Raw genomic sequence first — 243,793 nt, 5'->3', positions numbered from 1 at the left:
GTCTCAATCCTTTTAGAGGTTTATTTTGCCAAGGTTGAGGACACATCTGAGAAAAAGTAACACAAAATCACAGGAACATCTGTGATCTGTGCTCTTTCCAAAGAGGGCTTGAGGACTTCAATATTTAAAGGGGAAAGAGCAGGCAGTAGGGGAAAGTGGAAAGAAAGAAAAAAGGGAAGGTAGTTAAAAGGGGCAAGTAGTTGCATTCTTTGGGGCCTTTGATCAGCATTCACTGAAAGCACATGTTACATTCGTGAAAGGAGGTCGTAGAGGAATAGTCAATTATGCTAGTGCTTGGTGAATCTGCATTTTTACAAGATTAAATATAGGGTGGAGGAAGCAGTCAAATATGCATTTATCTCCAGCGAGAGGAAGGATGACTCCTAGACCTGTCTTTGTCCCATACTTGGGAAGATAAGCCGTTAGTTTACATTGCCAGGATGAGATTCAACTGATCTGTTTTAGAGTAAAGATCTTGGGGGCCCACAAGGAATTTCCTTGTAAACAAGCCCCTTGGGGAGGTGTGTGGCTTTTGATCTTTGTAGCTATCTATTTAGGAACAAAATGGGAGGCAGTGTTGCCTGACTCAGTTTCCAAGCTTGACTCTTCCCTTTGGCGTAGTAATTTTGGGGTCCAGAGATTTTTATTTTCCCTTCACAAGCTAACAGGAGCCTTTGGAGAGAATGCTCTGGACCGGTGAGTGAGCCATGAGTTCGGGCCACAGGCTCTGAAGCCGTGAAGCCTTGGTACGGAGCGGGTGGCGCTTCGAGGTCAGTGCCACAGGAGGGAGGTCAGGGCCAGCGTCAGACGTGGGGCCCCATGGAGGGCGGAGTGGAGGCCCCTTCGTTCGGGGGCGGAGGGATGACTCTGAGCATTTAGAACTTTTGTGCATCTCCCTGCGGACGCATCTCTTGGCCAGCGAGATGCTTTGACACAGCCCCTTAAGCTATTTTAAGAGCTATCCCATAAAGCCGGGAAGGCACACAGGGTGGAGCTGGCGGCCGCCCGGGGCAGGCACTTTTGAGGCAGGGAGGAAGCGGGGAGGGAAGGAGGGCGGGAAGGACGGGCGACCTACTTCCTGAATCGCCTGCAAACCCCAGAGGAGCTTGGCCTGCGCTGCGCCACGATGTCCCGGGAGTCTGCCAGGAGCCTGGGGAAGGGTGAGGCCTGCCCGCCGCGAAGAGGGGTGATCTCGGCGACCCCCAGCGGCATGTTCGAGGCTGCTCCGGGAGCCCAGCCTCCCGGGAGCGCCCCACCGGCGGGGAACGGGTCGGAGCTGCAGTGGGACGCGGGGGCCGTGGGATACTGGGGGTCTCGACACCTCTCTGGGCCGTAATCTCCTTCGCTTCTCCCCGGCAGGAAGCGCGCCCCCGGGGCCGGTCCCGGAGGGCTCGATCCGCGTCTACAGCATGAGGTTCTGCCCGTTTGCTGAGAGGACGCTTCTGGTCCTGAAGGCCAAGGGAATCAGGTGGGCACCCAGGCAGGGCACGCTCCCCGAGCTGTCCAGGAGCTTGCTGCAGGCGGCGGGGTGGGGTGGGGTCTCAGCCCCTTTCTACCCGCCTCCCGCCAGCGTCCTTTACTGTGCATTATTCTCCGCCCTTTGGGAGACAGCAAGGTATAGACCCTTCCCCTAGGAAAAATAGGCCACAGATTCCAACGGTCTAGGACAAGACTCCAGGTCTGGGACACCTCATTTAGATTAACCAACCATTTAATGGATTAGAAAAGCTGAGGCTCCAGTGATGTTAGTGATTTGCCCGGGTAATAACCGGCAGCAGCTCTTTCAGCTTTGGTAGGTCGCAAATTCCTGGTCCAGAGTCCTTTTGCTTTCGCCCTATTGTGATTCCCCATTCTTATTCCAGCTCAACTGTTAGTTGGTATTCTGAATGTATTGTTCCCTCCTGGAATAGTAATTTACCCCAGTAAAGCAGAGTTTAGACCCTGACCCTCCTAGAGTAGTGCTGAGTTTACTGCACATACTCCTGTGGATTGGGCTGTTGGTTGAGTCAAACAGAGGGAAGTGTCTGTCTAGCTCATCCTTCTGCAGAGCCTGTTTTGAAACTAGCGTAGTTTTTGACTTACGGGCTATCCACAGGACATATGCAACAGTCACTTCACTTTTCTCTGACACCAAGTATCCATTGGAACCACTTCCTTTCCCATGACCTTTGAATGTCTGTTGATTAGACATTTATTAGATACCTGTGGTGTGGAAGGCTCTGTGGAAGTGTAAAACCAAACCCCCATTCTTAAGAAATTTTCTGTGTGTTTAGTGTCTGTGAACTAATTTTAGTTTTCTAAGGGGAGAATCTTTAGGAGTAGGCAATTATTTTCCCTAAAAGAAAGGTAAAATGCATTTTAAAAATACATTTGAAGGGGATTTGTCATTACTTCACTAAGAAATGCCTCTCATTTGGATGAGATTATGATTCTGAACACAGAATACTTACTACTTAGTAATGTTTATCAAAAACACTGTCATATTTGCTGTAATAGAACTCTTTTATTGTACTAAGAGAAATCTAATTTAATCGAAATTGAAAAAGACCTTTTTTGGTACTCATTTAATTGAAAAGTCCAGGAGCATGACACAGCTGGATTCAGAGGCACAAAGTCCTGGGTTATGTGCTTCACCCTGGACCTTTAGTCTGAAACAACCCTACCTTATTTACTGGGGCAGTTTTCCAAAGGAACATTGGAACTATCTTCCCATAATAGTGTGGGTAGAAGGGAGGCAGAGGGTGGTTAACAGCTTCCAGGCAGTGCAAACAACAAAGGTCTACTACATTAACAGACCAGTTTTAAGCTGGAGCCCCTAGGAGGCTTTTACTGGGAAAGTACTAGATTCTAACCACATGATATGACTTAACAAAGCATGGTTTTCTCTAAAAGATGCATCTTCCAACTTGCTGTGGCAGGTGTATAGACTTGTTGGCTCACGATGCCAAGTTACCAAAATGCATGTGTGTTCCGAGATACTTTTTTTTTTTAAGAACAAAAGCCCAGGATCTGCCTTTTGTTTTCATAGTAACAAAAGTTTTTGTTTGTTTCATAGTTCAAAAATGTTGATAATTCTTTGGCAAGCAGCCAAGTAATTTTTTTTTTTTTTTTTTTGCAATGGCTGGTACCTAAGTGTCCAGTATTCTGTCAGCACATGAACCTTTTAAATTATACACACACCTGTGCTCATGTTCAAATTGGATGTTCCTTTGTTTCCATGGGGGATTATGTATTTAAATCCTTAAATGAAACGCTGTTCTAGCTACAGCTGTGGATGGAAAAGTAGAAAACAAAAGGTATTGGTGTCTATTTTTTTTTTTAGTAATTTGTTCCATTGAATATTTATTCAGCCTTGACGATCATATGGACTTGGCTCTTTTCTCTTAGTTCCTCTACCATCTCAGGCAACATACAAGATAGATCTAAATATAATCTGACTATAGCCTGGACTTCACCTGTTTTCTTCCTTTTTGGTTTACTTTGTACGATTTACTCAGACAACATGTTTTTTAAAAATCAGTGCATGGAGATTTAATCTGAAAGCTTTTTTTGTGGGTGGATTGTTGGTTTTTTTTTTTTTTTTTTTTGAGACAGGGTCTCACCCTGTCACCCAGGCTAGAATGCAGTGGTGCAATCATGGCTCACTGCAACCTCTGCCTTCAGGGCTCAAGTAATCTTCTCACCTCAGCATCCTGAGTAGCTGGGATTACAGGTGAGTGCCACCACACTTGGCTAGTTTTTATATTTTTTGTAGAGATAGGGTTTCACCATGTTGCCCAGGCTGGTCTTGAACTCCTGGGTTTAAGCAATCCGCCCACTTCAGCCTCCCAAAGTTCTGGGATTACAGATTGAGCTATCACACCTGGTCTTGTGGGTGGATTTTAAGGATTCTTTAATATCTTTGTAAAAACCAAGAAACTTTTTACTCAAATTAGCAAAATAAATTGAATTTTATGTTGGTTCTCATATAGTGGGTAGTGGACACAATTCAATTAGTTGCCTCATATGATTTATAACTAAGATACCTCTTAGCCATAAACAGAGTATCTTATTGACAATTTTGAAGCATTTCCACTGATATATTCATTCATTCATATGAAATATTTCAAAACAAAAATATTTACTGAGTCCTTATCTGAAACTTTTTATTTTCTTCAGAGTATTTGTATCTATTTAGCATTTTGCTCACTTACATGTTTGTTTATTACTATGAGCAGATACACAAGATCTCACCTTTCATGGAGCTTACATTCTAGGAAGATAACTTAATAAACTTGTAAATAAGTGAGCAAAGTAATTTCAGATACACATTATCAATTCAATGAAGAAAGTAAAACATGATAATCATGTAATAGAAGCTGCTCAGCAACTTCAGAGCTGTGGTCAGGGAGGGCCTGGGGATGTGTATTTGACCTGGGAAGACCTAGGAAAAGGCAGGCAGAGGAGGCAGAGGACCATCAAGTGCAAAGACTCTAAGGTGGAAACACATTTGGCAAATTCAAGCAATATAAAAAAGGCCAATGTGTAGAAGAAACATAGGGGAAAAGCTTCATGACACTGGCCTTGGCAATGATTTCCTGGACATGACACCACAGACTGGGCAACAAGACCAAAAATAAACACATGGGAGTACATCAAACAAAAAAGCTTCCACACAGCAAAGGAAATGATTAACAGAGCAAAAAGGCAACCTATGGAATAGGAGAAAGTACTTGCAAACCACATATCTGGTAAGGGGTTAATCTCCAAAATACATAAGGAATCTCTACAACTCAACAACGAAAAAACCTGATTTTAACATGGGCTAAGATCTTAAACAGACATTTCTCAGGCTGGGCATGGTAGCTCACGCCTATAACCCCAAGGCAGGCAGATCACTTGAGCCCAGGAGTTCAAGACCAGTCTTGGCAACACGGCAGGATCCTGTCTCTACAAAAAAATTAGCTGGGTGTGGTGGTGCACGCCTGTGGTCCCAACTACTCGGGAGGTAGGACCGCTTTAGCCCAGGAGGTTGAGGCTGCAGTGAGCTGTGATCAAGCCACTGCACTCCAGCCTGGGAGACAGAGTGTAAAAAAAAAATTAAAAATTAAAAAAATAGACATTTCTTCAAAGAGGACATAAAAATGGGCAACACATATATGAAAAAGTGCTTATCTCTAATCATCAGGAAAATGCAAATCAAAATCACATAATAACGTCACACTTGTCAAGATGACTATAACTAAAAAAGACAAAAAGTATTAGCAAGGATGTGTAGAAATCAGAACCCTTGCACACCGTTCGCACTGTTGGCGGGAATGTAAAATGGTACAGCTGCTATGGAAAACAGTATAGATGTTCTTCAAAAAATTAAAAATAGAACTACCATATGATTCAGCAGTCTCGCTACTGGGTATATATCCAAATTAAATGAAATCAAGTTCTCAAAGAGATATTAGCACTCTCATGTAGACTGCAGCACTGTTCATAACAGCATAATGTCAATGTCCATCAGCAGATGAATGGATAAAGAAAATGTTGTAATGCTATTCCACCTAAAAAGGAAGGAAATTCTGCAATACGTGACAACATGGATGGACCTTGCAGACATTATGCTAAGTAAAATAAGCCAGACACAGAAAGACAAATACTGCATGATTGCACTTAAAAGGTGTATCGAAAGTAGTCAAATTCATAAAATCAAAAACTAGAATGGAAGGAATCTAGGCAGACTCCTAAATTTGGGGTTTGATCAGCTAAGTGGATGGCAAAGAGGATTTATCCAAAAGCACAAAAGTGGTTTCCCTCTCTTCATAGTCTCCTATGTGTCTTTCAGGCATGAAGTCATCAATATCAACCTGAAAAATAAGCCTGAGTGGTTCTTTAAGAAAAATCCCTTTGGTCTGGTGCCAGTTCTGGAAAACAGTCAGGGTCAGCTGATCTATGAGTCTCCCATCACCTGTGAGTACCTGGATGAAGCATACCCAGGGAAGAAGCTGTTGCCGGATGACCCCTATGAGAAAGCTTGCCAGAAGATGATCTTAGAGTTGTTTTCTAAGGTTTGTGCATAAGAAATTTCAGCTCCTATTTGAAAAACCTGTTTTTTAAAGCGAAATCTGTGCTGCCATTTATAGTTCAGTGATTTGGGAGAGAAAAACAAAACAGGAATATACTTGTCAGCTCTGAGTGTCCTGCAAGTCCTTTCACGATCCAGTTCCTGTTTACCTCCAAAATTATCCCTTTTCACTCTTCTCCTGACACTTTATATATGCCAGCCATACTAAACTTTTCTCAGAATTCCCAAATTCGCCCCTTTCTCTCTCAATTCTTGCTGTCAGATTCTTCCCACTTCTCACCGTGCCTGGTTATCTCCACATCATTTTTCACATGTCTGTTCAGACACTGCTGCCTTTCAGGAGCTTGTCAGGCTGGTCAGTGCTCTAGCTTCTGAGTTCCCATCTGTGTGAACTTTTGCCTGTCTTCTTGCCTGTGTACTGCACTGGGGTTGTGAGCTCCTTGAGGGTGAGGGCTGTGTTTTGATCACTGTTAGTTCGCTGCCTAGTTTTGTGACTGGCTCTGCTATTTCCTTGTGACTCTGAGCAAGTTACTTATTACTTTGCCTCTCTGTTCATCATTGGTAAAATGGATATAGTAATTGTTCCCACCTCATAAGATAAAAATCAGTTAATATAAAACACCTGGAGCAGAGTCTGACACAGTAACTACTTAGTTCTTGTCCTTATAGCCATAGCATCAAGCAGTGAGCAGCTACTCAGATGACTGAATAAATGGCATTCCTGGAGAACTGTTTGTACCTTACTTAGCATCAACATTGTGGATTAGCACAAACAATTAATATTAATAAAGAAATAACTAACAGATGTGTGTTTAGACACCAAGAATAGCATGTCTGGTTATATGCCTATAATATTGTCACCTTGGTAGTATGGTCAGTGTATAAAGGATTATCTTTAGAGAAAAAGATGGTTAAAGAAATGCCCTAAGAAAGAGTTATAGGGAAAACATTCCGTTTTAGGAGACATTACAAAGGGAAGCCAACGGGAAAGGAAGAGTGAGTCACCTGCTTAGTAAGATGAGGGTGAAAGAATAGTAGAGGTGGCTGCTGTGAAAGATAATGAAAGGGAACATGACATTTTCAAGAAAGATGTTGGAGAGTTTTACAAAGTAGTAACAAGTTAAAGGCATGCAGCTTCAAGACATGAAGTCATCAATATCAACCAAAAAACATAAGCCTAAGTGGTTCTTTAAGAAAAATCTCTTTGGTCTGGTGCCAGTTCTAGAAAACTTTTTTTAGTATGCCTGGAATATAAAGTATCAGGAGAAGAGATAAAATGGATAACTTTGGAGAGGTAAACAGGAACTGGATTGTGAAAGGACTTGTAGGACACGTCAGAGAAAATGAGCTTTAAAAGTAAAGCTTTTAGGCATGAAGTTTTACTTTCATGCATAAAGCTACTACTTTAAAAAGTAGTCACAAGAGATTCATTGTACTATCTAGAAAGAAAATGAGCTTTAGAAGGAATGCTGAAGATGCCCATCTTTACTTCCCCACTTGCTTTTAAGGGAGAGGTGGCCTTATGTACATATGACCCTGCTCTCCTGGCCACAGCCCATCAGAACAGAAACGTACCCCACCCCCACACCTGGGCCAGTCACCTTCTCTCCTGGGAACTTGGAAATGAGACACAGAGACTAAGACAGTAAAGGTTAGGACAGTAAAGACAACTAAGTGTTGGGGCTCAAATATAACATTAGAGGCTAGGAAAACCAAAGCCACTTAAGAAATAATTTTTTAGAAAAGCAAAAATTAAAAGCATTGCAAAGGGACTGAAGTACATAAGGTAATATGGAGCAGAAATGTAAGGAAAAACAGATGAAAGACCAGGTAGACCCAGATGGAAATGTGGATGAAAGGGCTGCCTGAAAGCCTTCAGTCCCAGGGCAGGCTGAACTGATGTGGATGGGATTTCATGGGATTCTATATTTTTACAAGTGCCTGTTTACTTAAACTAGGATGAGTGGACTTCTGCATCTTGCAATGAAATGACACCAAAGACCAAAGTACTAAAACACACAAACACCATCACGAGCATTAAAGCATCTGATGCTACACCCGTCAAGTCTTTAGGTAGTCAGTCCCTTTTGGACAGTCTCCTGGCGTCCTCCCCAACAAAGAAATCAGAAAAATTCTCTACCCTAGCTCTTTGCAGTTGGGGCCAAGTTTTGTGACCTAGGCTTTTCCTGTCAGACACACACAATAGAGCTCAATTCAGAAACGAGCAAGGTGAGGAAACAGACTTGGTGGGATATCTGTTTAAGACATTCAGCTCTCCACTGGTTCTGCTGGTGAGAGTGGCGGCAGAGCTTCTGGGTTTCAGCAGTGTGGGTTACAAAATAAAATTCTCGAGTAGAAATGGCATCAGTGCCAGTGGCATTAGCGGTTATCTCAGACTCTACTTTCTGGCAGCCGCACAAACTGAAGCATCTAATGTTCAGCTTGCACTAGCATCAGTGGGCGCTTCCCATGAGGCCAGTTCTCAGCATGAATTTGGGATGTTCTGTCTTAATTCCAAGCCTGTTTGTTCAGCCTCCCAATAATTCTATAAGCCACTTAGTCTCCTTTAAAGAAAGTTGTGTTGGCCGGGTGTGGTGGCTCAAGCCTGTAATCCCAGCACTTTGAGAGACTGAGGCAGATGGATCACCTGAGGTCAGGAGTTCGAGACCAGCCTGGCCAGTATGGCGAATCACCATCTGCTGTACTAAAAATACAAAAATTAGCTGGGCGTAGTGGCACATGCCCATAATCTCAGCTACTAAGGAGGCAGAGACAGGAGAATTGCTGAGCCTGGGTGGTGGAGGTTGCAGTGAGCTGAGATCGTGCCACTGCATTCCAGCCTGGGTGACAGAGCATGACTCCGTTTCAAAAAAAAAGGAAAGAAAGTTGTTTCTTAAACATGCCAAAGTAGGTTCTGTTGTTTATAATTGATAAAATCCTGACCAACCCAGCATTTTAGGCCACAAAACTGTTCCTAAGACCAGTCCGTTGCCTCTGTGAGCACAGGAACTTGGTGCACCCTTGATGTTTCTAGAACACCTTGACACCGGGACTATGAGGGTTCTGTCATGTTTTTATGTGAGGGGGCCGATATAGTTAGCCATAAACTGATAAACTAAGAAATTATTCTCTTTCTAGGTGCCATCCTTGGTAGGAAGCTTTATTAGAAGCCAAAATAAAGAAGACTATGCTGGCCTAAAAGAAGAATTTCGTAAAGAATTTACCAAGCTAGAGGAGGTAATCATTTCTCCTAGCTACCATCAGAGTAAACGATAACTATACCTACCCTCCTTTTCCTCCTATTCTTTTCTTCATATTCCCACTTCCCAAGTCACTTTCTGGCAATTAGGAAAATTCCCCTAAACATTTTTGTTTATAGCAGACTGCTGTTATAAAGCAGAAAGCTGTTCTGCTTAAGATATACATCAAAACACCTAAAAATACTTTGTCATGGGCTTGCTTTAAAATATTCTGCTGTGTTAACATTAAAGTAACAAGGAAAAAGGAACTTGTACCCACATTTCCACAAGCTTTTATGTATCCAGTTTTCCATGCTTGTTTGCAGTCCTTGTCCATGTATTTTTAAAAATTAATGTAGCTCTAATCAGAGCATAGATATCATTCTGTGTTCTGCTTTTTTTTCTGTGTCCTGTGTCCACTTAGTATTACATACTCAATATTTCCCACCAGAAAAAGTTTGCAATGAACAGTACAGACACTTGAGGGAAGCCCAGATATATTTTACCTTCTTCTGGGGAAAGCTGACATTTGGGTCTTGGAGTCTGTCTCTTGGCCTTGAGATATTTCATTCATGCTAAGCCTGAAGTTTTTGCTGACAGAAGATATAGTTCCCGTCTTTTATGGGAATGCATTTAACATCTTATCAGTAATATGACGTTTGCTGTAGGTTTTTCAGAAACCTTTTTTTTCATTATAAAGTTCTCTTCTATTACTAGTTTGCTAATTTTTTAAAAAGTCATAAATGTTGAATTTTATTGAATGCTTTTTCTGCGTCTTTTACATCTATTGAAATGTTCATAGAATTTTTTCCTGTTAATCTGGTGAATATGGTGCTACTGACTGATTTTTTTTTTTTTTTTTTTTTAATGTTTAACCATCCTAGCATTCCTAAGATAAAACCTACTTGTTCTCTATGGATTTTTATATGTACTGTAGAATTAGCTAATAAATGAGTTTTGTATGTGTGTTCATAAATGAGATTGGCCTATAATTTTCTATTCTTTTTTTTTTTTTTTTTTTTTTTTGAGACGGAGTCTCGCTCTGTTGCCTGGGCTGGAGTGCAGTGGCCGGATCTCAGCTCACTGCAAGCTCCGCCTCCCAGGTTCCCGCCATTCTCCTGCCTCAGCCTCCCGAGTAGCTGGGACTACAGGCGCCCGCCACCTCGCCCGGCTAATTTTTTTTTTATTTTTTATTTTTTAGTAGAGACGGGGTTTCACCGTGTTAGCCAGGATGGTCTCGATCTCCTGACCTCGTGATCCGCCCGTCTCGGCCTCCCAAAGTGCTGGGATTACAGGCTTGAGCCACCGCGCCCGGCCTTAATTTTCTATTCTTATAGTATCATTATTGGCTTTTGGTATCAAGGATATTCTGACCTCATAAAATGAGTTGGGTAACTAAGCTGTTTTTCTAATCTCTGAAACCATTTGGTAGGGACTAGTGTTTCTTTAAAACATTTGAGCCTGGTGTCTTTAACAGGGGTAGATTTTTCATTACTAGTTTGATTTCTTTAATGGTAATTGGTTTTTCGGTTTTACATTTCTTCTGGAATCAATGTTGGTACTTTATTTTTTTCTGCTGAACAGTGTGGGAGCTGGAAAGTAAGATGCAGTCCATATTCTTCAGATAATTAGTTCAGTAGTAGACGGAACACAATCAGTAGATATATGCAATCTAAAATGCATACTATGCATTGAAAAAAACTATGGAGGTTATTTATAAAGGACAAATTAGTTTGGTGTTGGTTTAAATAGCCAGATAATATTCTCAATCACTCCCTTTGGCAAACCCTGTAACCAATTCACCTTCTTAAAATTTCAGAAACATACAATTTGTGTTTGGTTTTCAAATGATTGTCATCTGTTTAGTAGCTAATACAATCTATTTCCAGTATATTTTAAGTACAAATGCTTTTGCACTTACAATGGGGTTACATCCAATAAACCCATCATAAGTTGAAAATATCGTAAGTGGAAAATGCATTTAATAAACCCAACCTGCAGAGCATCATAGCTCAGCCTAGCCTGCTTTAAATGTGCTCAGAAAACTTCCATTAGCCTGCAATTAGGCAAAATCATCAAACATAAAACCTATTTATAAAGTGTTGAATATTTCATATAATTTATTGAATATCCATATTCAAAAGATGCTGGCAACACAGCACACATTAGAGCATTGGTTGTTTACTCTCCTGATGGTGTGGCTGCCCAGCATCAAGAGTATCATACTGCAAATCGATAGCCCAGGAAAAGAGCAAAATTCAAAGTACAGTTTCTACTGAATGCTTGCTTTTGCACCATTGTAAAGTTGAAAAGAATTTAAACTGAACCATCATAAGCTGCAGACTGTGCATTTTATATTGAAAAGTTAGTATTTTTAATTTTTGACACAGGGAAGTACCCAAAGCATAAGAACATACACATTTTCACAAAGTGAACATAGTCATGGAACCAGCACTCATATCAACTAACAAAATATTAGTTTGGGCTTTTTTGTAGTTTATGCAAATGAACTCATATAATGTTCATCTTTTTGGGTCTGCCTGCTTTCATTCAATATTAGATTTGTGGGTTCATCTATGCTGTGTGTAGTTCTTTCCTATTGTTTATACAGTGTTCCAAAGTATAGTATATTATAGTTTACCCATTCTACTCTTGATAATAAGCATTTTCACATTTGGGCTATTACAAATAGTGCTGCAGTGAACATTCATATACATATCTTTTGGTGAACATGTGTTACATTTCCAAGTAGAATTGCTCGGTGATAAGAGTATGCATACTCTTAAAACATGGTTGTACCAATTTACACCTCTATGACAGTGGTTCCATACCCTTGCCAACTTCATTTTGTTCACTTTAGGCATTCTCATGGATGTATAGTGTTATTGTATTTTGGTTTTAATTTGCATTTCCCTAATGACTAATGCAGTTGAACACCTTTCCAAATGATAATTGGTCATTTGGACATCATCTTTTGTGAAGATCAAGTCTTGCTCATTTTTCTAATGGGTTATTTGCCATTTTTCTTACTGATTCCCAGGAATCCTTTCTATATTCTGAATACCAGTCCTTTGTATTACAGATATGTTGTACTCTGTGACTTGTTTTATTTTTCAGTTTTCTAGTTTATGTTGCGATTGTTTTGCTTCATCCCAGACCAACAGATTCTAAAGCTTAATTAAGTTTTTTGATCAAACAGACAAAAACCCAACTTGGATACATTGGAGTAAAAACTGCTTCTCTCACCTGCTCTACTTAATTTCCCTTCAGCGTTTCTAGTGAGTCTTACTACATGCACAAATAATAAATACTTTTATGCTGTTTAATGTTCAGGTTCTGACTAATAAGAAGACGACGTTCTTTGGTGGCAATTCTATCTCTATGATTGATTATCTCATCTGGCCCTGGTTTGAACGGCTGGAAGCAATGAAGTTATATGAGTAAGATATTTGAATATTTTGTGCATAATCTAGGATGACAGTTGGCATAGTATATATTGACCTTTCTTTTTAACAGAAGTTAAAATATGTAATACAACTGGTCTGAATGAGAACAAGCAGTCGGGAGTCTTGGACTATCCAGGGCATGTCATATACCTACACTAACTACTCTCCATCACTGGGAGGAGGCAGGGATTTCTGTGACATGTAGTAAAGTGCTTTGAAATTTACTCCTTCCTTCCTGATTACAAATCCATAAGGGGAAGGGTATGGTGGCTTATGCCTGTAAGCCCAGCACTTTGGGAGGCCGAGCCGGGTGGATCATCTGAGGTCAGGAGTTGGAGACCAGCCTGGCCAATGTGGTGAAACCCCATCTCTACTAAAAATACAAAAATTAGCTGGGCATTGTGGTGCACACCTGTAATCTCAGCTACTCGAGAGGCTGAGGCAGGAGAATCACTTGAACCCGGGAGGCGGTTGCAGTGAGCCGAGGTCATGTCACTGAACTCTAGCCTGGGCAAGAGCAACACTCTGTATCCAAAAAAAAAAAAAAAAAAAAAAAAAATCCATAAGGTTGTAAATTTTTATAAGGATGTTGTTGCCAGATTGTATGATCAGTGTTACCTCCCATTTACCAGTAAGATTTCCACATTATTTTCCAAATTCTGTTTTGAGTTTGGCAGCCACCTTGCCTTACTCCCGCTTCTTGGACATTAGAGCTATTCAGGGTTACTTTTGGTCATAATCTGGGTGTAGACTAATTAACATAGAACATTCCTGATTGTATTGCCTGTTCTCATTTTAATAAATTGTCAGTTTCTCTCTTTGGGCAAGTTCTCACATTAACAAGTCGCTTCACTCTAGTCTCATTCCTCTTGGGTAAAAAAGGAACCTCTATAATGTCTTTCAAATTGAATATTCTATTACATGCATTTTAAAATATTTTTAATGAAATATTTAAGGGGAAAAAATGAAACTGCAGAGTAATAATGACATTTGGGAGACTCTGTGATGTCATCCTAGTTGACCTAGCTCACCTCTTTCATTTTTTCCTCTTCCCACAGGTGTGTAGACCACACTCCAAAACTTAAACTGTGGATGGCAGCCATGAAGGAAGATCCCACAGTCTCAGCCCTGCTCATTAGTGGGAAGGACTGGCAAGGTTTCCTAGAGCTTTACTTACAGAACAGCCCTGAGGCCTGTGACTATGGGCTCTGAAGGGGGCAGGAGTCAGCAATAAAGCTATGTCTGATGTTTTCCTTCACTAATATGAATAATAGCACGCTTTTATTTTACCAAGGGTTCAGGTTGCATGGGATCATCTTCTCTGATGTGACATCGACAGCCTAATGGTGGGGTCTCCTTAAGGCCCCGCTACAGAAATGAAAATGCATTTCCTGTCTCAACATGCTAAAACGACTCTGAGGGTTCTACCATAGTCCATGCTGAAAAGCCCCAAATTATCATCTTTAGCAAAATCTGGACTTCAAACTTTTTTTTTTTTTGAGACCGAGTTTCACTCTTGTTGACCAGGCTGGAGTGCAATGGCCTGACCTCGGCTCACCGCAACCTCCGCCTCCTTAGTTTAAGCGATTCTCCTGCCTCAGCCTCCCAAGTAGCTGGGATTACAGGCATGCACCACCACACCTGGCTAATTTTTTATATTTTTAGTAGAGACGGGGTTTCTCCATGTTGGTCAGGATGGTCTCAAACTCCCGACCTCAGGTGATCCGTGCGCCTCAGCCTCCCAGTGTTGGGATTACAGGCATGAGCCACGGGTGGCGCCACTCCACAATCTAACTTTATAACTGCTCACAGGAAATTTCCACTCGGTTACCCTGTTGTGTGATTTCAAGAGATGCTCTCTCGTTACTTGTCTTCTGGTTTCTTACTTGAGAAGCTTTCAATTCCTTCTTTCATTTCCATCATCAACTTAATTTCACATTCTCTCTATTGTTGGCACTGAAGACCAGACGCACATTACCCCAAAGGTGGGTGGCTGGGCAGATTCCTAGCTGGTCTCCCAGTCTCTAACCCCTTCAAATCCTTCCTATCAAATCCCATGCTGGGCACATAGGTGGTGTACCACTTATGTAATTAAATACTGTGTAGGCTGCATCAGTCAATTCCGCCTATAGGGTTGATAAGTAATAAGAACCCCACTGAGAAATAGTAATGCCATCTTCCACACATTTTCATAGCCCACTGGGTTTCTCACTATTCAATTTTTATCATCACATCACCACCATGAGAAGGTAGGTCGAAGAGCATCATTTCATTCTACAGATGATGCAACGAAGGTCCGGAGTTTAAGTGAGGCCTTAAGGTGGTGGCAGAAAGATCACACCCAGCGCACTGCTCTTACCATCGGAATCAGGGCTGTCGGTCCGCCCCAATTGTCTGCTTTCCTGAACTTATTTTCAAGTTCGCCATTGAGAGAAACCTCCGAATGACTAATTCTTAAATTTAAGGGTGCATAATAATCACCTATGGCTCAACGCAGCATTTCCGATTCAGCAGGCTGGGGTGGGCCGCGAAGTCTATATCTGAAATGAGCCCCTCGCGCCAGGTGACGCAGGTGGTGTAGGGACCGCACCCGGAGGACGACCTGGAGCCGCCTGACTTCACAAAGGCCTCCTGCCGCCCACCTTCAGCGGCCACCAGCGCCCCGGCTGCCAGCAGCGGACCACCTCTGCGGCTGCGCGCCTACCCCAGCAAGCTTAGCCCTAGTGGTTTCCGGCGGATTTCCTCGCCGGTGCGGAGCCGGGTGCCGGGTCCCACAGCCAATCACTACCGGTTCCTCTTTCGTCAGCCACCAGAGCCGGCAGCACCCGCGAATCCCGATCACCAAGAGCCTGTAAGGCGGCCGCCCATTGGCTCAGCCGCACTGCAGGGCAGGCGCTTCCAAAGCTTTGAGGATTGGCTGACGCTCCGGGCGCCGGAGCTAGTTGGCGGGTAGGATCACGTGCGAGGGGCAGGCCCCGTCTAGGCCCCGCCTCCTTGCTGCTGCCGCCGCCAATCCTGGTCCGGTCTCGTGCGTTCCCGGAGGTCCCTCGCGGGACGTCTCTCACAGCCACCGGGTGGGTCTGTTCGGCCTGCGTTGTATTTGAAGGAAAGAGGGGTTTGAGGTCAATTCTGTTTGTTGGGGTTTTCACGAATTTCAGGGCCCACAGTAGGCTTGCCAACTTTAACTTTTGCCTAACACTTTACGAGAAATCCTATTTAACCTTGACCACTGTTGCATCAAAGAATTTCACATCCAAAAAAGTGCAGCCTAAGAATAAAGAACAGGTCTTCAAACTGCATACCTTTAATTAAGGTGTTCTTATTTTTCTGATTTGGCTGGAAACAGGCAGAGACCACCCCAGATAACCAGTTCTTAGCCTTGCGTGGGACACCACGAATTTATGCCACGTGTTTACGGCACTGGCAGGTAGGGGAATTTGGTTTCTGGGAATGTGCTGTCTTTGTGAAAACTATGAAAAGCCTTCCCTGCTACACTGAAATAATCATAAAAATAATAATAGCTAATGTTGAATACCTACTAGGTATACTAGGTATCAGACACATGCTAAGCATTCAATGTTTCTCATCCAGTTTCTGAATGAAACCTCTACAAACCACATAATGTACTGGTACTATTAGCTACAAATTACATATAAGAACACCAGAAAGTTGTTGTCATTTGCCCAAGGTCACCCAGTTAATAAATGTAGAAGAGATTCGAACCTAGCCTGAACTCTTACAGTAAGACCATTCTTGAGATGAATTTATGTGTGCTATTTTTCCTGTCTGTTTTTATCCAACAGCTCTCAAGAGAGGATAGTATCTACCTTTTTGACCACACCATTATTCCTGGGATTTAACAGGAGTTAATGTTCCTTTTCTAAACTAAATGGTTTTGATTTTACAAATTATTTGACTTTTACTGATTTCAGGATCTTGACAATTTGCCTTTACTTATTCAGATGTTATTATACCAAATATTTATTTAAAAAGTTTTTTTTTTCTTTGATTCCCCAAGTTGTAGAGAGATAGGGATAGGGAAGCAGCATCAAGTACTTAAAAAGATAGCCTCATTTGACTCTGATTTCCCTATAGGGAATATGGAAAAATTTCCTGAATATAGGCACATTTGAGAACAGAACTTTTTACCTAACTGATCTCACTTTTTGAACTTATTGGACAATGAGGGAACACCCAGTAATATAATCTTTCATGTAAATTAGGCTTCTAACATACTAAGAGGAATGTACTCCAGTTTCTGCAACTATCAAGAGATGGCATGACAAAAAATTTTGAAAAGTTGCCAAATGCAAACCACAGTTCCTCTTCTCAAAACAAATGCATGTAAATAGAGTATAAGTTATTTCTTTGGTGGCATTATTTTCCTAGAAGGCTTAAGTCATTAATCACCCATGACCAAAGATCCAAACATTTTGAAAACAGATCCTATTATATTTCAGGTGGCTGAAAATGGATTTGAAGTAGGTTTAATATGGTCTAGTTACAATTTGTTTCATGATTGAGTGGGTCAGTATAATAAAGGTGTAAACACGAAATAACATAGAAGGAAAGTTTGCAAAGAGGATTTCAAATTTAAGTACCTGCTGGGTATTCAAAAGAAAGTAGGGATAAGCTTGAGGTTAAAATCTTTCTAGGGAAAGTATAGTGTTCAGAGGTAAGATTAAAAACCACATTACTGAAATGGAGTCTGCAGCATTCAACCCATTCAATTGGCATTAAACTGGTAACTGGTGAAATAAGTATTGTGAGTTGAACTTGAATTCTAATATGCTCGGCAAAGCCGAATCACGATGTGCTTCATCTTTATGGATACAAAATTGGAATGCACTCTGTTATAAAAAATATGTTCTTACTCACTAGCATTTGTCATTAACTTTGATGTATACTGAGCTCTTACTATACTGATGATGCCCTGGACTATTTGATTCGATACAACAACTCAAAAAGTAGGTATTATTGGCGTTCTCATTTTGCAGATGAGGAAAGTGAAAGTCAAAAAGGTTAGATAGCTTGCTTAAGTGCCAAAGCTGGGTCTCAAAAAGTCAGCCCATTGGGCTCCAGGGCCTATTCTGAGAACCTTGACACTAGATTGCTTCCCTTTAGAGGAGAACAGCTTCCATCCCTGTCTTCTGACTCTACCAAATTAACTTGGCATTTCAGAACTTGATTTCCCACATCCAGATATACTTTTCATAAACATTTCCCAACTCTCAGAGTTAGTTTCTTTTAAAAGGTGGGAATGAAGAAACAAAACTTGGAAAATCATCCTCATCTGGCAAAGTAGAAAGGTGGATCTAGGAACCTTTTAATTTACAAATGGAATTCCCAGTTTGGCCATTGTTCAGAGACCATGGATGGGCAAACTAAGGCCATTGGGTTAAATCCAACCAATTGTTGGTTTTTGTATAGCTCAATATCTAAGAATGATTTTTTACATTTTTAAAGGGTTGAGTAAAAAAACCAGTCACAATGTGATATGTGAAAATTATATGAAATCCACTGAGAGTGAGCCCTAATATATTAATTATGGATGTTGGGTGGTAATATGTCAATGTGGGCTCATTGATTATAATAAATATACCTCTCTGATTGGAATATTGATAGTGGGAGAGACTGAATGTGCGGGGGCACAGCATATATGGGAAATCTCTGTATTTTCTGCTCAATTTTGCTGTGAATCTAAAACTTTTAAAATAAAGGCTATTAAAATATATATATGAAGTTCAAATGCGTGTGTCCATAAATACAGCCACACCCATTTGGTTGTTTATCTTCGATGGCTGTTTTTACACTACAAGTGTAGAACTGAATAGTTGAGATCAGATGGCCTGAAAAGCCTAAAATATTTAATATTTGTAAAAACATTTGCCAACCATTCAGTTCATTGCATCTGACAAAGACTAAGATACTGGTTGAGATTGTTGCCGCTGGAGTCAAACTTCCAGGGTTCCTAGTCTTCCCTCTTCCACTTACTAGTTGAGAAGTGTTTAACTGTGCTAATCTCAGTTTACTCATCTTTTAAAGTGAATCAAAATAGAACAGTAATGGGACAATTTTTTTTTTTTTTTTTTTTTTTTTGACGGAGTCTCGCTCTGTCGCCCAGGCTGGAGTGCAGTGGCGCGATCTCGGCTCACTGCAAGCTCCACCTCCCGGGTTCACGCCATTCTCCCGCCTCAGCCTCCGAGTAGCTGGGACTACAGGTGCCCGCCATCGCACCTGGCTAATTTTTGTATTTTCAGTAGAGACGGGGTTTCACCGTATTAAACAGAATGGTCTCAATCGCCTGACCTCGTGATCCGCCCGCTTTGGCCTCCCAAAGTGCTGGGATTACAGGCATGAGCCACTGCACCTGGCCCAGTTATGGGACTATTTTAAGAATTAACTGGGTCAATACACATGAAGCACCAAATAGTTATTAGTAAAATTTATTTTGATTTTGAGATTTTGCATTCCTCTTATGGCCTTTTTTAGGCTATGGATATATTTTTCTCAACTGTCTTGAAATCTGCTTTGTTTACATGAGGGATACATGTGTATGCCCAGAAGTCATCTTATCTATCAGGAGCTCTAACATGACATGGTTATGTTTCTTGCTTCTATTTTACCATCCAGTTTGTCCTTCTTGATCAGAATTAGCTCCAAAGTAATAGAAGTTACTCTATTACTTTCTCTGTCTTCCTAAATGAAAAGTCAGCTTAGCAAGCCAGGAACCAATATGTCTTCTCCAACACCAGATTTCTTGCTGACATATATGCTTTTTATTTTCAGAGAATATTTATTCAAACATTTTTGCCATTCCCTAATTCTTGTAAAATGTTAATACTTTCCATATTATTATCTAAGCTTATGTCACATGAAATCATTGAATGACAGCAAAAAATGTAGTTGAGTCACTATTCTGAAGATTTGCAAAGATTCTTATTCACTAGCAAAAAATGTTAACACTATTATTAACCAAGAAGTTCTGGATAGACTGGAACTCCAAAGGCCTAACAGTACCCGTTTATAAGCTACATAATTAGGCTCCATCATTTTAATAAAAGATATTTAGATTCAACTATTATTTGTTGAGTAGCCATTATATGCTATATCTTTTCCTGGACTTCAAATCCTTTCTTCCCAGCACTGTTACCAGTTTTAAAGGTCAAGACAACGAGTCAAGCTTTGGACTTTTTAAGTTCTTCAACCCTACTAGCTGGTTACTTTGGGCAAATAATTTCATTTCTCTGAAGCTGTTTTCTGTTTTGAAAAGTAGGAATAATATGAGTTGCCTGACAGAGCAATTGTAGGAATCAAGGTAATCTTTGGAAATAATTTAGTCAGTATGAGTGAGACACAGAAAATATTTTTCTTTCCTTCATGACCTGAAGGTCATTTGCCACCAAATGAATTTACAAGCAATTCCCACAGCAGCCCAATTCTGGAAAATTTAAGGAATTATTTTTTTACCTGCTGAAATTCAAGATCTCAGCTTATCAGCATCAGAGCCAAAGCCACCTCCATTATCTCACATAAACAGAAAAGCTGTGCAAGTGGCCCCTATGGCTGGGCTGATGCAATGTATCCTTAGCATCTAGTAAGAGTGTTCTCAAAAATTTATGCCGGGGAAGTGGGGGAGCTCACAAATTGTTCTTTGCCTCCAGGTATCTTAATTTTATTCATTGCTGGTTTTTCAGAGCTTGGGTAAAACCTCACAAGTAGGGACAGGACTGGGATGAGGCAACTGAGGTGTCTAGGGTGCAAAATGTGAGCTGTCTAGACACCAAAGGTGTCTAGGTGTCTAGCGGGCACTGACTCGCCAGCGTATGTGAGATTTCAACACCAATAACTTTTTTATTTCCTAGTTGCTGTATCACGAGAATGTTTGGCCTTATTATTTTTTAAAGCTGTACTTACAGAGGTGTGGCCAATTGTCTTAGTGATGCAAGAGATTCAGAATGGAAAAGAAAAAGTCAGCGTTACCCTAGTCGATTTTGATTAAACTCCTTTGAAATCCATGTTGGAGTTTAAATGCCCATTCTTGAGGAATGCTTGATATAGAGGAGGCCCCTCCAAAGCTTTAAGCACATGTTCAGAGCAAGAGGGAGCTTTTCAGGTGTTATTTTGTCTTGTTTTGTTTTTTGCCAGCTCCTACTCTCCGGCTTCCAAATCTGGGGCGATGTCTCTCCAGGTTAAATTATCCTAGCTCCTGCTCCAGATCGCTTTCCCTGTGCCCCGCCGGAGCCCAGTAGTTCGAAAATTAAATCTGGGGCAAGAGGTGCGCTCCAGAGCGCAGCTGCTTCTGGACCCTGCGGCAGCGGTGGGGAGCCACAGGGCGGCGACCGTGAGCTCCGGGAGCTGCGCAAACAGCTGGAGACCATGTCTGAGGATGCGACCAGGACCCTGGGGAAAGGTGAGTGCTCTCCATGGGGTCCGCGAGCTGGGGGCGCCGCGTGACAGAAAATGATGGCTTCGGTGGAACTGCCTGGCCTTGGCCTGCAGACCAGCGGGGCAGGAAGGGACTTGGAGGGCTCTCCTGAAGAAAAGCCACGTGCAGCACTGTCCTCTCTGGGACTTGGGAGTTGGAGCTCCCACAGCCATCCTGGGATCCGGGCAAGTGAGCGAGCTCCCTCCTCACTGGGCTGACTAAGCCTCTCCTTTCCCTGTCCCCCTCCATCGCTGCTCTGCAGGAAGCCAGCCCCCAGGGCCAGTCCCGGAGGGGCTGATCCGCATCTACAGCATGAGGTTCTGCCCCTATTCTCACAGGACCCGCCTCGTCCTCAAGGCCAAAGACATCAGGTGAGAAGCGGAAACCCAGAGCCCCCGAGCAAACCCAGTGCCTCACAGGAGCCCGGGAATGTTTAGCATCTGGGGCATCTGCTCAGATTTTAGAAGGGGCTCCCTGTCCTTTTTTTCCGGAGGCAAAGTCAACAAGTAATTAGCAAAGGGCGGGCATTTTTTTAGCGGGCCCTACTGAAATGCGGAGCCCTTTTCCGAGTCCTGTAACTTCTAGGCCAGCGCAGAGGAATCTGAATGAGGGGGCTGGTGAATTGGTTCCCTCCCAGAATGTTTAAGGGCGCAGCCAAGGCTACTGAGGCCTCTCCTGACTGCTCCACAGAGGTAGTTCCCCCACCACACCCCAGGCATCTTAGGTCACCTCTGTTTCCTTTCGTTATTGAACTTACTGCGTCCAGCATTTTCTTATTTGTTCATCCATCTCCCCTCCCCAGTCCCCTTCACCCATGTGAGTTCTCCAGGGTAGGAACTCTGTCTCTTTTATTCATGAGCTAGGAGACAGCCTGTCACATAGTGGGTGCTCAAAAAGTATCTGTTAAATGAATGAACAAATCTTTCCAAACAATGAAATAAAAGGAATTGCTATCAAGAGGTGTCTGGAAGTTTTCAAGACACCTTGAAAACTTGAGAAATGGGTATAGATTCTTCCAGAAGGAAGTTTGCAAGACCAGCTCCTACAGGTCTGGATCTGGAGGGCAGAGCAGCTTTGCTGGGATGTGGACTGCATAATACAGCTGGCCTCCAAGCTAGAGTGTTGAGAATGTGTCGCTCCAGGTTCCTGACTCTTGTCTCGGAGAGTCCATCACAAGGGGGTGACTTCAGAGTTTCAGACTCATGTCAGAGAGATACAAAGACTAATATAGAGATATTTTAAATAAAATTATGTAAATCCACCTTGTTGAGTATATAGGGCCTATATTTCCAGATTCTTCCCTTTTGCTCAAATTAAGTTGACCTTAAGGTTACCTGTTTTTTGAGGAAAATAACAACAACAGGATGTTTGCCCATTTGGTGATAAATTATCAGCCTAGGAGCTGATGTATTTTCTTAGGGCAGGGTTTCTCAACCTTGGCACTGTTGACAATTTGGACCAGATAATTCTTTGTTGGAGAGGTGGGATAGGAGCTGTCCTATCCATCGCTGGATGTTTAGCAGTATCCGTGGTCTCTACCCATTCAGTGGTCTCTACCCATGACAGTAGAGTCCCCCTTCCCTATCCTCTATCTTCAGTTGTGACAGCAAAACAATGTCTGCAGACATTGTGATATGTCCCTTGGGAAGGAGGCCAAAAATCACCTCTAGTTGAGACTCACTGCTTTAGGTTTTTTAGGTCTTTCTATGTGGCCTATGCTGGTCGCGAACTCTTGGGCTCAAGCAATCTTCCCATCCTGGCCTACCAAAGTGCTGAGATGACAGGCGTGAGGCACCTCATCCAGCCTCTGCTGTAGGTTTTAAGACAATCTCCTAGACTAAGCAACGAATGTTCCCATTTGTTTCCTTTCATCTTTTTAGACATATGTTCATGCTTCTGGCAACTTTATAGTTATCTAAATAATAATTGTATTATTATGTGAACATTAAATAATAGTATTATTTGAACATCTAATAATTAGAAGAAGAATTAAAAAGTTATTGCATGCTTACGTGCCAGGCACGGTCCTAAACACTTTACACATATTCACTTACCTGATCACCACAGTACCAAGAGATGGGTGTAATTCTTAGCCCCATTTTATAATTAAGGACACTGAGCACAGAGAGGTTAGGAATTTGGTTAAGGTCCCAAGCTAGACTGTTCAGTCTGATGCCAAAACTCATGCTCTTAATTGTTAACATTTACCATATTCTGTTGTGACCTGTTAATATCAGATTTGTATTCTGATATTCAAGCTGTAAAACGTACTAAATTCTCTCATGCCATGGTTAAGTGTGTGAACTCTTGAGTCTGTCTGTCTGGCTGTGATCTTGGCTCCACTACTTCTTTTTTTTTTTTTTTTTTTTTTTTTGAGATGGAGTCTCTCTTGCCCAGGCTGGAGTGCAGGGGTGTGATCTCAGCTCACTGCAACCTCCACCTCCCAGGTTCAAGTGATTCTCCTGCCTCAGTCTCCCGAGTAGCTGGGGTTACAGGCACCTGCCACCACGCCCGGCTAACTTTTTGTATTTTTTAGAAGAGATGGGGTTTCGCCATGTTGGCCAGGCTGGTCTTGAACTCCTGACCTCAGATGATCTGCCTGCCCCAGTCTCCCAAAGTGCTGGGATTACAGGCATGAGGCCCCGTGCCCGGCTGGCTCTACTACTTCTTAGTGGGTGGCATTGTGTGTGAGATTCAACCTCCTTGAGCCTTCTTTCCTATGAGGTGAGCTTACTTCATGGGGAATTATGAGGAACAACTGAGATAAGGCATAGAAAACATCCAACACATCTCACTGCCGGAAGGAAGATGATGATGTTATATATTTTATACAAAACTTAAACCTTAGAAAACTAATAGCAAATTTTAACTTTTAAACTGATTGCTTCTGCTTTCAAGAAGAGTGCCTGCCTGCAGATGCCTCTCATTTTTGTTTTCCTTTTGCTTTTTAAGACATGAAGTTGTCAACATTAACCTGAGAAACAAGCCTGAATGGTACTATACAAAGCACCCTTTTGGCCACATTCCTGTCCTGGAGACCAGCCAATGTCAACTGATCTATGAATCTGTGATCGCTTGTGAGTACCTGGATGATGCTTATCCAGGAAGGAAGCTATTTCCACACGACCCATATGAACGAGCTCGCCAAAAGATGTTGTTGGAGCTATTTTGTAAGGTATATTCAATTTAAAAAGCCACTCACACTCTATTTTACTTTGCATGTCTTTCCCAAACCTCAACCCATTTTAAAGCCAAATCATTGGTGAAACTGATTTGTTTTGATACCATGTGATCCTCAGGAGATTAGCTAGCATGGAATTAGGGTAGAGCATGGCCACTGATATTAAAGTTAAAGGCTTAACTGCTAGGTGCTTCTCCATTTCAACCGGCAGGCTCAGGAGGTATGGTTATGACATGGCAATGACCATGTGACTTGAAGCAGGAATATTGAAAGAACTGAAAACTGGTGATCCTTAAAGGGACAATTTCCCCGACTTCAGGTAAAAAGTAATGGAGTGTGACGATTACGCATAGAAGGTGATGCTCTTCTTTTTTTTTTTTTTTTTTTTTTTTGAGACAGGGTCTCGCTCTCTCTGTCACCCAGGCTAGAATGCAGTGGCATGATCTTGGCTCGCTGCCACCTTTGCCTCCTGGGTTCAAGCAATTCTGCTGCCTTAGCCTCCTGAGTAGCTGGGATTACAGGCGCATGCCACCACACCCAGCTAATTTTTGTATTTTTAGTAGAGATGGGGTTTCACCATATTGGCCAGGCTAGTCTTGAACTCCTGACCTCGAGTAATCTGCCTGCCTCGGCCTCCCAAAGTGCTAGGATTACAGACATGAGCCACTGTGCCTGGCCAGTGATGCTCTTTAGAGGCATAAGAGTGCCTGCTGCCCAGGAAATGTGAAGAATAGATAAATGGTGGCAGATTTGATAATGAAAGAAAAAAGAATGGAGAAACTTTAAGATGATGTCTTTGAAAAGGAATTTTTAAAAAACTTCAGTGAGATTAACAGCTGACATATATCAAGCACTTATGATGTGCCAGGCACTGTCCTAATTACTTTGTAGGAGCTAACTCATTTAATCCAACTGCCCTTTGAAGTGGGTACTGCTATTGTATCCATTTTTCAGATGGGAACACTGAGGCTTAGAGAGGTTGAGTGTCCCACCTAAGAATGTATAGCATGGAAGCAGCTGATCAAGTAAGGAGCACTGGAGAAAGCCTCCTAAAGCACCCTGTTTTCCCAGAGTGCTGTGAGAAGCAGATTCCTACTTCTCATTAGGAATCTGGGATATGTCCGGGATATGACATTATCCTGGAACCACAGACATAACCTAGTGCCCCTCACAGGGAGCTGGGGGTTGGATGTGGGTGTTGCCCTGTTAGGCTGGAGTTATAAAGCTTTGCTGCCTTTTCAAGCAGAGCAGGAACTGGAAGTTTCTGCAGACTTCTCCACTGAGAACCTGTGTCCTCTGATTAGGTCCCACATTTGACCAAGGAGTGCCTGGTAGCATTGAGATGTGGGAGAGAATGCACTGATCTGAAGGCAGCCCTGCGTCAGGAATTCTGCAACCTGGAAGAGGTACAAAAAGGGGTCCCTCTCCTGGTCAGCTACAATGGAGGAAGCCAGGCAGGGTTGCTAACCTGGTCACTCTGACACCGGCCTTCACAGGCTTATTCTTTGTGCCTTTGATAAGTCAGACTTCTGATCATCTGATTACATGTTTGCCCTCCTCTAACGTGCTCTGGAATTATTCTGGAAAATCTGATGAGGAGTTGGGGAGGACATGCCATGAATTACTTCCTTTCCCAGAGTCACCCCATCTTCCTGAGTATCTCTGCATGGCTTCTGTAGCTTCTGCCAATGAGGTCAAGGTCTGTAAAGGTTAGGGATTGTGTTTGGCTGCTGGAGTCTAACTACTGTAAATTCATGTTGTAAGGGTTTACTGTCTCATGTAACATTCTCTCACATATTATAACGGCTTATTGTCACATATACGGTGGCTTGCACCTGTGATCCCAGCACTTGGGGAGGCTGAAGCGGGAGGATCACTTGAGCCCCAGGAGTTTAAGACCAGCCTAGGCAACATAGCAAGACCCCTACTCTACAAAAATAATTTTAAAAATTAACCAGGCATAACAATGCATAGCTGTAGTCCCAGCTACTTAGGAGGCTGAGGCAGGAGGATAGCTTGAGTCTGGGAGGTCAAGGCTGCAGTCAGCCATGATTGCACCACTGCACTCTAGCCTGGGTGACAGAGTAAGTAAGACTGACTCAAAAAAAAAAAAAAAAAAAAAAGCCACAGCTAGGCAATTCAGGCCTATTTTGATGGCTTCTTTATGACATTATCAGGAACTGAAGCTCTATCTCTTTATGGGCTCTGTCATCCTTAGCGCAACTTAGTACAAGGCTATCATCCTCAAAATAACAAAATAGCTGCTGTCACTGCAGCCATCACATCCAAGTTCCAGGCTCTGAAAAGCAGAATATAAAGAAAAAAATGGCAAATGGCCATGCCCCTTTTAAGGGCTTTAAATCCTACCAGAAATTCTACCCAATGGCTATTTACATTTCATTGGCCAGAACTTAGCTGCAGGGTCATGACTATCTTAGGGAAAGCTGGGAAATATAGTCTTTTAGCTGGGTTACCCTGAATAAAATCAGGGATCTGTAATTAAGGAAGAAGGGGAAAATGGGTGCAGTGGCAGGAGCACTCTTTGCCAGTAGATCCTTCATTAACCCGGCAGTAATGGAACTACTTATCCCATACTTCTAGAATAATCTGGAAGGCAGTTCTTTTACTCCCATTGTTTCTTTTGTTCCAGAAACTAATAAATTCACCTTATGGGTGGGTGGTTCCTCTACTGGCAGCCAGAGAATACGATTTTTTTCCCCTTAAGGGAAGACTGGTTATTAATACTCTTCTATTTGACCTTTATCAAGTGGAAACAGATTAAATGTATTGATATTTCCAGTTGCCTATCTCAGATTTGTACAGTTAAGTTATGGATGACGAATGGTCGTGTGTAGGAAATGTCAGTCTTTTGTCCTGAGGTCACCAACTGTGGCCTTGACCCCAAGGAGGCCGTATGATGTGGTGGAAAGAGTCTTGGATCTTAGGCTTGGCTTTACTAAATTCCAGAACCTTGGGCAATGTTCTGTACCTCTCTGGGCCTTGGTTTTCTGGTGTGCAAAATGAGGGATTATTTTGAAATGTGCGTTCCTCAGAGCCTCTGGGTTCTGCAGTGGGTTCTCCACTCAACTTCCCAGCGAGTGGAGGCCTGGTAGATGGTTCCAGACACTGCTTCACTCAGGTCAGCACTGCCTTTAACCACCATGTTCAACCTCAAGTCTAAGAAGACGGCATTTGGGGAGAAAGGAGAACTGCTGCTTTAAAAAAGAAGTTCAAAAAATCTTGTGACTAGAGAATTTATAGTCTTTATTTCAAAGATCAGCTGAATGGACCCCATCATGCCTGGTTACCTTCTCACAGATAAACAAATACTGGACCAGGGAAAGGAGCTGGGGGAAAAAAACCCTTTGAATTCAAAGATACAGTAATTGAAACATTTTCATCCGTTTCCCTCCTACCTCCATTTGGATGATGGGTGAACTTTTAAAATTATAGATTGCTAGATGAAAGTATAGGGTTATGATGGAGATACAGTTCTTCAGTTGGGGGTCTTTCCCAGGGCAAGTGAACCAGTATTTTGTGCCATGAATCATGCTGCAGATACTTTGCATACATCATCTCATTGAATCTTGCCAACAACCTTCTCAGTTACAAATGGTACTAGTCCTGTTTTGCAAATTGGAGTGGCCTCTTTGTAAAGGCTCAGAACTATGTACTAGGAATAAAAAATATTAAAGACCTTCAAGGGGCTCAAAGCCTGGATGGGGAGATAGGCTGTTAAGCCCATTTAAAACCTGGGTGTGTTGAGTGCTAGGCTGGAGACATGCATACGAGAAGGCTGGTCTGTGGGGGTAGATAATGCCTCTGTTGACTCTTAGGATGAATTAGAGGCACAAGGGCGAGAGCCTGGTGTGTTTGGCAAACAGTAACCAGTGAGGGGTTGCCAGCGAGGGAGTGATTGATAAGAGGCGAATGTGGAGGGTGGACCAGAGTCAGACGCTGAAAGGCCTTTTCCACTGTGCCTGGGGATTTGTACTTTATTTCAGAGTTGATGGTGAGTAATTGAAGCCTGTCAAGCAGGAGAGTGGTATGCTCCTTCATGCTTTTAAGAGTATTTAGCCCATCACTTGCACCCAGGATGGGGAGGTTGCCGTGAGCCAGGACTGCGCCACTGCACTCCAGCCTGGGCAACAGAGTGAGACTCTGTTTCAAAAAAAAAAAAAAAAAGGAAGACAGAAAAGAAAAAGTATTCAGCTCAGCTGAGCACAGTGGCTCAAGCCCATAATCCCAGCACTTTGAGAAGCCAAGGTGGGAGGATCACTTGAGCCCAGAAGTTTGAGACCACGCTGGTCAATGTGGCGAAACTCTATCTCTTTAAAAATACAAAATGTTAGCTTGGCATGGTGGCTTATCCCTGTAGTGCTATGTACTTGGGAGGCTGAGGTGAGAGGATCACCGGAGCCTAGGAGGTTGAAGCTACAGTGAGCTATAATTTCACCACCGGACTCCAGCCTGGACAACACAGTGAAACCCTATCTCAAAAAAAAAAAAAAAAAGAAGAAGATGTTCAGCCCAGCAAGAGTATAGAGGATGGATTAGAGTGGCCAAGAGCAAGGACTGGGAAGGGACAAAGAGGGCCCCACTAAAGAGGGTTGGAGAGGGAGGTTTAATTAGAGAGATTTTGAGAGACTAAGATGAGATGAAATCTGAGGAAGGAGTAGGAGTTACCGAGGATGGTTTCCAAGTTTGTGGCTGGTAAATGTGATGCTTTTCACTAAGAGTTTGAGGGAGGACACATTTTGTCAAATTTGAGGTGTTGATGGGATATTCATATGTGGGCAGAGCTTAGAAGAGCAACGTATGGTCTCTACTGGACCTTTGGAATGGTTTTATGGGCTAGGAGCTTTAACCAGAGAGTTTAGGAATGTCATCAGCGGTGTGGTGATAAATGTTTAACAATCAATTTTCTCTTAAAAGAGAAAGAAAAAGAAAAAGCACTGATTTATAGCATTTGCTGATTTGGGTGGTGTAAATACTTCCGCCAAGGCTAATTTTGAGCTACCAATGTGCTATCTCTAAACTCAAGAGCTGGCAAAAGATGTGGGCAGCTCCAGCATGTCATTGAATAAGAAATTTCACTTTATATTCAATAACTGAGCCCCAGAAACACCATTGTTAACCAGCCTCTGTATAGGTAGCTTTCACTAACCAGCCTTGGTGTAGGTAGCTTTCACTGATGCTATTTAAGGAACACCGGGTATTCCACATTGTTCTAACAGGTTTGAATGTGGTTTTGTCCCATAGACTGTTAGCAATAATTGTAACTATGGCTGGGCATGGTGGCTCACACTCGTAATCCAGGCACTTTGGGAGGCCAAGGAGGGAGGATCACTCGAGGCCAGGAGTTCAAGACCAGCCTGGGCAACACAGTGAGACCATGTCTTTACTAAAAATAAAAAAATTAACTAGTCATGGTGGCGTGTGTCTGTAGTCCCAGCTTCTCTAGAGGCTGAGGCGGGAGCATCTCTTGAACCCAGGAGTTTGAGCTTGCAGTGAGCTATGATCATGCCACTGCACTCCAGCCTGGGTGACACAGCAAGACCCTGTCTCGAAAACAAACAAACAAACAAAGAATTATAACTACAATGTAGGAAATATTGAAATCTGAAAACATGACCAATGAACTTGAATTATGTGATCTGTTCCTTTAAATGCCAATATATTTATTCTAGGAGAGTCTAGTGAAATTGAAATTTGTCAGAATAATTTTAATGGAGATGATCCCCTGATTTATGCAACTCTTTCACATGATTTTGCAAAGTCAGGATTTTTTGTGAGCTAAAAATATTTTAAATACTCATTGTCTTTCTGAGTGATAAGCAAGCCAAGATTTCATGTATAATCTTCTGCTATGTTATCCTCAAACAAAAGGCCAGTTCACCTTTTGTGGCCTTAAACTCTGACACTTTCTTCTTTTGAAATAACTGCCTTGTCTAACTTTCGAAGTTTTTTTGTTTGTTTGTTTGTTTTTTTTTGCTTGTTTTTTGTTCGTTCGTTTGTTTGTTTTTAAAATCTGGTTTCAGGTGGGTTCAGTGGCTCATGTCTGTAATCCCAGCACTTTGGGAGGCCTAAGCGGGCAGATCATTTGAGCCCAGGAGTCCGAGACAAGACTTGACAACATGGCAAAACTTCGTCTCTACAAAAAATACAAAAATTAGCTGGATGTGGTGATGCACACCTGTGGTCCCTGCTACTTGGGAGGCTGAGGTCGGAGGATCACTTGAGTCCAGGAGGTCAAGGCTGCTGTGAGCTTTGATCATGCCACTGCACTCCAGCCTGGGTGACAGAGTGAGACTCTGTCTCAAAAAAAAAAAAATTAAGTTCCATCAAAATCAAATATTTATTATGCTTGTTATATAACCGCATTTTTCTCTGTTATCTTTTATAATTCTTTGAGATATATTACTGCCACTTTTATTATCAAACTAGCAGCGTGCTCACTGGCTTTCCTGTTCTGAACGTTGGCATGAGTTTTAAAACTACGACACTTGTCTTGCTGTACTTTATGTCTTCACGCAGATTTTCTAGCCTTTACTGAATCATTAATCTAAGCAGCACACATTTTTTAGTTGTATTCTTTTTCAGGTATTCACTTTCCCATTTCTGAATGGGACTTGAGCCAGGCTTCATTTGATCTTTGTGGATTTGAATGTGGCAGGACCTCTTGGTGTCACTTTTCATCTGTGCCTTCCAAAAATATTTTCATTATGGAAATAGTCAAATCAAGTTCAAGTGCTGTGAAAAGTAGGATTTGGTCATGTTTCCTTGAGGCTTTGGAGTTTTGCTTTAAATCTAGAAAGTGTTCGTGGCTTATTAATTGGTTCTGCACGCTGACTATTGCTTAGTCCTTTCTTCATCATCATCAGAGCTCCATAAAGGAGAGCAGGGAGAGGACAACATAAATAATGCTGAAATAGCACTGAGGGATGAGACCTGGCCCAGCAACTGAAGCCTTTGTCTGCCGGTGGCCACAGGGCACTTTATGATTTTGCTTCTTGTCATCCAACCACCTGCCTTGGGGTGCTTCACTTTGCATTTCCATGCAGAGTTTCCCGCATTGCCAAATTTGATTGCATGCCTTATGTGTAGCAGTTTGCATGAGGCGGAATTTGCATAAATTATGTGTGTATCACCCAGGAGTTTCTGTAGTTAAGTACTTTATTGATTCTAAATGTCACCCATAATCTTAATTTTTTAATTACTTTATTTTCTTTTCCTCTTTTAGAGATGGGGGTCTCTCTCTGTTGCCCAGGTTGGAGTGCAGTGGCACAGTCATGGCTCACTGTCGTCTTGAGCTCCTGGGCTCAAGCAATACTTCCACCTCAGCCTCCCGAGTAGCTGGGATTACAGGCTCAAGCCACCGAGCCAGCCTCCATTATCTTAATTATTGTTATAATTATTTTTTTGAGTCAGGGTCTCACTCTGTCACCCAGGCTGGAGTGCAGTGGCACAATCACGGCTCACTGCAGCCTCAACCTCCTGGGCTCAAGTGATTCTCTCACCTCAACCTCCCGAGTAGCTGGGATCACAGGTTCAGGCCACCATGCCCAACTGTTTTGTTTTTGTTTTTGTTTGTTTTAATTTTTTGTGGAGACGAGGTCTCACTGTGTGGCTCAGGCTGGTCTTGAACTCCTAGGCTCAAGTGATCCTCCCACTTCAGCCTCCCAAAGGGCTTTGATCACAGGCATGAGTCACTGCACTTGGTAATCTTAATTTTTAGTCTGTCCTTTCTTCTCATCAAAAAAGACATTTATTCAAGTTAGATTATATTGTCTTGGTTTAGTTTTGTTTTTGCTCTTTCTTAATTTTTATTAATTTCCAGTGGCAAAATTATTCATATATTGTTTAATTGTTTCTCCTTCGATAGCACCAGGAAAGGAAGGCAAAAAAGTTTATACCTGGTTAATTCATCACTGAAAACAATTTTCTGTATCCTTTTATATATAGCAGACTACAGGCTAAATTTTTTATCATCTAAGTTAACATGTCTACAAACTAAATTCATTATTACTAGCTATTTTGAATAACAAAGTTGTTGAGATATAATTTGTATGCCACAAAATTCACCCTTTTCAAGTGTACAATTCACTGGCTTTTAGTATACTAAGAGAGTTGTGCAACTATCACCACTATTTAATTTCAGAGCGTTTTTTTATCATACCCCAGAGAAACTGCTCACTCGTAAGCTATCATTTTCCATTTCTTCTCAGTCCGCCTGGCCATACGTAGCCACTAATCTGCTTTCTGTCTCTATGGATTGACTTATTCTAGACACTTCATATAACTGGAATCATACAACGTGTAGCATTTCATGAGCTATTTTCACATACCATGAAGTTCTTAAGGTTCATCCTTCATTCTTTTTTATGGCTAAATAATATTCCATGTGTGAATACACACATTTTGTTTATCCACATCTGGGAAGGTTCCACTCTTGGAACCAATGTGGATAATGTTGTTGTGAACACTGTGCAGGTTTTTGCATGAACATACGTTGTGATTTCTCTTGGATTTGCTAGCTGATTTAGCATGTTTACTAACATGCCATTTTAGTTGTAACCACCTTTCTTTCACACTTGGGAATGGGTTATCCCTGACTCGGGATGCCTGGTTAAGTGTATTAGTGCTGTTGCTAGTTCAGTTACTTCATTCATCATCCAATTCTGACAGCTGCTTTCTAGATAAACTAATATTTGCTGTACTTCTTTCAATAGCCTTCTGATATACCCTTTCCCATCACCATAAATAATAGAATAATAATTATTCTTATTATTTGAAAATTATTTTTACTCTTCTCCAATTATAAAGTAGTACTTGTTCATTAGAGAGAATTTGGAGAGTACAGGAAAACATAGAAACTAAGGGGAAAAAATATAATCCCACTACCAGAAACAACCACTGTTACAATCTTGGGGACTTTTTTGTTTTTGTTTTCTGCCCTTTTCTGTTTTGTATATTTTATGTAGTTGAAACTTGATTACTATTATGATGTAAATATTCCCTAGACCCCCTGCCATTTTATTTTGAGACAGGATTTTACTCTGTTGTCAGGCTGGAATGCAGGGTGCAATCATGGCTCGCTGCAACGTCGAACTCCTGAGCTCAAGGGAGCCTCCCAACTCAGCCTCGTGAGTAGCCGGGACTATAGGCATGTGCTACTATGCCTAGCTAGTTTTCTATTTAACTTTTGTAGAGACAGGGTCTCCCTCTGTTGCCCAGGCTGGTGTCAAACTCCTGGACTCAAGTGACCCACCTGTCTTGGCCTCCCAAATTGTTGGGACTACAGGTGTGAGCCACCACACCTGGCCAATTTTTATAAACTCTATAAATGCTTATTTACATGTATAAGAGTGTTTCTTAGAGCAGCAGCATTATTTGTGATGATGACAAATTAGGAAACAATATTCATTAGATGGTGAGTGGTTAAGCAAATCATGTCTGTCTTGTGGAATTCTGTGGAACGGCTGAAAATGAATGAGGTAAATCTGTGTACTGACATTAAAAGATTGCCTAGAAATATTAAATGAATCACACAGTAATACAGCTGGTATGATCCCATTTTAGTAGAATAAAACAAAACTGAACCATGCAGGTGTGCATATACATGTAAATAAATGGCTAGAAAAGTATCTAGAGAGAAACCCATCCACCTCCCAGTAGTGTCTCACACTGGGAAGGGGACTGATTAGAATTGGGGTGGGTAAGAAAAGTGGTTAAGGGCAGGGATGTGAAGGGAAGATTTTGCCTTTTACACTATTTTCTGTGTTTGATTTTTTTAAAATGATGGGAATGTATTTCTGTATTAAATATGTAATCTTTAAAAGTAGAAAAAACACTTTTTTTTTTTTTTGAGACGGATTCTTGCTCTGTCGCCCAGGCTGGAGTGCAGTGGTGCAATCTTGGCTCACTGCAAGCTCCGCCTCCCGGGTTCACGCCATTCTCCTGCCTTAGCCTCCTAAGTAGCTGAGACTACAGGCGCCCACCACCACGCCCGGCTAATTTCTTTTTGAATTTTTAGTAGAGACTGGTTAGCCAGGATGGTCTCGATCTCCTGACCTCATGATCCTCCTGCCTTGGCCTCCCAAAGTGCTGGGATTACAGGCGCCCGGCCGAAAACACTTTTAATGTCTGCATACTTTGCCATGTTTATAAACCATAAAGTTATTTATCCAGTACACTAATTAGGAGTGTTTAGATGGTTTTCAGTCCTTTGCCGTTTTGAATGGTGCTACAGGGAATATCAGCTTCTTTGCCTAAGAAGCATTTTCTGTATTTTAGAATATGTTCTTAAGCTGGACTCTCAGGAATGGAATGACCAGATCAAAGGGTAGAATGAGCACGTTGGAGGCTTGGGCTGTATTTCACTAAATTGCTTCCCAGAAGACTTGTGTTGTTTGCCCCTCACCAGCAGTATGTGAAAATGCTCTTTGCCTTATCTCCTTTTCACTGGGGGGAGAGTTCATTCAAAAAGATATTTGTTTGTTGAATAATATTTGCTGTGGAGATACACTGTAGCTCCTCATTGTTGACTTAATGCATATTTCTTTGATTGCCAGGGAAGTGGGAGGTTTTCCCTGAAGTATGTCATCTCTTGCTCCTGGTCTTGTAAAATTTGTCTGTTCAGTTCAGGGGCTTTGCCTATCTGGCCATCTGAATCTTACTAATTTTCCTTGTTGATTTGTAAAAGTTCCTTTTTTTTTTTTTTGAGATGGAGTCTCGCTCTGTCGCCCAGGCTGGAGTGCTGTGGCCGGGTCTCAGCTCACTGCAAGCTCCGCCTCCCGGGTTCCCGCCATTCTCCTGCCTCAGCCTCCCGAGTAGCTGGGACTACAGGCGCCCGCCACCTCGCCCGGCTAGTTTTTTGTATTTTTTTAGTAGAGACGGGGTTTCACCGTGTTAGCCAGGATGGTCTCGATCTCCTGACCTCGTGATCCGCCCGTCTCGGCCTCCCAAAGTGCTGGGATTACAGGCTTGAGCCACCGCGCCCGGCCAAAAAGTTCCTTTTAAAGTGTTCCTTGTATAGAAAAGATATTTGGCTGGTTTTAAAACACATTTTTGTTTTCTTTTGACTTTTAGTTTGGCTTATATATTTTTGCATATGGAAGTACAGCATCTGAAAGTATTATGCTGTAAGGCTTTCCTGCTATGATTTCCTCCACTGTTTTATGTGTAGGAAGTCCTCTCCCCACTTCAGAGACTTGATAAATATTCATTTATATTTTCTTCCACCACCAATCACTTTACAGACATTTGACTGGTCAAGCATTACCCTCCTAGCTTTTCCCCCACACTATCTTACAAATATATTGTGATTTGTTTTAGTTTTTGTTTTTGAGACAGGGTCTCACTCTGTCACCCAGGCTGGAGTGCAGTGGCATGATCACGGCTCACTGCAGCCTCGACCTCCCGGGCTCAGGTGATCTTTCTACCTTAGCCTCCTGAGTGTCTAGGACTACAGGCACCACCATGCCTGGCTAGTTTTGTGTATTTTTTGTAGAGACGGGATTTCTCCGACCGTCCGAGACTGGTCTCGAACTTCTGGGTTCAAGCGATCCTTCCACCTTGGTCTCCCAAAGTAGTAGGATTAAAAGTGTGAACCACCACATCCAGCCCTACAAATACATTTTGAAGATAAGAATTAAGCTCATTAAAAGGATGCCAGCATAGAATTTTGAGTGGTCCTTTAATCCCCAAATTTTGACAAGTTGTATTCTGCACCTTCATGGAGAATCGAGGTCATAACTGATGGGCAGCAGGAGGAGCACGTTCTGTTGCAGGTCCTGCCTCTAAGTCTCCTTCCCAGAGGAGAAAATGGTCTTAAATATGCCCTAGATTTGTTCTACACCCTAGGTTTGTTTAACAGGGAACTGGTTCATCACATAGTTAGCTCAGTCTCAGCTATATCATTTTAGCAGGGATCTGAGATTTGAAATCTTAAGAACCTCCATTTATCTTTTATGAACTCAAAACATTTCTGCCCTGCAAAAGATTTGAATAGACATTTCTCAAAAGAAGACACACAAATGGCAAACGGACATATGAAAAGGTGCTCAGCATCATTGATCATCAGAGAAATGCAAATCAAAACTATAACGAGATATCATCTCACCCCAGTTAAAATGGCTTCTATTAAAAAGACAGGCAATGTGAAATGCTGTTGAGGATGTGGAGAAAAGGGAACCCTCATACACTGGGGCGGGAATGTAAATTAGTATAACCCCTATGGAGAACAGTTTGGAGGTTCCTCAAAACACTAAAAATTGAGCTACCATAGGATCCAGCAATCCCACTGCTGAGTACACACCCAAAAGAAAGGAAATCAGTGTATCAAAGAGATACCTGGACTCTTATGTTTGTTGCAGCACTGTTTACAATAGCTAAGATTTGAAAGCAACCTAAGTGTCCATGAATAGAGGAATGGATAAAGAAAATGTGGTACAGGTGGGGTGTGGTGGCTCACTCCTGTAATCACAGTACTTTGGCAGGCCGAGGCTAGCGGATCACTTGAGGTCAGGAGTTCGAGACCAGTTTGGCCAACATGGTGAAACCTCGTCTCTACTGAAAATACAAAAATAAGCTGGCATGGTGGTGCATGCCTGTAATCCCAGCTACTCAGGAGGCTTGAGGAGAATTGCTTGAACCTGGGAGGCAGAGGTTGCAGTGAGCTGAGATCACACCACTGCACTCCAGCTTGGGTGAAAGAGTGATACTCTGTCTCAAAGAAAACACAAAACAAAACAAAACAAAAAACAAAGAAAGAAAGAAAAAAAAAAAGAAAACGCAGTGCATACACACAATGGAGTACTATTCGGCCATAAAAAGAATGAGATCCTGTCATTTGCAACAACATGGATGGAACTGGAGATCATGTTAAGTGAAACAAACCAGGCACAGAACGACAAACATCACATGTTCTCACTTACTTGTGGGATCTAAAAATCAAAACAATTGAACTCATGAACAGAGAGAGTAAAAGGATAGTTACCAGAGGCTAGGAAGGGTAGCATGAGCTGACAGGGAGGTGGGGATGGTTAATGGGTACAAAAAACACAGAAAGAATGAATAAGACCTACTCTCTGATAGCACCACATGGTGACTATAGTCGATAATAACTTAATTGCACATTTAAAAATAATTTAAAGAGTGTAATTGGATTGTTAGTAATTCAAAGGATAAATGCTTGGGGGAGTGGATACCCCATTCTCCATAATGTGCTTATTTCACACTGCATGCCTGGACCATGTATATATCATGTACCCCATAAATATATACACCTACTATGTGCCCACAAAAAATAAAAATATTAATAAAAGACTTCTGCCTTGGAGTTGAGTACTTTTCCGCTGCTTCTGGAAAAGGGCCAGTATTGCTGATGTACTGGCGTGTTGCTGTGTGTCTGTTCAGGGGCCGCAGAGGGTGGAGGATGGCTTCTGGTTTTTTGGGGGGCAGAGAGTAGGGGATGGCTTCTGCATTTTCAGAACGATTTTAATGAGGAAAAACTCTTCCTCCTCCAGCAAGTACAGCAGCCCCCACTGGGAGCCACCATACTGTTTCGGGATTGGGGGCCCAGGATTTCTTGGCAATGAAGGTGAGGTGGCCGCTTCAATGTTTGAAGCTCAATTATTGAGGCTGAACCAAAGAGTTGAAGACTGGCGCTCTCTCGAACGCCTGGTTTGGATTCTGGGATTCGCTTCTCTTAATGATCTTGCTTCTCTCGCAAAAACCTTGCAGATTTCTTCATCCTCCTGTTGAACGTTTTTTGGGGAGCCGTGGCCGACGCGCCTCGCACTGATGGCCACCAGGGGGAGCCCCACGCGCTTCCTCCTTCCCCTTGTGTTCCAGGGCGCACCTCAAAACGCTGACGTTCTCCTTCGTCCCTCTGGGGGCGCCCGAAGGGCCCTCGCAGAAGATGAGGTGCCTTTCCAGCCAGGCTTCTCGCGTGCAGGGCGTGGGAACAGTGCACCCCCGTCCTACCAAGTAGTGCCTTCCTCTTCATTTGCATTGCTCGCTCGTTACCCCTCATCGCGTCCCTAGTCTTATTTTTCAGTGAATTGGAGAACAGAAAATTTTAAAATAGATTTTTCTCACATTCCAGAAGGTCAAACACCTTTCTGCAAAATATCTACCATGCTAAAGGGGAAGTAATTTTACATGTCTGGGGAAGGTACCATGTTTGCATTAGAAAGGAGCTTTTCTATTGTACTAAAGACTCCCAACAAACCTCTTGAACTCTTAAGCCTGAATTGAAAATGTGTCAGTGTTTTCAAAAAATCTGAGGCCTGGAAGCTAAAGCCTCAGTTCCCTCGCCTGCCATTTGTAGAAGCCTTATAGGGGATATCTGGGGTCTTTGAAGAAAAACGTTTTCTAAGAAGGCTATTTTGGTTTGCTTGCTCATACAAAAGACAGTGGTTCTGAAAGTGAGGAATGCCATTGTGAGGGAAGCTATTCAACATTAAGAATGGCCAATATCTTTTTTTTTTTTTTTTTGTATTTTGAGATGGAGTCTTGCTGTGTTTGTTGCCCAGGCTGCAGTGCAGTGATGTGATCATAGCTCACTGCAGCCTCGAACTCCTGGGCACCACTACACCCGGCTAACTTTTTTATTTTTTGTAGACACAAGGTCTCACAATGTGCCCCGGGCTGGTCTCGAACTCCTGGCCTCAAGAGCTCCTTCCACGTTGACTTTCCAAAGCACTGGGATTACAGGCATAAGCCACAGTGCCCGACCACTGATATCTTTTTTTTTTTTCTTTTTTTGAGACAGGGTCTCACTCTGTCACCCACGCTGGAGTGCAGTGGCATGATCACTGCTCACTTCAGCCTCTACCTCCCAAGCTCAGGTGGTCCTCCCACCTCAGCCTCCCAAGTAGCTGGGACTGCAGGCACACACCACAATGCTCAGTTAGTTTTTTTTTTGTAGAGATGGGGTTTCACCATGTTGCCCAGGCTGGTCTCAAACTCCTGGGCTCAAGCAATCTGTCCACCTCAGCCTCCCAAAGTGCTGGGATTACAGGCATGAGCCACCATGCCTGGCTGTATCTTTATATGTGATATATAATCTGGTGGGAGAACTCAACATAGAATTCTTTAAAAGGACAGATTGGATATTAACATAACTACTGCTAAATGGATCTAGATCTAACACCCATTTCTCATTCCATTTCTGATGATAAAACACTTAAGAAAGACAAGACATTGGAAGTTAAGACTGTCAGTTTATTTTGCCTCTGCCTCTATCCTAACATTTTTTCAGAGGAGTAAATGGAAGGGACTTGCTTTAAATTGAGTACAAGAAATAACTATTTTAGCAAAGTTGCCTGATCCGCTTATCAGTGGAATAAACCAGGAAGGAGAGAATTCTGATAAGCTCTTTCATCATGACTGTGTTGGAATGTCTCATCCCTCTGTCACTTGCTTTGGTTTGAGCTTCTGATTCAGACAGCATGAAAGAGTGAGACTAAGAAGGAAATTCTTCTCACAGAGAAGCTCAGAGCCGAGCCAATCCTTGGCTGCAGAGAAGGAGGAGCTTTCAGAGTTTGCTGGTTCCAAGTTTTTTTCTGTTACATTTAAAGCTGGAATAGAAGGTCAAAAACCAGGAAGGAAAACAGTATCAAGATATCAAGTCATGGTATTCTTTTTCATTCTTACAGAAAAGAATTCACAAGAGACGAGGAAGCTTTTTTATTTTTATTTTGTTTTGTTTATTTATTTAAGATGGAGTCTCACCCTATTGCCCAGGCTGGTCTCAAACTCCTGGGCTCAAGTGATCTGCCTGCTTTGGCCTCCCAAATTGCTGTGATTACAGGCGTGAGTCACTGCACCTGGCCAGTTTTTTTTTTTTTTTTTTTTTTTTTTTTGTAGACAGGGTCTTGCTCTGGAGTGCAGTGGTGTGCTCACAGCTTACTGCAGCCTTGACCTCCCAGCCTCAAGCGATCCTCCCACCTCAGCCTCCTTAGTAGCTAGGACTACAGGTGTCACCACCATGTTCAGCTAATTTTCGTATTGTTTGTAGAGACGGAGTTTCACCATGTTTCTCAGGCTAGTCTCAAACTCCTTGGCTCAAGCAATTTGAGGAAGCTTTTCATTAGAGTCTAAAAACACATATTTGAAATTGAATGACATAAGGTTGACACTAGTCTGGGAATTAGGAAAATACGATTTGTGTGTTAGTTCTGGTGTGATCCAGAGAGCCCCTTAACCTCCTTGGAACTGGGTTTCCTCCTCTGCATAGCAAGGCTCCCCTGTGCTTCCCCGTGGGAGACAAGAATCACATCACTGGCATGTTTTCCTCTCCCCTTTGGCTGCCAGGAAACTCAAGAGTCAAATTCAAGGCTTTATTGAAGGAACTCTGCAGGACCCAGGACATGATATCTTGATACTGTTTTCCTTCCTGGTTTTTTACCTTCTGTTCCAGCTTTCATTTTCCCCAATTATAGCATTTTATTATTTTTCATATTTAGTATGTAGTGCACATTTTTACACTACACTTCTAATCCTTTGTGTAATGATCATGGTATAAATAAATGGCGAAATGAGGAGGTCACACTTAGATGAGTTTCAGGGGCCTTTCCAGTCCCAATTTTCTAGGATTCTTAAGGGGAAAAAGTAATTTTAGTGTCTGGAAGGTTCCAGGTTTGCACAGAAGGGAACTCTCCTATCGAGAGTCCTGAAGACTTCAGCAAACCTCCCAGGAGGCCTGTCCAGGATGTTCTCCTCCGTCTGTAAAGGAGCGAGCACTTTGTGCTAGTTTAGGGAAAGATAGCTTTTCTGTTGGGATTTCAGACTTGCCCTGCTTGAAATTGGTGGGGAAATACCTGTCTGGGATGGGGCTTAATAATCTGCAGCTGTATTAGGAAATGCCAGTAGTTTTGATGTGGGTGGTTTCAAGATACATTTGGAAAATATGAGGGAAATGTGTATGTGCATTTGCTGGGCGGGGGACTGTGCTATCCCTGCCCCGGGACCCTAATCCACAGCTTGATTCTGGTCCTTTTGCCCTCTGTCCCTCACCAGAACCCTGATATTTCCAGATGAAAGCAAGAGTATAGCTTATTTCCACAACTCACCTGGGCCCAGCAGTCAAGATCTGTAGCTCTAGGGAAGTATCGAGTTGATTATGAAGTATACAGGTCAAAATGAGTAGCTTGCTTGATTTAACCAGGTAATTCGTGCCATACTTTTCTCTCTGGGAAGACCTGTACCAACAGTCACCTCTGCTGAACACTTTTGCTTTTTTAAACTTGCAGGTACTTTTTTGGGGCCGTCTTTGGCTACCTGTCTGTTGTGAGTTTGTTTTCTTTACAGTCCCTCTACCTGGGTTTAGTCTCATTTGGGAATGAGAAATTTTATTTTAATGCATTAAGTAATAGTGTTGAGTGGCCAACAAATGTGAAGTTTGAAAAGCTCAAATGAAAAAAAAGTGTGATAGAAACACAGCGTTGGGGGCCGGGTGCGGTGGCTCACACCTGTATTTCCAGCACTTTGGGAGGCCAAGACAGAAGGATCCCTTGAGCTCAGGAGTTTGAGACCCCTGCACAACATGGCAAGACCCCAAGACCCCATCTCTACAAAAAAAAAATATAAAAATCATCCAGGTATGATGGCCTGCACTTGTAATCCCAGCTACTTGGGAGGCTGAGGTGGGAGGATTGCTTGAGCCCGGGGGAGGTTGAGGCTGAAGTGAGCTGTGATTGATCTACTGGACTCCAGCCTAGGTGACAGACCCAGACCCTATCTCAAAAAAAAAAAAAAAAAAAAAAAAGAAGAAGAAGAAGAAGAACACAAGGTTAGAATTTGAGAGGGCCTATTAAACAGGATGCTCTTTCCTGCCTTAGTTTTGAATTAATTGAGAAGATAAAATAATAAGGCATGGAGATTACAGCATCCCCTTTTTTTTTTTCTTTTTTCCTTTTTCTTTTTTTTTTGCTCTTGTTGCCCAGGCTGGAGGGCAATGGCACGATCTTGGTTCACCACAACCTCCGCCTTGCGGGTTCAAGCAATTCTCCTGCCTCAGCCTCGCGAGTAGCTGGGGTTACAGGCATGCGCCACCACGCCTGGCTAATTTTGTATTTTGAATAGAGACGGGGTTTCTCCCTGTTGGTCAGGCTGGTCTCAAACTTCCCACCTCAGGTAATCCACCCGCCTCGGCCTCCCAAAGTGCTGGGAATACAGGCATGAGCCACCAGGCCTGGCAGAATCCCCTTTCTTATTGATAAAGCAGATCTTGGAGAATGGGAGATCCTGAGTGGGGTTCCTAATAATAGACTTCAACATCATGCTGAGGCTCCCCTTGTCCTCAAGTAATGGGCAGTGCTGGCCTGAGGTGGATCCTCCTCTGTCCAGGGCTCAGCTTATCCTTGGAAGGCTTAGCACATGGAGGAGCTGTTCCAGGCTAAGAGGAAGGGGCTGGGCTACTCTGTGGGGGTGGTTCTTCCAGTTTCTCCAATCAGATGAGCCTCACTGTCACTCTAGTGTTGAAAGGAAGGAAGAGACAAGGTGGCCAGGAGTGTGACCTAAAAGAGGCAGAGGAAACCTCAGAGAAAGGGAAGAAGCATTCTGCTAACCAGAGGGAGAAGGATAGAGGCCTCAGTTCTCCCTCTCTGGGAATTAATTTGAGATTTGCATTTAGTGTCTATAAACATGTCAGGAGATATATAAAGTTATTTGCTTTTGTTTTGTTTCCATTTTTAGATTCTTGAGTATCAGAACACCACCTTCTTTGGTGGAACCTGTACATCCATGATTGATTACCTCCTCTGGCCCTGGTTTGAGCGGCTGGATGTGTATGGGATAGCAGAGTAAGACATTTGACCTTGTGTTGGTAAATTCCCAGAGTCACACTGAGTAACACTGCTTAAGATGGTCTGCGTGCCCCCTGTAGACATGTTTCAGAATGTCTGTGAAGCGAATCAGGTTTCTAAACCCCAGTGTGTGCTTCCTTGTTAAAAACACATGTGCTTTTCCACTGCTAACTCAGACTCACACTTTGCCCGCATTTCTGCAGATAAGACCCCTAGTCCAGGAGCCTCCCACAGACTTCAGAACCTGCTGTCCTCACCAGCGCCCCCACATGGCTGATCTGAGAGCTGGTGGAGAGTCACAGTCACAGTGCCCAATGCTTCCACCTAGTCCTGCCGGGTCCCCAGTGGGCACCATATACCTTAGTCACGTCTCATTGCCGGACAAATCTTCCCCCAGATAGTAATAACCTTATAAAAAAGATCTGTGTAGTAATATATGCTTGATTTTGGAACATACAAACAAAATGGCAATGAACACTATGGAAGTATGGAAGTGCAGGGACGTTAAAGGTGAAGAAATAGCTGTGTAGGCTCCTGGGCAGAACAGTGAGTGCTCTGTTACTTCAAAGCTCAGAGAAGCTGGACATGTGCAGACGCCCACCCTAATCCAAACCACTCTCATGGTGGGTGCTGGACATTTCTGGCACTTGGAAATCCGGCCCTGCTGAAGCAGAACTGTGTTTGCACCTTCATAACCCGTGGGCTGGAGCCCACCCAGGCACTGTCTCCTGCACTTCCGACTTCAGCTCTCTTTGAAGGAGCTTAGATACGACATATCAGGATATTTAAAACTCAGTCTCAAACATAAAATTTACAAAAGGCGGTATCCTCTGAAGACAGAGCATGGAATCACAGGTTAGGAAACCTCACTTCTAGTCCTGGATTTCCCACAACCCACTCATATTATCTTCAGCTTGTCGCTTTATAAACCCCAGAACTAAATGTCCTGGTGGATCCTTGAAAGAGCCCTGTCAACTCCATGATTTCAAGGTTTCATTATTGTTTTATTCATTTTAAGCATGTTTTGGAAATTATTTGTCTTTATTTTTTTCTATCCTCTAAAGTAAAATCTGAGAATGACCCAATAATGTTTGTTTCAGAGGGTTGTCTTTTTGTTGGCAAACAATGAAGCACATGTAAGTTTCTCAAGCTTTAAAAATATATATATATTAAAAAACAAAAAAAACCCAATGACGCACAGACATGTTATTTTCCCAGAGCCATCAGTCCAAAGTATTTCACTGTATTATTAGAAGCAACAACAACTTCTACACATTTGACTTTTCCAAAAATAAGATTTTCCTCCAGTAAGTTATCATTCTCACTTGATAGTAAGATAACTGAGATAATTCCCCAAATAAACCCATTTTTCATATCTTGCAAATCTAAAAAGCAATGTGCATCCCCTTTCCTGATGCCTCCCCCTGTGCTGTGCTGACGCTTTTTTCCTGTCTTGCAGCTGTGTGAGCCACACGCCAGCCCTGCGGCTCTGGATATCAGCCATGAAGTGGGACCCCACAGTCTGTGCTCTTCTCACGGATAAGAGCATTTTCCAGGGCTTCTTGAATCTCTATTTTCAGAACAACCCTAATGCCTTTGACTTTGGGCTGTACTGAGCCTCACCGTCCACCCCTTCACCGTCCAGAATTCCCCAGCTTGTTGGGAGTTTACATCACGGATTGTCTTGGGAATCAATCTGTCTCACTTTCTTTTCTTTGAAGTTCCCAATAAAATGCAAACAGGAAATGTATTCTTCCAATAATCATTTATCTGACTCCTCTAACCCACAGCTGCCGCTGCTGCTGCTTTTTTATTTTTATTTTTTGAGACAAGATCTTGCTTTGTTACCTAGGCTGGAGTGCAGTGGGGCAGTCACGGCTCACTGCAGCCTCGAACTCCTGGGCTCAGTTGATTCTCCCACCTCAGCCTCCTGAGAAGCTAGGACTACAGGTACGCGTCACCATGCCCAGCTAATGTTTTTTTAAAAATATTGTTGAGACAGGGTCTCACTATGTTGCTCAGGCTGGTCTCCAACTCCTGGTCACTCCGGGTCATCCACCCAACCTGGTCTCCAAAGTGTTGAGATTACAGGCATGAGCCACCTGCCCTGCCTAGTCTGTAGCTTCTAACTGTTTTCTAGAAAGTTCCTGGTGCTAATGTCAGAGCACATTTTGGGAGCCTGTGTGCCTCCTAACTCCTTGGCCTTCAGCCTCGTTTGATCTCCAGATTATTGGTGCAGATGCTGCTGCTGAGGTTCAGGGTCAACCTATGATTGATGCTTGTCACTACAGATTGGCACCCTCCAAAGACCTCCCTGGTGGAAACTTAAGAAGAGGGAGAAGGAAGAAGAAAACACTCCAAGCCCAAATACCTTCCATTTGGCAAATGAATGCCGCTGTCCACGTGGGCGAGCATGAGTGTAATTTTCCAAACTTTGGCCATGGGCCTGGAGACACTGAGGGTCTTGTGACTGGAAAGAATTCCAAAGCAGGAAATGAAACACCGATTTATCACCCAGGACTAACTACGTCAGAATTTCACTGGTGCTGTCAGGGCTCAGGATGTCTCACAAAATGTTCTATAGCCAGCATCCTGCCTTAAAAAAATACACACACCCCAAACCCAGCCACAAGCAAAGGTCATTCCATTGGATTTGCGTCACACTCTCTTCCAATTCCTCTCAACAAATGCCTCTGGTTACCTGTTGTGTACCAAGCCCAGGGGCACACTGGGGATAAAGTTGAAAAAGACACTGGATCTGTCCCTGGGAGCCCCCATCTCTTCACTTACCTTGGTTGAGGTTTTGAACCTAGTGCTTTGGAGCTGCTTGTCTGGTGTGGGGATGCTTGTCTGTGATGGGGCCCCTCTGCCAGCTTCGCCAGGCAGTACCACCCCACTGAAGACAGCAAAGAGCTGAGGATGGCTGGTGCCAACAGGTCCCTTGGGCTGGGAGCATCTACTGCCTCACTGTGGGAGGGGGACCAAGTGTGTCCAGTGCCGTTTCATCTCAGTGTCTGAGGATCAGCCTGTGATCGTTTCAGCTTTGCTCACGTTGGATGCTTTCCCATCCTCCTAGCTGTGCGGAGACACCAGGCAGCAACAGGAGCGATGTTTTGCCTTGTCTGTGCCCCCCAAAGGAGCTGTCTGCCGCCTCTGCCTCTGAGACAGCCCAAACCAGCCCTCCTCTCTCCCCACGTCTCAGCCTGGCTCTGCCATCTGCTGGCTCCGGGTGTATTTTGACCCATGTAAATAGTTACCAGGTGTTACTCTGTGCCAGCTGGACAGAAGCAAGCCTGCTTGGTGAGATGGCCAGAACTTCCAGAAGAGGCACCGCGTGACAGGGGCAGTCTGCCGCACCATCTGCTCCGGATGTGGAGCCCTGTTGCCATGGCACCCGAGTTAATGCTAAGTGAGGTCTGTGAATCACCGTTTCCCTGGGATCTTTGCTCAAAAAGAGGGGAATCTTCTCCTGTGGCCTCTCGTAGGACTTAGGAGATTGATCAGCCTTTTGCCGGTACAAATGCTGCATGCTAGTGAGTGCTTGGCGTAAGACCAAAGTTACTACTGATGCAACAGGAAATGGCATGCCTCTGGCTCACCAAAATGAAGGTGTTCTCTTTTGGGGCTCCATACACTAATTTAGAAAGCTTGAAGAACCAGGAATTATAGAATGGAGAAAAGCACTCATGGGGGAGGTTTGCAGCCTGGTGGCCTATAGCCCAGTTTGGGATTTGTGTGCCTCTTGGCCAGGCATGCTCCCTGCGGTTTACCAGGGTCCTGGTCACCTGCACGTCCTTACACTTCCTGCATCTCACTTCTTTGTCACTCATCTGACCCACAGAGAAAACTGAGTTGTCAATCTTTGAATAAAACTAGAAGGATGTCGCCTGGAGGAAAGAGGGAAGGAGGTAACTAAATAATGCTCCATGAAGGACTTTTAAAATATGCTTCTTAAATAAATAATACATGTGGAAAGATAATACATATGGATTAAAAATGCAGTAATGTAAAAGAATAGAAAATCTTCCATTATCTTATGTCCCAGAGATAACCACTTTTACTAATTGGTGTCTACCTTTTTTTTTTCCTTTTCTTTTAAATAATAGAGATGGGGTCTCGCTATGTTGACCAGGCTGGGCTCAAACTCCTGGCTTCAAGTGATCCTTCCATCTTGGCCTCCCAAAGTGCTGAGATTATAGGTCTGAGTCAGCATGCCTGGTAGGTGTCTATCTTATAAAAAGCCCTACACTTAAGGATTTAAAGGTAAGAGCCTGTATGAGGCCATTCTCATGCTGCTATAAAGAACTGCCTGAGACTGGGTAATTTATAAGGGAAAGAGGTTTAATTGACTGACAATTCCGCATGACTGGGGAGGCCTCAGGAAACTTTCAATCATGGTGGAAGGGGAAGCAAACACGTCTTTCTGCACAAGGTGGCAGAAGAGAGAAGTACAGAGCCAAGGAGGGAAAAACTCCTTATAAAACCATTAGATCTCGTGAGAACTCACTCACTATCATGAGGACAGCATAAGGAAAACACCCCCACAATCTAATCACCTCCCTTGAGGTCCCTCCTCCAACATGTGGGCATTGTAATTCAGATTAAAATTCAAGATGAGATTTTGGGTGGAGCATAGCCAAACCATATCAGAGCCATTCTCTATCTTTTGCAGATTGGAAAAAGAAAAAAAAAAATAGTTTAAACCACAGCATTTAAAAGAAGTCGTTGTCATAGATGATGTTAACATCAGAATGGAGGTTGTGTGGAGTTCCCCTCCTTGGAGGTTCTGAACTACAGCCTATCCTGGACTGAGTCCAGTTACAATCTAACATGGCTAGGGGGAGGAGGGATCATGATGGGGCTGGGCTTGTGTGGCTGGGACAGCTGGCTGTGGTCGTGGTGCTGGTGCTGGAGACTAAGTGGTACTTGAAATTTCTTTTAGATCTAAAATTCTGTGATATGGTTTGGATCTGTGACCCCACCAAATTTCTTGTTGAAATTAATCCCCAGTGCTGGTAGGAGGTGATTGGATCATGGGGGCGGATTTTTCATGAATGGTTTAGCACCATTCTCTTGGTGCTGTTCTCATGATAGTAAGTTCTCATGAGATCTGGTTGTTTAAGTGTGCAGCATCTCCCTGACCCCTCTTGCTCCTGCTCCCACCATGGGAGATGCCTGGCTCCCCCTTTGCCTTTTGCCATGAGTGGAAGCTTCCTGAGGGCTCTCCAGAAGCAGAAGCTACTATACTTCTCGTACAGCCTGCAGAACCATGAGCCAATTGAGCCTCTTTTTAAAAAAACTTTAAGTTCAGGGGTACATGTGCAGGATGTGCAAGTTTGTTACATAGGTAAACATGTGTCATGGGGTTTGTTATACAGATTATTTCATCACCCAGATATTAAGTCTAGTATCCATTAGTTATTTTTCCTGATCCTCTCCCTCCTCCCACCCTGCACCCTCCAATAGGCCTCAGTGTGTGTTGTTACCCTCCATATGTCCATTGTTCTCATCATTTAGCTCCCACTTATAAGTGAGAACACGCAGTTTTTGTAAACCTGTTTTCTTTATCAATTGCCTAGTTTCAGGTGTTTCCTTTTAGCAGTGTGAGAACAGACTAATACAGAAAATTGGTACTGAGGAGTGGGGCATTGCTATAAAGATGCCTGAAAACGTAGAAGTGACTTTGGAACTGGGTAATGGGCAGAGGTTGGAAGAGTGTGGAGGGCTCCAAAGAAGACAGGAAGATGAGGGAAAGTTTAGAATTTCCTAGAGTCTGGTTGTATAGTTATGACCAAAATGCCAGTAGTGATATGGACAGTGAAGGCCGGGCTGAGGAGGTGATGGAAATGAGGAGCTTATTGAGAACTGGAGCAAGGGTCACTTTTGTTATACTTTAGCAAAGAACTTGACTGCATTGTGTCCCTGGCCTGGGGACCTGTGGAACTTTGAGCTTGAGTGTGATGATTTTAGGGTATCTGGCAGAAAAAATTTCGAAGCAGCAAAGCATTCAAGATGTGCCCTGGCTGCTTCCAACAACCTATGCTCATATGTGTGAGCAAAGAAAAGACATTAAGTTGGAACTTACATTTACAGGGGAAGCAGAGCATAAATGTTTGAAGAATTTGCAGCCCCCTATGTGGTAGAAAAGAAGAGCCCATTTTCAGGGGAGGAATTCAAGCAGGCTGCAGAAATTTGCATAAGTAAAAAGAAGCCAAGTGCTAATAGCCAAGAAAATGGGGAAAAGGCCTTGAAGGCATTTCAGAGACCTTTGTGGCAGCCCCTCCCATCACAGACTCAGAGGCCTAGGAGGACAGAATGACTCTGAGTATTAAAGTAGATTTAATCTAAATCATAAAGTACGAGCTAGAGCATTCCCTCCAGTGCTGCAAAGACTGCCTGCATGTGGTTCCCACATTGTTCCTTGGAGCTTTGGTGGTGGGGGTGGGGGTGGGGGCAGGTGTTATTTTTCTTGGTTTCTCACCTTCAGGTTTCCTTACCCATGTTTCCTTTGTCAGAGTCATTGGCCTTGATGGAGGGGGGACTGGGTTACTCTGAGTTGAGAACCAAGCTTGACTCCCCTGTGGTTTATAGCAGCCTAGCTTAGTTTGTTGTCTGAAGTCTTCACAAATAACCAAATATCCAGCCCAATGCAGTTCTCATTGAGTAATCTCCAGTTCCCACCCGCTGCCACACACACACACTGAACACTGTGCCCACTTGGGAGACCCATTTCCCATTTATTGTCATCTTTGAGTGCCTGGAAGGCTGAACATTTGATCTTTTCAAACATTTTGCTCTCATCTGACCTGTTAGAGCTCTTGAGCCTTTGAAAATGCCATTTCCTCTACATACTATTCTTCCTCAGAGCAGCCCTCTGTTTTTTTCCCAACCAGTCTTTTCTCTTGCAAAGTTCAGATCAAAATTCTTCTTTATGTAAAGAGAAGTGGTGTGCTATAGGGGTTACAAACAGGGCTTCAAGTTCAGCGTTGGGTTCAAATTCCGGCTTTGCAACTTAAGTTTCTTGAGTAAGTTGCTTCACTTCTATCAGACTCAGTTTCTTATCTGTAAAATGGGACTGCTTAGTACCTATTTCACAGGGCTGTTAATTAATGATGGGCTCATCTATGCAAGGGCTTAGTATCAGCTGGGTGAAACTCAGTGAATGGCAGGCAACCTTATTATGATGAGGCTTCTGTCAGTGATCAGACTTGAACCCTGTGCTCATCCCCCCATCACTTTGTGGAACTAGATGTCCTACATTGCATATGGCTTGATTCATGGTTTGGAGTTGTTTTCTGGTTGTTTCCTGTGTGCAGGTTTAATCTCAACCTGTGATCCCTTGAAAGCTGTGATTTTATCCCTCCCCCTCCTCCTCCCTCACACCCCAAGGCCAAGTTTAATACTGCACATTCTGAAATTTTGCAATGTTGTTAATGATGTAAGATAAATATTCTCTCCCATGTTTCTGAAGAATACTCAGAATCTCACTACTCTCTGTTAAAGAAAAAAATCATTCACTGACACTTGTTTAAAGCATGTGAAGGAAGAATTACTCATAACCATTGTGATAGGTGCAGGGACCACTGCAATGAGACTTTTGCAGTGGGGGAGGGAGATTGGGCTCAACTCTGAGTACAGGATGAACAAGTGGGTAAATTTATAGCCCAGGAGTAGAGCAGAGGTCAGTGGATTGAAAATTACTCGGAGGAAACATCAGGGATAAGGAGGATTCTGGCTAAACTGACCTAACAGGATTCTTGCTGAAGAAGGCCAGGATGATCAGACATCACCTGTGGGATGGCGGAGGACAAGGGACTTGATCAGATATCAAGGATGATCTGATATTGAGGTGGGGAAATTCTTTTGCCAAACTAACTTAGCAGGGTTCTTTGGTAAAACAATTTTACAAGGACATACACAGATGGACCTAGGAGGAGGTTCAGGAGCCTGACTAAAGTTTGGTTAAGCAGAGAATCTTTGTCTCCTCTTGGAGCAGGTTATCTGTTTCCGAGGGTTAAAATGTGAGGGCTTTGAAATGCTTGCAGGCCTGCCCAGTTACCAAGCATCTCGGATGCTGAATGGAACGCTAAAGTGCCCCTGTACCATGCTGCGCACAGACAGGATGGTTACACACGTGCTCCAAGGACAAGAACTGTGTAATACTCTGCCCTGCCATTTCCTCCCAAGGATCGCTGCAATGCCCACGAATCCCCTTGCACTCAGCAAGGGTCTCCGGCCTACTTTGTCATTAGCAAACAGCCCCTCCAGAGGGAGCAGTTGAGCAGCAACAGTCAGCTCCCCGCCATAGGAGCCAATATGAAGAGCCATTTCCAGTCCTGTCCTGCGGCTGAGATGGACAAAGCAATGGAGGTAGCGGTTGCTTAGTGATGCTGCTGCCCCCCAGAGAACCCTGAGTAGGGGCAGCCTCTGTTCCAGCGTCACAGGACTGGAGAACCCTAAGTAGGGGCAGCCTCTGTTCCAGCGTCACAGGACTGGGGGAAGGAAGTGGGAGGATGACTGTTAGCAGGAACAGCCGTTGCTAAATCTGGGCATAGTCTTCAGGTTATGCTCACAGGTGAAGAAAATCTCTCAAAAGGTGCGTGTGTGTGTGTGTGCGCGTGTGTTTACATGTTTTTGTGCCTTTCTGCCATAAGAGGAGAGTATCGGGATGAATAATGAGGAGCTGTGTAAAAGATAAGGGCGGGAGGTATTTTAAGTATTTCACTTAATGGTTGTTGGCCATTTATTTGTTAAACAGAAAGACCCTCTTTGGGGACTTTATCTGAGACACTGTCCCAGGTGATCTGATAGCAGCAGGGAGGTGGAGAGGTGGGGACACACAGACATCCCAGGTACAATGGCAGCAGGGGCTGCTTATCCTGGACGCCAGGGAAGAGTTAGCTGAGGAAACTGCAGGAAGCCCTAACCGGAAACTCGGGCTTCAGCCTTGGGTTTTGGAGGAGGGAATGTAGGGTAGATTCAGAACAACAGTAAACCTTCTGTTTACTGAGCACTTACTATATGCTAGGTACTTTACATATATTACTAATACCTCCAAACCTTATGAGGTAAGTACCAATTACTCCTATTTTACAGATCAGTAAACTGAGATTTAGAGGTGGAGTCACCTGCCCAGGTGTTGCATAGCTAGTGATGAACAGAGCTGAGGTTTGCTTGCGGGAGGCTGACTCTGGAGCCTGTGCTCTTAATCTCTGCCCTGCTCGGCCTCCCCACTGCCAGCACTACCTCGCCTCCCGCCCTTGCTGCCTTCCTCTTCTGCTTTCCCCCCTGGACTGGCAGCTCTCTCAAGGCAGGAATAGTTTCCCACTTGACTTTGTTTTCCTGGTGTTTGGCACAGTGCCTTGTGTATAGTAGTGATGAATGACTCAGCAAATGGAAGGATGGATGGATGGATGATGTAGAAACCCAGGCCACTTCCAGGAGCTCATCACAAGGCCACTATCATAGCTGTTTCCCCACTTTGCTGTCTAGAAGAGGTAGCTGCTTCTCTGGAGCCGCAGGGATGCCCCACCTGGTACTCTCTCTGGCTCCGCTGTTGCTATGGCAACTGCAGGTCCAGGCTCTGGCTGTCCTGCAGAGGGACAAGAACAGAGGGGTCAGAAGGGCAGAGGCAAGAGACTCTTTCTGTTCCCCTAAACAGGGGACATGTCCTAGACCCCTCCAGTGAGGTGCACAAACATTTTCTGAGCACCTGGCCAGCGTCTGGCCCTAAGGGAGGTGTGTGAGGGAATCCCCAGGGAAGACAGACCCCCATGTGTAAGGAGGCACTCCCATGCGGAGGGACAGCTTACACTGCTGGGGGAACCAGGCAGTAGGAGTTGGGCTGTAAGGAGCCCTCCTCAGAGCAAGGGGAAGAATCTCCGCAGTTTTTTTGTTGAGTTTGTCAGGCCCGAAGCTAACTGCATCACACATGCCCTTTCATTTAACCTTCTCAATGGCGCCAGCTTTGTCATGAAGGCTGGTACCTTGTGGGCAGGACCTTGCATAGGCCTCCATATTGAGAGGGTATATGGAGAGAGGGCAGGGTGCCTGCTCTTGTTTCTCTCTGGATTTAAACGTTCAGGCTGAGCAACCTTGCAGCTTAGTGTGGCATCTTGTGTTGCTCTGGATGCGTGGAGCTTGTGTAGCTTCCTTGCCTGGCCAGAAGCCCTCTCCATAGATTTGTTTCCTCTTTGTGGCATTTTGTCCCTATGGAGAGGGCTTCTTAGAAACCGCACTGGGCAAAGCTGTGGAAACCCAGGGGGCTGAACACCACTGACCTTCTCCCTGGCCCTGAATCTGGCTCTACATACAGGACCTGCTCTAGTCTCGCTTGGCTTTGATTCCTGGGGTGGGAGTACATGGGGTATGTATGGGCTGACTCACTGTCCTTGGCTGGGAGAACTGGGGGCTGACCTACAGCTTCCAGACCCCTGGGGGGCTGATTCAGCACTAGCCATGCCTTTTGGAAGAGATGCAAGGCCATCGTCCCAGGAGACCTTTGGTCTAACATAGCCCAGTCCTTTCTTCAGGAAGAAGGCCTTCTTCATGGCAGCAAGGCCGTGGGGGCTGTGGGCGTCATCTCTGGCCAGTTGGGAAGACAGCCAACGGCAGCTAATGGGAAGAAACAGGGTGTGGGTCTTTGCTATTTCTACTTTAAATAAAATTGCTCCAAAAGAAACCTAAAATATCACTGACCTGTGGGTTTGAAAGAAACAGATGGGACAAAATTTTCCGAACTCCCTAACCCACCCCTGTGCTACAACTCTCACTTCACGCTTTTAAGGCCCACCTTTTCCCATCAAGAAGAAATGTCTTTGAACATCTCTGAGGTTTATGTGGTTCCCTCTTTTGAGTTTTATTTTCTAGTTTCTTTGTGGGGGTGTAGAGAAACATCAAAGGGTGGAAAATGCCATTTTCACTTGTAAAGTAGGGCCCCACATTGTGCAGGAGGAAATAAACCAGACCCAGGCTAGGATGAATGGAGTAAGTAGAAGCATTTGAGAGACAGAACAATTATGTGGATTTGATTTTCTTTGGGGAGGCTCTTCACATTTTCCCATTTGTAAGGGAGCTAAAGAGGTTACAGCTGAAACTCAAAGCTGATCTGTTTTCACATTCCGCTCATGTGGGCCTCAGAGTCACACAATTTCACTTTCAATGACTTACCACACTTCATTGGTCTCTGACTTACTTTGCAGCCATTGGTAGTCTTCCTATTAGACCCAGTTCCTTGGGGACAGAGCCCCCATCTTATAATCTTGTTCCCCACATAGAGCCGGACCCAGGCAGAGCACATGCTGTTGCTCAGTACTTGGTCAAACGCCTTTTCCCCACTGTTGATTCATGACGATTGAATAAATCCCAGGCAATGGTTCTTTTTAGAAGATGCTTGGTGGTGAATCCATACACAGGAAGTACAGAATATGGAGATTACTGGGAGAGGAAGGATCATTTCAAAACAGGATTTGTGCACAGAGACGTTCACTAGAGTGTTGTTTATAACAGCAAAAAGTGGAGACAACTTAAGTGTTCCTCAGTAGGGAAAGTTCCTCGGTAGGGAAATATGTGTGTGTGTGTGTGTGTGTGTGTGTGTGTATATATATATATATATTTTTAAGACACGGTCTTACTCTGTCACCCAGGCTGGAGTGCAGTGGAGAGATCACGGCTCACTACAGCCTCTGCCTCCTAGGCACAAGCGATCCTCCCGCCCCAGCCTCCTGAGTAGCTGGGACTACAGGTACACGCCACCATGTCTGGCTAATTTATGTATTTTTTGTAGAGACAAGGTTTGGCATGTTTCCCAGGCTGGTCTCAAACTCCTGGGCTCAAGCGATTTTCCTGCCTTGGCCTCCCAGCGTGCTGGGATTACAGGCATGAGCTACTACACCCGGCCAGTAAGCAGCTATTTTAAAGAATAAGGTAGAGCCAAATGTTCAAAAAGATAACCAAGAAGAATTAGTCGGTATGATGCCATTTATGTAAAAAAGGACTAAAAGGTTGCATACATATATAAATACACGTGACGCATACACAGAAACATTTTGGAAGGATGCACAAAAAACTTCATATTGGTTATCTCTGGGGAGTGGACTAAGAAGTCAGAAGTGGGACTGTTAGTCTGTTACTTAATTTTCCTGTTAGTACTTGAATTTTAAAATTATGACTGTATTATTGCTTTTATGTTTATTTTTTAAACAACAAACTAGTTGTTTAAGCAAGCTATTTTTGGACGGCAATGAGAAAAGTTAACTCTAAAAGATGCCCCTCCCAGGGGCAGGGGTGCGGCAAGGCAGAGTGGGGTGGAGAGGGAGGGCCCAGTTGAAGGCACACATTGCCTTTCACTCTGTGACTCTTGGCTCCCTCTGCTTTCGGTCGCTGGCCAAACCAAACAGCCTTCCAGCTTTGTCCCATGAGGTAGAAACAAGATGGACCACGAAAATGTTCTGAATCACAGCCTTGGGGCGGCTTGAGTTAGGACTTCCTGGACATTCACCGACCACTGCCAGCTGCCACCAACCTTGCTCTGGCAAGCCATGTACCCTACAGCACAGTACATGGATGACACTGATCACATAGATGAGGACTCCATAGTTTGGGGGTGAATCAAGTTACTGTCTCACTCAAAACCCACCAATGGCCCATCTCTGCTTGTTGTAAGGTCCAAATTTACCTTGTATTAGCATTCAAGGCTTTCCATGGCTCAGTCCCACTCTTATCTTTTCAACCTCATTTGCCACGACTTCTGAGTATATGCCAACATATACACCAGGACTCCCTGGGTTGGAATCTGGGCGGTGCTACTTACCACTCTGACAGTAGGTAAGTCACTTGCCCCTTCAGTGCCTGTTTCCTTATCTGGAAAGTAGGGAGGATAAGAATAGCACCCGCACCATAGGACTGACTTGGAACTGTGTGCATTAACAAATGTGTGTGCGGAACGGTGCCTGCCATACAGTAGGTACTTCCCACCCTCACTCCATGGTTCTGGCCGGAATGCCTTTCCTGGCCACAGTCCTGGTCATTTTTCAGAGGCTCTATCTGGCAGCACCCCATCATGAGGCCTTCCCTAATCACCCCAGGTACCAGTGGTTCTTGGACATCCAGAATCACGTGGGGAACTTGGTGAAGTGCAGATTCTTCTATCTAACTTCTCAGGATCCCACTGGAGTCTGACACGGCCCAGGAAGCTGCACCCAGGTGATACCCATATGTGTAGTGCAGGGTCACGCTTGGAGTAGGTCAGTACTTGGAAGGCTACCTTCTGCTGTCTCTCCTAGGGAACAGGCTTGGTCCTATTCATCTTCCTATTTTCTACAATGTCTCATGCATGTTAGGCTCCTGACAAATGCTTTTGGACTACTCATGACCTGCTTGGGAGAAGGGCTCACCATCTTATGCCTTCCTGCCCTCTCTCTGATGCTTATGGCACTAGTGTGAATGTGGGTGCCCTCATGAGAAGTTTGTGGTATAGCTGATGCCACTTAGACCACAGATTCCAAGCAGGCTCACTGGCTTTTCCCAGGTCTATCTATCTTCCAATAGATCTGTAGGGAAAGTAGTCCACTTGGGTTTTCTTTAGCTTTCCATTAAGAAAGAAAGTGAGAAGCCTTCCTCAGCTAGGAGTACTATCAGTCACTTGGGGGAAATCTTTAAAAATCAAGCCTAGCCTGACCACTCCAGACTGGATTCTGAGCACCATGTAGGTTCGAGGCGGGGTCTAGGCAACGGACCAGGTTCTGCAGGTGATTCAGATGACACCCTTGATGATGAACCAGAGCACCACCCCAGGTTCTCAGCGGGGGCTGTGCTTCAGCCAGGCATGCAGAGGGGCTGGCACTTTTGAGGACATAAGGCCCTTCCCCAACATAACCAGCTTCTTGGCCTAGGGGCCAGCCCTATTCATTTCACCCTTGTTCTTTAGCAAAGCAAGTGAGTAGATGCTGGGGAAAGTCAAGCATCCTTGGGAAAGAGACTCTGGAGAAAGAGGGCAGGGTTGTCCTTAGTGGAAAGGCCAAAGTGCCCTAGAAGACTCAACATCCTCTATTTAAAATTCAATCTCTTTCTTTAAAACCCAAAAGCTTCCTGTTAGTTCCAGCTCCTGTATTTCTCAGCTCACATCAGCTCTGTGAAATAAGGTCTCAGGCTGGAATCCACCCTACAGCCAGCTTTCGAAGGCCCTTTCTGGACCTCTGCAGGTAGCACACAAGTTGCCTCAAAGACAGGGTAGAAATGTTCTGTTTTGTTATTTTTTAAAGTTTCCTGAAAGTTTAAGAATAAAAAGGGAGTGAAAGCTTCTGCTCTGTCAGTAGGAAATCCACCCCCCTGTCCCCAGCCGTGCCCTGAGAGCCTCACAGATTTCCTGAAGTTAAAAACAAACACTGTGACCATTTCTACTGCTTGCAAGATTTAATTCTTCCTTGAATATAAATAAGGCAGCATGAAACACCAAGAGCGCCACTGCTTTCTGCTTTAGAAGCAGCTTTGGTGCAGAAAAGATTCTCATTTCCCCACCGAGTTCTGCTGTCTCCGTATAAATAAGAAGCTGAAGGTTTTTTTTTTTTTTTTTTTTCCAGTGAACTTTCTCCTGGAAGCAAAGGAGAAGCTGTGGGAGATCGAGGCACAGGTTTGGCTTCTGGAGGCTGTGTTTTGGTTATTGGGGTCTCTTCAAAGCAAAACCGGATCAGGATGAAGCGGGGAAAGGCATGGGCCATAAATAAATAAGGAAGTTTGCCCCGATTCTACAAATGCATCTGATGGAATGAGGAGGGTGGGGCTGTGAGGGGTTCGGGGTAACTCCAGGCTGCTGTTAGGGACACACTTGAGCTGATTCATTCCCTGGAGTGCCCCGCAGCTGGGTCTAGGGAGAGGTAGGCCCAAGCACGTGTTCAGTCTAATTCCAGCTCACACTGGAAGCCTTCCTACAGGTTTGGTTACCCTGATCACAGCCGAGCTGCCCCACCAGGAATTAACCCTGGCTGGGCAAGGGGTCCATTTTCTCAAGCTTTCTGAGGCTGGTTGAGAGAACTCCTAGGGATGGGGGAAGGATCTCCTTCCTTCAGTTTATGGGGGAACTGGGCACCCCTGTCCAGTTTTTTTGTGCTCTCTGGAAGGCAAGGCCGGCTGAAACCCTGGAGGGAGAACACAGGTATATTCTCGACCCTGGCCCCCTGCAAGGGTAACTGAAGTGATGGTGAGAGAAAATCTCAAAGGGCCAGTGAAGCCACAGGTGGAGAAGAGGCTTCCTGATCCCCCTGAACCAGACCTGGAGATGGAGCACCTCATCGAAGAAGTCCACTGTCTTACAGTAGAAACTTTGCTGCAGGACGCAGGGCCAGAAGAGGTTGAGAGGCTTGGCCCTGCGCACAGCCTCTGGGAGTGCCATGGCCTCAGGCACCTTGCGGTTGCCAATGAAGAAGTGATAGAGCTTCTTTTCCAGCTGTCCTTTGCCACAGTCACCCTGTGTCTCTTTTTCCAGGTCAGCTTCTACCTTTAGCATCCATCCTCCCCCTACCACAATGAGAGTCAGAGAGACCAGCTTTGGAGAGAATAAAGAGAGGTGCAGGGCTGCTGAGCTGGCATCCAGTGTGGCAAATGACATCCACCATGCTCGGGATCCAGTACGTTGGGGAAAGGACAGCAGAAGGGGGTGCACCTGAGTGAGAAGCGTAGCTGAAAAAGTGGCTGGGTTTCTCTATGCCACCAAGTACCCATTTCCGTATGACAGAGACGTTAGTCACTCGGGCCTCGAATTTATACAAGGTCTTTTCTCCAAATAGTATAAAAAAGTGGCAGCCATGGCGGGACCACTATTGTGCAGGATGTGGATCAAAGTTGGACATTCCCACACCTGTCCCTGTTAGTGCTTTGGCTGCAAGATGGTCAGGCCAGGGGCTCCTGGGAATAGCGGTGCTGGGTCTTAACACAGTTCCCTGTCAGCCTTCTTGTAGATCCTCTGCTCATATTCAAGTACAGACTGGATCTGGGATGCAAAAAGAATTACACCAAATCCAATATTTGCATTGTCTCTAACTCAGGGTCCACAGCATGTTCTGCCACCATCTTGGCCATTCATGGTGATCGAGAAGTAAACTGCAAGGGATCAGTCCCTAAACCCAAATAACAGCTTTACCAACAGATCCCAATGGTATGAAAGCAAACCAGCTTCCCGCTGAAATTCTGTTTCCTCTGTACTGTAGGGCTTGGCTTCCTGGCAGGCTGAGCATGGCTCCCACGAAAGCCCGCCTTGTCCCCAGAACAGGGCTGGCAGATGCCACCAGGGGTGTGAACGTGAGGGATGCCCTCATCTTAGCTTGAGGGTCCCATGTGCTCTACAAGACGTCAGCTTTTTGGGGTAGGCTGGCGTGGTCTGAGGGGACATGTAGGGAATACTCGCTAATGAGTGCTGGGGCATTCTTGAGCATCTCATAGAAGGAGTCCAGTGTCTTACGGTAAAGACTTCGTTGCAGGACGAAGGGCCGGAAGAGGTTGAGGGGCTCGGCCCTGAGCACGGCCTCCGGGAGTCCCATGGCCTCAGGCACCTTGCGGTTGCCGATGAAGAAGTGGTGGAGTTTCTTCTCCAGCAAGCTCTTCTCCAGGAAGCAGAGCAACTCATGCAGACGAGCGTCCAGCTGCCCTGCCTTCCAGTCGGCCGCCTGCCGGAGGAGTAGGAGGTGCAGCAGGGCCGTCTTCAGGTGGTAGCTGCTGAGCCCGCTGGGGCCGGTCAGGCGGCTCTGCTTGGAAAGCAGGAAGGAGGCTATCTGCAGGCAGCTGAGGTGGCAGGCGCCCTCGGGCAGCGCCTTCAGTGTCATCCTGAGGAAGTGTCGCTCGTAGACAGCAAAGGACAGGAGCCAGTCTGTGCTGGAGGCTGGGGTGCCCTCAGAGGGCTCCCTGGGAAGGTGGGAGACAAAGTACAGGTCCGAGTCATCACACTGGATCACAGGAATCAGGTTGAAGGGCATGAACTTTCCTGAACGGAACTTGATCTTCAGGGACCCCGGGCTGTCCAGCTGGCCAAAGGCCAGGTCGAACTCGTACTTGTGGGCGATGCCGTGCCAGGCTCTGGTGAGGGCCGTCTGGAACCACTTCATGACTTGCATCGTGTCCAGGTACAGGGAATCTGTGGCACACAGCAGGTTCTCCATGTCGCCGCAGGGAGGCGCCATGCTGTTCCTGCCGTGCAGGAGACACAGCATGTCTTCCCCAAGCTTGGTCTTGCCACAGATGCAGCTCAGTGTGTCCCCGTCAGCGCGGACCACCTTGATCTGGCCGTAGCCCTGGTGATCCAGGGGCACTGAGCGGCCGGAGCACCAGAGCTCTGGGTGGAAGCGGTAGGGCTCGGGGGGTGTGAAGGGCACAAAAAGGTGGCACAGCAGCGGCCTGTCCACCTGCCAGTTCTCATACATGCTGTCCACGCCAATGAAGTCCTCCACCTCCATGTCAGTGTCCCGGTTGCAGAGGCTCCTCAGGGCTTCCAGCAAGTCATCTACGAAGCCTTCCAGGAACTCCCGGGTACGGGCTGCATCGGCCGTGGCCCCCCGGATGCAGCGCTCATAAAAGTGGCCAAGCGTGGCCTTGTTGGGCAGGGTGAGGCCCTGCAAGGGAGTGCCCCCCAGCCCAGGCAGCTCATCCTCCTCACCACCCAGGCACTCAGGTGAGGGCCCCTCCTGGTGGTCCTGGCGCCACACCTCGATCATCAGGAAGAGGATCATGCAGAGGGTGCTCCAGAGGTCCCATGCCACACGTGTCTCATTCTGCTGCCTGCCCTCCTCCGCCACCTGCTCCAGTGCCTCCTTCTCGGCTGCCAGCCGAGCCACCTCCTCCTCCAGGCGCAGCTGCTCCAGCTGCAGCTTCTCCTGGTGCGCCTGCATCTTGCGGATGATCTCTTCCTCGTTCTCAGGGACCGTGGTGTTCTCCCGCGGGAACAGCAGCGGATGGTTGATGATGGCCGTCACCACCACCAGACACACGCGGAACAGCCCCATGGCCATGGTTGGAGCTTTCCTGGGAACAGAGGGAGACAGATGGTTACACCAAACTTCCCTCAATGCCACTTCGTCCCTGGACCCCGCACTAACCTCAGCCCCTCAGGGCTGATTAACGTCTTAGTTCTCCCACCTAACCCATCGAGAGCTCCCTGCGGCTGCCTCAGGAGCTTCAGTCTAGCCATGGAAGAGCCCCAAAGGCCTACCCTGGGGTAGACATCTGTTTTTGTCCTACCCAGACATTCCTGGATGGCAGCAGCACTGCACTGTTCCTGGGGACCAACCCTTTTCTCCTACCAGTCCTTATGGCCAGGGCGAGGATATAGCCACCTCCAAGCTCCTGGGATGGGCTCAAAACCCAGGCCCAAGACAATCAGACATTCTGCCGCCCAGTTACAGCTAGAGCGATTGGTTCTGGGGTGAGCATTTGATCCAATTCGAACCAATGAGAGACAGATGTAGGGTGTGTTGGGCCTAATGGGAAGAAAAACTCATCCTGTTGCGAGTTTGGTTGCTAGGTTGCTGAGGGAACAGGATTATACCTGCAGTGGGCTCTCGCGAAGGGAGCCCGCCTAAGAAAGACACCAACATAGAGGAAAGCAGAACCCCGCTCCCCACACTCAGCTCTGCTGGAAGGCATTGCTGTCTGAGCTCTTTAGTCATACTAAAGAAACCCTTTTTAAGTCAGTTTGAGTGGCCTTTCCACCACTTGAAATCAAAATAGTCCTGAATAAAATATCCCCTTCTCTCCCAAGTGAATGTCATCTTCCTGCAATACAGTAAAGCCTAGTGGTTAAGGGAGAAAGGGCTAGGTTCCAAACCAGCACTGTTAACTGAATAGCTGTGTGACGCTGGGCATGTTAACACACCTCTCTGAGCCCTGGTTTCCTTACTGCACAAGGGGAAAGCAATAGTATCTCACAGGGTCACGGTACTGATAGATGCAATGATACCTGCAAACTGCATGGCCCAGTGACCACTGCATAGCACATATTCACTGAACAATAACTTTCGGAAGTAGATTTGAGCCCTTATCCTCCTCTTCTGTAAACATCTCCTTCTGACCTGGAAGAGCTTACCCCAAATTCAGACACACTCTCCTGGCTTTTGTCTTTCCCCAGGACAATCTTGGTGACGACCAGAGAGCAAAGAGTCACTAGTTTCTTCCCACCAGGCATCTGAACTTTAAATCTGACTTCTTAGTTGTGAAAGGAGGCACTCTTCCCCTAGGATAAGTGAATTTTTAAGCCTCAAGTGACTTTTGGAGAAAGGCTAATCCCTACAATCTCTGCAAATCAAAGTGTGGTTCATGGACCAGCAGCTGCAGTATCTCCTGGAGCTTGTTAGCAATGCAGAATCTCGGCCCCACCCACACCTACTGAATCGGAATCCACATTTTCATACCATCTACATAAAAATCTGAGAGGCACTGTCTTACGCTGCAAGCCTTACTTACACCCTCTCCTCTCCTCAGCAGAAACCCTGGGACTTAACAATCTGCTATTTCCACACTGAAACTATCCCCCTCCTTGCTTGGGACCTCCGTGAAGGAAGCAAATGGCCAAATGCAAATCAGTTGAGGTCCTGAGGTTGTTGAGAGCACAGGGCTCTTCGTACCATGCCCTGGTGCACGCCAGCACTGGCTGATAGGAGCTACTGTGCCAGCCTGAGCCCCATTCCCTTTGGCTTGAGCCCCTGACCTGGAATTTGCACAATAAAATTCTTGTCCTAATGGTGCCTAGGACAGGGATTTGTTTCCAGGTAGATACCTCTGCAGGTTGTCCCTGGCAAGTGGCAGTATGGAGATGGACTGAGTTGGCTGCTGGTCATGCCTAGACAAAGCTTGCTGCTCAGATGTGACTCAGACATTCCACCCCATACACAACTGGACAGGTCTGCAGGAACCAAAAGGGTTGGGGAGTGGAGAAGGTGCGTCCTCCACCCTGAGGATTCTCAGCGTAGGCCTCAGAGGTGAGCTCTGAAGCGCTTACAGGTTTCCGCTGGAGGAGGAAAGCGGGGACAGGATAAAGTGGAGGAAGTCACACTGCAAGGTGGGTAGGGTAAGGAAAAAGTGCGGGGGGCAGCGAGCCAGCTTTCCTTCCCCAAGCCAAGGAGCAGCTTGCTGGATAGTGGCAGAAACAGGTCAGCTTGGTTTCTACATTCGACAAACATCAACAGAAAGTTTTGCCAGGGAGGGTCCAAGGCATAACTAACTGCGAGGCTGGGTGATTAACATGGGTGAGAATGTTAACACAAAGGTGGAGAGTACTCATAGCAGAATATCAGGCAGCAGCCAGTTAGGAGATAATTTGGGGGGTTTTAGGGTCCTTCAAGGCACCTGGATCACAGGCAGCCACCTTTGGACACAATGGGCCTTGACCAGTCACAGTAATGGCCCAGACAACCACCTACCCAAGTTCCGTGTCAACTCAGGGCAGGATGTCACGAACAGGGGAGTGGGGCCGTGGGCAAGCCCTATGGTTGGGAACCCTCCCTGTGTCTACGCCACACTTCACGGTGCTACTTGCTACATCCTCATTCCTGCCAGAGGAGGAAGAGCTGTAAGAGCCTCCCTGTATTGGCGCAGGCAAGGTTCAGAACTCCAAACCAACTGAAGGGACCAACTCTGTGTGCAAGGGGAAAAGAGGAAGACTTGAGAGGAGACAGACTGGGTCAGAACCCAGTATGTGCACCTACTGGAGGTGACTTCGAACACATCACTCCACTTCTCAGAACCTCAGTTTCTTCATATGCAACATGAGAATAATCATATCTGCTGTTATAAAGCTTTAACGAGATAATGCATGTAAAGCGCTCAGCAACAGGCTTGCCCCTGAGCAAGTTTTCTTATAAAAGAAACTGTGATGGGATGGAAATATGCAGATGACCCTGCCTGCTGGGGTTCAGGGTAGAGTGAGCCGCAGACGCCCCTACAAGGAACTTTGGCAGGAGGTAGGCAGCGAATAGTAGCACTGATAATTGTAGGATTACAGACAAGACTCAACAGAAGCACCAGGGAAACAGGGCACCAGCCCAGGGAAGGACTGCAAGGAAAGGGGGCCTGGGCTGTAGACCCAGCAGACCTGTGTTCTAACCTTGAGTGACTACAAGTGGATCACGCAGCTTCTACGCTCCCACGCTTTCCCTGTGAGAAGGAATTAATAACACTGCCTCCTTCACAGGGATGTTGGGAAAGACGAGTGAGATCATATACCTTGGGTGCTTAGCACCGTGCCTGGCACAGGGCAGGCTCCTTCTCCTCAGCATCCACCTACTTCTGCTTTCTCACCTGCTGAGCACAGCAGCCCTGCCCGAGCCCCAGGCACGGAGAGTAAACACACGCTCAAAAGTGCTCTGAAAGCACAAGATGTTCCGCTGCTATTTCTCTTTCTTGGCACACCCCAGGGTCTGCCCTGGCCCCCAGCAAAGGGGAGAAGACTTCAGAGCCTGGGATCCTCCTGCAGGTCAGGGGTTCCCTCTGACTCACTTTCTGACGTAAACCATCTCCCCACTTCCCCGGATCCGATCCCAGCTGTCATTTGGCTCCTCGTTAAACTCTGTACAGGCTGGCTCTGTCTACAGCACCCTATGGGATAGGACAGGCTGAGGCAGAGAATAGGGCTGTGGCCGCTCAGGGCCCACTAGATGGGGCTCAGTTTGAAGCCTCTGCTCCTTCCTCCTCCCAAACCCAGTCATAGAGACACCGCCCTGGGGACCCCAGGGGTCAGAAGAACCTCCTGCAGGCCAAGGGGATTCCAAAATAAACCTTAAAAACTAGTTCATGCCATGATGGGAAGGAGGAGCCAACAAACCCCATTATACCCTCCTCCCTCTGGAATTCAGGCACAACTGACCAGCATTAACATTAAAACAGAGATCCTAAGAGTGACAAAACAGACTCTGTAGCAATAAGATACCAAATTTCAATGCAATATAGCATCACATGAGATAGCAGGCCCTGAAAGAAATCAAAGTATTTTACCCCAAAATATAATTTCTTTGACATATTTTGAAATGGCCCTGCAAAGCTGTCTATTGTCAGGAAAATCTACATTCTGTACAGTTTCCTTCCCTTTCCAGGTCTCTTCCTGATCCAGGAGAGATTAACTAAGAGTCTGGCACCTTTTTAGGTCTGACAGAGATGTACCATCTCCTCTCTCTGAAATCCGCTTCCTGGGACTTCATCTACATAGTAAGAACCGTGGTCTCCATGTCCCTTATCCCAGACACTCCTTTCTACTGATTCCAGGTCTTTAGATAATAACTTACTTAACTCATTCAACCAACTACCAAGTCAGAAAATCTTTGAATCCACCTGTGACCAGGAAGTCACTCCTTGCCCTCACTTCAAGTTGTCCCATCTTTCTACACCAAACTAACATATTCCTTACACATGCATTGATGAATGTCTGCCTATAACTTCTGTCTTTTTTTTGGGGGGGTGGTGGTGGAGGAGTAAGTCTCATTGTGTTACCCGGGCTAGAATGCAGTGGAGTGATCTCAGCTCACTGCAACCTCAACCTCCCAGGTTCAAGCAATTCTCCTGCCTCAGCCTCCTGAGTAGCTGGGACTACAGGTGTGCCCCACCATGCCCAGCTAATTTTTGTATTTCCAGTAGAGACAGGTTTTCACCATGTTGACCAGGCTGGTCTCGAACTCCTGACCTCAAGTGATCTGCCTGCCTCGGCCTCCCAAAGTGCTGGGATTACAGGCGTGAGCACCTGGCCTGCCTGTAACTTCTGTCCCTCTAAAATGTGTAACATCAAGCTGTAACCCAACTGTCTGGGGCACATGTTTTCAGGATCTCTTGGGACTGTGCCTCACGCCTTGGTCACTCAAATGGGTTCAGAATAAATCCCTTCAAATATTGTATAGAGTTGACTTCTCCACAAAAGGGAAGGAAGCAGGGCATTCTGACATTCTGATACAGGACGGGTAGTGAGGAGCCTCTCACAAACCATGGATATGTGTATATGTGTGCATGTACTTGCACATACCAGTACATGCCTCCCCAAAGAGTACCCTATTCCCAATTCCAAGGATGTCCACCTCTGCCTTGGCCCAAAGTTCTCACCTCTACCAGGCTCTCCCACACTTGTGGTCTGAGACATCAGCTGGCGGGTTTGGCTTTGAGAATAAACCTGTGTCACTTGGCGGGTTTTTTTCTGTCTGCTTGCCAGGAAGCCAGCAGGAAGCCTGCTGAATTCCTCTCCACCTCCGCCCTTGTCCAGAGAGGGGCAGCCCATGCAGTTCACAGCTAAAATTAGCCTGGCAATGCTGGGGTCACGGGGCGACAGGGGCTGAGGGAAGACGGAAGTTCTGGGTGGCCCGGACAGAGGGCTGCAGGTGGCTCGCCAGGACCAGTGGTTTACTCAGACCCTTACTCTGAGGCTGGCCAGAAGCCAAGACCCTGGGGGAAATCCAAGACGGCTTCCTTCCTTCACTGAGGTCCCTCACTCCTGGGTCCCCCAGAGCCTGCAGCACTCCCCACCATCGCTTAATCCAATAAACACCACAAAGCATTGTCTAACAGCCATAGCTCTCCCCTTTCTCAAGCCCTCACTAGGATGTACTGGGCACTGCACACACTGACCACTGTAACCTTCTAAGAGGTGGGTGCCATCCCCGTTTTGCAGATGGGTTAACCAAAGCCCAAGAGACGAAGTCATTTTCTAGCCACAGGACTAGAAAAGCCATAGCTGGGCTGAGATTCAAGCTCATTCTCTCTGTCTTTGCCAGCAAAGTTCAAGTTTTTCCACTGTGCTACATGTACGGAGCACATACTGAGTTCGAGGAACATGCTGGACGAGTATGGCCTGACCCCCGGTAGCAAAAGCATTACAATCCACGTGGGAAGGTAGACAGCCACTACGTATGGAGTCCCCAGACAGAATGAGATGTGGGGCACAAAAGGCACTTGAGCTACAGGCTGCAAAATGCAGAGGAGGGAGGGAGCTTCCTTCCTGTTCTCTGAGGGCCTCTCCTTGTCTGGTGCTCTCCCTGCCCTCACCTGTTGGGGAGATGTCGGTGTGCAACCCCTTGGCTCCACCTTCACCTCCTCCTCTCCTTCCAGACAGAATTCCTACAACCAACCAGGAAGAGTAGGAGCCTGTGTCCGGCCCCACAACTTGTTCATCACACCGCTTTTGCCCCACTGCCCACCTCCTCCCACCGAGAGTTGGCTGACCATAGCCTTAAGCAGCATGGGTCAGGGCTGCAAGGATGCCGAGAAGAAGAGGAAGAGCGCGGCAAGCCCAGAGCCACAAACGCACCCTTTCCACCTACTTTCCAGGACCCATTTTCTTGGCCGCCCGGTATTCCCTCTGGGACAGTGGTTCTCAACCTGCTTAGCATCAACAGTGCCACCTGGCAACTTGTTAGAAATGCGAATTTTCACAGGCAACCTCTGACCTGCTGATCAGAAATTCCACGGCTGGGGCCCAGCATCTGTGTCTCAACAAGCCCTCTAGGTCATTCTAATGCCCGCTCATGTCTGAGAACCATCCCTTCCCAAACCAGGCATCCTCTGGGTAGGAGGGTGGGGCTCCTGCAGTGTTGCAGCAGCCCACATCCTGAAAATTGCCAAGGGCTTGCCCAGCACGCAGCCTGACAGATGCAATTAGCTCTGCTAATTACAACAGCAAGAGAAGGCCTGGCCCTGGCGTCACGTTCAGAGCCAAAAGGAGCAGCTGATAGGTTTCCTTTACGAAATGGAATAAAGGACTGGCTGATGGCAGGGGAAGGCGCTTTTAGCCCAGGCCTTGGGGGTGACTTGGTTCCCTTTCACTCTCTAGGTTCTGGGTCCTCCAAGAAAGAAGGAGCCAAGGGAGACCCGGACTGCCATGAGTTTGGGCTGAACTCCTACTGTATCCTGGCCTTGTGCTGCAGTTTCTCAGCCCCAGCTTATGAGGTACACAGTTGTTGGAGGAAAAGCAAGCCAAAAATTTAAGCAAGTCAGAATACAGAGTTGAATTTGGGTTTCTTTATTTTACAGAGGTAGAAACTGAGGCCTCAAGAGGAGCCATGCTAGGCCTGGAGGGTGGGTGGAGTGGAAAAGGCAGGCTGAGCATCATCCCGTGGACCCTCCCAGGGAGCACCTGGCAGTGATTCCAGCACAGAACAGGGGAAGGGTGGTGAAAGCTGAAGATGTTTTCATGACTAGCCATTTACGAAGCAGGTACCCGATACCAGGCAGGATGCTAAGTACTCTGCATGTGTTTTGTCACTTAACTGTCACAACCTCATTTAGGTAGTCGCATTAAAACTCTTACAGATGAAGAGACTGATGTTCTGGGAAGGTCACTGGGTGGCCTCTAGGATTTCTGAGTCTGCAGTGCATGACTGAATGTGAGCAGCACCTAGGCTGAGTCTGCCCCTCCCTCTGGTCTCCTTCCACCCCCTCAAGGGACTGATGGAAAACTGAATGAGTCCCTTCTCTTCCCTCCTTGTTGCCTAACTCAGGACAGAGGACACAGCACAAATGGCTCAGTAACACTGGCTCTGAATGTGTCACTGCTCAGCCTGATTGGCTCCCATCCTTCCAGGACAGTGGGAGAGGAGAAAGGCCTTATCCCAGCAAGTGCAACGCCTCAGAGCTGCTCCCACCAGGGCATCTCTGGCTGGGTCCCTCTTCACTTGCATTTTAAAAAGGAGACAGGAGAGGGAATATAGGGGGGCAGTTGAGCAGACTGGGGCTGGAGGCTGGGCCCTGGAAGGGAAGGGAGGGACAGGCAAATAAAGGAAGTGAGGAAAGAGGAAGGAAGAAGACCAACAAAAAATCATTGAGAAAGTAGGTGGAAAGGGTGCGTTTGCAGCTCTGGGCTTGCCGCGCTTCCTCTTCTTCTCGGCATCCTTGCAGCCCTGACCCCATGCAGTCACCTGAGCCCTCTCCCACTGAGCAGGACCATCATGTTGGCCAGCTCACCTTCCCCAGACCTGCCACCCTGTGGCCACTGGGCTCCTTCCCTTCCTCTCTCCAGACACCTGTCTCGAGGACCTAGGTTGTAAAATCAAGTGTCTGGGAGGGCCAGCCCGCAGGGAAAATGAGCGGGGCTGTGGTGGACAGTGAGAGGAGGGGACACTGGTCAACTGGATGGCACATGCTTTGTCTGAAGGGGTGAGTCCCCATGCCACACATTCTGTGCACCTGGAATGGCAAGATCTTTTTTTCCCTAAGAAAAGCCACTAATCTGGACTTTATCAAAATCCTCTCATTTTTAAATGTTGGCTGCTATTTCAAAAATTCTTTAAAAACCATGTGAGCAACACTGGGTGCAGTGGCTCACACCTGTAATTCCCAGCACTTTGGAAGGCTGAGACAGATGGATCGCCTGAGCTCAGGAGTTCGAGACTAGCCTTGGCAACATGGTGAAGCCCCGTCTCTACCAAAAATATAAAAAAATTAGCTGGGCGTGGTGACCCATGCCTGTGGTCCCAGCTACTCAGGAGGCTTAGGTGGGAGGATCGCTTGAGCTTAGGAGGCAGAGGTCACAGTGAGCTGAAATAGTGCCACTGTACTCCAACTTGGGTGACACAGTGAGACCCTGTCTTGAAAAGAAAAGAAAATGAAATAAAATATGTTAGTGACCACCCAGAGCCTGTGGGCTGTGGTCTGCAACCCCCCATGAAGCATTCCTCAAGGTAACCCCTAACCCGGGACTCTCCTTACTCCTACCCCATCAGCAACTGCTCAGCAAACCCACTATTTCCTCTGAGTCCATGACTCCCTGAAATACCGGCTCCACCTTTCTCCCCAAACCTAGGCCTGACTCTACTCCTGTGCCTCCTCGTTGGCCCCAGCAATCACACTTGGGATAATCCTAACCAGCACTTATGAGGGCTGACTCTGTGCCAGGCCTTGCAGGAGCTTAGTGTAAATGCCAGAGCAGATTTTCTTCCTTCCCCATGGCCTCTGCAAGGACTAGAAGAAAAGAGAAAGAGGCTTTGTTGGGTTGGCATCCTGATGACTTTTTCTAAGTCCCTCCCTCTTCCAAGAGCGAGCCTTGAATACACTTAATGCTTTGGGTGGGTGGGACTGGGCACCCCCTGTGTCCAGCCAGTGTGTGCACATGCGGACAGCAGAGGCTCACCTAAGCCAAAAGGCCTAATGGTGCCGCACTAAGGAGCACTTGGTATTACAGTAAGGTCTGTGGGCCCCAGGAGCCCTGACTGTCCCTCCCTAACCCAGGGGAGAGCCCAGACTGACTGACTGGGATGCTGGGCTCAGAAGCACCCGGGGGTCAGTCTGGACCTTGGTGAGGTGGGGCAGCAGGACAGACAGCAGAGAGGGGAGAGCTCCAGCCCAGTGCCCACCTGAGGTGGCCCGACCGCCGAGCCGGCAGGGAAGGACACACGGGGCAGGAGCTGCCCTGTTTGCTCCAGCGAGCCTCTGTTGTCTGCACGTGAGCACGCTGGCTGCACTCACAGGACGTGCTGCTCACACCCGTCCAAAGCATTACGTGCTCTGAAGGCCCACTCTCAGAAGAAGGAGCGGTTTCAAAAAGTCACCAGGATGCCAACTCTATCCTCAGGACTGGGTCATGGGGGTGGTCTGCCAGCCAGCAGAGGCACAGGAAGGACAGGGGGCTGGACTCTGCTGACTCTGGGTGGGCGAGCCACATCCTTCCTGTTCCCGCTCCTCCGCCGGCTGAGCAGATGGAGAAGGCAGGGAAGCCATCCTCTCCCAGGAAGGACAGAGTGTCCCTCCGTCCAGCCGCTCTGCCTGCCTCCCCCAGCAGGACATCACAGAAATCTCAGCATCTTGGGACAGACAGACAGACAAAGGCCTGATCTCTATGGCCGGGTTGTGGAGAGGACAGTGAGAAGAGATTACAAGGAGTAAAACAGTGGCAGAGACAAGGAGCGGGCTCCCCTGCAACCCCTGAGCTCTGGCCCACACCGCCTTTTCTCCCACCCATCCCCTCCAGGGCATCTCAGATACGTTCATCTGTGTGGGTTGAATGGCAGCCCTCAAAATATACATCCTCACGCTAGTCCCCAGCCCCTATGAATGGGACCTAATTTGGGAAAAGGGTCTTTGCAGATGTGATTAAATTAAGGATCTTAAGATGAGATCATCCTGGATTACCTGGGTGGGCCTTAAATCCAATGACAAGTATCCTTATGAAGTGACAGGAAAGAGAGAGACAGAGGAGAGGTGAGGGGAGATGGAGGCCGGGATGGGAGTGATGCTGCCACAGCTGAGGGTCACCTGAGCCAACAAGAGCTGGAAGAGGCAAAGAGGGACTCTCCTCTAGGGTATCCGGAGGGAGTGTGGCCCTGATACCTTGATCCTGGCCTCCAGAACTCTGAAAATAAATGCCTGCTGTCTTAAGCCCTCCCCGTGTGTGGCAACTTGTTGTGGCCACCTCAGGAGACTACTGCAGTCTCAAATCGCGATGCACCCTCCTCTCTCCCAGCCAGCTCCCCTTGCTGACCTTCCTCTTTGTTGGAGTATCTCCAGTCTCCCCAGCCACCTCTGACCTGGCCTTTGCTCTGCACCAAAGCCCGGGGCTTCCATGTGAAATGGTATCTCTCTCACATACTGGCCAGCGTAGGCCTTTGGGGTCAGCTCGTCTGAGCTCTCCCTAACACCCCAAAACCCCGTTAGCTCCCCAACCCTGCATGTCTCCCCTCCCCATTTCAATGGAGTCTTGTTTCCATGGGACACAAGTCAGCGCTTTAAGAATGTTCAAGGCCTGGCCCAACCAGCCTCAGAAGTCCTCTCGGTGCCCTCACTGCCTGGCCCGGCCACTTCAGATCATCTCCTGTCCCCTAGATACCTCCTGCACCTCCCCACCATTCCCGGAAACATCCATGCTTCACCTCTGTGCTGGCCGAAACCCTACCCAACTGACCTCACAGCAAGCCCATCTCAGAAACCACTTCCAAGGAGCCTTCCAGGATCCCAAGACAAATCCCTTTCTTCTAAGGGATAGAAGAACAGGGGAGGGGGACATAGGAATTAGGCCTCACTAAGTGCAGCCAGGCCCCTCATGTAGGTCAGGTGGTTCTGTAGATGCACCGGCACACAGCAGGCACCCAACTGTGGCTGGTCCCGTGTGTCTCTGTCTTTGAGTTATTGCATGTAACCCACGCAGCAACCCCGGGGGAGGGGGCCAGGAGCCTCATGTCCCTGGCAGGAGCCCAAGGCGCTGAGAGGTGGGGCAATGCGCCCAAGGTCGCACAACAGCCTGGCTCCAGGCCCCGTGTCACCCTGGTGTGCCCAACGGCTGCCTCTGTCCTTGTCTTGCCCCATCACCTTCCTCACTGTGAGCTCCTCCAGGGCGAGGGCAGGGTCCTGTTTGTCTTTGCATTCCCCTGAGCAACTGGCATAACCCTGTGCTCCGTGCTAAGGACACACACTATCCTGGGGGCCCACAGCTGACACCACGCACTGGAGGCACTGCTTTCACAAGAAAGCTCCCCACAAATGCCCGCCACTCGCAGGAAGGAGGCGTCTCCCACAGCCAGCCTGCGGGGGGAAGGTCTCCCTTGGCCACCAGGACTCCCACCTCCGGTTTCTATGCCTGAATCACAGTCCCAGCAATGTACCCTCACCACTTCCCGTTGTCCTACATTGGCTTGGTCTGGGCTCGTATTCCTCCAAATTTCCCCTAGCCCTGTGGTTGCATCTCACCCACAGGGTGCTGGTTTGGAGACAGCATGAATACCCACCTCAGGGCAGGACATGCCAGAGTTCCCACGAGTCGTCCCCTTTCTCTCTCTCCACCCCATGATCTCACACCCCCTGCCTCCAAGCAGAGCCACAAACGTTCAGGCAAAACCACACTTTCTCGGTGGGGCAGGGAGGGGAGGCTGCACGCGTAGACGCAGGCTCCGCACAACAGCAGACACACTGACTCAATGGAAAGGGGAAGGGACTGGAACAGAACCCGGGAGTAAACACAAAGGAAAACAAGGAGGGAACAAAGCCCTCCCTTTGGCCACTCCCCGCCCCCTCCTACTTTCCCCCTTTCACCGAGAAACTGGGATGGATGGAATTAAATAAAGGGCCAGCACCCAGCAGCCACCTTCCTTTTGACCCCTGGATGGGAACAAAGACAGCCCAGCTTAGACAGACACCCTGCCTCTAGGAGATGGGGGAGGATGAACCCCCCAAGGCCTTGTCCATGGCCTCAGAAAGGCTTGTTCCCCACCACAGCCTCCCCACTCCACTGGTCTCTTACCCACGTCCTGGCTTCCTGAGATTCTGGGCCCCACACAGCGAAAGAAATCCCAGACTGTTCTTCTAAGCTGAGTCCCCTGCAGCTTAGGCAGTACCTGACACAAAGCCTGGGCCCCAGCTGGGCTGGGGAGGGCGGGGAGGGGAGAGGAAGGGAAGCGCTGTGGGCCTCCTGCACGCATACACAGACACACACACACACACACACACACACGCACGAACGCACACGCACACTCTCCCTGAAAAGATCTAAAAACCCCTTTCATCTCAATAAAGGGGAACAGTAACAGACACAAAGACAAAGGGGAGGCCAACCCAGCTGTAAACAAATTAAGAGCGTCTTTGCTTATGCTCTGCTGCAGGGATCTGGGCTGAACAATAGAGCCGGGCCTCTGCCAACCCTCCTACACCAGTTAGTCAGAGCAAACCAGTCCTCCTCCTCTCTGGAAAGCAGAGGGCCCACATGGTAAGGCTAGGAACAGTTAGCAAAATTGCTCCCAGAACTACCTATGACGACTCAGAGTCACACTCCCTACGAATTGCACAAAACAACCCTACTATGACATCATTTTCTAGCCACAGGAACGGAGCAATAAGGTGTGATGCGGGTGCTCCACCGAGGCTGTGCTGGCACCCAGTAGGTGTCCAAATAATGCCTGCTGAATGCATGGACCCGCACTCGTATGTGTATCAGTCAGACTGAGGTGGGCAGCAAGCAGCCACTGATAGTATCAAGTTCACATGGGCTCATTTCCACTCCTAAGGTCATCGAGAAAGAAACAGCCCAAAGCTCATCAGCTAAGAAGAGCTTAACAGTTTGCAGAGGCTTAGAAAACCATTGCTAAGGAGTCAAACTCTGGAATCCGACGGCCTGGGATTGAATCTTGGCTCTACCACTTGCTATGGCAATAGTGTCCAATTTACGGCCTTGTGGACCATCTCACAGTCACTCAGCAGGGCTTGGTAATGATACTGCTGTTGGCACTGGTACTGGTGCTATGGTCGGGTCTCCCTTTGGATTTGTTAAATCGTCACAGTTGCATGTTAAGGAGTCCTCTGGGAAGAAGTGGGTGAACGACATCCCTGCAGCTCCTCCAGAAGCCTGGGGAGTATGACTAAGTTGTCTCCTCCACCTCCTTGTCTTCTAAAGGCCCCAGGAGCTGACACAGAGGAAGAGGAGGAAGTTTGGAGACCTAGGAAGGTCAGCAGCACCCTCCCTCGCTCCCTCCAATCTGGCATCATTGACACTGGCAGCTCTTCCATTAGGTTCTGAGTACCCAGCGTTGGAAGAGGGTAGATGCTATAATGATGAATGCTTGCTGAATACATGAATGGAGTTAGGATTGGGATAAGAACCTCACTCACTGCCTTTACTCCCAGGAGCAGGAATCTGAAATTCCTGGAGTGAAGTGGGAAGCTCTGGATAAAGTAACTTCTATGTTCTTTCTTCCTGGGAGGCACACTGCAGTCAGAAAAGCAACGTGCTAACAGTGTAAGTGCCTTGGAAAATGTAAGCAAAATCCCTTCCAGACGTAGCCCTGGAGACAGAAATGGCTGCAGCCCCGTTTGGTCTGGACTGGCCTTCATCTAACTGCAGGCGGACTCACTGCCAACGTTTAGAAAATGGCCCAGGAATGAACCCTGACACGTTTGTCTGACCCTCAGCTGCCGTGCTGTGGACATCTCCCTTCTTGCTCAAGCTTCTTGTAGAAATGGATGATAAACAGAGGATTACAGGGTAAGAGAAGGAGCAGAGAAGTAATTCTTCTTTCAGGAGAAAACTGGACAAGCCTCAGGGCCCTGACACACCACGGGAGGGTTTAATAAATTACAACTACTGCATCCCATTTATTGAGGCTTAAGTATTGTGCAACAATGCTTTACACGTATCATTCTCACATTAAACCTCTGAAGCAGGCACTTATCTCCATTTTACAGAAAAGGAGACTGAGGCATAGAGGTGAGGCCACCCACCAACATCATAGAGCCAGGATTTGAATCCAAACCTATCTGACTTTCAAGCCTATAATCTTCCCATGAAGCCACAAGCTGTGCTGCTCAGTGACTTGGTATCTGTGAAACATTAGGCGTGTACCTATGGACTTTCCTCGCCTGGACTGTTTAGGGGAGGGTAGGTGACAATCTAGACAAAATGTGGCTATGAAGCAGGGAGTTAAACCTAATGAACTTATGAGACTCCTTTCTACCAAGATTCTGTGAGGGTGGCCTGGGCTATTTGAGATAAAAGGAACGGAAAGCCTTCTCTGCAAAAAAGGGAGTGAGGGCTCTCTTGACACTGGCAGGTAGGTATGTGTTGGGGTGAAACATCAGGAAGTGGCATGAGTACATCAGGGACATTTTGGGGCAGCACACAGGGGTAGGACCCAGGCAGCCCCTGCTCTCCTACCCTCCAGCCCAGGCATGCGGCACCCCTGCCTTCTTGGGAACTTTGGAACAAAGTCTAAGCAAACAAAGGACGCGTTCATAAACTTCAGGCGGGTCCCCTGACGGCTGCTAAGAGGCTATTGAAGCCGGTTCCCATGAGAACAGTATGTTATGAGCACGTGCTTTTGCACCAGCGGGCAGGGCCAAAATAATGACAGCACCTTCCCTGCTGCTTTGATACAGGAGGAGGGGGCGAAGGTTGGGGGGACTCCTGCATCAGCTTCAGGGAAATGAAAGGAGAGAAAGCAGTAGCAGCCCAGGGTAGTATCCAAGCTGAGCCCCTCTTCCCAGGCAGTGAGCGTCCCACTGTGTTATGCACCTGGAAGTGAGTCATTTGATAATTGTGGGGCTTTGTATTTTTCCTAGGGACTTCCAGCAGAGGATTGCAAAATGCTAGGAATATTATCAGGAACTGGTTGTTACTGTGCCCATTAAACAGAAAAGAAAACTGAGTGCTGGAAGGGAAAGCCTTTCCTTCCTTTCATCCTCAGATAGCTCAGGCCACACTCACAGAATCTCTTGGCAGAAGGAGTCTCCGAAGTTCACTAGGTCTGCTAATATCAGAGTGAGTCACAGCAGGAAGGGACCAGAAGGCTCAGGCCTGAAGTTGGTGGTCTGCTTGCTGTCTTCTCAGTTTTGACACTTAAACTTTGTGGGATTCTTTATGCCATCTGTATGTTTTCTGGGCTACGGTGTCCAGATGCCTGAGGTGGGAGAAAGAGCCTAAGGCTCTGGGAGAGAGCAAAGCTAAGTTCGAATCTCTTCTCTGTTGTTTTCCGTTTGGGGCAAGTCCCTCTGAGTCTGTTTTTTCACCTGTAAAACTAGGATAATACCCACCTTGAAGGGCTGTTGTGAGGAGGAGAAATAAATACGTATAAACCCCTAAAATGGGGCTTTGATCAGTAAATGAAGCCACTATTTTTTTTTTTACAAAGCCATTCTACTTATATGAACAATGTCATATCCATAATGGTGGATTCAGGACCAGATTTGTAAATAGAATCACAATCTGCAGGTTAATGATACTCTAATTTTCATTTATAAACCTGAAAAAGCTAGGTGCATACAAGAATTAGGGCAATGACTTTAGCCACTGATACCCCGGACATCAGAAAAGCACCTGAAGTTATGCCTAGTTGCACAAAACAAAAACTTTAATCAGGCGCCTTCAAATGGAAGCACAAGGCGATTCCTGAAACCTCTAGAGAGAGACCTACTGTATCATCTAATTTTTCACCTTTCTTCAGGGCAGGGAGTCCTCCCTTTCCTGCCTCCTTCGTCTCCTGTGCTGATGTTTGGCAGCCCTTGCTTAGGAGGAGCAGCAGGCATCACCTGATAAGATGTGACAGAAACCACAGGTCACCAAGTTAAGAGCATCAGAACTGCTGAGTGACCTCAGCCTTGTAAACAGTGCCATCCCAGGGACAAGGTGGACATCCATGGCTGCCCCCTCTGACTCCACTCCCAAATTAGCAAGTATATCTCAAGCACATCCAACTGAAAGCATTCCATGAATTTAGTTTAACTCATCTAGAATTCCACAGGGAATGCTAAGCTGAGTGAGGTGAACTGTGGGACAGGATTCCTATCTCCAGTTGGTCCTGCCTCTTGGGGCAGTGGATTCCATACACTCTTCCTCTCCATGTGCATTTCATCATAAGGCTCCACAAGGCCACTGAATCCCTGGCACGGGCCGTGCATAACATAGATGCACAATGGCTGCTTGATCAATGAGGCCCCTGTAATAAGGATGTGAGTATCCTGTTTCTCACTCTCTTTTGTGGGGAGGCTGAAGAATAGAAAGTCAGTTTTCTGATGGCCCCAACACTGCTCCAGCCTGCCCTTCCCCTAACCCTCCTTACAGATCCAGGCTGCAGGAGGCCCCCTAAGGAGTCCCGCTCAGAGAACTGAAGGAGACGGCAGCTGTCAGCACTGGGCTCTCTGACCCAAGGCCTAAAGACACACCACCAACAGACACAGCCCAGATCTGAAACTGCAGCGCCTCCTTCTTCTCTTCACCCTCCCGCTAACTGGGCCCATCCTCTCCCCAGTCTCTGAGAAACATACCTGTGAACGTTACACCTTCTATGTCTCTTCCCTTCAACATGCGTCTTACACTTGAGGCCGATTTTTCACCTCCCCGTCCATCTTAGGGTGGAGGCGTTGCCCTGAGCAACAATGATGTCACCTGCAGGGTGCTTCCATTTCACTGATGTCACGGGGTGAGCCTAACGGATAGCGGGGGGATGCACTCTCTGTGGGAAAATGTCACAGGTCCTAAACTGTTGAGGAGGGGTCTGCAGGCCTCTTGGGCACTCCCAAATGACCCCTTTCCTCTCCCAGAAGAGCTCCTCACCCTTCCTTCCTCTCTGGACGCCTGTTGGAGCTCAGGCCTCAAATCTGACTTTCCCTCTGCCAGAGTCAGCCAAAAGATCAGCACGAGCAGCTCCAAACAAACTGCTGGAAAGAGCACTAAGGATAGATGTCCTCCCCGTCGAGGACAGATGTCCTCCCCGTCGAGGATAGATGTCCTCTCTGTCTAGGACAGATGTCCTCCCTGTCTAGGACAGTCTAGGCCCCTACAGCCTTGTCCTTTGTCCAGACCTCAGAGGAGGGAGCATGACCTGATGGGGAAGTTGGGGCCCAAGTCGGCAGAGAATGCAGACCTCCAATTGACCTCTGCTGTCCCAAAGGGCGCACACTGGCCAGATTTCCAGTCTGCGCCAAGCACGGTGTTCAATGCCTTCTGCGCATTGTCTGGCTCAACCCTCCCCACAGCCCTGAAGGTCATCCCCATTTTACCGATGATGTTACCGAGACTTGAAGAATCAAGGCACCTGCCCAGCTACTGAGAACGCCCAACAACTGAGTGGTGGAGCCAGGATTCAACTCATGTCTGCCCCACTTCAAAGCCCATGCAGTCACACCTCCTTGGCTCTGGGCACCTGGAGATGCGGCTCACTAAAGATGAGCCATGAAGGGCCTGGACAGAGACCAGAAAGAGCCCTTTAAATCCAAAGAGGCCAGCTGAGCAGGGCAGGTTGCCTGAGGCAGCCAAAGCAGGCACTGCTTTAGGAATGCTTCACCCTTGGCCTACACAGGGGATGCAATAACTGGCCAGCCTTGGCCCAGCCTTGGCCCAGCCTCCATGCTGATTAGGGACCATATATCCTTGCTCTATGCTTGGCTTTCTATTGATCCATCCAGGTTACCTGATGCTCTTGATTTGCATATAGCATTTACTCTCATTGCCTGGCTCTACAACCCTGAGACTGTACAGTAGTTACTGAATTTACACACATGCAAATCTATGTCTCTGGGAGCTAATGCTTGCAAAGCACTAAACAAATAGGTAAATAAAATAAAAAATTACTACATTATGAAAGAGGAAAGGGAGAAATGCTACCAGGATTTCTCAGGGAAATAATGTCCTTGAGGCACTGGCCAAGGAGATGCCCACAGCCAGGCTGATCTGAGTATCCAGTCTACCTGGCAGGTATCTTTCTGCTGGTGAGAGGGCCGCAGAGGTAGACAAAGCCCTGCACTCTTGGACATCACTGTCCCTCACCCCCACCCCACGGTCCTCCTGCCTGGTTCTGACTCCAGCTTTGATAAGCGCAGTCCACCTTCTGGTCTTTGGTTTCCCATATGGCTTGTCCAGGACACAGGGAAGAGACGACATTCAGTCTGTGTGATGTTTGCAAAGTCTCCTTGCAAATTAATAAACCAGCATTCTGACTCCTACGCCCACTTCTGGGAGCTTTCTCAGGGTGAATCAGTAGCTCGAGTCCAAACCACTCTGAAAATTATGGAAATCGGGTTTCTGAGTGGGCACAGCTAAGAGCCATCCCCTGGGACAGGCGACGTGATCCAGGTAAACACCACCCTCTGAGCAATCTGCTGGGCACCAGCTGGCCCCTCCCAGGAGGCATCTTGACTTCCTCACTGATGAGAAGCCTATTTTGTTTAAAGTGCCTATTGACAGGGCATAGTGAAATGCTCGGTTCCAGCTAATTAAGCGCTCAGCTGTACGGTGTGGAAACTAAGCGATCATGTATATGGAGCTGTGATATGGAGTTTCAGGAAGGGTTCCTGGACGAACTTGGGAAGGGCATTTGTGGGTGAACAGGACTTCAACAAGGAAGCAAGAGACCACAGATGGGGATCAGGGGTTTGGAAGGTCAGGACAGTTGTCTCACCTCCTTCCACTCGCTGTCTGCCTAGGTCAAGACCCTGCGTGCAGCCACCGCCGGTTCCCTCTGAGCCACACCTAGGGGCACTTACTCATCACCCTCATACCAGGCCCCAAACTGGATCTGCCACCTCATACTGCCCCAGAGATTAAGGAAAGTCACTTGATTCTTGGGCCAGGCTCCCCATCAGCCATCAAGGCCCAGCTTTGCCTCTTTCTTTCCTCCTCTTCCTCCTGCCAGATGAATTTCCCCTCCTTCCTCCACCTGGGCTGAGAACAGGTATTTCCTCCTTTGAAAAAGAAAGAAAAAGGCAACTGTTCTTCCCCCTTTCCCACGAGGGTTGCCAATTAAATTAGCTTTTTAAGCTTAAGCTGCTTCTTGGTCTATGAATGTCCAGTGATTGAGACTCACCTTCCAGGCTCCAGAACACTTAACATCCCTGTGCCTCAGTTTTCTCATCTGTAAAATGGAGTTAACAATACCTAACTCATAGGGCTACCGTGAGGATTAAATGAGTTAATACAGGCTAAGTACTTTTGGGGGTGGGAAAAAAAAGCCTGGCTAATGTTAAGCCCTAAATAGTGGTTGTTTATCAGGGCTGCTGTGAATGGTGGGCCAAGCAGTGTACTGCTCAAGGCACTTGGCTGAGGGGTGAGGATAAATCCAGCTCACATGCCACTTGCCCAGCTACATGGCTTGGCTATGTCCACTCAAATAAGGCCAGTATTTCTAAGAGGCATCAAATCCCATCCTCTTGCCAAGACGGAGCACCTTATTCTAATTCATGCGAAGGACTGAATGGGCTAGCAGCAGCCCTGGAGGTTATCATGAACAGTTCTCAGCATCCTCGTGGCTCTGTACTCCTCCCCAGCAAGACTGGATGACAGAAGGGTCCAGGATGGCCGGTGTCATCCATAATAAAGTCCTTCTCAGCTCCCAGAACACTTGGAGCACCCGCCCCTCCCAAGCAGGTTCTCCATTAAAGCCCCACAGGCTGCCGTGCCACCTCATCCCTGCTGGGGCGGACTCTCAACTCCAAATATGGAACCTGAGTCTTGGACTCTGAAAACACCTTCTCCTGCCCAGTTATTATTTTTTGGGGTGGGGGCAGCGGGGCATGGGGGGGTAGGTGAAAGCCAGGGTCTCAACTCTGTCACCCGGATGGAGTGCAGTGGCATGATCCTAGCTCCAACCAAATGATCCCAGCTCTAAGCCTCGAACTCCTGGGCTCAAGCAATCCTCCCACCTCAGTCTCCCAAAGTGCTGGGAAGATAGGCATGAGCCACCCAGCCCAGCCTCTTTCCTGTTGACGGCCACCTGTCTCTGCTGACAGCTGTGAAAGGAAAATACAACCTCAGGACCCCAACCTCAGGATGCCAAAGGGAAAAATTAAGCTTGGGAACTGAGCCATGCAAAAAACAAAACCGAAAACTGGGTTCCTTTTGTTGCCAAACAGATAGCTATAATTTCACATGCTTACTTTATCTTATGTAAAATGTAGAGTTACTGAGCATGAGAAGAATGCACCCAGGGAGAGCAAAGAGTCAGTGTAACTACTTCATGGTTACCCACAAGTGGAGAAAATCTGAAGGCAGAATGGCCTGGAGCAGCAGCGACACACACGAATTAGCAAACAATGAAAGCCACTTAGGCACGTGGGCTGGAGGGAGGACTCAAAAACACAGTCTATTCTGTTCTCATAAGGGGGAAAGACAGCAATCCACTTTTCTGATCATCTATTTTCAGGGCTAACCTGGGCCTAAAACTGCACCAACCACGGATGAACTTTAGCTGGCAGTCAGATAGACTTGGTTTGTAAAAGGCAAAAGCCCTGGGTCATATCCAACAAAAAAACAAGAAAATAGAACGCGACCCCAATTTAGATCCAAAAGACCAGAGTGCGGATTGCGACCAGTATCTAGTACTCTACTATTTGTGAAATGAGACCAATATCTGGTACTCTACTAGTTGTGAAAGGGTGCTTTTCTCACACCAGGAAAAGGGCAAAAGGCAAAATGAGGTCCCTGCCTGGTTCCGTAAAATATTTTACCTTCCTGGTCGGCGGCAATTTTTTTTTTTTAAAGAAAAAGCGTTTTGGATGGGGAATCCGGCCCCGGAACTCCTTGAGTCTTCACCTGGCAGCCAGAATGGCGAAGTCACAGGGATGGGGCTGAGGGTGGGGTTAGGGGTGAAGTGGCAGGGTTATTTGCAGCCTCAAGAGCAAGTCTGCACAGCGTGAGGTCTGGTCCACTAATAGTCCCGAAAGAGGAAGCGCCGGGGACTTTATCCGGCCTGAAGCAGCCCCCTAACTTCACTACCAGGAACCGAGAAAAAACAAACTTCACTCCCATTCCTCCCTTACAGGAAGGGAGGGAAGGGGAAGGGGAAAAGGGGGCAGCAAATGAGCAGGGCGACCCCGCTTTTCTTTCTGCGGTAGCGCTCTGCTCAGGATGTGAGAAGTAACGGGTCACCTGGGCACTACGAACAAAAACGTGGTCCCGCTCTGGGCTCCGAGGCTCCGCGCGCCTCGAGGAGGAACTGCCCGCAGCCTAGCTGGAGCGAGCGCCCGCGACGCATTCCCCCGCACGGCGGGAACGAGACGCGTGACCGCGGGGAGACAATGCGCCCGCCTGGGCACGCGCGCTTTAAGGGGGTCTCCAAAGTCAGCCCCCACCCGGGGGCCGAGCAGGCGCCCGCGATCCCCACACCCTCCTGCGCCCCCTCTCTCGGCAGCCATCTCCCGCACAGCTCCTCCGAGTTCGCGGGCTCCATCGCGCCCTTCTTCCTTTAGTACACTAGGCTGCCCCGGGACTTACGATTGGCCTGGGTCCCGGTCCCGGTCCCGGTCCCCGCCGCGGGAGGACGGCTCCAGCACAGGCTTTGCGCGCGGGTCGGGGGCCGGGGTGCCGCAGCTTGTAGGTGGCTGCGGCGGAGCTTGCGGGCCTGCACTTAGAGGGTCCCGCCTTCTGGCCTACAGCGGCCGGCTCTCAGAGTTACTCATTTCCTGGATGTCACAAAAACTTTTTCCTCCTCAGAAGAACAAAACACCCGCCTCTACTCGCGGCCGCGGAAGCTCCTTAAGGAGGACCGTGTGGGTTTTGGTGGTTGGGCCCAGGGTCGGCCGGGAAAATCTGCCCAGTGGACCCCAGAAACTTCCCCCGCATGGCAGAACTGGAGAGTGACTGGGAGAGACGGAATCAGGCCACTCTAGTAAACTGGAGCGAGTGGACAGGGGCCCGGAGAGGACGCCCTTAAAAGTCGTTCTAAGCAGCGGAGCGGAAGGAGTTAAGTCCTTACAAGTCTGGGAGAGTTTTCTGCGGCGCGTTTTACAAGTGGCGGAATTCCTGGGGCCACCTATTTAGTCTCTTGGAGGAAAATATAACTCTAGACATAACGCCAGCCTTTTTCTCTTGTGCAGCTTGAAAGGATTAAAATAACTCGCTTTTTTTTTTTTTTTTTTTTTAGAAGGAGTTTCGCGCTTGTTGCCCAGGCTGGAGTGCAATGGTGGCGCTATCTCCGCTCACTGCAACCTCCGTCTCCCGGGTTCAAGCGATTCTTCTGCCTCAGCCTCTCGAGTAGCTGGGATTACAGGCATGCGCCACCACGCCCGGCTAATTTTGTATTTTTAGTAGAGAAGGGGTTTCTCCATTTTGGTCAGGCTGGTCTCGAACTCCCTACCTCAGGTGATCCGCCCGCCTCGGCCTCCCGAAGCGCCTGGGATTACAGGCGTGAGCCACCGCGCCCAACTTTTATGATACTCAGATGCATGGTTGCTTTTCTCCGGGATTAACCGGGCACAAAGGAGAACGGACAGGCGCAGAAGTTTCTGGTTACTGTTGTGACGGTAGATAAAGTGTTACCACCCCTATGTTAGAAACAGACAACTGAGGCCTGGAGGAGCAGCAGCAGCAGCGTTCTGGTCGAGCTTAGTAGTTTATGAAATCCATAACTTCTACTGTCTTCCTTTTGACCTAGCCAAATCCCATCATCAGTGGAAAAGGCAGAGAAGGGTTTGAATGAATTCTACATTAAGCGGCTTTGGGGGGCACCAAATGCCAATGAAGGCACATTGGGGAAATTGGAACACGCTGTCCAAAATGATCACCATTGCTACTGCTATTTGGTCTCAGATCACCTTCTTTTCGTCTTTTCCTTTAACATTCGCCTAGAAGACTTTTTGGCTGAGTCCGAAAGATAAACAGGCAATGAGAAAATGTTCTAAAAATAGACTCCCTGGCCCTTGGCCCAGGGTACTTGTATTTTCAAGTTTCTACTGCTGCTTAAATTCTTTCCTTACATAAGAGGTTATGGCAGAGTTTTGGGGGTCAGTATGGGTGTTGGAGGTGGTGGGGGCGATCTGGGGAAACAGTCTTGAAAGAGCTATGTATTTCCAAAATGTCTACAAGTTGGTCGGGTGGGTTACTCACACCCTTCACAAAGCAGGTGGGGGAAATTTCTCTGAAGTGAGTGCGCTGGGCTGAGCTTTGTAATCCTTGGGCTAAGAGTTCAGCGTTGTGCTGGAATGCCAAGGTTAGTGCTTGAATGCCCTCTGAGATTGTCATCTGCAAAGTAGTTTCAGCAAATTCTAACCAGCCATGTATATTTATATAAGGAATATTTATTATATTCGTTTTGCTTTTAACCTGATGATTTCACCTTCTGCGATCTGATTGATTCCTGTCTGTTCTAAGGTCCACCGTTCTAACCTGGCATGTAAGTCGTTCATGAACTGGCCTCTACTTATCCCACCAGTCTCGTATCTCACTCTGTGTCCCACACCAAACTCCTTGCATTCTTGGAACGTGTGCTTCTCAGAACTTGATATGCTCTTTGATATGCTGTTTGCATGATATGCTTTTTCTCTCCCCTTGGATATTCATATGTACTTTACTTTCTGCCTGCCACAGTCACCCCACCTCCTCCTCCAACCTGTCTCCCCAGTGCACATGCATGTTATTTTGCCGGAATAATTGTATGCTCAGTCTTCCTGTCTCAGAACAGGCAGTTCTCCTTCAGGAAGTCTTCCTTGAACCCCCGTGTCTAGGTTGGACACCCCTCCTGTGTCATTTCTACAGAGCCCTGTGCTAACTCTAGAAATGTTTTTTAAAAGATAGGAGGCCGGGCGCGGTGGCTCAAGCCTGTAATCCCAGCACTTTGGGAGGCCGAGACGGGCGGATCATGAGGTCAGGAGATCGAGACCATACTGGCTAACACAGTGAAACCCCGTCTCTACTAAAAATTCAAAAACTTAGCCGGGCGAGGTGGCAGGCGCCTGTAGTCCCAGCTACTCGGGAGGCTGAGGCAGGAGAATGGCGTAAACCTGGGAGGCGGAGCTTGCAGTGAGCTGAGATCCGGCCACTGCACTCCAGCCCGGGCGACAGAGCGAGACTCCGTCTCAAAAAAAAAAAAAAAAAAAAAAAAAAAAAGATAGGAAAGTACAGATGTTCAACTTGTGGGAACTTGAGCGGTCAAGAAGTCAGGGAACTCCTGCTTTGAACAGTGAAAGGCTGAATAAAATATATCAACAATGGAAGGGAAGAAAGGTGGTCTCCAGGTGTGAAATAGATCAAGGGGACTCAAAAGTATGACATGAATATAAGCCCAAATGGCTAAGGACCAGGGGTGAGTACCCACTCAGTGACTGGGGTTAGTATCTATTCAGGCCTTGAGTTCTACAAAGACAGGGATCTGTACTTGAGATCCCTGCCTAAGGCTGGAACACTGGAAAGGCTGCCCTTTAGTAACAGGAGGATAGAAAACAGCCCTCTTCCCATTGACTCAGGGTCACGGCAAGGAAGCTTGTGGTTTATCGGGGCCCTGGATGAATTTTAAAATGTTTTCTATAGAAATGAAAACCCCTAGCCTGCCTCTACTATGCATAGGTGTGAGCTCCCAATTTATGACACCCATGTGCTGAGGGAATCCTAATGTCAAGAAAAAACACAAAAAACCTGTTTCAAAGTGGTGAATCCCCTTGGCCCTGTCAGAAGCAAATGTAAAATTCAGTTGTTTATCCTGGTCCCTAGCGGAATAAACAACTCCCATTGAAGTTACAATAAGAAATTAAAATGTTTTATGATAAGAAATTAAAATATTCTTTATATTTTTAAAATTATATTAATTTCTTAAAATTAAGAATTATTAATAATCATTAAGCTTATAATGAAAAAACTAGGAAAACCAGACTAGGAAATGAACCACATGAGGGTGTGAACTGGTAAATGTAATAAACAGGAAAATTAGCCCCTTAAGTATCTGAGTTTGAAAAAGAGTATAAAATAGTTATGGTCAAAATATAGAGATAAAATGATAGGACATGGGACTATGAAAAAAGAACAGGTAAATTTGAAAAAGCACAGATATAATATGTAGAAATAAAAAGTTTAGTCATTTACATTTATAAAACCTCAATGATCGAAATTCTTTTTTATTAAGGCCATTATATCAGTCAAAAATCTAATAAAAATAGCTCATTGAAAAAGGGAAAGAAAAGTAATGTATTAATCTCCTTTATAAACATATAAATTATTTCAGAAATTTAAAATAATATATTAACAAATAGAATTCCAGCAGCACATCAAAGAATATTACATCATTAATAGATCAAAAGAGAAAAACGGAAAGATCATCACCATATATTCTGAAAAGCCATCAGATAAAATTCGTCATTGAAATATAAACAAACCCTCTGTAACATGATAAAAACAAAGGGTAAAGTTCAGCCCCCAAACCAGTGTTATGCTTAATGGGGAAATACTAGAAACCTTCTAAAGACAGTGCAAGATGTGAATGTCCTCCTTCACCCCTAGTCTTTTTAAAAATTACCAATTAGGAGTATGTTTGGCTGAAAGTAATGGAATACCAGACTGTAATTTTTATAGTGTCTAAGACTATAAAAGGCTTAAACAAATAAGGATTTGTTTTTCTCACATAAGAAGCTTGTATATAGATGGCTATTTTGGGTCAGTGCCTTGATAGTTTCAGGGCGGATCAAAGGATATGTGCATTTACTATTTTTATATATATTACAAAATTGCCCTCCAAAGAGATCTCACCAATTTGAACTATTTCGCATAGTATGACAATTGCCTTTTTCTCTACATTGTTGTCAACATTGGGTATTTTCTGTTATAACTTTAATTTAGTTTGCTTCTTTTATAGATGAAAAAACCCCTAATCTCAATATTTTGGTTTGCATTTCTTTAATTATGAGTGAGGCTGAACAGAACATCGTTATTGGCCACTTTTATGTTTTTATGTATGAAGACTCTTACAACATCCCCCAGTTTTCTATTGGCTTATTTATGTGTACACGTGTGTATGTGAAAGTAGATGGAATTTTCTTTATGATTATTTAAGTGCTAGACGAGGCTTCAAATTCCATAGTGAAAGGTGACTTGTCAGCTGGGTGCGGTGGCTCCTGCCTGTAATCCCAGCACTTTGGGAGGCCAAGGTGGGTGGATCACATGAGGTCAGTAGTTTTAGACCAACCTGGCCAACATGGCGAAGCCCCGTCTATACAAAAAAATACAAAAATTAGCCAGGTGTGGTGATGCATGCCTGTAATTCCAGCTACTCAGGAGGCTGAGGCACGAGAATTGCTTGAACCTGGGAGGTGGAGGTTGCAGTGACCCGAGATCGTGCCATGCACTCCAGCCTGGGTGATGGAGTGAGACCCTGTGTCAAAAAAAAAAAAAGGTGACTTGTGACAAAGTCTGAACCAACTGCAGGGCAGCTTCACACCATATCTCAGGAGCACTGGAAATTTTTAAAAGATTAAATACACAGGGACAAATTTCCTGTTCACCCCTATCTGTGGTTATTCCAGTATGTGGAATAAAATGCATGACAATGGGAGAGACAGGAAGTCTATGCTAGTCATTAAGCATCTGATGAAGGGGAAAAAAGGGCACTTCCCTTGATCTGGTCAATTTCCCACTACCCTGAATTCAACTTCGCATGGAATTTCACAAGATAATAGCAAGTTAGTTTACAGGATGTTTCACAGAACAGGCTGCTTTGCTGAGACCTCAGAGGTGTCAGTTGAAAAAGACAAATGATTTGCATTTGCCTATTTCATTTCTCAAGGTCAGTGCTGACCATGTCCCTCCTCTGGGAATGTTGGAGCCCACAGGGCCTTTAGAGATTATTTACTGACAAAAATGAAGTTCAGAGAAGTTAGGTCACCTACTCAAGGTCACATTGCTGGTTAGTGACAGAATAATAATAGCTAAAACTTGTGCCATGTGCTAGGTATTACTCAAGCATTTTACACCTACCAACTCATGTAATCCTCATATCAATTCATGTGGTAGGAATCATTAGATTCTACAGAACCTATGTTTTCCAAAGATTTTTGAAAATACATTTTATTTCACAACGCAGTATACTCACACATACAAGTGCATTATAATCGAAAGACAGATTCCTTAAAAACAATTGTTTCGTTTACCGAATGTGATACAAACTGTTATGTTCCCTTTTCCTTTCACTCTTCCTATGTTTCCCTCTTTTGAAAAAAAATGTAGGCCACAACTTATTAAATGAGTCAAGATCCAAAGTTTGATGAAAATACTTTTTTAAAAATTTATTTATTTTGAGATAGAGTCTTAGTTTGTTGCTCAGGCAGGAGTGACGGTCGGCTTCACTGCAGCCTCAGCCTCTTAGGGTCAATCAATCCTCCTGCCTCAGCCTTCTGAGTAGCTGGGACTACAAGTGTGTGCCACCATAGCTGCCTAATTTTCCTATTTTTTGCAGAGATGAAGTCTCACTATGTTGCCCAGGCTAGTCTCAAACTCCTGGGCTCAAGTGATCCTCCTCCCTCGGCCTCCCAAAGTGCTGGGATTACAGGAGTGGGTCACCATGCTTGGCTAGAAAATATTTCTTTAAACCACTCTTCTAACTCACATCTCTGTTTTGAAAATTGTTATTGGTTTATATATGTTAATTTTCCATCTACATGCGCCACTTGGTGTGGGAAAGAACTGTCAGATGATTTCCATCCAACTTATTTCTGGTCAGTAGATATTCATTACTCTCCTTGTAGTTAATGTCTAAAGATGGCATCCTTGCCTTTAACGCAAATCATTATGCTTTAACCTTAGGAATACCTTAATTCACTTATTCATTCATCCATCCATTCATTCAACAAATATTTCAGCACCTAATCTATGCCAGGCATTGTGCAAAATCAGGAGTTGGCAAACTATGGCTGTCAGGCCCAATCCAGAGTGCCACCTACTTCTATATATACAATTATATTGGCTCAGCCATGCCGATTCATTTATGTGTTGTCTGTGGCTGCTTTGGGGCTATAGCAGCACAGTTGAATAGCTGCCACGAGACCATGTGGCCCATGAAGCCCAAAATAATTCTTTTTTCCTACCTGTCCTCAGGATAGTTCTATTTTTTTCTACCTCAAAATATTTCTTAATGTGGTCTTTTATAGAAAAAGGTTGCAAACCTTGGTGCTAGATTCTAAAATACAATGGTATCTTAGATTGGTCTCTACTGTCCTAGAGGTTTAAATTGTCCTGCTTAGTATAAAAAGGTGTGAAGCTTTTTGCCTCCCTTGCGTTGCCTCAAAAAGCACCTGTTCCCAGTGAATGCTCAGCAGGCATTTGCTTCTACTAAAATTATTCAGTAGGTCTTGCAGCAGGTATTGGCAAGAAAGCCACATACCTAACAGGTAGAAAGAGGCATGGTGGCTCACGCCTGTAATCCCAGCACTTTGGGAGGCCAAGATGGGTGGATCACTTGAGGTCAGGAGTTTAAGACCAACCTGGTTAACATAGCCAAACCCTGTCTCTACTGAAAATACAAAAATTAGCCGGGCATAGTGGCACATGCCCATAGTCCCAGCTACTTGGGAGGCTGAGGCAGGAGAATGGCTTGAACCCTCAAGGAGGAGGCTACAGTGATCCGAGATCATGCCATTGCACTCCAGCCTGGGCAACAGAGTGAGACTCTGTCTCAAAGAAAAAAAAAAAAAAAAGTCATTTGATATTCCTTTAACATAGCAGATTTCATTTTATAGATGCCTATCCTTGTTGCCTATGAGAATTCAGTAGTCCACCTGTTTTGAGTACCGATTGTGTGTCCCACCTTGTGGGTAAGAAAAAAAAGACATTATTCTTTGGTATTTCCATTTCAGGTAAGAAAAAATGAGATAAATCCATTTTATTGTAATCCTTACTATCTGTACTTCTGTTTGGGACCTTGGTGTGTACTTGGAAATAATTTTAACTACTGTAGAATCTTAAATGTTCGTGTACTGATACCTTTCACCTTCCTTTAGTCACTAATCACTCCCAAGAGTAATTGCTGTGTGCATGAGTTTATAAGTTAATTGTATTTTGCATTCATTCATCAAACTTTTTACTTCTAGTGTCTCCTATGAGGCAGCATCATAGATGTATTAAAGAAAAGACTGGTCCTCCCAGTCTGGTGGGGGAGACATAGAAGTCAACACACAATGATAATGCATTGAATTGACAAAAGATGCTCAGTCTTTCCAGCAGCACAGAGGAGAGGTACCTAACTGGGTAAGATTCTTTTGGATGAAGCAAGACTGAGCTGACACTTGAAAGAGCTAACTGGACAAATAAGGAGTCATTTGATTTTCCAGAAAAGGATCAGCATTTGTAAAGTTAGAAAATAGAGACTTTCAGGGCATAGTAGATATAAAACATTGGCCCATCATCAAAGGTATTTTGTGCTTTGGTTTAAAAAATTTTTAATTTATTCACTGTGTTTGTCTGTTTGTATTGCTATAAAGGAATATCTGAGACTGGGTAATTTATAAAGGAGAGAGGTTTATTTTGGCTCATGGTTCTGCAGGCTGTGTGGGAAACATGCTGCTGGCAACTGCTTCTGGTGAGGGCCTCAGGAAGCTTACAGCCATGGTGGAAGGTGAAGTGTGAGCTGATGTGTCACATGGCAAGAGAGGAAGCAAGAGTGAGAGAAAGGATATGGCTGGCTCCTTTAAACAAACGGATCTCATGTGAATTGTTAGAGTGAGAACTCACTCATTACCTCGGCACCAAGCCATTCATGAGGGATCTACCCCCTATGACCCAAACACCTGAGGTAGAAACATTGGAAGTCTTGTATCAATATGAGATTTGGAGGGGTCAAAGCATCCAGACCATATCATTCACTTATTTACTTTTGTTTATTTGTTTGTTTTTGAGACAGGGTCTTGCTCTGTCACCTAGACTGGAGTGCACTGACATAATCACAGCTCACTGTAACCTCAAACTCCTGGGCTCCAGTGATTCCTCCCTACTCAGCCCAGCTCATTAAAAAAAAAAATTTTTTTTATAGACCAGTGTTGCGGGAAGTCAGGGACCCCAAACGAAGGGACCAACTGGAGCCGAGGAAGAAAAACATAAATTTTGAAGATTTCATGGACGTTTATCACTTCCCTAATAATACTCTTATAATTTCTTATGCCTGTCTTTACTTTAATCTCTTAGTCCCATTATCTTCGTAACCTGAGAATGCATGTCACCTCAGGATCACTATTGTACAAATTGATTGTAAAACATGTGTGTCTGAACAATATGAAATCAGTGCATCCTGAAAAAGAACAGAATAACAGCAATTTTCAGGGAACAAGGGACGATAACCATAAGGTCTGACTTCCTGTGGGATTGGGCAGAATAGAGCCATATTTTTCTTCTTGTAGAGAGCCTATAAACGGACATGTGAGTAGGAGAGATATTACTGAGTTCTTTTCCCAGCAAGGAATATTAATAATTAATACCCCGGGGAAAGAATGTATTCCTCGGGGGAGGTCTATAAACAGCTGCTCTGGGAGTGTCTGTCTTATGCGGTTGAGATAAGGACTGAAATATGCCCTGGTCTCCTGCAGTACCCTCAGGCTTACTAGGATTGAGAAATTCCAGTCTAGTAAATTCTAGTCAGACCGGTTCTCTGCTCTCGAACCCTGTTTCCTGTTAAGATGTTTATCAAGACAATATCAGCACAGCGGGACATAGACCCTCATCAGTAATTCTAATTTTGCCTTCGCCTTGTGATCTTTATTGCCCTTTGAAGCATGTGATCTTTGTGACCTACTCCCTGTTTGTACATCCCCTCCCCTTTTAAAATCCCTAATGAAAACTTACTGGTTTTGAGGCTCGGGGTTGTCATCACGGTCCTACCAATATGTGATGTCACCCTGGAGGCCCAGCTGTAAAATTCCTCTCTTTGTACTCTTTCTCTTTATTTCTCAGATTGGCTGACACTTAGGGAAAATAGAAAAGAACCTACATTGAACTACTGGGGGCTGGTTCCCCCAGTAGACCAGGTCTTGTCATATTGTTCAGCTACTTATTTACCCACTCACTTATTTATTTATTTATTTATTTATTTATTTATTTATCTATCTATTTACTATTAGTGAGAAAAGGTTGTATGGAGCCAGTTAGTTTTTTTGTTTTTTTTTTTGAGACCAAGTCTCACTCTGTCACCCAGGCTGGAGTGCAGTGATACAATCTTGGCTCACTGCAACCTCCACTTCCTGAGTTCAAGTGATTCTCCTGCCTCAGCCTCCTGAGTAGCTGGGATTACAGGGTCCTGCCACCACACCTGGCTAATTTTTGTATTTTAGGTAGAGACAGGGTTCCACCATGTTGGCCAGGCTGGTCTCGAACTCCTGACCTCAAGTGATCTACCCACCTCAGCCTCCCAAAATGCTGGGATTACAGGAGTGAGCCATCGCACTTGACCCACTTAGGCTTTTTAACCAATCTGGTCCACCGATTGGCTTGTGCACGTCCTTACCAGTCCTGAGTAGGACATCAAACTGCAACCTTGGCGTCTTGGGCAAGAAGCACCAACTGAATGATCTGGCGTAACCAGTCATACCCAAAAGTAATCTGTGTAGGATAAGAGAGTAGCTGGTTTCAAGCCAATAAAATTCAAGGCAGGTAAGATGACTGGGTAGTTATGACACTGCTATCTCCTTCTCCTGGTAAAAATGCTTACCCGCTGTGGCTGCTCCCTCAGTGCTTCTACCTGGCACCTGACCTTTCAGTCTTCCTAATAAATCTGCCTGAGCTTCGTCGCCTCCTCAGGTGTCACGAGGGGAGTTTGTCTGGAGACCCTTTGGGAGCTGATGTCAAATGCTCAACAAATGTTCTGTTAAGTTAGCACTGCAGTAGGCGGGAAAAGGAGAAGATTAAAGGAATAAAATATGCCCTGAACAGTTTTGGAGAGCACTAGCCAGTGGGGACTCTGCTTTGTCATCTAAGGTGACCATAGGGTTGGCTGATAAATGATAACAATTTTCTGTAACACGTGGGCTTTTAATCTTCCTAACAGTCTGCAGGAAAAATGTTAGATATGATGACAGGAGCAGTTTTTACCATGTCGTTAGGGGCCCCAAATGTAGTTTTTAGATTCCATAGACACTAAATCCAGCAATGCCACAAGAATGCCTGTGCAAACAGGATCTGTGTTGATGCAGACTTTAAATTTCTTTTTTATTTTTGATATATACAAAGAAAACTCACTTCCTCTGGCTTAAACAAATGAGGTGATTTTGTTAGGAGGATACAAATTATCTAGCAGAATCTAGGAGACCTGGTGTTGCTGGGTCTCTCAAGGGACTGCCACCAGGTTCCCACAGGGCATCAGCCACCAAGGAAGAAGCTCCCTCCCCCATTTTTCGCTTCCTGCTTTTGGTCTGTGGATTCCCCTCATTTATTTGCTTTATTCTTCCCTCCATACAGCCGCCTGCCTTTCTCTGCCTCTCCTGGGCTTCACATATTCAGTTCCAGACCTGAGCAATGATTAACTTGCTCTTAGTCCCTGTTACAAATTCCCAGGAAAAATAATAGAATTGGCTTCATGTGGGTCAGGTCTCCCCCTTGACCCATCAGCTATGGCCCTGGGGAGGTAGGTAGGGTGGCTTAGAGCATCATGGCTTCAGGGAGGCACGTAATTCTGGGTGGGAGTTGATAATCTCAGAGGAGATTGTGAATGATATAGATACCCCCAAACTAGCCTCTGGGACCTCTCTGATCTATTACAGAGGTAAATTTCTTTCAGGGCACAGTTGCTTTGCATTACAGGCTAGGAATTTACATGTAGGCCTGCAAGTCAGTGTTTCTGCTGCTTTGGAGGTTTACTTCATATCTTCACTGGGTGCTATTGAAGAGGTGAACACTGGGTATATAATACTGTTCTTATTACTGTGTTACAGCACACAACTGAGAAGTTCTAGGAGGGTACTGACAAGAGGCGATTATATCCAGGTTTAAATAAGGAGCTTTGCAGAGGTAGTATAGCTCATGATCATATATTTGAGATATCTGGCAGAACAAATGGGTGTGTTCTTGACTGTCCCTGGTCCTTGAGTTTGGAGACACTTCTCTGCTATCCTTCCAAGGCTCTCTGCTATTCACCCATGCCCTCTTATCAACTTTAGTGTCCACCAATACCTGATAGGGACTTCACCCTGCCAAAAGCAGGATTTTTGGATTCTTGCCTTGGTTTCTGCCCAATGCTGTTCCCCATACCTGAGATTCTTTTTACTTCCTTCCATGTCTCTAACTCATACATATCATTTAAGGTCAAGTTCAAGAACCATGTCTACCATGCACCTTTCTTTAAGATGTCATGGTTCACTGGGCTTCCTTACTTTAGAACTCATTCAATAGTGATTCACTGAACAGTTATTATTCAGCAGAGTGCTGGCTGGTTATGTTTGCTAGGGCTGTTACAACAAAATACCACAGACTGGGTGGCAAACAAAAATTGAGGCTAGGTATGGTGGCTCACACCTGTAATCCCAGCACTTTGGGAGGCTGAGGCGGAAGGATCACTTGAGGTCAGGAGTTCAAGACCACCTGGCTAACATGGTGAAACCCTGTCTCTACCAAAAATATAAAAAATTAGTTGGGTGTGGTGGTGCGCACCTGTAGTCCCAGCTACACCGGAGGCTGAGGCAGGAGAATCGCTTGAACCCGGGAGGCAGAGATTGCAGTGAGCCAAGATTGTGCCACTGCACTCCAGCCTGGGCAACAGAGTGAGACTCTGTCTCAAACTCCTCCCCCCTGAAACAAAACAAAACAAACAAACAAACAAACAAAAAAATTGATTTCCTCACAGTTATGAAGGTTAGAAGTCCAAGATCAAGGTGTCAGCAGGTTTGAATTCTTCTGAAGCCCCTCTCTTTGTTGTGCAGATAGTCTCCTTTTCACTGTCATTCCTCTGTGTGTACACATAACATACCTGATGTCTCTTTGTGTGACCAATTTTCCTCTTCTTGTAAAGATACAAGTCTGATTGGCCTTATTTTAACTTAATCACCTCTTTAAAGGCTCTATCTCCAAACACCATCACATTCTGAAGTAGGGGGCATAAGGACATTAATGTATGAATTTTGGAGGGACACAATTCAGCCCCTAACACCAGTGGAGACAGGGGTGAAGAAGATATGCATCATCTTAGTGCTCCTGTAGTTTGACAGCGTGGTAAGGAACACAGGTGTTAAGCAACCATTTACGTGACTAGGCCATTAGTTACCCTTGTGGGATGATGTAAGAAGTAGAATACACAATCCTGGAAAAGGTAGCCTGGTGAAGTGAGACTGAAGGTAATCTGAAGAAGTGAGATCTGAAAGAAGGATGGATGGGAGCCAGCCAGCTGAAGAGAGAAAGAGAGAGAGTCAAGTATTCTAGACAGGAAGATCAGCATTTGTGAATTCCGGGCAGTGGGGAAGAGCATGGCTATCCAGGGAATTGAAAGAACCAGTGTAACAAGGAGTGAGTGATGGGAGCTGGCACCAGAAAGTCGAAAGGGCCAGATTACACAGGACCTTATTTACTGACATCCTGATTTCAGTGCTTACTACATCCTGTCTTGGGACTGTTGTCAGAAAATCTTTTATGGGGGAGTGTTGGCATGCGCGTTTTGCTTCTCCTTATGCTCCTTGAGGGAGAAGATCTGTCTTCAACTCCTTTTGTATTTTCTCTCCATAGTATGCAACATAGAGCTGGACATATAGTAGGTGCTCAAGAAATAAATTAAGTGGATATAATGAGAAATGAGATGAATAGAAGCACTCATTTGTCTAAATTAGGGGCTGACGCGATCTTTTTGGGTGTGTTTCTCCTAGAGGCGCTGAAAGGTGAGGACTTTTGGTACTATAATGCCACCTAGTGATTCTTCTTATTACAACAACACAGGGGAGCAGGGTGGTGATTAGTCTTCTGTAATCCAGAAAATTGGAAATCAAGCATTTTGTTTCATCAGCATAAATTGATTTGTCCAACCACCCATTCTTTCATCCATTCATCCATCTCTGTTGATGCCCCCTGCATCTCTTTCCTATGAGCTGAACATGTCACGTGCCTTTCTACCTCCTTGTGGTTCTTTGATTGCTCATATTTGGGTCTTTTTGTCCTCCTATAAGTAAGGTCTCAGATATCAGTATCTAGATTCTCTGAGCTCCCATTGTGCTTTCTGTTAAAATGGCATATACTAAATTATACCATCATATTGCGTTAGAATTAACTGTAGACGTTCCCTTTTGTCTTTCCCCCAATACAGATTGTGAATGCAAAGGGCAGTGACTCTGGCATAGTCACCTTGGTGCTTCCTGTGGGCAGCCGTGTGCCTACCATGCAGTAAGTTCTTTAAAAATTGTTTACTGGATTGAATTGCTGTCACCTATGCAGGCCACCTGCTTATGAAATCTCTTTTAGGAGATCCCCTGGACATGGGAAGACACACAGCCCTGCACTTGACATCAGTGCAACATATGGGTGACCAGGGCCCTCTAGGTCTTTATTTTTGTTATATACCTTCAGAAATGTTATGGAGTTTCTCTGGATCATGGCAATCCCACAAGCCGATGGTCTCAATGTGTAATCAGGTTTCCTGTGAACACACAAAGCAGCCCGAGCTGGGTTGCCGGTCCCATTTCAAGCTCATTTCTATTTGCTTGGCTTACAGTGTGGTTCAGCCTACCTCTCCAGTTCATCTGCCACCTCTCCAGCAACCTCCATGCACATTATGACTCAACCACATTTCCCTCTTTTTGTCCACCAGATATATAGTATCAGGTCATGAATGAGATGTCACTGCACAGTTGTCAATTTTCCTTGAATTAATTCATCAATTCAACACAGTTCTCATAAACTTGACAAACTTACTCTAAAAATTATAAGGGAGGATAAAGGTCCATGGATAGACAAAGCAATTTTGACACAGAAGAATTTGGAATGGGGAACTTGCCCTTCAATCGTGATGACTAACTAAAAACCCACAGTGATAAAACCCTGTGCTACTGACACATGAACAAACCAGAGAGCTCAGAATATACTCATGTCTATTTGAAACTTTCCTAAACCAATTTGGAAAGAATGGATTGTTTGACATGAGTTGTTGGAAAATTTGCTCACCCTATGGAGAAAAATATAGTTAGATCCCTATCTCACACCATATGGGAAGGAAAACTCCAGATGGATTAGATAACTGAATGTAACAAAGTAAAACTATGAAGCTAATAGATAGAAAAAAATGATGGGTGAATACCTTTATGACATTGGGTTAAGGAAGTCTAAATAATACCAAAAAACTATATAAAATATAGGGGAAAAAAGAGCTAAAGAGCCACAGTATGAAAATTAAGGACTGTTGTTCCCTTAAGGACATAAAGGCAGAGTTTCTAGTCTTCTAAAGCAGATTGATGTCCAGGCTTCTCAAAGATGTCTGCAAATCAAAAGAAAAAAGACCAATAGAAAAATAGGTGAAGACTCTGAAAAGGCAGTTCACAGAAGGGAATCTCAAGTAGCCTATGAATGTATAAAGAAATGGTCAAAAAATTCACTAGTAGTTAGAGAAGTGAAAATGAAAGCAAAAAATGTACTTACACTACTTTCATCATATTGACAGAAATTAGAAAATTAGGTAATTAGATGAGTCAATATTTGCAAAGCACTTAGAATAGTATCTGGCATTTACTAAACACTTTATGAGTGTTTAATAAAAAAGACCTACCATGTTCTGGAAGGGATGGATGGAAGTGTTGGACGGAAACCCTTGTACAACACACTGGAGTACAGCCTAGGGTAGTAACTCTGGTACACAATCTTAAAGTGCTTGGTAAATACCCTGGGCTTGTACTAGGCTGTTGGACATCTTTGTGCTTTTGGAAAACTGTTCACTTCTGGCCAGATGAGTTTGAAAATATCACACCCTCTAGATAGTTACAGCCTTCTAGGTTCATGACTTGGCTGGGGTACAGAGATTTTGTGAGAATAAAAAGTGCACACCTTCCTCCAGTAGGGCACATGGCATGGGAAAGAGAGTAGAGGCTGTTTTTCGGCCTTCATTGCCCCATGGTTGGATGTGTTTGTGCAGGACGCAGCTGCATAAGCAAATGTCCCTATGCATCCCTATGACTTTAACAATTTTGCTCTTTGGCATATATTTCAGAGGAATTTGCACAGAGGTCCATAAGGGACCACGGACAAGGACGATCGTGGCTGTATTACCTGATGTATTGGAGAATTAGAGGCAGCCTTGTTACCTAACATCTCGGGAATGGAAGTGAAGTGTGGTAGATGCCCCTTCTGAAACGCTATGCAGTACTCAGAAGCAATGAACTAGAATATGCTTGCCAATCGCAACGAGGACAGATCCTTAAAAAGAATGTTGAGTGAAAAAAGTAGAAAATAAGATAATCTCCAAAGTCCAGTAGCATTATTTAAACATTTTTTAAAAATACACTGATAAAAATGCTGTACATTTCCCAAAAATACATATGGAAGCACAGTAGCATGAATACCTATGGGGTTGAGGATAGGGGTTGGGAGTAGGGGTGGGGATAAAGGGAGAAAATAAAACCAGATAGGAGTCTTACACATTTCACGAACCAAGGAGTATAATTATTTCAACTATTTGTACCTGAAGTCCAGAAAGAGTGGAGGCAGAGGGGAGAGAAGAGGGCAAAGAAACGGTTTTGGGAGTGGGATCCCAGAAGAAAGATTTTCGTGATGTGGTGCTACATACGTTTTTCCAGGATATCTTAAGCTCTGCACACTATTTTTCTCACCACTAATATTAGATTAAATCCTTTGAAGACAGCATCTGTGGTTTCTCTACTTCAGCTGTCCCTCCGTGTCTTGCACACAGTAGCTGTTTTACAAGGGTTGAACTGACTGGAAGTGAGATTATTCCTCGTTGTTTTAGAAGGCAGAGAGTAGCCGTCTGTCCTTCCCTCATCCAGAAACTTCTGCTCCACATTTCCTTCCAAGCGTTAGTCCTCGGTTCTCCATGCTTGGCTCCCTAGTCCCCCACCGTCCTTTCTGGGTGGCCTCTTCTCATTCGCCCACTTCTTTCTCCTGGGTGTCTCCATCTGCCCGCACTGTGGGACTCCTCCCAGCCTCTCAGGGGCACCGCTCCCTTATTTCCTTGGCTCCGCCCCATTCGGGAGATATTTGCATATTTCTCTGAGGAACCCTGCCCAGGTGCCAGCCTCAGAAGCTCCTCCCCTTTCGAATTCCCGCTAGCGCCCCTAGAGGGCGTGTCGGTTGCCAGGCGACGGGACGACGCGCCGAGCGCGGGTTTCCGCTCGGGGCGGGCGATAGAGACAGCGCGTCGCGCCTTTAGCTTCTTTCCCAGACTCCCGCCCAGCTCCTGCGATCTCCACAGCAGCCTCTGAGGCCGCCCCCAGAGAGCATCAGGATGGCTGAGGTCAGGAGTCAGCGCCCCTCTGTCGCCTCTCCCTTGACCCCTCCCCATTGTCCCTCTCCTGCTGACGATTGTTACAAACGGTGATTCCAATATTCCCCCTCATCAACATCTTATCTGTCTGCACCCTCACTCACTCCCCCGCCTTTCTCCGTTGGCTCTGGTCCCTTTACCTCCTGTTTCTCCTTCAATTGTGTGGACACCCCCCTACCCCCACTGTGGCATCTGCGTTATGCTAAGTGTGGTAGGAAATTAGTGAATTCTGAAATCCACACGTGACATGCACCCAGCCCTAGATCTTTAGTCATGGAGTGATACCACAAGAGAGGCTCACACAGAAATACTGGAGATGTCTTATCTCACAGGAGAAACCTGGACGAAAGCTTCACAGATGCCTGCTGTTATCCCAATCAATGGCCCTTGTCCACCTGTCACACCCTGATTTCCTAACATATGATCACCTGCTGTCACACATCTTCATTAAGGCTCTTCTGCCCAACACCACTGCCCTGTGTGCTCACTGGCTCCTGTGTTAACATCTTGTATCACCCCACCACTCCCCCATATTACAGTACACCCCATTTTCAGCCTCTCTAATGAGGGGTTATTTCTGCAACCCTTCAATGACACCCTGCCTGCCCCCCAGCCCCCTCATTTATAACCTCAAGAGCCTCGGGTCCCTGTCATTACTTGCCATTCACAGTCCCCATCCACTGTTGCCCTACCGAAATCCTTCATGGCCCCATCAGAGCCCTTCGCCTATCACCCATCCCACAGTCTGTTCCAGCCAGGACCAGCTACATGATTTGCAAGGCCTGAGGCAAAGTGAAAACACAAAATCTCTTCAAAAATTACAAAGAATTTTAAGACAGAACAACAGAGCATTCAACCAAGAATGGGACCTTTCTGAGCAAGGGGCCCTGTGCAACTGACCAGTTTTCACTCCCATGAAGCTAGCCTAAGCCCCATCTTCTTTCAGCACTATCATGCTCCACACCCCCCACCCCGTTCTAGTTACTCCCTTGCTTCCTCTGCACCATTCACATCCTCTCATCATTGCTTTTCCTCTTTCTCTAGCTTTATAAATTCCATCTTCCTGTGATCAACACCTCCTTCCTTTCCTCATCATACGATCTCTTATCATCCGTCTTCCTCACTCCTGGGCTCCATCACTCTCATCTCTCTCTGACATCCATGCTGCTGTGGCCACATCACTTCTCCCCATTACCCATTGTCATTTGTGTCTCTTTCTTTCCATTTCCTTTCTTCTTCCTTCTAGTTCTTTATTGTCCCATTATTGCTTTTGAGTGTTTTCTCCTCTTTTCTCCCACTAGTCATCTTTGTTTATTTCATTCTTCACTCCCAGTAGGGAAGCCCCAGCCTCCCAGAGGCACCGCCCCCTCATTTCCTTGGCTCTGCCCTATTCAGGATATATTTGCATATTTCTCTGAGGAACCCTGCCCAGGTGCGGGCCTCAGAAGCTCCTCCACTATTTGAATTAGTTATTTCCATTTCCCTCTCTCTGTTACTCCTCTCGTTTCTTTCTTTCTTTCTTCTGCTTTTCTTCTTACTTGACCTCAGCCAACTTTCTCGCCTCTGCTTTCACGATTCTCTATTTTCCCTCTGGCCTCACCTTATATTGCAGTTCTCTTTTCCTTTTCCTTCTCCCCAGTAATTGATATTCCCAGAACTTAGGACAGGACAGTGCCTGGCACATAGCAAACACTCAGTGAATAGGTAAAGAATAAAGAAATGCCACAGTTCCTTTCTGATCGGTTCATGTTGATTTCATGCTTCTGAAACAGATACTATTATACACTATAACAGTGGAAATATCAACTGTTTATTGGCCAAAGCTAAGAGTTTATTTTCCTTTGCTTTTAAAAGTAATATACTTTTTAATAACAATAGGAACAAATCTCTTTTGTTGCTAAAAGTTTCTTCAAAACTTTTCCTTCTTTGGTATTTTTCCATTCCTGTGCTAAGTGCCAGGTAAATAGGTAAAACTTGGACTGCAAACAAATCATTAGGCTGCTGATCAGGTGTTGACATTAATACCATTTACAGGGATGGAACCAAGAACATTGTAGTGATAAATTTTTGTGTGTGCTTATGTTTAGCATCAACAAGGGAGAAGCACAGAGCAGTAGCAATACCATATTTCCTTAATATGGTTTTTCCTCCTTTGTGGAATTACTACATTGTGGTCTTTGCAATAATCTGCTTTTAGTCAGGAAGAAAAACCTATGTGAATTTAAAATTAGTACTAAAGTTGTTATACAAAATGCTATAGATATGCTTGTGACTCTACATTTATTTTAATTTACAAAGACTGTGTTTTGCTTGCATGTCATCGTTAGAGATTTAATTAATAGTACAAGTGTTTCTGAAAACCAAAAATATTTAGACTTTCTCCATATTGGGCAAGACAGGCTTGTCAAATAGAAGGTAAACGAGACTCCTTAAAAATCTTCAGGGTGAATTGAAATTTTACTTTATTATTGGAACTAGAGATTGTTTCAGTTGGTTTCTTTTAGCAAGAGAGTGTTGATACCAAAGCCCTTTGTAGAGTAGAATATTAAAACATAATGTTGCAAATGTAAGTAAGGCCTTGCAAGCCTTATGAGTCCTTTGCTCAAAAGTATTGAGTGGTTCCCTGTGGCTTGCAGAGTAATGCAATCCATACTCCTTGGAATGTAATTCAGTGTCTTCACTGTGTGTCTCTAACTCCCTAGCTAGTGTTTGGCTTCCTTCTCCCTGTCATACCTCTTATCCTTTTCTAAAATGTGCACAGACTTTTTTAAACCTTTATTTTAGGTTCATGGATAAATGTGTAGATTTGTTATATAGGTTAATTGAATGTCACGAGGGTTTGGTATACAGATTATTTCATCACCCAAGTAGTAAGCATAGTACCTGATAGGTAATTTTTCAGTTCTTTACCTCCTCCCACCTTCTACCCTCAAGTAGGCCCCAGTGTCTGTTCCCTTCTTTGTGTCCATGTGTACTCAGTGTTTAGCTCCCAGTTATAAGTGAGAACATGTATTTGGTATTCTGTTCCTGCGTTAGTTAGGATAATGGCCTCTAGCTCCATCCATGTTGCTGCAAAGGACATGATCTCATTCTTTTTTTTATGGCTGAGTAGTATTCCATGGTGTATATGTACCACATTTTTCCTTTTTTGTTTTGAGATGGAGTCTCACTCTGTTGCCAGGCTGGAGTGCAGTGGACAATCTCGGCTCACTGCAACCTCTGCCTCCCTAGTTCAAGTGATTCTCCTGCCTCAGCCTCCCGAGTAGCTGGGATTACAGGTGCCCACCACCACACCCAGGTAATTTTTATATTTTTAGTAGAGATGGGGTTTTACCATGTTGGCCAGGCTGGCCTTGAACTCCTGACCTCAGGCGATCCACCCGCCTTGGCCTCCTGAAGTGCTGGGATTACAGGTGTGAGCCACTGTGCCCAGCCCATGTACCATATTTTCTTTATCCAGTCTACTGTAGATGACATTTAAGTCGATTCTATGTCTTTGCTGTTGTGAATAGTGCTGTGATGAGCATACGCATGCATGTGTCTTTATGGTAGAATGACTTATATTCCTTTGGGTATATACCCAATAATGGAATTGCTGGGTCAAGTGGTAATTCTAAGTTCTTTGAGAAATTGTCACACTGCTTTCTATGATGGCTGAACTAATTTACATTCCCACCAGCAGAGTATGTTCCCTTTTCTCTATAACCTTGCCAGCATCTGTTATTTTTTTACTTTTTAATGAAGCCATTCTGACTGGTGTGAGATGGTATCTCATTGTGGTTTTGATTTGCATTTCTCTAATGATTAGCGATGTTGAGCATTTTTTTTCATATGCTTGTTGTCTGTGTGTATGTCTTCTTTTGAAAAGTGTCTGTTTATATCCTGTCCACTTTTTAATAGGGATGTTTGTTTTTTGCTTGTTATTTTATTTAAGTCCCTTATAGATTCAGAATATTAGACCTTTGTTGGATGCACAGTTTGCAAATGTTTTCTCCCATTTTGTGGGTTGTCTGTTTACTCTGTTGATAGTTTTTTTTTTTTTTTTTTTTTTTTTTTTTTTTTTTTTTTGCTCTGCAGAGGCTATTTAGTTTAATTAAGTCCCATTTGTCAATTTTGTTTTTGCTGCAATTGCTTTTAGCATCTTCGTCATGAGATCCTGGTCAGGGCCTATGTCCAGAATGGTATTTCCTAGGTCATCTTTCAGGGTTTTTATAGTTTTAGATTTTACATTTAAATCTTTAATACATCTTGAATTGATTTTTTTACATGGTAGAAAGAAGGAGTCCAGTTTCAATCTTCTGCATATGGCTAGCCTATTATCCCAGCACCATTTATTGAATAGAGAATCCTTTTCCCATTGCTTTTTTGTCAACTTTGTCAAAAATCAGATGGTTGTAGCTGTGCCACATTATTTCTGGACTCTATTCTGTTCTGTTCATCCCTCTTATTCTTTAGCCAACTTGGATACTTGCTTGGCACTGAGCTTTGCTTAAGCTTTGCCATCTGCTGGGAATGCCCCTTTTCTCCATATTCCCCTGTGAAAATTCCACTTTTCCTTCTGGGCCTGCTCAAATGCCAATTCTTTTCTAAGATTTTTTTTTTTTTTATTCTTGCTGCTGGGAATAATTCTCTTTCTGTGGGTTCATAGAAAACTTTGAATACATTTTATGATAGGGATCAAATCAAATTCTATGCTTTCATTAACTGCATTCATACCCCACCAGGAATTAAGTATAAATTCCCTTTGGATAAGCTGTTTATTCTTCATCTTGGTATCTCTTACAGAATCCATCACAGAATTTATATATGGCAGATGTTCAGTAAATACTTGCTCAATGAACGAATAAATGTATTAACCACACTCATTCTTCTTCCTTATTATGTTGTACATAACAAGGAGTAGGTGGATTTGTTTGCTAGGGCGGCCATAACAAAGCACCACAAACTGGGTGGCTTACGGCAGTCTGAGCTCATCTTAACTTATTAAATAACTCTGTTCCAAATAAGGTCAGATTAGCAGAGTTAGGACTTCAAAATACCTTTTTGGGGGACACAGTTCAATCCTGAAAAGTAGAGAAAGAAGAATTCTGATACAACTCGCTCTTAGGTTCTCATCTAAGTAATAGCCAGACTTGCTTGAATTATATCTATATGTCTGGGCTTGTATTTTGAAATAATTTGTTTCCCATCTAACCATGGAAAGCAAATGTGGAAAAGTTCCATGAGTATTGCACAGGGGCATTTTAGGACACTGTGGGGCATGACCTAGCCTACATTTCTGAGGGATAAAAATGATGGAATCTCTTTTGGGAGACAAGTCCATATTTCAGATGAGTTTCACTGTATATGTGATTTCATGATATCTATGCCAAGATCTTCCTATGTCTGGCCTCAACACACCGTGGCCACCCCTGCCGCCCTTTGCAGTCTTAGGGGCAATAAGAAGCAGGGCCCAATGAAAAGAGACTAGGGTTGGAATAATCATAACAGCTCTGAAAATTCATTGAATTCCTACTATTCGCCAGGCATTTGGCTAAGTGTTTAACATCAGTGATCTCATTTAATCTAATCCTTAGCAACACCATGTGGTGGGAACTGTTATTATCCTAATGGATATATATTCTGCATATATATTCCTATGCCTATATGTATATATATGTAATGTGTATAAATGTATAATGTGTATGTGTGTATATATACGTACACACATATATATGTACATAAGCATCAGGGTCTGAACAAGGATCTTTCCTTTCATATAATCTTAATTTTTCTGCTTATCAGTGGTTTTAATTTTGCTCGTATGGAGGTGTTTCATTCAGAGATAATAGCAGTAATTCCTTGATAGTAATGATGTAAATGTTGCAATGCCCTTTCCCATCCCTGCTTTTTTTCTATAGGAAAAGGGTGAAAAGCAAGTCCTGGAAGAATCTGCGTTTGAAGAAATGGAAAGAGATTTTCAGGGAGTTCTTAATGAACTTTCAGGAGACAAAAGTCTGGAAAAATTTCGGATTGAATATGAGAGGCTTCATGCTGTCATGAAAAAGTCTTATGACAATGAAAAGCGTCTGATGGCCAAATGCAGAGAGCTAAATGCAGAGATTGTAGTGAATTCCGCGAAGGTTGCCACTGCCCTTAAGCTCTCTCAGGACGATCAGACCACCATTGCATCCCTAAAGAAGGTCAGTGATCTTCTAGAAATGGAATGAACCTGAATTTAAAACATCATTCTCTCATTACATTGGCACCTCTAGGCTGGTAGTAAATGAGTTATTAGGTAAAAATTTACATGATTTTATATTCATTAAGCCTAAGGAATAATGTACATTTTCAAAGAAAATGATTTTTTAGCCTGGGTGAATCACATCATGCAGAAAATAATGGAGAATCTTACTGGCTTGGTTTCTGGGAAAAGATTTAGAGATAAGTAAATGCGATATTTGGAATCTCAATATGTCTTATTTGATGCATGATGAGTAATTTAATACCTCATGATGATAGTTTAACTGTTAAAGATATTTTCATATTTCTGCTTTTTCTGCTGTTTTAGTAAAGATTGCCTTGAGAATTCCCAGGTAGTAATTTTCATGACCTTTCTTCCTAGCACCCCTTTTCTTTCCTCTCAATCCTCCCAGTTCCTCATAATAGAAGAACAGAGATTCAGTCTGGGGATACTGAGGATGTATTGCCTTGTTTTACACTAGATTTTTTTCATCCTTAAATGTGTTGCATTATTTTGAAGGTAAAATATATGTTCCTTGTTGACTCATGGTGATAAGAGGTTGAAACATAATTAAAACCCTAAATATGAGAAACAATTTATAAAATTTTTAGACAGTTGCCTTGATATCATGCAATTAGATGCCACCCAGTTCAAATGAATTTCCAAGTCCAGTACTAAATATGGATTATCAATTATCTTAGAAACTATTCACTTTTAAGTGCTATTTTAAAATTTATTGTCATGTTAGCCTCCTAACTGGTCTCCTTGCCTGCAGAAGACATGTCCTTCTTTATTCCATCCTTGCTGAAAAACCAATATAAGAAGGCTTTAAGTCATTTTATAATGGAAAAAAATTTTTTCATTGCAAATTTAAAAACTGATGATGGGCGGGGAGTGGTGGCTCATGCCTATAATCCCAGCACTTTGGGAGGCCGAGGTAGATGGATCACTTGAGGTCAGGAGACCAGCCTGGACAACATGGTGAAACCCCATCTCTTCCAAAAATACAAAAATTAGCTGGGTGTGGTGGCATGTGCCTGTAGTCCCAGATAGTTGGGAGGCTGAGGCAGGAGAATCACTTGAACCAGGAGGTGGAGGTTGCAGTGAGCTGAGATTGTGCCACTGCACTCCAGCCTTGGCAACAGAGCAAGACTCTGTCTCAAAAAACAAAACAAAACAAAAACCCCAAAACAAACAAAATCTGGAAATGGAAGTCATGAATGGATTAAAATCTAATTAGTAAAGTTGATTTGGATAAAACTTTTGTAATCTTTTTTTAATGTAAATATCTTTCATTTGTGTTGCTAAATATAGCACATATGGTTGCTACATAATAAATATTCCACAAACCGACATTTTGCTTTGAATCACTGAATTATTTGCTATAGTTACCCAAGGTAATCTGTCTAATGTAATAGTAACCATGAATTTGTTACATTAAATACTCTCTTCCACCCATTTTATTCCTTGTCAATATACAAGTGGAATATTTTAACCTAAAGCTTATAGGTTCTTATCTATTTAAAGGACCCACATTCTACTTGACAGAATTTTGCAGGAAAGTTAAGTGGTAGCCTAAAACTCAAAGCTGTTGTATATTAGTTGGTCATCACATTGCATTAAAGAAATACCTGAGACTGGGTAATTTATAAAGAAAAGAGGCTTACTTGGCTAATGGTTCTGCAGGCTGTTCAGGAAGCATAACACTGGCATCTGCTCAGCTTCTTGGGACACCTCAGGAAACTTACAATCATGGCAGAAGGCAAAGTGGAGCAGATGCTTCACATGGGCCAGAGCAGGAGCAAGAGAGGGAGAGGGGAGGTGTCACACACTTTTTTTTTTAAACTTTTAAGTGCAGGGGTACATGTGCAGGTTTGTTACATAGGTAAACGTGTAGCGTGGGGGTTTGTTGTACAGATTATTTAATCACCAGGTATTAAGCCTAGTATCCATTAGTTATTGTTTCCTTATCCTCTCCCTCCTCCTACCCTTCACCCTCTGAAAGGCCCCAGTGTGTTATTCCCCTCTAGGTGTCCATGTGTTTTTATCATTTAGCTCCCATTTATAAGTGAGAACATGTGGTATTTGGTTGTCGTTTCTTGTGTTAGTTTGCTAAGGATAATGGACTCTAGCTCCATCCATGTCCTTGCAAAGGACATGATCTTGTACTTTTTTATGGCTGCATAGTATTTCATGGTATACATGTACCACATTTTCTTTATCCAGTCTATCATTGATGAGCATTTGGGTTGATTCCATGTCTTTGCTATTGTCAACAGCACTGTGATGAACATATGTGTGCATCACACACTTTTAAATGACCAGATCTCGTGAGAACTCACTCACCATCACAAGGACAGTGCCAAGAGGATGGTGCTAAACCGTTCATGAGAAATCCACCCCCATGATTCAATCGCCTCCCACCAGGCCCCACCTCCAACATTGGGGATTACATTTCAGTATGAGATTTGGGCAGGGACATACATCCAAATTATGTCATGTTGCAAAATTTACTGTTCGTTGCTCCTTTACTGGAACTGCTGTAATTCACTTTTAAGTATTTATGTCAATATTACACATTGTAGTTTATAATAGTAAGGAAGCCAAACCTGCGTGGGTCATTGCCTCCATTCCCTGTTATGGGTTTTTTCCCATATATAAGCATTTGATAAGAAGGCTTGGGCTTGAGTTTCTGAAAAATGGGAATTACCAAGGTTGTTTGGTACAATTAGGTAAGAGTAAAGAACAGCATTGTGTGGGTTGTTCTAAAGCTCACATTGCCACTAGGAGCTCACTTGGGACCAGATGATAAAATGTATTTTTTATTTACAAATCTATCGAGAGGTTTAATTCAGTCTGTCAATTTAGGACTTGGATCTATGATCATTCCTCATGTGATAAAATTTATTGTTTTTCCTTTTAATATCTGGACTTGGAAAGCACATAAACTTTCACTTCTAATTTTGCAAACTTTGCAGTAAGTGAGCCTTGTAGCCACACTTAGCTACACAAGAAAAAATACCCTCTGCCAGTCCCTACTTTATTTTATTTTTATTTGTTTATTTTTTTTGAGATAGGGTCTTGCCCTGTCATCCAGGCTGCATCAGTGGCATGATTGCAGCTCACTGCAGCTTCAAATTCCTGGGCTCAAGAGGTCTTCTAGCCTTTGCCTCCCTAGTAGCTGGGACTACAGGCCCGTACTACCATGTCCAGTCCAGTCCTCCTCTTTCAATGTGCTATTCACTATTGACTAGCTCATGTTAAACAATTTAGTCAATGCACATTTATACAACTATACTGTGGTTATGGTGTTATTCTGTTTGCTAGTTTATCTTGCATCTAGAACCCAGTTTGGTCTTTCTCACTGATATCCTATGGCCCATCTAGGAAATTGAAAAGGCCTGGAAGATGGTGGACTCAGCCTATGACAAAGAGCAGAAGGCCAAGGAGACGATTCTTGCTCTGAAAGAGGAAATAGTGAATCTGACCAAACTAGTCGAGCAAGGGTCTGGACTGTCAATGGACCAGGATAGCAAGTAGGTCATAGCCTTGTTGATGTATGTTGAACTTGCTTTTGCAGAGGCCTCCTTCAATAGACAGCCTGGGGCTTGCCAGTGTCTTCTTGAACATTCTCTGTGATACAAAACTCTTCTTTATTGGGTTCTCAGAGATTGTTTTCTGTCTATTGCATTTTAAGTAATGCTCTTTACTCCACACCTAAGAACTTCTAATTCGTGGTTATCTTAAACTTCTGACTCCATAGGAATTCAGTAGTATAGTTTCAAAATGAGTAAGATGTTAGGTTTGTTTATTTATTTATTTATTTATTTATTTATTGAGATGGAGTCTTGCTCTGTCGCCCAAACTGGAGTGCAGTGGCTGGATCTCAGCTCACTGCAAGCTCCGCCTTTTGGGTTCACGCCATTCTGCTGCCTCAGCCTCCCAAGTAGCTGGGACTACAGGCGCCCGCCACCTCGCCCGGCTAGTTTTTTGTATTTTTTAGTAGAGACGGGGTTTCACCGTGTTAGCCAGGATGGTCTCTATCTCCTGACCTTGTGATCCGCCCGTCTCAGCCTCCGAAAGTGCTGGGATTACAGGCTTGAGCCACCGTGCCCGGCTGGTTTATTTATTTCTCTCCAATTTGTGTAGAATATAAATGACTGATTTTCTGCCCAGAGTCCCAGCTTCTCCCACCTACTTCCCATGATCAGTCTCATCACCATCCCTCCCACCTTCAGATTCTAGGCCAGAAAACAGAGCTGCTCTTCCCTCCTGCTGCTCCCCCATCTCTTAAAGCCACTGTCTTGTTGACTTGGTCTTCTAAGCACTGCCTTTCACTCCTTCTGGTCACCAGAGCTACTGCCTTGGTTCAGGCCTCCTGTTCTCTGCCAGATTTGGCAGTAGCCTCCTAACTGGTCTCCCTGACTGCAGAAGACATGTCCTTCTTTATTCCATCATTGCTACCAAATTTAGGCTCCTGAAACACATGTGCACCTATCCCCAGCATAAACACTTTCAATAGCTACCCATACCCAAAGGATAAAGCCCAGACTCTTGAATGTGTCATCCAGAGCCCTTTGAGAACCTGCCCCAGTCAGCCTCTCTAGCCTCGTGCCAGCCCATCAAGTTGCTCACACCTCCATGCCTTTGTACATGCTGCTTTCCATGCTCAGAATGCCTTTTCTTCCATTCTCCCCATGGTCACCTTTTATGCCTCCTTTAAGACCCATCTCAAACAGTCTTAACTTCATCACCATCAGCATCACTCTTCCAACATCCTCTCCACATCCAAACTCCAATGACCACACAGAAAGTCACTATGTTTTCTATTTCCATAAGACCCAACATTTACCTCCAGCATGGCACTGATCAGATTGTATTGAAAATTATTTGTTGATGTGCTTCTCTACCCACTAGGCTGTGAACTCCATGAAGGAAGACACCTTTATATCCCCTCCAGGAGCCCAGCACTGTATGGGGCATGCAAAACATGGCATCAATGAATGAATCAGGAATGAACATACACTTCCTTGGGCAGCCAAGGAAATTAACCAGATCTGATGTTGCTGTTTCAGTTTCTTATGCTTTTTTGATGTGTTGATCCAACATTGACAGATAGTTCTAAGTACAGGTGTTGGGAGAGGGAATAGGAAATAAAAACAGAAAATATGATGCCTGTAGTGTGGGCTTTATCTTCTTGTTAAGGAAGTCAAGCATATTCAGAGCAACTACTGAAGAGGAATGCGAGGGAACTGATTCAGATATGAGGCATTTTAAACAAGCATTGGAAGAGGGTGAGGAGGAGAACTGAAGAAACAATCCAGCCCATAATTTTATCTTTAACAGTGTGCCCAGGCGTAACTGTCTGTCTTCATAGTAACCTTAGAATTTGGGATTTTATTTCTGGAGTAGAATTTGAGTGCAGATTTAAAGTTTCCTTATTAAACATTTGTTACATCAGAGGTGTTGGTAAATACACTTTGTCAAATTACTGTGTTTTGAGCAGTCGTTTGATGACTGTCAGCTGCAAGAGTCTGCAGTGCAAGTTCTCCTCTGCCTTCTCAGCTCCAAGAACTGCCTTGCTCTACATTCATTCTGCTGCAGAGTTCATATCAGACACTGAGCTTCCACTTGCAAAGTGCTAATTCTGCAGGAAGTCATGCCAAATCATATGGAATGGCTTTTGAAATTTGGAGGTAACTGGTTTACAATTCAAATCAATGAATATTATCACATAACCTCCAAAAATGGGCATCATGAATGGTTTTCCCAATTTTGTTCTTTGTAACATTTTATCTGGGCTGCATTCATTTGGGAGAAACTAATCTCTGTGGGTAAATGGATAGAAAACTAGCAAAGCATATTATTTGGTTCTGTTTATGTTTTATTCTAGAGTTTATAGCTGTGATCATAGCCCTCCAGTGGATATATTAAACAAATAATTTCCTAAATTGACATCTGCTTAGGATTAATTACCAGAGTTCACAATAGCAACATAGTCTTATTGCAACAAATTCAAGTAATACAGAGGTGTGAAAAGTATCAACCTCCACAACCTTCCACCCTAAATTTTTCAGAGATAATCAGTGATATGTTTTTCTGGGCTTCTGTAAAAATGTCTGTAAAACACACACACACACAAACACACACACACACGCGCACTCTCTCATGCACGAATAGACATTGTATTTTCTTAAAGATAAAAAAATAAATTATACTATGCATGTTATCTTGAGTACTTCTTTCTAGTTAACATCTCACAATCTGATCCATATCATGGCATAAAGATCTTTCTCTTTAATGCCTGAGTAGTGTTAATCATTGACCTGACATCTTTCCCATGAAAATGAGCTCAGAGAATGATATGAAGGATCCCTGAGAGGATGGCCATTTAGTCTGACTCCTGTGTTCTTCCTTTTTAGCATCCGAGATTTACTGAAGTTCAAAGAAGAAGTGACAAAGGAGAGAGACCAGCTCTTATCAGAAGTGGTAAAATTACGAGAATCCCTAGCTCAGACCACTGAACAGCAGCAGGAGACAGAGCGATCCAAAGAGGAGGCTGAACACACCATCAGTCAGGTCCGCCATGGAGGGCAGGAAGAAGGAAGATTTCCTTCCAGGGGATGTTTGTCCTTCCATGGTCTCTATTCCCTTCTTGTTCCTTTCTCAGATTTACCCCCTTGTGCCCAAGTGAAGCATCCTCAGTTCTGCTTATCTCTTTAGTTTGTTCTCTGGAGAGGAGCTTTACTTGAATTGAGCGACTTGATTTGTTCTTTCTCTGCGTGCTCTGTCTGAGAAGTCACTGAGGCAGGCACTCCCTACTTACAATTCTGGCTCAAAAAGATGATCCCCATGAAGGCCAGGGGGCCCAGCACCTGGGGATGGTGGGAGTCGTTTCTTTGGCCCTTCTTATTTATTTATTTATTTATTTTTTATTAGAAAGCCATTTAGTGGACTCCTTCTGAACACTTGTATATAAAGCCCAAAGTCAAATAGATCATATGCAATGTGCAGTCCCCAAAAGAAAAACGTGAGACTTCTTTGAACATGAGATCAGAAAAAGGCTTTTCATATAATTTGGACATCAGGATAAATGTATAGTGCTCTCTTTAGCAATATGCAGGGTCATGTAAAACACAATTTTATAGTTAGGGTAGCTAGTCACATTTTATTTAGTCCCTATTGATAGAAAATCGGATGAATTCTTTCCATGTTTAATGCCCCTAGAACTCTGAGCTTCCATATGTATTTGATTTTGTACCATACTTTGTGGATTTGTTGCCCACCATCAGAGTAGTCATTTGGTTTCAAGGCCCCGAGAAACAGTATAGAATATTCCTGAAAAGTTTGAACACTGGGGCTCAAGGATGTCTGCCCTATAGGGGAAATGCTACTGCAAAGTGACTGCCCTGACAATCACAGACCTGAGAGAGCGGGGTGGGGCTTGGCTGGCTGAGACCTGCCTTGGTCAGGGCTCATCTCTTTCTCTCTTGTCCTTCCCGCACCCTCTAGTTCCAACAAGAAATCCAGCAACGTCAGAACGAAGCTTCCCGGGAGTTCCGGAAGAAGGAAAAACTAGAGAAAGAGCTCAAGCAGATTCAGACAGACATGGACAGCAGGCAGACAGAAATAAAAGCCCTGCAGCAGTATGTGCAGAAGAGCAAGGAGGAGCTTCAGAAGCTGGAGCAGCAGCTGAAGGAGCAGAAGGTGAGTTGGGTGTGGGCCTTCGCTAAAAAGCAAGAAAAACCCAGAATGGCACCTTTGTTCACACCCATTTGTGCATTTTGAATTCTCTTGGAAAGCAGCAAATTCCCTTCACTACTCGTGGTGATGATGTAAAACTTAGCATTGCAATTTGGTCTTTGAATGGCTCTTATGAGGTGGTTATGCCCCCCTTTTTAAATTTTCCAGCTCTAACAGGTTAATAAGTTTCTTTTTAACCTTTTATTGATCTATACTACACATATAGAAAAGAGTACATGTCACAAGTCAGCTTGATGAATTTTAACCACTCAACCGCATCTTGGTCACCTGCTCCCAGCCGGAGATACAGAACATTACCAGCACCCCCAGAAGCCCTTTTGTGTTCCCTCTTAGTCATTCTCCCCCTAAAGTACCACCGCTATCCTGAATTCTAAGCAGAGTTTGGTTTTGCCTGTTTTCATACTTTACAGAAATAAAATATTACAGGATATATTCTTTGTGTCTAACTTTTGCTATATTCTGTTTGTGAGATTCATTCATGTTGTTGCCATGTAGTTATAGACTTGTGATGCCCAATATGGTAACCCTTAGCAACAAGTGGCTATTTAAATTCAACTTTATTAAAATGAAATGAAATTAAAAATTCATTTCCTTGGTTATACCAGCATAATTTCAAGTACTCAGTAGCCACAGGTGGCTAGTCAATGCCATATTAGCACAGACAGAGAATATTTACATCACTGCAGAAAGCTCTACTGGACAGAGCTCAGTAGACCATAAGCTCTCATTTCTGTGCAGTATTCCATTGGGTGAGTATAATAATTTATTTTTAACAGTTTTATTTTTATTTATTTATTTTTATTTTTATTATTATTTTCTTTTGATATGGAGTCTCTTTGTCGCCCAGGCTGGAGTATAGTGGCATGATCTCAGCTCACTGTAACCTCCACCTCCTGGGTTGAAGCGATTCTCCTGCCTCAGTCTCCCGAGTAGCTGGAGTCCGCCATCATGCCTGGCTAATTTTTATATCTTTAGTAGAGACAGGGTGTCACCATGTTGGCCAGGCTGGTCTCAAGCTCCTGACCTCAAGTAATCCAACTGTCTCAGCCTCCCAAGGTGCTGGAATTACAGGCATGAGCCGCCGCGCCCAGCCAATAGGTTTATTTTTAAGTTATTTTCAAGTTTAGCAAACTATGGTCAGTCTTTATTTATTTTTACTATGGTACTGTTTTTAACACTTTCTCTATTATAGCAGTTTAAGGTGGCACAAGTATTGGTAATTGTATTATGTTTTCTCTCATTTTTTAAAGAAGCAATTCATATAATTGAAAAGTCTTTTCTTAAATATGTTTTTCCTCAGGAAGCTTGTTTCCAAAGAATTGTCAAGCCATATAGCAGTTTTATACTCAAAAATAGATATAAGTATACCTTTTTTTGTCCATTGCTCTATTAATTTTATATAAAGCCAGAAGTCAAATAGATAATTCACAATGTGCTGCCTCCAGCAGAAACACATGACACTTCTTTGAGCATGAAACATAGGAGAGAGGCTTTTGGACATCAGGATAAAAACTATCCTCCTATGAAACACAATTTCATTTTTAGCATAGCCGGTTACATTTTATTTAGTCCCTATTGATGGAGAATTGGTTGGATTCTTTTCATGCTTAATTTTTGTGTGCATGGGAGTTATATTTTGCAGACATTACTTAAGCTGTCTTTCTATTTTTATCCTGCAATTCATTTGCTATCCCTCCACCTCCTCAATATTCCCCCAATAGAAATGAGCCCCCAAGATATAATCTTTTGTTTTTATAAAACCATATCTGCTCAGGATAGTCAAGGCAGAGAAGAGGAAAATCTGGCTGACACTGAACTCAAGCAGACGTAAATCACTCCGCTGCTGTTCCATCGTTTTGAGTTAAGTTAGATTAAAAGAAAATTGTCTCTGTGTTAGTGTTAGTGAACAGTTCTGTTGATGAAAATGTTGCAGGCATGTTAATGCAGGATTTGCTTCTGAAGATGTAGCTTCCAAGCCCCACAACTTATAAAATCCGTTTGAATCTCTAGCTCATTTGCAATGATTATAGCAATTGTTGCGTATGCAAAGCCTGCCAAATGGCAAACAGGCATTAAAATATTTATCCACCACCTGTGAACAAGACTTCCCAAGGCTCTCAGAAAAAAAAATTATGCTCACTGTGTTATTCATTAGAAGGCATCATTTTCCTCAACCGTTTAACATTCATCATATTTGAGTGCGTTAGTGCTTTCATTGGGGATAAAGAACAATTTCTACAAAGACAAAAACTCAGGGTTGCTGTTATCTTCCCAGGAGGTTTGTGGGCCCCCCTGTGTGTATATACAAGTATTGTAATCAGATTAAAAAGCATTAACCAGCTCATTCCATCCCTTTCAGATATTGAATGAGAGAGCTGCAAAGGAACTCGAGCAATTTCAGATGAGAAATGCTAAACTTCAGCAAGAGAATGAGCAGCACAGTTTGGTTTGTGAGCAGCTATCCCAAGAAAACCAACAGAAGGCGTTGGAGCTCAAAGTAAACACCAAGTCACATGTCTGTTCCCTAGCTCTTCCTTCCTCATTCCGTATTAACACAGGTTTGCCTTGGCAATTGGAGCCCTCGCTTGGATAACCTGTGTTGGCTCTACTGGGTGCCTTGACACATCAGAGGCAGGTGCAAGCCTATAGTGATTGCTTTATGCCCAGAAGCAGAGTTTGATGGCTTCCATTCTTATAAAATTGCAAACCTGATTATTGATCATATCGTTATGCAAATGGTTTCCAAAGTGAGCTCAGATGTCTATCTCTGTAACTAGCCTTGCAAGAAACCAGTTGCTCAAAGCTAGAAATCCATTCATACATGTGAACGGCAAAAAAATTCAGATTATAGTTTACTACTTGTTGGAGAAGGTGGGATGGAATTGTTGGGGGAGAGACTGATACTACCTAGTATTTACTTACAGGATTGTGGAATCATGATTTTCACTTCTGTCCAAGGTATACTTTGAGACAGATTTCCTGTTCTTCTCCTTGCTATCATTGAAGAGTGCTTGCAAATTAAGTTTAGATAACAATTTATACTCTGATATATATTGTATACCTACCTGCTTAACAGAGCAGCTTTATGTTTGTCACTTTAATGCTGAAAAAATCCATATTCCCTACTCTGGTTATGTTAAAATACTGGATGTAAAAAGAGTAGTCTAGCAAGAACCAACCCAAATGTCCATCAGTGAGATACTGGATTAAGAAAATGTGGCACATATACACCATGGAATACTATGCAGCCATAAAAAGGATGAGTTCATGTCCTTTGTAGGGACATGGATGAAGCTGGAAACCTTCATTCTTAGCAAACTATCACAAGGACAGAAAATAAAACACCACATGTTCTCACTCATAGATGGGAATTGAACAACGAGAACACTTGGACATAGGATGGGGAACATCACACACTGGGGCCTGCCGTAGGGTGGGGAGAGGGGGAAGGAATAGCATTAGGAGATATACCTAATGTAAATGACGAGTTAATGGGTGCAGCACATCAACATGGCACATGTATACATATGTAACAAACCTGCATGTTGTGCACATGTACCCGATAACTTAAAGTGTATGTGTGTGTGTATATATATATATATGAATAATACATAGATTTGAGCAGAGAACCATAACATTTTTGTATCACAATCTCTTTTGAGAATCTGATGGTAATACACACATGCACACACTTATTTGCATATCTTACATCTTGTGTTGCATGCATCCCAAAAATAGGAGAGGTTTCCAGGATTTTTCTGAAGTCTTAACTGTGGGGTCTGGATTAATAACCACTGAATTAGAACATCTTAGAACTGGAGGAGGCCTTAACATCAACTAATTTGAACCCTATAGGGTCTGAGGGTCTGACGCTGAAAAACTTTTAAAACAGCCCAGAATGGGTAGACTTGAAACCATTCTTTATGAGAATGCAATAAGTTAAAGCAGAGATGAGATGACTACTTAAGTCAAAATAATATATTAGCCCCTAAGGTAAAATTAAACGAAAAAGACTCATGCCATTAATTCTTTCCCTTAGTAGCATGAATGGGGCATTTTGAAAGATGGACTATTTCTGTTATTAGATCATGAGCCTGATGGGATTCAGCCTCTAGCAATAATCTGAGGATAACATGAACAGCTAATTTTAGTCTCTTCATTGTTATGAGCAGAGATAATTGCTAACCTTTGTTTGCAAAAGAATCCCAGCTGCTTTTCTAGTCACTTCTAATGGCAAAATTTTTAAAAAGTGAATTTAATTAAAATTTCCAAAATCTGGAAAGCTTGAAGTCTGTAGGCAAAAATCAGGTGCTTTTCTTTGCTGGGATTATTTTTGGGGGACTGTTTGCCATTTTATAGACTGCCTATTCATTCTATGAAATATCTGGTCCACTTATCCATATGTATACCTACAGACTAACATACTTTGAGGAAGGAGGACCCCTTCTCTAGTGTATATAATTGACCTACAATGGCCCAGTGAGTTCAAAAGAGTGTTTGAATATTTTATAGCATGTCAATAACCTTCTGAGAGAAATCACTTCATAAGTCCATGAAAATTGCTAATTAAATACTATATACAAAATTCACATATTTTTGATACATATAACTTAGCATTCTTATCTTATTTGATTCTACAATTAGTTGGTGTATTAGTTCATTTTCATGCTGCTGATACAGACATACCCAAGACAGGGCAATTTACAAAAGAAAGAGATTTAATTAGACTTACAGTTCCACTTGACTGGGGAGGCCTCACAATCATGGTGGAAGGCAAGGAGGAACAAATCACATCTTATGTGGATGGCAGCAGGCAAAGGGAGAGAACTTGCGTAGGGGAACTCTTCTTTTTAAAACCATCAGATCTTGTGAGACTTAGTCTGTATCATGAGCATAGCATGGGAAAGACCTGCCCCCATGATTCAATTACCTCCCATTAGGCTCCTCCCACAACACGTGGGAATTCAAGATGAGATTTGGGTGGGGACACAGCAAAACCATTTCAGATGGTGACTTGAAACAAAATTTTTCAGTCTTTTTATTATTTTTAGTTTATAAAAATATAAAACATAACCACATATTTTATTCAGTGAACAGAGTTTTTAAATTTCTCTCAAAACCAAATTGTGTATGCTTGATTTAATCTCACAGAACAACTTTACATTGCCATGGGAAGAATTTCCTTTTATTGGTTCTGAATTTACCATCATCCAGTTCCTGGCTCTTCGTTTACAAAGTGTCTCATTAATTCTTTCTCACTAATTACAGGCCAAAGAGGAAGAAGTCCATCAAATGCGCCTTGACATCGGGAAGCTCAACAAAATCAGAGAACAAATCCATAAGAAACTGCACCACATTGAAGATCAAAAGGCAGAAGTCGAACAGCACAAAGAAACCCTAAAAAATCAGATCGTGGGATTAGAGAGAGGTAAACCATTTTGTGCTTTCATTCATTTAGAAACATTTTATTGGTGACTGATGTTATCTTGTAACCCATGTTTACAAACACAACCCATGCCAAATGAAATCAGTAAAACAACACTCACACTGGTAAACAGTCAATATGGGGTGGGGTGGGGGGCATCGTTTTGAACACCTTAAACTCTTACCTTAAACAGTTCTTCCACAGGTTCCATTGGCAAAAATGAAAATTCAGCCTGAAGTATTGCTCAGTATTTGTCTGTGGAATAAATAGCATCTAAACTCTTATGTCTGAGGTTCACATGACCTGCTTTAGTTCTTCTTTTCCACAGAAGATAGTGGATACATTAGAATGAATGTCCTTCATTAGCAGTATCTGGGACAATATTGCAGTAAGAATCAGCGGAACAAAAATGAATGGCTTCTAACATCTTTTCTCTGTCAGTACTTTGCCATGTGATGAACCCCTGTCTTACTCTGTTATAACCCACCCGTGACGGGAAAATCTAAGTGTCACAGGGAGGTACAGAGAAGTCAGTAGGGACTCAAACCCTGGAGTCAGAGCTGCCTGGGTTTAGATCCCATCTCCCCACACCTGGTGGTTGGGGTGAAATAAGTGAACACAGAGCACTTGTGGAACTGAAGTGTGTGAGGCAGGAACATCTGTGTCCCGTTGACTTTACCCAGGTGGCTGTCAGTTGTCAATCACTGAATGAGACAACATACGTAAAAGCACAAAAGCATATATTCCTCACTAAAAGTTAGGTACAATCTAAATCTCTGGATAGAATTACTAGAAATATTTGTCACTAGTGAGACTCTGTCTTAAAAAAAAAATTAAGGCAGGGCGCGGTGTCTCATGCCTGTAATCTTAGCATTTTGGGAGGCTGAGGTGGGTGGATCACCTGAGATCAGGAGTTCAAGATCAGCCTAGCCAACATGGTAAAACCCTGTCTCTACTAAAAATACAAAAATTAGCTGGGCATGGTAGTGGGTGCCTGTAATCCCAGCTACTTGGGAGGCTGAGACAGGAGAATTGCTTGAACCTGGGAGGTGGAGGTTGCAGTGAGCCGAGATTGTGCCACTGCACTCTAGCCTGGGTGACAGAGTGAGACTCTGTTTCAAAAAAAAAAAAAAAAAAAAATTTGTCACTTAGGTCTTTGTGGATATTTTTCCTTCTAAGACATCAAGAAGTAATGTTTTATTGAGATGCAGTTGCAGCCTATCTCAACAGTTTCTCTGTTCATCCATTCAATAAATCAAACCCAAACTGTGGGCAGGCATTATTCTAGGTGCTGGGTGCATGGAGGACTCTGCCCTCAGGATACCTACAGTCTAGTGTGAGTTTTCAATCTAATACTTTCTGTGACAGATATGAAGAAAAATGGAACTATAAGAGCATTTTTTTGTAACTGGCTATCAAAACACTTCCATATTTAAACTTCTATTTGCTTACAATAGTTCTAAGCTTTCGAAAAAGAAGTTTTACCCATTTGGCAGTAAGCCCAACTCTTCATCTTTAAATCATGTATACAAAGTTACCATTCTCTCTCTTTTAACTACTTCATAGGTGTCATCAACATTGTTATTTCTTCTTAGGGATCATGTTCTTTTGGTGTGTTCAATCAAAAAGTGGCACTGGGCATAACAGTTAGGAGCATGGGGCTCCCTCCTACATGTTAGGATTTTCTACCACAGAAACCAAGAAATAAACTGAAAAACTACCAGAACTAATAAGAGAGGTTAATAGAGTTCAGTAGAGTGGGAGGTTATAAAATAAATATGTAGACATCAATAGCTTTTTTTCATACCAAAAAAAATCAGTTAGAGTATATGATGGAAAAAATTCTCTTCACAATAGCAACTAAAGTAATAAAATATCTGTGAATAAAGTTACCGAGATATCTGCAAGATCTATATATTTTAAAAACCACAAAATTCTATTGAGGGGTGTAAAGGAAGACTTGAAAGATGGAGAGATATATCAAGTTCCTGGATGAGAAAACTCAATAGGATAAAAATATAAATCTGTCCAAGTTAATTTATACATTTAATTTTTCCAAAAATATTTCAGTGAGTTGGGGCCTGGCACAGTGGCTTACACCTATAATCCCAGCACTTTGGGAGGCTGAGACAGAAGGATCGCTTAAGGCTAGGGGTTCAAGGCCAGTCTAGGCAACATATTGAGGTACTGTCTCTTCAAAAAAAAAAAAAAAAAAGAAATTGCCAGGTGTGGTAGTATGCTCCTGTGCACCTGTAGTGGCACATGCCTATAGTTCTAGCTACTTGGGAGGCTGATGCAGGAGGATCACTTGAGTCCAGGAGGTCAATGTTGCAGTGAGCTATGATCACACATACTGCACTCCAGCCTGGGTGAGAGAGTGAGTCTCTTTAAAATTCGGTGAGTTATGTTGCATGGGACTCAAAAATTGATTCTAGAGTGCCTCCAGAAGAACAAACTTATGAAAATAGAAATGAAATAGAATAGAATAGAAATGAAATAGAATACAAAATAGAAATGAAATCTGGGAAATAAGGGAAGATTTGCCTTCCCAGATGTGTAAATGTATTATAAAGCTTTAATAATCAAATTATGTAATGATGATGTCCAGATAAACAGGTCAATGAAAAAGATTGGAAAGGCCAGAAAAGACCCAGGATTATCATCTAAGGTAAAGTGTTGTTTCACACCAGTGTGCAGTATGGATTATTAAGAAAATAATGGCATGACAATAAGCTTCTGTTTTGGGGGAAAAAGTCAATACCAAATGTTGAAACCATAAAGCCAAGATTGAGAGATTAAATGAAATAAAAGTCAAAATTGTCTATATTCTGTATTCTCTATAAATGAAGCCAAATTGACTAAAAGATTGTCAAAGCTCTTTATTATATGTGAAGGGCTTCTTTTAAAAGTCCACAAAAAAGGTCGCGAGTGGTGGCTCATGCCTGTAATCCCAGCACTTTACGAGACTTTGGTGGGTGGATTGCTTGAGCCCAGGAGTCTGAGACCAGCCTGGGCAATATGGCAAAACCCCGTCTCTACCAGAAAAAAAAAAGAAAGATAAAAGTTAGTTGGGCATGTTGGCACACGTCTGTAGTCCCAACTACTCAGGGGGCTGACAGGCAGAGGTTGCAATGAGCTGTAGTTGCACACTCCAGTGTGCACTCCAGCCTGGGTGACAGAGCGAGACCCTGTCTCAGGAAAAAAAAAAAAAAAATCCAAAAAGGATAAACATATTGTGAGAGAAATTGGTAAAGGGCAAATTGGGCAATTTGAAAAACAGAAATACAAATAAATGGTCATTAAACATGAAGAAGTAGTAAACTTCACTACTAAGCAAAGAAATTCAAATTAAATACTGACATATTGGTTTTTAAACATCTATCAGACTGTCAAAGATCAAAGAGAACGATGATATCCAGGGGTGATTTGGGTGTGGATTTAAATTGCTATTAATTTTCTAGAGAGAAATTTGGCAGTAGCAGAGAAATGTCTTTAAAAAATCCCCTTTGATCTAGGACTTCTTCTACAGGAAAAATATGAGTAAGAACTTTCACAGGATTGTTGCTTGTAACTGCAAAAAAAAAAAGAAAAAAAGATAAATTATGTATTTTCACACAGTGAAAAACCATGGAGTTATTAAAAATTCGGATGCTGATGCACATTTATAGTATGGAAAGGCATTTATTCTATGCTTGTTAATTATAAAAGCAAGCTACAAAATAGTATACTGTGTGTACAGTAAGCTTCTGTTTTTTGGGGAAAAGCTCAACACCAAATGTTGAAACCACAAAACCAAGATTGAGAGATTAAATGAAATAAAAGGAAAAAGTTTCTATATTCTGTAATCTCTATACAGAATATGGAGTGTACTATATATACATATCATTTCCTTTTGGGGTGTATGTGTACTTACAAATATATATATATATTTATAAATTATAGATATAAATATATTTAGGTTTATGTACAAATGTATATTTACATAAGAATAAGCTGCGAAAGAGACATATTAAAATACTAAGTAGATTCTGGTTGATTTAAATTTTTTCACTTCCATTTATCTGAATTTCTAATTTTGTTCTGTATTTCTATTTACTTGTATAATAAAAAACATTAAAAAGAGCAAGGGGCCGGGTGCAGTAGCTCATGCCTGCCTGTAATCCCAGCACTTTGGGAGGTTGAGACAGGCAAATCACCTGAGATCAGGAGTTCGAGACCAGCCTGACCAACATGGTGAAACCCAGTGTTGACGAAAGAATCAAACTCTGTAAAATATTTTAAGAGATTTATTCTGAGCCACATGTGACTGACCATGGCCTCAGGAGGTCCTGAGAACATGTGCCCAAAGTGGTTGGGGTACAGCTTGGTTTTATATATTTTAGAAAGGCATGAGGCATCAATCAAATACATTTAAGAAATACATTGGTTTGGTTCAGAAAGGCGGGACAACTCAAACGGGGGTTGGGGAGTGGGTAGGGGGCTTCCAGGCTATAGGTAAATTTAAACATTTTCCGATTGACAATCAGTTGAATTTATCTGAAGACCTGGGATCAACAGAAAGGAAATGCTCAGGCTAAGGTAAAGGACTGTGGAGACCAAGTTTTATTGTGCAGAGGAAGCTCTTAGACAGCAGACTTCAGAGAGAGCAGGTTGTAAAATGTTTCTTATTGGACCTAAAAGTGTGTTTGGCTCTTTGTTGATTATTTCCTGGATCTGGAAAGGAAGGAAGGAAAACAAGGGAAAAGGGGATTCTCTATAGAATGTGGATTTTTCCCACAAGAGACTTTGCGGGGCAGTTTCAAGGTACGGCAGGGAAATATATTTTGGGGTTAAATATTTCAGTTTTCTTCCTTGTTATGCCACAGTCAGATTGGAAAGTAAGTCACGATATACAGGGTGAAATAAAACGCATTAGATGAGAATTTATGGTTTTAGGGCATGACTCCCCCGACCTCTTAGATAGGAATTTGGGCAAGATAAAAAAAAAATCAGAGCTTGTCCTCACCTGTCTCTACTAAAAAAACAAAAAATAATTAGCCAGGCATGGTGGTGCTGTACCTGTAGTCCCAGCTACTCTGGAGGCTGAGGCAGGAAAATCCCTTGAACCTGGGAGGTGGAGGCTGCAGAGCCGAGATTGCGCCGCTGCACTCCAGCCTGGGCGACAGAGCAAAGCTCCGTCTCAAAAAAAAAAAAAAAAAAAAAAGAGCAAGGACATTTTGGCATTAGAGAAATCTTAGCCCTGTCACCTGTTGGCTTCAGACATTTGGCAAATGGATTAATCTCTGTAAGCCTCAGTTTCCGTCTCTTTAGTGAGAGAGGGAGACCTACCTCACTTGGTTATACCAAAGGTCACATACACTCGGTTAATAGTAGTTTTATAGCTAGAGACGAACATGTAAAGCAGTTTTTGTTTCACTTCAGCTTTTGTAGATTCTCTTAGATCGACTCTACATTTGTTATTATTTTTTCTCCCTCGGGGTTTAGAGGTGGAGGCTTCAAAGAAACAAGCAGAACTTGATAGAAAGGCAATGGACGAGCTTCTGAGAGAAAGGGACATACTAAATAAGGTGAGTGTGTTACAGTCACACTGGTAAATAAATGTCTTTCTTCAGCACTGTAATATCTGGCTATAACCAGTTGGATGGGAAAAGAAAACTCCAAGGCAAACAGAAGTGGATTAGAATAAATAATAGTGCTTAATTTTCCTCTAAGCCGGTGCCTACAGTCTACCATTCACTGGCTATGAATTGCAATTGCATTATCACCTGAGAACACAAAAAGACTTTGGGGAATTAGCATATAAACCAGGAGGAGATTTCAGAGTGTTTTGTGGATTCTTGTTTTCATTGCTGGTGTGCTATCTGGCATCCTAAGCAGTTAATCAACATTTGTGAATTTAATATCTATAATCGACAACTTTTGCTAATCCAAAAATTACAAGCGAATGCTAACTGAATTTTAACTCTGAGGTGTTAGGTGTAGGAATGGCAGGTCTAAGCTTTCCTCCATCTTTTCAGGGTTGTTGTAGGTTTTGGTTTTTGTTTTCTGTCCTTATCTTGTCAGACCTTCCAGCTCAGTGTGGTCCAAAGCTAAGGGAGGGGTTATGGGAGCTTGAAGGCAGAGATCTGAAGATTCTCCATTAAATGGAGGACCCCTCCTTTTTCCTATCCCACTTCCTGAAGATTTTTTCCATTGACAGTCACTTTTAGGAGTTTAACTACAGGGATTAGGGTAAATTTTCCTGCTCAAGGATTTTTTCCGGGGAGGAAGCAACCACAGGCCAGGTGTGGATGGTGGGAGGGTTGTGGGGGATGGTGGCAGGGTGCTTCTATAATAGCCGTGTGGCTTTCGGCCAAGACAGTTTCATCTCATCAAAGCAGAAACGGTCTGTATTTGTTCATTCTGACTTTCATTATTTCTTTGGGTTTCCCAGAATCAAACAAATGTTAACAAAATACACTATACTTTAGTCTAAAATAGACTATTCAGGGAATCTCAGGAATTGATAGATTAGATCTTCACATGCTAATCACTTTTAAAGAAAATCACTGAAGTTTTCTTGGACAATCTTGGAAATTGCTTGGTTTTTTTCTTGGACAATGTTGGAAATTGCTTTTTATTTTATACATTTGTACATATAAACAATAATGTTGGATTTAGATTTTTAAATTTATATTCAACACACATTTAATCCATTTGTATTTTATATGTACTGATAAACAACCAATATGTTTTCTGCCATGATAAGACATGTAGCACAATAGTAATTTTACATTTATTTGTTGATTTGATTAATGTCCATTCTTCCTTTAGGGCAGGGTATACTTTTGTATTTTTTATTTCCTGGCCTTTGTATTCTTAGTGCCTAGCACAGCACCCGACTCTGCAGGTATGCAATGAACTTTAATTGATAATACATTCTTTCCCCATTGACTCAGTTGAAATGCCACCTTCATCCAAAGAATGAGTGACATGGTTTTGACAGGTAGCAACATGAATATATTTTGATTCTTTTAGTGTCATGTGGAAATGGCTTTATCTTTTATAGAACAAATGTTTAACCCAATACCTGAAAAAGAAGTTGATCTTTTCTGTTTTCTACATTGTCACCCAATCAACATTTAATAGGCATTTTACCTGATTATTGTCCAGCAGTTTTCAGATCTATCTGTTGTTCTATGTTGGTTAGAGATTTGAGAAAGAACTGTAAAGTGCCTCATGGAACTCACGGATACAGCTGGGCCTCAGGAACCCATTGGAAACTGGCCTGGCATTCTTGGGACGAAAGCATCTCTCTCTGCCAGTTGACTTCCTGAGTTTTTGCTCCATTCTTCTTTCAATGAAGACTGTCACTGTCTCTCTCTGTTTTCCAGTCCATATGACAAAAAATGACTGTCATCAATATCTCCCAAGGTTACATCTTCTACTGAGTTGCACAAATCTAAAGGCCCTATTTCAGAAGTCCTGGGGAAGGGTCATTTGATCCATTCAGTTGCGGTTAAAGAGGTGAATCCTTTTGCATGAGCGTGGCTGCCAGATTGCACTACTACTCATTCTGTGTTTCAGGGAAACTTGGGCAGCCAACCCAAGATATTTCCTTTTCAGCATCAGAAATCTCCAGTGCAACTTAAAAAAAGGAAAATGTAGATGCCTGGGTCCTATCCCAGACCAACTGAATCAGAAACTCTGGAGTTGGAACATGAACATCTGCATTTTTTTAAAAAACTGGGTTAATTGTTTTTGTTGTGGTTAAATACGCACAACACAAAATTTACCATTAGTGACATTTAGTACATTCACAGTGTTGGGCAACTGTCATCACAATCTAGTTCCACAATCTTGTCCCCCCAGAAGAAGAAACACTGTACCTGTTCAGCAGCCAGTGTCTATCCCCCCTCCTCCCACCCCTGGCAACTACTAATCTGCTTTCAGTTTTTATGGATTTGACTGTCCTGGATATTTATACGAATGGAATCGTACACTAGTGAACTTTAGTGTCTGGCATGTTTCATTCAGAACAGTGTTTTCAAAGTTCGTCCACTGTTGTAGCATGCATCTGTACTTCATTCCTTTTTACGGCTGAATGCTATTCCACTGTGTAGATATGCTGTATTTTGCTTATCTGTTTATCAGTTGATGAACATTTGGATTGTGTCTATCTTTTGGCTCTTGCGAATTATTTTACTGTGAATACTCATGTACAAGTTTTTGCTTTCATTTGTTTTGAGTATATATTCAGGAGTGAAATTGTTGGGTCACACGTTAATTCTAGGTGTCTGCATTTTTATTAAGATGCTTTTTATCTTCCTTTGTAATCAAAGCTCAAGTTATATGATTAGGTTCAGTTCTAACCTCACAAGAGAAAGGCAAGAGCTAGATTGGAGGTTAAAGGCATGGACTCTGGGGTTAGCCAGCCATGGATTCAAATCTTTGCTCTGCCACTTCCCCATTGTATGAACTTGTAGGCAAGTAGCTTAACTCTTCAGTCTCAGTTTCCTACCTCTAAAATGGGGCAATATGGGGCCCATTTCTTAGGGACGTTGTGGTTGCTTAGTGTATTTATATGTGTGTTTAAAGTGCCTTGTGCAAAATTAGCATAATAAACTCTTAATAAGCTGTAAGGAACATGATCATTTTTATTCATCCAAAAGACAAGCTATCTAATTATGTTAGATATGAGGCAGAGGGTAAACTTAACCCCAAATCCTCAAACATTATGAGTAATATGACTGCTTTGTGCCCTTATTTTTAGAACATGCTTAAGGCAGTCAATGCGACCCAGAAGCAGACTGACTTGGTAAAGCTCCATGAACAAGCCAAGAGGAACCTGGAGGAAGAAATCCAGAACTACAAGGATGAGGCTCAGAAGCAGAGAAAGATCATCTTTCATCTGGAAAAGGAGCGTGACCGGTACATCAACCAAGCCAGTGACCTTACGCAAAAGGTAAGCCGCTCAGTGATGTTGTGGGTGGAGCAGAGGCACATTCCTTCCTCCGCATTTCTGATGGTCACAAACTGTTGCAAAGAGAATTTATTCAGATTTCTGCTTTTAATTTGTGTGAAGATTTGGTAAGAATGATGTGGACGAAATATAAGCTGTTTCTGAGCTGATCCTGGGCCACATTGTGAAAAGGACAATGTTTATGCTTGTTGCTCTCTCATTTCTCCTTTCCAGGGCCCTCTTCCAACTTCTGGGTTCTCTCTCTTCTCTGTTGCCCTGCTGTGCAGCATCCCTGGGCTGGTACCAGGGCTGCCAGCATCATCATCTCTCAACTCTTCAGTCTCCACACCCACCCACCATCTGGCACTGATTTTGTCTCCTCAGAGAAAGGACCCCAACTTGACGTTAGGAGAAAAGCATCTAATTAAATGACCACAAGTTAAGATGTGAGTGACTACCGCATCTGCTAGGGGTGTCACAATTTCAAAGAGCATTTTTTTATTCTCAAACGATTGTGAACTCCTGCAATCCCAGCACTGAGGCAGGATGATTGCTTGAGGCCGGGAGGTCACAAGTGGCCTAAGCAACATGTCAAGACTCTGTTTCTACCAAAATATAATAAAATAAAATAAAAAGGAAAAAAAACTGTTGTGAGCTGGGCGCAATGGCTCACATCGGTAATCCCAGCGCCCTGGGAGGCCAAGGGAATGGATAGCTTGAGGCCAGGAGTTTGAGACTAGCCTGGACAGCACGGTGAAACCCTGTCTCTACAAAAAATACAAAAATTAGTCGGGCATGGTAGTGTGCTCCTATGGTCCCAACTACTTAGAGGGCTGAGGTGGGAGGACCACTTGAGCCTGGGAGGTGGAGGCTACAGTGAGCTGTGGTTGTAGCACTGTACTCCAGCCTGGGTGACAGAGTGAGACCCTGTCTCAAAACAAGCAAACAAACAAACAAAAAAAAACCACTGGAGGAAATCCACACATTGGGGAGCTGAGTTCTAGATCTCTGCTTCTTATAAACTGCTTAGGAGAGAGAAGGCTCAAGGATATATGTCTCCAAGAATGGCTTCGGAGATTTGGATTTCATTTTAGCCAGCTGTCTTAGTGCATCGCCTGCATGAAGCATGAGTAGTTACAATAGTACTCTCTTTAATGCATTCATAGATGGCATGGAGCAGTGGTCTATGGGGTGGGAGGCTGGGAAATGGAGAAAAGTTTTAGTTATGAGGCTGATTAGAAAGTTCGGGAGAAAAGGCTCATTTAATCACCTTTTCTCCCCCTAGCAAGATGTGATCTGTTATGCAAGGTAAGCCCTCTCTTCCATCTCCTCAATGAAATTCAGGTTACATTCTGCAGTGCTTACTAATGCTCTTGCATGCTTAAATTTTTTGTTTTTTTGGAGTGAAATGTCAAAGAAGGTGACAAAGGGACAGCCAATATTTGTATTACAGAAATAAAGAAAGTGGGAAACAAGCTTTACTAATAGGAAATCAGCTTCTTTCCACTTAGACTCAATCTGCCATGCAGATGATTTGGGAAGGGCTGCTGGAGAAGCACAGTGCCTTGGCTTTGTCTAGCTCTGCAGGACAGTGATCCCCAATGGATTCTCACACCCCTAATTGGGAGTCATTGGAGCAGAGCATATTTCTTTTCTGACTTAACCATGTAAGAAGTTCCACTGATTGATTTACTGACTCTGAGGACTTGTCAGTTTAGGCCCTGGTATTCTCGAGCTTGGACTCGCACGTTAGCTTCTGTATTCACCAGTTTATTGCACAAATAACCTTCAAACCTTAGTGGTTCACAGCAATAAAGATCTATGTTTTGCTCACATAACTGGCCTTTGCAGGTCAGCTGCATCCCTCCTTTTTGTCCTCTTCTTTCCAGGCTGACTCTGTCAGGATGCCCTGGCCTCTGGACAAAGGGAAAGGGTGGAAACAGTGGACCCTCAGAGCACTTCCGAGCCTCTGCTGACAAGGGAAGGGCACAGATCCTACCCACTCATATTCCACTGGCCAACCAAGTCACAGGGCTGTGCCAGGCATCCTGGGCCGGAGTGTGGTCCTCCTTAGGGAGAGGCCCTGCAGGGTGAGGTAGCAAATGTATTTGAACATATAATGTCATCTGTTGCAGCCTCCAGTTTCTTCCTGATAAGCGATTTCTCTCCATTCCCAGGTGCCATCACACCGCCATCAGAGCTAACTCTTAAAAATTCCAGTGTGATTTTATTATTACTCAGGATATAAACCTCTGTCACCTCTCCCTGGGGCAGGGCTTCCTAACATTTTTCACATCACAGCATATGTAAAAAATTACATGTTGATACGGTTTAGTTCTGTGTCTCCACCCAAATCTCATCTTGAATTGTAATCCCCATGTGTCGAGGGAGGGAGGTAATTGGATCATGGAGGAGTTTTCCCCAAGCTGTGCTCATGATGGTGAGTGAGTTCTCATGTGAACTGTTGGTTTTATAAGTGTTTAGAAGTTCCTCCTTCATTCTTCCTTTTCCTGGTGACTTGTGAAGAAGATGCCTGCTTCCCCTTCCACCATGATCGTAAGTTTCCTGAGGCTTCCCCAGCCAGCGGAACTGGGAGTCAGTTAAACCTCTTTTCTTTATGTTTACCCAGTCACAAGGAAGTTCTTTGTAGCAGTTTGAAAATGGACTAATACACATGTCAGTGGCACATGGGAATAAGGAGATGAGGCTATTTGGGACTGAAGGAACCAATCCAGGGATGCCAGCTGCCCAGGTCCCACCTGGCCAGCCTGTGGGTAGAGTAAAATCCGTGTTTTAGCACACGTCTGAAACCCATGCAAGGCACAGCAGTTGGGATACTGGATACTCTGCATTAATGGAATAGAGTCCAAGCTCTTTGTTCTCTGTGGAAAGTTGTGTCCTTTCTCTGCATGGCACATTCCTATTCACCCTTCAAGACCTAACTCAAAAGCTCAGGTCAAGCTTCCTCTGATTCCTTATGGGCAGAGCTTGTCACTTTGTACTTTATGGATTTGTTAATGTCTCTGGAAGGACGATTATCAATCTATAGTGTAATTATTTATTTGCATATTTGTTTTATCCACTTTATAGTGAGCTTTTGGGGGCAAGGACTTTATTTCATTCCTTTCTTTATTTCTAGCATCCTGGCACATGAGAGACACCAAAAAAGTATTTGTTAAACAAATGGATAGATGATAAGCAGTAAAAAGAATGCTACCACTGATTTTAATATAGGATTGTATATTTTTCTTGGCTTCCTCGTAAAAGAGAGATTCGGATATCAAGTTTTGTTGTTAACCGTTTTTCACAAGTTCTGATATGTAACTGCACATAACGTCTTACCTAAATAATTTGAACACAAATTCTTAAAATATTACTTATCACCTACAATTTTTCTGTGTCTTGCTTAACCCCTGACAGCATATATCAGTTGCTATGCAACTTGTGCATCTCTGGACTTCTTAAGAATATGTATGTCTCTTTGTCCCCTTCTCATATTTCTTTCTTTCTTTACTGTCCAACACACACACACACACACGCACACACACCCTCATTCTCATAAACAAAAAGCTCCCTTATGTGCATTCTGTTTGTAGGGTATTGAGAAATAATATCAAAGGCTGGGGAAGATGTCATGAAACTGACATTTTCATCTACTTCTAAAGTGAGTATACATTGTTCCAAGTTTATCTTCCAAGTTTATCTATCTTTTATCCAGAATTTTCCTTTTTAAGAAAAACTGAATCTAATGAAAAATAAGAAATGGAGAGATTTATATGAAAGAATATTTTTTCAAAACATAATTTATAATAATGAGAACTAGGAATCAGCCCCCAAAAAGGTTAAATAAATCATGCTACATTTATTTGACATAGTATTATGTAGCTGTTAAAATCATGTGTTTGCAAATTATTTTTAAAGATGGGAACATGTTTCTAATATGAATCTGAGAAAGATAACGTAAAATTATTTGTAGAGTCTGTCTCCAGTTTTTTCTGTGTGCATACAAAAAGGATTGGAGACATATGTAATTTGGCCCCTCCAATATCACTAGAGAATATTAGAAATTGGGAGGTGGACTGGGACTTGGCATGTCACTGTGTTTCCAGCTGTAGATTTGAAAGTGGATCTGCCACCACCCTAGGGTACTAAGAGTTGGGGAAAGGTAAACCCCTTCACCTTAGTGGCATTGTTCTTAGGTTGCGGTAAATCCTGTCTTGCTCAAGAATGAATAAAGAAAAAAGCGGCCTAATGGAGCCTTGGGAAAACATGCCTGAGAACGAGAGAAAGAGAATGGCTTCTAGGAGCCCCAGGATAAAAGTCTGTCTCTGAAAATTCTTCTGTGGCAAGATCTTTAGGTTGAACCCTTTGAAATCGTCTTTTTTTGGTAAATAAGAAACAATTGACTATCAGCGATTTCATAAGGTTCTTAACCTAATAGAAAAAAATGCAGAGAAAAGGTTTGGCTTCCTTCAAAGAGTGTAAATATGTAAAACCTGGTGCCAAGTTTCCACTTGTGGGAGGAACAGTCTTTGTTTAGCAAAATACCTTGATACTTGCCTTGGTTTGAAAGGTGAGGCTCCATGAACCAGAGTGAAACACAGTCATGTGAGAAAAGTAACAGGAAGTGGGAAAGGAGGAGTGGGTGGTGAGCAGGAAATGGAGAGAAGATGGGGAAGAATGGGAGAGGAGGACACAACATCAGCATCAAGGCAGTAGGCTGGGCACTGCTGGAAGTGAGGAGTTCCCAGAGATAGGAATGATGGAGGAATTGCAGAAAACAGTGATGTCCAATATTTGATTTTAAGTTCCTCAAACCTCTGGTGACAAATCTACTACATCAATCCTACAGTTGTGATTGCACTTTGGGGGCACAGGCATGGGGTGGTGAGGATGTGAAGTAACACATCCTGGAAAAAGGACAGTATGTGCAAGAGACAAGATGTGTCCGAGAATCTAGAAAGCTATGGCAACAGCAAACCGGAGCCACAGCAAGTAGAAGAAATGCAATTCCTCCAAGAATTCTTGGAGATATTAGAGGGTTTGGGGGCTTCCCAGCACACAGAATGGAAAGTCTAGACTTGTTGTTGTTGTAAAGGACAAGGTGACCCCAGTAGGATACAGGACTATCACCTGAGTTATAAATCCAACATGGCGTTACCTCTAGGGAAAAGCAAAGATGAAATAAAAAGAAAGGGTTGGACAAAATAAGGATCAATTGTATAAAAACTAAAAAAAAAAAAAAAAAAAAAATGGCAGATTTAAAATCCACACCAAAGTTAGTAAAGAACAGAACTGATGTTGTGGAAAACGGAATCAGGCCAGGCGTGGTGGCTCATGCCTGTAATCTTAGCACTTTGGGAGGCTGAGGCAGGAGGATCCTTTGAGGTCAGGCTGGGCAACATGGGAGACCCGGTCTCTACAAAAATGATCATAGAGAAGATAAGAGAGAAGAGGACAGAGAATAGAAACCAGCCTACAGAGAGTTGGTTTCTGATTATGGAAATGAGCCCCTAGTCAAGGATGTAGTGGGAAATATTTTCTGGAGATGAAGAAAGAATTGCACAGGCTGACCATGTTCCAGGCAAAATCAGTGGCAGGAGACTCTCCATAGACTTGCCCAAGAGGAAAGTCCTTTTGTGTGTGTGTGTTTCATCTACAATAATGAAAAGTTCTCTGAGAGAATTTAGGCAAGAAGAAAAAACAGATAGATGCCTAGTTACCTTTTTTTGTTTTAACAGGAAAATGAGTGGAAGGAACCATATTAACATATTAATAGTGGTTATCTTTGGGTGATAAGGATACAAATTGTTTTAATTTGCTTCTTTTTTGCTTTTTTTTTTTTTTTTTTGTATTTTTTAAGCTATTCGAAAATGGATAGGCTGGGCATGGTGGCTCATGCCTGTAATCCCAGCACTTTGGGAGACCGAGGTGGGTGGATCACCTGAGGTCAGGAGTTCAAGTCCAGCCTGGCCAACATGGTGAAACCCCGTTTCTATTTAAAATACAAAAGTTAGCTGGGTGTGGTGGTGGGCACCTGTAATCCCTGCTACTTGGGAGGCTGAGGCAGGAGAATCGCTTGAACCTAGGAGGTGAGGTTGCAGTAAGCTGAGATTGTGCCATTGCACTCCAGCCTGGATGACAAGAGTGAAACGCCATCTTAAAAAAATAAAAAATAAATAAAAATAAGAAAAAGTAAAATGGATATGTATTACTTTAGTATCTTGATTTAAAAAAGAAATAAGCAGTATTAGTAACCTTGCCTTTCCTTCAGGGACCAAATAAGATTCCACCTTTCCCAAGAAGGTTTACTAAAAGTGGTGTCTAATTCCTCTGTACTTGGTTCCCCGCTGGCCTGTGTGCACATAACTGTTATTTGCATATGTCTGCCTCATTCTAAACACTGGCTTCTTGGGGGCAAGTCTTATTCAATTTTGAGTTCTACATATTACTTATTTACTAAGTAAATACTCAAATATTTTTTGAACTAAGAATGAATGGAAAGCTTAATTGGACATCTGAATTAACTAGTCAGAGGCTCACTTTTAAGTATCTGTATCAGGTTATTTTCTAATAATATATTTACTTATCACTATGAGTCTGCCCTTCCTTTAAATTCATGTGAAACATGTTACCACGATGGACGATTTTATCTGAATTATCATTGGCATTTTTAGCTGTGAGTGACTTCCAGGCCTGATCTCTTCTTCCTTCTGAGCTGCAAAACAGAATCAACATTTGCCAACAACATTTGCCTTCTTGTTCTTTCTTGCTTAGAGAAAGAAAAGTGAACTCAGAGATGCTGAACTCCTACATTATATTGTATTCATTTAACTTGGCATTTGCCAGTGAGAAAGAAGATCCCCTTTTGTGCCTGAACTGGATGACTCAGAATCCCAAACCTTTTCCTATGTGTTTGTCTCTGTCAACACTTGCAATAATAATAGTGCATGATAAATAGCCACAACATCTCAGTAGGATACAAAAACAAGCACTTATTTCTTATTCACACACCTGCAGTTGATAGAGGTTCAGCTGACCTAACCTGGGCTTGCCTGGACTTGGTTCTGGGATGTGGGTTGGGCTCAGTTCTGGACCACATGTTTCTTATCCTCCATGTACATGTTCTTCTCATGGGGAAAGGAAGGAGAACAAGAGACAAAGTCACGCATACAAGCACATTTCGTGTCTACTTGTCTAATATTCTGACCTCCCATTGGCTATAGCGAGTCACATGGCCAAGGCTAACATCAGCAGCAAGGGAAATGCACTTCTCTCTTTAGGTTGTGGGACAAGGGGAGAGAATGAACATTTGTTAAACCATAAGATAGCCTACCCCAGGATTGTAGCACTTTTTATCCTCGTGATTTTCCTTTGCTGCACTCTAAATTTCGCTATTCAGGTAAATTGAGAGGCATGAGAAACGGCAGGCATGGTAAGTTGTGGTCTACCATATTTCCTGCTTTCTGAACTTTTGCATGTTCTAGGTAAAACCATTCCTAGTAAATTATTAAATCTGCTGAACATTTTTCCCATGATGCACTTGCCTCATTTTAGGATCTCCCACCTTTTTCATTTCAAATATTAAACTTCTGGCAGTCACCTCCCAGACATTTGATATGCCAAAAAACATTCTTTTGCAACAAAACCCTACCAACAAATTTCCTAGCTCTTTGCTCATTTGCCTATAACAGTGTCAAGCAAAGCTCTTCAGGACAGAGGTTCCAGGAAATGAATAATAATGTGCTTTCAAGGACTTAATGCAAGCAAAGAAACCAAAAATTGATTAAGGAAATATTGTCCACTAGATAGGTATCTTCATAATGAAATAAAGCTGCTATTTCTTTGATGTTAATTTGAATTTTATACAAAGCCTCTGTAATTGAGCAGAACCCTGGAGAGAGGAATCAAGGGAACACAAATTATAAGCTTTTTGTGTCTTAATAGAACAAGCATACTTCGTATCATTACTTTTCCTGCAGAACAGGATTTGATTTGGAGGAAAATCAAATTAACTTTTTAAAGTACTAGTATTATGTAACATGACGTAATGTAAACTATCATAATAACCTGTTAACATTTATTAAATGATTAAATTATTATATGCTAAGTACTTGTATGATGGCACAGGTGTATATTCTCTCACTTAAATCCTCATAATAGCCCTGTGAGATAGATATTATTATATCCCACATTCATAATATAATATGTTATAAAAATTAATCGAAGCCATAGATATGCCTCTCTAAATTCAAGATAGAGGGTAAAATAACAAGGCAAGAAAAATAGGGAAGACTCAACATTTCACTGGCCGGGGCACGTAGTTGTTTTCTATTTTTGCAGAGTGAGTTTTTTAGTGTCATTATGAAGGTAAAAGCATTGTCAGCATTGAGACCATTGACATCAAGTCAGAAAAACTTATTTGAGAAGTTTATTGTACTGATATTTCATCAAATGTACGTTAAGGGGTTCCAAATGCAATGACCTACTTTCTAATCCCACCTTGGTCTATATGATGTTTTGGCTATGCTGCAGTTTTCCTGTACACGTTATTGATTTCTATCTCACTCTTATTTCTATCGGCAGGTTGTTTTAACAGAAAAAGAAAAGGTAGGAGTAGGTTATAAACTGAGACTGTACTTCTGTCATGCCCTGTAAGCATTTTCTGGACTCCTCTGAAGCCTAGGAGTGCCAGGAGCTCTAATTCACTGGCTGTAATAAAACTTTCTATATTTGGATGTGATTTATCTCATGAGTTGGTTTGAGGTACCTCAAAGTGTATATTAATTAAGCTCCAGCCCCAAGCTGGCAGCCTGTGTCTCTGACACACCACTTCTAACAGGGGCAGCTTGCTGACAAGAGGTTTGGCTACACTTAACACCCATATACTTTATGAATTTTCAGGATTTGAACTTCTGCATGACTTTGGCCTGAATGATTTCCATAAATATAAACCGAGTCCCAACACTTAGAAATACATTGCTTGTAAATTGTCTTTTCCCCTAGTTTCAATATTTGTGAATCCCTTTTATCTTCTTGGCGTCCTGATGGGTTCTTATTACTCCAGCTTCAAGAATCCAGAAGCAAGTTTGTGACTTTTGTGCACTGTTGTGTGCAGAAAGATGGACCATGCTAGTTGGATGCTCAAAAAAGAGATGCCCCTGGCTACCTCCTTTCTCTGTGGCATTATTCTGCCTGTGCAAAGAATTATTCTTGTTCTAACATCTCTCAAAGTGACTGAACAAACTATTTTTTTCCTTTCTGTAACGTGCTGCTTGATATTCTGAATGCTGATGATGCTGTTGAAAGTATTTTCAATCTATTAAGCATTAACCTTTCAGTCTTAGGTTTTCCCATAACACTTGGTGCATATCTCAGTTTACTAGTTATATCCATTCCTTGATTGTCCATTCTGTGGTGAAGTCACTCCCTACAAGTGAACTTGAGGATAGGGAATGTGTCTTATTCTTCTTTCTATCACACATACTTTTACAGTGCCTGCCATAGATAGGTAGGTCTTCAGTACCTGTTCATTGAGTGAATGAATAAATGGGGGAGTGAATGAATGAGTGAACAGAAATGTACTCCATTCACTTTATGAAACTAGCAGAAACCTTGAGACTAAAAAAGAACTGAAAAGAAAGATATAGGCCTAGATCACTTGGGAAAACACATGCAGAATCCTAAATGAAATTCCAGGAAACCAAATTCAACAGTACATTAAAAGAATCATCCAGTATGACCAAAAAGGGTTTATCCTGAAGCTGCAAGGATAGTTTTCTATTAAGAAAGCTCTTGCTGGTGGTGTGGAAATGTAAAGTGTTACAGCCATTTTGGAAAGCAATCTAGCAATATCTATTAAAGTTGAAAATATGTATGTCTTTTGAGCCAGCTATTCCACCCCTGGGAATCCATCCACAGAAATAAAAACACAAGTGCATGAGAATACACATACAAAAATGTTTCTTGTAGGATGGTTCAGAGTGGCAAAAACGTGGAAACAAAGTTAATGCCCATCAGTGGAGAAGGATTAAATTATGATGGCACACCCACGCTATAGGATATTATGCAACCTTTAAAAAGAATGAATTACAGTGATGATTTCTACAAGGTATTATTTGATGATAAAAAGCAAAATGCATAAGAGTAGTTATAAGATCCCATTGGGTTAAAAAATAAAAACAAACCTCAAAAAGCAAAACAGAAAACAAACAAATCTGTGTAGTTCTCTATTTACTCATTGAATAACTTTGTAAATATTACTTATTTTGATCTGTTTCTTTCTTTGTAAAATTGGAGGCAATAACAGTACATATCTTAAAGGATTTTTGAGAGATTAAAGGAGCTAATACATGTAAAATGTCAGGTACACAGAAAGTAACTGATGAATATTAGCTATTATTGTTAGGTTATAGACATGAATAGAATATGCAGAATCCAGTGAAAAATATGGAAGAATACATAGTAGATTGTTAACCTACTTTTGTTATGTGTAGAAGAGAGGCTGATGTTGGAGAAAGAAAGTTCAAGTAAATAAGGAAAATAAATGTATATTTCACATTTATGAATTTATTTTAAATTGTGGCACATGGAACTATATTATAAATAAATTGAAAAATCTGTTACTAAGTTTGTCAAATCCATTGACCCAATAAGAAAGAATAATACAAAATTATGTACATTGAAAGACATTTACTAAAATTCAATCCCATCCCTCCTTAAGCACCTGTAAAAAAATTTTGAAAGGTGCTTATTTAAATATGTAAAGGATAAATATTTAAAATAATAGCCATCATTAACTCTGATGGGGAAAGAATAGAACTGGGCTTCTCATTTACGTATTTTCTGGGATAGTAATTCTGCAAGTGGAAAAAAATGGATTCTTGTAAGTGCAATAATTTGGGAACATGTTGCTCACAAGTAGCCCACACCTGAGTCATGGTGAATTTCAGAATGGCAGAGGTCTAAGAAGTCCTTTTCCACCTTTCGTTCTAGGTAAACTGTCACTTCCTCAGAGACATGGGCCCAGAGACATGGCCCTATTTCTTCATGTGTGTCCCCTTTTCCTCCATGCTCTGTCACATTGCTCTGTGTCCTCGCATTGCAACCATTAATTAAGGGAACACCAAGAAACAGCGAAATTTTCTTAAGAATTTTCTCCTTATGTGCTCTAGTTGTTATTTACACTGTAGTTTCCTTGATTTAATCAGATTTCTTCATGAACATTTTTCTTCTTAAGAACTTTTTAAAGAAGTTTATCTTTAAAAAGTCAATTTCTGTGGACATTGCCGCGGAGAGTCATGATGACGTCATTGCTACTGTGTGCGTGGCTTGTTGAGAGGTATTGACTCATGGTGGAATTTCAGGTGTTGGTTTTTCATACTTGCAAAAATGGGGCAGTAGTTCTTGCATCTCATCTTTCCTGAAAGTATTTTGTGCATAAAAGAATGCATTTTTACAGAGTCCTTTTCAGTTCCCCTGATGGAATGAGTTTGACATTGGCAAGACAGTGTTATGACTGCTATCAAAGTTCAAAGACCGTTTTTCTTTCTCATGGTTAACTCTATAAGCAGCCAGTATGGCCAAACAGCTAGGTTATCTCTTATCTTTCTTAGTGCTTTGTGTTAAGATCCATTTAAGCCTGTGACTATTTTTTTTTTTTCCCCCTTTTTCGGGGGTAGGGTGGTCAGGAGAGGTTTTCAGAATTGAAAGAATTTCTTCTGTTTTTTTTCTTTCTTGTGATCACAGAATAAGTGTGTTAAGCCTTTATACTTGAGCAGAACTCTAGTATAGATAAAATGTATGTTTGCCCCTAATCAGTTGGGCTGAATTTCTGTGTCATACTGCAGTGATTATAGCCACTGTCAGATTTTCTGATTACTGGCATCTCTATCAGCCACCCTTAGATAAAAAACTCCATTTGTCCTGAACCGGTAAGCACAGGTGGGCTATTTAACCATTTTCATATACTTCTTTCTTCTCCAGGTCCTTATGAACATGGAAGACATAAAAGTTCGTGAAACGCAGATTTTTGACTACAGGAAAAAAATAGCTGAATCAGAGATTAAATTAAAACAGCAACAGAACCTGTATGAAGCTGTGAGATCAGACAGGAATCTGTATAGCAAAAATCTGGTTGAGGCTCAGGTAAATAATATATTTATGTCCTTACATTTTGATTTATTTTCACCCTGCATTTAAAACAGTTTCTGTTACCCTAATGGCAGAATTTAGAATAGATAAAAAAAAAATCTCATGGAATTCACCTGAAAAGAAGATCATTTTATGCAAAACTATCAGGTTATTTGAAATAGAAATGATACATCTTAATAGGATGTGGAGATCATGGTTCTACTTATAATTATTATGTAGAATTACTATTCTTGTCTTTCTACTTTTTTTTTTTGAGGCGGAGTCTCACTCTGTCACCCAGGCTGGAGTGCAGTGACATGATCTCAGCTCACTGAAACCTCCATTTCCCGGGTTCAAGTGATTCTCCTGCCTTGGCCTTCCGAGTAGCTGGAATTACAGGCGCATACCACCATGCCTGGCTAATTTTTGTAGTTTTAGTAGAGACAGGGTTTTCACCATGTTGGCCAGGCTGGTCTCAAACTCCTGACCTCAAACAATCCACCTGCCTTGGCCTCCCAAAGTGCTGGGAATATAGGCATGAGCCACTATGCCCGGTTGTCTTTCTAATTTTTAAAACTGCTAATAGCTACCATGACTCAGAGGGCAGCAGCATACTCTTTTGAATTCCAGAGCTTCACTTCAAAATCTTTTAGTTATATGTTTGTTGTGCTTCCAATTCCTTTCATAAAAGGAGGAATAAGGTGTGTGTGTGATGTTCATTATGCATATTTTGTGTGTATCTCATGAGAATATTTTGAGAGTTAATACTATATACTATAAAGTACTTTGAAGTCGATGGGCACTAGAGACAAAGGATTAGCCCAGTTGTAATTGATCAAGAGACCATTAATTTGAGAGAGCGTCCCTTAAGAGCTCTTAAATATATATTGAACTTCCATAGGGACGATGATGTCTAATTCACTTTCAAACATTTCTCCTTCCATTTTGTTAGGATGAAATAACAGAAATGAAGAGAAAGTTAAAGATTATGACCCATCAGGTAGATCAGCTGAAAGAAGAAATCTCTGCCAAAGAGTCTGCACTTGTGAAGCTGCACCTGGAACAGCAGCGAATAGAAAAGGAAAAGGAAACATTGAAGGTACTGACCTCATAGTAAAAGCAAAGGACCAATAGTTCATCAGCCTACCTAGGCAACCTCCAGTCTCACTGAAGGTAGCAAGGGGCAGGGAGAACAACCACGTCTGCCTGTGGTCACTGTTGCTAGTTATCCAAACCAAGCAAACATGGTACCCGGAGGATGAGCTTTACCATCTCTTGTTCAGGGCTCCTTACAGGTAGTGTTGCTAGGTAGAATGGGGAAAGGGAGTAGTGGAGATGCACACACACCCCTTTCATTTATGCAGGCTATCATACATCAGTGGGAGAGAACCTAGCAGGTCAGCAGTGCCAAGAAGTCCTTGAACTTGCATGCCCGCTACAATCCCTCTGCATTCACAACCAAGTCCAACCATTGTGCTCACACTCAACCCTCCCAAACTCCTCCCTGAGCCTTCTATAGGTGATGCTTTGTACCTCTGTTTTTTACTTTGTGTGCTGTGACTTTTCTATCTGCAGTCTTATCAACTGGGTGATAGAGCTCTGTTCTCACTTGGTTTACCCTTGTCCAGGTTTGTAGTTCACTTTACCTCTGTGGGTCTAAGAACTTTGCAGCTGCTCTTCCAGAGATCATCTCTGTCTCCATATATCTTACTAAGACATACCCTTTAAAATCTACTAATTTAGAATATTCTATGTCTACTAACATAAGGACCCTTTCCAAGAATACAAAGCAAATAATTACGCCATTTTAAATCCTCTAACCAAATATGTTTTACTATACACTTCACTAAACTTAGTGTATTTTTCTTTTTCCTATCCAATCCAATAGGTTTCCCTTCCAATCCATTTGACCAAGGATTAAAAAAGAAACTTCTAAGAAAATAATGCCAGTTTTGTTATGAAAATATATGTGCAGAATGCTCATGGGTTCTTAAGAGCTACTTGCAGAAACTGTTTACAACAAATTAGAGACTGGGTACCTTGGTTTCTGCACATATTAGCTTTCAAAGATAGTCACTGTCTTGAAAATGTATATCTAGTGTTGGGCAGGTTCAATGCCATATTTCCTAGATTCTAAGATACCATAGATTGAAATAGGCACTCTCAGTTTAATAATGAGTTTTGTCAAGTTAATGATAGGTTTTCATGGAAATAGAACTACTACATTAAATTAACTTAAAGCTCATTTTGTTTGAGAAGATTAGACTGTAACAAAAGTGAATGTACAAAAAAGGATATTGTAACTGATGTATTTACCTGTCTCAGACATTCATCTCCGCCACTCTATCTTATGATAGAAAAAGAATAGAAGATTCTGCATTAAATCTTTTTTATGTATAAAGAAATATACATATATTTTCTAAAACTGGAAAATGTTCTGCACTTTGCCCTTATACTCCTTGTTTGAAACCAGAGTTTTATAGAAAACGGTTTGTTCCACTGTGGAGCTTGTAGTGGGATAGGGTTTATTTATTGCTGAATGAATCAGAAGAAACTTATTTTTTTTTCCAAATTTTCTTTTTTTTATTTGTTATTATACTTTAAGTTCTAGGGTACATGTGCACAACGTGCAGGTTTGTTACATATGTATACTTGTGCCATGTTGGTGTGCTGCACCCATCAACTCGTCAGCACCCATCAACTCGTCATTTACATCAGGTATAACTCCCAATGCCATCCCTCCCCCCACCGCCCCATAATAGGCCCCGGTGTGTGATGTTCCCCTTCCCAAGTCCAAGTGATCTCATTGTTCAATTCCCACTTAGGAGTGAGAACAGGTGGTGTTTGGTTTTCTGTTCTTGCGATAGTTCGCTGAGAATGATGGTTTCCAGCTGCATCCATGTCCCTACAAAGGACACAAGCTCATCCTTTTTTATGGCTGCATAGTATTCAACAGTGTATATATGTGCCACATTTTTCTATTAATCAGTCTGTCACTGATGGACATTTGGGTTGATTCCAAGTCTTTGCTATTGTGAATAGTGCTGCAATAAATGTACGTGTGCATGTGTCTTTATAGCAGCATGATTTATAATCCTTGGGGTATATACCCAGTAATGGGATGGCTGGGTCAAATGGTATTTCTAGTTCTAGATCCTTGATCGCCATACTGTTATTTTCCACAATGGTTGAACTAGTTTACAATCCCACCAACAGTGTAAAAGTGTTCTATTCTCCCACATCCTCTCTGCAGCACCTGTGTTGTTCCTGACTTTTAATGATTGCCATTCTAATGGTGTGAATGGTATCTCATTTAATGGTTTTGATTTGCATTTCTCCTGATGGCCAGTGATGATGAGCATTTCATGTTTCTCTTGGCTGCATAAATGTCTTCTTTTGAAGTGTCTGTTCATATCAACGCCCACTTTTGATGGGGTTGTTGTTTTTCTTGTAAATTTGTTTGAGTTCTTGATAGGTTCTGGATATTAGTCCTTTGTCAGATGAGTAGATTGCAAAAATTTTCTCATTCACAGCCAGGTTGCCTGTTCACTCGACAGGAGTTTCTTTTGCTTTGTGCAGAAGCTCTCTAGTTTAATTGATCCCATTTGTCAATTTTGGCTTTTGTTGCCATTGCTTTTGGTGTTTTAGACATGAAGTCCTTGCCCATGCCTATGTCTGAATGGTATTACCTAGGTTTTTCTTCTAGAGGTTTTATGGTAGTAGGTCTAACATTTAAGTCTCTAATCCATCTTGACTTAATTTTCATATAAGAGGAGTAAGGAAAGGATCAGTTTCAGCTTTCTACTATGGCTGTAATTTTACTAGCACCATTTATTAAATAGGGAATCCTTTCCCCATTTCTTGTTTTTGTCAGGTTTGTCAAAGATCAGATGGCTGTAGATGTATGGTGTTATTTCTGAGGGCTCTGTTCTGTTCCATTGGTCTATATCTCTGTTTTGGTACAAGTACCATGCTGTTTTGGTTACTGTAGCCTTGTAGTATAGTTTGAAGTCAGGTAGCGTGATCCCTCCAGCTTTATTCTTTTGACTTAGGATTATCTTGGCAATGTGGGCTCTTTTTTGGTTCCATATGAACTTTAAAACAGTTTTTTCCAATTCTGTAAAAAAAGTCATTGGTAGCTTGATGGGGATGGCATTGAATCTATAAATTCCTTGGGAGGTATGGCCATTTTCATGATGTTGATTCTTCCTATCCATGAGCATGGTATGTTCTTCCATTAGTTTGTGTCCTCTTTTATTTCACTGAGCAGTGGTTTGTAGTTCTCCTTGAAGAGGTCCTTTACATCCCTTGTCAGTTGGAGTCCTAGGTATTTTATTCTGTTTGAAGCAATTGTGAATGGAATTTCATTCATGATTTGGCTCTCTGTCTATCACTGGTGTATAAGAGTGCTTGTGATTTTTGCACATTGATTTTGTATCCTGAGACTTTGCTGAAGTTGCTTATCAGCTTAAGCAGATTTTGGGCTGAGATGATGGGGTTTTCTAAATATACAATCATGTCATCTGCAAACAGGGACAATTTGACTTCTTCTTTTCCTAACTGAACACCCTTTATTTCTTTCTCTTGCCTGATTGCCCTGGCCAGGACTTCCAACACTATGTTGAATAGGAGTGGTGAGAGAGGACATCCCTGTCTTGTGCCAGTTTTCAAAGGGAATGTTTCCAGTTTTTGCCCATTCAGTATGATATTGGTTGTGGGTTTGTCATAAATAGCTCTTATTATTTTTAGATACGTTTCATCAATACCAAATTTATTGAGAGTTTTTAGCATGAAGGGCTGTTGAATTTTGTCAAAGGCCTTTTCTGCATCTATTGAGATAATCATGTGGTTTTTGTCTTTGGTTCTGTTTATATGCTGAATTACATTTATTGATTTGCATATGTTGAACCAGCCTTGCATCTCAGGGATGAAGCCCACTTGATCATGGTGGATAAGCTTTTTGATGTGCTTCTGGATTTGGTTTGCCAGTATTTTATTGAGGATTTTTGCATCGATGTTCATCAGGGGTATTGGTCTAAAATTCTGGGGTTTTTTTTGTGTCTCTGCTAGGCTTTGATATCAGGATGATGTTGGCCTCATAAAATGAGTTAGGGAGGATTCCCTCTTTTTTTATTGATTGGAATAGTTTCAGAAGTAATGGTACCAGCTCCTCCTTGTACCTCTGGTAGAATTCAGCTGTGAATTCGTCTGGTCCTGGACTTTTTTTGGTTGGTAGGCTATTAATTATTGCCTCAATTTCAGAGCCTGTTATTGGTCTATTCAGGGATTCAACTTCTTCCTTTAGTTTAGTCTTGGGAGAGTGTAAGTGTCCAGGAAATTATCCGTTTCTTCTAGATTTTCTAGTTTATTTGCGTAGAGGTAGTATTCTCTGATGGTAGTTTGTATTTCTGTGGGGTTGGTGGTGATATCCCCTTTATCATTTTTTATTGTGTCTATTTGATTCTTCTCTCTTTTCTTCTTTATTAGTCTTGCTAGCAGTCTATCAATTTTGTTGATCTTTTTAAAAAACCAGCTCCTGGATTCATTGATTTTTTGGAGGGTTTTTTTTTTTTTTTTTGGTTGAGACGGAGTCTTGCTCTGTGGCCCAGGCTGGAGTGCAGTGGCCGGATCTCGGCTCACTGCAAGCTCCGCCTCCCAGGTTCACGCCATTCTCCTGCCTCAGCCTCCCAAGTAGCCGGGACTACAGACGCCTATTTGGAGGGTTTTTTGTGTCTCTATCTCCTTAAGTTCTGCTCTGATCTTAGTTATTTCTTGCCTTCTGCTAGCTTTTGAATGTGTTTGCTCTTGCTTCTCTAGTTCTTTTAATTGTGATGTTAGAGTGTCAATTTTAGATCTTCCAGCTTCTCTCCTTGTGGGCATTTAGTGCTATAAATTTCCTCTAAACACTGCTTTTAAATGTGTCCTTAGGATTCTGGTATGTTGTATCTTTGTTCTCATTGGTTTCTGCAGAAGAAGAGCCTTATTTCTGCCTTCATTTCTGCTATGGACCCAGTAGTCATTCAGAGCAGGTTACCTCAGTTTCCATGTAGTTGAGCGGTTTCATTGAGTTTCTTAGTCCTGGAGTTCTAGTTTGATTGCACTGTGGTCTGAGAGACAGTTTGTTATAATTTCTGTTCTTTTACGTTTGCTGAGGAGTGCTTTACTTCCAATTATGTGGTGACTTTTGGAATAAGTGCATGTGGTGCTGAGAAGAATGTATATTCTGTTGATTTGGGGTGGAGAGTTCTGTAGATGTCTATTAGGTCCCCTTGGTGCAGAGAGTTGAGTTCAATTCCTGGATAGCTATCCTTGTTAACTTCTGGTCTCGATCTGTCTAATACATACAGTGGGCGTTGAAGTCCTCCTCAAGTATTATTGTATAGGAGTCTAAGTCTCTTTGTAAGTCTCTAAGGACTTGTGTTTCTATGAATCTGGGTGCTCCTGTATTGGGTGCATATATATTTAGGATAGTTAGCCAATTGATCCCTTTTACCATTATGTAATGGCCTTCTTTGTCTCTTTTGATCTTTGATGGTTTAAAGTCTATTTTACTGTGAAACTAGGATTGCAACCTCTTTTTGTGTTCTCCATTTGCTTGCTAGATCCTCCTCTCCATCCCTTTATTTTGAGCCCCTATGTGGTGTTCCTGTATGTGAGAGATGGGTCTCCTGAATACAGCAAACTGATGTGGGTCTTGACTTTTATCCAATTTGCCAGTCTGTGTCTTTTAATTGGACCATTTAGTCCATTTACATTTAAGGTTAATATTGTTATGTGCGGAATCCATCCTGTCATTGTGGATATTAGCTGGTTATTTTGCCTCGCTATTGATGCAGTTTCTTCCTAGCATTGATGGTCTTTACATTTTGGCATGTTTTTGCAATGGCTGGCACCGGCTACACTCCTTTCCATGTTTAGCCCTTCAGGGCCTCCTTGTGGGCAGGCCTGGTGGTGACAAAATCTCTAAGCATTTGTTTTCTGTCTGTAGCTGATTTGGCCCCTTCACTCTATGAAACTTAGTTATTTGTTGATATGAAATTCTGGGTTGAAAATTCCTTTCTTTGAGAATGTTGAATATTGGCCCCCACTCTCTCTGGTTTGAGAGTTTCTGCCAGATCTTGCTGTTAATCTGATGGTTTCCCTTTGTGGGTAACCCGACCTTCTGGCTGCCTTAACATTTTTTTCCTTCATTTCAACTCTCTTGGTGGAATCTGACAATTATGTGTCTTGGAGTTGTTCTTCTCGAGGAGTATCTTTGTGGCATTCTCTGTATTTCCTGAATTTGAATGTTGGCCTGCCTTACTAGGTTGGGAAGTTCTCCTGGATGATATCCTGAAGAGTGTTTTCCAACTTGGTTCCATTTTCCCCCTCACTTTCAGGCACCCCAATCAGACGTAGATTTGGTCTTTTCACGTAATCCCATACTTCTTGAAGGCTTTGTTCATTTCTTTTTGCTCTTTTTCTTTAGACTTCTCTTCTCACTTCATTTCATTCATTTGATCCTCAGTGATACTCTTTCTTCCAGTTGATCGAGTCGGTTAATGAAGCTTGTGCATTTGTCACGTATTTCTTGTGTCATGGTTTTTATCTCTGTCAGTTCGTTTATGGCCTTCTCTTCATTGATTATTCTAGTCATCCATTCTTCCATTCTTTTTTCAAGAATTTTAGTTTCTTTGCGCTGGGTACGTAATTCCTCCTTTAGCTCTGAGAAGTTTGATGGACTGAAGCCTTCTCTCTACTTGTCAAAGTCATTCTCCATCCAGCTTTGATCCATTGCTGGTGATGAGCTGCATTCCTTTGGAGGGGGAGATGTGCTCTTATTTTTTGAATTTCCAGTTTTTCTGCCCTGATTTTTCCCCATCTTTGTGGTTTTATCTGCCTTTGGTCTTTGATGATGGTGACGCACTGATGGGGTTTTGGTGTGGGTGTCCTTTCTGTTTGTTAGTTTTCCTTCTAACAGTCAGGACCCTCAGCTGTAGGTCTGTTGGAGATTGCTTGAGGTCCACTGCAGACCCTGTTTGCCTGGGTATCAGCAGCAGAGGCTGCAGAAGATAGAATATTGCTGAACAGCGAGTGATCCTGTCTGATTGTTGCTCTGGAAGCTTAGTCTCAGGGGTGTACCCCGCCGTGTGTGGTGTGGGGTGTCGGTCTGCACCTAGTGGGGGATGTCTCCCAGTTAGGCTACTCAGGGGTCAGGGACCCACTTGAGCAGGCAGTCTGTCTGTTCTCAGATCTCAGCCTCTGTGTTGGGAGATCCACTGCTCTCTTCAAAGCTGTCAGACAGGGTCATTTGCATCTGCAGAGCTTTCTGCTACTTTTTGTTTAGCTGTGTGCTGTCCCCAGAGATGGAGTCTACAGAGACAGGCAGGCCTCCTTGAGCTGTTGTGGGCTCCACCCAGTTCGAACTTCCCGGTGGCTTTGTTTACCTACTTAAGCCTCAGCAATGGCAGGCACCCCTCCCCCAGCCTTGCTGCTGCCTTGCAGTTAGATCGCAGACTGCTGTGCTAGCAATGAGGGAGGCTCCGTGGGCGTGGGACCCTCCCAGCCAGGTGTGGGATATAATCTCCTGGTGTGCCATTTGCTAAGACCCTTGGTAAAGCACAGTATTAGGGTGGGAGTTACCTGATTTTCCAGGTGTTGTGTGTCTCAGTTTCCCTGGCTAGGAAAAGGGATTCCCTTCCCCCTTGCGCTTCCCAGGTGAGGTGATGCCTCGCCCTGCTTCAGGTCTCGCTGGTCGGGCTGCACCAGCTGACCAGCACCAATTGTCCAGCACTCCCCAGTGAGATGAACCCAGTACCTCAGTTGAAACTGCAGAAATCACCCATCTTTTGTGTTGCTCGCACTGGGAGCTGGAGACTGGAGCTGTTCCTATTCGGCCATCTTGCTCCAGGACCTCAAGAAACTTATTTTAAACATTGCTTCACCCATGAGCGTTATGGACTATGTTAGCAAGGCTCAGTGTAATCCATTTGGTGCATCATCTCTTTCCCTTTAAAGGATGGCATTAGGTCTCATCTCTTACTTTCCCTGTAATACTCTATTCAAAAGATGAATTATTACCCCATAATGGGGTCCAAGTTGGAACTAATGTCATTCTACAAAATCCTGCTTTAGAACAAATGTCCTATACAAAATATCAATTATTCCTAATTCCTCGGAGTTTGACTTTAGCTAATATTTGTTTCATTTATGGCCTCTGCCATCAGGTGTCTACACATAAAGCTCCAAAGAAACATCATAATAAAATAAAATACAGGGCAATTGAGTCCTGTATTATTTGGACCTGGGCCAGCAGATTTGGCAGCTGGTGGACATGAAGGATGATTAAAAGGCTCCTGCTCCAGAGACTGCTCCAAATGGAGAATCCCAAGTCTGGATGGCTTTGGGTCATCGATTATAGGAAGATGATTGCTTTGGACTTACTGTGGAACTAGGATGCCCTTTCTCCCCACATTTCCCATGAAGGCAAGAATGAGGAGCAAACACAGAGGCCTCCCTGATTTATTATTTGAGGCTATCCAAGGTGACTTGCAATGGTGCTCCGACTGGATAATTTTGGCCTATCATTAAGCCCGTTTGACATTCTCTAGAAAAATATGACAGCTCAAATGTTGAGTTTTAGCCTTTTGACTTTTTTAGCCTAAGAATGAATCACATTTCACACAGGTCCCTGGATTTCATGCATCTAAAGTCTGCCAACCAAAACCCTGAGGGAAAGGGCAGATTTTCTAGTAACTTTGCTCCAGGAGACATTTATCTTATTATTGCGAGTTGTACAAAGCTACGTGGGTACATAATCCCTCCCGGAGGGGCAAGCCCTTGCCTACTAGGTAGCCTGTGAGATACCCTTGGACAGGACAACCCAATTTACGACTTTTCCAAGCTGATAGGCAAACGACTATCTTTAGTAGGTCATCCTCATCTTCATTCATCCCCTTCAGCAGACAAATCTTGTCCTTCCATGTTTCTTTTACTTTTTCTGTTGCTACTAGCCTCCACTGATGCCTGAGGATCCTGTACACTGTCAGCACATTATGGTTATGACAGGATGTCAGTAGTTCTCTGTAGACATTGCTGTGTCTGCATTCATCTGCCCATTGTGTCCCAGGCTTGTTTCATCAGCACTGAAGGAGCCATCTCATTTGGAGTGTCTGCCTTCCAGTCCTAACAAGCCCCCGCTTCTGTCTTGTCTCTTTCCAATCATCCCACATGTATCTGACACCCCTTTGATTCTTGGTGAATAATTCATCAGCAGATTCTCTGTGTCCAGAGCTCAGCACCACATTAGGGCCTGGCTTCAGGGCACCATATTCTTTTACTTAGTGGACTCTGTAGCTCACCATGGATGGGGAGCTGTCATCCATGTGAGACAGAGAGAGAGAGAGAGCCTAATTATTCTCATGACTAGAAGACTTCAGGTGGTACTATTTGCTTTGCTAGATTTAAACAGATAATTTCTATGAAACTCATGTAGAGATCATGTATGAATGGGAGAAATTCTACAAGTATGACTCTTGAGATATGATTTATGCCCATAGCCAAATCTGGTTACAGATAATCCATAATGCCTATTGCAAAATGGTATAATTGTGGAAGTGGTGAGTAAAGGCTGTGTCTTGCCATCTCATTACAACTTCATACCACCAGTAACACTTGGATAGGGGCAGAAACCTCAGGTCCCACCTAGGGCATTGTTTGATGAGCTTTTGAATGCATAGTGGTTGTTGCCATCCTTCCTGAGTGAGATGGCTCAGATTTATAACTGCTAAATGCATTAGACCCAAGGTATTTTGTTGATGTTAACATTTGCTGCCAACGTCTAATGACACATCTTGTTTACAGCCCATACATTTATGACATAAAGAGACCACTCAGAATTTTGATATATTATGAAAAAAGTATGCAGTAATGCCAAATGCACGAGTGGTTTTACATTTCAGACAGATACTTTTACACACTGTTGATTGCATTTTAATATAACAGGGGTTTCATTTTGTTCTGCTGATGGATTCTGATCAGCTCTTGGCACTTAAGAACAGGGAAGTGAATGTTGCACATCTGGGAAAATAAAAGTTTTATTAAAGAAAGCATGAGCCAAACAGGTATTTTATTGCTGTCTTTGCTGTCACCTTAAATGATTATAGAAACAGAAAGGCTGGTTCTTTGCTCTCTTTCCTAACAGACAATCCCCCCAAGTGGTAAATACTAGATGAGATCTTTTCTCAATAAGTATTTCCTTTTGCTTATCCCTAGACCAAAACATGTTTCATGAAATGAACAAACAAAATGTCATAAAAGAAACCCTTGGTTTTATAGTAGCTGGTTGCATTCAGTTTGTGACATTACACATCTGTTACGAGGTACACAGTGTCTTTTACTGTTTGGATAAGTCTGAGGTGTAGAATTAATGACTTCTGGTTTTCACGGGGCAGGGACAGACCGTAACTAAAACTGGGTTGGTTCAAAGGCACTTTAAAGTATGAGGTTTCCATCATCTGGGTGTCATTTCTAGGTAGGCGGGGGTCCAAATACTTACTTGAAGGAAAAAATTATTACTCTTTTACTGACATTTGCCAACTTGCAAGCCATTGACAAGTTGAAACCTTAATATTATCTTGTCGTCTCCCTTGTGATTCCAGCATGAGGGAAAGCAGAGCTCTTCCTCCTCATTTGCTTCTTCTTGTTCTGACCTGATCTGTGATATCCCTCATCCATCCCAGTTGGGCATGGAACCTCTCAAATGCATATTCTTCTTTCCTGTAACATACGTAACTTTGGTTCCCCCACTGCATGCCCTACATAGTGCCTGGCACACAAGGCCTTTCCCTGTCTGCTTTAGCTGTTTGTGAGCCTTACCTCCAGCTATTCCTTACCTAGCTCTCTAATTCAGCCATATTGGCTGTTTCACTATCTGGTGAACACACCAGGTACTTTATAGTTTGCATGCCTTTGTTCTCACAAGCCTGACTGCTGAATGCCCTGCTCTCACAACACATACCCCTCCATGTTGGCAATATCTGTCAACTGCCAGTGACCTGACTGGTTCTTCCCTCTAAACTCCAGGCAGAAATATAAACACCTTTATGTGTATACCCATGTCCTTTTCACATAGATAGATAGCATTTTCACACTGTTGTTGGTTGTTCATCATCTTCAATGGATGGTGAATCCCTCAAGTCTTGCTTATCTTCTATATTTAATTTGGAACTCTTGGGTGGTGACAGTAGAAGGAGCACAGGCTTTGGAATAAAAAGATCTGGGTTGGAATCTCAATCTGCTACTTAATAGCTCCATGACCTTGGGCAAGTTATTTGCTTTTGTCTCTGTAATTGCATTAAATGGAGACAGGAGTAGCTACGCAAATGCCTAGTATCATGCCTGGGATATGGTAGGTCACAAACTAACTTGTGGAATAGAAGTGAATGTGCACTTTGATGAGACAAATTGTCCTGCTGAAACTTAACAGTCCATAGCACCCTTTCTCCATAATTCCTATGATTTTCATATAAACTTAGGGGCCAGATTCCGGTCTGAGCTCTCTGAGAAAGCATCCCTGCGACCCCCAGTCTAATGATGACTTTTTCTTTGACCTCCCATAATATCAATTCACTCTGTGTGATCATCAAGACGCTGACAAATTATTGCCTGGACTTCTTAATATTTGCCTAATACTTGTCTATCTTATCCTCTCATCTGGGTTGGAAGTGCCATCAAAGTAGAATCTATATATCTTTTTATAAATGACATCCCTTCTGTTTCATCAGGATGTTTTACAAGATAGACAGTTATTATCTTTGAGTAGTTTAATTTTGCTTACAAAGGGCTTTACCTTTGCGGTTCATGTGCTGGTGGTGTTAGGGACATTACAGGAGCTGGTACACATGGAGGCCTCCCCTGTCCTCGCCCCCACATCCTGCTCTGCACTATTCTTTGTGAATTCTCCTGGTGTTTGGCCAGTAAGAGATGAAGTGCTGCTGAATACCAATGAAGCCCCTGCTATACATATATAGAAAAATGATAGAAATCCCTCAAGGGCACAACTCAGAATAAACATGATGACTGTAATGTTCATTGCTATTTCTTTATGAGTGAGTGTGTGTGTGTGTGTGTGTGTGTGTGTGTGTGTGTGTGGTAAGCTTGTTTTGCTTGTGAGAGTGATCAAACTGTGTTAAATGAAACATCAGAGGAAAGAGTAAGAAGCACAACTGTACATCTGAATCCGGGCCCTGTCGTCCTGGTTTGTGCTGTAACGAATTGAAATTTGCCTGTATCTTCCACTCTTTGTCAGGCTGAGCTGCAGAAGCTGAGACAACAAGCCCTGGAGACCAAACACTTTATTGAAAAGCAAGAAGCTGAAGAGAGAAAACTCCTGCGAATAATTGCTGAGGCTGATGGGGAGAGGTTGAGGCAGAAGAAGGAATTAGACCAGGTAGAGCACCTCCTCGTCAGACTTACAGACCTCGTCAACAGACACGAGTATTTAATTCCACCCTTCCAACACTCCTTCCTCTCTAAGCCCTGCCAACTAGCCCTATTGGAAGAACAACAGCAGAGACCCATCTTGTATTGATTAATTATGAAATATTCACTCCTTTATTTGACTTATATTTATGAGCACTTCCCATGTCTCAGTCACTCCTCTAGGCACTAGGGCCACATTGGCCACCAAGACAATACGGTTCATCCTCAGGGAGCTTGCATTCTAGTATAATACAGTTGCTCACATATAATTGCAATGGATAATTACGTGATTTGATCTTGACTGGATGTTCACATGTATGTGTAAGATATGCCTCCCTCACACCTTATCATAATGTCAGCACATTACCCATCCAACATGAAAAAAATGAAAATAACAATTTGGGAGATAGAAACCCAAATGCATAATTTGGGGGTTAGAAATTTAACTGCTTTCAGGGACCTGGCAGAGAGAAGTTGGCCAGTGCAAGATAGAAGGAAGTAGTGGAACTTGGCAAGAGCTAGCCCGCCATGAAGTCATTCAGATTTGAACATTTATAAATATAAAGGATTTGGAAATAAATAAAACGACACATACATAGGCTAAAGATTATTAGATGATTGGACTATTGTTATTATTATTATTATTTTTGAGACAGAGTCTTTCTCTGTCACCCAGGCTGTAATGTGGTGGCACCATCTTGGCTCACTACAACTTTCTCCTCCCAGGCTCCAGTGATCCTTCCATCTCAGCCTCCTGAGTAGCTGTGACTACAGATATTGCTACTGCACCTGGCTAATTTTTGTATTTTTGGTAGAGATGGGGTTTCACCATGTTGGCCAGGCTGGTCACGAACTCCTGGCCTCAAGTGATCCACCTGCCTTGACCTCCCAAAGTGCTGGGATTACATGCATGAGCCACTGTACCCAGCCTTGGACTATTATTATTAATATTATTAAGGATTATTTGTTGTATGATGTTTTCAAAAACTCTAGTGGGAGGGGTCCAGTGTTGATTGTCTAGCCAGCTCTTTCCAGTGCCCAGCCCACGTGGTGCCCAGTACATGTGGGTGTTTGAAAGATACTCATTGAATGAATGGTGCTGCCACAATGAAAAGCTAAGGCTTCTTCTTTCCTGGTGGCCATGCCCCTCCCTACCTTCCTAGGTCATCAGCGAGAGAGATATTCTGGGGTCTCAGCTTGTTCGGCGCAATGATGAGTTAGCTTTGCTCTATGAGAAGATCAAGATCCAACAGTCTGTGCTGAATAAAGGGGAGAGCCAGTACAACCAGAGGTTGGAGGACATGAGAATCCTCAAACTTGAGATCAAGAAGCTTCGCCGGGAAAAGGGGATTCTTGCCAAGAGCGTGGCTAATGTTGAAGAACTCAGGTAATAGATAATACAACTCAGGGCTGAGGGCACAGTGCAACATGGGGAACTCCTAAAATCACTTCATAGTCATGCTTGTTGCTCATTGAAGGTCTTTATCGAGTTGTACAAAATGAAGTTTACAGGATGAAATTATTAACGAATAATAAGAACAGCTTTTCCATAACGTCTCCATTGTTCCTATGCTGTGTCACAAAAATGAACCAGCTTCCTTTCAGGGTGGTATGGGCAAGTGCAAAAAGGTTTTTAAAAAACCATATTCTGGAGTTTACAAAATAATTTTCAAGGAAATTAGTTACAATTCAGAAATTTTTTCCCCCGATGAGCTTTCTTGAATTTCTTTAATACGTCAGTATGCAAGAGAGGGAGCATCAATATTGAAATTTAATCTGGTAACATTTGCACATCTTTTTCTTGGAATTATATACAGGAAGAAAAGAGGTGGAAAATATAATTTTATCACTACTTGAAAACTTCGTTTCCTTAGAAGGCGGCCAAATTTTATATCTCACTCTTGATTTATCTTCTGCAGCTTTCACTTTAGCTTAGTGCGCCTTCTTCTTTCTTGAAATCTTGCATTACACAAGATCTACTTTCCCTTTGGGAAAACGTCACCATGTTTTATAAAGGCAATTGCAGGAAACCAAATAAGAGTTCTGGTATTTTCTCAGTAGCTATCCTTATTCCCCACAGACTTGTAGATGAACAGTATCCTTGACCATCTTGGAATAAGGACATAGTTTGGATCTGCTTCTCAAATCAATTGGGTTAGAAGATAGTTTGGATATTTAAATGCAATGAATATATTCAGGAATAGCAAGGTTGCCACTATCAAGGATAGATCAATACTTTTTTGTTTTCTTTTTTTTTTTTTTGGAGTTGCTTGTATTTCAGATGATGAAAGTAGTACAAATTCATTGTAGAAAATGTGAGAAATGCAGAAAAAATATAAAGAAGTGATTAGAAAATCACTCATAAGTTTATTACCCAGAGATACCACCATTGACATTTTGGAGACAAATGGATTCATTCTAAGTAACTATTGAATAGTCTCCAAACCATCGCTAAACTTGTCAGCCATGAGTTATTTTTATTACATACACAAAGGACGAAATTTTATCCATTCCCATTCAGTATTGCTAGTTTGTTGATAATATATTTTATTTTTCTTTTCAATGGGAAGAAAACTTAATAAAGGCTGGAGACAAGCTAGCATGAATTCCAATCTGTCTTGCTACCTACAGACTGTGTGACCTTGGGCAAGTCACTGAACCTCCCTGAGCTTTGGACTTGTAGTCACAATTAAACAGCAAAACAAATCAATGTGCCATGTACAGAGTCTAGTACAAAGCAGGCCGTCAAGTATGGTAGCTAATACTTCTGCCCTCCCCTTCTGATGACATTCTAGAAAATTGAAGTGTTAAAAATATGCTTTTAATTCTAAGCAGCTTGCTCTGAGCGCCCTGTTGAGTGAACATCATGCAGTTAATTCTAATGGTTTGTCTTGCTAATGAGGGGAAGTTGTATTATTGGTTTAAATGAAGCGATTAAGTAAAAGAGATGGCTTAGTATTAGTAATCTGCACCCCTGCAGCAGGCGAGGACAGATAATAATATCCTTATTGCCCGTGTCAATGCAAGTGCTTGCTTCTTCTCTGCCTCCCAACATCTCATTCTATAGGGTGACAGCCAGCTCGCAAACACTGAAGATGGCTATTGCATGTTACCTATTAACTAGAGATTTCTGAAGATTTTGGCAGTGTATTTCAGCCAGAACTAGATATTCAGGACTTTTTCAGCCATCTGTACAGTTGTGGAACTCAAGATAAAGTATCATCACGACTCCTAACTAGGGTTTCTCAACCTGGGCTGCATGTGAGAATTGCCAGCAGGACTTTAAGACCTATGAAGCCAGGGACCCATGCTAGACCATGAAACAGAATCCCTCTAAGGATTGGGTCCAGGAGAAGAGGTAGTTTTCAAAGCTCCCCAGGGGATTGCAATGTGTAGTGAGGGTGGAGATGTATGCCCTGCCTGGTGTTAGGTTATCACCCGAGCCTCAGCATATTGCTGTCAGGTGCTGAGTTTGTGGACTGTAGCCTGTTCACTTATTACGACTATAGAGACATTTAGAAACATTAAACAGTGTATTTAAACTCTCATAATTCACTGCTGAAATGATTTGGCTCTGTGTCCCCACCCAAATCTCACCTTGAATTGTAATAATCCCCACGTGTCATGGATGGGGGCCAGGTGGAGATAATTGAACCACAGGGGTGGTTTCCCCCATACTGTTCTCATTGTAGTGATGTAGTGAATGAGTCTCATGAGATCTGATGGTTTTTATAAATGGGAGTTCCCCTAGAGAAGCTCTGTTGCCTGCCACCACGTAAGATGTTCCTTTGCTCTCCCTTTGTCTTCCTCCATGATTGTGAGGCCTCTGCAGCCATGTGGAATTGTGAGTCCATTAAACCTCTTTCCTTTATAAATTACCAGTCTTGGGTATGTCTTTATTAGCAGTGTGAGAAAAGACTAATACAATCCCCCTGCCCTTTGTTCCTTTCATATACTTATAAATTTCTTGAGTATCCAGAATCATGACTCTGATTCTGAAGCCCTGGCACTTTTTTTTTTTTTTTTAAAGCTAAGCCAATTCTTGAGCTCTGCAAGAATTAATATCATCTGTGTCTTGCCCAGATTTAGGAGGCTGGTCCCAGTGTTCACAATATTCTCCCTAATTCCAACTTTTTATATAAGACAGTATGTATGCAACCAATTAAAGATAGACAGGATATTCAAACGGGTGGATAATTCTTTGCAAAATCAAGTTTGTCTTATTCAGACAGGAGTTTTTTCACATGCAAAGAGAATTCTTGAAGGAGAGGACACGCTGCCGAGCCCTGGAGGAGGAGCTGGAGAATCCCATGAATGTGCACAGATGGAGGAAGCTCGAGGTAACATCTGGCAGTGCGTTCTCCCCATCCCCAAATCTCTCCTCCTATCCCACGCGAAGCTTCTAACCTAAAGCACAACGAGAAGGTTTTATTTAATGCTATGCAAATTGTCACCTAAAATGTAAGGCTGGATCAGATGTAAATTGAGTTCTCTCAGAACCAGATGGTTCATTTGGGTTTTGTTTTAAAAGTCTTGCACAAAATCCTTTCTACCTAAAGAAAGCCCAGTGAAAACTGTGAACCTGCCTCACCAACTGACATTTATTTTTCTGGCTTGGGTAGGTTTTGGTTAACCAGTTATCCTGAGGCTGCCTATTAGTCTTGGATGTTCATGGCCTTTAGTGATGTTGGTCACCAGCATCTCTACCATCTTTCAATTGATCTTTGCATCCTTTTATTACTTACAGAAAATATGGTTTTGTGAACTGCCCTCTTGTTGAAAGCATGGTGTTAGCCAAGCCCTTTCTCTTAGAATCTGGGGACACAGCTAAAGTCTCATTGGAAGGGGATGGATAATCAACTTCATATTTAATTTTATTCTGTGGCTTTCTGGTAGTCATTACCACCAGCACTGAAAATAACAGTTAAAGACAAACTCTGCTTATTCAAGAAAAAGAAAGCTATCTCCTTTAGTTGTAACTAGCAATGTGGATGCCAAAAGGGTCCTCAACTAGATGAATGATCAGGGTATTGGGAGATGTAAGTATGTCATATAAGATAAAGCAGGGCAGGTATAAGAAAGAAAATCAGCCAGGGAGATTTTTGTTTTTCATTTTTATTTTTTTTCTTTAAGAACGGAAAGGACAATATGTATTTTACATAGGGACCTTTAAGAGAGGAAAAAATAAAAATTCCTTTATTTTTGATTTTAATTTTTATTTTTTCCTTATAAGAAAGAAAATCAGCCAGGCAGATTTTTGTTTTCCATTTTTATTTTTTCCTTTTAATGAAGAAAGCATTAAGGATAATGCATTATAAATTGTTATGTAAACACGAGGCCTGAATTTTAACAGCATCCAGCCCTGCCAGGTGAATGTGTGCCAAATCTAGTCCCAATAGATGGATATCAGTTGGCCCTGCTTAGTATTTCTCAAGCAAAGTCAGAGTCAATGGCATCTCTTTTTCTTTTCCCTTTTGGACCCTCATTCCTTCCTCTTCAAATGCCAAGAGTGATGTAGTTTACTAACCAATAGTAATATGCATATGTCTGCAGAAGCGGAGATGAAGATTTTAAATTCATTTACTGTCACATTAGTTTACTCTGTGTGTTTTCATGCAGATCTTTAAAGTTTCCAATTCCACATCAGTTTCTATTAGAAAAATTAGAAAATAGAGACTCTGGGAGGCAGTTGAAAATATTTAGCTGTTAGATTAATTCAAAATGTCCGTACAGTTGGAAGTGAAGCCTTGGCTCAAAGTCTAGAGGACAAATTACCAATTTATAACTATATATCTTGTTTGAATTGTACACAACTAGTGAGGGATCATCAGAGCTTGTGGACTGATACTTCCATTTCAGAGCTAAATGCCATGGTAGTGCTCTGCTGCCAATGATTAGCAGAAGTCCACATCCTGGAAACCATCCCCATCATAGACCGCAGTGAATCTTCCTGCTGACAATTACCAAAGGAGAATCCTAAGGCTGAGTGAATTAGGGAGCTCTGTCTCCTTCCATTCAAGAATTTTAGGGGCTGGGCACAGTGGCTCACACCTGTAATCCCAGCACTTTGGGAGGCCAAGGTGGGAGGATTGCCTGAGCCCAGGAGTTGGATACCAGCCTGGGTATCCAACCTAGTGAGACCCTATCCAGCCTAGTGAGACCCTGTCTTTACAAAAAAATTAACCCGGTGTGGTGACACGTGCCTGTGGTCCCAGCTACTGGGAGACTGAAGCAGAAGGATTGCTTGATCCCCCAGAGTTTGAGGCTGCAGTGAGCCATGATCGCACCACTGCACTCCAGCCTGGGCAATAGAGTGAGACCCTGTCTCAAACAAAACAAAGAATTCTGGAAAATTAAGTAAACAGAGGAGACGGTAGGGTAAGCTGCAGAGCATAGGAATTGAGAACTATGCCTTTGGGGCTTGGCGTATTTGGGCTTGACTCCAGCTCTGAGCCTTGCCACTCTGGGTAAATGACTTAGTTTCTTTCAGCCTCAGTTGTCGTATCGGTATAAAAGGAAAAGACATACTGTCTCCTAGGGCTGTCCTGCAGCTAAAGTATAATGTTGTATAAAAAGCACTTAGCATAGTATCTGCATGGCGGCAAAGAATCATATATCGAGCATATTGGCTACCATTATTGTTATTCCCACTGGTGGAATAAACACATTTACTTTGTATTTATAGAATAACTAATGCCATAGATAAAACATTAGGAAAACTGCAGTCTGCTTTTTTGGGGACAGGAATTTATGATTGTCTCATCTATTATACTTTATTTTTGGTTCTAATTCTCTCTGTATTAGGTCTGCAGGTTTCCAATAGATTTTAATAAGACAATGTACATTTTAAATAGATACCTCAGTGCTTTGAAGTTGATGATATCTCAGCTGCTATTGTTGTTCCCCTTGGACAGGCCAGCGACCCCAACGCGTTTGAGCTGATACAGAAAATTCACACCCTGCAGAAGCGTCTCATCAGCAAGACTGAAGAGGTGGTTGAAAAAGAGCTGCTCCTACAGGTAGCATTTTTGTTTTCTGTACTCATTGTACAAATGGATTGCCTTAGCACCACCATCTCCAGGACTACGTTCTTAGAATTAGTCAGTTATTTGGCAGCATTGCATGTCCCATATTTAACTGTAGATGGCAACAGTGACTCACACATAGAGAACAAGCACAGCCTGATTAATTGGTCTTTTATGTTGCGATCACTGATATTTCAAGAATTCTGGAAAATTAAGTTCAAGGCTAGACTTACTGCAATGGGTAATGTGAGCAGCCCCGCCCCCTGCACTTCTCTATAGTTTTATTTATCAGATTCTTTTAAACATTTTTCTTCATATCTTCACATAATGCAAAATGCTGTGATTTTGATTTTGAAAATAAGCTTTCTCATAGCGCACAAATGATCTGTTCACATGAAGATTTGTGTGAGTGAAATGGAAGGAGAGATTTCTTTTTGAGGATTTCATGCAGTAAGTTGTTCTGTAGCAATTAGGCCTGTATCTTTGCAAGGGCCTGCTGTCATCATCACCATCACCGTCTTCCTCACCACCATCATCATCATCACTTACTGCATGCCAGATATGCTGGTGGCTTTACCTACTTGGTCTCATTTCCTCTTTGCAGTTCAGGAAGCAGGTATGGTCATCCCCAGCTGATGGCCGAGGAAGTCAGGACCCACGAGTTTAGTGTGGATGAGAATGTCAGCTCTTGAAGTTAGATGGCTTGGTTTGGAATACTGCCAGTTGCTATGTCAGTTTAACTTCATTGTTCTTAGTCTGTATTATGGGACAATAACAGAACCTGTGAAAATGGATATTGTGAGGATTGAAAGAGTTTAACATTATCCATGGTAACATGGTGTCTAATAAATATTAGCAATTATTCATGTTACTTTGGATTCCAAAGCCTTTAATTAATTAATTGATTTTTTGAGACAGTCTTGCTCTGTTGCCCAGGCTGGAGTGCAGTGGCACCATCTCGGTTCACTGCAGCCTCTTCTTCCCAGGTTCAAGTGATTCTCCTGCCTCAGCCTCCTGAGTAGCTGGGATTACAGGTGTGTGCCACCATGCCTGGCTAATTTTTGTATTTTTAGTAGAGATGGGGTTTCACCATGTTGGTCAGCCTGGTCTTGAACTCCTGACCCCAAGTGATCTGCCTGCCTCAGCCTCCCAAAGTGCTGGGGTTATAGGTGTGAGCCACTGTGCCCAGTCCCAAAGCCCATAATTTTAATCACTAGGTTAATATTAGTAGGAGTAGGAACTTCTATATATGAGTAAGAGGCATTTGCTCCTTTTGTTTTACAGTCTACCTTAAGAAAGATATTTACCCTAAAGTTGGGTATACAGTAAATAACCTTCCAGAATATCATGACACTGAATGGCCGACAGGGATTTTCCTCTTCTCTTGTGATTACTGTGGTGGTTGAGGGAGTAGACTTTGGAGTCCAGAAAGATCTGGTGTTAAATCAGTTTCAACCCTTGATCATTTCATGACTTTAAGAGAATTACATACGTTGTACAAATCTCAGTTTTCCCATCTGTAAAATGGAGATAATAATACCTGTTTTTTTAATAATGGGAGAAGGATACTCTAATCAGAGTACATAGTTTGGATGTCTTGTAAGGATAACCGATTAGTACATGGCACTGGGCTTTGACAGTCCAGAGTTTGCTGTGGCTCCCCTGATGCTGGCCATAAGTCATTTCCCAGGTCTGTGCAGCTGGTAAGTGCTAGGGTGGGACTTGGTCCAGGCAGTCACTCCAGAGCTCACACTTTCTACTGCTTCACTACCTTGTCTGTTCTGTTATCACTTTGTTAGTTTTAAAAAGAACCAAATCCTATGTTTGCCAAGCATCTGTATTATAAGTTTGTTTTGTATTTCATGGACTGCTTTAACTTTATTATTTCCTTCCCTCTATATACCCTGGGTTTACTGGGTTCTTCTACCTTTTTAAGGTTAATGCTCAGATCATTGATGTTCAGTCTTCTAATATAAATATTTCAGTTATAAAATGTCTTTTAAATAATGTATTTAGGGTTGGGTGCAGTGGATCACACCTATAATCCCAGCACGTTGGGAGGCCAAGGGAAGTGGATTGCTTGAGCCCAGGAGTTCGAGACCAGCCTAGACAACATGGCAAAACCTTGTCTCTACAAAGAATACAAATATTAGCCAGGTGTGGGGGCGCACACGTTTAGTGCCTGCTACTCAGGAGGCTGAGGTGGGAGAATTGCTTGAGCCCATGAATTTGAGGCTGTAGTGAGCTGTGATTGTTCCACTGCACTTCAGCCTAGGTGACACAGTGAGACCCTGTCTCAAAAAAATAAAATAAAATAAAATAAAATTTAGTTTCTTTCCACAGGTTTTGATATGGGGAATTTTCATTTAGTCCTAAGTGTAGTATATTTTCAGAATTACTTCTCCTTTGACAATAAGTCTTTAAAAATATTCACTATTTCTCCTAATAATAATTAGGAGATATTTTATGATATTTTAGGATAATTAAAAGTGTATTTTAAAATTTCCAAATATGTATGTATTTAAGTTATCTTCTATTTACTGATTTCTCACCTTTCTGCATTGTGGTCTGTATTATACAGATTTTTTGGAATTTGTTGAACTTGATTTGTGACCAACTAAGTGATCAGTTTTTATACCCGACGCCTGCTGTTTGAAAAAGATACATACTCTCTAAATGCTCTGGGTTCAGTGTTCTCTATTTGTTCGTTAGATCAACCTTGTTAATTGTATTGTCCACGTCTGTACTTTTCCTAATTTTCTGTCTGCCTAATCACTGAAAAAAGTTTGGAGATTTGTCTGTTTCTCCTTCTCTCTGTCATTTTTTGCTTTGAGAACATTTTAGATCATGATAAGGTGAGTATAAGTTTACAATTTTTATTTGTTCCTGGTTGAATTGCTCCTTTCGTGTTATATAAGAACTCTCAAAATAATATTTTTACTTACAAATTTGCCTAGTATTAACATAGCTCAATCAGCTGGATTTTGAAAAGTAGTTTTCGTATGTTTTTACTTTTAAACTTTTGGTGTCTTTGTACTTTAGGACAATCTCTTGTAATTAAAAAAATCTTATCTTTGTCTCGGTGTTTAGTTTGTTTATTGATAATTTCAGGTTTATTTCTACCTTCTTATTTTCCCTGATTTTTTTGTAATGCTCAAAAAAATTCTATCAGACTGAGTTTTCTTTATGTTCTGTTTTTCCCGTTTACTGGTCTCCCTGCTAACCATTACTACCTATTCCCTTTATACAGTTTTTCTTTTACTCAACAGTTACCACCACTCAGTATAATATTCTCTGTCTCTGATTCCCTTAAATACATATCTTAATCCTTTGTTTTTCTTGTTCATGGATTCCCTTAAAAATTCACCATGCATAGTTGACATCAAATCTAAAGTCTAAAGTTGATCAATATCTTTCTCCTTCTTACAAACAGTGTAAGAATTTGGAATGCTTTAACTGCAGCTACCCTGCTGTTTCCAAAATCAGCCATCACCACTATTATGTTACAGAGTCAATTTACTAGGATTTACCAAGATGTTTACCTGTTCTTTTGTTTTCTATTTCTACATATCTCCAATTCCTTACTTCTGGCTTTTTGAAGTATATCCTTTCATAGTTCTTTAACCAATAGATTTTTTTCAATGGTTTACGCTCTCCTTTGCTTGTCTAAAAATGTTTTAAATTTGGCCTTATTTGTAAATGATTAACTTGAAATCTTATTTCTATTTGCACTTTGAAGACGTAGGTCCTTTGTGTCCCCAGCTTCCAGTGATGTGATTGAGAAGTCTGCTGTACATCTAATTGTTTCTGCTCCTTTTTAGGTGACCTGCCTTTTCTTCTGTTTGATAGTTAGATCTTCTCTTTGCCTTTGATGTTTCAGAGTTTCAGAACAACGCATTTGGGTATTAATTTAGTTTTGCTTACCATGTTCAGAACACACTCCATTTCCTGAATCTGAGGATTCCTGTGTCTTCGAATAGTCTCTGCTTTAGTGTCTTTATTCACTCCTCCTGGAAGTCTTATTAGAAGTACATTGGGTTTTCTTATTCTTTTTTTCCTATTTACTGACCTAGTTGATGTTTTTCTTGTCTTTAACTCTTTATGTTACATTTTCTTAGCTTTATCTTATTTATTTATTTATTTATTTATTTATTTATTTATTTATTGACATGGAGTCTTACTCTGTCATTCAGGCTGGAGTGCAGTGGTGCAATCTTGGCTCACTGCACCCTCTGCCTCCCAGCTTCAAGCGATTCTCCTGCCTCAGCCTCCTGAGTAGCTGGGATTACAGGCACCCACCACAACGCCCAGCTAATTTTTGTATTCTTAGTAGAGACAGGATTTCATCATGTTGGCCAGGCTGGTCTCGAACTCCTGACCTCAAGTGATCTGCTGGCCTCAGCCTCCCAAAGTGTTAATCTTAATCTTCTTGTTTACCAATTCTTTCAGTGTGCTTATCTGTTAATAGTCAATCCATTGAGATTTTATTTTCAATTATTTTATTTTTATTTTCTAGAGATTCTTTTTCACATATGCCTGTTTTTTGTTGATAGTTTCTTGATCTTTTCTTATGTTTTACATCCTTCCTTTATGTCCCCAATTAATTCAAGAATTTATTTTATAGTCTTGATCTGAATGTTCTATTATTGAAGTTCTTGAGGGGTTTTCCTGTTTGTTGTGACTGCTGACTTTCACTCATGGTGGATTTTTCCTTTCGTGTTTTGTGATTTTGGATTGTGAACTCATTTTCAGAAAGCCTTTATCTGGGGACTTGGGAATGGTTTAGGTTAAGGAAATGTCCATTCATTTGTTTCTGCCAGGTGCCTTAGAAGACATCACTTGCTTAGAACAATTTTTTTTAATGTTGAATTCTCACCTTGGGCTTCTTGGACTACTTGGCTAACGTATACTAGAACCTCAAACACTTGTGACAAAAGATCCATGGAGACAAGTTCTTAGGGAAGCAACTTTTTTTTCCCACCCAGAGCCCAGGAGAATTACTTAGGTTTTTAATTGTGGTCTTGTGGTCTTCCTGTCCCAGTCGGTAGATTTCTATCTGTTGTATCTTTTCGCCAAGGGTGAAACTTTTAAAAGTCATTAACTTTATGTTGAGGAATCTTAGTACTAATACCCGCTTCACACAGGGCCAGCACCTTATCCTTTGCCTTCTTGTGGCCACGAAAATCCAGGCCCTTTGTTCAACTATCCCTCAAGGGATAGCTGCAATATATATCTATTCACTGTTCTAACATGCAGTTCACGCTTTGATTTTGACACTTGAGCAAACTAATTGCAAACTCTGTTTTGTGATTAAAGCTCATGCTGAATTGTTTTACTCAATGTCTAATGCTTTGTAGACATTAGTTTTCATGTTATTTAGTCTGACATATTGCCATAAACAGAAATCTCTTATTTGCTTGACTCACTAGTTTCTTCATCCGTAAGTTGGGGACAATAATATACCCATAGAATTGTGTTAGTACACATAAAAGTTTAATAGAATGCTTAGTTTTCATTAACAATGTTATTAATAATACTATCATTAATATCATTAATTACCAACACAGTTTTTCCAGGCCTCCAAAGTTTAATGTCCTGTCTCAATCCCTTTTAATCAATTCCTTATTTAGAATTTGGAATGGTTGGGCTGCCCTGTGCCTGCTGTGATTTTTCTCAGCAGCTTGCATATCCCCAGACAACAAGCCTTGTTATCTTGCTGAAGCCTCAAGTGTTCCATGGGATTTGACAGTTTCTCAATTTCATCTTTTTAAATTAAAATATTAGAGAAGTTCTCTCACTCACAACAGAACATTTTGCAATTAGGAAGACTTTGGGTTGAATTCTTCCGAGTTTCACAGCAATTTTAAAATAACTGTTTAATCTGTTACGTGGTGATAGAGAGACCCCATTATTTCCAACCAGCAGATATGATGGAAGCTTATTTTCAAGCCCCACTCACCTGTGAACTCTTTGAGGAGAGGCACTTCCCAGTTCACCTCTCTAATCCCAATACCTGATACTGTACTGGGCACACAGATGCTCATTATAGATGGACCAGCTCTCTGCCTGGGCAACTCCTGCCCACCCTTTAGGTCTTAGCTTAAATATTTTTTCCTTAGGAAAACCCCTTTTCCTAGGTTAGGTGTCTTGGTGCAAGTTCCTGTAACTTGACTTCTTCCTTATACCATTCATCATACTCGTAATTAATGAAGTAATTGTAATTAATATGTAATGGCTCTTTCCTGTTAGACTATAAGCTTCACAAAGGAGTTCCGGTGTCTGTCTTGTTGATCATCATGTCCCTAATTTCTCATCCACAAATATTTGTCTAGCAATTTATTAAAGGTTGGAAGAATTGTGGTCCTTCAGAAAGTGGTATGTTGTAGTCATTTAAGTTCTGTCTTTGAGCTCTCTGAGAGGTGGCCTTTGCATTTTTTTATTGACTTCTGACTTTGCAGGAGTCTGGAATTTACTGTGAGTTTATGGATCTATAAACTTGATGCAACTTGTCAGTGTCCTTTTTGTTTGTGGAGGCAGGCTGATTCATGTGGGTCTGCTCAAAGTTCTTCCCTTGCTTGGGATTAACATGAAAATGGTTCTGGAGACTAACTTTATAGCTTCAGTGGTAAGATGGAGAAGTCTGTACTCTTGCCAAAATTGGAATCTAAGGTATGGATGGGAAGGATTTCTTTTCTTCTGCTCACCAAGCTATTCTTCCCTTCAAAGAAGCAGGGGCAATGGAAACGTACCTGAAGCGTGCCTCCTGGTGGCCTCTCCTTGCTGTTGTTGCTTCATTGGTTCCTCATCCCGTCTGAATCCTTCAGGATTAATGACTTCTTTTTTTCTTTAAAGGCATCTGTGGGATAAGACAGGCATATATGCCTTGAGTAACTGCTGTCCACTACCCGGGTATCTTTACATCATCATCATCATCATCATCATCATCAAGATGGCATTCCTAATAATGGGCATACGGCATGATAGCATTGGAGTAGGAAGCTCTAACTTCTTGCTAGAGGCACTTAAAACATGATGAACACTCAGAGCGGCTCAAATTGTTTCTTCCAAATGCTTAAATACGGGGTAACAAGTTCGAATGCACTTACCCTCAGGGCCAGGCATGTAACAAGAAAAGAGTGAGGTGGATTTTGCATGTCATGATCAGAAACAGCAACTGGTAGGTGTCTCATGGTCAGAGGCCAGTGGGAGTGGTGGGGATGGCAGCACGTGGCGGGCTATGGGCCCCAGTCCTAGGAAGCATCCCTAGGAAGCAGCTAATCCCACCCCAGCTAACTGCAGGCTGATGTTGTCAAATCTTTAAATTTTAAAGAGCTGGAAATGTAGATTTTTATGTCCAATATACTGAGTTTTAAACATTGACAGTCTTAAAAACACTCCCAGAAACAAGTTTGCCAACCATCCTTGGCCCACAAGTGGATAGTTTACAATGTCTAGCTTCAAGGCCTGGGAGAGAAGGAGACGTAAAAAAAACAGCAGCCACACAATTGGCTTTACTAGTTTTGATTTCTTTAATCTTGTTCTTTGTTGTGATTCCTTGATAGACTTTCAGAGCCCAAGAATCAAAAGGGAAGGAAGGAGGGAGGAGAAGGTTCAGGCTGTAGGTGCTATGCAGCAGCAATCAGAGGTGAGCGAGGCTGGGTTCTTCTAAGGATGTGAACAGAGAGGCAGAGAAGCAGGGGCTGTGTTCTGTGGGGCAGGGTGGGTGGGCTTCATGCAAGATGGGCTTTCTTAAGATGCCTTTTGTCTTGCCGCTAATAACTCTTGATTTTATTTTATAAACTCTTCTAAAACAGAAAAGGTCTTCTCTGAATTGTTAAAAATACCAAGGGTTGTCTCTGAACACTCCCCACCCCAATGAATGGGCAGCAGGAATACTTTGTATTGCCAGTCTGCCCACCACAGTCACTGAGCGCCCGGAATTCTGGGGTCAATGACCCAGACCTGGTCCCAGCCTTGAAGGACCTCTTAACTCTGCAACCACAGGGTAGTGTGCCAAGGGCTGTGATACTGGGATGCTACGGGACTCTAAGCAAGGCTCTGGAGTGGGCAGGTGTCTCAGTTTGGGTCTCTTCAAATCAGACACTGAGACAAAGATCTGGGGTCTGGGCATTTGGGAGGCAATTGCAGGAAGCTGGAGTTGGGGAACAGGAAAGTGAGATGGGGAGGGAGGAAAAGCCAGTGGGTGGAGGGGGCGGGAGCAGGTCACCCCATGGACATCTGAGCTCCAGTACCACTGAGATTCCTCTGAGGAACCACACAGGAAAGGGGGTAAAATTGTCCATCAGAGAAAAGAGGACTGGGCATTTGTTCAATGGCTCCCATTCTCCACCGGTTGAGAGTTTCCTCTGGGGACATCAAGCTGCTTCCAAAGGCAGACTGAGGGGGAGCCCTAGCCTGAGGCAGAAACACTGACACCCATGCACCTGAGGTGGAAGCTGCTAGAGCATTCTGAGAACTGTGGGTCCTCCCAGTGCACCAGGCATATCAGCTCAAAATCATGAAATTTAGGATAGGCTGTGAGGAGGAGGCTCAGGGTACCACAAGTGTCTGCTACATGAGATCAGGTCTCCTGGCAGGTCCTGGGGACTACCAACCAGGTAGACCTCTTTACTCACTCAGTGATTCACCTAAGGTGTGCATTGCCAATCTGCCTTTAGAAAAGGAAGGGCATTTTCCCAACCAAGTTCCCATTAGACCTCCCTCTATTCTACCCACCTGCTGCCATTTCAGTTACCTGCCAGGAACCAGATGACACAATCATACTGTAGTTCATGCCCTGAATGTGTTCTAATGACTGCAATCCTTTGAGTGCTTACTATATGCCAGGCACTGTGTTTTCCCTATGCACAGGCAGCAGCGCATGGTGGTGAGTACACAATGACTGTTAGCTTGCCAGATGGTGGGGGTGAAATGATGCGTGGTACACCTGGGACTCATTCTGGGGAAAGGAAACAAGCTTGACCTCCTAGACTGATAGAACTGGATCATCCTGCCCAGAAAATTTTATTAAAATGATGAGAATACTGAGGCATTTTCCCTTAATGTGTGGAAGTAGTGATGTATTACTAGAAGAGTTAATTACATTAGGGGGGGGTTTGATGAGTGGAAGCGTACTACCTAATGAACAGTGACACTGAAATAGTCCAGGTGAGAAAACTGCCTTGGTGTAGTTCAGGTTCGTGTTGCTTTAGCAAATTGTCACATGCGTTCTTTTACATGCATCTAGAGGCCTAGGTAATGGGCATATCCCTCAGATATATAAATCATGAACTGAACTGGAAATCATTGCTTCTTTCCTGGCATCTGGGTCCTGCCCTTTCAAGGTGAACTTTACCTATAATTTAATTTTATGACCGACTGGATGGAAGTCTGGTTTATTTAACTGTAAAATGGCTTGAATGATAGGAGGGTTTGAATGGATCTGCATGAGTTATTAGCTGTGCAGAGGGAACAAACCTCATATAGCTCATTTTTAGATAATTCTTTCACAAGGGCCTTCAGTTTTCTTGATCTCCTGATTATCTTACATTTGTTTAATGTTTACACTGTGTGAAACATTGCTCTAAATGCTTGTATAGGTATTATCTCATTTAATTGTCACAACAACCCCGGAAGGGCACACCAGTCCCCTTTACAGGCAAGGGAACATGTAGGCCAGGAAGACCCAGTCTTTCTACCAGGGCCCCATAACAGGTACCTGGTGTAGCATTGAGTCTTATCTTAGAATTCTGCTTCCAAAGGCTCTTCCCCACCACAGGATGTGGTGTAGGAACACCATGGTCATTGAATTTATGATGTATAGATTGCCTTGGTCATTCACGGAGAAAATTCACCTTTCTCACTGCATCTTGAGCCTTGCTACTCCAAGCATGAACTCCAGTGGCACTGGCATCTCTGAGAGCTCTTTAGAAATGCAGGATCCCTGGACCCCCTGAGGCTTAATGAATCAGAATCTGCATTTTAAGCAGATCCCCAGGGATTCAGGTTACTGTTTCAGTCTGAGAAACACTCATGCCCTAGAAGTTGGTTTCTCTGTAGTAGATTGTCATACTCCAGAGCAACAGCTGTGGTGCTGGTGGGCCCAGGATGGAACCCCACACCTCGCCTTATTGCTTAACCTTCCTACGCTTTGCTCTCCTCTGAAATATGGAGCTCATCATTTTATTAGCATCCTTTGGTTACTGTAAAGATTAAGGGAAAGAATGACATAAAGCACTTAGCAGAATGCTTGAGATTTGGCCAGTGCTCAAGAAATACCATTATTTGTAGTTTAGAGGATGATGGCTTCACCCTCTGGCCCTGGCTCTTAAACTCCAGGGACTGAGAATATCTAGGGGTAACCAGACAAATGAATGCATACAGAATTTCAGGGATGTTTTAGGATCCCACAAACTCTTGAAGGCTATTGACGTTTGTATGAAAGTCTAGAGTGTTTCTTTGTTGACAAGAGACATGACAATACTTGGTCCTGTTTGATGGCAGCCCAGATAGATTTGGTGGAAGCTACAGAGAATTTTGAAGAGTAGAGGGAAATGGCAGTCACAGCTCACTTGGATTGAATGCTGAGGACATTCAGTACTCAGTGTACTCTGTGCTGCCCTGTGCTGAGCATTTGCTTTCACTACAGCCACTGGAAGCCCAGGTGAGGCTAATGCTGCTATTGTTTCATTTCAGAGAGAAGGGAACTGAACTTGTTCAAGAGCTCACAGAGGAGGGAAAACAAAACTTGCCCAAGAGCTTATGGTTAAGAAATATCAGAGCTGCAATGATAAACCAAGTTTGGGTAAACTGTGGCCCACAGTGGGCTGTATCTGGCCTACCACCTGTTTTTATATGGCCTGCACCAAGAATGGTGTTTATATACTTAAGTGGTTAGAAAAAAATCACAAGGGTAATATCTCATGACATATACAATTGTGATGAAATTTGAATTTCAGTGTCCAGAAATAGTTTTATTGGCACACAGCCAGGCTCATTCATTCACGGAACATCACGGTTGCTTCTGTGCTACAGCAGCACAACCGAATTGTTGTAAAGGGACTGAATGGCTCACAAAGCCGGCGTTGGTTGCTCTCAGGCTCTTTACAGAAAGCATTTGCTGACCCCTCTTAGAAAGTTTAGTCATTGGAATCCAGAACAGAACCCCTCACCACTATTCTTTAGTGCCTCCCAACAGAACCACTCAACATTCCATTACCATGACTTCTTTGTTCCTCCACTTCAAATTCCAAAGTAACTCTTCAATTATTAAGGAACTGCTTTAAGATCTGGAAGGCAGAATTCTAATAGCATGGCCCAGTTGCTGGTACTGTAGCCTACACTAAACGTAATTCTTGCCTGCTTTATTAGTGGATAACTCAGTGGTCATACTCCCCAAAGCTGGGCTGAAATAGTTGAAGATGCTCCCTCACTGGACGATGGTGTGGGACTGAGAGGTACAGTGTAAGATGAAACCACCGAACAGAAGCCTGTCTGTGGGTTTTTGCTCTGTTCTAAAATCAAGGGGTAGAAAAATGAAATGTGAGGGGAAAATAGCTTCTTCAGAGCCTTGATGCTCTCGTCGAAGGACACTTAAAGTGCTGGGAATGGTTGAGGAGGCTGTGTGCCCATCATGCTCCTGGGGCCTGCTTCTCGGCTGCCACTTCTTTCTGGGGTTTCCAGGAATGCCTGCTGTCCTGCACATGCTTCTGCATGCCAGGGAAGATGGAAGGAGCAATTGGAGGCAGGCTGTTCAGAAAACAGAATGCCAAGGCTAGCATAGATGTCCTCCCTGTAGCTGTCTGCAGGGCACGTTATGCCTCTACCTAGTTGGTTTGTCCAAGACAGCCTGAGTATGAACATTCTCCGAGGGTGGGTTCAGGTCACACTGCTCATGATCCTGTAACACTCCAGCAACACTTAACCTCTGATGGGCACATTTTCAAAGTGCTTTCCTTGCATTGTATCTTAGTGGTTCCCAAATGCTGATCTGAGGGCCAGGAGAAACAATATAGTCCCGAACGCAATATTCATTAGTCTGTAACAAAATGAGCACAGTAAGAACTGTGTAGCATAAAGCTAATTTTACTTCTCTATTTTAGGGACTGTTCTTTTATCTGTGTCCTTTCTTTTTACTTTTGAAAATTCCTTTTTTGAGATAATATTCTCTTATTGTTTGTGTGTTCCTCTCCTTTATGAGATGATGGTAAGAGGCCTGATGATTTTCTGTTAGTCAGAAGCATGGATCCTGTGTATGTGGTGACTTTGTTGCTTTGTTAGACAGCGATAATCATGCCAATCTCCTAGCATTATTGGGAGATTATATTAACATATGTAAAACATTTAGAATAGTCCCTGGCACATGGCAAACACTACACTGTTACCTAAGATTCTTTCTTTTTTGTTTTCATCTTAAAAATTTAGCATAAGAAGAAGTTGGCAAGACTATAATGGTACCTCCAAGATTTTGGAGGAAATATATGGAGGTCCAAGAAATTCAAAATCTAGGAACTGATACTTTCTGTCTTAATCTTTGCAATAACCCTGTTTTACAGATCAGGAAACTAAAGCTCAGATAGGTTTATGGACCCTCAGAAAGTGTAAGAAAAAGAGTAATAGTGCAGGATTGTCTAGGACTTTGGTCTCTCTTAAGGGAGCAGGCTTTTAATATGCAGATGTTTGGGGACTTTCTTTTTTTTTTTACAATTATGTTCAGCTTCATTAAGGTGAACAAGTTTCTCAATGTGTGTTCTTTCAAACTTGCCTAGGTGTACTTAATGTGCTCAATTATCAAATGCCTTCTCATTGCCTCTCAGTAGTTCTCTCTAAATGTGCCAGGAATAACTTCCATAGCATTAGAGTCCTTCAAGCATTATTTCTTAAAAGAGATTGGTGCTGGTAAGCTCGATTAGGCAGATAGTTTAAAAACCGGTTTATACCTTAAACTGTAAGTACCTTAAACACTTGTAATTTCAGCCAACCTAAGGAGAGACACAGATGACTGCCGGAGTCCGGATCTTCAATTTGGTTAGCAAGGGTCTTGTTCAAATTATGTATTTTGAAACAGGTGGCTTTTCTACCTATCAGATACTATGCTTATTACTTGGGAGATGAAATAATCTGTATATCAAACTTCTATGACACACACTTTACCTTTATAACAAATGTGCCCACGTGCTCCTACAACTAACATAAAAGTTAAAAAAAGAAAAAGATTGGTTTTCAAAAGGGGTATCTTGATTGACTTCCTTCTCCACCCTTCCATTTTCTTTTTCTCTTTTTAAACATTTTTTTTATATTTGATTTTTTTTTTTTTTTTTTTTTTTTTTTGAGACAGGGTCTCACTCTGGTGTTCAGGCTGGAGTGCAGTGGCGTGATCACAGCTCACTGCAGCCTCAAGTTCCTGGGCTCAGGTGATCCTCCCACCTCAGCCTCCTGAGTAACTGGGACTACAGGCTTGTGCCCCCACACCCGGCTAATTTTTTTGTATTTAGTAGAGATGGGGTTTTGCCATGTTGCCCAGGCTGGTCTTGAACTCCTGGGCTCAAGTGATCCACCAGTCTTGGCCTCCCAAAGTGCTGGGATCACACGCACGAGCCACTGCGCCTGGCCTCATCCCTTCCATTTTCATCTCAATTTTAAGAATTAGGATTGAGACATTTTAAACTGTAAGAAGTCCACAAAATAGCAGATCTGATGGCAGAGGTTCAATTAATAAAGGGGTGATGTATATTAAGTGAATAGTAGATATGGAACCTTAGCACTCATCATGTAGAAGCACACACCTTCTACACCCATGACAAGAAATGAATTTCTGTCCAACTTTTCACCTGTTTTACTAGCGCCCTTCTAAGACTCCTTTTCCCTTCCACCTCCCCACTCTCCCAAGAATGGAAAAGGAGGCATTGCTTACCTGGTGGTTCGCAGCCTGAGACTTGAGCCACGTATTGCTGATGGTCCAGGCCATTATGTGCTGTATATCCCCTGCCTATGTGCTGAAGCTCTCTTGCTCTCCTAGCCTGGGCAAGACCCACTATGTCCACCGTCCATTCCAACTCCTCTCAATCTTTGACTGGGTAGGTAAACCTTATTGGATCTGCTCTTTCTGGCCATCTGAGATTCAAGGAAGGCAGAATAGGTCTCCTGGTACAGAAAATTCCCAGCTCAATAGACTAAAGAAGGCTTACACAAGGTGGTATCCATAGTGATTAGGGGATATGACTCTTGAGCAAATCAGGTTCATGAGTCCAAAGCTCACTCATATTGCTGTGTGACCCAGAGGAACTTACTTAACTTCTCTAAGCCTCAGGTTTTGATTTGGAAGGTATAGGTAATAGTAGTGCCTATCACGTAAGGTTTTAGTGTAAATTAAATGAGATCATCTTTATCAAGCACATAGCTCAAGGATTGCACTTGATACATGTTAGCTGTTGTTACCATGGTATCGTACTTTAGACTTAAATTTTAGGCCGGGTGTGATGGCTCACGTCTATAATCCCAGCACTTTAGGAGGCTGAGGCGGGTGGATCACCTGAGGTCAGGAGTTCGAGACCAGCCTGGCCAATGTGATGAAACCTCGTCTTTACTAAAAATACAAAAAATGAGCCAGGTGCGGTGGCATGCACCTGTAGTCCCAGCTACTTGGGAGACTGAGGCACGAGAATCGCTCGAAGGTTGCAGTGAGTCGAGATCACTCCACTGCACTCCAGCCTGGGCAACAGAGTGAGACTCCATCTCAAAAAATAAAATAAAATAGGATAAAATAAAATAAAAATTTTACAAGAACCTCTAAAATACATAGTAGCTTATAAATGACATAGCTTGACTCAGCATTTCATATGTGAACTCATTTTCAGGAATAATTGTATAGACCTATCTATTCTTAGAGCAGTCTCTCACTTTCTTTCCATGGTGTCTGACCCTGTGCCCATGAGTTAGGCCTCTGTGATAGCCTGAGTATCTGTTAGCTTTTTCTGTATAATAAAACACTCCACAATTTAGTGGCTTAGAACAATAATCATTTATTAGGTGGTGATTCTGTCAGTTGGCAATTTGGGCTGGGCTCAGTTGGCTAGTTTTTCTGTTGGGCCCGCCTGGGCTCACGTGTACTTTTTCAGCCAGCTGGTGGATTGGCCCAAAGCTGGTTTATCTAGGTGGGATCATTCATATCTACAGTGGTTGGTGCTGGCAGTTGGCAAGAGGGCAGGAGTGACTGAACCACCTGTCTCCACCAGCCTAGCCCAGGATTATTCTCATGGTAACAGCCTTAGAATCTCCAAGGCAGCAAGAAAGGGCAAGCCTCAATATGCAAGTACTTTTTGGGTCTCCATTTGTGCCATGCTTAGCAATGTCCCATTGGCCAAAGCAAGTCACATGGCCAAGCCCAGAGTAAATGTGGGAGAGGACTATCCAGGATTGTAGATACAAGTGGCTCTTGTTCAACACTGTACCACAATCTCCTTTCTTGGAGTTTGACTGGAGATACTTTGCATTTAATCATCAAGTGGTACAAGATTTCTTAAGTTTTGTTTTAATTGACACGTAATAATTGTACTAAGATTTCTTTTTTTAATCTTTTGTTGGATATGGTACTTTAATATGCCAGCATCTGGTCGCTACCCTTGGATTTTTACTGCTGACATGTTTTTCTTTCCTTTAATCTTTTATTCCCTTTATTTAGGAAATTATGGTTTGCTGTAGGACATAGTTCTTTTTATAGGAGAAACAGCTGTGATGTCATAACTGAGTACATTTCCTTAGCGATATGCATTTATCCCCATGCATTTGGAAACAAGAACCACCATCCATTTGTTCATTTTTATTTTGGTCTCTGACTTCATATTGAATCAGAGCAAATATGTGGACCAAAAATATATTAGTTGATAAATTAGTCTTTTAAGAATGTAACATTTACTATTTTCTTTTGATTTATAGTTATTTAGCTGTAAGAAGTAAGGGTGTGTTTAAAAATATTTTTTTTCTATTATAAGGGTCAGTTTGAATTAAGTTGCATAAAACCTAGTGAGATGCAGAAAAATATGTTTCTAGTATCAGAAACAATTCAAGTTTTTTATAAAAGTGGTGCTTAAACAGGAGTTTTGTTTTGTTTTGTTTTTTTATTTTAGAAACAAGTAACAATAATATGGCCAGTAACTGAAAAAGGAAATAAGTAGATTACTTAGAGTCCAAACAAAACGTTTTCAATAAAGAATTTCTCAGTGGAACATTTAGGTTGTTATTGAATCTGTATACAATTATATCTTACTCCCCAAACAAAACAGATTTTCAGTGATAAATGTTTTTGGACAGCAGCAAGATTCAATTCAGTTTATTTCAACAGAAGGATTTATTTGTGAAATTAGAAGAAAATAGTTGCCAACAAGGACCTGGGGGAGTCCTCTCTATTTTTAGCTCCTCTGTTGGTTTTTACCCAGAAATATCTTAGAAACGGAGGTGCTTCTTACAAGGATGAGAAAAATTGCAGGTGGAGCAGAAATTAGTTTGTATTTATAGTCCAAACACCTACATGAATCCTTAATCTGCTTTTTTATGATTTTAGGGGAATTTATAGAATCGTTGAGATTGGAAGAAATCTCCAGTGGGTCATCAAGTTCCCTCTCCTTATAATGGCAGTGCTGATTTTATTATCTTAAAGCAGCTCTGATAGATGGGTGTCAAGTCTGGCTCATGTTTCATGCATTAAAAAATGTATATTCCCTACTCTGCATATATTTAATGTGTAGGAAACAGCCTGGGAGCTGCCTATATGCCTGGGAGTCCTTTTCTGAGTTCCTGACACACAGCCTTCTCTGGAGCAGGTGCCAAATCTGTAGCATATTAAGCGTTATGTTGATACCATCAGACTCAGTTTGCTTTTGGCTTCTGACAGTTTGGAACGCTTTCCTCCAATGTGTGTAGGGGCCCAGTGTACTATCTGTTCTGAGATGATAATAGGTCATTCCCTCTTACATCTTTTTGTCCTGCACACCTCCAGAGAACTGCCTTCCCGTAAATTAAGAAGCCTGCTTGGCAGACTAATTATGAACCAAAAAGCACTTTGGAGTATCTATAATATCTATAGAAGTTTATGAGGCACAAAGGAATAGGACATGGTCCTTACCTGCAAGAAACTGATGATCTATTTGAGAAGATTTCTGAGGTATATTTGGGGAGAAATGAGACTGATCTCCATGAGCAGTGTGTGAAAATCCAGATCATTACTTTATGGTTCCATTCAGTGAACAATACACAATGACACCTAAACACGTCATTCTGGATACTGACAATAGGGAGGGCCTAATTATGCAGTAGAGCCACTGTCTGGGACAGTATATAATGAGGTGTTGTTCTTTAAAACTGCTGTGCATACCAAAAGGATAAGAGCAGGTGAGATGAGTAAGAACTGGCTTCCTCAAGGACAAAGAGGACATGTTTGGGCTGGGCCTTGAGGTGTTAAAATGACTCATCCAGTTATTGCCTAAAAACATACACTGAGGCAGGGTGGCACAGTGGCTGAAAGCTGAGACCTATTTTGAGTCCTGGTCTTACCAATGACTACCTCTGACCTTGGGCAAGTAACTAACCCTCTCAAAGCCCCAGTGACTCCAGCTGTAAGGCAGCAAGAGGAACAGTACCTGATTCATAGCGTTGCTGTGTGCATCAGATGAACTAACTGATTTACACTGCCTAGGACAGAGCTAGACACCCAGGGTAAGAAGAAAAGTAACTACATGTGATGGTGATGGTGGTGGTGTTGGTGTAGAAAAGGCCCATGGAAGCACATGGGCAGAATATTAGAATGTTTTTGAAGGGGGTACATTTGGAAACAAAGGAAAAGGGCATTTCAGGCTGAGGACAGATGAAGAGTCCATGTTCTGAGGCAGAGGTGAGCGCATCTGGGGTGTGGGGATGTGGCTGAGTAGCAGGAAGATATAGCTGGCTATTTTGTTTTGGAGGGTACCTTTAGATATATTTGGTGGGACCAATTATATGTGTTAGAGACCAAGCATAGGCATTACCCTAGCTCCAGGAGACAACTATGCACTCTAATAGTGACAATGACCGCAACTCCCACAGCTGCAGCTAACAGGTCTTGACCGCCTATTTTACTGTGTGTCCAATCCTTTATGTTATGTATGTTATCCTCATAAGAATTTTTAAGTATTAGACCAGTTTTACAAATGAGGAAGCTGATGCTCAGAGTGATAAAGTAACATGGCTAAGGCCACACAGTATCCCGTGGCAGAGCTGGGGGCCCAAACCCATGCAATCTGTGGTGAGAAGTGACTATTGTGTCCTAGCCAAGGTTGGTTGGCTGTCCGGGCCTACATTCTGCGGGAGATTAGCCGGTCAAGAGTGAGACTCGGTAAAAGTGATGAGGAAGATGACTGAGGCCAGGGACTGGGGCTAAAGGAGCAGATAAGGAGCAGCTATGATTTGAGCCTGAGGTACTGAGGATATTGGTAAGGGACAGGCCCTGGGGAAGAGAAGAAAGGAGGAGGAGAAAGGAGCAAATCCGTGAGATCTTAAAAAGACCAACATAGGCTGGGCGCTGGCTCACGCCTATAATCCCAGCACTTTGGGAGGCCGAGGTGGTGGATTGCTTGAGCTCAAGAGTTTGACACCAGCCTGGACAACATGGAAAAACCCTGTTTCTATAAAAAATACAAAAATTGGCTGGATGTGGCGGTGCTCACCTGTAGTCTCAGCTACTTGGGAGGCTGAGATGGGAGGATCACCTACCTGATCACCCTTGACCAGAGGTCGAGGCTGCAGTGAGCTGTGATGGTTCCAGTGCACTCCAGTCTGGGCAACAGAGTGAGACCCTTCTGAAAAACAAAACAAAACAAAAAAGACCAGCATAGGGGACTTGGAAATTGAATCCCTGTGAAGGTCAAGGGAGGAGGGTCAAAGGTGGCTTTCAGTCTTTCCTTCCGGTCAGTAATAACTCCAAAGTTGACAAAACCAATTACCAATTTGCTGCCTTGGGGACCATTCACCATACCACACCCCTCCTCCCACGCCTCCTTCCTCTCCCCCACACTTCCTTCCCCTCCCCACTTCCGTCATCCTCTCTCCCTCCGGACTCCTCTGAACTATCCAGGCTGAAGCTTGAACCTTAAGACTCTTTAAACTTTGATGAACCCAGGCTGAAAACAAAACAAAACAAAACAAAAAACAGGGAAAGAAAATCCATGTTACAAAAGGCTGCAAAATTTTTTTTTAAATCACAGGAAAACTAGAGACTCCGGTAATCCTTTCGTTCCATTTCACTCTTCCAGATTGTGCCTCTGACAGAGATTGGCAGTTATGAAGAAAGACATTTTCACCCCATTACGTGTTTCAGTTGGTTATTGCCGGCCTGTTGAGAGCTATTGATTTTTGCATACTTGTTTGTATCCAACATATCATACTAAATAGCTTCTCAGTTAACTTTCTCGGGTTTCTAGGTATGTAATCATACCTTGTTTAAGAAGTGATTATTTTCCTCTTCCTTTCCAATAATCATTCAATTTGTTTTTATGTCCTCACTTATTGCTTTGTTTATAATATCAGTTATTTTAAAAATTAGTTGGAATAATGAAAATGATGTTGGGTTTTAGAAATCTGAGAGGTTAACAGCAGAGTGAGTGGCCAAGAAGCCACTGCAGAGGAAGCGTGCTGTTACAATGCCCAAGGAGATTGAAATGAAGGAAATTAAAATAGTCACAAGAGAAAATTGACTGGCTTTGTTATTGTGGACAGGTACAAAAGATGACTTTCAGGCCTTAAGTCCAAAGTCGGTGGTCTAATTGACAGTCATTAGGAACTTGGCTGGGTTATTAATATGATTTGAAGTTTATTTCAATCTATTCATCTGAAAAAAGGTGAGAGGATGGAAATTAATTAAAATTCTCAGTTTATAAAAACAGTTCCAAGAATGTAGATTCAAAATAAATTAGCAGGTATATTAATTTTCTTCAATATTGTCACGGTCTGACTCTTAATCTAGTGAGAGGCAAAAATATCACAGAATAATTACAATTTATAAATGTTTTTTTCTAGTTGACAAAGCAATTTTACATATATTGTCTCATTCGGTCTTCAACAACTCTGTGAGATGGATGTTGATGGAGGGATCTAACATTTGTCTGACAAGTTATGTTTTGCAAAGCACTTCTACCCACAGCACCTCATTTAGTGCTCACACTGATTAATCTCTAACACGCACTCACAACATTTACCTGACTGTGGTTCTCTAATACAGATTTTCTTTTCTGTCTCTGAAAATGAAATTCCCCACAGAGAATATGCACCCATGCCTTGTCTGTACTCTAAACTGCCTTTATTTTTCAAAATTCTGTTCAGCTAGGACGTTATCTTTGCCCCTTCCCCAGAAGCACAGAGGTAGAGTAGGGAGAGACTGAGGAGGGAGGACCCAGCCAGGTGGCCCTTGGTTGGTGTATATAGAGGTGGGGTGTGAAGAAGCTCCCTCAGCAACATCGAGGGTTATGGAAACTTTGGCGTGACCTTATCGTCTTTGGCTTTTTCCTAAAGTGGGGATCGTAGAGAAACTGGCTGTTGTGTGAGAGTGGGTAATATGCTTTTGAGGGGATGATATTTCCTCTGCAAACACATGTAAGCACATGGAGAGGCTCTGTATTCCTTGCTTAGACAAAACTACGTTTCTGGATTTTAGGAGAAGGAAGGGGAAAGCTCATTTGGTTGTTTGCAGGATCTGGCAGTGGACTGTGTCTGATTTTGCAATGGAACTCAAAGGGCGGCATCACAAAGGCCAAGGGAGGAGGGAACTTCCAGGAGGGAGTAGGACATCACTGTCAACATCCGCCAGGAGAAGCATAACCGAGGGAAGGATGTGCCCACAGGGAAGTCGCTCGCTGGTGTCCTGTGAGAGTCCTGTTCTGGGAAATTGTTGGGGATGGAAGTCTGGCAGCCAAGGGCCCCAAATGAAAGGGATGTGAAACAATGGGGACAGCAGACTTGGGTTACTTGTAGGAGACATTTGACTATGAAACATTGGAGGGAAAAAATGTAAAAACACACATATAAAACACAAATACATTCTTGTAAAAGATTCAAATGATTTAGAAACACAGAATAAGCCACGCAAGACCTCTGTTCCTTTTTGTCTCAGCCCCACTTCCTGAGTCTAATGGAGGGATGCGTGCTCTTCTGGTCCATGGTAAACATTTTAGAGAGGGATGCGATGACAGGCATGAGTGCAAGGAGCAAGCCCAGGAAAGAGAGGCAAGGGTCAAGATAGGAATGCATGTTTGCGAATGTGCCTGGGGATAGTATGTGTGGTTTCATGTGCATGGGTGCGTGTCTGCATATGTTGATTCACATGCACATACTAGGCAAGAGGATGAAGGCTACCAGCTCTTCATGTGAGATGGTCAGGAAAGTGGAGAGAGTTTAGGTAGCACTGATGTCTTGCAGTGGAGGTTGGGATCACTTAAGGTATCTTCTGTTTGCTTAGATCAGGCCATCTGCTGAGCAAGTATGTTGGAGGTGAGACTGGGGTCCCAAAGACGGGTCTGAAGAGGCTGCTGGAGCAGACACTGTCCAGGTGTTCTCAAGAAATGGACATGAGAATTGCTGAGCAGAGAAAAGGAATGGATCAAGACACAGATCCACTGATTTTCTTGAATTTGTAGCGGCTCCATTCTGTACAGTTCTGCATTGCCCTCCAGCAGCACTGTGTGGCCAGGGAGCTGAGTGATTGACCCCACAGTAGGAGAGAGGTAGTGCTGGGAGTGTGCATGGCAGTTGTCACAGAGGTTGGGGATGAGGGGATGGCAGGTGCTGTGGGGGGCACTCAGAAACATTTGACTCTGCAGTTGAGGAAGAGGAGGGAGAGCAATGAAATCAGGCAGAGGCTAACGTGCTGGTGCAGTGGGAGGGTTGAGTGGGGTCCTGGTGGCAAGGGCAGAGAGCAAAGGAGTGAGCCAGCCTGCATTCAGAGAGGGAGACCTTGGAGCTTGAGCATTTCAAAGCCAGCCCTTGAATTAATGACATTCGTATTCAACTAGCTGTGGAATTTCAGGGGTAATATGTCAACCAGATAAAGGCAGAAAAGCATGCCAGTGTCTACTGTGGCATATCAGCTCCTGTCCCCCAAATTTGTTTATTGATATTTCCTTGTTAAGGATCCCTTAGTAAGTGTCACTTCTGAAATTGATGTGTATTTGGAGAAGCCTCAATTCCTCTTTGATATTGAATATTACTGTTGCTCTCTGATTTGTGAATTCTTTCATTCTGCTAGGTCTTGCCCAAATTCACTTTCTCCTAAGTAAAAAACAACTCAAGGTACATGTTTATACCATCCCTCACTTTTATTTTTATAAAAACTGATCTTTTCATCTGTTGAGCTACTACCTGCCTGGGTTGACTCTTGGACTAGGCATAGAATTACTACACTTTTGCATTTGAGGCTCCAGGCCTTGGCTGACTTGGACAGAACACAAATATAAATTCATTTTTTTCCCCCCGCAGCCTTTCCTCTTCTGCCTGCTCTGAGGGTTCTGGCTCTCTCACTGACAGCCCCTCCTCCCATTCAGGGAGGGGTCTGCCCCTGCAGAGTCGTTCCCTTGGCTTTTCAGGTACATAATCAGGATAGCAGTGAGGGGTGGATAGATGGGCAGCACATGAAAGGAGCTATTCTAGAGCTTTTGAAGTCAAGAATGTGAGGGTGGCTGCACATGGTGAGGGAAGGGGGGTTTTAAGTACTGATGTGGATCATGTGTCCCCTTCACAATAGTCGAAAGACACGAATGATGTACTTAAGTTAGCCTGAAGTTACTTGTTGGTTGCTTTCTTTGCCCATGATAGCTCTCTGTGACTGGACCACATGGGTCTTAGTGTCAATGGGACTGTACTAGAATCATCACTTTCCAGTCAAGAGTAGACAGCATTAAAAAGGGAGCAGCCCTAGGACCACTAAAATCACACAGGCTGATCCAGTGATAGTCCACGGGGCAACAGAAACACCAGGAACCTGAAAACAAAAAAGGTTATTTTCTTATGGTTTTGCTTTTTCACGTTACCTTCTCACCTACAGTCTTCTTTTGGAAACGAATCATCTTTCTACTACAGAACTTAATACACAATTTTCCACTTTCCTAAAATTTTATTAAGTGCTTTATGGAACAATTTGCGTGAGGTCTAATTTTCCAAGTTGTCGGCTGTGCAGCGTAATGACCTCATACTTTTTCATCTAGTTTCATGCCATTATTTATATAAAGAGGTGATTGGTTTACATTCAAATTAGGCATATATGAGACTGGACACATTTTTGCATCTAAAAAACACCATTGTTGCTCTATTTCAGTGCTGTCCACTAAAAAATAACGTGAACCATATGTGTGATTTTAAATTTTCTAGTAGCCACAATAAGAAAATGTAAAAATAATCAGGTAAAATTAATTTTAATAACATTGTTTAACACAGTCCATGCAAAATAATATCACTTCAACATGAAATGAATTTATTAATGTGATATTTTATGGGTTTTTTTTGTACTAAGTTTACACTATCTGCCATGTATTAACACTTAAAGCAAATATCAATTCAGAATACATTTCAAGTGCTTGATAGCCATGGGTGGCTAGTGGCTACCACATTGATGAGCACAGTTCTGTTTTATGGTTGTGATTAGTTGGGTACCAGTTTGGCTACTTGATTCTTTCTGATTTACTGAGTGTATTTGATGTAATCTGAATGAGGGCACTACTGGAAATGGCAGAGAGTTGTTTAGTCAGTTACATTAATCATTCATTCATTCATTCTTTTCATTCACACACTCATTCAACAAACACTGAGTACCAGGTCTTATGCTTATTCTAGGGATACAAAAAGACACAGGAACGGTTCTTATATGAGACAAAGGCAATGTCTAGTGGAAGAGACAAGCATGTAAACAAGTAACTATAGCTACAGCACAGTATAATAAAGTACATATGAGAAACATAGACATAGTGTTATGAGATTTATATTTGTAAAAATTAGAGTTCTACTTCATATCATGCACTAAATTTTAAAAACTTCCTAAAAGTTCCGGAATAAACTATAAATATATTTCTACATATTCTTGAGGGTGGGAAAAATCCTCCCTTTTTTTCCCCCAAGTTTGAGATAAAATGTTAATGCAGAAAAGTAGAGTATAATAGAACACAACTGTCTCTATTCACCCAAAATAGTAAATATTAATATTTTGTCACATTTGTTTCAGATTTTTTAAAAAATGAAGTGAATAGATTTTCAGATTAGATGAAAACTTTCGTGTCCCTTCAAAGTCCCATTTCTTTTCTGCCTTTTCCAGAGGCAACTACTGTCATTAATTTGATGTATATTCCTTCAGTATATTTTTGTGCTTTTACTGCAAATAGATGCATTTACAATGTATAAAATTACTTGGTATGTTTTACATTTACACACATGGTATCATACTGAATGCATTATTATTCATTTTCTTCTTCTTTCTACACTCAATACTGTATTTTTGAGACCTATCCTTGATACACATCAAAGATAAAAATAATTCCATTGTGTATCTATTCTATAGCCATTTTTTAAAAGATGATGAACATTTAGGTTTTTTTCTTTCAAATTTTCACTATTGCAAAAGTATTTCAGGGGCATTCGTGTATAAGTTTCCTATACACATACATGAGCATCTCTCTAGGATATGTATCTAGAAGTAGAGGAAGTGTAATACCAAAGGCAGAAATCATAAAGGAAAAGAGTGATAGCTTTGTCTACATAAAAAGTTTAAAACATTATGAGGATAGTAAAAAGCATTTCAAAAGTAGAAGGAAAAAACTAGGAAAGACATTTGTAACAAATATGGCAGAGAAAGTTCACTATCCTTAATATATAAAGAGTTTTTACAAATCAATTTGAAAAAGGTATCAGTGAATAAATTGGTAGAGATAATAAGCAAACAGTTCACAAAGGAAGAAATATGAATCAGTAGTGAACATGTGAAAATAAGGTAACCTTATTAATAATCAAAAAAGTGAAAATTAAAAGAATAATTATATTTCCTTTTGGCCTATCAGACCAGCAAAGACAAGAAAAGAATGATGATATTCAGTGTTAAAATGTGGGTGTAATAGGCACTTTTTTTTTTTTTTTTTTGAGACGGAGTCTCACTCTGTCACCAGGCTAGAGTACTATGGTGTGATCTTGGCTCACTACAATCTCCACTTCACGGGTTCAAACAATTCTCCTGCCTCAGCCTCCTGAGTAGCTAGGACTACAGGCATATGCGACAACGTCCAGCTAATTTGTGTATATTTAGTAGAGACGGGGTTTCACCATGTTGGCCAGGATGGTCTCGATCTCCTGACCTTGTGATCTGTCTGCTTCGGCCTCCAGAACTGTTGGGATTACAGGCGTGAGCCACCACGCCCAGCCAGTAGGCACTTTTATATATTGCAGGTAGAGTTTGAATGGATGTAAACTTTCTAGAAGAGAATATGGTAGTATGTATTAGAGGCTTTATAATATAAAAACTCTGACTCAGAAATTCTACTTTAAGAATTAATCCCGAGAAAATAAATCAGAATTTTATGACAATATATCTGTGATGAGGATGTTTCTTGTAGTGTTATTTATGCTATAAGGTTGAAGATGGCTTTGCCTAAACCAATGAAGAATATGACTAAATCAACCCAAGGTTAAAAAAACCTAACTTTAACACTAAAGATGCAGTTAATTTTTTTTTTTTTTTTTTTGAGACAGGGTCTCATTCCATCACTCAGGTTAGAGTGCAGTGGTAAAATCATAGCTCACTGCAGCCCCAAACTTCTGGGCTCAAGCCATCCACCTGCCTCAGCCTCCTGAGTAGCTACAATTATAGGCATGTGACACAGCATGTGCCTAATTTTTAAATTTTTTGTAGAATTTTGCTATGTTGTCCAGACTGGTCTTGAATTCCTGCCCTTAAGAGATCCTCCCACCTTAGCCACCCAGAGCACTAGCATTACAGGCAAGATACAGTTAATTTGAAGAAATTGGAAAGACCTCCCAAGAGAAGTTACTTTGATCATCAGGGTCTTAAAGTATGGGAATGTGTTTGCCAAGGGGTGGAGGTGGAAATAGGGGAAGGGCATTCTGCAAAAATAAGTGGCCAGTACCAAGGCAAGAAGCCTCAGGAGAACCTGTTCGGATCAGGGAGTGACAGTGATTTTGTGTGATGGCATATAGGGAACATGAAGAGGTGCAGAGCCAGGATGGAGCCCTCTCTGCTCTGAGCCCATCCCATGATGTCATGATCCACTTGGAGGCTTTTTAGGATTTCATCACAAAGTTCAAATTACTTGGGGTTATTTCAACTTGAGTATTTAATTCCATCAGAATATTTCTTGTTTTCAAATTTTAATTTAGCACACCCTTCCAAAGAATGTTCCAAGTAAGCAAGATTTCGCTGAGTGGCCTTTCATTGCTACATTACATATTTTAACAAGTTGCTTGCTTAAGATCCTTTCCTTATGCAGCTGTCATTGTCAATGTACAGTTACACTGCTGCTCTGTTCTCTCCGGAACCCTCACTTCGTTGGCTGTCCCTCTGGTCTGGCAGGTGACTTCAAATACTTTGCTTTGCAAAGTATTTGAAGAAGCCAAGAGCGTGCGGGTCTAGGCTTGGAGTCACACTGGCCTCGGTAGGAATCCTAACTCTGCAATTTTAAGTGTGTGATCCTGGGCAAATTACTTAGCCTCACTCAGCCTCTGTTTCCTTATCTGTGAAATGGAATTGATGTATGAGGAACACATGGATAACGTCTATAAAATGGTGTTCAGAGCTTGTCGTATGTGCTAAATAAAATGTTAGCTATTATTATAATTTCTATTTTATGAGTAACTGGATTCCTTCTGCCTTCTCTTATTAATCCCCAGGGGATTATTTATAGTATAGGCGTAATTATTTACGGTTCTAGAACTTCTCTTGTGTTTCCTACCTCAGTGGCATGTTGTTGAGAGGAAGCTGAGAATTCATTGTCTAGGCTGACTCTTGATCCCAGGCTTCAGTGAGCAAAGTGTAGGAGGCCTCAGGTCTCCTTCTAAGCCAGCCAGTTTATACAAGGTCTGAGGAATGAGCCCTTTTAGGACCACAGACCGTGGGTTCGAATGGCACATGCCATTAGGTTATCTATCTGTGGAATCCCAACATTCTTGCAGCCTGGTTCATCTCACCCTTGAGCAAATCACCAAGAAGCAGGGATGAGAGAGAGAGAGAGAGAGGGAGTCAGGGAGAGAAACTCATGGATTCAGCCAGGCGACCTTTGGAGATGAAGCCTCCAAGCATTTGGGAAGTGATAGACCTTTATTGGTGATGAAATCCCAGGGGACCTTTCTTTTCAGAAGTCCCTTCTCTGATTTTTGTGATGTCACCTGGAACTGTCAAGAATTGCTCTTATCACAACATCCTGTTGAGTCACTTCTCTGCCTCTCCCATTAGACTCTAAATTCCTTGAGAACCACACTGTCTCTGGGCAGGAGCATGGTCTTTTGGAATTGAGTCTTCTATACAGCTCTAGGACTTGTGACTTTGGTCAAGTTACTTGTTTCCTCGTCTGTAAAATGAAGATACTTACTGATTTATAGACTTATTATAAGGATCAGATATAATTTATGAAAAGTGACTGGCATATAATAGTTGGTTAATAAATGGTAACTGGTGACTATGAGAACAGCCATGATACCAGCGATGATAATGCCAGAGTAACATTGTGCCTGATGTGTCTGTCCATCAGCACATGTTTTGTGGATAGATAATTGGATGAATAAATGGTCAAAGAAATTCATGTTTAAGTAGATGAGTAAACTGGCCAGACGTGGTGGCTCATGCCTGTAATCCCAGCACTTTGGGAGGCTGAGGTGGGCAGATCATTTGAGGTCAGGAGTTCAAGATCAGCCTGGCCAGCATGGCAAAACCCCATCTCTACCAAAAATACAGAAATATTAGCCGGGCATAGTGGTGTGCGCCTGTAGTTCCAGCTACTTGGGAGGCTGAGGCAGGAACATCTTTTGAAGCTGGGAGGTGGAGGTTATAGTGAGCCGAGATTGCGCCACAGCACTCCAGCCCGGGCAACAGAGTGAGACCCTGTCTCTGAAATAAATAAATAGATGAGTTAACAATTCCAACAGACTGACTTCAACCCTTGTCCTTTTTAGCCTCAACCACATTTGATGGCATCAAACACACTCACACTTGCCTCCTCTCTCATCTCTTAGGGCTCAGAAGTTTGCTAATTCTCCTCCCTCGTTGACTCTTCTTTCTCTCTTCTTTTTTGGCCTTTTTTCATTTCTCCTATTCCCTAGATGTTAACCATTCTCCAGAGCATATTCTTGAACATTGCTTTTACTGCTTTCACCCTCAAGGATTTCATTCTTTATTAAGGCTTCAATTATCACTGTTATGTAGATAAAGTCAAGATGTCTTATATAGACTCTTCTGCATTCTGGGCTTGTATTCCTTAAAACCTATTTGTCAAAAGGATGCCCTGTTGACTCTTTAAAATTGAACTTACCATCTTCTGCCTGAAGCCGGCTCCTTCCCTGGCATGAGTATGCACATTCATGGTGTGGCAGCTTTTCCAGGCTCCCAGAGGCTTGACATGCCAGAGTCATTTCTGACTCCTCCCACCCATGTTCCATTCCGTGCTAATCATGTAATTCCATCTCCATATGCTCTTGCATCTGCTTCCAACCTCTTTTTTCCCCCCAGGCACTATCCTGATTCAGGTCTTCTCTATGATCTTAATCCAGTTCTCTGAAGTGGAATGCTTAAACACTGAGTGCTCTAAGAAATATGAGAATTTCCACACATATGTGCATTTTAATCTCAATCTTTGAAATGTTCTGTTTTATATATGTTTTATAACAGAAATAATTTATTAGAGTAGTGTATGTATATACGATACAATAGAATAACATTTTTATTACTAGAATAATAATCTATTATACACCAAGAAGCCCTCAGTAGCTTTTGTGTTAGGCTGTTCTTGCATTGCTATGAAGAAATACCCGAGACTGGGTAATTTATAAACAAGGATCTTAAGTGGCTCACGGTTCTGCAGACTGTCCAGGAAGCATGGCGCTGGCATCTGCTCAGCTTCTGGGGAGGCCGCGGCGAGCTTTTTCTCATGGTGGAAGGTGAAGCAGGGGTAGGCACTGCACATAGTGAAAGCAGGAACAAGAGAGAGTGGGAGGGAAGGTGCCACACACCTAAACAACCAGATCTCACTAGTACTCACTCTTGCAAGGACAACACCAAGCCATGAGGGATCCACCACCAGGACCCAAGCACCTCCCACCAGGACCCACCTCCAGTATTGGGGTTACATTTCAGTGTGAGATTGGGTCAGGGACAAATATCTAAACTATATCAGCTTCCAACTCCCTATCATATTAAAAACAAACTCATCTGCCTGTCAATCAAGGCATATGTAGTACCTCCTTTCTAGGCTGGTAAGGCAGTCCCTGGTGTAGAGTCCCTTGCACACGCTTCAGGCTCTAGCCAAATCGAACTACTTACTGGATGCTTTTAAGCTCTCACTTCTTCACCTTTATGACTTTGATTGTATTGTTCTCTTCTCTTACTCTCCGTCTGTTATAAGTAGTATGCATAGTGGTTAAGAGCAAAGAGATTTTATATATATCCATTTCTCTCTCAGTCATTGAAAAGTTCTATTTCATATAAGTTCAAATCTTGGCTCTGACACCTTCTAGTTGTTTTATTTGGGCAAGTCACACTTCTGAGCCTCAACTTCCTCATCTGGAAAATAGGGATAACAACAATCAGCTCACAGGTTTGTTGTGTGGAGTTATTAAGTAACACATGTGTTGAGCTTAGCACCATGTCTGGCATATTCATAATACCTGATCTAAAAGTGAGAGCTGCTGCTACTGCTTCTATTACTTCTTTCCAGTATTTTTAGTCCAATTCTCCCAAATGTGAGATTGTGCAGGAAAGTAAAGGTTGTCGTAACATAAAAATATTAACAGACAAGCTTGCCATTTATGTGACTATTTCCTACTCATACATTCCTCCCAGCATCATAACCCTTGCCCATCCTGACATCATTGGTCTGTTTCAGTAGAATTGTTTAACATTATTAACACCCAACAGTACAATGCAAATACGATGCAAGGCAACTGTAAAATTAAACTTTGCAAAAGATGTTAGATACCATGAAGTCAATGCAACTTCGTGATGTTAGAAAAATGATATTAGAAAAATGCTGGAATCATGTACAAAGGCAATGATCTAAATTAGGATCTAGTGGAAAAAGAGAAAATTGAACAAGTATAAGTATAGGCACTTCAAAAAAGAATGTTTTAAATATCAAAGAATTAAGAGAGAATTTGGAAGAAATTAATGAAGTTTTTAAATATTATTGCTAACAGAAATATTTTAAAAATACTTGTTCAGAGTATTTAAATAAAATACAAACATTAACCATAAAAGAAATATGTATAAATCTTGCTACATTAAAATTAAGAATGTCTGCTCCCTAAGAGAAATTATAAAGAAAAGCACAAACTTTATATATCTTTCTATATCCAGAATATATAAATAATTACAAATCAGTTAAAAAAAAACTGTATGTGAACAGGCATTTTTCAGAGGAGGAAACACAAATGAATAAACTTGGGAAGAAAATAATCTTATTTTATAAGGAGGGAAATGGAACATTTGATGGGACATATGATAACATTGAGATGCCATTTTACTGTTTCTAGAAGGACAAAAGTTAACATGTCTGTATTAGTTATCTGTTGCTCCACTACAAATGACCATGAATTTCACAGCTTAAAACAACACACGTTATCTCGTAACTTCAGTAGGTCGGGAGTCTGGGTATGGCTTAACTGGGTCCTTTGCTTAGGAATGCCTGACAACACTCAGCAATGGCAAGTATACAAATCAATGGGAATTTTTATAAAGCACTTTGGAAAATAATTTTCTATTACCTTATAGAGTTGAATGTTCATATAGCTTTAAGATGCAGCACTTCCACTCATAGGTCTACATCCTAGAAAGACTTGGACTTGTGAACTTGGGAACATGCAGAAGAATGTTTATAAAAACAAAACCCTGGAAACAACCCAAATACCAACTGACAGGTGAATGCAGAGATTGTGGAATTCTTACCCAGTGGAATATCAAACCAACTACATGAACAGAAACACACAATAACCATAAGATTTATGGTTCAATAAATCTTAGAACCATATTATTGAGGAAAACAAGCTAGCCAAAGAAAACTAGATACACTCAGATATATTTTTATAAAGCTCAAAGCAAAACTAAGTAACAGATATGTGATAAAACTATATGGAAAAATCAAGGCAATTATGATAATGGGTTTCAGAACGGTGCTTACCTTGGATGATGGTTATAAGCACAGGGGTGGGTTGGAGAAGGGAGTACACAGTAGCTTCCTGGTAATGAGAATATTCTATTTCATAAGTCGGGTGATGGGTTTACCCTGAGCATTTATTATCATGCTTTATAGCTGTATATGCTATGTATATTCTTTAGTATGATTGTTACATAATAAAAATTTAAGAAAATGTGCACTATAGTAGTCAGATATATGAAGTCAAACTATACTGTAACATAATGTTGTCAGTTATGTCAAAAAACACCAGTCATTTTAATTGGGGTTTACTGGTTATTTGTTTGTTCTAATAGTAGCACATTATTACAATTAAAATGTAAATTTTGTTAACTATAAGACAAAAAAACCTATGAGTATTAGATCAGTGTTTCAAGGAAAAAAATCTCACTGAAACTTTTATCGTTTGTTTTGAAAATTGGACACCATTTTATTTCATTTCATTTTGGGAGGCTGAGGTAGGAGGACTGCTTGAGCCCAGGAGGTCAGGGCTACAATGAGTTGTGATTGTGCCACTGCAGTCCAGCCTGGATAGCAGAGTGAGACTCTGTCTCAACAACAACAACAACAACAACAACATATTTTCAAAGAAAAATAGCAAAAGCCAATTGGAAACCTACTTACTCTTCAACTCCAATTTTCTTTAAATTTGGAAGTGACTTACTGATTTACTATTTCAAACAACTCCTCTTCTTCCCCTTTAGACATTTACCATCTACTCACGCTAACTTCTCCAGAGGAGACTGCTCTAGCATGTATCTATAGGTCCTTGTTTAGCTCCTTTTACCAAAACGTAGAAAACACAATTCTGTTTTGCATCTGAAGGGCTCTATTCACTAAGAATAGGAAAAAAAATCCTTTGGAATAGCCAGTTAAGTTAAATTTTAAAAAATATCCACATGAATGTGATTTGGTTGGGACAGGAATCCTTTCCTTTGTTCCCGGTAATCTGATACCCATCCTTGAATCCTTGTAATTCATACTCCCTATTCTAGCCAGGTAATGATTTGAATCCAATGATCCAGCTTCAAGGATTGAGCCCTCTCCAGTCCAAACATTTACAGCCAGCAAAACCAAAGGAGAGGAGGCAAAATGTAATCAGAAAAGGTTTCTAGGGAATGAGGACTTATGTCTGTCATCTGCTTAACAGATGTACATCAATAACTATCAACTTCCCCCAAACAAATTTCTCCGTGGTATTCAGATAAGTTTTAGAAATTTAATCATCATGGAGACAATGAATACTATTTAAAATGGATTAACTTCAAGTGGCTTTATCTATTAAATTTGTCCTCTGATAGTGAAGACCTTTTCAGATCCACAAATACAAATATTACTGCTACTTCTTCTCCCACCAAGATGCATCTGAAATATTTCCCTTTCTGTGGCCCACCAAACTGATATCATCTCCACTTTCGAACTTACCTACACATGCATAGTACTCCTAGCACCTCTTTGGGAACATGGCATGACTCTAATTTGTTTTATAATGACTTAGTTATTTGTTTTTCCATAACTGGATACTAAACTCTAGACCTTACTGATTATTTTTTGGTGGGGAGTGGACAGAGTCTCATTCTGTCACTCAGGCCGGAGTGCAGTGGAGCAATCTTGGCTCACTGTAACCTCCACCTCCCGGGTTCAAGTGATTCTCCTGCCTCAGCCTCCCAAGTAGCTGGGATTACAGGTGCCTGCCACCATGCCCAGCTAATTTTTGTATTTTTTGTAGAGATGAGATTTTGCCATGTTGGCCAGGCTGGTCACAAACTCCCGATCTCAAGTGATCTGCCTGCCTCAGCCTTCCAAAGTGCTGGGATTACAGGCATGAGCCACCGCACCCGGCCAACCTTACTGATCTCTGTGTGAACCTAGGACAGTCATGCACATAGAGTTGTCACTAAACAAATACTTAGTTGACTTGAATTTCTCTGGACGTGTTTGATTACTGGCTTTAAGAAAAGTCAACACTGTCATGATTTTTAATACGTGCAAATTCTTTGCATGCATTAAATTGCTCGGTAAGGTGCAAAGTTAAAGCAAGCAAACAGCCTTGGTAACAATGTTCAGGCTAGCCTAGAGCATTACATACTTTGTACTGGATTTTACGTACATATATTTACATTTTGGAAATAAAGTCCCTTGCAAAAAGAGCTTTCAAGAAAGCTTGTGTTGCTTACATCAGAAAGCACCAGAAGCATTTTTCCTATTGTTACAAAAATGGTGAAGGTTAGCGCATGCAAATTTCTCATATGCCTCATAAAACACTTACTCATCTACAGCTAAAGCCAAGAACCACTGTGTAACCAACTAGTTCCCTGCTCATAAGGAACTCGGCTATGTAATTCTGTTTCATCACCAAATGCCAGCATTTCCTATCCTCTCCAGGGGGCTTTACTACTTCATGACATCATAAACAAGATGGGCCCAGAGTTCAGTTTAGCTGACATCTTCGTTATAAAGCCAATAAACAAGAAAGCCCCAAGGTATTAGGCATTATTTTTTCTTTTCTAAAGCTAGATAGAAATGTAATATGTTTACAGAGTTTCTAATTTATTTTTCTGCTGATGAAAACAGGCATTTCCAGATAAATTAGGCAGTGTTCTAGAGTTGCTTTTATATACAGAGGGAAGTAATTTTGCTTAGAATTTTAAATGTAGCTTTTGTCTTCTGTTAAGAATTATGGATGGTAGTCAGGGGATGGAAAAAGGACTGAAACCAAGCAAAGAGGCAAAAAAGTATTGCATTTTTTTTTCAATTCTGGAAAAGAGTTATGTGTGCAATTAGGATTTCTGTGTTTAAGGAGGCTGTTTAAAAAGTCAACACATTATTTAGTTCAGGAATGTAGTTTAAGAGTTTTGCTTACGGCTGAATGTAGTAGCTCATGCCTGTAATCCCAGCACTTTAGGAGGCTGAGGAGGGCAGATCACAAGGTCAGGAGTTCGAAACCAGCCTGACCAACATGGTGAAACCCCATCTCTACTGAAAATACAAAAATTAGCCGGGCATGGTGGCGCGCACCTGTAATCCCAGCTACTCAGGAGGCTGAGGCAGCATAATCTCTTGAACCCGCGAGGCGGAGGTTGCAGTGAGCCAAGATCGTGCCATTGTACTCCAGGCTAGGCGACAGAGTGAGACTCCATTTCAAAAAAAAAGTTATGCTTACATTTTTATATTTATGTGTATCACTATGTACATGCACATACAAGTAGTCTTTTCAGAGCCAATTAATTTGAATACATTTTCAAGTCTTATGAATTTAAGAAAATGTTTGAAACTACTTGAACTATCAGAAAACCTCTATAAACATTTAAGAGATCAAGGCAAGGTTGTATCTCAAGTGATTTTCTGAGTTATACACAACATATATAATAAATAAATATTGCTCAATGTGATGGAACTCATAGCACCAGCTCAGTAAAGTGAATTATGCAAGCTCTGCTAACTGGAAGATGTTATCAAATGGTTTAATTCAAGTAAAAGTTCTCAACACAAATATATCTGTACCTGTATTGATGTATATTGGTAAAATACTGTGGGCATAGTTTGCTGACCGTGTAATTGCAATCAGTGAAATTATTGAGCTTCCTCAATAGAACGAGGAGAGCATAACAGTAGGTGCGAGTTATATAGAGAGAGATCCACCATGGTTCTGGCCTTAAAGGCTCAAAATTCAGTTGGAGAGAGATAATGGGTTTATAAAGATAAAATACTGTTGGTAGTAACATGATGTCTGTTGACATTTTGAAAAACAGGTTTTCTGTATATTCTGCGAAGTAGCTTCTCTCAGAAGTAGTGGTTATTGAATAAAAAAAAAAAATCAACATTATCTTGAACCCACTGGGTAAGGCTGGAGTGAAGGCAAGATGGTATTTCTTTCCTTGGAGTTCTTGGCACTCAAGCATCTGAGTGGGTAGCTTTTGCCCTGGTAGGTGTAGATAAGCATATGTCTTTGGTCTGGAGGAAAGTGGCCTGTTTCACTTGAGTCAGCTTGTTCACAGACTGAGGTGATTATTCCCAAGTCTCACCCAAGCAAATTGATGACTCCAGGGTGAGCAGAATCAATGCACTGGCATTTGCCAAATACAGATTCAGGTGAAAATGGAATAAATTAGTTCCTCTCAGTCAATTATTGCTTCAAGTAGGCAAGCTGAGGAAGAAGGGGTGCTGAGGTGCACACTGAATTTGAACTACATTCTGTTTTCAGCTGAAGATATAAACAGACAGTGACTATAAAACCTTAGCTTGGTGGGAAAAGGAGTTCTGTGAGCAACTCAATTTCTCCTTCTGAATTGTACCTCGAAGAGCACTGACTCTTATTTGCATAGGCTGTTCAGAATATGTCTGGAATTTCCGTTGTGAGGTTACAGACTGCCACCATGTAATAACAACATTATTGGAAGCTAATACCATAATTAATTTCTTACTACTATACTCAGCTGATATTGACAATGAGATGTACAGTTACGCAGCATAACTTGGCAGATTCTTCACAGCAAAAGAATTCATAATCAGATCTGATGGCCTGTCCAATGGAGAGAACAGGTTATCTAGGAAGAGACTATCATTTCAAGGATAGACATAGTATGGTTAGTGCTCTCAAGACATGCTTAGCCAAAGAGAGAGCTACTCTTTTGGTATTAGTAGTTGAACTTGATTCCAGTATAGTTGTTTATAAAATAAATAGTGAGGCATGCTACAAAGTACTATTGCTGTGCATCACCAGCAAACTCTGAATAAAAGAAATGCCAACCTGAAGATGCAATCTCTTATTGGTGGGGAAATAATATACTCTTTATGATTTTCTTATGATGTTTCATTGACATACGGTGCTTCTAACCAAGTGACAAATTAATCTACTAGATTTAAGGAGAAATGGATGTGGCTTAATGAAGAAGGACAGGATATGTATTATAAGGCAGCTGGTTCTGCCACTGCTGGCTTATGGAGAAAATATACATTGGACAGCTAATGAGTCTCTGTTGCATAAGATAGATTCTCTTTATAATAGAATTGCACGCTTTGTCTCTAAATGGGGTTATTATACACACCATTGCACAATGTTTGAAGAGCTTGGTTGGCCCTTGTAGAGGGTTACGAGAGAAATAAATTGGAAGACAATTGTGCTTAAGACCTTCAATCCATCAAGCATTTCATATTTATCCAAATTACTAGCATGTTCTCCCAAAATATGAATCTGTATGATACACAAGGCTAGAATGTTAATGCTGACCAGACTTTGCTTTATCAGACAGGTTTTCCACTGTAAGCATTGACCAAAATTCACACGTGGTGAAGCTGGGCAATACGCATTCCAACCACTGCCCCCATTCCCTTTGCCTCTGCTCTTCATGTATTCCACTATCTTAGTCTCTGAAGTTTCATTTGTTATTTCTTCTATCCACCATGAACACAAAGGGCTCACTTACCCTGAGTTATTTAATTCTCAGAACTTTTTGACTTGACTACCCAGACAGTTTTAGTGGTAATTCAGTTTCTTCACTTTTCTCCATACTTGTGGGCCCTCACTGTTCAGTTGCTCAGCTATTCTTTAGAATAAATCCATTTCAATTAAGGTTACAGCCTAGAAAGAAATACTAGGCTGGGTGTGGTGGCTCATACCTGTAATCACAGCACTTTGGGAGGCTGAGGTGAGTGGATAAAATGAGCCCAGGAGTTGGAGATGAGCCTGGGCAACATAACAAGACCCCACCTCTACATAAAGTACAAAAATTAGCCAAGCATGGTGGTGCATGCCTGTAGTCCCAGTTACTAGGGAGGCTGAGGTGAGAGGATTGCTTGAGTCCAGGAGGTCGAGGCTGCAGTGAGCTGTGATTGCACCACTGTACTCCAGCCTGGGTGACAGAGTGAGACCCTGTCTCAAAAAAAAGAACAAAAAGTAAAGAAAAAAAATATTGGAAGTGATGAAGAAGACCGGATAAATGACAATATCATTCACTCTGTGTCAGAAGACTGTGCTTTCTATTAGAGGACATGGCAGGGCTTATTTAGATGTTGTAGACGGGGAGATGGAGGAGGTGAGTCATGCTCTTACCATCATTACTTTCTAATGTGGCTTTGAACCTGATTCTACCTTCTGGCTTGATTCTTCTATCCATGATATCATGTAGTTGGAATTTTGTAGCTCAATTTTGCCCAAATATTTTCAGGGTGATACCATGTCCTTGAGCCCCAGGGGAAGTTTTGCACAGGAAAGATGATTCTTGGGGTGTACCATCACTAGCTTTTTGACTTGCCAATGGACTTTGGAGGCACCATTAATTCCTGCTGATGCTGAGATCCTCACCTATGTGGTGAGTTGACAATATTTTGTTTCTTTCAAACTTTCTTTTCTGTGTTTCTCTCCTCTCAACCTACCAAGAGTAATTGAAGAGAATTACACCTGTGAAACATTTCAAGATGCTTGGAGTAAGATGATCTTTTCAGTTTAAGACGTTGTTATATCCCAAACCAGACTGCTTTCTCTCTGTCATTGTGAGGTTCTTTCCTTTGCAAGTCTATCCGTACTCTGGTATAGAGAAAGGTGAGCTGAAAGAAATGGACAAAACTGTTTCATGGGCTTCTCCACATATTTATTACCCTCTCCAAATTGAATCTTGAAGCTTTGTCAGAAGTGTTATTTTCCCAACAGAGCAGGTGTTAAGTGTCTATAGAAAATAAACTCACCTCCTGATATCTTTCTCATTGCCTGCTACATCCATTTACTGTGAAGATTATATTGTAAGGTGTGACAAGAGGTGTTGTACAGCAAGGGAAAAATCATCACTTTGTAATTCGATTTGTTCAAGTTCTCTTCTTTTGCACGGGCTTTTGGATTTCCTTGTCATTTGTGGAATTATTTCTTAAATGGTGAGTATCGTTTTCATATGTGTTTTTCCCAAAGCTTATTCCATCCAAATACTTTTTAAGTTGCATACACTCTTCTATAAGTAGAGCTACGTTTTTGTAATGAAGTTTCAATAATTTGGCCAGGGAAAAGGAAAAACCAAAACAAATGCTAAAAATGACTAGTTGATTTTTCTTTCACCTAATTTTTTATGACTTGTATATTCTCTGCTAAAAACAGATTATTTGATAACAATACTAAGAATACTTAGCTGTAGGTAAAAATTAATATCCATTTGACTGAATGTTTCATTTAATGAGAGGGCTTGTGCTTACCACGATTATCTTAAGGAAATAAATGTGTACAGAGACTAATGAGTAGACACACTAGACTTTATCAATGTTTATTGAAATTATTGCAGTTTAGTGATATGGAAATCTAGAATTGAGATGCTTTAGAAATAAATCTTTGCTTGTATGTAATTTCTTTAGTTCAAGGATCTGAAAACACTTTACAAGCAATTAAACTCTAGGATTCAAATGGGGATTTCACATTGTTTATTGTTTAAATAAAGTTACAGAATTATCATTTGCTTAGGGTTTCTAGTAAATCCTTTCTTTTAGGTCTACCAATATGCATACCCGAGTTTCCCTGGATATTTACCTCTTCGCTCAAACCATTTTCAGATTTCTTTTCTTCTCATGCCATCATATTTCTTTTCTTTTTTTTTATAGATGGGGCCTGGAGTGCAGTGGTGCATAGCTCATTGCTCCCTCGATCTCCTGGGCTCAAATGATCTTCTCCCCTCAGCCTCCTAAGTAGCTGGGACTATAGGCATGCACCAAAATGTCCGGCTAATTTTTGTATTTTTCTTTTCTTTCTTTCTTTTTCTTTTTTTTTTTTTTTTTTTTAAATAGAGCCCTGGTCTCACTATGTTGCCCATGTTGGTCTTGAATTCCTGGCCTCAAGCGACCCTGCTGCCTCGGCCTCCCAAAGTGCTGGAATCACAGGCATGAGTCACTGCACCAGGCTATTATATTTCTTGAAAAATTCTCTTTTTTACTTCCTTCCTCCAACTAACTCCTCCAACCAGAGTCAGTCACTCCCTCCTTTTCCTGGCAAGATCTTCTATCCTTGCCCTTGTCTCCCAGTCCTTGTGATCTTATGTTCAGGTAGAGAGGAACTTTCTCTTACTCATTGTCTTATTACTTGTATCCAAAGGTTGGGCACATTCCCGGCCCTTCATAAGGATTTTTCAGTGCATGACTGAATGAATCTGTGAGTGAATGTGATCACTGTGGAGCTGTGAAGTAGCTCGGGCCACTCCCACATTGTGCTGGCCGTGCAGTGAAAGGCATTTTCCCTGTTTTGATGGGGCCGTTTATCTCTGCTCCTGGTTCTGCTCTCTACTAGGAAAAGGAGAAACTCTACATGGAACTAAAGCACGTCTTGGCCCGCCAGCCTGGACCTGAGGCTGCAGAACAGCTGAAGCTCTACCGACGCACTCTGCATGACAAGAAGCAGCAGCTCAAAGTAAGTGGTAGCCCCTGTTCCTTCCTGGCCCCAGGGCAGCCACACTGGGGAGCACACCTGGACAAGTCCACTGCCTCCACACGATGAGCCAGTCTCTCAATGCCACGATCCTCTGAGGTTGGCTTTCTTAGAGCTCTAGTCTAGGACGAGCCCAGCCGACCTCAGAGCTACCCCTCTCTTCCTGGACTATGAGCACCATTTTCCATTTCCAGAAAGAGGCAGGTGAGCAAGAGACGAAAAGATGATGACCACGAAATGGAAATGTGGGGGACAGGGTTTGTATGGATGATCTCAAGATGACTTGTTAGAGTACTTGAAGGGCAGAGATGAGCAAAGGAAATATTTTAACACTATTGCCCAACTGAAGCAGACTGCCGTGCCACGGTGGGTCTCTGGTATTCCATCCCATCTGAAATAAACATACACAGAAGAAGTCCAGCTACTGCCCGGCCCTGAGGGCCTTGCTTCCTGACCAGCTCTCAAATATGTAACCATGAAAGAGAAATAAAATCAGGCAAGATTTTTTGATAGTGTGATTCCCTTCTAAGTCACGTAAGACCCTCAGTTGCAGAGATATGGAGTGTTTTACTTTTATATGTGCCTTTGTAAAGTTTTTCTCAAAAATTGTGCATGTTCACACTATATTTTGAGCTTCACCTCCTAAGCTCTTGGCGTGTCGGGGAAGTTTTACACACAGCCACAGGATGAAGCATGTGCCAGTTGAATTCTGGCACTTCCTGCCCAATGAGGGTAATAATCGTTGACTTTCTGTCTGGGGTAAAATATATGCCACCCTACTAGTATAGCCCTAACCACTTCAAAAACAGGACATTGTAAAACTGCCTCCTTTTATTTTAAAAGGGCAAATGAAACAAGTCTAATTAGAGCATTAATTTTCAATTTGTCACTCTGAATGTTCATTTCACATGAATATCCTGAGACATAATTTGAGTTTTGCATAAGACATAATCTTTTGATTATTTTGTTCCTTTAAAAAATTGAATATTTTAAAGAAAACAAATTATTTTCCGGTTTTCTCAGAGGTAGATATAGATTAGAAAAGCACAGAGCTATCTTATTCACTCAGAGCTCCGGGTTGCCTTCAAAAGCTCACAGGAGCCTTTTGTGAATTTAACCCTTTATCTCAGGAAATCCAGATTTTTCGCTCAAATGAAATGTGACCCCTCGTGAAGAGGTTTAGAGGTGGGTGGTACTGAGCATGTCTGCCAGTTTGTCCTTGATACTTACCTACTCTTTTAGGAAATTCCACATTCATTGTTTAGAAGCAGGGTTTTTGTTTCTAAGAGTTTAACTATTGAGACAGGCTTTTTTTTTTTTTTTTGCCCCCCCCCCCCCAGCATGAAAATTACATTCTTTAGCCCATGGTAACATAGTCAGAATCATTTTCACAGCAGTGAAGAAGAAAGAGTTCAGAAGCAGATGAACACTAAGAAGGCTAAGATCTCCGTTTTATGCAAATCTTTAAAATAGCAAACAAGAGGAAAAATAAATCCAGCCTATTGCATGCCTGTTAGAACTATAGCCTTCCTTTTCTCTTTTTGGTTTTGGTGGGGAGCACACCCCAGCTTTGGCACGTGCTGTGTGCTATGCAGATGAGTGAATCCCCACTCCTCTTGTCCAGCCCAAGACCCGCAGCAGCTACTGAACACAGCAACGGAAGGAAGCAGGTAGTCAGGCTTTGAAGGGTCCCGAAGAACACAGTAAAGAGGGGATAGGCATTCAGCAGCATCACAACCCTGAAAACACATACATTGAATGCTTAGTTAGCAGTGATGGCAGGATGATTTCAGAATAATTTTTTTCATAATCCTCAGATGAATCACACTCTCTAGTGATGTTTTTCTTGAATATTTTCTCTTTTTTTTTAAGGTTTTAAAAGCAATTTTAGATTCTGTGTCTGGGAGTTTATCTGTCTCTATTCATGATATTCCTTGAAGCACATTAGACTATTCATCTGTGAGCCTGTTCGAATGTTGTCTAATAGTTCTTCTTTTAAGTAGGGGAATGATATTTTATTTAAAGTTGCAACCAGATGATGCATCTTCAGCCCTCAGCCAAGTTTCTACTCAGACGTGGACCCTGAGCAGGTGGAAGCATGCAGATTAATTGTGATGCTTGGGCATTGTTTCGCACCTCTAGCTCCACTGCGGTAAATGGTAGCAGATTAAAAGATTTCTCAGAAAAGGATATTGTATCTTTTGTTAACGCCACTTTATTTGTCATGTTAGGTTTTGTCTTCAGAACTGAATATGTATGAAGTACAGAGCAAAGAATATAAATATGAGGTAGAGAAACTTACCAATGAGCTCCAGAATGTAAAGAAGAAATACCTCGCTCAGAAACGTAAAGAACAACTTCAAAAGTAAGAATTAGTCAAACGTCCTATTTGTGCCTATTATCTGCACATAAGAAAATATTTGGTGAACAGTCACAGACTTGCAAGTTTCACTGGGGTAAACTAAGTCGCAGGGCAAACAAATGACGTTCTACCGGTCACTCACTAAGTTTGTATCAGAGCAAGATCAGTGACTCATCTGATACTGAGTCCTCTCCTTGGGATTCTAACAGGGATTCATTAATATCTGTTCATTGGTGGATCTACCATGGAGCAGAGGAAATGTAATACGACTTTTCTCCCCACACTAGTCTATGGTTTGGAGATAATAATGTCATAACTATGTTTGCAAATGAGGTTCAAAATCAGCCTTGAACAGCATATTCACATTTAAAACCACATGTGCTTTTGCTAAGGGACCGGAGCTTCATAAAGCTGTTCTTTCTAATGATGCCCCTGTACCACTATAACTGCTAGTAGTTCACCTATGTTTTTATTTATTTATTTATTTATTTTTGATTTTTTTTTTTTTTTAGTGATAGGGTCTTGCTATGTTGCCCAGGCTGGTCTTGACCTCCTGGCCTCAAACAATCTTCCTGCCTCAGCCTCCCAAAATGTTGAGATTACAGGGTGAGCCATGCCTGCCTAGGTTTTTAGATAGTTATTATCTCTGAACCATCTTCTGTGTCTAGTGACTGACTTCAGCATCTGCTGTGGGGGGTTGATGTGACCTCTTCCTCTAGGAGATGATAATGTAGAGGTGAGGTGAACATTTTGGGTTTCAGGATGCTCCCATGTTGAAAAACAAAAGTTCTCTTCACATTGTTAGTATTATTTGCCTGATCCCAGGGTGAGAATAGGGGCCCAAATGAATTGGGTATGAAATGAACTAGTTTTGAAACTTGGTTTGGCTGCGTGACATTGCCAAAATCATCCAGTTAATTTGGCAGTGACACGTTATGGGCTGAAAGTCATGCTTGGTATTTATCCACATGGACATTTCAGGGACATGGTGAAATATGGCTTGAGTGCATTTGCCTAAGATTCGTTAGTAGCAAAGTTATGTAAAGTAACTGGATGCAAATTCATTTGCCAGTAAAAGTCTGCCCTTCTTGTAAATCAGAATACTCCCCTGTTCCACATTTAGGTGCCAGTTCCATAGTAGAGGAAAATACTGCTATAATTTAAATAAGTCCGTCTTCATGTGTAGGTCTACCAACTATCTGTCTGACTCAGAATCCCTAGTGAGATTTATTAAACATGCAGGTTCCCAGGCCATATTTCCAGATACTTGGATTCAGCAGACTCTGGAAACCTGCAATTTAATAAGCTCCTCAGGTGATTTTCATGCACAGTGAAGCTTCAGAACCACTAATATTAACAATGTAAATTAAATGAATGCTGGAGTGGAAACACTGTATTTTTCTTTTAGGATATCAAGATTGTGCTCATAAAATGTCAACACGGTTAATTTCCACATGAGGCAGGTGTCTAACTCAGTGGTCTTCAAGCTCTTTGATTGTACACCCTTATCAGTAAAACTTTTTTTGAGACAGAGTCTTACTGTGTCACCCAGGCTGGAGTGCAGTAGCACCATCTTGGCTCACTCTGACTCCGGAGTTCAAGTCATTCTCATGTCTCAGCCTTCCAAGTAGCTGGGATGACAAGTGTGCGCCAACATGCCCGGCTAACTTTTTTTTTCTGTTTTTAGTAGAGACAGGGTTTTGTCATGTTGGCCAGGCTGGTCTTGGACTCCTGGTCCCAAGTGATCTGCTGGCCATGGCCTCCCAAAGTACTGGGATTACAGGCATGAGCCACTGAGCCCTCCCAGTAAAACATTTTTGAACTTGCAGCATGTATATGCATATATCTTTAAAATAATTTTTAAATTTCAGAATAGTTTTAGATTTACCTGCAATGTATTTTAATTTATAAATTATATGCAGATACCACTGTCAGTTTGTAACTCTTAGTAAAGCATAATTTAAAAATTTTAAATATAAAAGTATTAATAGATTTATTTATTAATAAATAACAATAAAAAGAAATATAAATTAATAGAATAGAAATAAAAGAAAATAATCAATTAATAGAATTAATATAATAATATCTTCTTTCTTTTTTTATTATACTTTAAGTTCTAGGGTGCATGTGCACAACGTGCAGGTTTGTTACATATGTGTACATGTGCCATGTTGGTGTGCTGCACCCATTAACTCGTCATTTACTTTAGGTATATCTCCTAATGCTATCCCTCCCCCCTCCCCCCTTCCCACGACAGGCCCCAGTGTGTGATATTCCCCTTCCTGTGTCCAGATATTCTCATTGTTCAATTCCCACCTATGAGTGAGAACATGCAGTGTTTGGTTTTCTGTTCTTGTGATAGTTTGCTGAGAATAATGGTTTCCAGTTGCATGCATGTTCCTACAAAGGACATGAACTCATCCTTTTTTATGGCTGCGTAGTATTCCATGGTGTATATGTGCCACATTTTCTTAATCCAGTCTGTCATTGATGGACATTTGGGTTAGTTCCAAGTCTTTGCTATTGTGAATAGTGCCTCAATGAACATACATGTGCATGTGTCTTTACAGCAGCATGATTTATAATCCTTTGGGTATATACCCAGTAATGGGATGGCTGGGTCAAATGGTATTTCTAGTTCTAGATCCTTGAGGAATCATCACACTGTCTTCCACAGTGGTTGAACTAGTTTACAATCCCACCAACTGTGTAAAAGTGTTCCTATTTCTCCATATCCTCTGTAGCACCTGTTGTTTCCTGACTTTTTAATGATCACCATTCTAACTGATGTGAGATGGTATCTCATCGTGGTTTTGATTTGCATTTCTCTGATAGCCAGTGATGATGAGCATTTTTTCATGTGTCTGTTGGCTGCATAAATGTCGTCTTTTGAGAAGCGTCTGTTCATATCCTTTGCCCACTTTTTGATGGGGTTGTTGTTTTCTTGTAAATTTGTTTGAGTTCTTTGTAGGTTCTGGATATTAGCCTTTTGTCAGATGAGTAGATTGCAAAAATTTTCTCCCAATTCTGTAGGTTGCCTGTTCACTCTGACGGGAGTTTCTTTTGCTGTGCAGAAGCTCTTTAGTTTAATTAACTCCCATTTGTCAATTTTGGCTTTTGTTGCCATTGCTTTTGGTGTTTTAGACATGAAGTCCTTGCCCATGCCTATGTCCTGAATGGTATTGCCTAGGTTTTCTTCTAGGGTTTTTATGGTTTTAGGTCCAACATTTAAGTTTCTAATCCATCTTGAATTAATTATTGTATAAGGTGTAAGGAAGGGATCCAGTTTCAGCTTTCTACATATGGCTAGCCAGTTTTCCCAGCACCATTTATTAAATAGGGAATCCTTCCCCATTTCTTGTTTTTGTCAGATTTGTCAAAGATCAGATGGTTGTAGATGTGTGGTATTATTTCTGAGGGTTCTGTTCTGTTCCATTGGTCTATATCTCTGTTTTGGTACCAGTACCATGCTGTTTTGGTTACTGTAGCCTTGTAGTATACTTTGAAGTCAGGTAGCATGATCCCTCCAGCTTTTTTTTTTGGCTTAGGATTGTCTTGGCAATGCAGACTCTTTTTTGGTTCCATATGGACTTTAAAGTAGTTTTTTCCAATTCTGTGAAGAAAGTCATTGGTAGCTTAATGGGGATGGCATTGAATCTATAAATTACCTTGGGCAGTATGGCCATTTTCACGATATCGATTCTTCCTATCCATGAGCATGGAATGTTCTTCCATTCGTTTGTGTCCTCTTTTATTTCACTGAGCAGTGGTTTGTAGTTCTCCTTGAAGAGGTCCTTCACATCCCTTGTAAGTTGGATTCCTAGGTATTTTATTCTATTTGAAGCAATTGTGAATGGGAGTTCACTCACGGTGTGGCTCTCTGTTTGTCTGTTATTGGTGTATAAGAATGCTTGTGATTTTTGCACATTGATTTTGTATCCTGAGACTTTGCTGAAGTTGCTTATCAGCTTAAGGAGATTTTGGGCTGAGAGGATAGAGTTTTCTAAATATACAATCATGTCACCTGCAAACAGGGACAATTTGACTTCCTCTTTTCCTAATTGAATACCCTTTATTTCTTTCCCCCGCCTGATTGCCCTGGCCAGAACTTCCAACACTATGTTGAATAGGAGTGGTGAGAGAGGGCATCCCTGTCTTGTGCCAGTTTTTAAAGGGAATGCTTCCAGTTTTTGCCCTTTCAGTATGATATTGACTGTGGGTTTGTCATAAATAGCTCTTACTATTTTGAGATACATTCAATGAATACCAAATTTATTGAGAGTTTTTAGGACGAAGGGCTGTTGAATTTTGTCAAAGGCCTTTTCTGCATCTATTGAGATGATCATGTGGTTTTTGTCTTTGGTTCTGTTTATATGCTGGATTACGTTTATTGATTTGCATCTGTTGAACCAGCGTTGCATCCCAGGGATGAAGCCCACTTGATCATGGTGGATAAGCATTTTGATGTGCTTCTGGATTTGGTTTGCCAGTATTTTATTAAGGATTTTTGCATCGATGTTCATCAGGGATATTGGTCTAAAATTCTCTTTTTTTGCTGTGTCTCTGCCAGGCTTTGGTATCAGGATGATGTTGGCCTCATAAAATGAATTAAGGAGGATTCCCTCTTTTGCTATTTGTTGGAATAGTTTCAGTAGGAATGGTACCAGCTCCTCCTTGTACCTCTGGTAGAATTTGGCTGTGAATCTGTCTGGTCCTGGACTTCTTTTTGGTTGGTAGCCTATTAATTATTGCCTCAATTTCAGAGCCTGTTATTGGTCTATTTAGGGATTCAACTTCTTCCTAGTTTAGTCTTGGGAGGGTGTATATGTCCAGGAATTCATCCATTTCTTCTAGGTTTTCTAGTTGATTTGTGTAGAGGTGTTTATAGTATTCTCTGATGGTAGTTTGTATTTCTGTGGAGTCAGTGGCGATATCCCCTTTATCATTTTTTATTGCATCTATTTGATTCTTCTCTCTCTTCTTCTTTATTTGTCTTGCTAGCAGTCTATCAATTTTGTTGATCTTTTCAAAAAAACCATCTCCTGGATTCATTGATATTTTGAAGGGTTTTTTTGTGTCTCTATCTCCTTCAGTTCTGCTCTGATGTTAGTTATTTCTTGCCTTCTGCTAGCTTTTGAATGTGTTTGTTCTTGCTTCTGTAGTTCTTTTAATTGTGATGTAATTGAATAATATCTTCTTTCTACCCACAATGGATCATCTCATTCATTTTCTAAAGTTCGTACACTCCATTTGGAGACCAATGGTCTAGTTTACACTGTTACAAACAGCTAGTTTGGCTCTTTATTATCTTTCTAGAGCTGATTAATTTTCTTGCCTTGACCCTGGGATTTGGCCTAGTCTTCTTTGACATTACTGCCTGCTGATCTTGCTCCCTCTCTTTCCCCAAAGCTTGATGGACATAGAGAGCATGAGCTGTCCAGATATTGGCTCAGCCCTTCTTGATGGGCCTGTCCACTAGCACTGTGCTGCCCAGCTGTGTGCCACTTGTGGCCATTTAAATTTAAACAAATTACTGTGAAATCAGTTCCTCAGTCTCACTAGTCACATTTCAAGTGCTTAATAGCCACATGTGGCTAGTGGCTGGGTATAACAGAAAGTTCAACTGGGCAGTACTAGAAAGTTCTAGAAAGCTCTAGAATCTTTGCCTTTACCTGTCCTCTTCTTGTCCTTACACACTTATTACTAGTAGCCACTCTGACCTAGTTAGGGCTCCATTGGTGGTTCCATCTACTTGGTGATTCCTAAACCGGTAGACAAAGATTAGTTCATAGGATAATAGCAAAAAAGATGCTGAAGAAAAAAATATGAAGAGGCAAGAACAAAAGTGCTGAGATGGTATAGACTGGAAGGAAGAAGGCTGAGGGAGTCATTATAATGGTCTATAAATACATTAAAAAGATAATATAAAGGAGACAGTATTCCCATTAGTCAGCTTAGACCAAGCCAGAAGCATTAGGCTTAAGCTCCTTCAGAAAAAGAAAATTCAGGTTATTTAAGGCGAGAGAGGGCAGGGGGAAGGGGAGTGCTGCCGCCTCTAACACCAGTCAAGAGCCAGACGAGTTGCCAAGGTACAGGAAAGAATTTGCTTTGCTGGATCCACTCAAGGCTAAGGCTTTCGTCCTATTTATGGAGAATGGTTTTTCACAACAATGAAATCAATCCTACTGAGAGACAGATGGGTTGATTACCAATCCTCTACAGGTTCTCTCCCAATGGAATAATTTAGAATAATCTCTGTGGATGTTGTCTCCACATATGCCCTTTACAAAATAGCAACTCTTATCATTTTGTACCTTTTACCTTCTTTTGTTTTTCTTAAACACCCCTCTGCTCCCACTGTGATCCCAAACTACACCTGCACCTGCCCCTGACTACCCTACTCAATATCCCCAGGCTGATCTACAGTCTGCAGTACCAGATTCTTTTCCAAAAGACAGTTTGTTCCCCTAGGGTGAGTCATTCATAATTGTCCAATCTAATTGGTTTTGGTCTTAGCAGTTTGCTTAATTTTCATTGTTTAACAGGGATTCCAAAGGTGTTTTCTTTAAGACCCCAAGATAGATAACTTGTGTAGATCTAGGTTACTTCTACAGTAAGCCTGAATATGAGTGTGTGTGTGTGTGTCTGTGTGTGTATTTAAAGGACATCTATATAGAAGTTATACTGTTGATTTTAGGGCAGAATTCTCTTCATCCATTGCCAAAAATACTATTTTATTTATCTTCCCCAGCTTTTCTTGTATCTTAAAACTATTTCTAGTAATAATGGTTGCTTGTCTAGGGTTACAGGAAAATTTGTGTTTTATAAATGTCCAAGTTTGATGAAGATACCTTGTGTGTAGTAAATATTTATAAATTTATACCAGAACTTTGCAATATAAAAGTTGATAAATGATGAATTAGTCATTATAATTGAGCCAAGAAAAAGATTCTTCTGACTGATCTTTGGAGCTAAACAAATGTTTTATAAAACAGGATGATGATTCCAAGTCAGAAGTCACCAAATACACAGCATTTGAGTTATAATGAGGTCTTCTGTTCATATTTAAATAAACATTAGGAGAGCATATTTTGCATTTAATTGTCTTGCCCTAATTTTATGTTTTATCGGTGAACACCTAATTAGATTTAAACAACTACCTTGTCTAAAACTAGAAACTGTAATCAAAGTAGTTTTCAGTGGCTAACACACCCTAGGATTATCAAATGTCAAACTTAGACAAAAAGGATGTTAAGGAAGCTAACTTTCACCTCCTCTATTACAGAAACAAGGACACAGCACCCATGGATAACACCTTCTTAATGGTCAAACCAAATGGCCCTGGTTTTACTGGGGGTGGATTTCCTCTCAAGTCAACCAAGATGAAGTTCTAACCTGAAGCTGCTGGCTGGGTCCAGTTGAACAGCTCATGAAATCTGCTCTGGGACATTTTGGGGGAATCTCAAAGTCCTTGGATCATAGAATCGGTGCTGAGAATCCAGGATGGAAAGAAATGCAGAACTATTATAGTCACATACATATAAGAGGGATGGTGTTTTGTCTGGTCCACGTTGATATTAGCAAGATCATAATTCTCTGTTTTCAGTTAGGCTGACCTATTGCATGAAGCAAATCTTTTGTTGCTACCCCATTGGTTGAAATGTACTAGACCTTAATTTCTTTATTATAGATATTGGTGTACTTGAAGGTTTTATATTTAAAAGTATTTTTGAAATGCAATGCGTCCCCTCTCACCTTATTAACAAGAATCTATTTTAATTATTCCTCATTAACAAGTCATTGCATGAGACGAGAAAGAAGGACAAACTCTCAAGAATTTAAAAAGTGTTTTGAGAATGATTTCTATGTGGAATTTCTTTTCAGGCCTGGAGTAGGAAAATCTATTCCAAAGAGACACACTAATAAATACTTCATCATAAAAAATAAAAAAGAATCTTTGTAGAGATTTTGATCCTTGCTTTGGTAGAGTATGTAATTAAAGTTTAAAGCTACTGTGAGAGATGTTTAACAAGAGCATTTGATTCACAGGAACCAAGACCATGAAATGAGAGATTTGTGCTAGTCTCCTATCCTTTCTAGGCCTCCATCTTCCTCCCAGACTTGAGAACACAATTATTTAGCACAGACATCTGTTTGGCTCCCAGGCATTTTGAACCATTGAATCCACTGTGATTTCTTGTTGTTGAAGCCACAATTATTGGGACATCCATTCAATGTTTTCTCATTAAGAGGTTTCATTCAGTTACATCATGTGAGGACACTCTGGCCATCTCTCTCACAATAACTTGACCTCTGTATTTTAAAAAAATGTTTGAGGAGTAGCTCAGGGATGAACAAGCACAGTGTTAATGGATCATAACATTCTGTTTGTGCCGAGGGACCAAGATTTCCCTTGTGCAGAGCCGGAGTGTTAATGACCTGAGATGTTTGTTTAGACCATACGTGGAGGTGGGACTTCAGAGGGACCTTCTGGATGTCCTGCGTCACCTTCAGTTCACTACATACCAGTCTCCACTCTTAGATGAGGTTCTCTAGAAGCAAACCAAAGACGTTGGTGTCAATGAAAGTGATGTATTATGAAGTGATCCGAGGAAAACCAGTAAGAGGATGGTGAAGTAAGACAGGGAAAGGAAGGAGGCCGAGAAGGATGCAATATTATGTCCAGTTCCATGATGGGAGACTTTGGCTCCATCTTGCAGGAGAGCTCTGGAGACATCTTAGAGTTGTCTCCAGGAGGAATGAGGGGCTGGGGTATATCTCCTGTGCTGTCTGTCATTGGCCAAGGACTGCTCTGGAGGGTCCCCTCTGGTTCTCTCTCCCTGCAGGCAAAGCAGGCTTTGGCAGCTTGGTGGCAGCCCACAGACAGAGAACACAGGTGCTGACTGTTGGAGGTGAAAGTGGTTAAGGGCTCAGGGGGAAATGAGTTGGGCAGTGTCATCCTCTGCTTCTCCCAAATGGGCCCAGTGAGAGAATGCTTACAGATGGAAAGCAACCTCCAGTGTAGCTGATAATGTTTTGAAGAGGTGTGATCATCAGCTCTTTGGGCACCATACAGGCATATAGAGGATGGGACTGTACCCTAGAGAATTTACCAAGAGCATTTTAAACCTAAAAAAATCACAATGGAGCCATTTCCATTTTTGAAAATCACTGATATCTTCCCTCAGAGCCAACCATACTTTGCTTAGACAAAAGACTTTTGCAGGTAAGGTAAGGCAGTTATGACACATATACAACCCTGGAGATTTTTCTCATCTATTCTGAGGCATTTGGAAGCATAGTTGTAGCCCATTTTATTCTGAGTCCTTGGGTGTCTTCATAAGAGGTTCACTTCTATAGGGGAACGGAGTCTGATCTTTGGATCTATCTCAGAATGGCAAAGACTCTGGAGACAGATTCTGGGTTCAAATCCTGACTCATCATAACAACAGGTTGTTTTCAGGATTAAATGAGTTAATGCATGTAAGCTTAGAACAACGTCAGGCACATAGTATTGTTCAGTAAACATCTGCCATTATTACTATTACCTAAAAGATACCAAACATTTTGGAATTAGAGAAGAAAAGTTGTTACATAATACTTGTCACCTGTAAAGGTGATTCTAATCCTCACTTAAAAGGTTAATGACACTAAAATGAAGCTGGATTTAGTAATGTGATATAAATAGAATATCTTGTAGAAATGTCACATTGCGTGCCTCATGAAAACTTCTGTATTGTTTTTTTATAGTTGCCATCTGGGAACAAGTTGATCCTCCATCTTCAAAGTCAGAGCTTTCAGCCTTCCTCTGTTCACAGGAGGGAAAGAGCCTGGTGGTTTCTGGCTGCTATCTTCTTCCTGTGTCTCTCCATGTAACAGAGCAGGATGATCAGCAGCTGCTGATGACAGACGTCCCATGAGCCAAGGGGGAAGAGGGCCTTGGGAGCTGACATAGCAGCTCCATCAGACTCAGTATGCTTGTGTTCAGATGGAGGAGGAGCGAATTAGGCTAGAAAAGGTGGAAGATACTGCACTGCCTCTCATTTACTGCACATCCTGACAGCCCAGGGTATTATAAGCAATAACTATTTAGGCGCAGGTGTTACCACAGTAGCCGCAGCACAAAAATGAGCTGTTAAAAAACACCAAGATTTGCAAATCATTAAAGATAACTGTGAACTCACAGTGGGCTGAGGTGCTTTTAAAATCACAAATTTGAGCTGCATTGTAAAGCAACATTAGGAGACTGTACAGTAGCATAATTTTACCCTGGGGTTTTCAGAATTTCAGAAAGGAGTCCTGTTGCTAAACCATCCATTGACTCCTGGCTGGGCTGATGGGGAGCTGGTGCAGTTTCTCTGTTAATAGAGAGAGACATGATGAAGGGGACTCCCTGGTCATTATTTGCTGATCATAGCTTCTCAGCGACTATTCTTATAGCCAGGTTTTTATTGTGCTTACCTCTGAAGAATAGCTCAGGGCAAAGGTTTGTTGCTGTGATGAGCCATAGAGACAGCAGTAGTAGTCTTGCTAGGAAGAGATAGCAACACCTCTGCTTGTCATGGGCTATAATTTTGCTATAAAAACTTATCCAGGGCTGATAATTATCATTTGATTTCCTGACTTGCTCAGACAGATTCTGAAGTTTGACCTAGACCAAGACACCCATAGGAACATACTGTATAATGCATTTTGAGCATTATGGCATTTCAGGGCCTGGACAATTTGAGGAAATGATCTCTCTCTTACAACATAATCAATTATATGGACATCTTGTTGGGACAGGAGTAAAGGGAGGGCATTTTAAAATGTTCAAATGGTAAAATAATTTAAAAATATGTCTCACTATTTTCTTTGTAGTAGACAGAAAATATTTTTATAGCATTGTCCATTTTTACCTTCCAATTCAATGCTGTTTTAGTATACCATTTCTCATATCTATTATTTAAAAGTTCCATTAGGGTTTTTAGATTCATTAGAATTTTATAACAGTATAAAATGTGATTATCAACAGGGTACCATTTGTCTTCTTTATAATTAAAAATAGATTTTGTTCTTACTTTAAAGTACATGACTCTTACAGAATATTAACAAATACAGATAAGCAAAAGGAAGAAAAAGGACGTCTGTAATCCTACCACTCATAGCTATTGTTTTTCTGGACTAACACTCATCTCATTCACACGGGTTGGCTGTATCAATTGTTCAAACCTACCATTTCTTCTGATGGATCAATGCTTGTGCTTCCCATCATTAAATATATATTTTTTCTTTTTTCTTTTTTTTTTTTTGAGACGGAGTCTCGCTCTGTCGCCCAGGCTGGAGTGCAGTGGCCGGATCTCAGCTCACTGCAAGCTCCGCCTCCCGGGTTCCCGCCATTCTCCTGCCTCAGCCTCCCGAGTAGCTGGGACTACAGGCGCCCGCCACCGCGCCCGGCTAGTTTTTTGTATTTTTTAGTAGAGACGGGGTTTCACCGTATTGGCCAGGATGGTCTCGATCTCCTGACCTCGTGATCCACCCGTCTCGGCCTCCCAAAGTGCTGGGATTACAGGCCATTAAATATTTTTAATGTCACCTTTGAAATATTACTGTTCTATACTTTTGAATATATCTTTCTGAACCTTTAAGTATATACTGTATAAGCATATATGCATATATATGTATATATAGAGATAGATTTTCTTTTTAAAAATAAGCTTTATCAATATATAACCTACATATAAAAGGCACTTATTTTAAGTGTATAGCTTGGTAACGTTTGACAAATGCATACATTCAAGTAACCACTGCCATAATCACCACCCCTCCAAAATGCCCCTTATACCACTTGGCAAGTCAATATTGCCAGCCACCACCCAGCCCAAGTAACAATGGATCTGTTTTTTATTGTTATAGATTAGTTTTGTCTTTCTTAGAATTTTATATGAATGGAATTATACACTGTGTACTCTTTTGTGCCTGACTTTTATTTTCAGGAAGTAGTTTTTCGAGATCCATCCATGTTGTTGCGTGATCAGTCATTCACTGATTTATATTGTGGAGCAATATTCCATTGTATGCAAAAACACAATTGGTGTATTTTACCCATTGATGGGAATTCAAGTTATTTCTAGTGTTTAGCTATTCTGAATAAAGTTGCTATGAACATTCACATACGGGTCTTTATGTGGATATACATTATCATGTCTCTTGGGTAAATACCAAGGAATAGAATTGCTGGATCAAAGGATAATTGTATATTTAACTTGATAACTGTCAAACTGTTTGCCTGGTTGTACCATTTTTACTGACAATGAGTGTGGTCTCCAGTTGCTTCACATCCTTGTCAATACTGGTATCGACAGTACTTTTTTAAGCCATTGTTTTGGATATATAGTGATACTTCATTATGGTTTATATTTGTGTTTCCTAATGACTAACAATGTTGAGGATCTTTTCACGTAGCTTTGGCCATCAGTAAATCTTATTTTGTGAAGTGTCTTCAAATATTTAGCCCATTTTAAAATCATCTCATTGGCTGCAAAAGTTATTTGTGTAGTCTGGATACAAAACGTTTGTCAGATATGTGTATTGCAAATATTTTTGTTCAGTCTGTGGCTTACCTTTTCATTTTCTTTTTTTTCTTTTAATTATGATTTTAAGTTCTGGGATACATGTGCAGGATGTGCAGGTTTGTTACATAGGCAAATATGTGCCATGGTGGTTTCCTGCACCTATCAACCCATCACCTCGGTATTAAGCCAAGCATGCATTAGCTATTTTTCCTAATGCTCTCCCTTCCCCCACCCCACCCCCGACAGGCCCCAGTGTTTTGTTCCCCTCCTTGTGTCTGTGTGTTCTCATTGTTCAGCTCCCACTTGTAAGTGAGAACATGGTGTGTTTGGTTTTCTGTTCTGTGTTAGTTTGCTGAGGATAATGGCTTCCAGCTTCATCCACGTCCCTGCAAAGGACATGATCGCATTCCTTTTTATGGCTGCATAGTATTCCATGGTATATATGTGACACATTTTCTAGTCTATCATCGATGGACATTTGGGTTGATTCCATGTCTTTGCTATTGTTAATAGGGCTGCAATGAACATATGCCTGCATGTATCTTTGTCACAGAATGATTTATATTCCTTTTGGTGTATACTCAGTAATAGAATTGCTGGACCAAATGGCATTTCTGGTTCTAGATCTTTGAGGAATCACCACACTGTCTTACACAATGGTTGAACTAATTTACATTGCCACCAACAGTGTAAAAGCGTTCCTGTTTCTCTGCAACCTCACCAGCATCTGTTCTTTCTTGATTTTTTAATCTCCATCCTCACTGATGTAAAATGGTATCTCATTGTGGTTTTGATTTGCATTTCTCTAATGATTAGTGATGTTGAGCTTTTTTTCATATGTTTGTTGGCTGCGTGAATGTCTTATTTTGAGAAGTGTCTGGTCATGTCTTTTGCCTAATTTTAAATGGGGTTCTTTGTTTTATTCTTGTAAATTTGAGTTCTTTGTAGATTCTGGATATTAGACCTTTATCAAATGGATACATTACAAAAATTTTCTCCCACTCTGTAGGTTGCCTGTTCACTCTGATGATAGTTTCTTTTGCTGTGCAGAAGCTCTTTAGTTTAATTAGATCCCATTTGTAAATCTTGCTTTTGTTGCCATTGCTTTTGGCCATTTCATCATGAAATCTTTGCCCATGCCTGTTTCCTGAATGGTATTGCCTAGATTTTCTTCTAGGGTTTTTATAGTTTTGGGTTTTACATTTAAGCCTTTATTCCATCTTGAGTGAATTTTTGTATAAGATGTGAGGAACGGATCTAGTTTCAATTTTCTGCATATGGATAGCCAGTTTTCCCAGCACCATTTATTAAATAGGGAATCCTTTCCCCATTGCTTGTTTTTATTAGGTTTGTCAAAGATCGGATGGTTGTAGATGTGGTCTTATTTCTGAGCTCTCTATGCTGTTCCATTGGTCTATGTGTCTGTTTTTGTATAAGTACCATGCTATTTTGGTTATTGTAGTCTTACAGTATAGTTTGAAGTCCAAGTAGCATGATGCCTCCAGCTTTGTTCTTTTTGCTTAGGATTGTCTTGGCTATATGAGCCCTTTTTTCCGTATGGTTCCATATGAATTTTAAAATAGTTTTTTCTAATTCTGTGATGAATGCCAGTGGTAGTTTAATGGGAATAGCATTGAATCTATAAATCACTTTGGGTGGTATGGCCATTTTCACGATATTGATTTTTTCCTATCCATAAGCATGAAACATTTTTCCACTTGTTTGTATCCTCTTTGGTTTCCTTGAGCAGTGGTTTGTAGTTCTCCTTGAAGTCCTTCACTTCCCTTGTTAGCTGTATTCCTAGGTATTTTATTCTCTTTGTAGCAATTGTGAATGGGAGTTCACTCATGATTTGGCTTTCTGCTTGCCTGTTGTTGGTGTATAGGAATGCTTGTGACTTCTGCACATTTACTTTGTATCCTGAGACTTTGCTGAAGTTGCTTATCAGCTTAAGGAGTTTTGGGCTGACGTAATGGGGTTTTCTAGATGTAGGATCATGTCATCTACAAACAAAGAAAATTTGACTTCCCCTCTTCCTATTTGAATACACTTTATTTCTTTCTCTTGCCTGATTGCCCTGGCCAGAACTTCCAATACTGTGTTGAATAGGAGTGGTGAGAGAGAGCATCCTTGTCTTGTGCCAGTTTTCAAGAGGAATAATTCCAGCTTTTGCCCATTCAGTATGATATTGGCTGTGGGTCTGTCATAAATGGCTCTTATTATTTTGAGATATATTCCTTCAATACCTAGTTTATTAAGAGTTTTTAACATGAAGGCATGTTAAATCTTATCAAAGGCCTTTTATGCATCTATTGAGATAATCATGTGGTTTTTGTCTTTAGATCTGTTTATGTGATGAATTATGTTTATTGATTTGCATATGTTAAAACAGCCTTGCATCCCGGGAATGAAGCCAACTTGATTGTGGTGGATAAGCTTTTTGATGTGCTGCTGTATTTGGTTTGCCAGTATTTTATTGAGAATTTTTGCACTGATGTTCATCAGGGAAGCTTTCTTTTTTTGTTGTATCTCTGCCAGGTTTTGGTATCAGGATGATGCTGGCCTCATAGAATGAGTTAGAGAGGAGTCCCTTTTCAATTGTTTGGCATAGTTTCAGAAGAAATGATATCAGCTCCTCTTTGTATTTCTGGTAGAATTCAGCTGTAAATCCATCTGGTCCTGGGCTTTTTTTGGTTGTAGGCTATTTATTACTGCCTTAACTTCAGAACTTGTTATTGGTCTTTTCAGGGATTCAGCTTCTTCCTAGTTTAGTCTTGGAAGGGTGTGATGGTTAATAGTGAGTGTCAACTTGATTGGATTGAAGAATACAAAGTATTGATCCTGGGTGTGTCTGTGAGGGTGCTGCCAAAGGAGATTAACATTTGAGTCAGTGGGCTGAAGGCAGACCCACCCTTAATCTGAGTGGACACCATGTAATCAGCAGTCAACACGGCTAGAATATAAAGCAGGCAGAAAAACATGAAAACCCTAGACTGGCCTAGCCTTCCAGCCTACATCTTTCTCCTATGCTGGATGCTTCCTGCCGTTGGACATCTGACTCCAAGTTCTTCAGTTTTGGGACTTAGACTGACTCTCCTTGCTCCTCAGCTTGCAGATGGCCTATTGTGGGACCTTGGGATCATGTGAGTTAATACTTAATAAACTCTCCTTTATATATCTATCTGTCCTATTAGTTCTGTCTTTCTAGAGAACCCTGACTAATACAGATTTTGATACTAGGAGTGGTTCTAGAGGAACAGAATATAAAGATGGAGTTCTTTTGTTGGTTTTGGGGTTTCTGGAGTTGGCTGCTTCTAATAGTATGGAGAACACTGATTGTCTTTGGCATGTACTGTTTAGAAAATTATGCAAAATATATGCATTTGACACTCCTGATTCACTGCTTGTGAGGGGCAAAGTGTTTAGTGACTCTATACATAATACCTTTGACCATATGTGGAGAACCAAGGAACATAATGAAGCTGGTTGGTTGCTCCTAAGTTCAGTGGACAAAGTGATGAAAGAAAATGATGAACTCAGGGATTCTAACTCCCTGAGTTAGAATAAGGAGTTAAAATAGGAAGCAGATATTGAACCTCAACTCTATGATTACCCTGAGTGAGACTCTTTATCTCCTGTAGAGAAAGAGCTGAAATTGTGGAAAAATAAACACAAGCTCTTATCATGCAAGTGGCTGAACTGCAATGAAAAGTGCATGCACAGCCTCACCAGGTGTCTACTGTTAAAGTGAGGGCATTGATTGGAAATGTATGGGACCCTGAAACTTGGAATGGGGACATGTGGAAGGACCTTGATAAAGCTGGGGACACTGAGTTTGTAAACTCTTCTGAACCTTTTTTGTCAGAAGGAACAGCTTCCCACATACCCAGTAGTGGCAACATCCCCTCCCCGACCCATGCTGCCATCAGCCTTTCCACATTTATCTGAGGAGATAAACCCTGTGCTGCCTGAGGCAACAGTGATGGCCTCCCCTGAGGCAGTTGCCAGGCAAAATAATGTTGATTCTCCTCAGGAGCCATCCCCAACACCCCTGTTTGCTTCTAGACCTATAACTAGACTAAAGTTCCAGTGAGCCCCTGGAGGTGAGGTTGAGAGTGTGACCCATGAGGAGATGTGCTACACTTGAAAAGAACTGTTTGAGTTCTGTAATTTATATAAACAGCAATCTGGAGAACAGGCTTGGGAATGGATATTAAGGGTATGGAATAATGGTGGAAGGAACAGAGAGTTGGATCAGGCTGAATGTATTGATTTGGGCCCACTAAGTAAAGACTCTGCATTTAATGTTGCAGCTTGGGGAGTTATAAGAGGTTCTAATAGTTTATTTGCTTGGTTAGCTGAAATATGGATTAAAAGATGGCCCACCATGAGTGAGTTGGAAATGTCTGATCTCCCTTGATTTAATGTAAAGGAAGGGATCCAAAGGCTTAGGGAGATTGGGATGGTAGAGTGGATTAGTCACTTCAGAGCTACTCGTCCCAGCTGGGAGGGTCCAGAAGATATACCCTTGACCAATGCCTTGTGAAATATATTTGTGAGGGCAGCACCTGCATCTTTGAAGAGCCCTGTAATTGCTCTTCTGTGTATGTCAGATCTAATAGTGGGAACCGTAGTCACTCAACTACAAAATTTAAATACAATGGGAATAATTGGATCCCAAGGTGGCAGGGGCCAAGTGGTGGCACTCAACCATCAAAGACAAGGTGGGCATAGTTACAGTAATGGACAGTAGAGGCAAAGTGGCAATTAGAATAGTCTGACTTGTGTATAGCTCTGGCATTGGCTAATTAATCATGGTGTTCCTAGAAGTGAAATTGATAGGAACCCTACTGCATTTCTACTTAATTTATATGAGCAGAAAACTTGTAGGTTGAATGGACAAAAGACTAATTTGAATTACAATCATGGCCTCACAATCAATTTCCAGACTTCAGCCAGTTTGCAGACCCAGAACCCCTTCAATGAAGGAAAGGCCAGGTCCCCTGGGGGAAGGACCCTACTACACTAACGACAATTTATGCTGTTAGTCTTTCTCCCATCCTTCCCCAAGGAGACCTCTGGCCTTTTACCAGGGTAACTGTGCACTGGGGAAAAGGAAATGATCAGACATTTCGAGGACTACTGGACACTGGCTCTGAGCTGACGCTGATGTCAAAACGTCATTGTGGTCCCCCAGTTAAAATAGGGGCTTATGGAGGTCAGGTGATTAATGGAGTTTTAGCTCAGATTTGACTTACAGTGGGTCCAGTGGGACCCCGGACTCATCCTGTGGTCATTTCCCCAGTGCCAGAATGCATAATTGGTATAGACATACTTAGCAGCTGGTAGTACCCCCACATTGGCTCTCTGGCTGGCAGGGTGAAGACTATTATGGTGGGAAAGGCCAAATGGAAGCCATTAGAGCTGCCTCTACCTGTGCAGAAGACAGATGGATCTTGGAGAACGACAGTGGATTGTCATAAGCTTAACCAAGTGGTGATTCCAATTGCAGCTGCTGTACCAGATGTGGTTTCATTGCTTGAGAAAATTAACACATCTCCTGGTACCTGGTATACAGCTATTGACTTGGCAAATGCCTTTTTCGCCATTCCTGTCCATAAGGCCCACCAGAAGCAATTTGCCTTCAACTGACAAGGCCAGCAATATGCCTTTACTGTCCTACCTCAGGGGTGTATCAACTCTCTGGCTTTGTGTCATAATCTTATTCGGAGAGACCTTGATCACCACGCTTCCTCAAGATATCACACTGACCCATTACATTGATGACATCATGCTGATTGGATCCAGTGAGCAAGAAGCAGCAAGCACACTGTACTTATTGGTGAGACATTTGCATCCCAGAGGATGTGAAATAGATCAGACTAAAATTCAGGGACCTTGTATTTCAGTAAAGTTTCCAGAGGTCCAGTGGTGTGGGGCCTATTGAGATATTCCTTCTAATGTGAGGGGAAAGTTGCTGCATTTGGCCCCTCCTACAACCAAGAAAGAGGCACAATGCCTAGTGGGCCTATTTGGATTTTGGAGGCAACACATTCCTCATTTAGGGGTGTTACTCTGGCCCATTTATTGAGTGACCCAAAAGGCTGCCAGTTTTGAGTGGGGTCCAGAACAGGAGAAGGCTCTGCAACAGGTCCGGGCTGCTGTGCAAGCTGCTCTGCCACTTGGGCCTTATGACCCAGCAGATCCAATGGTGCTTGAGGTGTCAGTGGCAGATAGGGATGCTGTTTGGAGTCTTTGGCAGGCCCTCATAGATGAATCACAGCAGAGGCCTCTAGGATTTTGGAGCAAGGCTCTGCCATCTTCTGCAGATAACTACTCTCCTTTTGAGAGACAGCTCTTGGCCTGTTACTGGGCTTTGGTGGAAACTGAACATTTGACTATGGATCACCAAGTCACCTTGCAACCTGAACTGCCTATCACGAACTGAGTGCTTTCTGACCCATCTACCCATAAAGTGGGTCATGCACAGCAACATTTTATCATCAAATGGAAGTGGTATATATGTGATCGGGTTCAAGCAGGTCTTGAAGGCACAAGTTACATGAGGAAGTGGCTCAAATGCCCATGGTTTCCACTCCTGCCACCCTGCCTTCTCTTCTCCAGCCTGCACCGATGGTCTCATGGGGAGTTCCCTAACAGCAGTTGACAGAGGAAGAGAAGACTAAGGCCTGGTTCAGAGATGGCTCTGCATGATATGCAAGCACCACCTGAAAGTGGACAGCTGCAGCACTGCAGCTCCTTTCTAGGACATACTTGAAGGACAGCAGTGAAGGGAAATCTTCCCAGTGGGCAGAACTTCGAGCAGTGCACCTGGTTGTGCACTTTGCAGGGAAGGAGAAATGGCCAGATGTGTGATTATATACTGATTCATGGGCTGTAGCCAATGGTTTGGCTGGATGGTCAGGGACTCGGAAGAGGCATAATTGGAAAATTGGTGACAAATTTGGGGAAGAGGTATGTAGATGGACTTCTCTAAGTGGTCAAATACTGTGAAAATATTTGTATCCCATGTGAGTGCTCACCAATGGGTGACCTTAGCAGAGGAGGATTTTAATAATCAAGTGGATAGGTTGACCCATTCTGTGGACACCACTCAGCCTCCTTCCCCAGCCACCCCTGTCATTGCCCAATGGGCCCATGAACAAAGTGGCAATGGTGGCAAGGATAGAGGCAACACATAGGCTCAGCAACATGGGCTTCCACTCACCAAGGTTGACCTGGCTATGGCCACTGCTGAGTGCCCAGTTTGCCAGCAGCAGAGACCAACACTGAGCCCTCGATATGGCACCATTCCTCCGGGTGATCAGCCAGCTAGCTGGTGACAGGTTAATTATATTGGACCTCTTCCATCATGGAAAGGGCAGAGGTTTGTCCTCACTGGAATAGACACTTACTCTGAATATGGGTTTGCCTATCCTGCATGCAGTGCTTCTGCCAAGGCTGCCATCTGTGGACTCATGGAATGCCTTATCCACCGTCAAGGTGTTCCACACAGCATTGCCTCTGACCAAGGCACTCACTTTATGGTTAAGGAAGTGTGGCAGTGGACTCATGCTCATGGAATTCACTGGTCTCATTGTGTTCCCCATCATCCTGAAGCAGCTGGATTGATAGAATGGTGGAATGGCCTTTTGAAGTCACAATTACAACGCCAACTAGATGACAATACTTTGCAGGGCTGGGGCAAAGTTCTCCAGAAGGCCATGTATGCTCTGAGTCAGCATCCAATATATGGTACTGTTCCTCCCTTAGCCAGGATTCAAGGGTCCAGGAATCAGGGGTGGAAGTGGAAGTGGCACCACTCACCATCACCCCTAGTCATCCACCAGCAAAATTTTTGCTTCCTATTCTTGCAACATTACGTTCTGCTGGCCTAGAGGTCTTAGTTCCAGAGGGAGGAACGCTGCTGCCAGAAGACATAACAATGATTCCATTAAACTGGATGTTAAGATTGCCACCTGGACACTTTTGGCTTCTCCTACCTTTAAGTTATCAGGCTAAGAAGGGAGTTACAGTGTTGACTGGGGTGATTGACCCAGATTATCAAGATGAAATCAGTCTACTACTCTGCAACAGAGGTAAGGAAGAGTATGCATGGAATACAGGAGATCCATTAGGGCATCTCTTAGTATTTCCATGCCCTGTGATTAAGGTCAATGGGAAACTACAACAGCCCAATCCAGGCAGGACTACAAATGGCCCACACCCTTCAGGATTGAAGGTTTGGGTCCTCCAGCAGGAAAAAAAGACACGACCTGCTGAGGTGCTTGCTGAAGGCAAAGGGTAGTAGAGAGGGTAGTAGAATGGACAGTAGAAGAAGGTAGTCATCAGTACCAGCTAGGACCATGTGACCAACTGCAGAAATGAGGACTGTAATTGTCATGAGTATTTCCTCCTCCTTTTGTTAAAAACATGTTTGGGCATTTATATACTTGTACTAAGAAAATATCTTCATTTTATTTCCTTTTCATATCAGCATTTAAGTATTGTTAACTTTATGTAATAGTATTTGGGTTGGGGATTGGTGCGTTTCTGGTTCATAACAGTTCACACCAAGGACTATCAGTGTTTTCCATACTATTAGAAGTAACAGTCCTTAGCATTTTGGGGTCTAATCATATTAAGCAGCCAACTCCAGAAACCCCAAAACCAATGAAATAACTGCATCCTTAATATTCTGTTCTTCTGGAACCACTTCTAGTATCAAAATCTGTATTAAGGTTCTCTAGAGGACAGAACTAATAAGGTGCATATATATATATATACGTGTGTGTGTGTGTGTATTCCCCTTTATATACATATAAATATGTATGGCCGGGCGCTGTGGCTCATGCCTGTAATCCCAGCACTTTGGGAGGCTGAGGCGGGTGGATCACGAGGTCAGGAGATTGAGACCATCCTGGCCAACATGGTGAAACCTAGTCTCTACTAAAATACAAAAAAATTAGCCAGGCATGGTGGCATGCACCTGTAGTCCCAGCTACTTGGGAGGCTGACACAGGGGAATCACTTGAACCTGGGAGGTGGAGACTGTAGTGAGTCGAGATCACTCTACTGCACTTCAGCCTGGCAACAGAGCAAGACTTCATCTCAAAAAAAAAAAAAAAAAAAAAAAGTATATAAAGGGGAGTATGTATACAAAGGGGAGTGTGTGTGTGTGTGTGTGTGTATATATATATTCCCATATATATGGGAGTATATTAAGTATTAACTTATACAATCACAAGGTCCCTCAATAGGCCATCTGCAAGCTGAAGAGCAAGGAGAGCCAGTTTGAGTCCCAAAACTGAAGAACTTGGAGTCCGATATTTGAGGGCAGGAAACATCCAGCACGGGAGAAAGATGTAGGCTGGGAAGCAAGGCTAGTCTCTCACGTTTTTCTCCCTGCTTTATATTTGCTGGCAGCTGATTAAGGGTGGATCTGTCTTCCCCAGCCCACTGACTCAAATGTTAATCTCATTTGGCAACACCCTCACAGACACAACCAGGATCAACACTTTGTATCCTTCAATCCAATCAAGTTGACACTCACTATTAACCATCACATTGCACTAGCCAGGACTTCCAGTACAATGCTAAATTAAAACGGTGAGAGCAACATTTCTGCCTTCTTAATGGTAGAAGGAAAAGTATTACATCTTTCATCATGAATACAATGTTAGCTGTAGGATTTTTATAGATGCCTTTTATTAAGTTGAGGAAGTTCCCTTCTATTTCTTGTTTGCTGTGTTTTAATCAGACATGGATATCGAATTCCATTAGTATTTTTTCTGCATATGTTAGGCTAATTTTTTTGTTGTTTTGTTTTATTGACATGGTGAATTAGTTTGATTTTTAAATGTTAAACCAACTTTGCACTCTTTGGGTAAACACCATTTGGTCACAATATCATTTTTACATAGTATTGGATTAGATTTAAATCAGATTAGATTTGATATGCTGTTAAGGACTTATACAACTATGTTCCTGCGGGATGTTGTCTATACTTTTCTCATAATGTATCTGTCTGGTTTCAGTATTTTTAGCTGGCTTCATAAATTGAATTAAGAAATCCTCCTCCTCTACTATTTCCTGAGCTACTTTGTGTAATATTGGTATTATTTCTTCCTTAAATGTTTGATATAATTTGCCAGTAAAGCAATCTGAAATTACATTTTTTCTTATAGAAAGATTTTAAATAGGTATAGGGCTCTTCAGATTTTCTGTTTCCTCTTGTGTCACTTTTGATAGTTTGTGTCTTTCAATGAATTTATCTATTTTATATAAATTGTTGACTTTATTGACATAAAGTTTTAAAAAATACTTATTTTACTACCCTTAACATTAGTAGGATCTGAACAAGTGATTATTTTATTCTGGATATTGGTAATTTGAATCTTCTCTGCTTTTTTTCTTGATGAATTTAGCTAGGAATTTATCAATACAATTTTATTGGTATTTCTAAAGAACCAGCTTTTTCTTTTTTTGATTTTTCTTGTCCATGTTTTTTTAAATTTCATTGATTTCTGCCCTAATACTTAGTGTTTTTTTTACTTGAGTATAATATCATCTTTTTTTGGCTTCTTGAGGTAATGGGTTTTAGCCCTTAAAAAAACAAAAACAAAAACAAAAAAACAAACAAAAAAAACTTAGCCTTTAAAACTATACATTTCCCTCTAAGCTCTGCTTTAAATGCATCTCACACATTTAAAAGTATTTTTGTTCAGTCTGTGGCTTACCTTTTCATTTTCTTAACAGTGTAGTTTGAAGAGCAGACATTTTGAATTTTAATAAGGCCCAACTTGTTCTTTTGCTGATGTAGTTTGTACTTTTCTTGTTTTGTCTAAGTAATTTTTGCCTACTTGATAGTAAGGAATTTTACCTGCATTTTTCTGTAGAAGTTTGATTATAGTTTTAGCTTTTATATTCATATTTATTACCTATTTAGAGTTAACTTTATGTAGGATGTGAGGTTAGAGTTTCATTTTTTAAATTTTTATTTTAAATTTTGAAATATACAATACACTTTTATTGACTATAGTCACCATGTTGTGCAATAGATTTCAAAAACTTATCCCTCCTAACTGTAACTTTTTATTCTTTGATCAACATCTTCCCATACCCTTTCCCCATCCTCCCAGCCTCTGGTAACCACCATTCTACTCTCTACTTTTATAAGTTTAGCTTTTTTAGATTCCACATATAAGTGAGATCATGTGGTATTTGTCTTTCTGTGCCAGGCTTATTTCACTTAGTGTAATGTCCTTCAGGTTCATCCATGTTGTTGCAAGTGACAGAATTTTCTTCTTATCAAGGTTGAATAGTATTCCATTGTGTATATATACCACATTTTCTCTATCCATTCATTCATTTCTTAATACTTTTGTTGGTTCATATCGTGGCTATTGTGAATAATGCAGTGTTGAACATTAAGAGTGCAGATGTCTCTTAAATTTGAATGCACGCTTTTCCTCTTATGGCTGTTTGATCTCAGGCATGTTAAGAAACCTCTCCAGCTTTTGGATATTCATTAGTAAAATGAGAGTAATAATAGCACCCATCTCACTGAATTCCTATGAGGATTATAGGAGACTACATGTGATATGTGCATAGTGCCTGGCACATAGTAAGTGCCCAATAATTGTCAGCACTTACCTAAAAATCATCTCTTCGCTCCTAATAATAGCCTGGAAAGTTTTAAAATATTGTTCTAAGTGGTCAGTTGAAGGATAATAAACATCATGGCAACTGCTTAACTGTTGTCTGAGTGGATATGGTCAAGGATCTTCAATGGATTATGAGGCCTTATATTATGCTCTTTAAATAGATATTAGGAAGTTGAATGGCTATTAAAGTATATTGTATCAATTCTGTCTCTTTCACATAAGTGATTAATCTTTTTTACACTTCATCTGAGACAGAATGCCAGGAACTCTTTCCTTGAGTTCCAAAATAACACTTCTCTTCTGTGGCTTAAACTAAGACAGTTCCTTTTTCTCCTTCCCACTGTCACAGTGCAAGGGAATTTTTTTATTTTTTTAATTTATTTTAATTTATTTATTTTTTTTATTTTTTGAGACAGAGTCTCACACTGTTGCCGGGGCTGGAGTGCAGTGGCGCAATCTCAGCTCACCGCCACCTCTGCCTCCCAGGTTCCAGCAGTTCTCCTGCCTCAGCCTCCCAAAGTGCTGAGATTACAGGAATGAGCCACCACACCCAGGCGAGAATTTAATAAGCATAACAAAAAACAGTAATAGCTTCCATCACAAAGGCTTTAAAAAACCCTGATGTCTGGCTTCACCACAGAATCTTTGGAAGAGGAACCTGCATTCTCAAACCTGGTTGTACATGGGAATCACCTGGGGAACTTTTAGTAATATTGATGTCTGGGTCCCTCTCCAGAGATTCTGATTTCACTGGCCTTGGTGCGATGTGGGCATCAGGACTTTTTAAAGCTCCCAGGTGATTCTGATGCTCAGTGGGGCTTGAGAATAGCTGCTTTATATACAGTATCTCCTCCATGAGAGAAGCCCCCATTCACACACACACAGCTTCACCAGGGAGAGGAAGCAGTCTCCTGGATCATGGAACTTGATTTCTGGAGGCAAGACTTGAACTGATAAGCCCCTTTGATTAATCTTATCAAGCCACACATCATGGTTTACCTCAATCTCTAATCTAACTGGGTTTACCCAATCCCCCACCCCTCCTCTACCTTATTGCACCCTCTGAACTCTTACCTGTGGTTAGCAAACTTCCCTATGTCCTTAACCTTTTCTCTGTATGGAAGTTCCCCTTTATTTTCTTGCTGCAAAGGAGACCCAGCTTAACCCTGTTACCCTTGTAGCCCTCTTAAATGTAGACCTTTTTCTTGTTAAATCTCACGTACGCCATGCTCTTCAGGTTGAGAACATGGAGTAGGTGTCATCCTTGCTCTGCATTACTGCATTCATTCTTATTCTTTTTTTCTTGTGAATGTCAATGTATTTGAATTTGGACCACCTGGCTCTACCATCCACCAATCCTTCAGATTGCATTCATCTACCTACCCACCTCCTGGCCATGCTCCTCATGCCCCAAGGGCCTTACCCTTTGTCTTAGTGTTTACTTTTCCATCCCTAAATCTCTTATTGCTTCTAATGACTTCAGCAACTGTGTGGATGACTCACGCAATGCCCCAGGGCTCTTAGTTCCTTGAGTTCCTCAGTTCCAACAACTTTTTCTCCCTTCTACCTCATGTCACCATCCAATTATTTCACCAGTCTTGAAATCTTGGTTTTACATATTCTGTTGTCTGACAGTGGCTTCCTAATCTTCCAGATAGTATGGTCTAGAATAACCAATACAACTGTTTTCCAACTTTGTTGAGCACTTCAAAACATCAGCTCCCCTACTTTGTTACTATTTATCTCATGTTTTCTTTCCCTTCTTATACAGCTTAGATTTTGTGGCCCACAATTGTTATTGTTTCCATGAAAACACTTTCAACTCCCTTGACCCTCCATCTCTGCTGGAATGGACTGGCAACTCTCCTAGTGTGAGTGTGCATCTGCTGCCTTCTTTCTACCACCCTGGGAACCTGCTTTCGGACTTTTAACTCATGACTTGCTTCATATTTTGAGAATGCCAAAGTCATAATCTTCCCACTGATGCAGGATTTTTTTCCCCTTAGCTCAGCTGGGCGGGGGTTCTTGTCTCACGACCAGGAAAAATTAGGCATGTGGACACTTGAAGAGTAAGTGGAATAGAATTTATTAAGCAAAAGGAAAGCTCTCAGCAAAGAGAGGGGTCCTAGAAGCAGGTTCCCATTTGCCTCCTTCACAGTTGAATACCAGGGCTTTTATATATAAGCTGATGGGTCTAGGTTCACTATTTATACAAGGCACAAATTCCTGGTGGCTCCACCCTATTCCCCTAGTGCATATACAGGCCCTTAGTCTGCTGTGGGCATATTTAGACAAGCACCTTGTGCAAGTTCCCTTATCTGCACAAAACATCTGGTGCAAGCACCTGCAGGGTGGGTTGGAGGCTCTCCAGGGAACTTTCCTTCCCTTACTGTTTTCCTAAAGCAAGCTGGCTGACTCCTTTCCCCACCAATAAACCTACAAATCTACTTTCAGCAGTGCCTGTCTTCTCTACTTCCCTATCATTAAGAAGTATGACATGCCCTTACTTCTTTTTTTATTTAAAAATTTTTTAAAATTTCATTTTAAAAACTTTTTTAGAGGCAGGGTCTCACTATATTGCTCAGGCCAGTCTCAAATTCCTGTGCTCAAGCGATCCTCCTGCCTCAGCCTCCCGCAGTACTAGGATTACAGGTGTAAGCCAGTGTGCCTGGCCTATGGCTATACTTCTATCAAAGGCCAAACTCTTCTTGTGCTCTGGAACTTATCTCCTCACTTTCTCAAGGACTTGCTATTTTAGCAAGCTTTCTCACCTCTCTCCTGCATTATTAGTTTTTCCTCTACAAGCTCATTACCATTATCTTACAGATATTTGTACTAGCATAACCCATTAAGAAAACAACAGTCTTTCTTGATTTCATATCCTCTCAGCTCACCCCAATTCTTTGTCTTCTGGAAAATCTTCTTGAACCCATTGTCACTCCTTGTATCCTTCTCACTTTTTAATTCTCTAGAATTTAGCTTTGTTCTCCAACATACTTCTGGAAACATTTAAATCCAGCAGAAACTTTCCTAATCTTATACAATCTCTCAACTACATTTGCTCCAACTGACTACTTTCTACTTCTTGAAACACTGTTCTGTAGAATATCCCCTGAAACAAAATTATTTGATTTTTTTAAATGATTAGATTGGGTTATGGCCTTCTGGGAAGTATACCCCAGAGGCAAAGTCCCTCATATCAGGAGGTACGTGACAGCCACACAGCTTCACCGATGATGTTCACTTTCAGCATTTGGTTAAGGAGGTATTGTCAGGTTTCCCACTGTAAAATCACTGTTTCTCCCTTTCTCGACTCTGTCCTTTGGGAGCAAGTCACTAACTCTGGAGCAACCTCAGCCCAGAAAGGATTGGTAGTGATTAAGTTCCACTAAGGAAGATATTCTTTTAAATCCTGTTTTAAGATGAGACAATGAGGGTTCAGAGATGTTAAATTATCTCTCTGAACCCCAGTTCAGAGTTGTTAAATAATGATGTTGGCTTATTACCTAAATAACTTGTAACGACCTAACTTGTATTCATACAGCCAACCTTGCATGGGGGATAGGCTTGATTGAAATGCTTTAAAAAAGAAAACCTTCAGGTAAATGCAAATACATGCTCTCGTCAAGACATTTAACCATTTCTGCAGGCCAGTGTATAGGAAAATAAAAATGAAAAGAGACCCCAAACATTTGCCATTGTTGTAGAAACCACCACACCTCTAGTTTGGAGACAATATTTTATTTTTACTTTTAGAGACAGAGTCTTGCTGTGTTGCCCAGGCTAGCCTCGAACTCTAGGGCTCAAGCAATTCTCCCGCCTTGGCCTCCTGAGTAGCTGGGACTACAGGTGTGTGCCACCATGCCTGGTCAGAGAAGAAAAGATTTTAGAGAAGTAGATTTCAGCTTGTGATGGGAATTCCATGATTTGGATCTGGCTTGGAGATGTGTTTCATTGGGCCTACATGGTGTTTAAAATTATTTTCTGATTCAGTTGGCAACTTTTAAAACCTGAGATATTTCATATACCAATTCAGGTTGAATGCTTCTCTTGGAGATTTGAAAGCTCTGGCAGTGTTGGATCTTCATTTATCTCTGACAACACTCACATGGTGCCAACTCACAGCTTCTTCCTATGAATGAGCCACTCTCTGGTTCTCTTCAATCCCTCATAACCTACCTGGGGTGATTTTTGGTTTTCATAGCTGTCTGAGCTCAACACTCCTGCTGAGAGGAATGAGATCACTGTCCCTTCTTGGTTGAGGGGTCACCAACTCAGAAGGGAGAGTTGACATATTCTTAGAGCTCCTGAAAGTGAAACCAGTATCAAAGACTCAAGTTGTAGGAGACAGTCTCCAGCAATGTGAGGCAGAATGTTCTATAGATGTTCGCAGTCAGGCAACCCAATAGGCTGCCTCAATATGGTAACCTTCTTGTCACCTGGAGTGTTTAAGCAGAGGAGACATCATGAATCGGGGCTATCAAAGACAGGATTTATGCATTACAGAAACTTGGAGCAGAGACATTGAAAGAAGTGCTTCCGACTCAAATAGTATGCAACCCCATTTTCCTGAAGAATAAATTTAATGGAATGGTAATGCTACCCATAAAGAAGTAATTATACCTAATAACTGATTATATTGAGACAACTGCATTAAAGCACCCAATTTAAAAAAATATGCAAAGACTACAGTGAACTGACTGAAGATGTAAAGCTACAGGCAGTGGTGAGAAATGACCAGAGATGTGGGGAGAAAATTGGTCACAGGAGAAGGTAATGGGAAGACAAGCAGCTCGTGTTTTGTTTCAGGTGGAGGGAGAGGGTGGAGAAGGGGTGAGGGAATGATGCAGTTAAAGGGGCAGCATGCTCACCACTAGGCAAACTGCATGCCTGGATTTTATCTTGTGGTCGAGTGGCCTTGATTTTCTTGAAATAAAAGGAAAGCCAGGTATAGTATAAACAGTGCACAACCTCATCTAAACACAGCCTAGTGAAGATGGTGTTTTAATCTTTTTGTTCTAGGGTGTTATGTAAACTGGTGATGGCATGGGTTTTGGTTTAGGTGGTTAAATACTTGAGCACTCTTTAGTTTGTTACTGGAGAGATTGTTCTAGCTTTGCCCTGAGTTGCAAAGTTTGGGCAGTCTTACTGTTGCGACCCATATTTATGTTTTTACAGAAAGTTAAGTGATTTGGTATAAGGCTATTTATGTTTACAGATGTGAAAATTTGCCTGAGGAAGCATTTTGTCTCTGCCTCTGTTTTTATCTACCAAGAGGATTTGGGAGATTCTTCTGAAATTAGTTCGAGATGTTGTGTTACCAAATTAAGACAAGTAGAACACACCTATCCATCAGGTGGTTTATTACCCTAACAGCAATAGAGATGTTAACCTCCTTGGTGTCAGTGATGGTTGAGATGAGAAAGGAATGCTTGTAGCAGCTAATTATATCTCTCTGTATTAATTACCATATTAAGTGACAGTTTTGTTCACATTTTGTTTTCGTTAAGGAAAAAAGAAACGAACAGTTTTGTGCAGTTCTCTGAAGATTTGGGATAGGAATCTTGGCTCTTGTCCTTAACAGATTTCAGGTCAAAATAAGAAAAGGAGAGAATGATTCCACTTGTGCTAGGTGGCTTAATAGAAAAAAAATTAATGACTTTCATTTTATTTCGGTTCAGACGCCTACCTGAGATATGATTTGAAATGAGTTTCCTATTCTCGACTCCCCTTGTCGAAGACCTGGAGATTTATCAATATCTCACAACAACAAAGAACATTGCTCAGTGCAATTTGACTCAGGTGCTGCTTTCTTCTCCAAAGAACCATCATGTCTTATTAACTTCTATAGATTTAAGCAGGATTTATACTTTATAAACCCAAGCGTGTATCCAAATCCTCTTGTTATTGTAAAGAACAACAACAAAAAGCCATACTCTCAATAAGTCAGTCTTGTTTTCTATAAACCTCTGAAGAAAGATTTGTACATTCCCCAGCCTGAGCATTAGAAGAAATAAACCCAGTTTGGCTGGCACCCCTGCTAGAAAGCGTTGTCTGAGAATAGACCCCGGGGCCCTGTAACTTTCCAAGCACTAATATGAAGGACTTGGCAAAGTGGCCACAGGGAATTTGTCACACTTCTCCTTCTTTAAAGTAGGCAGCAACTTACATTTATGTTTGTCTTTCTGGAACATCGTTGTATCACGCTATTATCTAGTCAGAGACATTTTTACTATTTCATATGGGATTTATAGCCACAGGGCTTATTTCCCTGTTGATGTTTAGCATTATGTTTAGAATTATGCCCACCTGACACTTCAGAAATTTCCTCCAGCGAGGTTGTATTTAAGCCAGAAAGGGCCAAGCTGGTTCAGAACCCACTGTTCAGCTGGTACTTTCTAAGTAGTGTAAGACAGACTCTTTGAGTTAAATTGATTTAGCTCTTGCAGAGTTAACTCTACCTTCTGTTTTTTTCATTTGAGGGTTTTTTGTTTTTTGTTTTTTGTTTCACTTGGCATCCCTTTCCATTCGCCCCATATTAGTATGTGGAAGATGCAGAAAATGAGGCCTCCAAACACTACATGAGTTAATCACATCTGGGATGTCTACAGATGGGCATACTATATGCAGGTATAGTTGGGGTGTTGCGGAGAAGGGTATGTAGGCATCTTAGAAAGAAGGATGGGACAGAGTCAGACTTGGGTTAAACTCTGGTTCTTCCAGTCACTGGTATTATTCATTACCTTCCCATCTTGAAAAATTCTCGGGGTTGTTGTAAGAGACCACTTAAAATAATATGGATAAGTCATAGGAGATGAATGGTAAACGTTAGTTTAGTTACAAATAATAGCTATTTTTCTTGGGAGAAATACCAGGTTTAGGGTCCATGTGAATATTATAAATGTAGCTTGGTGGGGTTTTTTTTTTGTTTTTTTTTTGTTTTTTTTTCTGAGATGGAGTCTCGCTCTGTCGCCCAGGCTGGAGTGCAGTGGCTCGATCTCTGCTCACTGCAAGCTCCGCCACCTCCCGGGTTAATGCCATTCTCCTGCCTCAGCCTCCCTAGAAGCTGGGACTACAGGCACCCACCACCACGCCCGGCTAATTTTTTTGTATTTCAGTAGAGATGGGGTTTCACCGTGTTTGCCAGGATGGTCTCGACCTCCTAACCTCGTGATCCGCCCGCCTCGGCCTCCCAAAGTGCTGGGATTACAGGCGTGAGCCACCGTGCCTGGCGCTTGGTGTTTAATCACTTAGTTTCACACCTAAGATGCATCAACGGGGCTTTAATAATTTTATTCCTTATTTGGCCAGTAATCCTATCTCCTCCAAGATGAGCCTAGATATAAAAATTTAAAAATACTTTTGACTGAATACATGTGTATCTCCATACCTACGTGACAAAGGACTCCATAAAAAGTACTGTATTATGCCAAGGCGCTTTCATCCTATTCAAATATTAAGATCTAAGTTTCAGCTATTTCGAAGGCCTGATAATTTCCACCTCTATTCCCAACATAGAAATGACTCTTTATGGAACTCCTGACCCTAGGTGGAACGTTTCAGCTGCTGCTCCCAGGAACCGCACGTCCCCTTCATACTCAGTGTGAACTGTCACCGACTGCATCAAGAGACCACCCCTTCATGTAGATGACAGAAAAATGCACTGGCTTTTACTCAGCTGCTAATGAGTAATTGCTCTGTGGTTAGTCACAAACGTGGCCAGCCACAGCAGGGCTATTGTGAGAAGGCACACACTCTTATCCTTCAGGACCTCGTGATGCTGCCATCAGATTGGGCCAAGAAGAGGCTGGCTGTTGGGCTGGCACTTTGGGAGCAGGAGATATATATCCAAGACTTGCTACTCTAGCATGATTGAGTACCATTATTAAAAGACATGGTCACTGAGTGTCCTGGATTGTCAACCCATCTCTCTTTAGTAGCAACGTTGACTTTGGAAACCGATTTCGGTCCTCAAAGGGCTGCTTGGTGGATATAGAATCACAGTAATTAGATCCATAGGTTTTGAGCATTATTTTTTCCTTTTAAAAATGATACAAGCAATACATTTTTGTTGCAGAAAGATTAGAAAACGTGATACACAGTAAGGGTGAAAAGAAGTCACACCTAGCATTTAGGCATAAGCGTTGTTAATATTTTGGCACATCCTTCCATACTTTTCCATGCATCCTTATTGAGACTTGCATACTCTAGGGCTTGAGAATAATTCATTCTTTTAGGAACTTAGGGCATTGCAAGAGCAATTATTATTCAGATTTTATTTTGAGAGGAGAAAGCAGAAAACTCTGTTCCTGTAAAACCAGGAGTGGGTGAGCAGGGGTGGGCATGTGACCCAGTCTCAGCAAATCAGATAATTATGACCCCTTGGATACAATGATTGGTCTGGAATAGGCACGTGAACCATACAGGACTAGCCAGTTTTTTCCTGGAATTGATGAACAGTAGGACAAAAAGTTCCACTTTATGCTGAGATAGCTCAATGGGGAAGACAGGCAAGAAGTCTGATGTCTGCTTGACTGCCACGTGGCAGAGAGCTCATCTGAGAGAAAGGCCCAGCAGGGCAGAGATAGGCAGGGGGGAAGAGAGAGAGAGAGAGAGAATGAATAGTTGGCAATTTTGATCCCTTGGATCCATCCATCCTTAAGATTCCCAGTTACGTTAGCCAACTAAACTTCACTTTTGCTTAATCTAGTTTGAGTTAGTTTATGCCAGATATGACCAAGAGTCCTGGCTCAACCACTTCTCTAGCTCCTTGGGGACAGGGCCCTGTCTGGCCTGGTCTCTGAGCACACTGCCTGCCCCATGGCCTGCGTGACTCACCAAGGTTATCAACTCTTCTTCTTGGTGCTCAGGACTTGGTTTTCTCCCTTTCATTCTGCCTTAACAATTTCAGCTTCCAGCTCTGCATTGGTGACAATGGGCCAGTCTCTTTTTGGGAAAAGAAGAGCCCCAAACACCCTTTGGCAACCAGCTGAAGGGTGGGACCTGTGACTTCCCTCACAGCTGATGGGGTCAGATGGGTGGGTAGGCCCAGATTTGATTAATATGCCTATAAAGTGGAATTCTGGGACTGACCTCCACTCAACTCAAGCAACACAAAGATAATTGACCTTTGGAAACTGCCTCTGGCAGTCTTTTTATTATTTTTATAGGAAAGTCCTGCAAACCAATTACATCTCACAATGGGCCTTTTATGGTGCTATTAGTTTAATGCAGCTTTCCGAGAAATTAGCCCTCAGGGAGCCTGAAATTCTAGAGGAAATAAAAGCCCTCCATGGACTTATTTGACTTTTGGATAAGCAGGAAAGATGGATTGGTAGCACAATATTCCCTACAGTAACTTTTGGCATTTTTGAGCCATCTAACCAAGGTACCAAATTCCCATTGTGGGCCCCTGGTGTCTGCCCCAAGCAAAAGGAAAAAATAAATTTGAAAAAGAATAAGCTGTCTCTTTAAAGAGTTCAGTCTACAAATCAAAGAGGGTTTATTCCCCTCTTAGTCTGAGGTTAAAGAAGAATGGGAGTGAGAAAATTGAAATAGCACTTCTGTTTGAAGGTCTGGGTTTTTCCGAATGTGAAATTACAGGTGTCTGTCTCAGATCCTCATGTTGGCTTCGGTACCTCTCACCCAGCCACAGTTATTTGCAGAGTGATGGCTCTGGGGCCATTGTTACGGGGTCAGGCTGTGGGTCTGGGCTGGAGAGAGAGGAGATATCATCTTAGCAACGTCTCGCTGCCCTCACCCAGGGAGCAAGTGCATGTTGTTTCAGGCAGGGCAGACTGGGGGAAGAGGGAGAAGTTAGAAGGTGACAGGAGGACTAAGGACCCTGCCATTTCCTAGAGTCTGATGCCCAGGTGGGTTGTCCAGCTCATCCCTAGGACAGGGAAGGGAACACAGAGCAGGTCCGTGAGGGGCACCGAGCCCAGGAAATATGCCCATGGAAGCTGCTTCCTTCTTAGCCCAGCCCTGACCCTGGAAACCCCAGCCCCACCTCCCCTGTGTCATGTGGTCATGGTCATCAGCCAGGTACACTGGTGAGCTCACTGTGAGCTTCTGTCCCCTTTGTCACCTTAAGGATTTTAACTGTTTTCTTACACTCTTTCCCTCCCAGTTTCTGTTTGCTCTGTTCTGACCTCAGCAGTTCCTAGGCTCAGCCTAGGTGCTTGCAGGGTTTTTCTGTAAGCACCCAAGACTGCCTGCCTGTGGGCTTCCTCTGCTGCAGGGGGACCCAGCTTCGCCTGAGCAGGTGGGGCAGGCTGAAATGCCTGGAGTTATCACACGTGGAGCATCCCTCAGCTATTAATGGGAAGGAGGTACGAGTAACTATCCTGGCTCCCTGACCCCTCTGATGGGACAACGCTGAAATACGTTCTACGTGGTCTCCCAGAGTTCCCCAGTGTGATGGAGTCTCAGTTGTCCCAAATGGCGAACTTCTTATCATACACCCTGTATTTGCCTCCTTCCTTTCCTTGTCTCAGTTCCCCATCCCCTACTGCTGCTTTGCAGAATCACCTCCCAAAGGAACCACCCACCCCCAAGCCTTATCTCAGAGCCTGCTTCTGGGGCCACGAGCTGAGCCAGACCTCACACCTTGTTTCCTGGTTCTGCCCTGACTGTCCCACCTGGGGTCTAGGCCCAATGTGGCTTGTCTTGCACTGTCATGGGCTCTTTTTGGCTGCCTTCCTTACCTTGGATTTGTATGACTTCTTGGGTCATGTCTGATTCAGGCTCCTCCAGGAAATGACCTGGTTGGACTCCCAGGACCTTCCCCTGGCCCACGTGGCTGGAATTCCTGCTGATTTGAGCCCAGCCCTTGCATGGAAAGAATGGAATCTCATTTTTAAGGGAGACATGAATAGAAAGAAAAAAGTTTTCCTCTTGAGGTGAAGAGAATATGGAAAGGGTCACACCTCAGGCAGAATATGTAGGGCTGTTTCTCTGGATGATACCAGGACTGGTGAGCTAGGTTCTCCACCTGCTGGGGCTGCTGTGCATCCTTTCTCTGGATCTCTGATCCTGCTACTAGAAATGGCCAATGGACTGGATTTATTAGAACGTGGTGTGGGGCTCCCTCTTCTTCATCTCATAACTGTTCCCTGTGGATGTAGCGATGTCTTCCTTATGAAGAGGAAAACTCAGGCTGCAATGACAACTTGTGTGATGTTGGGCAGGTTGTTTAATCTCATTATAGCTCAGTGTCCTCCTCTGAAAAATGAGGCTCATCATGTAGCACCTCATAGCATAGTTACGAGGAATAAATAAGAAAATGTGATGAAGTGCTTAACAGAATGCCTGGCACGTGGTAATAGCATTCTATAAACGCTAGCTGTTGTTATTAACCTGGCATGCATTACCTTGTTTTGTTCATTATCTTGCAATAGTTTATCTCCCTGCAGGCAGGAGGCACAAGGTAGCATCTCTCTTTCTTTTGGTGTCTATAGTGTGTTCATATAGCAAGTGCATAAAAAGATACATCAGTAGAGAAATATCAGTCAGGTCACCATCCCAGCTGTCTGGTCCTTTTTCCTCCCTCTTGACCTTTCAAGCATGCCAAAGCTCGGTCCATTGCAGAATAATTCCAGTTGCAGAGAAGCCAGGCTAGTACTAGAGAGTTGTTAAAATACCCACCTACGGTGTGAGGCCACCTGGGGGTCGGGAGGCACATGAAGTTCCAACTGTGGCCAGGAGTCAGTCCCATCCCTGCATTCCTAAGGGATGCAGCCCTGTTACGCACCAACCATTTTGCTGGCAGCTCCCCCACCACCCCTGCCCCTTGATCATACTTAAACTCTAAGACAGAATAGGGGCTGGTCCTCCAGGGAAGACCAGGGCTGCAGTGGGGGTATTTTAAGCTCCAGAGGTGCAAAACTATTTAAGCTGAACAAGTCACTTAAATGACAGCATTATCCGCTGCTTCCCCTTCAGTGTTCCAGACAGATAAAGATAAAATAGCCGAGGTAATTGTGGAGATGGAGTGTCGCTGGCAAATGATCTGAGCACAAAGACCATTTCCAGAGATAGATGGAGTGGAGGCTCCGGTAATTTTTCTTGAATCATGTTTAAAGTGGCACAGTCTGAAAACCAATTCAGCAAGAGTGCTGTTTGCAGGGTCCAGGTCCACCTGAACTTTGAAAATATTACAGTCTAGTGAAGCTTACAGGTGACGAAGGAAGCTATTCCTCAAATGATTGGCATAGCAGTGGTTTGGTGAGGGGAGTTTGAGGGTCACCCCCTGAGGAATTCCACCCACACAGCACTGGGTGCTTGAATCTGGCAAAACTGCCATCTTGGCCTGACTTGATTTCAGGGCCTGGGGATGGCATTGCATAGATAGAGGTGGGATCACGTGAGTTCCCTGGGAGGCCTCTTTAGTTTGCTTGCTGGCATCAAGGCAATGGATTCTGGGAACCTGGCACTTTGGAGTTTGAATATGCTGGCAGAGTCCTTGGGCCCAATGCCAGCTTTGTGGTAGGAGAAAAAGTGGTTGGGGACTTCTCCTAAGTCACTCTCAACCTGCTAATGAAGGAAGTAATGGGCTCTGAAGGTAAAATGACGACATTTTACAGAATACTGTGTAGCTATTGAAAACCATATTGAAGAAAAACTATCTAATGACTTGGGAGAAGGTTCATGATATATTGCTAAGGGAAAAAAGTGGCTACCAAACAGCATGCAAGGATGCTCCTAGTTTTTGTTTAAAAAATTATTTATACACTCATGTATGTAAAGAAAAAAATAACTGAAAAGAGAGAAATACATATTTTTAGATTTTCATCTTTGATACTTTCTACATTTTCCAAATTTTCTACAGTGGGCATGTATTCTTTTGTAATGAGAAAAAAGGATATTAAAATCATATCTTTCATTCATATGGTATTTATAATTTTCAAGATTTTTAATATATAGACTTTCATTTGATCCTCATAACAGTTCTGTGAATTGGGTAGGACAGTTATTCCCATTTTACAGATGAGGAAATTGAGGTTCAGAGCAAATTAGGGATGTGAATAATGTGTTGCCTGGCTTGTAAGATACTGAGCTGGGGCCATAACCCAAATCTTGTGTATTCTAGGTTAGTGTTCTTTCCATTGCATATTCGGGGGTTTGAGATAAATCAATCAACAGAATCTACTACCTCATAATTGAGGTCCTAACTGTGTCGCTTCCCCCAGGAACACTCGCCCTGATCCCCTTCTTGAGACCAGCTTCCTTGTTATGTGCTCTCTGACACACAGTAGGTGCACAATAGACAATGGTTATTATTGTCAGGAACGCCCAAGCAGCAAGTCTCAGGGTTGAGGGGGAGTAGATTTAAAACCTCAAAATAACTGGCTTTGAGAACTGAGTTCATTCATTTCTGTGTTGTGCAATAAAGATAGTTACTGGCTATTTAAATTAGAATTTAAGCTGAAAAAATTACGTAAACATTTGGTTCTTCTGCCGTCTTAAATCCATTCTAAGTGCCCGCCAGCCACATGTGGCTATACCGTGTTGGACAGCGCAGACATAGAACATTTCCATCACCACAGAAAGGTCTGAGTAGGGCTGTCTGGATTGTTTCTTTCTCTTTATGATTACAGATGTATTTGTTCGCCGTTATTGGATTCATGTTCTTTCCCTGCACTAGAATGTAAAGTTATGAGGGCAAGGATTGTGTCTGTTTTCCTCCCTATCCACAACACTCAGCCCAGTCTTAACACATAGCAATTGCTTCATAAATATCCATCTGATGTTCCCTGCTGCTTTAGGATAAAGTCCGTATGCTTTAGCGTGGCTTCCTAGGCCCTGCATAAAGTGGGCTGCCCCTTCACTAAGTTCTCCCTAGACATTCTTCCTTTATCTCCAACAATTCTATTGCCCCACATTTTTGTCAGTTCTTTGGATTCCCCATTCCCTCTTTCCACAGAGCCTTCACACATGCTGTTCCATCTGCTTGGAGCACCCTTCCTCCACCAAAACTTCTGGCTGACTCTTTTTCATCCTTTATGTCTAAGTGGTAAATAGTAAACCTCCCTCCCTCCAGGCAGCCTCCCCTGGCTCCCCAAGTCTGGGTTAGGTGCTGCTCCTACATGCTTTCATAGCATTTTGTACTTCTCTGCCCCGCCACCACCCAGCTCCCCAGCCCCCGCTCTTAGCATACTGTAATGTAATGGCTTCTTAAGGAAGGTCTTTATCTCTCCAGCTAGACTGTGAACTCCCTGGGGCAGAGGCTGTGTCGTTTTCACTCACCGTTGGATCTCCTTGTGCTAGATCAGTGGCTCGCATAAAGTGGTTAATGCATCAAAAAATGTTTATTGGGAACTCGCTATGTGCCAAGACTATGCCTGGCACAGGGAGTACATTAGTGAACAAAAGAGACATGATCCCCCCAACTTTGAGGAGTTCCCTTAATCTTCAATGCCTCACAGAATGTTTGTTGAATGAATAAAGGACAGAAGCTGTGTCTGATGTGATTGGCCTATTTCAGGAGGCGGTGATTTCTCTGACCTGAAATGAAGTCAGGGAAGATATCAGAGGTGTCTCTGCATTGACTAGACTCTAGCCACTAGGGCAGTGGTGTCCATGACAGTGTGTGAGGGAAAATGGGGAGAGACATCTCCTAGGGAATGTGTGTTTAAATGACTTGGGAATCACTTTGAGATTTTAAATCTACCAGTTCCCCATTGGGCCAGAATCACTGCTAGTGTGTTCCTGATAAAATGGTACACATTGTTCATTGTACGCCTAGTATTTGTCAGGCTCTGTTCTCATGCTTTACACACATGAAACTTGTCTTACCCTCTTAACCACCCTATAAGGGTGATGTAATTACTATCCCCATTTTACAGATGAGGACACAGAGAGGTAAAGCAACTTGCCCAAAGCCACCCAGCTAATGTGTGATGGAACCCGGATTTGAGCCCAAGCAGTCTGTCTTCCAATGTGTGTTCTTAGTCACTGAGCTAAAGTCTGCTGAGAGGGTGCATGTCTCAGGTGGGTTGGGGCAGAAAAAAATTGAGAACCACTTGAGTGGAGAATTGGATGAACTTGGTGATTCCCTCCACCTCTGAGGCTCATGTTCTTGAGTTTAATTAGTTGGGGAGACACTACTGCTACCCACAGAATCATTCAAGAATGTTCCAAAGTAGGATACAATCCATTGCTACATTTGGTTGCCCAGATATGTGTGACTCTGGGTAGGGAGAGAACAGGGTGGATGGAAGGACAGTGGGAAGGGTGAATGCTCTGGGGCAGGCAGGGGCAGCATGAGGGCCAGATATAAGGTGGGTCCACAGCTCGGGGATTGGGCACAAATAAAGTTTCTCTTCGAGTTCCAGAAGAGGCTTGAGCCTGTCATCATTAATTTGTCGTGGAGCAATCGATCACCCACTGTATTCCAGACACCGAGCTGGGTGCTGAGTGTGTTCTGTGAGCGGAACATACCCAATTCCTGTACTCATGGAGTTCACAGTCTTCCGAGGGAAACAGACAGCAGTCAGATCATTCCACAAATGAGTAAGTAACCACAAAGGGCAATAAAGGATGGAATGGAAATAAACATAGTTCTTTGGGAACACATAACAAAGGAATCTTACCTGGGCTTGCTGTGGGTTGGGGAGAGGAGGTCAGGGGAAGCCTCTCTTCCAAGTTAAGCTGAGATATGAGTGATGGGTTGGTGTTACCTGGTTAAAGATGGCCAAAGGGTTTCCAGGTTGGGGGACAAGCATGTGCAAAGATCCTGTGGTAGGAAAGAGCACAAAGAATTCTGGGGAGTAAAAGAAGGTCAGGATGGCTAGAAAGTGGAGCAAAGCAGGAAAGCAGCTCAGGCAGAGCTGGAGAGGGTGCCTGGGGCCAGACCATGCAGAGCCTGAATGGTGGGGGGCCATACATCCCAGTTTGCCAAGGATAGTCCTGGTTTACTATTGTTTCCCTAGCAAACTAGGAATAGTGTCTTGATTTGGATGACAGAATATATGGCCACCTTCCTAGGTCACATTAAGGATTTAGTTCTTCTGGAAAATGGGAAGTGGCTAAAGGGTTTTTTAGCAGATGAGATTCTCCCCCAGACAGAATCAGATTCAAGTTTCCCTGGCAACTCTGGCTGCAGTGAGGAGGGTGGATTGGAGGGGTCAAGCTTGCAGGTGATTGCTAATGATAAAAACAAAACAAAACAAAACAAAACAAAACAGTCTTTCATTAGCAGTAGAGAGAGTTACTCCCTTTTACTCCACCCTCCCAAAGAAAGTTCCAGAACTCAGGGTTAGAAGAGGACCATTCTCCAGCCATGAGTTGGCTGGGTTTAGATCTCCCTGGTGTCTCCTTGCCAGGGGACTATGTGACATGCAGTCGCAGGGTGGGTGGAGCCCTGGCACGATTTCCCAGGAGACCAGGGCCTTTATACCAGCTCCGGAAAAAACACACATAGGTCTCACCAAAGTGTCACCCATAGGCCAGCTAGCATAGGGCTGTCCCTCAAAGGCACCAGCTGTAGGGATCTGATGTCATCCCAGAACTGCCTTATTGATATTGTTGATGGGCCAGAACATGGCAGTGGGCACTCATTTTCCTAGAGGCTTCTTAGGTTTCAGGTAAGTATCAAGAGTTTGAGAGGATTGTTCAAAAAACCTACCCTGAGAGGTTGCTCTTCCTCTCCCTCTCCCTCTCTGCCCCTCCCTGCCCTCCCCATCTCCCCCCACAATGCCCTGCCTCTCTGTCTCTCTTTCTG

At 42.6% G+C, this 243,793-nt stretch overlaps 4 protein-coding genes, 2 long non-coding RNA genes and 1 other non-coding gene across 9 annotated transcripts; 5 read left to right on the top strand and 2 right to left on the bottom strand.

The window, feature by feature from the left end:
• The first annotated feature begins 252 nt into the window (after positions 1 to 252).
• GSTO1 (glutathione S-transferase omega 1) lies at positions 253 to 14,008 on the top strand. The gene is made up of 6 exons (XM_003904223.4): positions 253 to 1,160; positions 1,360 to 1,468; positions 5,816 to 6,038; positions 9,194 to 9,292; positions 12,628 to 12,734; positions 13,799 to 14,008. Exons 1-6 carry the CDS (start codon positions 1,127 to 1,129, stop codon positions 13,950 to 13,952), a joined length of 726 nt encoding a protein of 241 aa, XP_003904272.1. The 5' UTR covers positions 253 to 1,126; the 3' UTR covers positions 13,953 to 14,008.
• A 932-nt stretch (positions 14,009 to 14,940) lies between these two features.
• On the bottom strand, positions 14,941 to 46,469 carry LOC103887706. Its single transcript, XR_651928.3, has 2 exons — positions 45,955 to 46,469; positions 14,941 to 15,829 (listed from the first exon to the last, which is right to left on the bottom strand). It is a non-coding gene; the product is annotated as an uncharacterized LOC103887706 (long non-coding RNA).
• On the top strand, positions 15,721 to 44,914 carry GSTO2 (glutathione S-transferase omega 2). 2 transcript variants are annotated; one of them, XM_009215319.3, is made up of 7 exons: positions 15,721 to 15,814; positions 20,889 to 21,153; positions 21,431 to 21,539; positions 24,121 to 24,343; positions 25,654 to 25,755; positions 43,055 to 43,161; positions 44,624 to 44,914. In XM_009215319.3, the coding sequence occupies exons 2-7, from the start codon at positions 21,120 to 21,122 to the stop codon at positions 44,778 to 44,780; spliced, it is 732 nt and encodes a 243-aa protein (XP_009213583.1). In that variant the 5' UTR covers positions 15,721 to 15,814; positions 20,889 to 21,119; the 3' UTR covers positions 44,781 to 44,914. The 2 variants fall into 2 exon arrangements, with proteins under 2 accessions (XP_009213583.1, XP_017799796.1); XM_017944307.1 differs by lacking the exon at positions 25,654 to 25,755 and having other exon boundaries at positions 15,726 to 15,814.
• Positions 46,470 to 48,649: 2,180 nt separating the features above from the next.
• LOC110744166 lies at positions 48,650 to 58,195 on the top strand. The gene is made up of 2 exons (XR_002524425.2): positions 48,650 to 51,760; positions 57,744 to 58,195. It is a non-coding gene; the product is annotated as an uncharacterized LOC110744166 (long non-coding RNA).
• A 1,148-nt stretch (positions 58,196 to 59,343) lies between these two features.
• ITPRIP (inositol 1,4,5-trisphosphate receptor interacting protein) lies at positions 59,344 to 83,260 on the bottom strand. The gene is given in 3 exon segments (XM_021943654.2): positions 59,344 to 59,532; positions 59,535 to 61,170; positions 82,790 to 83,260. Coding segments are annotated over 2 exon segments (1,647 nt in total). The 5' UTR covers positions 61,158 to 61,170; positions 82,790 to 83,260; the 3' UTR covers positions 59,344 to 59,508.
• A 13,279-nt stretch (positions 83,261 to 96,539) lies between these two features.
• Positions 96,540 to 210,868, top strand: CFAP58 (cilia and flagella associated protein 58). 2 transcript variants are annotated; one of them, XM_017944308.3, is made up of 18 exons: positions 96,540 to 96,613; positions 105,617 to 105,898; positions 109,327 to 109,475; positions 112,362 to 112,518; positions 113,452 to 113,646; positions 116,063 to 116,200; positions 118,972 to 119,131; positions 124,613 to 124,695; positions 127,881 to 128,072; positions 140,055 to 140,216; positions 141,154 to 141,300; positions 153,490 to 153,630; positions 154,826 to 155,049; positions 157,891 to 158,002; positions 160,577 to 160,681; positions 200,351 to 200,470; positions 202,720 to 202,853; positions 210,136 to 210,868. In XM_017944308.3, the coding sequence occupies exons 2-18, from the start codon at positions 105,662 to 105,664 to the stop codon at positions 210,242 to 210,244; spliced, it is 2,565 nt and encodes an 854-aa protein (XP_017799797.1). In that variant the 5' UTR covers positions 96,540 to 96,613; positions 105,617 to 105,661; the 3' UTR covers positions 210,245 to 210,868. The 2 variants fall into 2 exon arrangements, with proteins under 2 accessions (XP_017799797.1, XP_003904277.1); XM_003904228.4 differs by lacking the exon at positions 96,540 to 96,613 and adding an exon at positions 99,538 to 99,686.
• On the top strand, positions 153,941 to 154,039 carry LOC116269627. Its single transcript, XR_004177244.1, has one exon. It is a non-coding gene; the product is annotated as a small nucleolar RNA U13 (small nucleolar RNA).
• Positions 210,869 to 243,793: the final 32,925 nt, after the last annotated feature.

Source organism: Papio anubis, chromosome 11 (genome assembly GCF_008728515.1).
Source record: "Papio anubis isolate 15944 chromosome 11, Panubis1.0, whole genome shotgun sequence".
NCBI classification, from domain to species: Eukaryota; Metazoa; Chordata; class Mammalia; order Primates; family Cercopithecidae; genus Papio; species Papio anubis.
The sequence above is the reverse complement of the archived record's forward strand: the minus strand, read 5'-3'. Positions and strand labels throughout refer to the sequence as shown.

Coding starts and splice junctions, on each gene's coding strand:
- GSTO1 (XM_003904223.4), top strand. CDS start 1,127: ATGTCCCGGGAGTCTGCCAGGAGCCTGGGGAAGG. Junction 9,293..12,627: donor AATTTACCAAGCTAGAGGAG/GTAATCATTTCT, acceptor TTTAATGTTCAG/GTTCTGACTAATAAGAAGAC. Junction 12,735..13,798: donor GAAGCAATGAAGTTATATGA/GTAAGATATTTG, acceptor CTCTTCCCACAG/GTGTGTAGACCACACTCCAA.
- CFAP58 (XM_003904228.4), top strand. Junction 105,899..109,326: donor CCATTGCATCCCTAAAGAAG/GTCAGTGATCTT, acceptor TGGCCCATCTAG/GAAATTGAAAAGGCCTGGAA. Junction 158,003..160,576: donor ACAGATGGAGGAAGCTCGAG/GTAACATCTGGC, acceptor CCCCTTGGACAG/GCCAGCGACCCCAACGCGTT.
- GSTO2 (XM_009215319.3), top strand. CDS start 21,120: ATGTCTGAGGATGCGACCAGGACCCTGGGGAAAG. Junction 21,540..24,120: donor CTCAAGGCCAAAGACATCAG/GTGAGAAGCGGA, acceptor TTGCTTTTTAAG/ACATGAAGTTGTCAACATTA. Junction 43,162..44,623: donor GATGTGTATGGGATAGCAGA/GTAAGACATTTG, acceptor CCTGTCTTGCAG/CTGTGTGAGCCACACGCCAG.